This window comes from Sus scrofa, chromosome 8, assembly GCF_000003025.6.
Source record: "Sus scrofa isolate TJ Tabasco breed Duroc chromosome 8, Sscrofa11.1, whole genome shotgun sequence".
Taxonomy (NCBI): Eukaryota; Metazoa; Chordata; class Mammalia; order Artiodactyla; family Suidae; genus Sus; species Sus scrofa.
Genome location: NC_010450.4, coordinates 20,731,382 through 21,019,739, shown reverse-complemented (window position 1 = coordinate 21,019,739; position 288,358 = coordinate 20,731,382). Strand labels below are relative to the sequence as shown.

Here is a 288,358-nt window from a genome sequence, read left to right as displayed (position 1 = left end):
AAAATCTAAATATTGATATTTTCATTACATATTTTCAACGATATAAAATTTAATCCTAATTAGTCTCCAAAATACCTAGTTGGCAGGATATACCAGTGAAAAGTAGATTTATAGTAAAAAAATTAAATTTGGTCTGATTCTATTAATTAATCATTGAGTTACCTTGTATCCCAGATATAAGACCTACACTGTAGAATTATTGTGGGGATTAGATGACAAATGTAGTGAAGAGCTAAGTATGACATCTGGCAAATAGCATATAATCAACAAATGATGCTATTGTTATTCCTTTTCTTTAATCAGTCTGGATTTTTTTTTTTTTTTTTTCTGTTTAGTGCTATACCCGCAGCATATGGAGGTTCCCAGGCTAGGGGTCTAATCGGAGCTGCAGCTGCCAGCCTGTGCCACAGCCACAGCAACTCAGGATGCAAACCGTGGCTGCAACCTACACCACAACTCATGGCAAAAACGGATCCTTAACTCACTAAGACCAGGGATCAAATCCGAATCCTTATGGCTACTAGCTGGGTTCGTTATTGCTGAGCCAGAACGGAAACTCCCAGCCTGGAAAATTTTTGAATTTGGAGACCCATTTTGAACTCTGAGCTCCAGTATCTTCCTAACTACGCATATGTTTTCACCTTCCAACTTTACCTCATTCCTATGAAGATCTCTTTTTCAAGTTCTTTTGGTCATCTCACATAAATCATAATATCAGGATTAGAAGAAATTTTGAGATTATCTCACCCAATATCTTAGTTTCAGCAAGGAAAGCCTGAGTCCCATGCAGGAGAAATGGCTCAAGCAGGGAAATAGATGACTTCTATGAACTTACATGTGACCTGACTGGGAAGTATGTGCGTTTCATAAGGCTTTAAAAAGGAAAGGAAATAAAGGGCATTTCCCTGTGCTGTCTTCTAAGAGAGGACACTTGACAGGGAAGAGCATGCTAAAATCAGACATCTCAGATCAAGCCCCATTGCCCCTGTTTTAAAGGCTATCCCCACTCTTGTACTATACCCCACTTTGATTACCTGTGTCATGCATGTTTCAGATTCTCACTGAAGAGGGTAGCTAGCATGAGAATCGAGTTTAATGCAAAAGAGCATCTTCAGCAGTAGCTCTTAAGCAGAACTCCGTTATCTCGATTTCTTTCTGTTTGTTCTTCTCAGTTCTGTCTCACTCTTGTGCCCTCTTTGCTTTCTGGCTCCTGATCTTATCTCATTTGCAACTGTAATAATATATAGTAGTTTCCAGTTCTGCTCTTTTGGATTCAGATTGACTTCTATGGTCTAATTCATTAGCTTACAAACTTATTTGATTCTTAACTTCAGGAAGAAATAAGCTTTACATCAAACTGCACACATAATTACATAAACACACATATAAGCAATTAAAACAAAATTTTCATTAATATACATACCCATGTTATATGCAGTGACTTTTCCATTCTGTTCTATTTCTTTGTTTTAATATTGATTGCCCACAAACTTAATTTAATATCATCTTTAATAAGTTAGAAGCCACATTTTACAAAAACTGTCTAAATTAAAGCAGAGAAGAAAGATATTCATTCAATGTAAATTATGTTCATTTCTGGATAGCAAATTATCAAGTGATTGACACTCTTTTTTGGTACATTTTTGTATTGCCATAATTTTTAAATGTCATTTTTTGAAAAAAAAAAGTTTCAATCAAAAAAATCAATCAAAAGAAAGGTTTGGGATTTGAAGATCAGAATAAGACTATTTATTATAAGGTGCACAACTGTTATTGTTAACCTACAGGTATCATGTAGAACACTACCTAAGAATAAGCTATGTGGAGTTGCCGTCGTGGCTCAGTGGAAACGAATCCGACTAGCATTCATGAGGATGCAGGCAGATTCGATCCCTGGCCTCCTCAGTGCCTCGCTCAGTGGGTTAAAGGATCCAGCATTGCCATGAACTGTGGCATAGGTTGAAGACATGGCTTGGATCACAAGTTGCTGTGGCTGTGGCCTAGGCCAGTGGCTACAGCTCCTGATTCGACCCCTAGCCTGGGACCCTCCTTTATGCCATAAGGGCACGCCTAAAAAGACCAAACACACACATACACACACACACACACAACACCCCAAGGATAAGCTATTAGCAATGAAGGGGAACTTTGTTAGGAATACAAAAGGAGTTCTTTCTAGTAACTTGCCCTCCTTTCTCTACTACTCATCCCTCTCACCCTAGAACCATGATTCTGGCACAGGCTAGGCGTCTAAACATATACAGTATTGGTTATTAGATACAAAGGAACGGGGGTTCCTGCCCCTGGTACAGTGGATTAAGAATCTGCAGTGGCTTGGATCGCTGCTGAGGTGTGGGTTCCATCCCAGCCCGGGGCAGTGGGTTAAGGGATCTGGCACAGCTGCAGTGTAGTTTGCAGTTGTGGTTTGGGTTCAGTCCCTGTCCCAGGAACTTCCATGTGTGATCATAAAATTAAAAAAAAAAAAAAGATACTAAAGAAGTTTAAGTGAAAATTTCATTCATTATCTCACTGGCAAAAGCAAGGCAAGGGAAAAAAACCTAATTCAAAATCCAAGGTAAATCCCAGTTGACATCTTACACAGCAGGTGACTTTTTGGTGAAAGTCACAGAGAGCTGTGATTTAGGAACATCCTTTTATTTGTATGCACCCTTGTTCTATTTCTCTACCAATGTGTTAAGTTCATGTAAAAGCAGATTCTGTTTTCCTTCACTGTTACCTGACCTTATAGACACTCTGTCAATGTGTTCTTTGCTAACACACTTCTGTATCCTTGAACCTGAAAAATACACCTGTGTGGCATTTTCCTCCCCCATTCAATGAAAATAAGTAAAACAATCTAGATTATGCAACCATGCTTCATCCTCTGGGCCTATGCTAGAGTTAGTCCAAGCCATTAATACAAAGCTATCAGGAGGAATATCTTTTTTTTCTTTTTTTTAAACTGGGAAGGTTATAGGAACTTGTGGACAAAAGACTTAATCCCATATACACATGGGTCACTGAGAGCTCTATCACCTAAGAGAACAGAAGTTTTCCCACCAAATCAGTGACAATACCCAACCAGCAGCAAGGAGGAGAACAATGAAAAACAGTCACTTTTTCCACTTTCTATTTTTACCAATCTGCAGTCATTATATGTGCAAAATTACCAACCTACAGCTGTCTTATATTTTACCAAAGCTGGGCCCAAAGAAAAAAATGCTATAAAACTCTTGAGAAAAAGCTATCATTTCAAAACAGTTGTAAATTTGATGAGAAAATATGTGCCAAATACTTGTAAAAACTGCCTTGCGTTACTTCTGTATAATTTGGCCCCAGACAGATGTTTGAGAATTCATGAAAAGGAAACATAGATTTTAAAAAAATATCCAGCAGTGGAGTTCCCATTGTGGATTAGCATTTTAAGTACCCAACTAGTATCCATGAGGACTCGGGTTTGATCCCTGGCCTTGCTCAGTGGGTTAAGGATCAGGTGTTGGGACAAGCTGCAGCATAGATTGCAGATGAGGCTTGGATCTGGGATTACTGTAGCTATGGCATAGGCCAGCATCTACAGCTCTGGTTTGACCCCTAACCTGGAAACCTCCATGTGCCATGGGTGTGGCCCTAAAAAACCAAAATTAATTATTTAAATTAAAAACATCCAGCATGGAATGTTCTGTTGGGTGGGATTTTTTTTTTCTGCCTTTCCGTCTTTTTAAGCCACAGTCTCACATGCACAGCAGAGAGGACAGAACGAGAAGCAGTGGCCAAAACAATCTCTTTTCCTGAATAAGACACTGCATTTCACTATGTTATTGTAACGATGCTTGTCATACCAGAGATAGACATTTTCACCAAATTCTGTTTTTGAAAAATTCATTCACTCCATTCAGCCTCTTAATATTTGCATTAATTCATGACGTGAGTCTTTTTTTTTTTAATGAACATAATTTGACCTAAAACTATCTACTTCCAGTCATTCTCTTCAATCTCGTTTGATAGTAATTCAGGTTGTTTAAAGAGAAGCTCATATAACTCTTGGACTTTTCCTGAACCATCTCTAGAACATACATCACCTCCACATTACACAATTCTCAGTTCTCTGAAAATTGTTACCATTTCTTGACCAATCTGAGAATCTATCAAGAAATGTGTTAATAAAGTGAGAATTGCTTCACACCTACTCTCCATATGTCTATAAGAAATATTTTTAATTCTGCTTACCCCAGAGCAAATGTTGAAGTGGTAAACTACCTGCAGAATTGTCTGCTGTGCAATATCAAATAATTTATTCTCCCATCATCCTTCAAATACAAGGATATAAAAATCTGAAATTATGCTATCTAGACACAAATAGTTAAAACCTGAATATAAATTGATTTGATTTTGTTCTATTTTCTTGCTTAAAAATCATGACCCTAAATATTAGGTTGTATAGGACCTCTCAGGTGACAATTAATCCTTGACTTAAATCTTTACTTACGACTTCCTTTCATATAAAAAATTAAATCTCTTTAGTAAGCTTGCTCTCACTCTCGCTCTGTCTTGGCCACGCTTGTGACGTGCAGAAGTTCTGAGGCCAGGGACTGAACCTATACCCCAGTAGCATCCAAGCTGCTGCAGTGACAATGCTGGATCCGTAACCCGTTGGCCGCAAGAGAACTCCGTAAGCTTATTCTCTGAAAATATCTTCTCTCTCTCCCTTCATAGAAAAATATTAAAATGATTATTTTCACATTGTCATGTATTTGTCCTGGGCAAGAAACATGAGCCTCCTATTATACAGCCTGGTTCTTACAAAAAGCCGTTCAATTCACACAGTTTGTCCTATCTGTAAAGCAACTAAAGGATATACCCAACTGATTCGCCCTGAACCTTCCCCCGTTCTGTGGGGAGCCGAGAAAATGCAGGGACTCAAAACAAGGACTTGCCTGATGGCAAAGAAAACCTGAAGGCAAGTTCCTAACCAAGGAAAGGAGCTCACCTGAACGGTACAAGCTGAAGGTGGGCTTCTGGTCAGGATGAAAGCTCGCCTGCACGGTACAAGCCAGGGCAGGCCTCAGGTTACACAGCTCTCACTTGATGTTGATGGGAAGATGGGGCTTCCAGGGAAAGCAATTTCATGTTTGCATGGAGAACATGGATTGTTTCCGGTGACAGTCTTTCCTGCTGTTTTTTTTTTTTTTTATTTTTTTTATGTATTATTATTTTTTTTTTTTTTTTTGTTTTGTTGTTGTTCTGTTGTGCTATTTCTTGGGCTCCGGCATATGGGTTCAGTTGTTCCTCAGGTGCTGGTTTCTTTTTATTTTTTTTTTTTTTATTTGTTATTCAGTTTTCCTCAGTCTTTCCTGATTATTTCTTATTATTCTTATTTCCATTCTTATTTTCCTGTGGTGATTTGTGATTTAACAAAGTTACAACAATAATATAATAAGAATTTCATCCTGAAGGACTTTCCCCTATTTAAATCCAACTTAGTTAAAACATAGTGTTCATCTATTAACTAGTTATATAGTAAACTTTAGAGTTAGGATCTTAATGAGGTTCATAAAAGTTAGACATATATTATCCAAAAAACCTAGCTGTGAGTTTTGTCTTTGATTTTAAAAGCTTTTAAGTGAAGCTAGTTTAGTTAAGTTGGTTTATATTTACTTACACTGTCTCCCGCCATAACGCTTTGAAATAAGCACCAGTCTACAAACAAGGTTAGTGAATGCCAAATTCTTGTGTCTATGGCCTCTTCTAAGTACTCACTAAGTTTAGTTAAGATAGAGATCTTAGAACCTGATGTATAGTTGCTATACCATGTAATAGTTAACAGTACTTTTAACACTGTGATGTAATCTGTAGCAAAAAACTGTCTGTATAATCAACCACTGTTGCCAATAAAGTTTGAGCAGTCCAGCCCCTGAAAGACAGGACAAAGAGGCTGTCTCCAATGCAAAAGCCGACGTCCGTCCATCTTCTTCGGGAAAGTGTACACTCCCTGGACGCCGGAGCTGGCCTCCGGCAGCACAGTTCCATGGTAGGCACTCTCTAGTCGTATAGTCCCCAATAGGCTATAAGAAATCTTTACGTTCAGGGGTAGTGGGGAAAGCTGAGAATGTACTAGAACACTCCACTTCAGAGATGGGGAAAGTATTTCAGGACCCTTGTTCTAGGCCAAGTATTTTCTTAAACTGACAAGGCTTTTCTTTGCGCCTGGGGCATGTGAAAGCTCCCTGGGGCACGGATTGAACCCGCGTCAGAGCAGCGACCAGAGCTCCAGCAGTGACAACACCCAACCCTTAACCTGCTGAGCCACTAGGGAAATCCTTAAACAAGCAAGTCTTGAGATAAGGCATCTTCTCCTGGTTATAACAGAGATATGAACAAATAAAATAATTTAAAATGCTGTTATAAACATCAGTTATTGGTATAAAAATTAAAATTCATACTAATCATAAATTTCATAGTTTCTTAAAGTCACACCATCATGTAATGTCCTATTACAATTTTTATTAAATAACAAATACCAGTTTAAAATCTATACGTAGGTTATTAAATGAACTTCATGCCTCAACCTGAAAACCATTACCTTGAATGTGTGCAGTTAAACTATTCATCTGTTTCCCTAGAGAGTATAGTCTAAATCATACACAGGGAAAAAGAAAAAAGTTTGTTTTTTTAAACATACGATCTAAAAAAGGGAATTAACCAATTATTATATTCAGTATAAAAAGCATCAAATTGAATCAGTCAAAATAATATATGTATGTATGTTTGCATGTGTGTAGATCACTGGGTAAAAGTATGGAATTGATTTTAAGATGGAAAGTGACATAACTATTGTTCTAAAGACATCATATTTATATAACACATTATCCTTGCCAAGCGATTTAGGCTGTTACATCCATTATCTCATTTTAAGGGTTTATTCTAGCCCTGCTTTTCAGAGGAACAAAGAGAATCCCAGAGAGTTGAAAGAACTTCCTCCAAAAGACAGCTAATTAATTATGGATGATGGACTAAAATCTTGCTTCTGTTTCATGTCCCTGTGGCCCAAAAGATTTGTGGGAACTAATCCAAATGTTAGAGTAGCTATAGCAAGATGAATAGCACATCTATTTATCATCAAAGAAGAAAACTCAGAGCAGCAGTCTCTAATGATTTATAAGCTTGTGTTTAGTAATCACTGGGATAAGCCCCACTCCTAACCCAAGGTTTCCCTGACTTTCAGTTTTTTTGTTAGAATCTTAGAACTCTCCTTTAACCTTCAATACTTCAGAAATAATTAAGAAAATTGGGATTTATAGACATGCAAGTTCAAGAGGAATGTTTTGTGTGAAATCGTAGTATGGCATAAAATTGTCATTTCTGGATTAAGAACAGAGATAAAAATCCTCACTAATTTCTCTTGAGTTACCCATACTGTGAAGCTATAGAATCATTTAAGTTGAAATCTAGAAATCACAGAGGAAAAAAAGACATTTTTATTTACCCACAGTACCAAAAGATAACCAGAAAAAAATTCCCACTTACAAGACCTCAGAAGAGACACCCAAGACTTTGTCTTGTAGCCAGTGGGTGGGCACTGAAGTGGAAACAGCATGAATTGATGGGCACCTTGCACAACGAAAAGCAAATTTTGGAGTTCCCATTGCAGCGCAGCAGAAACGAATTCAACTAGGAACTTTGAGGTTGTGGGTTCAATCCTTGGTCTCGTTCAGTAGGTTAAGGATCTGGCATTGCCGTGAGCTGTGATGTAGGTCGCAGATGCAGCTCAGATTCTGCTTTGCTGTGGCTGTGGTATAGGCCAGCAGCTGTAGCTCCGATTCAACACCTAGCCCAAGAACTTCCATATGCTACAGGTGTGGCCCTAAAAAGCAAAAAAAAGAAAAAAAAAGCTAAGCCAATTTGGTTAAAAAGGGATTAATTACTCTATTTAAAGTTATCTTCTTAAATATTCAGTTCCTCACTTCTTGGGTGACCCTGTCTGCCATCAGCATTCTCACCACTTCTTCACCCATTAGAGGTTGCCAAAAATGTGTTGAATCTCTCCTACATGCCTGACACTGTGCTAAGCATCAGAAATATGAAATCATTGGTCAGTATTTGCAAGACGCTTGCATATTTTGGAAGCAGTAGAAATAAAGGTAAATAAGTGCAATACATGAGTCAGTACAATAAAGTACTGAACTGGCATGAATAGCTCGTGGACAGGGGAGAGGGAAATGAAGGGAATTTACAATGGTTTTAGGAAAGGCCACAAAGAGAAGGTAGCACTCAGGTTGAGCTCCATGGTAACATTTAAGCATTTATTGAATACCTGCTTTTGTCTAGATTTGGATGTTCTAGGAAATGTTTAAACCGCACAATAAATCATTACATACTGTATGCACCTCCCTCCTCACTCTTTACAGTTCAGAAAACAAGTTTTAGAAAGAAAAACAAAACCTTGGTGAAGGTCAGAGAGATGCAGAGACCAAACAGGGATTTAAATTTATAATGTCCTCTTGAAAGAAGAGTTGATCTTCTTCCCAAAATTGGGGTAGAGGTGTTCTAAATCCACTATTACAGCGTCCCCAGGACTGCCCTGTATTTTTTACCCCTTTGCCTTGAAAGTAGTTTTGCTTTTGTTCCTACTCAAGGCCAGTGAGTCAACTGCCTGCTAACACACAGTGACAGACTTGCCACTCTTTTCAAGGAAAGGTCTGAGACATCACAGCATTCATTTCTCCCAACAAACTTCATCCAAATAGCCCTCACCCTCATTTTCGTCTTTTACATTTAGAAATATTTTATTTGATTATCTTCTAAAGGCTGTTTTGAAAAAAAAGAAAAGATGCAAAAGAGGATTAAAATTTAATCTTTATAATTAAATAATTAAATACATCTGTCAGATATAGGATGATAAGTTTGACTGGTACCAAGGGTCTCCCCAGGGTACAGGACTTTCAGTGCTAAAACTAAGACTGTCCTGGGCAAAGCTGAATGATCTGGCCACCATGGTGTTCATTCCTGCCTTTCTTGTGCTTAGTACAACATAAAAACTCAATGAATTTGGGATGAATTAATCTTCATCTTCATTTAAGTCATCACTAACAAGCCACTGTATTTCACATTAAATACAACTCTTGGATATAGAAAGAGTTATGAAATACTGGGATACACAAACTGCAAGGCAGGCAAAGCCCATGTGATTCACAGGCAAAATGCTACCACTGAAATTATCTGTCACCAGAGAGTCGCCCTGATGCATGTCAGCATACCCCAAAGAGCAACATAGCAACACAAGGAATCTTAAAACACAATTCTACCATTTTCCTCCTAGTGTATGCAGTGCAATTTACAAATTTTATAGGTACAACTTTACAACCACAAACTTGAAATTTAACATGCATAATACACAGAAGATCTGAAAAAGTCATTAATGAATAATTTAATAGTGAATACTGTATCCCCTCTCTATTGGAAGATAAAGGGAAGGAAATTCTCTACTGAAACTTATTCCAAGAAGCATAAAATCAGAGAGGCACTTGCTGCAGAAAAATTCAGTTTCCAGTTTGTGCTAATGACAAAGGCCAGATACAACAACAAAAAAAAGTCATTTTTGAAATAAGAACAATTCATCTATAAATGTCTATAGTGGATATGCTGAAGTCATTTTAAGTTTATTTAAATGTCACTCTTTTGAGTATCTTTAACTTTTTTGGTTGATGGGAAATTTCTTTTAGAGAATAGTCCTAAGGAATGTATTGCAACCAAATGACTCTGGTTTCTCCCTGTTTTCAAGGATTGTGCAACATGCTGGCTATAAAAAGATGAAAAATAAATAAAGCAACAGGTTCCTGAACTAAAGGAGCTAACAGACTCTCTGGAACATGAAATAATAAATAGTTACAAGAAAATATGAAAAGTGTTAAAATTCAGGTTTAGGAGTTCCTACATGGTTCAGCAGGTTAAGGATCCAGCATTGTCCCGGCCATGGCTCTGGTTATAGCTGTGGCACAGGTTCAGTCCCGGCCTGGGAACTTCCAAGTGTCACGGGAACACCAAAAAGTAGTAATAATAATTCAGGTTTAAACAATGAAGAAAGCGGAGTTCCTGTTGTGGCTCAGTGGTAACAAACCCGACTAGTATCCATGAGGATGTGGGCTCGATCCCTGTCCTTCCTCAGTGGGTTAGGGATCTGGCATTGCCATTAGCTATGATGTAGGCCAGCAGCTGAAGCTCCAATTTGACCCCTAGCTTGGGAACTTCCATATGCCACGGGTGCAGCCCTAAAAAGACAAAAATTTAAAAAAAATAAAAAAATAAACATTGAAGGAAGCAAGAGCTGACATGGGGCCATAGAGGGAAGCATGGAAAAGAGGTAAGGTTTAGCTTGGGCCTAGAAGGATGAGCTTTGGTTTCTGGGTTTTAAAAAAAATCCATGAAGACTGTAACCTCTAAACTCTTTGAATGTACAGTTGGACCTCCATATCCATGGGTTCTACATCTGTGGATTTGTTAGGTAGGATAGGATAGGAAAGGATAGGAACTCTGACCCAGGTAATTCAAAACAGACCATTTATCCTTACCAAAGCAGGAAGCCTGCGATCAAACAAGACACATGCAGAAACCAGAGGCGTGATCTTTGGAGCATCTCTTTATAACCTTTATCCCTGCAAATAAGGCATCCTTTGTCCCAAACCAATCAGAGAACCCAAATGGGCCCCCTAACTCATGCACGGTGCAGAGGGTTGGGACAGGAAATTTAGTGGGCATGGGGCAAGAGAATAGGGGTCCCCAAACAGGTCCACGATATAGGAATATAAGGAGAGACCCAGTTGCAGCCAGCACTAGTCCCTATCCATGGTGGCCTGCTCTCTCTGAGGACATAAATAAAACTTGTTGTGTACCACTACCTGACTTTTTTTTTTTTTTCTTTTTCTTCTTAGGGCCGTTCCCTTGGCACATCGAAGTTCCCAGGCTAGGGGTTGAATCAGAGCTACAGCCAGATAGATCTTTAACCCACTGAGCGAAGCTAGGGATCGAACCCTCATCCTCATGGATCCTAGTCGGGTTCCTTAACCACTGAGCCACGAAGGGAATTCCCTGCTATCTGACCCAAAGATTGCCAGCAAACCACAAAAAGCCAGGGAAGAATCATGGAACAGATTCATCCTCACAGCCCTCAGGTGGGATCAAAGCTCCCAACACCTTGATCTGGGACTTCCAGCCTCCAGATTGCTGACAATACATTTCTGTTGTTAAGCCACTCAGTTTGCGGTCCTTTGCTGTTTTGTGTAAGACTTACCAATAACGAAAGCCGTCTTAACTATTGATTCATTCCTTCACTGGAAGGCAAGTCCCAAGAGAACACAGACGTCCTCTCTTGTTTCTGCTTCTCTCGGAGCATCCGAAACAGTGACTGGCGGGTAGTAGCCACTCTAAGAATGTTTTGGGATGTTTGGGAGAGAATTTATATAGAGTACCAGAGTGAAGAGGAACATTGCCTCAAAAATATATAAACACTATTACCATGCTTAATTAGTTTTTCAAGTTAATGTGGATTTTTAAGTGGATATTTAGCAGTAATAGCATTGAACTGGAATACATTTGAGAACAATTTGAATTTTTAAAATTAGAAAGTTTATTGATCATTATTTTTATTTGAGTCTTTGAATCATGGTTGTTTACAAATGTAAATTTCTGGAAATTCTCCTTTTTTGTTTTCTGCTCCTTAGGCACTCTGGTCCCACTGTCCTGTAGTCTCCCCTGGTCTCAGTTGAAACCTTTCAGAAATGTAACATTCACTTGAAGATTTTTTTTTTTTCTTTTTGGGCAGTACCTATGGAAGTTCTCAGGTTGGATCACATCCAAGCCGCCACAGAGACCATGCCGGATCCTTAACCCACTGAGCCACAACAGGAACAACTTGAGGCTTTTTATTGATTCACATGTGTATATTTTAATTTATTATTTATTTATTTTTATTATTATTTTTTAAAATGTTATTGGAGTATGGTTGATTTAAAATGTGTTAGTTTTAGTTGTACATCAAAGTGAATCTGTTGTACTTATATCCTTTCTTTTTCAGATTCTTTTCCCAACATATATGTATTTTTAAATTTGATTAGTATGAGAATAGAAAAAGAAAAACATCTCTATCATTGAAAAGAAAGGACATTGCATTGCTACTGACATTGTGAAAAAGCAACACAGGGATTTGATGTCCTTGTCATACCTTTTCTCACTCACCACAAATATCCACAATTAGGCAGAAAAATCACCATCTCTTGGAGTTACCATTGTGACACAGCAGAAACGAATCCGACTAGTATCCATGAGGATGTGGGTTCGAGCCCTGGCCTTGCTCAGTGGGTCTGGGATCCGGCTTTGCCGTAAGTTGGGGTGTAGGTCGCAGACGCGGCTTGGATCCCACATTGCTGTGACTGTAATGTAGGCTGGAAGCCGTAGCTCCAATTTGACCCCTAGCCTGAGAACTTCTGTATGCTGCAGATGAAGCCCTAAAAAGCAAACAAAACAAAACAAAAAAACCCATAAAAACGAAAAACACCCATCTCTTCCTGCTAGTAATAACAAAGGCTCTTAACTAGGTAAGAAACTTGGCAATAGCACTTTTTTTTTGATAATCAAATGATTTTATAATGAATGATTGAAGAAATTATTAATAACCTCATTTTACAGAGGAAGAAACAGGTTCAGAGATGCTAGGTAACTCATCCAAGGTCACAAATAAGGTTTGGCTACACAAGAGCTCATATACTTTTTTTTTTTTTTTTGTAATTTTTATTGGCTTATAGTAATAACACTTCTAACAGGGTAAAACAATAAAAAATTTTCACCTTGTGGAACTATATGGAAGTGGTCATCCAAGATGCCTTACATTGCATTTACCAAAAAATAAAATAAGCTTTTTTCCAAATGAAAGAACAGACAAAATTTGATATATTTCTGTATTTGCTGTATATTATCACAGAATTACCTGAAAGACATGGTATCTTTAATTTGTATCTTCTACATGAAAAGGATTTTATTGAATTAGTTGCAATTCTCTGCATTTAATAAAAGGGTTTGAGTGATACAATAGACTGGAAAGACATTAAGATTTGTGCTCCATGGAGTTTCCTTGTGGCACATTGGCTTAAAGACTTGGCATTGTCACTGCAGCAGCTTAGGTCACTGCTATGGTGTGAATTTAATCCCTGGCCCAGAAACTTTTACATGCCAGGGGCCTGGCCCCCCAAAAATTAAAAAATAGGAAAGATTTGTGTACATGATAGTGATAATGTTGGACCCAGTCACATCTTGTGGCTGTTTGGGATGGTTATTTATAATATTCTCGTGTTAAGTCCAATGAGAAGTAGTTTTTTCATTAGTGAAAGATTGATACAATTTAAAAATGCAACTGGATCTTCCTGCCTGAATTTAATTACGATGTTAAGAGTTTCCTATGCTGGATGGAAAAGGCTTTCTTTAGGAAGGTAAAAACGAGTCCTTTCCCTTATTTTTGTCATAGGTTATATACTTATCTTCTTTCTAACAGAGTTATGAAAGTTTCTCGTTTTCCTCCAGTGATCCACAAACCCAAAACAGAGCAGAAGTTTGTTTTCTTGATTTGTCCCAACTGATGGACTTTGATCAGCCTTGCTTTTTGCCCAGTTACCTGGTATAAAAAGAAGCCTAGACACAAAAGCATTTAACAAAGAAAATGGGCTTACAAAAGTGCGCCATAAAATCCAACATTAATACCACAAAATTGGGAATAATGTTTTTGTTAGGGAATTAGCCAATTACAGGAAATGTTCCCTGGTTCATTTGCTTTGCTGAGGAAATGAGGCAGGGTGTCCGTATTTATCGTATTTATTGTTAGTGTATCTGAAGGTGGAAGAGGTTTAGCTTCGTCTCGCTTAGCTAGTTGTGACTTGTGTTCAAGTCTCCTTCCTTAATGTACATATAACTTCGTTAATTGATTTTACCACTTTGTATCATTAATTTGCTATTTCGCTCTATTTGACCATGTGGGAAGAATAGGCCCTGTTCCTTAATAAAGGACCTGTTACAATTAAATAAATGACTTGTTATAATTAAATGAATAAATGAAATGTGTGGCATGGCTTAATTTACAACACTGATTTATTCAAATTATGTCCTGGGTAAAAATAGGATAGCTTCTTGTGGATCTACAGAAATAACAATATAGCCATGAAAAAAAAAGTTTCCTTTTATGGGAAATTTTCATAATAATTAAATATTGTTATAAAGAGATTGTAAGACAAATAAGTATATAGCATTATTTTCTTTTCCAGAACATTATTTTGTTTCTGATGACTTTTAGCTTTTAGTTTATATTAAGAGCTTTCCTAAAATATTTTTTCTGAATTCCGAGGGATTTAGTTTTGGTTTATACAAGTACAGGCTTTTAAATTGAGGATTGATTATATATTAGAAATTGTACATTAGTATTAGAAAATGTTTTTCTAGAAATTCCTTGAAAAATTATGTAGCATATGTCATTATTAAATCACGTTTTTCTTTATTTTTTTAAGTGCATGTTTATCTTATAATTGGAAGTTTGTGCCTTTTTTTTTAACCATCTTCACCCATCACTTGTTTTAGTATCAGGTAACTGAATTTGTTTGGCTGACTTGTATTGAAGAAATCTGCTTTCCTGAGGGCCTCTGAATCTGCACTAGAAGCATCCTGAACATTGTGCCTCGCTTCCTTGGTTTAGAAGCTTTTTTCTAGTGACAGTGTCAGATGTCCAAACCTAAGAGTACCTATTATTGTCCTTAAGGCAGCTTGTAGCAGGGGCCTTTGAACAAGAGAAAGGAAAATGAGGAAACTCCTGTTAGGAGAAGATTGACTGTGGCTAAAATCCCAGAATGGAGGAAGGTGAATTCCTTTCCTGGGAAAAGACAAAATCATTTCCTACATTGTATGAGTGTCCTGGACCTGAGCTGTAAGTAGACTATTATTTTTCTGAAAATAGTATGGCAGAGGCCTCTTCTTCAGCTTTAAGGGATCTTATCCTTGGTAGAAGAAAGATATTTGAAGTTTGAAATGAGAAATGTGAGTTTGCATCCTTGCTCAATTCATCATTTTTGTATAAATTTTAAAAAGTTGAATAATCACTCAAAGCCTATCTTCTTCTGAAGATAGAAGAAGTAATACTTTTAACTCTTCTGTAAATTTATGGGCTTTCTGTCCACAACCAAAAAAATGGCTAATATGCCATCATAAAACGGGTTACAGTAGAATCACATAAAAAAGTAAAACCTGATTCATCTACACATTTAAGATCCTTTAGGTTCTTACAGGTGTTTTGGGGGGTTTTTTGTTTGTTTGTTTGTTTGTTTGTTTGTTTTGTTTTGTTTTGTTTTTTTGCACAGAAGTGTTCAGACATTCATTGTTTACTTTTTTTTTAGGGCCATACCCATGGCATATGGAGGTTTCCAGGCTAGGGGTCAAATCAGAGCTATAGCTGCTGGCCTGAGCCACAGCCACAGCAACTCGGGATCTGAGCCGCATCTGCAACCTACACCACAGCTCATGGCAACTCCAGATACTTAACCCACTGAGCAAGGCCAGGGATTGAACCTGCAGCCTCATGGTTCCTAGTTGGATTTGTTCCCACTGTTCCAGAATGGGAACTCCCTCATTATTTACTTTTAACTCGGCTTAACTCAGCTCATCAGCTACTCATTTTTAATGCAATTTTCTTTGCTAAAGTTAGTAATCAAAAGGAATCTTCCATACCTAATGTTTATAATAAAACATAAACTGAAGTTTCATGATAATGAGGATCATATCTATTTTATTCACCACAAAAGCTGCAGAATAGCACTATTCTGTGGGAATATAATGACTCATTGGTTTTCAGTATCCTAGTAGCCACATGAAAAATGTAAAAATAATTGGATAAAATGGATTTAATAATATATTTTATGTAAACTAGTATATCTAAAACATTGTCATTAAAGTAAGGTCAATTAACATTGTTATGAACTAAGATTAAAAATTTATTTTCTTGGTTGCACTGTTCAGGTTCTGGATAGTCACATTCAGTGTTACCAAATGCAAGTTCAAATGCCCGATGCACAGTCATGCCAAATAATACGGAAATGTTGGCGTTTAGGGCAGAGAAAGATTTATTGCAGGACCGAGTAAGGAGACGGGTGAATTATGCCCCCCAAAACCCAAATTCCCTGAAGGGTTTCAGAAAAGCATTTTTAAAGGGCGGCTGAGGGAGCTGGGTCACAAGGTATGTGATCAGCTCCTGTACAATTCTCTGATCCATTGATATTGATGTAATAGGGCCATGTCACAGGGGTTAACTGATCAGTCCTTAGGCTGCAGGAGGCCTGGGGGCTTTGTGCTTATGGTTATTAAGTAGTTAGCATTTTCTAGTTGGTGGAAGGGTTTTCACATCTGTAAAACCACTCAGAAAACATGCATCAGATACTATTATCTAGGTACCTCAGAGAAACTAAAACAGAGGAGATGAGGGGAGAGCTTGCCCTAGGAAGGCCCCATAGGGTCCTCTTCAATTACACTAGCAGGTAGTTCTAGAATCTAGCACCTGGTACCTGGTACAGAGGATGCACTCAATGTATATTGAATAAATGAATGAAAATAACTTCTATACCTCACTATGTATAACGTTTCTGGCCTATTTCCATCTATTGTGAAGAACATCACTCATTGCTATTCAGATGGCTATTAGAGTCTACCTAGAAGTTATCACTAACCAAAATGTTACCAGAAGGATGTTACTGGAATCCAGGTTCTTATTCATGCAGCCAAAGAATGAACTTTGTGAACACATAGGCAGCAAGCAAGTAGAAGTCTTTATTTCAGGAAAGCAAATAGCTCCAGCACAGACACTGGGAGGGGGAGGAAGGGTCCCCCTTCCTATTTTTCTGTGGAGGTTTTTATTTCTTAAGGATGGGGGTACCAACGTGGGATCTAGACATGGTTTTTTCCCACAGGCCTTGTCCAGTCAGCTATAACCGGCCTTACCCAATAGGGTTTTAACGATGAATATGCCCCCTAAGTTTTAGGGCTACTTTGTTCTTCTTTCCCCTAGACTGGGAATTGCCATTCCTCTCATTCCTTCCCCATCAGTCAAAGACTACATCAGAGCCCACATTTATACACTAACTACCTAAGTCATTATTCATCACTGTGCCCACAATTCAGATGAAGATACTTTGTTTAAATTATCTCACAAATTCACACTCAGGGTCAGAATCACTTTAAATATGTACAGAATTTGAATAAAAAGATATAATTCTTATATAAAAGAGTAACATAATATTTTTAAACTGATGTACTTTCATAATAAAGATATCTAATGTGTTTGAATATACTTAAAAAAGGAAACTGTTATTTTGATAAATTCATTTTCTTAGTGAGGAGTTAGAAAAATATATCATCAGAAATAATCTTTACAATAGTCTTGGAAGTTCTAAGACAGCAGATCTTTCTGATATTTTCTATATGTTTTGAAGCTTTTTAAGTTTATATGAGTTTCTGAGACACAAGTAGTCAGCAAAAAATAGTAGAAACTTTCAAGGCACTCACCCAAACTGTTGACCACCAACAGAGAAAAAGCATGGAAAAAATTAATGTAATAACTAAAGAAAATGAATAAAGGAAAGCACAAATCCTAATAGCCTCCAGTCTCCACCCCTATATTTCAGTAATTCAAAGCAGAAACATGGCCAGGAAATCGAGTATACAATGAAAGGGGTGAGCCTCCTGTATTCGTGGAAAAGTTATCTTTATTTTTGCAAAATTTTTGTGGCAGAATTTAAAAGGCATACACAAATGGAGCAGAGCAGATGGGCAAGTTATCTTCCAGAGATGGTGTGGTTTCTAAACCAGCCATACCTTATAATAATCTGACTAAATAGACAAAAATTTAAAGGCGGTTGTCAATGAGGATGGCTACTGATCATTGTCAATCCCTAGAATAAACATCTCGGAGGCAAGTCTGGCAGTGCCCATCCAGCTAAAAAAGGTGAGAGCCTCGTTGGAAATCGACTCCCCTCTCTCTAGGCAAGGAAATTCCCAGTGTGACCACCATATAAGCAGTTGTGGTTAACTGACTGTGAAAGTTCTGGTAATTTTTGCCTGATGCAGAAATTTCAGTCATAACAGAGGCTTAATCTATTAATCCATAGTCAATAGCAAACTTGTTTTTATAACCTGTCTTATAACCTGTCCTGTGGATCTGCCTTGAGGAAGAAAATATATCCAGTGTATAGTCTCACAGGATTCTGGTTTACAGAGTTGTTCAACATTGTGTATCAGTCCTTGGAGATGGTTAATGTGAATCTGTACCTACAGCTAAATCCACCATTGGGAAAGAACAGGCCAAGTTTTCAAGACTGCAGGGTGGGAGTGCCAGACGCTGGACTGTGGAAAATTTACCAGGTACTCACTGCCACCCTGTGAAGACTCTTCAGGCAAACTGGTGGACTTTTTCTTGATAAACAAACTCTCTGATTTTGTTACCATTTCTTACCGGAGTCATTTACATTTGCAGGAACTCTTCAAAGAAACAAAATAAAATGCACTAAAATGGATATCTTTATACTACTAGTCCAATGCTTGCTTTAAAAAAAAAAATGACTCAATTATCTAAAGTTGTAAGCAAAAATGATTTGAAAAGGCAATCAGAGACCTCTGTGAAATACAAAATCTTAATCCACACTTGAACTACTCAAATGAAACAAGGAATATACAACTAGCAAGGAAGAAAATGATTGGTCTAAGAAAGAATTGAAAATATGCTTCACTGTTATCAATATTGATGATTTTAAAGATTTCCTAGATCCTTAAGCCTAATTTGCCAGGGGGGGAAAAAAAAAGATGCATGGGGGAGGAGGAGATGAAAAGACATTCATGGAAGATACTTAAGGAAAATTCATTTATTAGGAAACTATTATGCAGACTATCTTCTGCACTTCTGCTGGGTTTTTTTCTCAAGAAAAATTGTAAAATTGCTTTAATTAAATAGAATCCAAAAGCTTAGTGATAATGATAATCACAGTTTTCAATATTATCTTTAATTATTATAAGCATAAACTTAAAACATTAAAGAGCTACTGATAGGAAAAGGCAGTATGTTATGCATCAGAGCAGTTATTTTCAGTGTTTTCAACATCGGTGCATTATTTTCTTTCACTATTTTTATGTTTATATACTTCTGCTATTTCTCAAGTAAATAGGACTTTTTAAAGGAGTGGATATTTTAGTTAAGCCAGTAGCCATTTAATACATCTTTATGTGCAAATAAACTTATGGTTCCTTGCAATTAAACCAATGTTAAAAAGAAAAGAAAATATCTATGCTTGATCTTTCCTTGCTCAGATTTCAAAATCAATCATTTCTAATACTCTTGACATGTTTTACTTTATTCTCATTCAGTAGTAAAAATAAAAAAACTACTAACTAAACTTTTAAACTTCGCATTATGAATCTGAAAACCCAACTTCTATTTCCCAAGCAGTGTAAAAAGAAAAAAAATCGCCTTTCTGTGAAGAAAATATATGTGCTTGAAAGCTTGTAATCCAATTGACTCTAAGCATTCTAAGTGCCTTTCAAGCATGGATCCTTGGCTATGTAATAGAATGCATAGTCGCCCTCAAGATCACTGCTGATAAAGAATAAGCATGCAATTCTATGTTCTCCTTTGAAAATAATGACATTTCAGGCTGAAAGCTGGGTGAATAGGAGTTTGCTAATAAAAGAATTCCTCTGAAAGTCATACTCTAAATAACCATGCTGTAGAGTCTTCCTTGCTTCTTTCTACCCTGTAGAGGAGCCACAAAATCTGACTAGTTTTACAGACTCGCTGATTTTCAACTTTTCTCTCCCTTGAGTAATTCTTATGACCAAATTGCTCCTGATTTGTGTCACTGAGGAAAGAGAATGGTCTAAGTTACTGAGCAAGAAAGGTAATTTCATTCGTTCTAACTTCTTTAAGCCATCAGATTGTAAAGGGGACCCTCATTACATGCAATCATCGGGTTTCTCTTTAATTGACCAACTGCCTGAGAGGTATCCTGGATAGGCCAGCATTGCTCAGTTTTCAGAAAATCAGTGCAAATATAGTATATAATTCAGCAACCAAGACATTATGGAGCCTTAACATGAGAAGTATGTACTTAATGTTTAAATGTTCCGTCAGAGTCCAATTGATATTAGTGATAGCAATTCCATAAGAAGGATCAAGAATAAAAACTTCATGAGATGGACCTTTTATAAAAATGTGTTCCACTAGTGTCACATTCAAGGGATTTTGTCACCACACTGTGAAAAACCTTGATTCTGTGAAGGATTTTGATGTGTTCAGGTTATCAATAAAAGTATCCATCTAAATTAGAATGGCCAGTGATCTCTCTTTGAACCCTGTACTTTCAATGCCTGGAAATAGAAATTGAGACCTGAAAATTAGCTCTTCATTCACCTCCGCTCTGTGATAATCAGGTCAAAGTAGCAAAGCATCTTTGTGGTTACTTCATAGAAAGTTAGGCTGAGAGATTCTTCCATAGTCTGGGCAAAAATCGCCAGGCTAGACTCAGCTCTCACAAAGAAGCCTCCCAATGAGATGATGTCATATTGATGTAAAATAGTTATTGCCTATGATTTCACTTACAAGAACTCTCGGACCCTGTGATGGTTTGTGATGCCTTGACTTCTGCCAGGTTAGTTAAATTACAGGATGGAATGGATGTTTTGCATCTTTTGCACACCCAGTCCCAGTTGCTCGGTCAAGTACTAATCACATGATTGCTGGAAAGGGATTCTGTAGATGTAGCTAAAGTCTAAAATGATCATGTTTTGTGGGTTTGACCTAATGAAGCAAGTCCCTGAAAGGGACTGGGCTTTTCCTGGTGAATGAGACTTCAAATAGCAACTGACTGTAACTGCTCTCCCCTCTTGGCATCTTCCTTTCCTGACCGCCTGTGGACAAACAGCTTCAGCTCATGCCTATGTGTTCTAACCTGGCCATGATCTTCCTGTCTGCTTGCTCTACAAATTGTGGACTTGTTTAGCCAGCACCCCACTATGGCATAAGCCAATTTCTTATAATAAATCTCTATATATCTCTCTTCCTATCTATCTATCCCTCTATGTAATCTCCTGATTCTGCTCTTTTGGTTGAGCCCTGACTAATAAAGACCCCCACATTGGAAATTGGAGTGTTAGATAAAAGCTACTATGATAATCCATATTATTTCAATTCCTAACAAAATAGCATGGTATTTGAGAAATAACAACATGTATATTTATTGATTTATTCTACAAAAAAAAAAAGTTTCTGAGTGCCCAACTAATTCCAATCTCTGTATTGGGCATTGCATGGCAATGATGGAAGCAGTAAAAGTACTGCTTTCATGGACTTCACAGTAAGGACTGAGGAAAGAGAGTGACGACAACAGCAAAAAGAAAATGCAGAAGTCAGATGTAATGAAGGTTATATGAAAATAAATTTCCTCGGGTGATTCTATATCCTTTGCTTTGTTCTTATGCATTATATCCTATGTTATATTTTACCCATGATTCATTAACTGTGTTCTATTTCACACTTTGAAAAAGGACAAAAAGTACTAAAGGAGGTTTAGTGTGATAAAGAATATTAGCAGGTCTGGTTGGGAATGTTTTCTGGAGGCTGGTCAGGGAAAGAAATTTTGAGCAGGGCAGCGTCCTAAGTAAGAAGTCACTGGTGTCTAAGAAAGATTCAGGTACTCTAGGCCCTGTGACAGAACCAGGTAAAAAGAACGAGATGGACAGAAGTCACTGGCTGTGCGGCGGTGAGGCTTGGTCGTCATTTTTAAGCACATTTATTGTGATGGCCTTTGATATTTTTATCCATAAAATTTACATCATATATCACAGATGTAGTTTTCTATGTAATGTTTTTTTCATTATCTTCTATGATGGACTGGAATATTTTCTTTCTTTTTCTTTTCATTTTAATAATTTGTTTGGGAGAGGAGGTGGGAAGAAGTGTGATTGGTTTATGTTTTGCCTCTTTTCTACTTAATTTTCAAGAATGTTGGTCAAATTGGTTTCCAAACCCATTAATGGACTGTAGCCTCAGCTGAAAAGAGATACTGCTTAAAATTTCTTTTGATGTTTCTTGTAAAGATACTGAATAAAGATGATTTAAACAGCATGGAATTGAGAAAATTTTGCAAAGCAAAAGGTTCCTAATTTAAAGGACTCTTTTTTTTTTTTTTTTTTTTTTTTTTTGGCCATTGACTAGACCTAGTAGCCAAATGATAATCTGCTATTTTAATGATTATTTTTAAATCTTTTATTTTGAAATTTTCCAAACCTTCACAAAGTCGAGAGTATAAAACAAACTTACATGAACCTGTCACTTTGCATCACAATTGTTTCCATTTTGTCATAATGTTTATTCATCACTCTTAGGTTGAATTTTTTTGGGGGGTGGTGGTGGAATTTTTTCTAGCATGTTTTAAAACATTTTCAGATACAAGACAACCAAATTCACACAAATATTTCACTCTGTGCCTAAACACAAAAAGAAATTTTCTTTCACAGCTTCAAAGCCATTATCAGTACCTGAAATAATTAAAATGATTTCCTAATATTCAATGCACAGTTTATATTCAAATTTCCCCAGCTGTCTAAAAATTGTTTTCACTTTTGTTTTCTTTCAATAAGGAACTAAACAAGGAACAGACACTAAATTTGTTGTGTAGTCTCTTTAATCTCTTTCAAATATACTTAATCTAGAGCAGCCTCTCCTTTTCCATGCAACTGTCCTGTTAAAGGATAAGTCAGTATTCTTTAAACCTTGTCATAGTCCAGATTTGACTGATGGCTTTCATGTGATCGCATTTAACGTCTTCCTCTATCTCCTCTGTTTCCCATAGACCAAGCGCTAGATCTAAAGGTTTGCCAAATTAAGGTTGAGTTTTTTTATGCAAGAACAATTCATGGGTGCTGCTATATATATAATATTTCATCACATTGGGAGGCAAATTATGTGGTTTTTTTTTTTCAGCTTAAAATGATTCTAAAACTGGGTAAAAGAGTTAAAGTGGTCACAGTCTGATCTCTTTACTGTGACATTCCCCCTGGAATTTTAGCGTAATCTTTTTATCATCCGCTAATTAATCATTTCTTAGAGATTTATTTGAGGTTGTACAGTTGTGGTTTTGCTAATTCTATCACTCCTTCTACATTTATTAGCTGAAATTTCTTCTGTATTAAGATTTCTCTCTCTCTCTCCATACACACACAGACACACACACTATGGGTATACGTATAACCCTAAAAGTGAAAATAAATGCTTCATTCTTTCTCTTTAATTATCAAATTTCACATTAATAGGTTGGTGCCCTATCAACATCCAATAATGACTGATGAGTTTAATTCTTATTTCTCCTCCCTCTATTTCAATTTTATAACAAGCTCATGGATTTTATATATTTAACAATGTGTTAATCAGTTGCAGTCATAATTTTACTTGGATGCTCTAGCTACCCTTTTGGGCCAGTTAAAAGTCCCTTCAAGCTAGATCCTGCATCCTTCAGACATGATGCCATTAGTCTTTTTTTTTTTTTTTTTTAAGATATTTCAGTTTCATCTTTACTGTTCTCTTTCCCAGACTGTAATAAGTCCTTTCTCTAAAGATCCATGAATTTTTGTGTTGGGAAACTATGTTTAGGTATCAACATATGGGCACTGGGGGTGATCAGGGCCACTGAGTTGTCATTAGTTCTGGCAGTTTTAAGTGAACAAGCTAAGAAGTTTGTATTTTTTGAAATAACTACAAATTAACACTAATATTTACTTTTTATATTTATTATTGCAAGATTTTATGAACTTCTTTATGTTATTTTATTCTTTTTGATGAGTTCTTGGTTCCTAACGACATTAACATAATTATTTATGGTATCTTATATATAGTCAGTCCTGCCATCACACTTACTTTGCAAAATGTGAATTTGCTCCAATGTGATTTACATATTAGGAAACAATTTGAGTTTAAATGCAAATTTCTTATTGCTTATGCATGATTTCTTCTGCCAGAAACGCCCTGTGAATACAGACAACTGCCCTCAGCTGAGCTAAACTACATGGAAATACAAGAAACTCCCCTACACACACCTTAAACATTTACCAGATACTTGATGTCCATGTTTTAAACTAAACCAACTAGAGCAATAACTTTTCATCCAATTCCAGATAACTATCCTTCCACTCCTTCACAATAACACAACCTGCAACATTTTCAGTGCCCACTTCCCCAGGCAAGCTTTAAGTCTTATAAAGTGTCGTGTATATCGTAGTATTTACCTCCTAATCATTAAACTTTTGTAAAACTATCCTACTCTTTTTAGTAGGTCTCTATAGTTTTAAAAAATGCATTATTTGTAAAGTATTTTAGCGTTTTGTTCCAAAGTCCATTTTTTCCTGTAAGCCATGTACTTGCACTGCAGGATTTGGCAAAGCATGGTGACTTTAATATATGCCATGTTATAGCAGAGCTGACTGTAAATGTCATGGTTTCAAAATAATAGTGCCAATATTATTACTAACATTGAGACTGCTGAACGAAGTCTAAGATTGCTTTGCAGGTTTTTCTCTTTAGCAGGTATCACAAAATAACGTGTTGTAAGATCAGTTGAAATATTTTAATTCCTTGTATGGTTATCTTACCAACCTAATATATAGTAAAGTTCATTTTTTCCACGTATTTTGAACTTTAGGCTCAAATTTGAACTTTTTAGTGACTTTCTTTAAAATTTACTTTTTGTCTTTCAATTTTGTAAAGATTTACAGATTCCAAGGGAAAAAGTCTCTAGAATTCTGGCTTCTGTCCCAGGCCCTTACACAGTACTCCTGTAGGCCTTGGTTTCACATCTCAAGAGGCCTTGCACTTTGGAATGCCCTCCCTAGAATTTTCCAGCTCCTCCTCTAATGTATGGCACTGGGGCACAGCAGCATCATGGTGCTGTTTACTGTTTTCAAGGTGATCTGTCTGCTCTCCTCTGGGGTTGACCACGTTCCCCAAAGAATTTCTTATGGAGTTGGCCTGAGATGCCATATTAGGGTCCAGATGCCAAGAGGATGGAGAGCCTGATGAGGAGATCAATCCCTTTTGGCTGATGGAGTAATTTTTATTTTTATTTTTGGAGGGGGGATTGCACTATATTTATCTTCCAGAATGGCATTAACAACTGAATTTGGGTAACAGGAGTTCCTCTTGTGGCTCAGTGGGTTGCGAACCTGACATGGTGTCCAGGAGGATATGAGTTCCATCCCTGGCCTTGCTCAGTGGGTTAAGGATCCGGCATTGTCGCAAACTGTGACATAGGCCACAGATGTGGCTCATATCTGGTGTTGCTGTCCAGGTAACTTTTCATCCAGTTCCAGATAATTACTTCGCGGTGACCCCTAGCCTGGGAACTTCCATATGTTACAGGTGTGGCTGTAAAAAGAAAAAAAAAATGAATTTGGGTAACATATTTTTTCTTTCTGCAAATGTAAGCATACACTCATCTGCTTTCACAAAAGGGAGCGCAGTATTTATGCTTTTTGCAGTTTCCTGTTTTCACTTAATGATGTATACTAGAGACAGCACCATATCAAAGTGTAAAACTCTAACTCACCTCATACCAATGAATAGAATTCTAACTCTTTGCTTTTGCAACTACATACTACTTCATTGTGGGCTGAAACAATAATTCTCTATTAAAGCATTTTTAGATTGCCTCTGGTCTCTTTGCTGGTAAAGTGCTATAATACATAACTTTGTGTAAGTCATCCGATATTTTTTTGTTTCTTTGAGATAGTTTCTTGAAGCAGGATTCCTGAGACAAATGAGATATAATTTAACCAGATAATGCCAAATTCCTCTCCCTAGGGGTGGACTCATTTTTGCATTCGCACTTGGAATGCCTGACTTATTGTTTCCGCACAGCCTTGTCAGTAGAGTGTTTTGTCAGTTTTTTTGATGTTTACCAATAGAGTAATTGGGAAATACTGTCTCAAGATTAATTTGCATTTTCTTTTTAAGGATCAGGATGAGTATTTTATGTATAGTTGAGTCATATTTCTTTTATTTGTTAAATCTCTGATCACTTTCCACTCATTCCCTTCTCTTTGTTAGAATTTTTCTTTTGCATTTTTAGGAACTCTTTGTATGTTTGGAATATTAGCATTTTGCTTGTAATATAAGTTGCAAATATTATTGTTTATTTTTGTGTTGATTTTTCTTCTGCTTTTCTTCTTAACACATGAAAAAGTTTTTTTAAATGAATTCATCATTGATTTTATTGTTTCAAAATTTGAAAAAGAGGTAGGAAGTTTTTTTTTCAATACCACATTATAAAATAATTCACTAGTAATATTTTCTAAAACATCAATGATTTTATGTTTTTTACACTTATTTGATCCACTTGATATTTGCCTTTGTACACCTAATGTGACGTAGAAACCTAGTTTTCATTTTTTCAAATGGTGATCCAGTTGTCCCAATACTATTTTTTTTTAAATCTGTCTTTCTATATATCAAGTATTAATTTCTAAATATAATCGAATCTCTTCTAAATATTCTAATGCATTCTGTTGGTCTTTCTGTCCATTCATACCCCCAAACCACACACTTTTAGTTATGTAGCGTTCATAGTACCTTTTAATATTTGGTAAGGCTCTTCCCCCACCTCATGTCCTTCTCTTTTGAGTCCTTTCCTACAGTCCCTTCCTTACATAGTTTTCCATGTGGACTTCATAACTGACTTCTCTAGCTCCAGGAATAAAATATCTCACGAGTAAGTTTATTGAAACCATGTTAAATTTACAAAACAAATTGTGGGAGAACGGACGTCTTTGTGATGCCATATACCTTCCCCCAAACAAGTCAGGTCTTTCATTTGTTTGAAACTCTTTTATGGTTTTCAGGGGACAAAAGCAAAACTATTGATCTTAAGAAGACTTACCTTGGACCCGTTATATAAGTAGTTTTCTCAAGTACCTAGAAACAGGAGTTGAATTCAAATAAAATCAAATAATGTAATACACATATTTACTGTCATTAACTCTACTCCAGGTGGCAAGATATCACAACATACACTAGTTTTCATGAGAGCTATAATGCTAAGACAGAAAGCTTGGAGGAAAGCTGGTCTTAGAAGACCACTGGGTTGAGAGATTTGAGTTCTGGGACAATAAAAGTTCTTTTGTCAGAAAGATACATTGAGCAAAGATAAAAGTGTTCTTCTGAGTTCTATTAGTGTACCTATGTTCTGGCAAAATTGAATTTAAGATGGCTACTAATTGCAGCTGAGTATTTCCCATGGCTTCCCTGGAACACCTGGCAGCAAATATGCTTGGAGAAATATGAAATAAAATTTTGGGAGAAATGACAATTTGTCATTCATCTCAGACACTGCAAAGCTCTGCTAGAAACAAAGCAGAGGGTACAGCTAAGAAGTGAAAAATAAAATCAGTTTACAGCTTTTTTTCCCCCATCCTAGTATTCCTAGAGGGAGGTCTTTAAAATCTCAGTGATTATTTCTCCAACTCTCTCCCACTCATGGGAAATTCACCAGTACCTTTACAAGTCATCTTTTTTTCCTATTATTAAACTGTTGCCTTCTCTCTCTCTCTCTCTCCCTCCCTCTCTCCCCCCAGCCCCCGCCCTTTGCCACAAAGGCTTTATTAAACTCTCTTAGGAAGGCTTCAATACCAGCACATCTTATATGAGCACCTGCCTCATTGATGAGTAGCAGCAGCCAGGTATGGTAAAAACTAAACAAAAATCAGAAATTGCATCATACATATTCTGCTCCCTTCCATGCCATTATTAGATGATCTGAACTTGGTTTACTCTTCACCTTTCTGAGATAGAGTTATAAAATTTCTTATTTGTAAAATGGAATATCAGCACTTATGCCTACAACAAACAGTTGTGAAAATTAAATAGGTTCCTGCATATAGAGAAGCTTTAAAATTGGGCACTGCTATAACATTTGAAAAATAGTTCAATACTACATAATTTCTTATAATAAAAACAATGTATGCTTCTTATGGAATATTAGGAAAATACAAAAAAGTATGGAAAAGAAAATTAAATTCATCTATAATCCCACCAACCAGGCATAATGATACAGTAATTTCTTCATTTCCTCTAACTGTACTTATATCCATACATTGATGTAAATTACATATCCAAAGATTCATACTGGTCATATCATACAGAATTCTGTATTTCTACTTATCAATTTTAGATTACAACGTGGCAAAATTATAAATGTTTTCAACACTATGATTTATGCAGAGATGTTTCTAATATTGGCTAACTAGGATATATCTCATTGATTACTACCTTTAAAATGTCACAGTAATCATAAAATGTATTATTGTAAATTATGTTGACTGCATTAGAGAGTCCACTCATCATGTGATGATAATGGCAGAGATGAAATTAGAGACTTCGTGAAGTTCCTGTCGTGGCTCAGCGGAAACCAATCTGAACAGCATCCCTGAGGATGCAGGTTCAATTCCTGGCCTTGCTCAGGGTTAAGGATCCGGCATTGCCTTGAGCTGTGGTGTAGGTCACAGATGTGGCTATGATCTGGCGTTGCTGTGGCTGTGGCATAGGCCGGGGGCAACAGCTCCCATTTGACCCCTAGCCTGGGAACTTCCATGTGCCGCAGGTGCGGCCCTAAAAAGACAACAACAACAAAAAATAGATACTTTCTAATTCTCCATGTTATGATTGGTTCTAGTATAAATAACTTTTGAATCAAGATAAATATTAAAGAAAAACATTCAAATTCCCACTAAATTGCATGTGCTTCTCTCTCTCCGTGTGTGCGTCAATTCTAAATCTATGTGAGGAATGTGGAAGTTCTCAGACTAGGGGTCGAATCAGAGCTACGGCTGCCAGCCTCAGCCACAGCAACATGGGATCCAAGCCATGTCTGTGACTTACACCACAGCTCATGGCAATCCTGGATCCTTAACCCACTGAGCAAGGCCAGGGATCAAATCTGCATCTTTGTGGATACTAGTGTGATTCATTTCCACTGTGCCACAGTGGGAGCTCCCAGGAATGTATTTTTTTTTATTGAGGTACAACTTAAATAGAATGAATGTTTAGATTATAAGTGTACAACAGGATGAGTTTTGATATTTTCTCATGTGTAACCAACACTCCATTAAGATATAGAAAATTTCCAATATCCTAGAAAATTCCACAGCATCTCCTTACTGCCATTCCATCCCTCATAGGAAACCACTGTTCTGATTTCTTGTCTATCCTTGAATGAAATTCATATAAATCGAATCATACAATATGTGATTTTTTTGTGCCTGACTTCTTTAACTCAACACATTCTTTAATGTATCAGTAATTAAATCTTTTAAAAGATTACTCTGTAGGATTCCATTGCATGAATGTAAAACAGTTTTGGTTTTGGTCTACTTTTGGTTTGGGATTGGGTCTGTTACAAACAAGACTGCTAGAGATATTCCTGCACAAATCTTTTTATGGACTTTTTTTTTTCCCCCTTCTTTTGGGTGTATTCTGAGGAGTGGTTGTGGTTGTATAAGAAACTGCTGAGCTGTTTTCCAAAATCATTGTGCAATTTTATACTCCTACCAGCAGCTTATGAGAGCTTCAGCTGCTGTATAACCTCACCAATATTTGGTTCTGTGCATTGTGATTTTAGTTTGTGTTTCTCTAAGGACTGATGATGTTGAGCACATTTTCATGTGTTTATTAGCCATTCATGTATATTCTCGTGTAGTATCGGTAGAGTCTTTTGCTCCTTTTGTGTGGTTGTTGTTTTGTTACGGATGTGTACAGTTCTTTGTATTTTTAGGATATGTCCTTTATAAACTATATGAATTTCAAATACTTCCTTCAACCTTGCCCCTTTTTTTGATGCTTTCTTACAATGAGCATTAGTTAGTTATACAGTAATGAAATCCAATTTGTCACAAAGTTTTATAAAATTAACACTCTTAGTTACCTCTTTAAGAAATATTTGCCTTTCCCCTAATCCAAAGTATTCTCTTACATTTTCCTCTAGAAACTTTACTTACACACATTTACTGTTTCTGGTATTCTTTATTTCTTATTAAATCAAGTTTCCATCTGGTGTCATTTTTTTTTTTCATGTGAAAACTTCTTTTATCAATTCTTATGTTTAGGTCTGTTTGAAAAAATTTTCTCAGCTTTCATTTATGTGAAAATATATTTATTTCACTTGAAATTTGGAACACTGTTTTTAGCACTTTATTTTTTTACATTTTTTATTAAAATATAGTTGAATTATGATGTGCCAAATTTTTTGCACTTTAAATATGTAATTCCATTGACTTCTGACCCCCACCGTTACTGATGAGATGTGGTAGTATACTTATTCTTCCCTTAGCTGAGGCTATTTTTAAGATACTCTTTTTGTCATTGATTTTCAGAAGTTTTGCTATGTATATATTTTTTAAGTATTCATCCTGCTTAGGCATCACTGATCTTCTTGAAAACATAATCTGATGTTTTTCATCAAATTTAGGAAGCTCTTGACCATTAATTCTTCATGTATTTTTTGATATCTCTCTCTTCTCTTTTTCTGTGACTCTCTCTTTGTATAATTGTGTGTATTCCTCCTTGGACCAATGAGGCTCAGCATATTTTTTAAAATGTTTCCCATTTTCTTTAATTCAATTCAAGAACATGTATATCAACTCTTTTACAGTATTAAATCTGCTATAAATTCCATTCACTAGTATTTTTATTTCTGATGTATACTAGTAATATCCCTTTAGGTTCTTTTTCAAATTCTTAAATTTTCATTTTTTTTTCCACTAAGAATCTCCACACATTTTTCTTGTGTACATTTTCTTTTAATTATTCAAAAAATATTATATATACTACTTTTGTTTAATTTTCTTTAATTTAAAAGTAGTATTATAAATACTACTTTTGCTTAATCTTTTTGTTACCATACAGCAAAATGATTTGGGATATACATTCCTATGAATTTTAATATATAAAAAGATTCGTGTATTCACCACAACAATCAGAACAGATAGCAGTGATTTTCTTCTCTCAGCGATCACAATACTGTGCCCCCTGTTGTTCAATACATGCAAACAGGTATATTTTGTTCAGCTTTATAGTCGTTTATAAGAGGAATACAAGTCTGATACCAGTTATTTGGTCATGGTTGGAAGCCATAAAATGAAGTATGTATTTTTATATTTTTCCTAGTTGGAATATCTCTGAGAGGTGACATGAGTAAGTAGCAGAGTTAGGATTTAAACAATCGTCTAGGGATTCCGCATTCATTTTTACCTCTACTTTGTTACAATTGCCTGTTACTTGTTCCTCTTTCCACCCATCCTCTAAGCCTAGCGCTATTCATTTTTCATACAACTATTTCCTCAAGCTTTAACGTCCCTAAGCCCATTTCTCTCACGAAGTGTGGTAATCACAGTACTTACTCTACAGCAGCATTATTAACACTGAAACGTGTAACATTATCACTGTTATTGTGAGGAAATTACTTTTACTTCTTGATCTTATTTTTAAGATTCTCATTTTGTCCCATGCCCTTATCTTTAATCCATGCAGTGCTTCTTATTAGGAGAGTCTAGAAAACTCATAAAATTTCCAGAAAGCCTGGAGAGCCATCACCTAAAGCTTGTTTTAAAACAAACAACCAAATATTAGACTCCTAAAGCATTAAAACACATTCATTTTTTTCAGACATAAATAAATTACCTCCTATTAAGTAGTAAACTGAGAGAGAAAAAAAATCTTTAAATATTAAAAACCACATGGATCTATTTTTATATTCTGACTGTGTTAACACTCATTTTGTTTCCTCTTCCTCAGCTCTTCTAAGTTATCAGCTTTAGTGTATTTAAATACCATGTTGATTTTTTCTTCAAATTAGTATTTCTCTAAACATTACTATTTCTTGAATGACTATGATTTCTTGACTTTTCAGAGCAGCCAGTTCTGTTTGTTTAAGCCCCGTTCAGTAGACCATCTTCTGGCCAGAGCAGCATAAACTATGAACGCTCTAGTTTGCTCCAGTTAAATAAACCTCAGCTATTCTCCATGAGCTTCCATCCTCAGAGAGTAATCAAATGTATTTGTTTTTAATAGAGAAGAGAAGGAATAAAACAACAGTTAATATACATCAAACTCTGACTCTGAGCCAAGAGGAATTTGTCTCCTTTAAGTTTTCTCAATAACACAGTGAAGAAACTGCATTCCTGTTAGGTTCAAATTCATAGGAGTAATGAGAGTTAAAGATGAGTTTTAAACCCACATCTGACTCTAAACCCGAAGCTCTTTTCAATAGTGCTCGAAACTGCACCCTGCATTAAGTTGAAAAGAAAAGAAAAGAAAAAACTAATACTGCTTACATTTAATTATGTAATTATACCTTTTAACAAAATAGTAATAAACTATTTCACAGAAAGAACAAGCAGTAGTTCCTTTTGCCTTCATTCTGGAAGCATTACATGTAAAGCTTTAAAATATGTTCAGTTTGGAGTTTCCGTTGTGGCTCAGTGGTTAACGAATCCGACTAGGAACCATGAGGTTGCAGCTTCGATCCCTGACCTTGCTCAGTGGGATAAGGATCCGGAGTTGCCGTGAGCTGTGGTGTAGGTTGCAGACTCACATCTGGCGTTGCTGTGGCTCTGACGTGGGCCGGCGGCTACACTCCGATTCAACCCCTAGCCTAGGAACCTCCATATGCCACGGGAGCGGCCCTAGGAAAGGCAAAAAGACCAAAAAAAAAAAAAAAAAAAAGTTCAGTTTGAGGAAAACAGGATAATTCCTTGGTTGTTGTTTACTTTACAGAAGTTTCTTTTTTTGGCTTATTTTTACATTCTCAGTATTGCTTTCATTCATTAACCTCTTTGTGTTGTATTTTGCCTGCATTTGCAAAAGTTTTGTAATTAAATGTTTCAACACCATCCAGCTCCCAAATTGCTGGTACACTTTGTAATATATACATGTAAGGATAACCTGACCCCCTTGCTGTACAGTGGGAAAAAAAAAAAAAAAAAAAAAAAGAATGTGTGGACCATCCTTAGGTCCAGCATCTTCTTAATCAGTGAACATATGTCATAGAAAGGAATCCTAACTGTGAGTTTATTCTACTTTTCCCCAAACAGTATAACACTAGAAGGGCATTTTCACCTCAAACAAAATCCCGTATAGTGATTCCAACTATACTTCACTTGAAGGCTGGATGTAGAGACACGGTTTGTGTAAAGAACAGGAAAACAAGCAAATCCACATTCCTTAGGTAAGAAGTGCTAGAATGGAAAAGGAAAAACATTTTTTTTTTGTCTTTTGTGTTTTTAGGGTCCCACATGAGGCATATGGAGGTTCCTAGACCAGGGGTCATGTTAGAGCTGCAGCCTCCGGCCTTCGCACAGCCACAGCAACGTAGGATCTGAGCTGCATCTGTGATGTATGCCAGAGCTCATGGCAATGCCAGATCCTTAACCCACTGAGCGAGGCCAAGGATCAAACCCTCATTCTCATGTTCTCATGGATACTCACTGGGTTCATTAACCACGGAGCCACTAGGGGAGTTCCAAAAATTTGAAGTCTCTGACTTAAGCTTCTCTTAGAAGACTGAAGGTGTAAATAAAGTAAGTACATATAATCAGTATGAGTTGATGGCAGGCCACTGTTTAACTCATGGAATAGGTAACCTCCAAATGGAAATTTTAAAGTTTCTGAATACCAACCTCTTAAAAATCATGTTATTTAAAAAAAAAAAAAAAAAAAAAAGGCTTACAAAACGAAGAGCATGATAAGCTGTTAGTGGAACTAGCTTAATTTGAAAAAAAACATTAGGAGAATTAGTAGGTGATAAATGACTTTATTAATGTGTTTTTCTTTGTCACACAGTAGCCTATGCCTGCTGAATTTGCTGTATATAAGCCATGCATAAAGGTTACTTTTGATTTAAACAGTTAACATTTCTTCACTTCAACCAATAACACTGTGTATAGTAGAACACTGTAAAGTAAGATATAAAAGCAATTTCCCTTTATAAGATATTGATTTTTAAATAACTAATCAAGGTTTGAGGTTATCCCATGAGAGGAAATAAGACAAAAGCAAAACTAGGATTAATAAAGCTATATACACAATTGAGCTACTCTGAACTTGAGTTTAAAAGCAATTAATGAAATAGGGAGCAATGTTAGAAACTCGAGATAGCATGATAACAAAGGTTTGTAGCTTTTTTTTTCCCCAAAAAAATATTCGGGTGGAAGTAAAATAAAAGTGAAAAAAAATTATATCCCCACATTTAGAATAAATCTGATCAAATGCTGTGTTTAGAGACACATTTTCCTTGGTGATACTTCAAGGTTATTTGGTGGCATGGGAGGCTCAAATGCAGCAAGATAAAGTTTCTTCAGCCCTAGTGACCTTGATAATGGCCAATTTAAAGGCTTTGGGAACAAATGAATCCCGAATGAAGCTATAGCTTATGTTTTAGTATTTCATTTAAACTGTAACTTCTGTAGAAATTGGCATGAAATATTTGATTCCTCGAGGAGTCTTTCTCTTGAACAACCTGAATGGAGTCTTGGAAGCATAGCTGCCTGCAAACATAATGGAGGACAAGAAATTAAAATGATAATTATTTTATACACAGAGGTGTGTGGCACTAGATGCAGAATATCATTCCTTGAACATAGAGCACTTAGCACTCTAAGAGAAAAAAATAGTTTCAAAAAAACACTGTATGATTTGGAGCATACAAAACAGTGTTAAAAACAAAGTTTGAAGGACTGCATTTATGGGTAGATGGCTTATGTTATGTTCTTACTCAGGCTATCCCTGATATTCCCTTTTTTTTTTTTGGTCTTATGGAGGTTTCCAGGCTAGGGGTCAAATCAGAGCTGTAGCTGCTGGCCTATACCACAGCCGTAGCAACATCAGATCCAAGCCGCCTTTGCAACCTACACCACACCTCACAGCAACGCTGGATCCTTAACCCACTGAGCAAGGCCAGGGATTGAACCTGTGTCCTCATGGATACTAGTCAGGTTTGTTTCCACTGAGCCACGATGGGAACTCCATATCGCTGATATTCCATTATCTTTTTTTTTTTTTTTTTTTTTTTTTTACAAAAGAGGCTGTGGAAGGAAGGTCTTTTCATATCACTTAAGCAGTTAGAGAAAGTGGCAAAAGGAACTGAGGAAGCTATTTGACTCCTTAGCATTGCAGTGCTTGAGGCTCAGGAATATTAGCTGGCCCCTTTGTAGGTATAACAGTTTCGATAGTAAGATATCTTTAAGCACAGAAAACCAAATGAAATTATTGTAAAACTTGTTCTTCCACAAAATACAATTTATACTAGTATAATAAGTCAATATTTTTTCCAAACATTTACAAATTTGTCTTGGCAGGAAGTAGTGGTTATTGAAAATAGTCTGTGTGCCAAAATATTTACATACATTTTCCAAGGATTTGTTGATTCCCCAAGTATTTTGTAAATAGCTTACTTACAGTGCTATAATCCTTACAGCAAATCTTCAAGGTACATATTATTAGCATCATCTTTCAAGTGTGCAAATTGAGCCTCAAAAAAGTCAAATAACATACCAAAATCTGTAAAGATTAAAGCATCGGCACCAGTATTCAAAGTCAAGATATTTATTTAGTTCTGCCTTTGAAAACAACATAAACGTAAAGAATGTCTGATGCTTATGGATCGAATAAATATTGGCAAAAATGCAGATCAACTAGAACCTTGATTTATGGCTAGTGAGGTGTCAATTGGTAAAATTGCTTTGGAACATTGTTTGACATTATTTCTTGAACTGTTTGACCATATGCATATTCCATGACCTAGCAATTTCCTTCCAAGTACACACTTAAGAGGAAGATAGGTACTAGAATGTTCTGGATAGCAATATTTATTACAGCCTTAAACTAGAATAGAGGTTAAACTTTATGAAGGCAAGAAAGGGACCAGGACAGAAGTTTTGGGGTGTTAATTATACTCTATTTCTTAACCTGGGTAGGGTGTATATTAGTGAGTTTAGTTAGATCAGAGTCTTGACTTCTATTCACTATCTCCCTCTTTCAATATCTTCTGAATTATTTTCACCCAAGCTCCATTCCTGAGTGGTTTGAGCCATAAACTTCTGAAGCCAAGGTCACTGTACAAGTCCATTCAGTTATGATTAGACAAAGGGGTATCAAGCAGTACCCAGTTGAATCACCTGTATTCACCTGTATCCATCCCTCTCCCCACTGTCTGAAAATAGTCTTTCTCACTGTACCCAACAGTATCAATTATCTCCAACCAGACAGTGCCTTCTTTTCTTGCATGCTAGTTACTGGATAGTAAGGGTCCAATGTGCCCAGGTGGAACTTGAAGTTTGTAGTTCCGTGGAGCTATTGCTGTGTTACTGGCAACAGTTCTCTCCTTTTAAGGACCAGGACTCCTAATCCTACAGGTTTTAGTAGAGACATAAACACAAGGTCCTAAGGAGGATTCTTGGGGAGAATGGTAAGTGGAGCCACTTTTGCTTCTTCCTCTTAGTTTCTGGCTCATTAATTCTTCCTATTATGGAAACAGTGCTATAGAGAGGTAACTGATTCAGGTATTTTGTCCTGAAAATGGGACCTCATCCTTGAAGGGTACTACCTCTGAACTCTCACTTCAGCCCTGCCTTCAGTAGACCATTCAAATACTCTTAGAGCGCTAACAGCTTCTGAACGGCTCAGTATATGATACAGCCAGTGTATCCCAAAGCCGTGGTCCCTTCTTGCATGTACTTATGAGTCCCCTGGTCAGATGCTATGTTGTGTGAGAATCCATTCCTGTGGATCAGGCATTGGTAATTTGTCATAAGAAATCATAGCCCTCTGCAAAATGGTATTGACTGGGGCTCAGCAGCGCTGCAGACCCATATATATGCAACTTGTTTCTGAATCCCTTTTCTGATTAGAATTTAAAAAGATGCATTATCCAAATCAGTAACTGCATACCAAGTACCTGAAGCCTTAATATTCTTCTCTAATAGCAATATTATGTCCTACTAAATAAACAGTTGAACATTGGTCAACTTATGGTATTCTCTAATCATCCTTAAGGATCCACCTGGTTTCTGCAAGGGCCAGAATGGTCAGTTAAATGGAAATATCCTTTAGGAAAATGAGGCACTAATGTCCACTGTTGCTCCCCAGATGCAGTATTGGGCTTTTTGTTTATTCTTTTGTTTATCTTTTGTTTTGAGAGTTGAATTTTTTGGGGGTTTTTGATTGTTTCATTTTGTTTTGTTTTTGTTTTTTGCTATCTTAGCTATGATCAAGGGACATTTGTGGAAATTTATACTTGACCTTTCCTAATTTGATAGCTATTACCCCACAAGCCAAAGACCAAATATGGAATTCATTCTAATTACCAAATGTGTTTGTTCCACTCTTACTCTTAGGGACCAGAAAAATAACAACCGAGTGGGTCTAGAAACAACATAGAATCTCAGTTAGATGGATGTGACTTAGAATTCTACTTATAACCTAGCCTCTATAAGTCTCCACTCTAGCAGGGGACTCATTTAGCACTTTTGAATGTCCAGATTTCAATGTCAATTGAAATTGTGTATAATATCCTTCAATATAACTGGATGGCCTTCTTTCCCAGTATACCGTCACTTGAGTAAATAGCCTGTGATTTTTTTGGAGACGGTCTGAGGGAATTTTTATGAGGTGTACTGATTGTTATCTTGCAGGACCCCTCTCTTCACTTATTGAGTCTAAATCTAAAAATTGGCTATGTCCAGGAACAGAACAAGACTTTCTATTGGATGATTACCCTCTGCCCCACAATTCTCCATTCTTGCCTTCTTCTGATTATAGACAATACATAGCACTCTCTTTGGCTGCCCATCAATTTTTCCCCTAAAGTGACGAGGGTCTATTGACCGTCTCTAAAGATCAGTCCCACTTAGCTGCCCCTCAGCCTTGCCATTTGTCACACTAACTGTGGTTCTCTGGCCCCCTAACAGTTAAACACCACTCACTGGATTGTTGCTTGGGGGATCTCATCATCCCCATGGCCATCAACAAACTCAACATAAAAACCGCTTAAGATCCATTCTCCTCTTATTTTAGAAGTAGAATCCCCAAATTTTAGTTATGCATTTGGCTTCAAGCTATAGAATACAGCCCAAGTGTCCCTTATAGGTAGTTATGACATTTGTGGCCAATGAAACATGAACAAATGTGCCGTACTATTCTTTGAGGTGGCACTAGAAATTATGAAATCATGAACTCCCTTCTTTTTCTTGATATTAGGTGAGTCTCTCAAACATGGTGGCGTACCATTTTAAATGAGGTGATGCAGGTGCAATGAGCAAAGCTTTGTATTTCTCTTTGAATTTCTTGTGTCTGCACATTCCTCCTTAGGCCTAATGGTGGCTGCTTACTATAAACAATTCATTCATCATTCATTATTCCTTTGTCCAACAAACAGCTATTGAGCAAGATCAATATCTCATACTGCTCTGGACATTAAGGGTGAAGAAGTGCACAAAACATTAAAAAAAAAAAAAACACCCCAAACCCTGCTTCTTTGAACCTTGATTACTTTAAGAAGGCATAAATATAGAAGTAGAGAGTAAGTATATTTTTATACATTTGATATCTTTGTAATACATAAAGATACATCTTTTTTCTTTTTAAAATTAAAATATAGTTAGTTTACAATGTTGTGTCAAATTTCTGCTATATAACAAAGTGACTCAGCCTTACATATATACATTATTTATATATATATATATTTTTTCCATCATGGTCTATCCCAAGAGATTGAATATAGCTCCCTGTGCTACACAGTATATCCATTCCAAATGTAATAGTTTGTGTTTGCTAACCCTAAACTCCCAGTCCATCCCACCCCCTTCCCACTTCCCCTTGGCAACCACACATCATTCTCTATGTCTGTGAGTCTGTTTCCATTTTGTAGATAAGTTTGTTTGAGCAATATTTTAGATTCTACATATAAGTGATATCATATGGTATATGTCTTTCTCTTTTTGACTTACTTCATTTGCATTAGAATCTCTAGTCCATCCATGTTGCTGCAAATGGCATTATTTTGTTCTTTTTATGGCCAAGTATTATTCCATTGTGTAATATGCCCCATATCTTCTTAATCCACTCATCTGTCAATGGACATTTAGGTTGTCTCCATGTCTTGGCTATTGTGAATAGTGCTACAATGAACATAGGGGTACATGTATCTTTTTGTGTTATAGTTTTGTCTGGATATATGCCCAGAAGTGGGATTGCTGGTCATATGGTAGTTCTATATTTAATTTTCTGAGGAACCTCCATACTGTTTTCCATGTTGGTTGTACCAGTTTACATTCCCACCAACAGTGTAGGAGGGTTCCTTAAGATACGTCTTTATCTATTATATATTATATTTTGATGGTTTTAAGTAAAGATACACCAAATTCCATCCCCACCTCTATCAAATGAATCAAATCTAGTCTTGAACTTTGAGGCTCTAAAAACTAAGTGACTGAATAACTCCTTCAGTATAAGTTCTAGTGTCACTGAAATTCACATGGATTATCATTACATAATTACATAGGTAACCATCATACGTGCACAGCAGTACCTGTGATGTGAATGGAGAATCTAATCCAAATTTATTGCTAATATCTTAATATTTATCTTAAAATATAGGTTTGCATTCTAATTAGGGTGAAGTTCACTTCATATACTTGTTGCCGTGCTCAGACATTTAGTATATACCAGTCTATATTGAAGTAAAACATATTGTAATATTTAAATATGGTAGTAATAGCTGTTACTTTTATGACCAACAGCAAATTTTCAAAAATTATAACTAATTAAATATATGGGTACACGTATTTGTAGTTATTACAAAATTGGATGAGTGTGTTAATTATGAAACTTTAATATTATAGTTAGCCTGAGCTAACAGTATATTAAGATTAAATGGTAAAAGATGAATTTTAATATTAAAAGTTTTCCTAAAATTAAATATTAACCTTTGAAAACAATATTTAGTTTTTAACCATTTAAACCTATTTTTGCTATTAGTCTTTTGAGTAGAATAGACACCAAAATCACATACAACAACATGTATGACAAATCCTTCTTGAGTATACATTATACAAAATAGAAGAATAAGGGGAAAATAAAGTATAAAAAACATAATTTGTTTTTGCTACTCAAACAAGAAAATAATAAGACATTCCAGTAATACTTTTGGAGGAAAATTCTTTTAATGTTTTGACATTAGGGATGCTAAAATAGTAAATAAAATCCTTCTATAGTTGATTAGTACTGTATTTTTAGTCACTGAAAAAGAAAGAATTTTGGAGATTTACAAAACTTAGTCTTAAGCTCAAAATTTTTGAACAAGTTATCAAAATCCTTTTTCTTTCTTAATTATACTTTTATATACACACAAAAGTCTGTAGTAATATTAAATGCATTCCTTTCAGTCTGGTCAATCAGGTGTTTGAAGATGCAGAAACAACAGGTGATTTGTCAAAAAATGTTTGACAGCATATTGATTCGTGATGAATTCAACAGTGCTGTCTTTCTTTCTTTTTTTTTTTTTTTTTTTGTCAGCTAGCCAAGAGATTTCTGGGTTTCACACAGATAACACCGTGATGATTTTGATAGAGGAAAGACTAATGGAATAGAAAATAACACCCTTCAGGCGAGTGTTCAAAAAGTGATTCTAATCTACATAGTATAAATGAACTACTAGCTGCTATCAGAGAGGCAGTTGGCCGCATTCTTTTTCAGGCAAAGACAAAATCCTAACACAATGGATTTCATCATCATCTTGCTACATACACTCTTATACAATAAGTTCTAACAGAATAGAACAGCAGAAATTATATGCTTAAAAACAGATTCTGGAGCAAAAGAATGCCTTGTGCTGTACATAATATTAATACTGAAGTGGATGGACTTTTGTTTGCCGATAAAACAATTTATATACTGAAAACTACAAATAAACTCAATAAACTATGATAATGTACGTATTTCTCACCCAATAATTTTTATAGCATTGTACACCTAGAGTAGGTGCTAAAATTGGTGTCAATGCAATGAAAGCTAAGATATCAACAGAAGCTGCGAGAGAATTTGGTTCTCCTTAAAACATGTTTTTACTCCATTTCCATATTTCCAGATCCATGTTTTCTTGTGAAGTATAAACAAAATAACATTTTTCTTAAGGTATTGTATAGAGCAGAATTATCAGAAATAAAATATAATAAGTGAGACAACAATCTCAAATTTGCTTCTGAAAACATCCAATAAGTATCTTTTATCTAGCAGTATAAAAGATACAATTTATGGAATTGTTTCAGTGAAACTACATCATCAACATTGACAAAATCTTCTGATCTAGGAAGTAGAAGTGAAATATCTTTACCTATTTTCTCATATTGAGGAAAAACTTATCAGGAATATCACCAACACATTCACCCTATGTGAGCAGAACTAGAAAAAATCTAGTCTTTGAAAGTGAGCATCTATTATTTGAGAAAAGGAATGTACATATATATATGCCTGGGTCACTTTACCGTATAGCAGAAATTGACCGAACATTGTAAATCAACTATACTCTAAAAAAAAATTTTGTAAAAAGAAAGTGAGCATCTATTCAGTATCACAAAGATACAAGATGGTATCTCCTGAAGAATCTAGCAGCTGACAATGCTGAGAAGGTGGTGTTTCAATTCTGTAAGGTCAAGCTCTGTCAAATTGATTCTATATTTTTGTTAATAAAATTGAAAAAATATAAAATTAAATAATATTTGCATATAATGCAGAGTTATTATTCTATAATCATGACACTCAGCTTTAGCCATTCATTGCCTTAAATACAAAACCATTTGGCAAAAATGTGAGGTTCATGCATCACACACTAGTTAAAGGAGAAAAATAAGTCATAGTAGGAGGCTTGGAAGTGACTGAAGGTAAGAGCAGAGGGTGTTGCTTGAAATGGCAGAGTCAGTGTCAGCCTCGCCCAGACTCCCTTCCCGTCCCCTGAATTGTGTAACCTTCCCCTCCTTTTTTTTTTTTTATTATTATTCATGCTGCAAATTCCCGCCATAAACTCCCATCACAGATTTCCCACCATAGATCCTTTATAAGTCTAATATCTCTTCACAGTTGGGGCCGACACTGTCTTGAACTCAGCCCATCTGTTTCAGATGTCCCAATAAATTCGTCTTGCTTTCCCAACTTGGCCTTGTCCGTTCCTCCTTCAGCAAACCTAACATATTTCTTACACTGTCTTATTTTTTTTCCTAAATGCCCTCTTACTGACTCTCAGATACTGTATTAGTCAAGATTTTCCAGAGAAACAGAACTAGTAGGAGATAGATAGATAGATAGATAGGTAGATAGATAGATAGATAGATGATAAATAGATAGATATAAAATTTTATAAATAATATTTATTCATTGTGACAAATTGGTGCACACATGCTGGTAGATAATTCCTAATTTATTCCATCTGCAAGGTGGAGACCTAAGAAAGTTGGTGGTATAATTCAATTCAACTCAGAAGGTCTAAGAATCAGCGTAACCTATGGCATAAATCTCAGTCTTAGGGCCAGGGAATATGAGATGAGATGTCCCAAATGCAGGAGCCAGGAAACAAAAAGGGCAAATTCCTCCCTCCTCTGCCTTTTATTCAATTCAGTCCTTCAATAGATTGAATGATGCCCACACACCTTGAGGAAGCCATCTAGTGGGTCCACCAATTCAAATGCTAATCTCATTCAGAAACTTCCTGACTGACACACCCAGAAATAGTGCTTAGTCTGGATGCCCTGTGGCCAGTCAATTTGACACACAAAATTAACTGCTGGTGGGAATGTAAACTGGTATAATCGCTATGGAGAACAGTATGGAGGCACCTTAGAAAACTATACATAGAGCTACCATATAACCCAGCAATCTCACTCTTGGGCAAATATCCAGACAAAACTTTCCTTAAAAAAGACACATGCACCCGCATGTTCACTGCAACTCTATTCACAGTAGCCAAGACGTGGAAACAACCCAAATGTCCATCGACAAACAATTGGATTAGGAGGATGTGGCATATATACACAGTGGAATACTACTCCGCCATAAAAAAGAACAAAATAATGCCATTTGCAGCAACATGGATGGAACTAGAGACTCTCATCCTGAGTGAAGTAAGTCAGAAAGAGAAAGACAAATACCATATGATGTCACTTATATCTGGAATCTAATATATGGCACAAATGAACCTTTCCTCAGAAAAGAAAATCATGGACTTGGAGAATAGACTTGTGGTTGCCAAGGGGGAGGGGAGGGAGTGGGATGGATGGGGAGGTTGGGTTTAATAGATGTAGACTATTGCCTTTGGAATGGATTAGCAATGAGATCCTGTGTGTAGCACTGGAAACTATGATGGAACATGATAATGTGAGAAAAAAGAATGTATACATATATGTGTAACTGGGTCACCATGCTGTACAGTAGAAAAAAAATAATGTATTGGGGAAATAAAAAAAATTTCTTTTAATTTTTAAAAAGAGAAAAAAAAGAAATGTTGACTCTGTACCTTATTTTCTAATAAAATAGAAGTGCTAGGCAAAACTACTTAATCATCCTTTCACTAGACCTACCTACCGTCTGTATCTGTATTTATATTCTCTGCTTATCCTCCTTTGTCAATGGGTAGAATCCCCTGGCTTCTCTCAAAGGTCAAATTTCATACTTTCTTCTCTACAGAATCACTCTGACCAGCTGTCTTCTACCTTAGCAACAACCGCCGATCCTCAGGCTCCAGACACTTTGAAGCTCCTTTGGAATTATCATTATCTCTTTAGTAAGAAAACTCTAAGACTGCTTGTCGGTACTTCTTTCCTGATTCTATATCTCCAACTCTCTCTTTAACAACTCCCTTCATTTAGGCTTCTGTCTCTCACACTACACTGAACTCTCATACTCACAGCTACTCTTGCCAACATCGCCAGGTTCCCCAGTTTTGTCCTAATAAGGCATATTCTCCTTTCATACCATGTCATATTTCTCAGTAGTATCTGACTCTTTAATTTACTGCCTTCTTTTTGAAACACCTTTTTTCTCTTGGATTCTGAGATTCCAAACAAATGATCTGAGAAATCAGACAGACAAATAAGCAAAATACTATGCCATATTTCACATTTGAAGGAATATGGAAGTGACAAATTCTAGAGGGCCTAAGAAGAAGGAATCACAAGTGAGGAGTGTTTTTTACTGAACTTGGAAGAATAAGTACATCAATAAGTTAACATAAAAATATATATATATTCTCTCAACTATTAAGTGACATCAGGCTTATCTGGCAGACAAAACTGTACTGAAGAAAGAAAAGTGTTTACCATTTCTCTGTAGGCAAGAGGGAAACTTCTGCTGATGAACCATCGAATAATGTGTTTGTTCGTGTTAAAAGAGCAGATGGCAAAGATTCTGTGTGTATGACATTACAGCCATCAGTTGTTCACTGTAGGGAAATAATCAACCATTCAACCATTTCTCCCCCAAACTGAACGTTCCTGGAACACAGGGACTACGTTCTGTCCATCTGCCCATCCCCAGCTATAAAGTATTTTAAAATGATGCTTGAATGAAAGTACATCCAGTTAGCACTAACAAGAAACTGATGAGTTTCCATCCTGGTACAGTGGGAGATCCCGTCATGGCACAACCAAAATGAATCCGACTAGGAACTGTTCGGTTGTGGGTTCGATCCCTGGCCTCACTCATTGGGTTAAGGATCTGGCGTTGCCGTGAGCTGTGGTGTAGTTCACAGACATGGCTTGGATCTCGCATTGTAGTGGCTGTGATGTAGGCCGGTGGCTACAGCTCCGATTAGACCCTAGCCTGGGAACCTCCATATGACATGGGTGCAGCCCTAGTTCCCAACCAGGGGTCAAATGGATCTGTAGCCACAGGCCTTTGCCACAGCAATGCCAGATGTTGAGCCGTGTCTTCAGCCTACACCACAGTTCACAGCAGTGCTGGATCTTTAACCCACTGAATGAGGCCAGGGATCAAACTCCCATCCTCGTGGGTACTAGTCTGGTTCATTACTGCTGAGACACAATGAAACTCCCAAAAAGAAGTATTATTATTCCCATTTTACAAGGAAATTGAAGGTTAAATAAACTTCCCAAGGTCACCCAACTAGTAAGTAAATACTTCCCAACCTCCCTAAACTTTAGTTTCAATTGATCCTTCAACTATTCATAAAGCATCAACATTTATTACTATTTTTCATCATTAAAAGTAAAAAGATGATTTTCTCAATGTTAAAATTGGGACCCTGAGTCTCATGATGAATGAGGAATAAAATCATGTGGAGAAATTTACCCTCAAAGGTAGTCTTTTGGCTCAAAGTTGGCAGCTCACTTGCATCAGTATATTTTTAAGGAGCAAAATAATCTTTATTAAAATGTTCTTATTTTTGGAAAAAAAAAAAATCTCTTTTCAGAAACAAAACCAAAAGTGAAAACTCCAGAAAAACATGAGCTTTACAAACTAAGCAAACAGAGCAGTTCTTTTCATAAATATCAGAACAGCTACCTTAGTTCCTAATTTTGAATTTGCTACTTTATTCATTTCATTTTTCAAAATTCCCTTTGAAATGATGTTAGTGTGGAGGGTTGATTATTTTGAAGCCCATGCAGCCGTTAGTATTTGACATTTAGAGATTTGCAGCCACCTGAGAGCTCTGTGTAAATATTTATGAGAAAAGGCTCCCTCCTGGCTTTTATAACAAGCACTTGTATTTGCCAAATCTCAGCTCTGGTTCCGAATTCCCATCTTGAGGACAAATCCTTTGCTCCACCTGAGTTAACAAGTCTTTTGAATGAGTATATGAACATTTTGCATTATTTTACCCTGTTATCTTTATGAAGGTCATTCAAGTTGTGATGGCCTTTGGTTCATTCTTCTATCGCATATGACAAAACTGAGATAGAAAATGAACATATACACCCAAATGATAAAACCATCTAAGGGATGTTAAGGATTCCTGTCCTCTAGAAAAGAGGTCCTTTCCACCTGCTACCTTGCATCAAGGAGATCCATGGAAACAGAAAATAGATTTTTAAATAAATGTATTTAATCAGATTAAAAAAACTAAGCAAAGCTATGCTTGCCTGGTCACCTGGATGTGTGAAGAGCATAAAAAACTAATTTACATCCTCAAAATGAGAGAAGATAAATGTTTGAGGAAAAGCCCACGTTTTGCTTTACATTTCACCCAAATGTTTTGCCTTTCCCCAACCTAGTGTGTTTGTTATCTCTTCAAATATTCAAATTTTCTTTTCCTTTATCATTGATTTATGCCTATCATTCTAAAAGGTTGTGATTACATTCCATTTTTAAAAAGAATTTGTGTATAACATTTTCTCTTCCAGGTGCTCAAACCCCATATCTCTTAATAGCTTCTGTGTATTCCTGGTAAAGGTACAATAACTTCTCTTTCTTTATAAGCCTCTACAATGCTGTACACAGTGAGGGAAAAAAAGTGCTATCAGGCTCGGCTAAAAAGAGAATGAAACTATTGAGACACATAGTTTTAGTGAGTATTTTTGACCTTATGCCTGTGCCCTGCAACTCTCTCAGTGAGGAAGAAAATTTAGAAAATAGAGTCAGTTCTCTTGACTCCATAGAAGGCTCATTTCATAAACCCAAGTCTGTCTTTCTGTCTCTGCTATCGTCACCTCATTTCCAAGCTTCAGCTCTGTTTACTCAGAGGACCATAGACCTTCTATGACAGATGGTATTTTCCAAAGCTGACTGCCAGAACTCCATCCTGTGTGCTCTCCTAGAACCTGGCTGCTTACTCGTTAAGAGGGGCAAACTGTTTCCCATTCACTCGAATCTGTGTGGTTGTGTGACTTGCTGATGACTCTGTGGGACTTCCAAAGCTGGTCTGCTAAAACACTCACTCTGTGCTTGGAGCCCTGAGCCACCATGTTCGAAATCATACTACCCTCAGGCAGCCAAACTGCGAGGAAGAGGAGCCAGGTGGAAGAGGAGGCCACACCCAAGGGCCTGAGTTGGCAATCCTAGACTTCTGTTCCTCTCAGTCCAGGGAGCAGCCACATGAGTCACCAAGCTTTCATCTCAGCACTCTGCCATCAATTCACCTGCAGCACCTGTGGCTTTCAACTCTTGAGACCTGAGACACCATGAAACATCTATACGTTGTCCCTTCTGTACCATTTCTGTATTTCTGATCCACAGAATCCATGAATATTTTACATGGTTGTTTTTAGCTGCTGTGTTTGAGGGAAATTGGCTATGCAGGAATAGTAACTGGAACAACAGTTGTGTCCCCTCAAAATCCATATACAGAAATCCTACACCCAAACTGATGGTATTAGGAAGTGGGCCCTTTGGGGTGATTACATCATGAGAGAAGAACCTATATATAAAATGGTTTGTGCCGTTATAAAAAGGATCCCAGAGAGCTTGCTCACCCGCTTTTCACCACGGGAGGATACAAGGAGAAGTTGGCAGTCTTCAACCTGGAAGGGGGTTCTCACCAGAACCAGACCATGCTGGCATCCTGATCTTGAACTTCTATTCTTTAGAACTGTGAGAAATAAATTCCTGTTGTTTGTAAGCCAACAAGTCTATGGTAACTTATAACTGTCTCAACTAAGACATAGGAGGTTCTACTTCTGAGCTGGTCTCCCTGTGGCTTATTTCCCAGGAAGTTGCCAGTATCATCCTCAAAACTGAAAACTTAACCATACTGTCTCCTGGATGAAGCCCCTTTTCAGTTCCTGATTGCTGCCACTGCAAATTCTTTGTCTTCACCCTCACCTGGGCCCTCAACATGAACCAGCAATGCTTTAATTCTTCCATGGTCAATGAACTCTCTCACCGCCTCAGGGTTTCTTTGAACTTCTTATCATCTTCAAATCACTATCTCTATAAGTATCAGCAAATTATATTACCATTTATCTCATTGAGAAAGCTAATCACATTTAGGGGAGAATTACTTCGACTATCAATTCCCCATCCAAATTTAGTTGCATGCCCAGATATCATTGTTCCTTCCCTTTTGACTCATATAAATATTCTCTTTCCTTTGTGTAATACAGGATAATCAACCCTATACTTTTGATCCCATTTTCCGTAATTACCTCTGGAAACTTGCTCCAAAAGTTATTTTTCTGTTGCCTAAATCTTTGAACACTCCTTAATTCTTGGCTCTATGGCTTTAAGGGCCAAGAACACTCATGTTTCTCCCATTATAAAAAAAAAAAGTCTTTCTTGGAGTTCCCATTGTGGCACAGTGGAAATGAATCTGACTAGGAACCATGAGGTTTCGGGTTTGATCCCTGGCCTCACTCAGTGGGTTACGGATCTGCTGTTGCCGTGAGCTGTGGTGTAGGTTGCAGACAAGGCTCGGATCTGGTGTTACTGTGGCTCTGGCACAGGCCAGTGGCAACAGCTCTGATTAGACCCCCTAGCCTGGGAACCTCCATACGCAGCAGGTATGGACCTAAAAATACCAAAAAAAAAAAAAAAAAAAAAAAAAAAGCCTCCCCTTAAAACTTCTCTCCCACCCAGTTATAATTCTTTGGTAAATTGTAGAACTTGGCTACAAAATTTTTCTATTCCCTCATGAACACCATTCACCACTTTTCCATGAAAGTTTGACATTTCTTCCACCAAGAGATAGAGTTTATCCCTCCACCCCTTGAATCTGGATGCCTTTGCAAATTTCTTTGACAAATAGACTGCTGCCAACATGAGAAAAAGCACAAGCCAGTTATTTCTGCTATTACAGGCATCAGAGCCACCCCAGCTGAGCCCCAGGTATAAAAATGGGCCCAGGTGCACACATGGAGTGGAGGTGAGCTCTGCCAAATGAATCTAGACAAAGTTGATGACCCACAGATTTATGAGTAAATAAACTATTATTATTTCAACCACCAAGTTTGTGGTGATTTGTTATGTAGCACAACTTAAATGGTATAGAAATTTATACCTAGAAGTAGGATGCTGCTGTAACAAAGTGCTAATAAGGGTGGCATTGGCTTGAGAAACCATCAGTAGGTGAAGGCTGGAAAAACAGCAAGGAAATTATCAACAGATATTAAAAAAAAACTTAAAAACTTTCTATAACAGATTAGAAAAATTGTGGCATCTCTTGTGTGTTAGACAAACAATTGTCAAACTGTCACCTGTAGTAACTTAAAGAATATGAGTCTAAGGCCATTATGGATTTGGCTAAGGATATAAGCAAGCAGAGTGTTAAAGGTATTAATTGGCCACTCTTGGCTTCAATTGACAAGAAGAGAAAAATGAACAGAGAACTGTTCAAATCCACAGGCTGAATTTTGAAAAAAATGTAGAAAACCTGGAATGTTCCAAGTTGGAAAATAACTCTATCTTAATTATACTCTCAAACCCACAAAAGTTTCTAAAAGCAAGATAAAACCTCAGTTTAAAGATTAGAATGAGGGTGTGGATGTAAGGTCCTTGGTTAATACCTCAGAAAGATTTAAGGTGGTGTATAATAGATCTCATTTAGTCAGAAGTGCTTCATAAGGGTCTTCAGGATGGCAAAGTAGAGAGAGAATTGCATCAAAACTTTTTTTTTCCTGTGACTTCTATCTAATGAAGTTGATTTTATAATATGATGTACAGGAAACCCACAAAGTATTTAAGGGAGCTGTAACAACATGAACCAAAAGAGACTGAGACAGTTAAAAATGAAAAGGAATCTTTGGGTTTCCAGCTTTTTATGGCTAAGAAGCAACATGAAAAACTACTCAGCTGCAAACTCAGCTATTTCTTACATAAAGGTAAGGGCATCCCAGGGGCAGATCCAAGAAGCCAATGAGCAGAGCCAAGAGACTCAAAAAATTGTTAGACCAGAGGACTATTCTATGGGGGAAGAGTAGGTCTTAGTCAAGGAACACTAGCTTTCCTCAAGTTTGAGAACCCAATAACTTGAGCCCTGCCAGGTTTCAGAATTTCTACAGTCCAATCTGCTATCTCCTTCCCATTCTTTTTTTTTTTTCCCCTAAATGAGAATAATGACTGCAATCATTGTATGTTTGTATTGTACACTGAATGTGTGTGGAACAGATAACTTTTCATTTCTGTTTACAACACTGTGTACAAGGAGAGACACATGGACAAGGCTTACACACAAGGAGACATGCATGAATAGTCTCATTTTCATCCAGACCTGAAATAGATTGTGTGATCATGAACTTTGAACTGTAGGCTTCATGACAAAATTAGATGAGAATTTTGGGGTCCTAAGATAGGCATGAGAATATTTAGCACATGAGAGGAATATGTGTAATTTATGGACACAGGACACATGGTGGTAGACTAGTAAGTGACCAGAAATGCTCTTATTTCTGCATGAATGCCCCTTTGCAACGTGACTCTGCCCCTCCTTCCATTAAGACAGAAGTTTGTAAAATAAAGTTTGTATAACACTTCTGCTTAAAAAAAAAGACCGAAGTTTGCCTTTCTACCCCTTGGTTACTGGCTGAACTTGGGTCTTGCATTGACTGGCAGAAATCAAGTTTTTAGCATAAACTTTAAGAGGCATTAGATAGATATCTCTCGCAATGATACCATCTTATGAATAAGCTTGACCTTTTTTCTTTGTCTTTTTAGGGCCACACCTGCAGCCTGTGGCACATGGAGATTCCCAGGCTAGGGGTTGAATCAGAGCTGTAGCTGCCGACCTATGCCACAGCCACAGCAACGCCAGATCCAAACCGTGTCTGCAATCTACACCACAGCTCACGGCAACGCCAAATCCTTAACCTACTGAGCGAGGCCAGGAGTCAAACCTGCGTCCTCATGGATGCTAGCCAGATTCATTTGCACTGAGCCACAATGGGAACTCCAGCTTGACTTTCTTGAGCAGGAGAGATTTTGTGTAAAGTGAGGTCCAGCGCCCAAATTATCTCAGATATCCCAGTTGCTGCCCAGACACATGAAAAGCCCAGCCAGCACCACATGAAACAACGGGACACCGTCCCACCTGAACTCAGCTCACAGTGCAAGCCCACAGAGCTGTGAGCAAATTAAATTTGCTGTGAGCAAATTAAATAGTGGTGCTTTTAAACCACTAAGTTTTAGGATGGTTTGCTACACATGAATAGATAATGATACAAAGTCTTTCTTCAGAGCAGATCAGGCTAGGGTCTTGAAAGAGTGGTATTTTACATCTATTTCTTCATCTCCCTTTTTCAATGCCTTGTTTAGAAAATTATATCTACTTGTATTGTTTTGAAAGCCACGATTAATAATATCATGATGTCAGAGAATACATTCCTTTAGTCACTTAACTTTGGAAAATCTCAGTCTTTTTCCTGTGTAATGGGGTTAATGATGGTAGTGGAAATGTCTGTCACATAAGGTGTATTTTGAGAATTAAATGACTATATACAGCATGCTTTAAAAGGTTCCTAGTATATAGCAAATGTGTGAAGTAGGTTGCTTATTATTTTCTAATCATTATTGGCATGATAAATAATTTCCTACAACTCTCCTTAATTAGTAAAGCAGGTAAATTAAAATTTAATACTAGAAATTTCAAATATTATGATTGACTAGGAAAGAACTTTTGAAAAATGGGGGACTTTTTGGAAGAATGCTGAATTAAGAACTAAATACTCACTAGGCAGTCTGCTAATGATTATTTCTACACTGATTTATATCCTAGACAAAAAAGTTATTACTCTTGTCAGTCTAGAAAGACTTTAGAGATATTTAGTCTAAATCAAGTAAGTTGATACCCAGAAAGAATACACTACTTGCTTGAGGACATACTGAAAATTACTCTTAGTTTTGGGATCAAGACACAAGTGCCAGCCTAGGGCCCTGTCCTATACTATCCTCTGGCACTGCAGTACACTCAAACAGTGAACCTCGTTTGACTGTCAGAAGTGGTTGCAAGGCTAAAACGATTCTGCTGAGTGTTTCAATTTCCACATGAAATGTAAAAAGCTGGAAAGTACATCTCTTAAACCCTTAACTAAAAAAAAAAAAAGAAAAAAGAGAAGGCTGGATATCTGAATTCACAACTTTTCTTGAACCCACTTGAGAGTTAATTTCACTGGGCAAATCTCAGAATAGACAGTTGCCAGCAGGGAGAGACAAGACACGTGCTTATCTGAGACATCCATAAAAAGAATTCAGCTAAAGCTTTTAATAAATTGGTAATGGCAAAATATTGGTTAAAGAATAAATAAAGAACTATTAGAGCTGCAGATATAAATGAAATTTTCAGCTTCATACAGACCCCTCCCCATGGACTTCGATAGGTTTTCACAAATACGTTCATAAGAAAGCTGAAGAAGTGTCTCCCGTGGTATTCGCCAGATGTAAGGAAACAACAACCACTATGGGAAAGGAATGAAACTACCAGTTTCCACTCCTCGATTGCCCCCAGGAACAACAGCCTTAAACTACTAAGAGAGGGGCAAAGATGGCTGTCTCTTGAGATCACTGGTGAAAACGCATTGTAATAGCGAAAGGAATAGAGAAAAACCTTCAGTGTCTGGGAGAGAGATAAACAACCCATAACTATGGCTAGGAAAGGATGGGGAATACGGATCTGATCATATCCTCAAGATCCAGAGAGGCAGTGCCTGCCCAAGACTGAGGCCTTCTGTTTAGAGCAACCCAGAAAGTACTCACTCAGCCTTAATGTGAGACTAATAAGTATTAAGTATCAAAGAGCAGAGGACTCCCACTGGGAGTGTTACAAGAACAGAGGAAAAGATGAAGCCTTAAGGGGAAACTTAAAGCTGATGGTAGAGCCAACACTGAGGAAAATGCTTGGAAAATAAGGGAACACTTAGGAATTTGATAACTGTAATGCACTGAGGGTAACCATAACACTACAACCCAAATGCTGATTAACTTTTAAGTTGACTCTTACTCCCCCAACTAAAGGCCCAGAAGAAGGAAAGTCATTCTCATTTCCAGGCATAAAATCTGTTTCCCTCAGTGTCTATTTATCTGCACAAGATGTCTGGCTGTATTAGTCAGGATTCTCCAGAGAAACAGAACCAGTAGGGTGTATATGTATAGTGTACACACACACACACACACACACACACACACACACACACACACACACACACACACTACATATATCCTATCAGTTCTGTTTCTCTGGAGAACCCTGATATATACAGACTATTTTTATACTAATAAAATATTATATAGAAAGATTATATATAGAGGGATTTATTATAAGGAAATAGTTCATGCAATTATGGAGGATAAAAAGTCCTCATATCTGCAGGTGAGTCTGCTGGAGACCCAGGAAAACCAGTGGTGTAATTGCAGTGCCAAGATCAGCAGCCTCAAGACCCAGGAAGAGCTGATGTTTCAGTTCAAGTGTGAAGCCAGAAAAAATCCAATGTCCCAGTTCAAAGATAGTCAGGCAAGAGGAATTATGTTTCACTTGCGGGGGAGGGTCAGCTTTTTGTCCTAATTCGGATTTCAACTGATTGGATGTGGCCCTCCCACTTTAGGGAATGCAGTGTTACTCAAACAACTGATTTTAAATGGTAATTTAATCAAAACAAAACCTCATAGAAAAATTCAGAATAATGTTTGAGCAAATATCTCAGCACCATATGGACCAGTCAAGTTGATACATAAAATTAGCCTTCACAAGTCCACTCTTTGTCAAGTTGGTTCCCACAGACATCTCCTTAAATTGTACTTAATCTCCAAATAAAGAAAATAACAAGGCCATAATTGTGCCTAACATGATACCACTATCTTGTGTATAACCAAAAATGTATGAATCTCTTCCCCAGAAGTAAAGTCCTTGAGAGTTATTTAATCTTCCCTTGATGTCTTATAACGTAAACGCTATAATGTAAAGTTAGTGCATCTTAAGTTACCTGATAAGAAGAAAAAGAAGGACAAAAACAAAGGTATTTGCATAATATGTGTATATATAAATATACATGTACACACAAACATTCACTGCAAATGAAGGAGGAAATACTCATGACAGAATCCTTGGCTCTGTGACAGGACACGTGGTTATAGCTGATATTCATAATTACCTTCTTCCACTACCCATTCTGTATTCCCTCTGCTTACAGCAAGCATCTCAGCTTGTCGTGGCTTTTACCTGGTTGGGTGACCCAGACCTTCATTTTTGCAGGATCTTGGACATCATTAGGCCTGCCTGGATTGGATTGTTGTAACTCTCCATTGACTTTAATCACAGGGTATGGTAATCCTAAGAGAAACCCTAAGGGATCTCCTTTATTCCAGATGTACTCTTCCTTACCTCCATTGTAGAGTAGTGGTCCAATTTCTCCTTAGTAGTCAAGATTATTTACCCATCCAGCAATGTAGCACCCTTCTTTGACTGTTAATTCAAAAGCATGAAGATTCTAAAGTGGTTGGAAGTCTTAACTTCAATAAATCATTGTTGTGTTTCCTAGTGAAAGGATTCCTTCCTTTGGAACTAAGATTTCTAGGCCAGCAGAGCCTAAGGTCATAGGAAAGGAAAGCAAAATATTTGGCTGATGGGTCACTGGAAGTGAGTGGTAGTACTCCCATTTCCACTGGACTCATGAATCATAGCTATGGAGGAAACAGAGCCATATATTGGACACTGATTCAGAGCATGTATTGCCTTCTAGAAAACCCTGCCTAGACCTTGTAGATATTATCACTTAGTTTAAACTGTATCTGAGTCTTCAAAATGCCATTCCACCATTAAAAAAAATTTTTATTATAATTGATTCACAGTGTTCTGTCAATTTCTTCTGTATAGCAAAGTGACCCAGTCATACATGTATACACACTCTTCTTCTCAAATCTTCCATCATGTTCAATCACAAGTAACAGATAATTCTCTGTCTACCATTTTATCAAGCCAGCTTGTTTCAGGATAATGAGGAACTTGGTAAAACTAGTGAATTCCATGAACATGGGCCCATTCTGCACTTCATTTGCTGTGAAGTGAATTATTTGATCAGAATTCTTTGGAATATTGTGGTGATGATAAGGCATTCTGTAAGTTCACAGATGTTTTGGCAGAAGCATTGCATGCAGAAAAGGTAAATTCACATCCAGAAAAAGTGTCTGCTCCAGTAAGAGCAAAGTACTGCTCTTTTCATGATGGAAAAGCCCAATGTAATTAACCCACCACCAAATAAATGGCTGACAATCTAAGGTATGGTGTCATATCAGGGAATCAGTGTTGTTGCTGCTACTGACAGATTGGACTCTTGAGCAGTGTCTGTAGCCAGATTGACTTTAGTAAGTGGAAGTTCATTTTGCTAAGCCCATGCCAAAATTCCATTCTTGCAACCATAGCCACTTTTGTTTATGAGCCATTGAATGATGGTAGAAGTGGCTGGAGATAAGCTGATTGGTATCCACAAGACAGGTCATCCTACTCACTTGATTCTCAAAATCCTCCTCTGTTGAGATCACCTTGTATGATCACCTCATGTGTGAGATCACATATACGAGAAAAAAAATTCAAAAAATTTTCCATTCATCAAGGTCTATCCACATAACATCATTCCCAAATTTCCATGAAATTGATTTTCCCACCAATTTCTTTCCAAATCCCTGACCATCCATCCAAGCCATTAGCCACAGCCCTTGAATACATATCTGACTTTTTTTCTTTCAAGATGAACAACAAGCAAGATGAGTACCAAGGGGAGAAAGTAAATTAAAAAAGCAAATAAACAAACTCATGTGGCTATATCATTCAAAGTGCTAAAAGCGAGGAACCAAGAAAATCTTAAAGACAATCATAGAAAAAAAGATATTATAAATAGAAAAGATGAAAAATATACAAGTCCTGAAAATAAAAGGACATCTTTAAAGTGCTGAAAGAAATAAACTCTTAAGCCGTAATTCTAAAGTTAGTGAAAATATCCATCCATGCACAGTGCCTCTTTTGTGGTTGTAGGAGGAACCAATTACAAGAAATTATCCTTCTCTTTAAAAAGATTATGTCTTCATGCACCACACTATTGGACCTCTAGAAATTTAACTTAGAAAGCCTCTGAATTTTTGTCATATTTATTTTACCCCCTCTAACATGCAAATATCTTGCTAATAAGTTTAGAGTAGTTTCTACAAGTCCAGTCAGCATCAGTGTAACTAAGAAGTGTGGTATTGTGTTGAAGAGAAAGAAAAATTTCATTCGAACATTTCATTCTCCACTTTGTCCAATAACATTAGGAACAACCAGGTAATCTTATTGTATCTGTTAATTGATAAAAATTTCTAAATGTATTATACACCACCACCCAGATCCTTGCTTCTTTTAAGTGTTAGAAGCATTTGATATTTATATTTTGTGTTATTTCTACCGTGACTATCACACTATGGACTATCAGATATAGAATCATTACTATTTGAGATGGAATCACTAACATTTTAAATCTAATCACATTTGAGAACCAATTCCAGAAATCCAAGAACTAATTCAGCAAACTCATCCTTAAAATTCTGTTCCTCTAGAACAACTCTCAGGGCCAAAATCTGTATTAGCCAGGATTCACCAGAGAAACAAGTAGAGTATAAATACACACACACACGCACGCACACACACACACACCCTTTTGTTATATCTATAGATAAACTCTTAAGCCATAATTATAAACGTGATGAAAATATCTTTCAAAAATGAAGGTGAAATCAAGACTTCCTCATATTAAAATAACGGAGAAAATTTATTATCAGTAGATAAAGGAGGTTCTTTAGGAAAAAGAAATATGACAGCATTCAGAAATCTGTGTCTAAAGAAACACAGGAAATGGAATAAATGAATTGAAATGATTTTTTTCATTGAATTGTATTAAAAGATAATTGCCCATTTAAAGCAAAAAGGATAGCTATGTATTGTGTATGCATAGCATGTATAAATGTAAAACACAATAGCGCAAAGGATGAGAAGAGTTTGGAATATACTGTTCTAATAGTTAACTATGCATGTGAAATATATTATATTATTTGAACATAGAGTCTGTTTAATAAGAGATGTACCTTATAAATCCTAAGGCAACAAGTAAAAGAAAACAGTTCAATGTCCTTTTCATATTCTTTGATTTTGCTATAATAATCAATTATCCGAATATTTGGAAATAAATTGATAACTATATGCCTAATTTCTCTACTGGATATGTACTGCTTTTAGCATTGTTTATTTGTATAAACCACTTTATCGTTAACTCATGTAAATATTTACAATTAACATGTCTATACCCCATAATTAGGCATTTATTCATTTATTTCAGGGGGACTGTCTTTTACAAAGACTATAATTTTCTTGATATTAGAAGTTTGCATGCTCTATAAACCTTGAGTTCTCAGCATAGGATATGTTAAGCTGAGGGTGCTTTGGTGGTAGATGTTGGGTTTTTCCTAAACTTCTTTGTTCTCCCAGATCTTTGCTATGCCTGGGACTGACCTCTCACCACCAGCAAAGGTGCTATCATAATACAGTTTCATCTGTCACTGGGCTATTCATATCAACCCTAAATGCAAGCTCCACTTAGCATATTTCTGACATTAACTATATCTTGCTTCTCAAGAAAGAAGATATGTTTTTGTTAATGTTGTCAGTCATCATTGCTTCGTTTACGGTCTTGTCAGAAATCAGTAAAACAAAACAAGATATCAAGGAATGTTATAGATGTTCTTACAGTATAAGTGGGAAGACAGACTGAATGAGCTGCACAGGCACTTTTATTTATTTGTTTTTTATTGAAGTATGGCTGATTTACAAAATGACATTAGTTTCAGATGTACAGCATAGGGACTCAGTGTTTTTACAGATTATATACCCCATTGAAAGTTATTACAAGATAATGGCTACGTGATGCAATATATCCTTGTCTCTTATATATTTTATACATAGTAGTTTGTATTAGAGAGATGCAAATCAAAACAATGAGATATCACCTTATACCTGTTAGAATGGCTATGACCAAGAAGTCTACAAATCACAGTGTTAGGCAGGATGTGGAGAAAAGGGAACCCTTGTATAATGCTAGTGGGAATGTAAAGTGGGGCAGCCGCTATGGAAAATAGTAGGGAGGTTCTTCAAAAAGCTAAAAATAGACTGTTACATCATCTAGCAATTTCACTCCTGGGTATATATCCAGAGAAAACAAACAAACAAAAAAACGTATTCAAAAAAGATATACCTATATCCAGTGTTCAAAGCAGCATTATTTACACTTGCCAAGATATGGAAACAATTTAAGTGTCCATCAGCGGATGAGTTGGTAAAGGAGAGGTGATACATTCAATGGAGTATTACTCACCCATGGAGAGGAATGAAATTCTGCCATTTGTGGAAATGTGGATGGACCTAGGGAATATTGTACATAGTGAAGTAAGTCAGAGAAAGACAAATACCACACATGCTCTTTTAAATCCAAAATTCTGTGTTTTGCTTTTCGTACCTCAATTCAAAATGGCAACCCATGCCACAAAGAAAATACCATGGTTGTAACTGGGAAAGCAAGCTGTTAACAAGGTCTATCCTTATAGCTAGGAGATTTGATTGACTGTTGAATTTTTATTTGTTTATTGGTGGAGGAAGTCAAATCTATTCCATCCAATTCAGGCATATGAAGAGTACTCAGTGCCTTAGTTTCAGCCAGCATAGCTAAGATCGATGGTTAAATGACTGAAAACCAGAGACAAAGAATAGAAAGACATTTTTAGGGCCACTTTATATATTTTATTATCTGACACTGGAGGAAAGTGGTAACAGAATCTGAAAAGTGAAGACTGAATTTTTTACTTGGCTATTGAATGCAGATAGTGGAACAAATAAATACTGATTTATGAAAAACATACCGTAGAAATAGACAAACTTAACAGACATGCCTTTTTTCACCCTGTGAAGTCTCAAAATGAAAATACAGGAGTTCCCGTCGTGCTTCAGTGGTTAACGAATCCGACTAGGAACCATGAGTTTGCAGGTTTGATCCCTGGCCTTGCTCAGTGGATTAAGGATCCAGCATTGCAGTGAGCTGTGGTGTAGGTCGCAGATGCGGCTCGGATCCCGCGTTGTCGTGGCTCTGGCATAGGCTGGTGGCTACAGCTCCGATTAGACTCCTAGCCTGGGAATCTCCATAAGTTGCAGGAGCGGCCCTAGAAAAGGCAAAAAGACAAAAAGACCCCCCCCCCAAAAAAAAAGGAAAATACATATTTCCAGGAAAGAATAAAGAAGGGAAAAAAAAGATTTTGTTTTCCAGAGGAAAGAAAAAAATACCGTCTTTTTATATTATGATTTTGGTTAAGTATTTATCAGCTTGAGATATTTTGTTGGTACTTTAAGACCACAAGCTTCTAAATTGCTCACATAAAACAAATCTTGAAAAAAAAACCTTAACTTTCAAAAAAAGTAAAGCAGTTAAAACTTTTAGAATGTACAATGGTTTTTCACATATTAATGCCGCATCCTGCTCTAAATCTTAGTATGTTTGACAGTTTAATGATGAAGTCAACTTTCTAAGCTTATTTCCTTTTTTTCTGTGTATTCCAAGACAATTCTAATGAGATATGTAAAATATATAGATATAAAATATGTCAAAACTGAGAAAATCATGTTTTATAGTTATGCCAATTATCAATTCTCTAGCTACCATCTTTATCATTCGCTTTTACTATCATTATTACTTTGCAATTTTATAAATTCATAATATATTTATGTTAATAAAAAATGGAATCATAACGTTGCTATTGAATAACTGACTGCAGTACCTGGGATGTTTAAACTAGTATGTACACAGCGAGGCAAAATTTTAGATTAATTTATTTAAGAATAGAAAATACTAAGCTTTTAAGAAAAATAGGTTAGAGTATATATACAGTGTTACCTACCACCATTCTTTGGCTAGTCACCAATCTCAGAGTTCTCTGCTTTAATTCATTCTAATACCTAATTCTACAGCACAATTGCGCACGTATTAGTAGGACTGCATTGTAAGGAAGACTGATTAATAAGTTTCTTTCTAATGCCTGATATAAATCTTAAGGAAAATTTGTATTATTGAAATTGTAAAGAAATACCCCAATGAACTTCCATGGCTGGCTATTTTCCCACATAACAGCACCTGCAAATTGTCTTTGCCAAGACTTCCTGTGTGCCCTTATTTTTGTTGCTATCAGTATGGACCAAAATCCCTATACATTCCTGTGGCTTGTGGAATCAAACGAGTTGCACTGATATCTTCAAGGATCTTCTTGAAATATATTTTCTCAGACGTATTTCATTTTCTGCCTATCCTTTGTTCCTATAGGCTAGTTCTTCTGTGGTAGTTGTTTAGAAATTAGCTCTAATACTGGTGTTATTTCACTGGTATCAATAATGTGATTTGGACAATAAGCAAAATCATAATTATGGGATTATTTGTGTATTCATTCAGCTATTCTATTAAGTGCCTGCTAAGCAATGGAAATAGAATGCTATACAAATAGGACAGTTTCAGATGTATCACAATTTTTGGTTTTGCATAGGGCATGTCGTCAGAAAGGCCATAATGCAGAGGAAAGTGTTAGTTTTATGATAGCCAGTGGAGCATGTATCAACAGGGACTCAATCTTGCCTCAGATATCAAAGATGGCTTCTCTCACAAGGTGATATTTAAATTGAGATATTGAGAATGAGTGGAATTTAGCTACATGAACAGGTAATGAGGGGCAGTTGAGGGGAAAAGGTGATAAATTCTGGGCAATAGGAAAAGTATTTTAGCAGGATCAGAGGTAAGGTGAGTTAAATAAAGTAAAAGGTAGGGAATATGCAAGCATTAGTCTATGAGAATCAACCCAAACCAAAGCATTTAGGGTCATGTAAATCTTGCTAAAGTGTGCTTCATGCTAAGTTAGAGTACTAAGTGATTTTGTTCAGAAAGATGGTATCATTTAATCTAGATTTTCAAGAGTATTGTCTGTTCCTCAGTTTCTTCATATGCAATAGTTACAAGTAATATGATCTCTTACCTTTCAAATTCTGTGAGAAATTAAATATAAGTCCTGAAAGTTTTGTTCAGGAATCTATATATTTGAGTAATTGTGGTTCCAAAGTGACAAAATTCATTGGTTCGGGTGACAAAATTCATTATCTGAGGTGCCAAAGAATACCTTTGGAGAACTGAGTCTGGAAAACAATATAAGTTTACCTCCTGATGGCTTCCCTTAGGCAAATTGAGTGGTGCCAAAATAGTGTGGACACGATCAAAAAACACCCTTTCATTTTACCCAATCACGTGCTCTTATTTTAGCCTTCCACATTGCACGTGGAATCGATATTTAAATAAGGGTCCATGACCCTGCGTGCTTCTTCCAGTGTGATTATAAATAAAGATACTACTCTCATATTAACAATTCTTAAACACTATGTGTCAGATGTTCTGTTAAGTTTTTTTTTTTTTTTCCTGCACCCAAGGCATGCTCAAGTTCTCTGTGCCAGGAATCCCAGGAATCCCCAGCTGTTGCAGTGACGATGCCAGACACTTAACCTGCTGAGCCCACATGGCAACCCCAAGTTTTTTTAATAGGATATTTCACCTGATCTTCACAACAACTAAGTTGTGTACTACCATTACCACCTTCCCATTTTAAAAACAGGAAACTAAAGCACAGAAAGATGCATCTGTTGTCCTAGTTCATGCAGGTATTGTGAGCTTGAACTCCACGCCACCATTCTTTAGACTTTTTGATGTTCTAACATCCTAGGTGTATTTACTCACATACACACCCTTGTTCCACTTAAGTTAGGTTTTGGGAGGTGAGAGAGTGAAGTGCAAAAGTGGCTCTGAAAGCATGCAGTCCACCTAGCCTTGTGTAAATGTAAAGAAACCACCGTCTACCCTTGTGGAACTACCGCTCCCATCTCTGCATCACAGCGTTGGTTTGGAAAAGACAGTAGATTTAAGGGCTGACTGGTATGTTCTCTTCCAATAGCAAGCTGACATAAAAACAATAAAGGACAAGCCATCTTTTCCATAAAATTCAAAATTGTATTCACCTTCATCATTTTCTTTTTTTGCGGCTGGAAATTCTCATTCTTCCTCCAAGTGCTGATGCAGTTTTTATCAGCTCATGTTTTCTTGTAGGTGACAGGGTGGTATTCTAGTAGAGAGATGGTGGGGAGAAAAAGAAATGCCCATTAAGAGAAATTTCTATTCATACGTGCCACCCACATGCTTTCATATCCACACACTGAGAAGTTTAAAAATCTGAACAGAAATAGTTTGCCTGCTTCATCTCTGTCTTCACCCATTCTCCCTCTCTAAAGAAACAGAAAGCAGTGAAAAAAAAATGTAGATTTCACATGCAGTTGTAGAATTGTTCATTTAAACTTGAGTCTTGGGGAATGCTTCTCCCTATTTCAAAAGATCTCTTCCCTGCACAGATCAATTGTTATTGTAACATTTGTGGCATCTCTTGAGTCCCTTTTTCTTTGCTGGGAAAAACTGACTTAACTGATTGGGGATTTGCATGCAGAAAACTCTCTCTTAAGCTCAGTTTTCTGACAATGTGTTAACATTAGAAAATAAGTATTAAAATATTAATAATTAGAAACATGGTGTGTTTAAAAATATATGCAATCCATGCTTTCAGATAATTGATTAATCAAACATTATGATGGATACTAGAAAATATTTATAACTGAAAATGAAGTGAAAACATTACATACCAAGTTTTGTGGAATATAGATAACAAAATATCAAGATGGGAATATATAATATTCATTGCATACTTTGCAAAAAAGAATATCTGAAAACTAGTGAAATTATCATTCATCTTCTAAAGTTAAAGAGTAACGTAATAAAAAACAAAAGTAGGCAAAAGAATGAATATAATGAGAAGTGGACAAATTCATGAAATGAAAAATCACTATAAACAAAATTTATTATTTAAACAGAACATAAAACATACAATCTTATAGTATGATTGGTCAAGAGACTAAGAGAAGACATAAATATTTGATATCAGGAATATTATAATATTCCTCAGATAGTAGGTATCTGTTTGTGATAGTGAAACTGACAGCAGTAATGGCCTGAATCTAGCCAGTTCCCAGATTGGGACTTGAACCCGTGTGCCAGGACTTGAACTCAGCCAAAACCCAGATTGGGACTTAAACCCACAGTTTTAAATTAGAATCATTCAGCTGGTGTCTGAGGTTCAGGTTCTTCATGCCCCCGCGCAGAAGGAATTCAGTGAGAGATAAAGTGATAGGCAAGAAACAGATTTCATTAAGATAGGATGCTTGTGAGAGATGCAAGCAGGCAGGCAAGGAGGCTTTCTCCTCCAGGACCTGGTGGACTAGTTTTATCATCCAAGGGGAGTGCAGGTGGCAAAAGACTATCTCTTACTCTTTCTTCGAGTGGTAGCCCCTCCTTAGTATCCCGTAAGGTGCGTATTCAAATCAGCAGAAGGGCAGTCCTCATCCTGCCCTAGGTCTCACCCCATCCTACACCCAGAAAAACAAAATTGGTTAAACAAAAGCAGTAATAATATAACCTAATTATTATATGGTTTTGTACTATATATATATATATTTTTTTTTCCCCCTTTTTTGGCCACCCCGCAGCATATGGTATTCCTGGGCCAGGGATCAGATCTGCATAGGTCTCAGTTGTGACCTACGCAGAGCTGCAGCAACACCAGATCCTTTAACCTGCTGTGCAGGGCTGGAGGTCAAACCTGCATCCTGGCTCTATAGAGACACCACTGATTTGGTTGTGCCACAGCTGGAACTCCCATATATTACTTTAAAATATTTTGTAATACTATATGTAAAATTGTAAAATCACAAAAATGGTATATTTTCTATAAAATATGCAATATAAAATTTTAGTTGTTTAAGTTAGGTACATAAATATTACTCCATAAATTTTCTCTAAAGAGTGTATACATGTACGTGTAACTGGGTCACCAGGCTGTACAGTAGAAAAAAAAATTATATTGGGGAAATAACAATAAAAAACAAATGAACAAAAAAACAAAAAAATCCTTCCTATTTCCTCCCTGACAACCCCCCCCCCCAATGCCAGCCCCTGACAACCACCATTTTACTTTATGTCTCTGTGAATTTGACTGCTCCAGGTACTTTATGTAAGTGGAATCATACAGTATTTGTCTTTTTGTGATGGGCTTATTTCACTAAGCATAATGTCCTTAAGTTCCATCCTTGTTGTAGCCTGTGTAAGAATTTCCTTTTTTTTTTTTTTTTTTTTTTTTTTTTTTGTCTTTTGTCTTTTTGTTGTTGTTGTTGTTGCTATTTCTTGGGCCGCTCCCTCGGCATATGGAGGTTCCCAGGCTAGGGGTCTAATCGGAGCTGTAGCCACCGGCCTATGCCAGAGCCACAGCAACGCGGGACCCGAGCCGCATCTGCAACCTACACCGCAGCTCACGGCAACGCCGGATCGTTAACCCACTGAGCAAGGGCAGGGATCGAACCCGCAACCTCATGGTTCCTAGTCGGATTCGTTAACCACTGCGCCACGACGGGAACTCCCAAGAATTTCCCTTTTTCTTAAGGCTGAATAATATTTCATTGTATGGATATACAGTGTTTTATTTATCCATTCATCCAGCCGTGGATACTCTGGTTGTTTCATCTCCAATGTGAATAGTGTTGCCATGAATATGGGTGTGCAAATATCTCTTTATCCTGCTGTGTGGCACTGGAAACTATACGTAGTTTATGATGGAGCATGAGGGAGGATGGTATGAGAAAAGGAATGTGTATGTGTGTGCGTGACTGGGTCACTGTGCTGTACAGTAGAAAACTGACAGAACACTGTCAACCAGCTCTAATGGAGAAAATAAAAATCATTTAAAGAGAAAAAATGTTTAGAAAAGTATTACTAAATATAATAAAGTCTTGCATTCACTTCTTTTTCACTCTGATGAACTGTTATTTCGTTGAACCCACACAGTTAGAGGTACGATTTAATTAGGATCGTGGTGAAAATTAAATAACATGCAAAGCACATAAAACGGCATCTCTCATGAAGTGTTCAATAAAAAGAAGCTATTGAAAACAGCACAGAGCTGAGTGTGAGGGGCTAGAGTCACACCAGCGGAGGAGGAATCCTGACTCCACTACTTACTAGATTTGTAATTTGGGCAAGTACTTCTTTCTCTGTGTCTGTTTCCTCATCTGTAAACTGGAGAAAAATAATAACTGTATGTTCAAAGGTTTTTTTGAGGATGGATTACATTTGTTATTATAGGTAACTAGCTATATAATTACATAATTGCATTTTGAACAATGTCTAGCATATCATAATCACTCAACAGAGAAAGAACTATCAAAATCAGGGCTTAAATCCAGATATTTCAACCCTTGTCTAGAGCTTTCCTAAGGCTACAGCTAAAAAAAAACCCGAAAACCTCACTTTCCCATTTTTCCTATTTCTGACCCTGCGTAAACACACAGAGAAGCATCCGGCTTTTTTTTTTTTTTTTTTTTCTTTTTTCTTTTTAGGGCTGCACCTGCAGCATATGGAAGTTCCCAGGCTAGGAGTCAAATTGGAGCTCAGCTGCCTGCCTACGCCACAACCACAGCCACAGCAAAGCAGACCTACACCACAGCTTGGGGCAATACCAGATTGGGTTCAATGAGCGAGGCCAGGGATCTAACCTGCATTCTCATGGATACCAGTCAGGTTCATAACCCACTGAGCTACAACAGGAACTCTGAGAAGCATCCTGCTTTTGATGGAATATCAAGGAATCAAGACCACAGACATGCTCGGAAGGGCAAGCTCACAATGTCACTCCATCCCGCCCCTGTCTCTACTCACGCGCATTAGCGGCGGCTTACCCGTGCACCTGTGCTCTCTGTCCCGCACCCAGAGTGGGGAGTCATGCCAATTTTCTTGACAGAAGGGTGTGTTCTCAGAGCCCTTTGCTACATCCACAACATGCAACCTAACATTCATGAAGAATCAAATCAATTCTATTTTCTTCCTCTATTTGTTTAAAACAAGGTAGCTTAATTACTTGACCATGGGCCTTTATTTAGAAAAGAAAAATGATAAGATGAAGTTCTCACAAAATTCTTTGGAGTTCAAGTGTTTAGAAGTACTACGCCCTTGGTCTTTTCATTGGCGGTTCCTCTGGCAGCAAATGCACCATAAGGGGCCTCCAAATATCTCCGTCCTGCTGCTCTTAGAGTTTGATTTGTCATTTTAAGGATCTTAAGAAAGCAAGGGATTCTAAGCTTGATACATGTTCCAGTTAATGAAACAGCATCTTCTAGCTGACATAAAGCACAAAGGGAAGTTTTCAGAATTAACACACAGAATATGTATACCTGGAGGTAATGGTTTTTTCATCATTGAAGCATTTAAGCAGATGTCAGACAACTAACCCACATGAATGGAGGGAGTAGAGTGGACGCCGCAGTTTTGTTGGGCCTGAATTCCTCCTCATTTATGACTATATGATGTTTTCTTGACAGTCCCACCACAGGTGTTCAAAGGAAACACATATTTTTGTTAGACTTTCCATGCAAATTTTTGGCCCAGTAATAGGTCAACAAGACTATCAGGGAATTTTCCTGCTATTTTTCAAGCTGAGTCTGAGAGAAACGCTAAGGTGTTGAGTTGAAGATTTTGGGCTTCGAGCCAGACACCCCATGTTTCTACCTGCAAGCTGAGAATAATCAGAGTGATGTAGCACATAGGATTTTTAGGGCAGTGGAAATATTCTCTATGAGACTAAAATGATGGAAAAATCTCATTATGCGTTTGTCCAAACCAATAGAATGTAGAACACCAAGAATGAACTGTAATGTTAATTATGGATTTTGGATGATTATTATGTGTCAATGTAGGTTCATCAACTATAACAAATGTCCTGCTCTGATGGGTGATGTTGGTAATGGGAGAGCCTGTTCATGTTTGGGGGCAAGGGGAGTATAATGGAAATATGTGTGCCTTCCTCTCGATTTTGCTGTGAACATAAAACTGCTCCAAAAAAATTGTCTCTAATATTAAAAAATGTTTAAAATTAACATTATGATTAGTCTCAATCAACACTTCCTTGGTCATGGATTTTTGGAAGCAGATCTCGGTGATGGAGAGGGAAGGTCTCTGGGCCTTCAAGTTTGGTTCTAGTGATCCATGAAGCCAGATGCCTCTCTGCTCTTCCAATAGATTCTCCTTTTTGCTGGGGGAAAAAAATGGAGTTCCTGTTGTGGCCCAGCGGGTTGAGAACCCAACACAGTGTCCATGAGGATGCAGGTTCCATCCCTGACCTCATTCAGTGGGTTAGGCATCTGGCATCACTGCAAGTTGTACATAGGTCAGAGATGCGGCTCAGATCCAGTGTTGCTGTGGCATTGGCCAGCAGCTGCAGCTGCAGTTTGACCCCTAGCCAGAGAACTTCCATATGCTTCAGGTGCAACCCTAAAAAGAAACAAAAAAAAAAAGAGAGAAAGAGAAAGAAGACCAAATTCAATAAACTCTGGGTGATACCAGATAGGTAGCAACTCTGCTGTTCTACTCTTCAGTAATTCTGGGCCTACCTCAGATTGACACATGGATAACACCCTTTGGCCTGGCTTTTGTTATTAATATTGTCCCAGCATAAATCTAATAGAGCTTACAGTGCAGTAGCCAGCTGTGGACATGCAGAAAAAGGAGATTCAGTCCTTAATTTTCAGAAAGAAATTAACAAGGTTATGAGAAGGTAAAAAATATCAGACATGGTAGAAAGACACCATATCTTCAAGGTAAAAGTTGAAGTCATTATTTTCCTCTTTACCCAGAAAACGTAATGTCTTCGTCTAGAATCCGTTCTCTCTCAAACTGTAGGTCTTCATTGTCATTTTAGCAAAGGTATTAGCCTTTGATTTCATTTTGTTTTCTTTTTAATAATGAAAATTTGAAGTTTAAAAGGAACAGGGAGGAGTTCCCTTCGTGGCACAGTGGTTAACGAATCCGACTAGGAACCATGAGGTTGCAGGTTCGGTCCCTGGCCTTCCTCAGTGGGTTAAGGACCCGGCATTGCCGTGAGCTGTGGTGTAGGTTGCAGATGCAGCTTGGATCTCACGTTGCTGTGGCTCTGGCATAGGCCGGCATCTACAGCTCTGATTAGACCCCTGGCCTGGGAACCTCCATATGCCGAGGGAGCGGTCCTAGAAAAGGCAAAAAGATTAAAAAAAAAAAAAAAAGGAACAGGGAACTGGGCTTATGCATCTTGAAGTAAGAATTTCATAAATAGTCTTAAAGCCTATCTATCTCTATCTATCTATCTATCCAGTCATCCATCCATCTATCAAGTAGAGTTACTTGCTCCTCAGAATTAATGGGCAGGTATGTATTAAGTTGGATGCCAAGCAGTGAACTTGAACATGGACTTCCTTATGGTGAGATATTTTAGTGTAAGTATAGGATAAAGTTGTTGAAAAATCTGTATGTAGCTAGAAAGGAAGGGAATAAAATGCATTAATTGAGAATAGACATATCTCACTTTTTGTGAATTTCATTCTAGAGTTTTTCAAGTATCCATAAACTACAGCACAATAAAAGATACAGAATCAAAAATGTAGCTGTGGAGTTCCCGTCGTGGTGCAGTGGAACCAAATCCAACTAGGAACCATTAGGTTGCTGGTTCTATCCCTGGCCTCACTCAGTGGGTTAAGGATCCAGCGCTGCCGTGAGCTGTGGTGCAGGTCGCAGATGTGGCTCAGATCTGGCATTGCTGTGGCTGTGGTGTAGGCCAGCCTCCGCTGTAGCTCTGATTAGACCCCTAGCCTGGGAACCTCCATGTGCAGCCCTAAAACACACACACACACACAAAATCTAGCTGTACCACAAATATCGTGTGACTTTGGGCACTTCTCCTAACACCAGTAAGGCCATTTTAGTCATCTGTGTAAGAGAATAAAACATTTATCATAGTTTTATTATAATAGCTAAGTAAAAAAAAATACAAAAAAGTGATAATTACAAAGTACATATGCAAATAAAGATAGCCACTATACTCTGAGTCTTTCATAGTTATGGACCTTTGCTTTATTTATCTTTGTGTTCTCAGCACCTAACATAATTCCCGTTTTCCCAATAAGTAAAATTCAGTTTTTTAAATTTTATTTTTAAAAAATCCATTGTTATCTAGCACTCAGTCATATCTCTCACATTATCTTTTGCCACTTTTGAATCGTATTCTCCAACTGGAGTTATTCTACAATTCTGAGTTCATGAATTCATCTTGTAACATCTTGGGGTCTTTTCATGTGTTCTAGGAACCCTCCTAATTTCTGTCCTCTTGGCTGTATTCTACTCAACCTCAGGCTCATTCTTTCTACCATTTCTTCCAGGGTGTCTTCCAACATCCCACAGGTGATTTGGGGTGCTTTTCTTCTATGTCTTTGTGAGATTCTATATGTAGTTGCTAACAAAACACTTCATACAGAGTATTATACCTACCTGTGTTTCCTGTTAGTTTACAAACTCTCTGAGAAAAAAAGGCTCTATTGCACTCATTTTTGAACAAGCACACAGCAAAGAGTCATAGAATAGGCCCTCAAGAGATATCTGTAAAATGAATTCTAGTGTATCATAAGAAAATATTAGGAGTTCCCTGCTGTGGTGCAATGGGATTGGCGGTGTCTCTGCAGCACCAGGACACAGGTTCAGTCCCTGGCCCAGCACAGCAGGTTAAAGGATCCAACATTGTAGCCTCTAAGGTATAGGTCACAACTGCCACTCAGATCTTATCCCTGGCCCTGGAACTCCACATGATGAGGGGCAGCCAAAAAAGAAAAAAAGTACTTAATAAATGAAGGATTTTCTCATTTTTATCTTTGGGGATCTGGTATTAGTTACAAAAGGGTTCTCAAAAAGCGTAAGTACTGGGAGGATGTGCAGTCTTCTTAAAAGATTGTGAGGAAAGATGTTCATTTTAAAATATGGTTTCTTGTCAAATTTGTGAAAGCTTTTTCAATATGACATTAAACTTGAAGTTTCTGCTGATAGGCAGAAATACAGCAGGTGTCAAATATCTCTGAGTCTAGTGTAGGATAGTCCCTCTTGCAGAAATCTTCAAAGCCACTCTTTCATAACTGATTGCAGGTATCTTGGATCGATTATCTCATACTGAGGATAAAAGAGGGGCATAGAAAGGAATTTGTGAGACAGGTTCTTTGCAGAGAACCAATGGGGTGGTGAATCTCTTGCTCAGAGATGCCCCCCACACACACACACACCTGCACCTAAGGAAGGTAGAGGGGCTCAGCCTTCTTCCTTTCCAGCCTAAAACTGAAAGGCTTCAATGGAACCTTGATGGAGTTTAATATGTGTAATTTTGAGTCTGGAAAGCAGTGCAGATATATATGATCCAAGTGTGAGAAATCCAGAAGGTGAGAGAGATGATCCAGGTGGCGGCTTACTAAAGGAGAAGTGACTTGGGCATAAGGCAGAAGACATGGGAACATTTCCCCTAGAACAAATGTGGGTCATGTAACAAAGAGAGCCAGTGTCCGGTAAGCTGTCTTCTCCTCAAGAGGACTGCTTGTAGGGCAAGCAAGGTCCCATAGAGAGAGGTCTCTGTGGCTGGGACTTCCAAAGGCATCAGCATCCAGAGGAAAACACACTGTCCGCATCCAAAACCCAGGAGGGCAGCCTCTCAACACCTCATGAAAGCATCCCCAAAAGATCGCTATTCCATACCTGCTAGGTCCCAAACGCATAGAACTATTTTATCAAGCCTTTGCAAAGTCAGCAAAAACCCTGGGGCACTTTTGCTCTTTTCTCCCCCAGCTCCAACCCCAACTTCAGGGCCAGGCAAGAGAGAAAGGGGAGAGAAAAGATAAAAGCCAACCATGTCCCCTTCTTCAAAGACAAGAACCCTGCCTATGCTTCAAAGCCAACAAGAACGTATTTTATAAAACAGTATGAGTCAATGGCCTTTCGGAAAGAGCACTGCTGATTTAAAAGTATGAGGAAAAAAAAATAAAAGTATGAGAAAGATTTATAGGGAAAATATGACCCGCAAAAAGTAAATTTTAAATTTATTTTAAACTTTCATTGTTTTATTTAGCCATTTTTAGTAGCTACAGTCCAAAGGCAATAAAGAAGTCTTCAGTCACAACTTTAGTCTGCAAAAATATCTCAAAATATGGATACAGAACACCAAGCTTCATTGCACTTTTGCAGGAATAATCAGGGGTAAAATAGTGTGAACACCATATGGCAATGCTATGTTATCCTCCACCCCAAGAGAGTTAAAGAATTTCAGTGCTATTCAGTAACACAATCAAGTAGTCAAATTAAACCGTTTCTATTCACTTCACTGAGGAAAATATTATTTTATCCAATCTGTACCAGGAAAAATAAATGAAAATATTTTAACCCTTAATACAACTGATTCTGGCTGAAGGGAAAATCAGGAAGTCGGATTGATGGGCAAGGAAGAGGAGCATCCATGAGAACAAAGGAGTCTGAATTCATGAGAGAAAGGTGTAGACAGAGATGGGGCTCATTGAGTCTTCCGTGCTATCAGGCCATAAAATGTTGTCACTGGAAAGGGCATAACTACTTCCTTTTACAGATGAGAAAACTAGGATCCAGAAAGATAAATTCATTTACTTATGGTCCAATAATAATGTGACAAAACTGGGACTCAAGCTTAGGTCTTTGAAGTGTAAATATTGAGGCCATTTCTCTTCATTTCTTGGAGCTTGCCTTCTAAGGCAGGTGTCAGTAGGATGTTCTTAGAGAAGAACATTAAAAATAAAACATAGAGGAAGAATCCTAAAGGCCAAGGGAACAGAAAGATCAATACTCAAGAATAAATAGAAACAAACCGTTTCCAACGTAAAAGGTTTATTCTCTGTAGGCCAGTTAGTTTCAGGAGTATGAGAATAAGGGAATAACCAATAAAGGAGTATAATCACTGAACACATGGTTTAAGAAGTCTTCATGAAGGCATGGGGGATTTGAGGTTGAGAAAAATTTGTTAAAAGCTTTGAGCCGGTTTGGACTATGGAATGTTCTAAATATAAGGAATTACTGTAATTTCTTCATTTTTCTGTAGAATCGAGGAATGGTGGTTTATTAACCCAATTTTCATCACAGGAAGGAAAAAGACAGTACCGTTTTTTCTCCATGAGATGTTTTCTGTAGAAAGACATCCTAATCCTTTCCTACGAGCTTTGTATGGTCCTCAGTCCTATTCATTTTGCTGCAAGAGATCATTCAGCCAATCTGGGCTCAGCAGTGATCATGGAAATAGTTGGCGAGAGAGTTGATGGATACGAAAACAGAGTGAGACTTCACATCCCAGAGTTTATGCTGAGGAGTGAGAAGGAAAAGGGCCTCCTGACTGGGAGAAGGTTTCAAGAGGCACTCTGGGTGGGATCCAGGGCCAGCCTCATCACCTGCCTTGGCTCTGAATCTCAGCGATTCACAGAGGAATGGGGTGCAGAATTCTCTCCGACAAAGGCATACACTCCTATGACTGGCTGGAGCCAAGACTTCAAGAGCCTCTCCGTATACAAACCTTTAAAAGAAACATGTCCTGAGAGCTCTAACTGACTCTGTTAGGTTAATATTCTGAGAATATTCAGGGAGGGGAAGATAAATTGCAGTTGGTTGAAAAATGCAATGGGAATGTCTCGACTTAATTTGGCCGACTGCAGTTGCTCTGCGTTAAATGGCTGGCACAGCGAAAGGTGAGATTTCAAGCCACTGAGGAACACTTGTGAGTCACCCACACATTTGCAATCTGATGTGGATTATGTAAGCTTCTCAGGGAGAGAATGGCATTCTTGGATTTGGAGAAATTGCAATGGAATCAGTACAGATTCCACTGAATTGCATAACATGGGGCGAGTCACCCAGCATAGCAAGGCTCTGAGATCCTCTGTGGGATAACATTTATGACTATCTAGGTAAAGCTCCACAGTCCAAAGTTTGAAACAGATCAGACAGGAGGCAAAAGGCATGCTAGTCAACTGCGTGTTTCTGTCTGAACACGTGGAAAAGAAAACACAAACACATCTTGCATTTAAGCAATGAAGAATCATCATTAAATAAGTAGCTTCCATGTGGCTGTTACTGTCCTGGATATAAATCTGAGGCATGAGCTAATATATTTCCAACCCTTGAGGTATAATCAGGACCCAGTTTCTGCTGGTCCCCAATGAAAACCAGAAACTCACAGTATAGACTGTAATTACTAATTAATCTGATTTGACAGAAGACGTGAAATATATTTGCTCTGCTACTCATCATGTTTTATATGATATACAATGATATTGAACTATTTTTCAAGGCAAAAAAGACATGACCTAATCTAAGGCAATGTATAATGACAAAATGAGCCCTGGACTGGGCGCCCAGTGATTTAAGTCTTATTTCTGCCTATAAGGACTTGGGCAAAAGGGCTCTCTTCCTTCATCTATAAAATGATGATGACAACTCACTGATGCTTGTTTATCCTGCTTCACAGTATTTTTAGGAATATTCCAGAAGCAATATGCTAGCTAAATCTCATGGGAGGCCAGGGTCTTGCTTGCTAAGGTAGTCCAGCAGGGAACTACCTCAGGGCTGGGAAAATGTGAACAGAAGAGAGCCTTAGGGTCAGCCGATACTTTTTAAAGATATTTTATTCCTAATTATTATGTAATGAAAACAGAGAAAAATATGGAAAGGCATATAACCAAAATCTGGTTGTTCATCAGCCACATAAAAAATTACATATCAGGAGTTCCCGTCGTGGTGCAGTGGTTAACGAATTTGACTAGGAACCATGAGGTTGCGGGTTCGGTTCCTGCCCTTGCTCAGTGGGTTAATGATCCGGCGTTGCTGTGAGCTGTGGTGTAGGTTGCAGACGTGGCTTGGATCCTGTGTTGCTGTGTCTCTGGTGTAGGCCGGTGGCTACAGATCCGATTGGACCCCTAGCCTGGGAACCTCCATATGCCACTGGAGCGGCCCAAGAAACCGCAAAAAAAAAAAAAAGACAAAAAAAAATTACATATCAAAATTGTGCCCCATTTGCTTAGGAATTCTTCTGAAAAGGAAAGAAGAACAAGAAGGCAGAAGGGAGAGAGGAAGGGTGGCCCAGGGGATGGGAAAGAAAGGAAAAATGAAAAACTTTATAGCTACAAAAAATTCATCATTAATTCCTCATTTCCTCTCCAGATATTACTAATTTCCTCAAGTTGAGATGCATTATTTTCCCGTATTTTTTTAAAAAACTTTTACTGACCCTATGTGTTGATAGGAATAAGCTTTTACTAGATAAGAATAACTTCTTGTTTTAAGCTTCACATAAATGGTTTCATAATCGACATATTTTGTAATTTTCTTTTCTATACAAAAGTATGTTTTTAGGTGTGTTCAGTGCACGTAAATATCTGATTCATTTCTTTTTCTTTTATCTTATTTTATTTATTTATTTATTTATTTATTTATTTATTTTGTCTTTTTGCCTTTTCTAGGGCCGCTCCCTTGGCATATGGAGGTTCCCGGGCTAGGGGTCTAATCGGAGCTGTAGCCGCCGGCCTACGCCAGAGCCACAGCAACACAGGATCCGAGCCTCATCTGTGACCTACACCACAGCTCACGGCCATGCCTCCTTAACCCACCGAGCAAGGCCGGGGATCAAACCTGCAACCTCATGGTTCCTAGTCAGATTCGTTAACCACTGAGCCACAACGGGAACTCTTTATCTTATTTTTTTTATTGAACTATAGTTTATTTACAGTGTTTAGGGTTTCCAGCAAAGTGATCCAGATATATATATTTCAGATTCTTTTCCATTATAGGTTATTACAAGATACTAAATTAGATTCATTTTTAAAGGTTTTTAATGTCTTCCATTGCATAGACATAGCATTCCCCTTCTGTGGGACAGTTATGTTGTTTCCATGCTTTTGCTATTATCAGTAGTGCCATGGTGAGCACTCTTCTACATGGAGCTCATAAAAGAGCGAGCCATTTTCTCGGATAGAAATTTCATGTATTATTGCTGGTCAGAAAGAGTATATGTGCCCTTCTTTCTTCTTCTTCTTCTTCTTTTTTTTTTTTTTTTTTGGTCTTTTTAGGGCCGCACCTGCAGCATATGGAAGTTCCCAGGTGAGGGGTTGAATCGGAGCAACAGCTGCCAGCCTACACCACAGCCATAGCGACGCAGGATCCAAGCCATGTCTGCGACCTACACCACAGCTCAGGGCAACATCGAATCCTTAGCCCACTGAGTGAGACCAGGGATCAAACCCACATCCTCAGGGATACTAGTTGGGTTCATAACCCACTGAGCCACAACCAGAACTCACTTAGCCATGCCCTTCTTATTGAATCAGTGAGCATCCACCAATCATGAATGCGTCCTTTCCCCCAGTGGCCCCACCATCTTTGCAAACACTTGGCTTTATCAAATTTACTAAAATATGTCAATCTCTGAAATGGTATCTTATTACTATTTTAATTTTCCTTATTAGTAATATGGCCAAGCATTTCTTTCATATAATTATTTGAGTTCCTTTTCTGAGAATTTCATGTTTATGTTCTTTGTCCATTTAGGTATTAGGCTATTTTATCTTTGTTGTTTATTTGTATAAATTCCTTTTATATTCCAGATATTAATTCTTTGTTGGATTTTTCAGTTCCAGTTTTTTGTTGACTTTCAGTGTCATTATATTGCAGTTAGAGAAAGTCTTTGGTGGACTCTGGTTCTTTAATGTTTAGTTACGTCTTGGGCAAGGTTACACAGTCAGGCAAAGGTCTCATCTGAGCTTGAACAGCTTGTGTTCACTGAGTGTGGTGTTCTGTGCATGTTTATTGGAGCAAGTTTTTTTCTGTTATTCAGATCATCTGGAGCCTGAATCATTTGACTGCTCATACTCTATGGTATGTTAATTTTTTCAAATATCTGATGATTACTCAGTTTTCCCATCAAAATTCTGTCAATTTTTGTTTGATATGTGTTGAAGCTATCTTGTTAGATCCTAACTGATAAAGATTTGCGCTGTTCCTATTACAAATCATGCTACATTGAATATCCTTATACCTAAAGTCTCAAACACACATGTGTGCATGCTGGTAGGGTAAAATCCTAGAAGGAACTAGATGAAAGCACAGGCACATTTTAAATAAACAAAGATATTTTACCAAGAGATGCTTCATACAGCTCAAACTGAAGAAATTGACTGGGAAAAAAACTGCCTCGTTAGAGCTGAATAAATTTGAAGTTAATGACTCTCATTGGAGAATAAGAACCTTAGTCAAGCTTGGTGAGATCTTTCAAAAGTTTCACCCTCTACTTTCCCAACTCCAACTCTTTTTTCTGCATTTTGATAAGGTGGCTACCTTTGACACGGAATCTTAAAATAGATCGATTTCCATTTTCAGAAAACTTTGATTTTGTCCTAGTGTGTGTGTGTGTGTGTGTGTCTGTCTGTCTGTCTGTCTGTCTATCTATACACATGTATTTTTTCACCTCTTCTTGAACATTCATGGATGTCAGTGTAATATCCTTGGATGAAAAGACTGAAAAGTCATATCTGCTATCTCACAAATCAGAGTGTGCTTCTTAAAATGAGAGCATTGGGGATAAACTATCCCTGTTTTGCCAGCCTCTGTGAAAAACACATAACAATAACAACAAAAAAGGATCCTCGAGTCTTTGAAGAATATCCCCAATAATTTTTTCAAGTTCCAGTTTTCATTTTCCTGAGAAATATTGCCACGTTCCCTCTCAATCACCAGTGTAAGTTGTTGCCAGTAAATTCAAATAGCCATTTTAATCTAGTTGAGGCCAAAGGTTAAAATGTAGGCATCCAAACTGTGCAAAATGGCTATTTTTCTTCTGAGGGCATGTAGCAGAATTTTTGTTCCTGAAAACAGGATGCAAAAGTGTAGAGAAAATATCATTGGGTTGTTTCACCTTCAGGGAAAATCATACCTTCTAAGGGAGGCTTCCAGGGATTGAGGAGAGGAGGCAGGAAGTCAAACTGGGAGCCCTGGAATCCTGACTCAGGACTTGAAACGTGTGCCCTTAAGCAGTTTATTTATTTAATTTCTGTCTGCTTTGGTTTCATCACCTATAAAATGGGGATCATAGGCTTACCTCAAAGGTCAGTGTGTGAGCACCTTGCAGAGTGTCTGGCTCATAAGAAAGCTCAAGGGATTTTGTTTTGCTGCAAGTAATGGAGTAGCAGCACCAACGGTAGTGCTGGTGGTATAGCAATTGTTGTGATTCCATCTCATTTAGTCAGTAAAAGAGACAGACACAGACAGGGTGTTACATCCCTTTAACAGAACTAGGAAGGGAGATCCAGGAATATAAGGTTATATGCCTATAACCACAACCCTACTATTTGGCAGGTAGACCCAGAAAGCTTTAAGCCAGGTGTGCCGATCGACACCTAAGACAGAAAGAGTTAAATGACACAAAGTTCGCTTGGATTAGATGACTTGGGCTTGATCAAGTCATGTCTTACTGATGAAAGTCCTTTTCTAATGGGAGAAATAAGAAATCCTGATGAAATCCAATGACACAGTTTAAATAATACGTGCACACAGGAGCAAATGCATACATATATAATCTTAGAAGCACCCCTTAACTACTTGAACCACAAGGTTCATACTTGTGAGATGGAGATAATACCTTTTTTTTTTTTTTTTTTTTTTGGTCCTTTTGCTATTTCTTTGGGCCGCTCCCGCGGCATATGGAGGTTCCCAGGCTAGGGGTCTAATCGGAGCTGTAGCCACCGGCCTACACCAGAGCCACAGCAACATGGGATCCGAGCCGCATCTGCAACCTACACCACAGCTCACGGCAACGCCGGATCGTTAACCCACTGAACAAGGGCAGGGACCGAACCCGCAACCTCATGGTTCCTAGTCGGATTCGTTAACCACTGCGCCACGACGGGAACTCCGAGATAATACCTTTTCATGTGCTCACTGTAAAGATCTAGTTAAGCACCTGGAATCCTAGCACAGGGACTAGAACATGGTAGGCAGTGCAACAGCCACGAGTTTTAAGACAGCATTAAGATAAACAGTTAATGGTAGCAGTCCTATTTGCATAGTGGTGGAAACTGGAAGTAGGGGCACTTAAGTCAGAAGCTGTGGAGGGGCTAGGAGTGCAGGGGTGGCTGGTTTTACAGGAGCCATGGATATGGAGCCACAGCCAGCAGTTGTCACTGGGCAACCTCTCTCAAATGCCACCCAAGCATCTCTGCTCTTAGAAATTATTACCTTCCAAGACCAACTTTAAGCCATCATTCTTTATAACCTCCAGGATAAGTGACAGATCTTTTTTTGTTGTTGTTCTTTTTTTGTCTTTTTTTGTCTTTTTAGGGCCACACCCTGGAGGTCTCCAGGCTAGGGATCAAATCGGAGCTGTAGCTGCTGGCCTATGGCACAGCCACAGCAACACCAGATCCTAACCGCACCTGCAGCCTGCACCACAGCACACGGCAATTCCGGATCCTTAACCCACTGGGATCAAACCTGCGTCCTCACAAATGCTGGTCAGATTCCACTGAGCCACTATGGGAACTCTCCTGATAGTTCTTTTTAACTCCATTTATTTTTTTCCCAAGAAAATAGAGTTGACCATTGAAGAACATGGATTTAAACTCCACAGCCATTTATATGTGTAATTTAAAAAATAAATGCAGGAGTTCCTGTCATTGTTCAGTGGAAACAAATCTGATTAGCATCCATGAGAACATGGGTTCGATCCCTGGCCTTGCTCAGTGGGCTTAGGATCTGGTGTTGCCTTGAGTTATGGGGCGGGTTGAAGACACGGCTCAGATCCAGTGTTGCTGTGACTGTTGGGTAGGCCAGAGGCTATAGCTCCAATTTGACCCCTAGCCTGGGAACCTCCATAGGCTGTGGGTACAGCCCTAAAAAAAATTAAAAAACAAAAAAAAATAAAAACAATTACATATATGTACTATAAATGTATTTTATCTTTCTTATTTTCTTAATAACAATTTCTTCTCTCTAGCTTGCTTTATCATAAGAATATAATATATTCTTACAATATATTATAATACCTTTAACATATAAAATATGTGTTAATGGGTTGTTTGTGTTATCAGTAAGGCTTCTGGTCAAATGCAGGCTACTGGTAGTTAAGTTTAGGGAGAATCAAAAGTTATACACAAATTTTCCACTGCAAGGAGATTGGCACCAGTGACCTCCATGCTGTTTATAGGTCAACTATATTGTTTTGTTTCATGTTCTCTGCCAGAAGTTGGGCCAGCAGAGCTGAAGGAAAGAGCCACTGGCCTTCAATTATCTCATGGGGTTTACAATCTAGTGATCTCAAAACCGTATATCTTCCGTTGCCAGCTGGAACTCCTCTATTCCACTCTGGTTCTGACTAATTCCTGCTTATCCTTTAAGAATCATCTTAGAAACACATTTTTCCACAAAAATTTTTTGATACCTTACTCCCCTTCTCCTGAATTAGGAGAATTAGGTGTGATGGTCAGTTTTATACATTCATTTGTTTTGGCTTATAGTCCTCAGTTATTCAAGCAAATACTATTCTTGGCATTGCTATGAAGGTACTGTTTAGCTGTGATTAAAGTCCATAATCAGTTGACCTTAAGTAAAGAAGATTGTCCCAGATAATGTGGGTGGGACATTGAAAGATTCAATCAATTGAAAGACCTTAACCGCAGAGCTGGGGCTTCCCTGTGAAACAAGTAATTTCACTTGTGAAAAGCAATGTCAGCCTATGCTTAAGAATTCCAACCAGCCCTTCTGAAGGCCTGCTCTACAGATTTCAGATTTGCCTAGTAAGCCCTGACAACTGTGTATGCAATTCCTTGCAATGCATATGTACATATATCATTCCATCAATGAATCAATGGCTGCATCAATGAATGCAAAATCAATGAATTAATTATTAATAATACTTCTCAGATTGAACCCTAACTGACACAGATGCCTCTGGGCTAAGTTATTTCTAACATGGCACTTACTACTCTCCTCTTATAATTGTCTTTATTCTAATTACTTTTTGGAAATGTAATAGATAAACTCTCCTTGCTGGGAGAACACCTGCCACATAGTAAACACTCAATATTGGTTTGTCTAATATAATTAATTTACTTTTATTAGTAAATGTCCTCTAATGGTTAAGCTTTTTGGTGTTAGAGTCAGGTAGATCTGAGTTTGAGTTCTGTCACTTGCTAACAGTGGGGCTCTGGGCAGGTCATCTAATGCTTTAAAGCATTAGTCTATTTGGATTGCTCTAACAAAAACTTGGGAGATTTTTTAGATTGAGAGGCTTATGCAAACATTTATTTCACACTGCTCTGGACACTAGACGTGGAAGATCAAGGTGCTGAAAGGTTTGGTGTCTGGCAACAGCCTGCTTCCTGGTTCATAGATTGCTGTCTTTGTATTTTGTCTTTATATCATGGAAGGGACAAGGGATCTCTGTGGGATCTTTTCTTATAAGGGCATTAATCCCACTCCTGAGGTCTCCTCCTTCATGACCTAATCACCTCCCAAAGGCCCAACCTCCTAATGATATCACATTTGGGGTAAGGATTTCAACATAGGAATTTGGAAGGGACATAAACATTGCACTCACCTCCCTTTCTGCAAAAAGATAATATACTTACTACATAAGGTTGTTTTAGGAGGTAAGAGAATAATTGTATAAAAATAGCATACTAACAGACATATATTAAGAATTTAATAAACCTTTGCTTTTCTTGTTCTTATTATCATCTGAAATTTAGAGCAACTCTATGTAGACTTCCCTTGAGAAATATCCAGATAATGATCAAAAACAGTTAGTCTTCATATCTTCACCTTATTCCTGATGCTGAGATGCTTCAGAGTGTGGCATCTTAGTTGGACTGTGGTGCTTGCTGACCTGAACCTCCACAATAGACAGCTGATAACTAACAAGGTGCTGATCCCATCTCTAAAATTTTCTCACACACATATTTGCACAGTGATCCCAATGAAATCTCAGACAGTACCTTCAACTTTTTATAAATATATCAAGCTTACACAAGAATATGCAATACCTTGCTCACTCAACTCTTCCCTGAAATAGCCAGGAATGATAAGCAACCACCACCCAGGCACCCATATCCAAGTGGTCCGATCCCTTTGAAGCACTTTAATATAAATGACTTTCCTTGATCGTTGTAGTAATCCTACAAAGCATGTAGGGCATTTGCAGCCTTCCTTGGGCAGTTGATGAAACAAATTACTTGTATATCAGTCTATCAATTGTGTTAAGGAATTTAGAACCCATGTAGCCTAGATTACATGCTGGGGGACACCTCCCACTTACAGACTCTGTTTGCTGGGGTCTCTGCCCGGAGAACATAGATCTTATGTACTGAGAGGTTTTTCTGGGAGCCAAAAAATACAGGAATGAAATATTTCCTTTTCTTTTCAAGTCCCAGCTCCAACATTATGAGTTGTACACCCATGTGCGATTCACTTAACCTTTCTGAACCTCAATTTCTTTAACTGTAAGGTTAGCGATAGTAATACCTCCCTTAGAGGATTGTGAGGATTGCAAGTAATAAGTAGGAAGTAATTCATAGGATCCTTCCAAGAAATGTTAGCTGCATTCCTTTTCTTCTAGAGGCCAATTGTAAGGTGAAAGGAGAACAGACTGACCCAAAGGCTTATTCCCCAACCAAGTTCTATAGAGATAGTTAGGCTGACATATCGAGCAAAACAGCCAACAGTGAACGAAGAAGGATTGGGGCAACTGTCTACATTCATGATATAAAAAGGTCATGGTTACTGAGTCTCTTTCATTTCACCAGCTTCCATCTGTGATTAAGAAAAACGTAGTTTACTTATGGGATTTCTTTTCATCAATATCAGTGCCTGCTCATGAGGCCCATATGCTAAGTATAGGATAACCTACCAGGAATATTATTAGAAAGAGTTTTAAAATCATAGTAAAAATCTTAAAATTTATAAATTTTACTTATTTCCTTCATCTCCTAAATTATAATCATTTTTTCTCAAAGGATGGATGCTCTGACATGGTATCATAAAAACAAATAAAACCTATTTAACCCTTTCTTGCTTAACAGTATGACTAACACTGCTGCTTTCTGAATTTGCTTCCCCAACTTATATCCAACCTGAAATGGAGCTCCCATAAATTTTTAAAATAGAGGTTAGTGTTATTTCTTTCCCAGAACCAATAGCTTAGTTTATGTCTTTCAGCTGGTGTAACATATCACATATTCGGATAACATTATTAGGGCCCTAAAATATCCTCATGAGATAGAATACGGAACACTTTTGTTGGTCATTCTCTGAGGCACTTTGATGTTGTCCCATTTGGAGCCTTCATATTAGGGCTCCCAGAAAGAGGTTGTTCCTTCTCTCAGCTGCAAAAATAGAAAGTCAAAAGCTGCAAAGAGAAGCTACTACCACAGACATTAAAGCTATTTATTCCTTTAACTACAGGAAGACCCAGCAGCACCCATCTAGTCCTTGAGCATCACCCCTACCCTAATCCCCCACTTGTTTACACATTCCAATCACTAACCTAATCTCCCCCACCTCCAGCCTCCTTCCTCTGCACCCTCTGAAGTGTACAGACTTATAAAAAAACTAAAACAGAAATAAAAAACCTTGATAACCTTAATTCTTCTTTGAATTGAATATACACTAATTTCAAGATTTATGACAAAGCTATAGTAATACACACAACATGTTATTGATGTAAGAATATCCATAGAAAGCAGTAGAATAAAGGGCCCAGTGGAATAGACCTACATAATTTGTAGCTCACTTGTTTTCATTTTGAATGAAGAAAGTTTGGGCTATGATGCACTTATGAGTTTATAATTCGTGTGAATAAGAATGAATGACACACTGAACCCTGACCACTACCTAATGAAGTATATGCATGAGGATTATTTGTCCAGATGAAAAATAACAAAGAAAAAATTTTACAGAAGAATAACATAATTTTAAAAAGTTTTTAGCAAATCCAAAACTATTCAGTAACAAAATATAAAAAGGTAGAGTAACAATTTGTATTAAAGAAAAATTCTAAAATAATATAATACCTAATAAAATCTATAGTCATATGTACACATTATACGTAAAATGTTTTATAAGCACTCTAATGTATTAGTTTGGATATTTCAAATATACGTAAGAGTAGAACATTGTTATTATATTTATTCTACATTTTGAGATGTAGAAGTTGCTTAAGTGAAACTCTAAAGAAAAGAACTCATGTTACAGGGATTCTCAACACTCACTCAGCTGGTGTTATCTAGTCTATGTCTACTGGTAAGATTTTACACCATGATGTCTGTACCTACAGGTATCCTAGAGACTATTCATGGTTTCTCTGACATGTGAAATCTGATTATGTGAATTTGCTTCCCTAGTCTGTTTTATTATTCCAAACTAATTTTGTGCCTGATCTTTCTTTCAAGCTCTTTCAATGATTTTCACTTGAAATTGTCATTTCCAGACAGCAGCCAAAGGACTTGAATGCAAAATACCCCAATGGTATGTCAGAACTGGATTCTGGTGCTTTCTCAAAAAACACTGAGTCATTTATCTGCTGCCTTTCCTTTTCCAGTTGTTCACTGTGAGATTTCCAATGCCATTTTTATCCTCAATTTATCATAGCGAGTCTTCTCCCTCAGAGCTGTTAGTTCCATTCTGTCACTGCTGGGATTCTGAAATTTCATAGTGATTTGCCTGTGTTCATATCTTTTTCAGCCATTGTAGCAGTCACTTACTGGACCCTTCCACTGCTGAGACTCATATTCTTCAATTCTGGAAACTTTTGTACTATTTCTTTGGCATAAACTCCCTTCTTGTGATATGTTCTACCTATATGAAATGGCAGTTATTCTAATACTCCCCTTTCTGAATCAATCCCCAGTTTTCATAACATTTTCCTCCAGTGCCCATATAATTTATTTACTTGTGACAAATGTTACTTGATTTTTATCTTCTTACACAAAGAATTTATGGGAATGATAGAAATAAAGTTAATGCCCCTTGGAGGCACAGGTTTCCTAACAAAGGGTAGGTTGAAAAGTTTTCTTCTCACAAGGGGAAACCTCACTCTCAGGCTTGTCTTCTTATAAGAAAGACTCTTCCACAGAAAAATTTAAAGACAGAACAGAATTTAAGAGAAAGGATAAAAAAATTCTAACATATATGGAACTGGATTCTCAGAAGAAAATGAAGCAGAGAACTAGAAGGACTATATGATATTTAATGCCGACTCTTTTCCAAAACTGATAAAAGACATTATCTCACAGATTTAAAACCTCAGGAAACCTTGAACAGAATAAATGCAAAAAAAATAAATAAAATTTAATTTTAAAAATGGCAGGTATGCATATTTTCAAACTGTTAAAAAAGTTTTTTTTTTTAATCTTAAATGACCAAAGGTAATAGAGACACATCATTCTCAAAGAACCGAGAATAAGATTGGTATTTCATAACAGAAACTACAAAAACCAACTGACAAAGTAATGACATCATTAAGGTTTTGAAAGAAAAATAATTGTCATATTAGACTTAAATGCTATAAAACTATCCATCAAAAATGAAGCTGGGAGTTCCCATTATGGCTCAGCTGGTTAAAAAAACCTGATATAGCATCCATAAGGAAGTGGGTTCAATCCCTGGCCTCACTCAGTGAGCTCCGCATCTGGCGTTGCCATAAACTGCACAGAGATCACAGATGCAGCTTGGATCCAGCGTTGCTATGGCTGTAGGTATAGGCCTGATGCTGCAGCTCCAAATTGACCCCTGGCCTGGGAACTTCCATAAGCCACAGGTACAGCCGTTAAAAAAAAAAGAGAAGAAGAAGAGGAGGAAGCTGAACTAAATATTTTCAAACAGAACAGAGAATTTGTCACATAAATGTCTGAGTAAAAATAAAGAGAATGTCTTAAGCTCAAGGAAAACACTATCAGATAGATGCACAAAAATGTTAAAATGACAGGTCTGGATATATGTGTGTATGCATAACTGATTCGCTTTGCTGTAGCCCTGAAACAAAGTTGTAGGCCAACTATACTTCAATAAAATAATTAAAAGAAAGGAAAAGGTCCACTGGCAAAGGATAACTGTTGACACCCTGCAGTCTTCAGTACAGTTTACATCTGTACATTCACCCATGGGGTTTGATTATTTCAAAATCACAGTAGCCAAAGATTTTGACTCTTTTATGTAATTCAGGGTAGTATAAATCTGGACCATCCTAGGCAGTCCTTCCAAAAAGCATGAGACATAAATAAAGCTAATATCACATGTCTTATTGTAACAAAAGGCTCCATTACTGCACAGAGATGCTCAGGCTCATAAAAATCATCTGGGCTGCTGCCCGCCTCCTTCACTCCTCCTTTTTGTACCTTTCTTCTTTCCTGCAGCATCACCTTTGCCACAGAAGTTAGGGAAGGTCTCTGGCAATGCCTGCTGTAGATGCTGTTTCTATCTGGCCACTATCAGTGCCCCACGGGCAGTGACCCACTCGGTCATTCCCCATCACAGGGGGACTTGAGCTCCAATCAGGTTTCATTACCTCCCATGGCTTGTGACATCTAATAAATCACTTCCTCTCTGAGCTTCATCTCTTCCTCTGTAAAATGGGGGCCATAAAAATAAGTACAGTTCAACATCATAAAGCTCTGGGTTCCACATTCTGGGCTTTCTTCTCCCTCACAGTTCAGGGATACCGAAAGAAACAAGAAATAGCATCCTTGGATTGTCCTTGGTGAGACTCACATCCTTTCCCTAACACAGTGGCTGATCGTTGGAAGGAAAAAAGGGCCATGTTCAGGTCTGCGGGTGTTGGGATCCTGAGCTTGGAAGCACATCAGAGAACTCCCCTAGGGTTCCATTCGGCTTCGAGGCTGCAGTGGGAATCAATAGCTGTGTTTCGTCTGAATGAAGAAAACTGATGGAAATCAGACATCCACTGGTGAGTACGCAGCCTCAACAACACTAGCCATCTCTACAAGCACTAACTGACATAGGAGTCTCAGTGGAAGGGAAAGCCAGGAACCAGGGGAGTACCACACATATCACTTCGAAAAAGAGGAAAATATTTTTCTTTATGAAGAAAGGGCTTTGTATGCTCTCAGGAATAAAGTGGAACTTTTTGGGATCTGGTAACTACACCCTTTAAAAAAAAAAAATACTGCTTCTACTCATTTACGCAGAACATGAAATCTGACTCAACCTTCATACCTATGGTCTCAGCTTTGAACTTCACCACTTGGTCTTAAAAGACTAGCCATACCAATGGCCTTTGATGAGTTTCTTATTGTAGGCATTCGTTGGTATTTGGCTCTTCGTATCTCGTAATTGTTATTTTTTATTTCTCATAATACTATTATGTTTACAGTATTTCTAAAAACTTTTGTGCTAGAATAAGATGTAGTAGAGGAATGGGAATTATTCATCTATGCTGCTGTCATCAATGATTATTCATTGGACACTCTGTCTAAGCTGGAAACTTTAGAGAAAATTAAAGATACTCCCTTATATGGTTCTCTAGTTAAGAGGTTAAAAGGTGTCTCCTGTATGCTTCTCTAATTAGGGGGAGAAAAGTTACATTCTCCCATATACACTCTCATTCAAGGCCAAGAGCACCAAGTGACTGGAACAATTAAGTGATTCCTAAACTGATCATCAGAGTCATCCAAATAGTTGAAATTTCAAAAGCCCAAGTTCAACTCCCAAAGACTGCTGTCTCATCAATCAGATTGAGCTGATTCTTGGGCATTAGGATATGTGTATGGTTTTAATATAATTTTTGAATATATATTTCACACCTACAATGTAACATTTTAAAATTATTAAAAAGAAAGTTATCATAGTAACAAACCCAACTAGTATCCATGAGGATGCCGGTTTGACCCCTGGCCTCACTCAGTGGGTTAAGGATCCAATTTTGCCATGAGCTGTGGTGTAGATCACAGATGAGGCTCAAATCCTCATCTGTGGCCAGCAGCTGCACTTCCAATATGACCCCTAGCCTGGGAACTTCCATATGATGAAGGTGCTGCCCTAAAGGAAGAACTAACTAACTAACTAAATAAATAGATAGATAAATAAATAAAAATAAATTTTAAAAAAAGGGTAATCAGATAAAAGTTTTCCTCATCCTCTGTTGCTTTGTCTGCCTTCTCAAAGTAATCACTTCTACAAGTTTTTAAATCTTTCTGGGCACAAGCATACACACATCTCTTTTTGAAAAGTTTTATTGAGGTATAATTGATTGACAGGGTTGTGATAATTTCTGCTGTATGACGGAGTGATTCAGTCATACATATACACACATCCACTCTCTTTCTGCTTCTTTTCCCACATAAATTATCACAGAATATTGGGTAGAGTTCCCTGAGCTATACAGCAGGTCCCTGTTGGACAATCATTCCATGCTCCTCAGTGTGCATTTGCCAATCCCAAACCCCCAGTCCATCCCTCCCACCCCCACCCGTCCCCTTTGGTAACCGTAAATTTTTCAAAGTCTGTGAGTCTGTTTCTGTTTTTGTCAATAAGTTCATTTGTATGCTTTTTTTTTTTTTTTTTTTTTTTTTTGTCTTTTTAGGGCTTCACCCACAGCATATGGAGGTTCCCAGGCTAGGAGTCCAATTGGAGCTGTAGCCACTGGCCTACACCACAGCCACAGCAACGCAGGATCCGCGCTGCATCTGCAACCTACACCACAGCTCATAGCAATGCCAGATCCTTGACCCCCTAAGCGAGGCCAGGGCACACATCTCTTTTTAAAAAGTTAGCGCTGCATACACTCTGCCTTTTGCTTTTTCACTTAGTACACCTTGAGATTGTTGTATATTCTTAGGGAAAAATAAAAATCCTCTGGACAAAGTCTGTCATTCCTCTTATGCCTAAGTATTGGGGAAAAGATTATCATGCTGGAATGATTGCCCTTAAAATACCAGACATACCAAAGTGTGTCAGTTTGCCATTTTAACTGCAAACTACTTATATACTTTAGAAGAGGAGCGTTCAACAGAACAAAAGCAAAGTGCCATTGCATTATGGATATGACCATTATGTGGGAGAGGATATGGATATGAGAGGCAGGCTTGAGTGGACCTTTCCCAAAATGAGGCGTTATTTCTGCCTTTTTATTTCTTATCATAATTCCCATAAGAACTCCTTTTGTTAATTATAACATTATTGCCTGTGGCAAAAGCAGAAAGGATACCATGGGAATACATTTACAACAAAAGAGAAAGAAACCTGTAATATTTGAAATAGAATATAGGATGCAGCATAATAATATTTAGTCAGAAAAAAATGGAAGACCATATACTTTTCTACACTGAAGACAGTGGTCTGGTCAATGAAAACAATTTCATTCCTTTCTATTTGATGCCATCTAGTTTTCTTGGCATTCAATTTTGAAATAAAAATCAGTCTCATCTGAGAGGCAAATAATGTCATTGTTATTACCCCGGATTTTAGACCCAATTATTGCAATGAAATCAAAAATTGAGAATCCCATTAGGGGAACTGGCAGGAAATTTCCGCCTGGCTTATGTGAACCTACCATCACCATTTCACTTGACAGGGTAGATGGTGCAAATGTAATGCTTTTAATAAGACAAGCCTGTATATGGCATGCGAGAGAATTCATTTCTCCGCCGTAGTTTTCATTTCATCTTCTATAAATTTGGAAAGTTGAACTAGTTTAGAAAACTATGGCTCATGTCCCAAATCCAGCCTGCCACCTGTATTCACATATAAAGTTTTACTAAAACACAGCCACTTCCACTTGTTAACATAATGTTTTAGGCTGCTTTTGTGTCAAAATTAAGTAGTGGCCACTGGGACAATATATATGGTCATAAAGCCAAAAATATTTACAGAAGTTTATAGATCCCTGAACTAGAGAATAATGACAAGTAAGGTTTCACATTTTTGGAATACCTACTATTTCCACATATTATACTAACAACTTTATATGCTTTACTTCATTTATATTTGTAAAAAAAAGGAAAAAATGAGTACTAAACTTTAGAACCTAAACTCGACTTGGAGGACTGATCCTAGTTTAAGTATGGTGACTTTAAACTCGTCATTCCTAAATAACAAATGTTAGTCTAACTAAGACCTAGAAGTATTTGTGAACTGTGACTAGCATATAAGATAAGATGTGAAGGACTTCAGAAGCAAAATGCAAGAGTACAATGAAAACTGTTAAATAGGCTATTTGAGGACAGGCATGATGGCTTCCTTTTTGTTTCCCTAGTAACTATCACAGAGCTGTCATGTAGTTGGCACCTACTAAAAATTGCATGAATGCATTAAGTCTGTGAGCTTAAAGGACCTTAATATTGTATGAGATGAGAAAAGATAATATACAACCCTAAGAGATGCCAGATATATTATGGAGTACTCCGAGTACTTGCTAAGTGATACAAGAAAAGTAAGATGTGCTATTCTAGGAGGGAGCAGTCAAAGTTGAAGCTTTCCATAATACCTTTGAGTGAGAGAACTGAATTGGAATGAAGCTTTGACCTAGCTGCAGAATCTGTCTTCCAGAGTATGATACAGGCACCTCACACACCTAAAAGAAAAGTTGCATTCCTTATGCTTCTTCTATAAATGACTAAAATTGAATAGCTTAGAACCCTTCCTTGTGCTTCTCCCTGGCTTAATTGCACCCTAAACACAACCACCTGTGAGCTACAGATTATACACACTGAGCACAATTGCCTGTGGGTCAAAGATTATAAGCACATAATGTTTTTTAGGTACTTTTCTAGTTTGCCCTAATCTCTGATCAATGTGCTCTTTTCACAAGTATTTTTATTTTAGGAAAAATCGAGGTACAATAAACCAGAAGACCACCAGAATCATGCTGAGACATCATGACACCAACTTTGATGACTAAAGCATCCTCCAAAGAGTTTGCCCTCAATATTGATTCTAATGCAGAACCCTGTTTTTCTCCTTTTTTACTATAAAACATCCCATATTTCTTCCTAGTGGAGGGCACAGTCTTTAAGGCATTAGCCTGCTGGGGCCTCCTTTACCTGGCAAAGCAATAAAAGCCATCTTTTTTCTCCTTCACTCAAAACTCTGTCTCCACATTTCTATTCGGCACCAATGGACAGAGGCTGAGTTTCAGCTATAAGCACAGTTTAAAATTCCAATTCATTCTCCAAGGCATGTAATACTTACTGTCATGCATCTGGAAAGAGCTGGGAATACAAGTACTAACTACTCTTTCTGCACACTTCCTCATCTGTGTGGAGACCTAGACAAGGGGTTTGCTTTCTTACTAGACAAATATGATTTATTCCTCAGGCCACACATCATTCAAACCACTGGATTGAATAATTCCTAACTTCCAGTGTAATCCTCTAGGCAACCTCAGAAAGGTCAGTTCCAAATTCTAGCCAGTGAAAGCATTGAGTGATGTCATATCCCAGAACAACGAACCAAATCCAGAGATTCCCTGGGTTGGTTAAATATTTCCTTCCATGTATTCTCTGGTTTTTACAACAATCACTTTGAAACTTCTTAGGAATTGAAGGTATTTTTCTGTCCCCATAAGTAGTGGTAGCCCTTCCCTAACTCAAAAAATATTTTTATCCTTTAACTATGAATCTACTCAGGGCAACACTAGGGCATATATTGTGGGACCATAGTGTGACATAAAGACACAGGTGGAGGTCACTTAATTTCTTATGTCAAAAGTCCAGAATTTACTTTTAGATCAACTAGTCCATGTAGCAATAAAGACCAATGGTGATTAAATCGATGTAAGTCATAGGAGGAACTGTGATGAGGGAGCAGCCATCCAGTGATGATTTGCTGGTGTCATCAAAGCCTGTTGTCTTGGAGTTCCCATTGTTGCTCAGTGGGTTAAGAACCCAACATAGCGTCTGTGAGGATGCAGGTTCGATCCCTGGGCTTGCTCAGTGGATTAAGAATCTGGTGTTGCTGCAGGCTTTGGTGTAGTTTGCAGATATGGTTTGGACGCGGTGTTGCTGTGGCTGTGGTATAGGCCAGCAGCTGCAGCTCCGATTCAACCCCTAGCCTGGGAACTTCCATATGCTGCAGGTGTGGCTCTAAAAAGAAAGAAAACAAGAGAGAAAAAAAAAAAAAAAGCCTGTTGTCTTGAAAGAAGGAAGGGCCATGCTGTTCAACTATTATACATGTAAAATGAAGATAGGAGCAAAACAAAGAATAAAACAAACAAATAGAACCGTGCAAATAATTGACCTCAGAAGCCAGAATACCAAGTGACAGTGTTTTCTCACATTTGAGTGGGAATATGGAAGGCTTCTATTCCTAGCATCCTGAGGCAATGTAGGTCTTGGATTTCATGAAATAAAACACAACCAGTTACAATGTCTGCATTTGGGTTAAAAATACATGTCACATTCAAGGAAGATGTAGACTAGTTTTAACTCAGAGCATGCACCTGAAACATCTTCAAAATTTACTTTTTTTTCTGGTTGACCCCTCTCAAATCCACATGTTATTCCAGTGGTTTCAGAGTCCTTACAACAAAATGGCCCTCTCCATCCTCTGTATTTAATTTTGAGAACAGAGACCACCTGCATCCACACAGCTTTAACTATCGGGACTGAGATCTGAAGCCACTTGTGTCAACATGACTCTTTCCCATTTGTTCCAGGAGATTCTTGGCCAGGAAGATAAGGCTATAAACCAACAAAGAACTTCACTATGGGTTCCAGGAATTTCCTAAAAGCCAGTACATTTAAATGAATAGTTTGCTCATCTGGGCAAACAGTCCCTGCTGTAGGAACAACGGGTTGTTCACTTGGCCAAACAGCTCACTTATCAAACAGCTGTTTATATATCAAAACTCCCTTCAAGACTCTCGCTTCCCTGTGTCCACCAAACCAGAAATACTACATCATGAACTTTACCAGCCCCAATGAGTTAATGTGCCATGAATGACCCGTTTTAAAGCACTTGATCCCAGAGCCCAAATTCCCACCGATACCTACCCCTGACTTCTTTTTGAGTGCTTACTGAGACTGTCAGAGCTATCCTCCCTCACTGCAGTGGGCTTAATCAGCTTACCTTTGTTTTAATAATAGTTTATCCTTGGGATATTTTAAGGAATTGATAGTCAGTCCTTTCCAACTCTACCACACTGTCAGGGGCCATCTCTCCCGGTATTTAAATGGATAAACCTCAATAACCATGTGGAAATACAGAAGGGTAAGCACCTGGGGAAGTGTGTAGGGAAAACTTACCACACCTTCAGGAACTATAAACTAACTTGTCAGAAACAAGACCACGATTTTATCTAAAATCAAAAAAGTGATTTTGTTTTATATAATATATTCCTATATCATCAAACACCTTTAGAAGATTTTTTATTAGATTTACAGTGTTGTGTCAATTTCTGCTGTATAGCATGGTGACCCAGTCATATATAATATATATACATTCCCTTTCTTCTATTATCTTTCATCATCGTCTATTCCAAGAGACTGGATATAGTCCCCTGCGTTGCACAGTTGTACTTCATTGCTTATCCATTCTAAATGTAATAGTTCGGTAACTATTATCTTTAAAAGATTATAGTGAGATTTTCTTTCTTTTTTTCCTTTTTTTTTTTTTTTTTTTTTGTCTTTTGCTGCACCCAGGATAAGGGTCTAATCGGAGCTATAGCCACAGCTACAGCAACGTCAGATCCAATCCGTGTCTGCAACATAGACCGCAGCTCACGGCAACGGCGGATCCTTAACCCCCTCATGGCTCCTTGTCGGATTTGTTTCCACTGTGCCATGATGGGAACTCCTATAGTGAGATTTTCTGATTCACGTTTAAGATGTCTTAATAAGAAGTAAAAATATCTGAAGAGATAGGGGAATGAGAAAGAGATATTCCAAGTACAACTTTGTAATATATATATATATATATTTTTTTTTAAATAGCTCCTCAACCCTTATTTCCACCCCCACCACCTCAATTACCTTATTTCTTCTCTTGGTAAATTATTTAATTGACATCAGTTATCCAAAAATAATGCCCATTTTATTTGGGGATTTTGAATTCCCCATGTTGGCTCAGTTTTGTCAGCTGGAAAATTTTCTTCCTTCCAACTTTCTTTCTTTCTTTCTTTCTTTCTTTCTTTCTTTCTTTCTTTCTTTCTTCCTTCCTTCCTTCCTTCCTTTCTTTCTTTCTTTCTTTCTTTCTCTCTCTCTCTTTCTTTCTTTCTCTTTCCTTTTCTGTTTGATTTACCTCTTCTGTTGTTTGTGATATGTAAATAGTTCTAATGATGCTCTATTATTCTGTATCAGTGATTACCTGGAGATGTCTTGTAAAATGTGCTTTATAAATGATACATTGATGAAAGAGCCATTTTTAAAATTTTCTGCTTAGTTATATCCATGCCATTTGAACTCACCAACCAGTATCACCTACTCTCCTGGTAGTCCCATGCTCTGAATCTTTCTAAGAATTTGTAATTATTAATGATTGATTGATTGATTGATTGTGTATTCACTTTTCATTGATTCAGACCCAACCCAAACTATGGAATTAATGATGTTTTAATTGTGATTGTTCAGAATAATGATGCATACAAACATTCCCATACTAAATTTTATATTTGTTTTTTCGTGTTTTAAAATGTAGGTTTTATTATTATTTAGGTATGGTGAGGCCAACAGATCAGGAAATGATTACCATTGAAAAGACAGCTTGTTACTCACAATTCTCCAGAAAAGGGGAACAGCATGCCACCCAGGACCATAAGAGGAAGCACCAAGATTAATCAGAAGCTGGAGTGAAGGGAAAGTGGAAGCCTAATTGTGGTTTTCGTGGGAAAGGTAAGGCACATCAGGCAAGCATTCTTAGGATGAGCTTGTTTGAAAATTATCTGGGTATAGCTCTTCTAGGGTAAAATGGACTATCTAGTATTGCCTAGTACCTGGCCCTGAGCTGATTCAGGCAAAAGAATATTGCCTCCTGGGGTGTAAAAGTCATATAGAACAGGTGGTTTGGAGTAGGGGTTCTGGATTGGTTCATTTGGATATTAAAGTAATGCTCCTGGACAAATCATTTGCTGTCTTTAAGGGTTAGAGCAGTTTCTGCCAAGTCAGTGAGGGCTCAGATGCCAGAATCAAGAACATAGAAAATAAGAAAACACAGTTAACGCATAATACATGTTGCACTGAGTTGTAACTAACATGTGGTAAAACACACAAATCTTAAATGCATGGCATAACACATTGCTTATGTTTGTGTACACCCATGTAATCCCACCCAATGTTAAAACTTGCCATTGCTCTGAAAGATTACACCGAGTCCCTTTCTGGTTAATATCTGCCTCTCTCAGCAAGGAAAGAATCACTAAGACTTCTATCACCATGAGCTAGAATTGCCTGAACTTGAACTCCATGTAATGGAAATGGACATTATGAATCTTTTTTATCTGTCTTCTTTCATTTGACATTATCTTTTTGGGATTCATCTGTACAGTTGCACTTATCAGTGTGGGAAATTCCTAATATGAATATATTGAAGCATATTTATCCATTCTCTAACAATCGAATCACCATGAATAGTCTTGTACATTTTCATGGACATATGCACTTATTTCTCTCAGGTATATAGCTAGAAATGGCGTTGCTAAATCACAGGTTGATGTAATCTCTAGTTTTAGTAGAATATCACCACAGTTTTTCCCAAAGTGGTTAAAACAATTAACTAACCCATCAACAATGTATGAGAATTTCCACTAACTCTTTATTCTTGACAGTATTTATAATTATCTTTTCAATTTTATCATGCTAGTGGTTATCTAATGGTTTTCAATCATGGTTTGATTTCCATTTCCCTGATGAGAAATAATGTTGAACACTTTTATATATGTTTTTTGGTAATGCTTTGAAGACTTTTGCCATTTTTCACATTGAATCCTCTGTGTGTTTTCTTACTTTATTTGTAGAATTTCTCTATTTTGGGTGTGAGTCCTTTAAGATAAATATTTTTAAAATATTTCCTCTCAGTCTGTGACTTGCCTTTTACCTTTCTTAATAATGACTTTTGATAAACAGAAGACCAATTTATCATTTTTTACTTTTATTGTTAGTGCTTTTTGTCTTGTGTTCGCATTGAATTAATACTGGTGAATGATGTAAAATAGAATCCTCAATATCACCAAAACTTTCCTGCTTGTACTTGCAATGCAAATGAACAATCCCTTCCTGAATTAATGTATTATAATAGCTGGATTGTGAAGCTCTTCGTGTCACCATAACTCCAATAGTTTTGATGATTAGAGGAAGCCAAGTTTTAGAATTTTATGACAACAATTTATGCATGCAATTCAGAACAAACCCAACAAATACACTCATGACAGTGAAACCAACAAAACCTAAATTTAGGATTCAGATAAACTGAGGCATCTAAACTACCTAGCTTAAACTTTGCTCTTTCTTAAAAGTTCCTTCTGGAGTGCCTTAATTTGGTCATGAACGTGAGGTCAAGATTTTGTTTTATTTCTTGTTTCATAACATTTGTTTTTTAGACAAAGTGCTAAGCTCAAAATCTATATACCTTTTTTCAGTATACCAATAATGCTAGTCATGGCAAAATAGTCACACACACAATGGTGGTTCCTTAACTGCAAGGCAGTTTTGGAAGATCTTCCTAAACTGCCTTGTCGCTAAGAAAGCTACAAAAGATAAAATAATGTTGATGGAGGAGAATGCAAAGTTGTTTGTCATTAGAGAACCTGATATCTATCCAGTCATCTGAAATGGAAAGTGATCCTTTTTTTTTTTATTGAAGTAGAGTTGATGTATGATATTATATATGTCACAGGTGCGTAATATAGTGATTCACAATTTTAAAGGTTATGCTCCATTATAGTTATTATGAAATATTGGCTTTTTTCTACATGTTGTACAGTATGTTGTTGTAGCTTATTTTATCCATATTAGTAATATCCATCTCTTAATTCCCTACCCCTATATTGTCCCTTCCCTTAGTGGTAACCACTGATTTGTTCTCTATATCTGTGAGTCTGTTTCTTTTTTGTTATATTCACTAGTTTGTTGTATTTTTTACATTCTACATATAAGTGATATCAGATAGTACTAGTCTTTCTCTGTATGACTTACTGCATACAATACCCTCCTAGTCCATTCATGTTGTTGCAAATGGCAAAATCTCATCATTTTTATGACTGAGTAGTATTCCATTGTATATACACAAACATATATATTCTGCATATTCTTTATAGATTCACCTATTGATAGATTACTCAGGTTGCTTCCACATCTTAGCAATTGTAAAAATTCTGCTGTGAACATTGAGGTACATGAATTTTGTTGAATCAGTTTCTTCAGTAAGTGGTGCTGGGCAAAAATGGACAGCTACATGTAAAAGAATGATGTTAGAACATTAACTAACATCATATATAAAAATAAACTCAAAATATATTAAAGACTTAAATGTAGACCAGAAACTATAAAACTCCTAGAGGAAAACATAGGCAGAATTCTCTTTAGCATAAATTGTAGCAATATTTTTTTGGATCTGTCTCCTAAAGCAAATGAAATAAAAGCAAAAATAAATAAGGGGGACCTAATTAAACTTACAGGCTTTTGCGCAGCAAAGAAAATCATTGACCAAAAGAAAAGATAACCTACAGAATGGGAGAAAATATTTGTGCATTATATGACTAATAAGGGGTTAATACCCAAAGTATATAAATAGCTCATACAACTCAACATCGAAAAACCCCAAACAACCCAATTAAAAATTGGTATTTTTGTCAGACTGCAGAAGTCTGTTTCATTGTTGACTGCTTTAGATGAATTCTCCTGTTCCTTTAACTGGGAATGGTTTCGAGCTTCTTCATCTTGCGTTTTTCTTTTTCTGTGAGTTTGGGGAAACTAAACTGTAATCTTGTAAGGCTATTTCTATGCAGGAATACCCCTTTGTATTTTTGGGGGGTTACTATTTATTTTTGGCGTGGGAGTTTGAATATTTGCTGTCTCTTTAGTGTGAGCAGGCTGTTATTCCCAGGATGAAATAACAACTAAAAAAATTAATTTAAAAAAATTGGGCAGAAGACCTGAGCAGACATTTTTCCAAAAAGGTAATACAGATGGCCAACAGGCACATGAAAAGATACTCAACATCATTGAGTGAAATCAAATCAAAACCACAGTGAGCTATCACCTCACACCTGTCAGAATGGCTATCCTCAAAAGAGAACACAAAAAACAAATAGTGGTGAGGATGTGGAGAAAAGAGAGCCCTTGTGCACTGCTGGTGGGAATGTAAATTGGTGCAGCTACTGTGGAGAACAGTAAGGTTTCTTAAAAAACTAAAAATAGAACTACCATATGACCCAGCAATTCCACTCCTGGGTATACCTCCAAAGGAAAGTGATTGTTATGAGCTCTCCTTAAAATCTAGAGGTGGATATTATGACTTTGAATTTTGTTATAAGCCAGGATCTTTGGTAAGGACTAAATGTGGTTGATCAGAAAAATATAACCACCACAAAAGAAAACCCACATTGCAGCTGTTTTCTCATATTCCTTCATTATTTAATAAATAAATATACATTGAACATCCAATATGTACTCTGGGACTTAAATGTCAAACAGGAAAGGCATTGTTCTGAACCATCATACAGTTTCTACTGCTGTAGGGTAAATGGATCATACCACAGACCAGAAAAAAAATAATAATTGTGTGTCATAATGAGTGGAGTGAAGGAAAGAAAGCACTTTGATAGAAGGAAGGGGCCAAACAAAGCTTCAGATGATAATAGGAGATGAAGGAAGGTCTCTGCAAAGAAGCAGAGAGGATCCAGAGAAAAATTAAGCCAGCCCTACACAGCATCCATGCCAACTCATGTGCAAACTGATCACTGAGACAGGTGAGAGAGTACTGGCAGGGTCAGATCTATTACTTAATTTCTAATTTATCTGTCTTTAGAAGTGGGGGAGAGAAGAGAAGAACATAAGAACAGATTCATAAAATACTCCAACTGAAACCCCAAGATGACCTCAGTCAGTGGTTCTCAACAAGAGAACCATGAATGTCAGTATCACCAGGACCCCTGTAAGCCTGCTTGTCCCTACTCACATGAATATAGAAAATAAAATCACTCCCCATAGTGGGTAAACATTCATGTTTATAAGAAGAAAAGTCCAAAATGCTCCTAAAAATAGAGAGAGGATTAAGATGGTGGAATAGAAGGACTGGAGCTCAACGTCTCTCCTAAAAACAACAAAACTCACAACTAAAGACTGAGCACACTTCACCAAAATGGACCAGACACCTTAAAAAAGATACCCTCCTCCAGAAGAAAAAGAGGAGGCCACATCAAGAGGTAGGAGGGGCGATTTCGCAATATAAACAACCCCATACCTCCTGGGTGGGAAGCTCCACAGACTGAAAACTAACTGGTTCACAGAGACTCACCTACAGGAGTGAGAGTTCTGAGCCCCACATCAAACCCTCATGTGCAGGGACCTGGCACTGGGAGAAAGAGCCCCTGGAGCAGCTGGCATTGAAGGCCAGTGGGGCTTGTGCACAGGAGCTCCACAGGACTGGGGGAAATGGAAACCCCATTCTTAAAAGGCGCACATGGACTTTCACATGCACTGGGTCCTAGGGCAGAGCAAAGTCTCCATAGGAATCTGGGTCAAACCTGACTGCAGTTCTTGGAGGACATCCTGGGAAAGCAGGGGTGAATGTGGCTTGTTGTGAGGGAGGGACATTGGAAGCAAAGCTCTCGGGAATATTCAGCAGCAGTGCCTGTCTCTGGGGGTGGCCATTTTGGGAAAATCTGGTCCCACCCATCAGTCAGTGCTGAGAAGCCCCAGGGCAAACAACAATCCAGGTGGGATCACAGCCCTGCCCAGCAGTAAACAGGCTACCTAAAGACCCCTCAGGCATACAGCTGCCTCTAATCTCATCCAGAGACTAAGCCCCACCCAACAGAGGGATTAGAATAAATTCCACCTACCAGTGGGCAGGCATCAGCCCCTCCCATCAGGAAGCCTACAGCAAGCCCCCCATACCGACTTCAGCCACAAGGGAGACAGACACCAGAAGTAAGAGAGGCTACAACTCTATTATCTGTAAAAAGTCACCACAACAAAAACCTATAAAAATGAAAAGAGAGAGAACTATAACTCAGATGAGGGAGAAAGGAAAAACCCAGGAAAATGAGCTAAGTGATGAGGAGATTCTTAGCCTCCAGGAAAAAGACTTTAGATTGTTCGATGCTAAAGATGATGCAAGATACTGGAAATAAACTGGAGGCAAAGATGGATAACTTGCAGGAAACACTGACCAAAGAGATACAAGATATAAAACTTAAACAAGAAGAGATGCAAAATACAATAACTGAAATAAAAAATTCGCTAGAAGCAGCTAACAGCAGAATACAGGAGGCAGAAGAACGAATAAGCGAGGTGGAGGACAGATTAGTGGAAATTACAGATGCAGAACAGAAAAGATAAAAAAGATTTAAAACAAATGAACAGCATCTCAGAGAATTCTGGGACAATGTGAAATGCACCAACATCTGTATTATAGGTGTGCCAGAAGGAGAAAAGAGAGAGAAGGGGACAGAAAAAATATTCCAAGAGATGATTGCCAAAAGCTTCTCTAACATGGGAAAGGAACCACTCACTCAAATCCAGCAAGCACAACAAGTACCATATACAATAAACCCAAGGAGGAATACACTGAGACACATATTAATCAAACTAACCAAAATTAAAGAGAAAATCTCGAAAGCAGCTAGGGAAAAGAAACAAGTAACATCCAAGGGAACCCCAATAAGGTTATCAGCAGATTTTTCAGCAGAAACTCTGCAGGCCAGAAGGGAGTGCCATGATATACTTAACATGATAAAAGAAAAAAACCTCCAACCAAGATTACTCTACCCAGCAAAGCTCTCATTCAGATTTGAAGGAGAAAGCAAAACCTTCACAGATAGGCAAAAGCTGAGGGAATTCAGCAACACTAAACCAGCCTTACAACAAATACTAAAGGAACTTCTCTAGGCAGAAAAGAAAACACAGCAACAGGAAACAAAAAATTCCACAAATGACAAGGCTCACCAGTAAAGGATTTACACTTTCTGACCTCAAAACTTAACTAGGAAAGACGCCAGATGGACATTAATATCTAACCCTCTGTGACTCAGTCTATGGGAATAGAACGGCAAAGAAACCATAGACTTATGGGGCGGCTCCACCCCTAAGACCCCTATTGGACAAGGACTGACATAGGTAACTGGGCAAGGCCAGTGGAAGAAAACCACATCTTTCTGGACCCCACATTGCTAACCCCCATCTTTAAGAGATAAAAACCCCTATTAGGCAAGAGAGAGGGGGAACTCTTCTTCCCCCTCCCAGCTTCCTGGGAGCTGTTTGCTTTCCTGTAATAAAGACTTTGCTTGCTCGCAAAAAAACAAAACAAACAAACAAAAAACCCCCCAAAACTTAACTACAAAGGAATGGTAAACAAGACAATGTGTTACTGCAATAATAGACATACAGATCAATAGAATGGAATTGAGAGTCCAGAGGTAAACCCTCACGTGTGTGTGTGTGGCCATGCCTGTGGCATGTGGAAGTTCCCAGGCCAGGGATCAAACTCATGCCACAGCTGTGATCCATCGTTGCTGCAGTGACAACACTGGATCCTTAACATGTTGCACCACAAAGGAACTCTAACCCACATGTTTAAAGTCAATTTATTCAACAAAGGTGCCAAGACAATCCAGTAGGGAAAGAACAGACTTCAATAAATTGTTCTGGGGACCACTGGATAACCACATGCAAAATAATGAAGTTAGACCCCTACCTCACATCACACACACACACACACACACACACACACACACACACACACACTCAAAACGGATCAAAGACCTAAATCTAAGAGCTAAAACTATAAAACTCTCAGAAGAAAACATATGTAAATTTTTATGACCTTAGGCAATGATTTCTTGGAGACACCAAAAGCACAGGCAACAAAAGAAAAAATAAATAAACCAGGCTTCATCAAAATTAATAACTTGTATGCCACAAAGGACACCATTAGGGAAGTAAAATGATAACCCAAGAATGGGAAAAAATATTTTCAAATCATATATCTGGTAAGGGACTCATCTAGAATATATAAAGAGTTTTTATAAATCAATAATATCAATAAACACCCTTCCACTTCGGTGTTTGTGCATATGCATAGAATGTGAAATGAAATGATCTTTAATGAATATTACCAAAAATAATTTCTGGGAGTTCCGCACTGGCCTAGCAATTAAGGATCCCATGTTTTCACTACTGTGGCTCAGGCCCCTGCTGTATCACAGGTTCAGTCCCTGGCCTGGAAACTTCCACGTGCTATGAATGTAGCCAAAAATAATAATTATAATTTCTGGATGGTAGAATATGAATTGACTTTTACTTATTTCTTTGTAGTTTTTTATATTGCTTGATTTGTTAAAATAATGAGTATCTATCTTTGTTAAAAATAAATGAAGTTATTTCTTTAAAAAAGAAAAGAAAATCACTCCTTCTGGGCAATAGAGACCCAGCCCACAGCAAAGAAAATGTCCAGCGATCCAGAGAGAATTTTTGATCTTGTAGACTTCGATCAACTGACCTGGAGTCAGGGAACATAAACTACTCCAATTTCACTCTATTCTCTTTGGCTGAAGTTTATTTTAGCCTTTGCCTCTGATGTGGTTTATTGTTTTTAATGGTGTTCCATGTAAGAGTACAGCATATTCCTCAAACAGACAGAGCCTTTATTTTGCTCCACGAAATAATTTTACTTCTTTGGGAGACTCTGAAACTTTCTCAACTAATATGAAAAGAGCTTCGATATCTAGCACACTGCATTATCATCTAAGCAGTTCATATTTACAGTGTTCAGGCATTTTTCTCTAGCAAAGGAAACAGCAAGTTTTTCTTTCTCTTTTATTAGGTCTAAGCTGGAAAAAGAAACTCTTCTATGGAATAATATTTTATCTTCCTCTTTTTTGTGTGATCATTCTCTTCTCTTACAATTAAATAGAAAACAGAGAACAGGTGTTTTCTACTAAGGCTTTGGATTCTTTTCACAAAGGATTCTCTAGACTTGATGCTTGATATGCTGCAGAATGTTGAGATACATAAATTAGAATGTCTGGTGACCTTCTCTTATGCCCCCTATAATCAAAACTCACCAAAACATTTATAAACCTTTTTAGCAATATGGCATCATGGTGCCCAATATTCAGCTGTAGCAGACAGGAAGAATGCTAGATTTTTTCCCCCTTGCCTTCCTTAAGGATGAAACTAGAAGTAACATCAATGAGATACTGTTCTTGTACGAATCATACTGTCAGTGAAGACTTGAAAACACTCCTAGATGGAATGCAAGTGCCTCAGAGAATGCAAGAAGAGATATCTGTCGCAAAATATGTTTATGAGACTAACGTCAGCATGTTAAATTACTTAATCTTCTCCTAGGTGGAGATAGATAGATGGATAGATAGATAGATAGATAGATAGATAGATAGATAGATAGATAGATAGATAGATAGCATCTATATCTGTAAGTATGTATGTATATATGTGAATATATATATATTTATATTTATATTTATATTTATATAGAAAGAGGGAGAGACGGAGAGTTAATTATGTGCTGAATTTTTTCCTATCAAAATTCTTGTGTTGAAGTCCTAACCCTGGTCCCTCAGCATGTGACTGTACTTTGACATAAGTTCTTTACAGAGTTCAAGTTAAATGCCTTAATCTAATACAATGTCCTCCTAAGAAGAGAAGATTAGGACACAGACAAACACAGAGGAAAGATCATAGGAAGACACAGGGAGAAGATAGCAATCTGCAAGCCAAGGAGAGAAGAACAGAAGAAACCAACCTGCTTAACAACTTGATCTCAACCAGAATTGTGAAAAAATTAATTTCCATTGTTAAAGCCAGCATTTGTTAGGCATTTGTTAGGCAATTCCAGCAGACTAACATATAGATAGATAGATAGATAGATACGACAAACACAACCTACACAATATCTATAAATATTGTCTTTCTTAATGATGCTGTTAGAAGTATAAATACTTATAGAAAATATCAATTATACCTACAACAGCCCCTGTAGAACAACTGACAGCTACTAAGAAACTCTGAATATGTATAACTATACTTGAGAGCCCTTTGGCATAAACAATAATTTTGTTATGCTCATGAATTCTGTGGGTCAATTTGCACAGAGAACAGCAGGAATGATTTGTCTCTGTTCTACAATGACTGGGGCCATAGCTGGGAGGAACTGAATAGTTAAGGATGACTCCAAGGGATGGGAACCATCAGTTCATCAAAAGTGTTATCCATTTTTCACATTCCTATAGGTGACAAATTTAAAAAATTTTTGAATTGCTCTAAGGATCTTTCCTTCAGATTTCAATAACGTTTTGCTCAATCTCCTTTAAGCCCTTACCAACAGCTTCCTTGAGGCCTTTCAAGCTTCCTGGACAGGACTTATTTAACCTTCACCAATTTCAAAGTCATGTGTTTGAAGTTTTTAACCCTCACCAACCTCAAATGCACATTTAAATTTTTGTTACAGATGCATCTCACATCTGATACCAAATTTGTCCCAATTTCCATCTGCCCTTTTTTTTTTTTTTTTTTTTTTTTTTGTCTTTTGTCTTTTTAGGCCGCACCTGTGGCATATGGAGGTTCCCAGGCTATGGGTCTAATCAGAGCTGTAGCTGCCAGCCTGCATCAGAGCCACAGCAGTGCCAGATCCAAGCCCTATCTGCAACCTACACCACAGCTCACGGCAACGCTGGATCCTGAACCCACTGAGCAAGGCCAGGGATCGAACCTGCAACCTCATGGTTCCTAGTCAGATTCATTTCTGCTAAGCCACAATGGGAACTCCCCAATTGCCATTTCTGCGTTTAAAAAAAAAAAAAAAAATCCCAAAATTTAGTGGAGTAAAATAATTTTATTGTTTTTTCTTTCTCTTAAATTTTTTTTATTATTGTTGATTTACAATTTATTATGCTCAGAGTTCTGGGGTTAGCAACTCAAACAGAGCACAGTGGGGATGGCTTGTGCTTTCTCCAAAGTATTTGGGGCCTCAGTTGGAAAAACTTGAACAGCCAGGGAAGACTTGAACAGCTGGGAGTTCCAATAATTGGAACTGAAGGTTTCATTTTCAGAATGCTTTATTCGCTCACCTCTGGCCCATGGACTGGAATGACGTGAAGGCTTAGCTCAGCTCCGACTATCAGCTAGAGCACCTGTACCCAACCTCTCGCTGTAACGGGCTTCTCATGGCACAGTGACTGCAGCCAAAAAGGGAACATTCCAAGAGAGAACTTCCCGAGAGAGAGGGTTCTATAAGAACCAAGTAGAAGCATCATGGCTTTTCTGGACCTCACCTCGGAAGTCACATAGCATTATTCCTACTGTATTTCATCAGTCAAAGCACTCACAAGCCCATTCGAATTTAAGAGAAGGGGACATGGACCACTGCTCAGTGGAGGAATGTCAAAGGAGGTGGGGGGGTGTCAATTTTTAAAACTGCCACAAAGTTTCTTAAATTCCTAATGCCAGAAGTCATGTCTTTTACTAACATCTGTTTAATTAGGTATGTCTATGTCATTTAAAAAAAAAACAAAAAAAAACCTTTTTATGAACAGTTTGAAAGAGTACCCAGATAATCTGTAATGATCATGAGTTGAACCATGGCTCAATGCCAGCTTTGTAAGTGAGAAAAAGAAAATAATAGAAGCACAATTGAAGTGATTTATCCATAGCTGAATTATGGGTAGTGGGAAAAGAAAGTAAGATTCCTGATTGGCTCCTTACTTCAAGACATCAGAAACTATGCCAAGTATTTTGACTAACCATACAACTCATTTCTGGGTCAATGGCTATGTTTTAAACTATGCTGTAGCTAATCGTTTCTTTACACAATAAATCCACACATACAGATGGGTGTAAAATTACGCATTTTAATAGCAAAAAGAACTGAGTTCAAATTCCACTTCAATCACTTACAAGTTACCCTTGAGCTTGTCACCATATTTCACATGCTTAGAACTTACTCTATCGGTAAAATGGGAGCAATGATAAAAATAACACCTCCCCTATGGTAATGATGTGGAAATTAAAAATGATCTAAGTGAAACATCAAGCAAAAAGTAAATGCTTGAGAAAATCATTTTTATTCTTGGACCAAACAGTACTTTGAGGTCAAAATTGTTTTCTTTTTTTCTCTAATGTGCATGAAAATATCTAGGCTGCCAAATCTACTTTATTCATTCCTTCATCTTTTATTCCTTTTGTTACAGTGTAATACAGTGCTTAACGCATAGCTTTGGAATCAGACCCCCTCAGACTGAGTGACGAGTTACTTAATACCACTGACTCAGATTCCTCATCAAAGTGTTGTTATGTGAAAGTTAAGTCACATTTTTCAACAGGGCATTGTAATTTTTCCGTAGCTCATAGCATTTAATGGCAAATGAGCAAGATACCACTGTTTTTGTTGAAGATAAATAGATATATCTATCTTCTAAAATCCCCTGCCTTTTAAAAGCACAGTACCTGGTGTGTATATAGCAGATCGGCTACTGTGATGAAGATTCAAGTGCAGGTATGGAAGTGAACAGAATTTGGGACTAGGGGCTACTAAAAAGGGCACTGACTGAATGTCAGGAAATGTAGGCTTTTCTCTTCTTCTGCTACTTACAGACACTCCAATCCTAAATCATGTAATTGATCGAAGCTTTGTTTCTTCATCTGCAAAATAGGTATCATCACATTTGCACATTTACCTCAGCAAAAATTGCAAGGATCAAAGAGATTGTGAATAGGAAGATGCCTTGAGAACTGTAAGGTCCTGTATAAACATAATGTGTTTTTTTTTAATTATGGCTTGTGCCCACATAGAAAAAACTAAACTCATAAAGCAAATGCATTGTTTTTATGCCAAGACATTTGTATTTCCCTCAGAATGGGGTCTTATTTGTAGCAAGAGTATTTTCACACTAGAAGAAGGATACTAATTAACTATCTGCAAAAGTGAAAGGGTAGCCTTTCTATTTTTATTATAAAAATTGCAATTTAAACCTATGCAAGTAAATTTGTGTTAAATTGCAACTGCATTTTTCTGATTTTCTGCTCGCTAATTATGGATTGCAGCTATTCAGTTAAGGTAAATGTATACATGCATATATAGTTTAGAAATATTTTACGTTCATTTAAGGCATGGTGTGGTGTGACTTTTATTTTCTCTTGGGGATAGCTGTTGAATTTGGATTACCTCTTGCAATAGTGAGAGCACAAGATTTTTTTTCTGATATACAAAGAGAGAGGCATATTAAGCTATAGGAAAATAAAATAATATGTCCATGTAGAAGCATTTTCCAAGTTCTTATTTTCTATTAATACAGCATTAAATAAAAAACATCGCCTCATATAGAATTTTCCATGCATGTTACCTGTAAGCATGCTGAGAGTGTCTCTGTAAACTTTAAATTCTCCAATTTTGGACACATATCATGATTCATATGTATATACCAAGGAAATAACCCCAGCTATTATTTTTGATAGGCGATTATGTGCCAAGAATTGTGTTAAGTGGTTTACATGATTTAACTCACAGAATCCTCAAAACAAAGCTACAACGTACCTGTTGTTAAGATCCTGCTTTTACAGATCAGGAAATAGAGTTTAGATTGTATATCTGTCAGGCTTCATCAAAAGAAAAAAAATTAAAACTACGCCAAGTGTTTATAGCAGAAATTTTTAAAAACATCCCACTAAATCATTCACAAGTTAAAGAAGAAATCCTAATAGACATTTTTTAAGGATAATGGGTAAATATTGTATATCAACATAATTCAAATGCATCAAACACAGTTGTTTAATGAAATTTGTCATCTTAAATACTTAAAATTTTTAAGGCCTCCAAATGTCAGAGCTAAGTATTCACACTAAGAAGATGGGTGGTCCACTTGAAACCATAAGCAAACCCAAATAAAAGAGATAATAAACATAAAAGCAGAAATTCATGAATTTTTTAAAAAAGATCAACAAGGAAAAAGTTGGCTTTTTTAAAAATTGTAAAAAATAAATTTACTCCTGTTACCTTTTTGAGACGAGAGTAGAAGCAATGTTATGAATGAATATAATCACAGATATTATAAAGAATTAAAATATGAGGAGTTCCTGTCTTGGCTCAGCAGAAACAAATCTCACTAGTATCCACGAGGATGGAGGTTTGATCCCTGACCCGGCTCAGTGGGTTAAGGATCTGGCATTGCTGTGAGCTGTGGTGTAGGTCTCAGATGCGGCTTGGATTCTGCATTGTTGTGGCTGTGGTGTAGGCCAGCGGCTACAGCTCCAATTCGACCCCTAGCCTGGGAACTTCCACAGGCTGTGGGTGCTGCCCTAAAAATACCAAAAAAATAAAAAATAAAAAAAAGACTTAAAATATGAGAAAATAGTATTAACAAGTCTATACCATTCTGACTGGTGTGAGATAATACACCACTGCAGTTTTGATTGCTTCTCTCTAATTATTAGTGATGTTGAGCATCTTTTAAAGTATTTTTGGCCATCTGTATACATTCTTTGGAGAAATGTCTATTTAGATCTTCTGCCCATTTTTTATTTTTATTTTTTATATTGAGCTGCATGAGTTATTGGTACATTTTGAAGATGAATCCCTTGCCAGTCACTTCATTTACAAATACTTTCTCCCATTCTGTGGGCTCTCATACCATTTTGCTTATGGTAAGAAGATATTTTTATAATATTTACTATAAAAATGTTTAATTGATAAATTATGCCACATTAAAACAAATAATTTTGTTCAACCAAAAATCTTAAGGTATTTTTTAAAAGTGAAAATACAAGTCCTCATACTTGCATAATATATTTGTATTACACGTAACGGACCAAAGAAGAATATCAAGAAGATATGATACAATATAAATTGGTATCTAGAGCAAATAAAAATATAGAATAATGGGCAAAAGAAATGTTAGCATCCTTCATAGCATAGGAAACACATGACCAATAAACTTAGCTGTTCATTATATTGGAGAGATGAAAATTAGGACCATAAGAGAAACCTTTCCATTCACAAAAATTAAAATCTCTGAACACTTGTGGTTGCCAAGGAGGAGAGAAGGATTGGGAGTTGAGGATTAGCAGATGCAAATTTTTATATATAGGATGCATATACAACAAAGTCCCACTGTATTCACTACCCTGTGATAAATCATAGTGGAGAAGATGAGAAAGAAAATTTATATGTATAACTGAATCACTTTGCTGTACAGCAGAAATTAATGCAGTTATTATAAATCGACTGTACTTCAATACAATTTTAAAAATAAAAAATAAATAAAATGTCTGAACATTCCAAGTGTTAGAAAGGATTCACAGGATTCCTAATATTTTTCTGGTAGGGATATAAATAAGCACAATCAGGAGTTCCCGTCATGGCTCAGCAGAAACTAATCTGACTAGCATCCATGAGGATGAAGGTTCAATCCCTGGCCTCACTCAGTGGGTTAAGGATCCAGCGCTGCCATGAACTGTGGTGTGGGTCACAGACACAGCTGGAATATGGTGTTGCTGTGGCTCTGTATAGGCCAGAGACTACAGCTCTAATTGGACCCCTAGCCTGGGAACCTCCAAAAGCGGCAGGTACAGCCCTAAAATGACAAAAATAAATAAATAAGCACAATCACTTTGGAAAAGAGTTTGACTTCATAGTCTAATATTGAATTCCCATCTATCTGAAGGCTCAGTAACTCAACTCCTATTGCGTACACAAGAGAATCTCTTATGGAGGTTTAACAGAACATCTATTCATAGTACTCATAGCAGTGCTGTCCATGACAGCAAAAACCTTGAAATAACCCAGCTGCCCACTAGAGACTGCATAAACCAAATGCGCTGTATTCACATGATAGAACATTGCATTGCAGTTAAAATGAATTAACTGCAGTGTCATGCAACAAACTAACTAAATGAGTCTTAGTTGTATACTAAGTAAATTTCCAAGTCTCCAATGATTACATGAAGCAATATACCCTATTTTAAAAGGGGAAAAGAACTAAAAATGGCATAATAGTGTTTTAGGAATGCTTATGGAGGCAATGAAAATGAGAGCAAGGGAATGAACACAAGAGTCAGAATGAGGGGGTTGGCTGGAGATCGAAAGAACGGGGTGGACCATGCATCTGGATGTAGATAATTTTCATGGTCTTAGTTTCAGTTTCGCATGGCAAGCTCACAAATGTTATCAAAAACAACACGGAGTTCCCGTAGTGGCTCAGCAGTTAGCGAACCCAACTAGAATCTATGAGGACACAGGTTCAATCCCAGGCCTCACTCAGTGGGTTAAGGATTCAGCTTTGCCCTGAGCTGTGGTGTAGGTTGCAGACGAGGCTCGGATCCCTCATTGCTGAGGCTACAGCTCCAGTTGGACCCCCAGCCTGGGAACCTCCATATGCTGCGGGTGTGGCCCTAAAAAGACAAAAAGACCAAAAAAATTAAAAATTAAAAATAAAAACAACTAATACATAAATTAATGTGGGGCATAATCTTGATTAGAGAGAAGAGTGTATCAAAGGATAACAAAAGGAAAGAAAAGAAAACTATGCGCTTGGTCCTAAATACTCAGTAGAAATTCCCCTTTATGATACTGAGTGAAGAGCCGGGGCTGGAACAGTGCAGCACATAACAATCACAAATCATAAATCATAATCTAGAGCTGTTCAGAAGCAATTTCAGTTTCTGAGGGATTTTGTCCTAAAAGTTTTTTTTCCCTTGCTGCCGCAGCCTCTTAGTTGCCACAAGAACTTCAAAGGATGGCAGTTTATGACAATTTAAATAATTTATACGCAAAAAGTAAAGCAAAGCATGAAAATGTGAAGGCATCTTAAATCATTTTTAAGGTTGCATAAGCATAATAAAATAACCTAAGAAATAATTACATGACACCATAGGGGTGAATGAAGTCTAGCTAATGCATGATGATGCCTCGATCTTTCTTGGTTTTCTGTCAATGAGTCTGCATTTTAGAAAGTGAAATTAAAGAGAGTTTAAGCTAAGGCCTCAGGGAATTTGCCCTCTTTGGGGGCAAATGGACCGGCTCCTGAGTAGCTGTCTCCTAGCAAACAAAAAGTAAAATTGCATTTTTCAAGACATTTCTTTTTTCTTATAGCTAGAGAAAACATCCTTGTTTATCAAGTTCATCAGCATCTAAGTCTGTGTTGCAGAATGACAATAAAGCTGTCACTGAGAAAATAATCCTAGCCAATTTACTTCAGATGAGTCAACCTACCGTGTTATCTTCTCCAAGGGAGTGAAATGGTAACACCACGGGAGCAAAAGCAGTAGGTTTATAGGCAGAAGGACTATTATTTCAGTAGTAAAGTGAACCTGCTTAGAAGGGTCAGCCCGCAATTTAGAGCCTCCCTTTATCACAGGATACTGATAAAAGATAAGTTTAAACTGCCTTTCAAATTAGCAAACAGCACATAACATTTAAGTATGCACTTGGTGGAGCATGCTCAGAGATTCGCCTTAGGCATGAGGCACAAATTAATAGCTTTAAAACCACTTTGTACAGATAGAAAAAGTAACTTCTGAAGTTTCTGCAGAGAAAAACAAAAGAAGCACAGCCCTATATGGAAGCAGGATACCTATGGCTATAAATTGATGTCAGGGACAATAAAGAGTCAGAAAAATAAATAGGATGATTTGAGTCAAGACCTGCCATCCAAATATATTCCCAAAGTGATTGTATTTACCTCCTAGGGCTGCTGTAACAAATTGCCACACACTCAGTGGCTTGAAACAACAGAAATTTATCCCTCCATCGTTCTGGGGGCCACAAGTACCAAATCAAGGTGTCAGCAGGGTTGGTTCCTACTGGCGACTGAAGAAGAATCTGTTCCAGGCTTCTCTCCCAGCTTCTGATGGTTGCTGGCTCTCCTCAGCGCACACCATGGCTTGTAGAATCATTCTTCCCTTCTTTCTCCTCTTTCTCATGGAGTTCTCCCCCTTGAAACCATGCACAAGCCCCTGTGCGCTTGTATTTTGAAGCAAAAGGATTTTCCTTTAGTCCCCCAAGCCTCCCCTCAGTCTCAAAAGGCTGACTCAAGAATTGATGATTAGGAAATACTGTTACAGACAAAAACTAGTGGAAGCATCTCCAGGATGCTGTGCCCTGCCTTGGCCCACTCCCTTACTCTCATCGGCTTTTTGCAAAGGACTTCTTCCTTGCTTAATTGCTTTCTTCTGCTATTGCTTACTTTCTCGTTGGAGTTATATGGGGCGCCTGCTTTCCTTTGAAACACTCCCTAACATTCCCTTCCTCTCATAAGCCATCTTCACTCCAGAGGGAAGGTCAAGGTGTGATAACCCCAAAGACCACAAGAAACCATCACCGGACTACCCGACTCTGGCCTTAATGATGTCAAAATGGTCTTTGGAGGGAGAAGGATGCAGGCACCCTAATCCTTATCAACAGCCCTGTTTTTTCAAGCTAAACATATAAAACTCCTTGCTATCCTCTCTCAAGGGAGTACACTTTTTTTTATTTTCCTTTTTTTTTTTTCTTTTTTTTTATAGCTGCACCTGTGGCATATGGAAATTCCCAGGCCAGGAGTTGAATTGGAGCTGCAGCTGAGGCCTGTGCCATAGCCACAGCAACACCAGATCCAAGCTAAATCTGCTACCTGCCCTGCAGCTTGAGACATCACCAGATATTAACCCACTGAACGAAACCAGGGATCAAACCACATCCTCACAGAGACAACATGGGGTTCTTAATCTGAGCAACAGTGGGAACTCCAGGACACAGTTTTGAGGGCATCAGCCTGCTGTTACTTCCTTTGCCGGGTAAAGCAATAAAGTTGTTCCTTCTGCTTCACCTGAAACTTTTGTTTCCAAGACTTAAATGGTGATAGTGTACCAGAGCCAGGTTTCAGCTACACCCTGGGTCTCATCACGTAGCATTCTTCTGTGGGTCTATCTCTGGGCCTTTTCTCCTCTTCTTATAAGACAGCAGTCAACTAGATTAGGGTCCAGCCTAATGAGTATGATCTCATCTTAAATCGATTACTTCTGCAAAGACACAATTTCCAAATAAAGTCACATTCACAGGCACCAGGTGTTAGTTCTTTAACATGTCTTTTTAGGGGACAACAATTCAATGCACAACACTGATCAGTGGAAAAGTTTGGGGAGAAAGAGGAAGTATTATTGTAAAAAAACTAAAGTTCCTTCCTTGCCCTTTTATTCTAGCAACTAACCATTTGCCTAAACATTCTGGGAATTAATGTCTCTAACTGTAAAGACCAGTAACAAACTCAGATGCAACATTAGTGAGTGCTATGGACTGGCTAGTACGTTCTGATTTACTTATTTTATTCACTTTTATAAAGGCTTTATTGAAAGTTTAGTTACAGGAGTCCCGTTGTGGTACAGTGGAAACAAACCCAGCTAGTATCCGTGGGGACTCAGGTTCGATCCCTTGCCTTGCTCCGTGGGTCAAGGATTTGGCATTGCCATGAGCTGTGGTGTAGCCCGGCACTTGCAGTACCTCTGATTTGACCCCTAGCCTGGGAACTTCCATTCGCCACGGGCACAGCCCTAAAAAACAACAACAAAAAGTTTAGTTTCCACCTACTTTTTTTTTTCATTCTTTAAAGTTTTATTGAAGGTGGATATACAATATTGTGATCACTTCTGCTAGACAATAAAGTGATACATATACACACATTCATTCTTATTTACTCTTTTTCAGATTCCTTTTAAAATCATCAAGCTTTTCATCATGTACTTTTTCCATATCCATCTTCCACAATTTTTATAATCCTCATTATCCCATTTGTCTTACATAGGCATCTTGCCTTGAATTTTTGACAGAGACACTCTCTTGAAAATGTATACTTTAATTTCCACAAAGAAATATGCTTTCTCTCAATTTTCTTGAAACACTCTTAGTCTAGCACCATGTTTTCGAACTTTTGATAGAGACATAGGTAGAAAAACATTTCTCTGCTAAAAGACAAATGACAAGAAAAGCATAATAACATGCAGTGGCTGATGCATAACTTCAGTTATGGATAGATAGTGAGGAATAGTGGAGATTGTGGCATTTGTCCAAATGAGGAAGAAGCTACTCACCCCCATCAAGACAGCGCCAGAAGAGCATGCAAGGGAAATCCTGAATGCAGGATGTCCAGGCAAGATTTTTCAAGAGAAACTAGAAATACAGTTCTGATTTTTCAAAGGAAACTGTGAATCCAGATTTTTACAAGAACTCTCCGGTTTTTTTAAGTGTAAAAACATGTTGTGTTATAAAAGTTGTGAATTGGATTCAGTCCTGGTCCACGCGTTGCTGTCTTTGAGACCACCAGGGTGAACATGAATGAACAGTTTTTCCCTCCGGAAATACTGACTTTCCCACCTCCTTTCCCATCTCACCACTGTCACTGCCTTTTCCTCTTTATGTTCATCCTCTTCTCCCCTCCCTCACCCCCCACGACAAAGTTCTGATTCTCAAATTATGCACTTCCTCAGACAGAATTTGAAAAGCTGAACCCAGGTGATCAGCTAATGAAATTAAATCTTTACTGTAGTTGCCTGCTGTGTAGAAGAGAAATAAATCTATGGATAGAAGAAGCTCAACTTGAAAATTTCTTCCACAGACGAGTCCATGTCTTTTGCCATTGATAAGAGACCCGATTACATATAGTTTGACAGCTTTAGCTCTCTGCACCTGTGTTTGCTGGAGGTCATGATTTTCCATTGCATACATGAAAAGTAGATATATTTTGGCTAATATACAGATTTCAGTGGATAGTCATCCTTCCTTATAGCCACACAGTAAGAAAATTTTTCTTTCTTTGTCTTCTGTAATCTTAATTTCACAAGATATAGGAAAGGGGTTCTCTTACTGGACAGCTGAAAGAATGACTCACGTGCACCAAGAGAAGTTGAAAATGACAGTTTCCTACTTTTCCATACTTCACTAATCAGATGCTACAAGCTCAGATTTTGAAACTCAATTTAGGAACATAAAGTAGCAGGGTGTGTACAAAATGCTTTCTGGTGAGGGTGCTGGAAGGCAGCCATCTTGCAGAGGCAACAGAAGCAGTAAGGCTTGGTGTTTAACATCTGAGAATTGGCGGTGTGAGTTTGGGCATCTGTCCCCAGGAACAGAGCTCAGCGGCGGTGCCCAGCAGGCCCTCCTTCCTAGGACATAACTCAGTTGATGTTCCTGGCTGTGGAAGCTCCAAGCTTGAGTCTTACCTCTTCAGAAGATTATAGAGATCTTTGTATTTCAAATAGCCAGATTTCCGTCACTTGTAAGTTCTTTGATTTATATAAAAATCAAGTGTCTATAAGTTGCAGTATCTTTCTCATAATGCCTAAGACATTTACTTCATGAATAACTTCCAGGACCACTGTTCTAAGGAATAGAAGTAAGCACAGTGCCTACTATTCTGGATTCCAGCTCAAATCCCAGTTCTGCTGGATAAAAGCATTCCAAATGCTTTTATCTCTCTATACCTCTGTTTCCCCATATGTTAAAAAGAGGGGATGATAATAATTAGCACCTGGCCTATGGGACTTTTGTGAGGATTACATAAGTGCTGGAGACACAATGAACACGCAGTAAATGTTGCCTATAGACATCATTTTTCCCTTGAGCCATATTGCAGAATTGGGGGAGGGGGAGCTTTCTCTTGGCATAACCACTCCATTCGCCTATATGGTAAAGAAATAGAGCCAGAGAGGAATCCCAGGACCCTGGAGCTAGAGTACTTGGGGCTTCAATCTGTTTTGAAAGCAGTCCTGACATTACAGTTGGATTATCCTAACTAAAACCCTAAGCAAGAAACTGCAAATAATATGTCCCTTTAATGCTTTTCTTTGAATTCTGAAAAAAAAAAAAAAAATTCCTAGGAAATCTCATCATTTCCATTCTATAGTTTTTCTCAAGTCCACTGTCCAAGGCTCTTGGGAATATATCAGTGAATACAAAGGAAAAAGGATTCCTGCCAATGGCGATTATATTTCAACCTAAAATATGTCAATAAATTAATAATGAGGAGTTCCCGTCGTGGCTCAGTGGTTAACGAATCCGACTAGGAACCATGAGGTTGCGGGTTTGGTCCCTGCCCTTACTCAGTGGGTTAACGATCTGGCGTTGTCGTGAGCTGTAGTATAGGTTGCAGACGTGGCTTGGATCCCACTTTGCTGTGGCTGTGGTATAGGCCGGCAGCTACAGCTCCGATTCGACCCCTAGCCTGGGAACCTCCATATGCCGCAGGAACGGCCCAAGAAATGGCAAAAAGACAAAAAAAAAAAAATTTAATAATGAAATAATAGGTCAGTAAATCCTAGGGTATGTTGCAATGTGGTAAATGTTAGAGGAAATGGTAGAGCTAGATAAAAGGAATCTAGGGTGCCTAGGGTAGGAAATTATGGCAAGTTACAATTTTTATTTTTTTACTTTTTTGCTTTTTAGGGCTACACCCAGGGCATATGGAAGTTTTCAGGCTAGGGGTCCAGTTGGAGCTGCAGCTGCTGACCTACACCACACAGCCACAGCAATGCCATGGGATCTGAGCTGGGTCTGTGACCTACACTACTGCTCATGGCAACTCTGGATCCTTAACCCACTGAGGGAGACCAGGGGTCAAACCCACGTCCTCGTGAATATTAGTCAGGTTCGTTATCACTGAGCCACAGTGGGAACTCCACAAGGTACAATTTTAAAAGAGATAGATAATTGAATAGAGTTAAAGGAGATTAAGGAATTAGCTGTGTGTGAATATTTGAGGGAAGAGCATTCTAGGTGAGGGAACAGCCATTGCAAAGGTCCCAAGAAAGGTGCATGCCTAGGATTTTGAAAGAAGAGCAAGGGGTTTAGTGCGGATAAAGCAGAATGAGTAAGGGAAATTCATCACATGAGCTCCCCTAGATAAATAGTGATTATTCTGTGTAGAGCTTTGTAGTTATCACAATGACTTTGACTTTTGTTGTGAGTTCAATTAGAAGCCCCTGGAAAATTTTGAGGAGAGAAGAAACATCATATATTTTGTGTTCTAAAAGCATCATGCGGGCTACAATTTGACAATAAACTAGAGAAGGAGATAAGGCAAAGACAGAAACAGGAAGACCTATTGGATAACCACTTCAGTAATCCAGGAGAGCAATGAAAAATCTCTTGTCCCACAAAGGTAGCAGAATTCGTGGTAAGAATTGGTCATGCTCTGTTTATAATGTGAAGGTAGAGTCAAGAGTTCCTGGTATCAATTTTTCCCCCCACTTTTGGCTGCCCTGAGACATAAGGCCAGAGATCAGATCTGAGCCACAGCTGCAACCTACACTGCAGCAGCAGCGATGCTGGATCCTTAACCCACTGTGGGTGGCCTGGGATCAAACTTGAATCCCAGAGGTCCAGAGATGCTGCCAATTCTGTTTCACCACAGCGAGAGCTCCCTGATAGTGATTTTTTAAATTCTTTCCTGTGTCCTGTCAATCCACTGTCTCTGTTTTGTCTCTCCTCACATACTCTCCTACCATCTCTCCCACCGTGATGTGAGATCCTTCTACACTTAGGAAGTTATCATCCAACTTGCTGAATTTCATTCCATGGCTCTCCATAAAGTTCGTGATATAAATTCCTTAATACAGCTCACAAGACCCTTTAAGATCTGGCACCTGTCCTTATCCCCAACCTCACCTCTCTGTGTCCCTCAGAGAGCATTTTTTGCTTCAGTCAAAGGACACTAAATGACTTGCACTGTCCTGAATCTGTCTTGCTACTTTACACACCTCTGTGCCTTCAGAACTCCTGTTCCTCTTCCCATAGTGCCTTCCTCCAGCGCTTTACCTCATTGCCTTTTACTGGAGTTCACTTAACCCAGTGGTTAGTGAAGAAAAGGAACTTCAGGAAAGAAAAAAAAATTCATTATAAATAATTGATTGAGCAAGTATTCCTAACAGCAAACTTCAGAACATTGACTGCTTTTATGAAAAGCTGTGAGTGTAATTAGATTCCTGAGTTCATTTGATATGATTAAGAGAGATGAAGATTTCATATGTGCAGAAGTTTCAGTTAATTACACATCAGTAAAGGCAATACAGTGGAAGGGAATTCAGAAAAAAAAATTTTTTTTAATGAGTTAAGGGACACTCTTAGTGACATTTAGTCATGGAGTGAAGCATTCTCCAATTGCTCTTTCCACTAGGGGGAAAATACACCCTCTACCCATAACCTGCATCCAAGAGAATTTGGGGAGAAGACCTGACTGAAGTTTAAGTAGGGGAATGACATACCCTTTGTTTTTAAAAGAATATATAGTTTCCTTTGTATAGGATGGCCAGGAAGCAAATTTAAGACAAGGAAACCAATTAGGAAGCTATTGCAGTAGTTTATGCACCAAATAGTGGGGAACTAGGCTAGGATTGTGGCTCTCAAGATAGTGAGAAGTAGCCAGATTTAGAATGTATATCAGAAATAGGATGTATGTCAGACAGAGCCTCACCTGTGAGGCTTGATCATGTTCAGATGGAAGAGCATGAGAGAAATCAAATATAATGATAAGCTTTTGTTTGAAGCGATGATGTGAGGAGAGTAGTGTGTGTTGTACAAGGTGTTGGAAGACTTCTGTGAAGTCAAATACCTCCTGATGTTCCCAAATATGAAAGACCGACACCTCGTTTTTTACCTAACCCTTTGGACAGCTCCATTATGTTGTTAGAATCAGTGGCCGCTTCTTGTGATTACAACATTTCATATTAGACCAGATAAAACTTCTTCCCAAACTTGTCTTTTTTCGTCCCCACTGGGCCAGTAACTAGATACCGTTGCCAAGTATAGTCTCCAAATGTGCCCAGTCATTATTTACACTAGGCCGGTCCATAATCTAAGCCAGAAAGAGCATTAAAACAAGAAAGAAGTCTAGTATTTAGAACCCTAAAAACTACGTACAAATGTTTTCCGAACTTTTATCATTATCAAAATCACTCGTTAAAAATGCGAATTGCCCTGGATCCACTGAATCAGAGTTTCCCAGAGAGGCAACTATAGACCTATTACTTTTCTCTTTTAACAAGTTCCCCAAGTTATGCCAATGACTTGCTAAGTTTGGGGAAACGCGGATCTGCACCCACACCCTCATTACAAGAGGAAACAAAAAGCCCAAAGGAGTTAAGTAATTTCTAAAAAAGCAGTTCACCTCCCGTCACTGAGAAAGAATTTTACTTTTTGGCTTTCTTCTTTCAACTTGCCTCATTCCCCTTGCAATATATCGAAGTCACACATTTTTGATCAATCTCTGAGAGGACTGCTAACACTTCCTAATCATGTCTCCCAGGAGAAGTGACTTTAGAAACAGAAAACAGTCTTGGAACTGCTCTATCCTTTCTTCATAAAAAGCTCACCTTGAAACAGAGGCAGACACTCTACTCTAGGAAAATTATTTCTTCTTAATTGGGACCATCTAGAGAGACTTGGAACCATAGAGGCTCTCTTTGCCAAGTTAAAAAAAAATGTCCCTTTGTCCTTATTATTTTCAAGATGATATATGTGATCTAATGGCTTTTGCACACCATGAGGCTTTCGTTGACATCAATAGGCATTATGTATGTAAAAGGGCAGCAGGAGTGGCTCATTATATGCAGCCCAAGCAGAGAGAAGAGCAATAATCATCGTTCTCTGCTTTTCTGCAAGCTTTTAATTTGGTGTTGGAAACAGAAGTAACCTTAGTGCCTTAGGTTGGGGTGAGGAACACGTTTTTCAATCTGCAGATAGGGTACAAATACCTGCTTGACAGAGCACAGAGGATATGATGAAGGAGCCACTGAATGGGAGACACTACACTTATCTCTAAAACAGGAATGATTGATTTGACTTTGAGAAGAACAGTGACTCCCCCATAATACTTTTTAATATGCCCAAACTCTTAAGTCAGTGAGGACTTCGAAGGAGTTAAAAGTTACTGTAAGTCAATGAGGACTTGTAGGAGTTAAAAGTTATCTGTATCTGATAGAAAAGTTGACTGGAGCAAATGTGACATCCACTCCAAAGGCATTATGAAGTCAGACCACTCTGTTTATCGAGTCGTGTGTTCCTTTCCCAGTCTAGACACTGCTATAGAACTGATGAAGTTTCACATCATAGATCTCATGAATCCAGTTGGGTCTAAAATAAAAGACAGGTTATTCAAAACAGAAAAGGCACATACCTGGGTCAAAGATTTGTTTTTCCTTCTCTCTAAGAAGCAATACTATCATCACTTTGAGTCTTTCCTTTTAAAGTCATCTGGGCATCATCTTTTCAGAAAGGTGCTCTTTTAATTGAGAAGAGTAGGACTGGTTATGAATATCTGTCAAGCACTATTTCAGCCATCCAGATATCTATGTCAGCAGTACTCCTTTCAAACAAAGCTAGTTCAGGCCAGTCATGTCATCAAGCATGGGAAACAACGAAGCGGATATTATGAAAATGGAGATGACAAAGATCTCAATTTGTCTAAGTAATTCAGTGAGAAGAGTTTCACCCTTTGTCCTTGCATTCTAAACCATGGTAAATATTGTATTCCTTTTTCTTACTGCCTGTAAGAAAGCTTTTTTCTTATTGTTATTGTTCTGTTTGGGTTTTTAGTTTCTGAAATATATTTTAGCCACAGCCTTTTCAAATGCAGTGGGAAACAGGAGGAGGCCTGCCTGATCTTTGCTCTCCTAGGGCGATTTCCAGAGCACTGATTCACCATTGATTCACCACCATCCCTGCTGCTTTCTCTGTTGGAGGCCAGGCCACTCTGCTTCACACCCACTCCATGTACTCTCGGCTGACACCTCTCACCCCCTGCTGTAAATATGCATTTCCACCTTCCTGACTCAAGATTGCACACCTCTGTGTGATGGAAGAGGTTAAAGCCGAGTATCTTGCCTTCTTAGGTGGTAAGGTGCAAGAAAAAAAAGCCCAGAATGAATGCAAGTTTTTTTTTTTTTTTTCATGCTTCAGGCAGTGTATCAAACCTATTATTGTTATCAAACCACACTTCTTTCTACCAAACATCCTGGCCCCTGAGCTAGATTGTTCCCTGAGGTCAAGGACCACGAATGATACTTCACTGCATGACTCTCAACTCAATGACAGTCATACAGTAATGATCAAGAAATTCTTGGGAGTTCCCTGTGGTCTAGTAGTTAGGACTCAGGTGCTTTCACCAATGTGACCTGGGTTCAGTCCTTGGTCTGGGAACTGAGATCCTACATCAAGCTACTGCAAGCTATGGCCAACAAATAAAGAAAAAAAAGAAATTCTTACTAATGGGCAGAAAGTGTGATGGGGTTTTCAAAACCATATAATTAAAACACATTTTTAAAAATAGTACAACATATTCAGAACAATGAAATGTAATCTCTGAAATCATATGCATAACCAACAGATACAGGGGTTAATAGTCTAAAGAACTGGATAGCAGGTTAGATTTTGGACTTTGTGGTAGGCAGAATAATGGCTCCCCAGAGATATCTAAGCTTTAATCTCAATAAACTATGAACACATTACTTTACATGGCAAAAGGGACTTTGAAGATATTAATAAGGTTAAGGACCTTAAATGGGGAGGGTATACAGAATTATCCAACTGGGCCCAACGTAATCCGATGAGTCCTTACAAGCACAGAAACTTTCCTAGCTTCCCAGCTACAGTCAGAGAGATGAAATGGAATGAGAAGAAATTCAAAGTATGAGAGTGATACAATTCTCTACTTCTACTGGCTTTAAAGATAGAGGGGGCCAGGTGCCATAGAATATGGATGACCTCTGGAAGATGGGAATGGGTTTCAGCTGATAGGCAGCAAGGATGCAAAGATCTCAGTCCTAAAACCATAAGGACCTAAATTCTGTCCAAAAATAAAGGAGGGAACAGATCCTCTTCTAGGGGCTTCCAAAAGAAACTGTCCTGCTGAAATCTTGATTTTAGTTTGGCGAGATCTGGTGAGACTTACGTCAAACTTCTAACCTAAAGACATGTAAAATAATACATTTACGTTGTTGAAGCCACAAAGTTTGTGGTAAATTGTTATGGCAACAGTAGAAAATGACTGCTAATTTGAAGACAAATAATGAATCTAGATAATTCCTAGGTGGAAAGAGTGAGGCAAAAGAAGAATCTTCCAGAGAGGTGGTGAAGGAAGAAAAGAGGGAAGAGGGAAACCAAAGACATCATAGAACCAAGGGCGAGAAGAACTCCAGGAAGGAATGATCCAGACCAACAACTGCAAGAGGTCAAATGGTATTGGACTGGTAGTCTTTGCCAAAGCCAATATTCAAACCTGTGAACCGACCCTTTGAAGAATTAAACCAGAAGGTGGAAATAATAAAGCCTGTGCCAGGTGGACTGGCATCCTACAAATGAGTTGGTAATTTACAAGAGTTGATTTGACTCTGATTTGAATCAAGAGAGGAAATATCTTCATAACACGTAAAGGCATGAAATGTGATTTCTGCCTTCCTTCTGACATTAGGTTTCATGAATATGCACCCTCATAGGTTAAAGCAGTTATTTTAAAAACACTGAAGATACTATTTGCAGTCTAAAAAGGGTAGTGATTTTCTTTGTTCACTGGGATTTCTGTGGCATTAACTGTGGATGTCAAAGAATTAAAAAGTTCTATCGATCACCCACTTCTCCTGTATGCATACAAATTTTGAATGACAAGATACCTTTTGTTATTAAAGTGAAGCTGCTTTAGGCCTACACAGATGTACTCGTGGGACCTGTCTTACTCACCTCTGCATCCTTAGCACCTAATCAACGGTGGGAATATAATAGGTCAGGAAGATTTCTTTCTTGATAGCATTGGTTGATGAATGAGGTCTGTAATAAACTGGTGAAGTCGTCAAAATATCCAGAACACAATTTATCGCATGACTTTCAAAGACGCCCATCACCATGCATAGTATTCATAATATCTGAATTTAATCTGGTTAAAGCTTGTACAAAAAAAAAAACTTACATTAGCATCAAGATAATATTCAAAGTACTACATGTTCCCGCATACCTCACAGAGTTTTGTTCCAGAAAAGAACTGTTCCCAGAAAGTCCCTTATCCTGACAAGGCTGGTTTGGCACACACTTATGATGTGTGTCCTTGACTATGTTCAAGTTCACAGAACACAGTACATACTTTCCTGAAATAGCAGAGCATTGTCTTGCCCCACGCATCCCTGGGAATACTTGGGTGTTATTTGAAAATCACTTGGAGATTCTCTAGACAGCTTTTTGCACTATTTCCCAAAGTAGGTCTTCTGTTGTCTTTGTCCACATTATCCTTGGCCAGCTTCTTTCTTTATAGCATGCCCCAGCTATAATCTCCAGGGCTCTCCCACAGCCCACCCCAGCAAGAAGCTAAGCTTGTCAATTTACTCCTATGGAATTTCTGAACTGCTGGGGTATTTGGAGACTAATCTCACCAAGAGAAGAGAAAACTGATTCAAAGGAAGTGAGGTGAGATTTCAGGGAATAAGGCTGGTTAGCGGCAGAGCCAGGCTCCAGTCCTTGTTTTTTGACTCAAAGGTGAATGAATGTTCTTCCCACAATATACAAAACGGTGCCCACATTTCTTATAGGACCCAACCAAGTCAGATGGGATTTGTTTTCCTTGTCACTTTGTGGAATGACCCTTTTGGCTCTTTTTCAAAATATGAAGCTGAGGGAGTTCCCTTCATGGCTCAGCAGTTAACAAACCCGACTAGGATCCATGAGGATGTGGGTTTGTTCGATCCCTGGCCTCCCTCAGTGGGTTAAGGATCCGTGTTACAGTGAACTATGGTGTAGGTTGCAGATGTGGCTTGGATCTTAAGTTGCTGTGCTGTGGTGTAGGCCAGTGACTGTAGCTCTGATTCGACCCCTAGCCTGGAAAATTCTATATGCTGCAGGTGTGGCCCTAAAAGCAAAAAAAAAAAAAAAAAAAAAAAAGCTGATTAATACTATCTAATTAATATGTGCATTCTGGAAATATTACCCTCTGGAAATATACCCATGAGTTCTTCAATTTTGGAATTGTAATATTTTTTTGAATTTATAAATTAATTATTTATCTCTCCAACTCACTCACTGCTTTTCACCCATACCAAAAACATACCATCAGCCATTTCTGGAGTTCCCATTGTGGCCCAGTGGAAAAGCATACAACTAGTATCCAGGAAGATGCAGGTTCAATCTCTGGCCCCACTTAGTGGATTAGGGATCTGGCATTGCCTGAGCTGTGGCATAGGTCAGAGACATAGCTTGGGTCTGGCATTGCTGTGGCTGTGGTGTAAGCTGGCAGCTGTAGCTCTGATTTGACCCTTAGCCTGTGAACTTCCATATGACTCGAATATGGCCCTAAAAAAAATTATTTTACTCGTTTATCCATTTATTCATGCATTTAGTTTTTCATTCATTATTTTATTTATTAGTTTATACACACTTTTATTCATTTATATTCACTAGCATTTATCTATCACTTAACATTTTGACAGTGTGTTCCTAAGCACTAAAAGTACAGAGATGCTTGCTTGTTTCCTTGCAGTGAAAAGAGAAGGTCACCAAGAGGCTTGGTTTCATTCCCTTTGTGTGATCTGTTTTCTAGAAGTGATATGGGCAAGTATATAAGTCTATACAAATAGAAAAAGGGAAGGAGATTTTCAAATAGGAAAGCTTGAAAAGGAATTGTACCCCAAAAAAATAGCTTTTGTTTCTTCACTGAAAGTAATTTACAAATAGTTTAATTTAATGACTGTCAGGCATATTCTGTTACTTCTTTGTAATGATAAGAGTTTCCTTGGAGACTGGCAAAATTCAGACTGGCAAACAGATTTTTAGACTGATATAAAGCCACTTTCTTCTATTTTAAGCACAGCATTTTGGTCCCTCCTTGTACTAGATAACTACTTAAACAAAAGAAAGGTTAGATAGATGATGAATAGATAGATAGAGACCTTATTGTCTCAGGGATTTCTGGCCAGAGATCCAGGTAGATGCCTTTCCCTTTTGGCATGCTCCAATTAATCAATTAATTCTTTTTACGATGTGGAGCATGAAAGTTTCTTATGATGTCTGTGAAGGTCCACCTCTCAGATCTCCCTTCAGATGACCTTGCTATGAGGAGCATGGGGAGCGGACAGCCATCAGCTGCCACACTTGCAAACCATCCACGGCCATTTATGTGGAGGCCACATTCTCTGGGGGTCGCTCTCTATTACTAACTAAGCACAGCAGGAGACTAGAGCTGAACAGTTCCTGCCCAAGGTAGGTTCTCTGATGAGCAGTCTCTGCTCTGGACCTCATCAGCCTGGCTGAGACTCTCGGAGCTACACGCAACCTGAGACTTCTTCCTAACTGTCCCTCTTTCCTTTACAGACTCTATGGTACAGACTCTATGGTTGAGAGCCTCCCGTGCTGTCCTGCTCATCTGCCCCACTTTCAGGGGCAGAACTTCAAGAGATAAATATCAATCAAAGGACCTTTCACACAGAGATTATATTGCTAAGATCAATATTATCCTCACTGGTTTCTAAGACCTCTCTTGAAAGTTCTCTTTAATTTCAAAATCCTGAGCAACAAAGAACCCCATCTGTATTCCAACCATCTTAGGAGAGAAGAGGAAAGAAAATTATCCATGGCCAAGCCTTGTGGGTGTATGATTACCACTTACTAAGAGGAATCTGGATGCTGGACAGTAATTGCATTGAGGTACAGCTTTTTCTTGAATTTGTCAGTCTTAAAGGCAGAATTTTTCTGTTATGTAATAGAAATGTTGCAAAGGAGCAAGGATGCCTAATCTCTCTAAACAAAGAACACGATGTGAGTTTCAAAAACCTGTTCGTGCTTCTGCATCTTCCCTTGGTCATAATTATATAAACCATCTTTTGTAATGAAATGGCCAAGGTCTTGCAGGGATCAGGAGCACTTAGAGTGCTCAAGAGACAGACTGTGGATGGACTCATGCCCTCAGAAAAATGTGTATATTAAAGCTTTAACCTCTCATGTGACCATATTGGAACAAGGACCTTTAAAGAAGTGATTAAGGTTAAATGAGGTCACAAGAGTGAGGCTTTAAGCTGACAGGGCCACTGTCCTTCTGAAAGGAAAAGACACTAGAGCCCTCACGCTCTCTCTCCTGTGAGGACCCAGAGAGAAGGCAGCCACCTACAAGCCAAAAGCAGCTGTCTCAGGATGAGACATAGTTTGCTGGCACTTTAATCTTGGACTTCTGGTCTCCAGAATTATGTGAAATAAGTTTCTATTGTTTACCTCAGTCTATGTATTTTGTTATGGCAGCTTAAGCTGACTAGTACAGATGATTAAAGACAATTATTAAATCTGTCTCTTTTCAAATACTGCCAATGGCCAAGGGACATACAAACATACCTGTTAAGGGAAAAGTGTTAATTATCTCCTTTGGTTAATTTCCTATTAGATAACTTTTACTGCTGTTGTATACAAGTTAAAACATGTAACTCAGGGTCATTTTTCTTAGATTAATTCAGAAATATCCACAAAGTTCTGTCAGAACCCAAATAGTATCTCAAAAGAAAAATGTTACAAAAGACAAAGTTTCACAATCAAGGCCAAGTTTAGTCCCCAGAAAAGGTGTGCGTGTCGGGGTGGGGGGAGGGCACATAATAGACAAGAGGTAGAGCTATAGAGATACACAGAAGAAAAGGAAACCTTTAGGAACTTGTTTATAGAACAGAAACAAACTCACAGATTTCAAAACCATTCTTATGGTTACCATATGGAAACCATGGGGCGGAGGGAATCGAGATGATAGGAGTAGCATATATGCACTAATGTATAGAGTAGATGATTAATAAAACCTATTGCATGGCACAGGGAAATAAATCTACTCAATAGTTTGTAATAAGCTATATGGGGAAAGTATCTAGATATGTACAATTCAAACTAGTATAACTCAAACTAATACAACATTGTAAGTCAACTATACTCCAACAGAGAGGTAATGAGTGTCCCATAGCTAAAGGATTCAATAGGAGCCTAGCCAGCCCTTTGTTGGGAATGTGATATAAAAGACTCAAGCATGGAGTGAACTCTTGGATTTTTATGACATTTAAAATACCTTCTAAGATTGAAATTCTGTGGTTCTATGATTATTACCAGCCCCTAAAGAGGAGGCAGGAGGAAAGTTTTGAAAGGTGAAAGAAAAATCAACCAGTTGGGTTCTCTGCAAGCAATGCTTGAGAGATAGATGGTCTACAAATGTTGACAGCATTAGTAAAACTAAGGATTGGGACTGGAGACATTCTGCCTCTTCCCATTTACCATGGCTCCCAAATGTACTTTTCTCATCTATAGTCCTGTAATGCCAAATGCATTATGTTTACACAGTGGATGGATAGATTGTGAGAGACTCTTTACAATGTAAACTCAATGGCAAAGCCCATTACATTATGTTTACTTAAGTAGCTCAAGTCTAAAGGGTAGTTAAAACAGGTAAACTGTCTTTTCTCCAGCTAAGAGGCTAAGAGATTATGAAAATGGATATGAAGAATGTTGACAAGTGACCAAGGATTTGTAAAATGTCAGGCCCAGTGAACTCTTGAGTTTTAAGGAAGTGTATGGCCAAATGTTTTGAAGTCTTAATAAAGGCTGGCTTATTGCTCTCTCACTAGATTGCCATCTTTCTCTCTCTTCCTCAAAAGAATTCAAGACCATCTCATGGAAACAAGAAATTAGCAGGCATGTTATTGAAAAAAAAATCATAGTGGATACTTTGGATATTTATAAGGAAAATTCAATAGACACATTTAAAACAAACCTGATTATATACATATATGTATGTGCATGAACCTGCACACACACACACACACACACACACACACGCATGCATGCATGCATGCACAAACAGATGCACACACACACTGCAGACTTATATCCTGCTATAATACTAATAAAGTTAGGTGTTGGTCTTAGGCCCTGACATGAATGATAGGATAGGTTTTCACTGTGTAATTCAAATTGCTTTTCAAAAACCAGCATCCCACAGTTTGCAAAGGGCTTTCACAACTGTCTTACTTCATATTCACTGCAACCCCCATTGAACCAGGTAGGACAAAATTTGAGCATCATCTGTATTCTTCACCACACATGGCATCTTTGACCCAACAGCCATATCTAAAAAAACATGCATCATTGAGAAAACATTCAAAGTCTAATCATTCAAAGACACTGATGGTTTTTTTTTTTTTTTAGTTTGTTTCAATGATTATATTGAAGCGCTGTCCACACTTAGAATATCCATTAAAAGACATGAGATAGATTATGAGTCCAGAATCTAGCAATAGACATTCAAGGGCTTTTCTGTCACTCAATAACGTGTATATCTTTTCGAAGGAAGAATTTTATTCTTTGAAGGTTCTGTTTAAGCAAATGAGAATGACTCTAGTGTTAAGGTTTGGTGATAAGTTGTACATTTAGTTTCTAAAAGCCTTTAAAAAGAATGTGTATGTTATCAACATGAAATACAAATCTATCCATTATGCCATTGATTCTATCAGCAAATGGTACTATAAATAGCACCTAATAAAAGGACAGGAACAGAGCTCTCTGGCCAGAAAATAGTTGCATTGGGCCCCAAATCATCTGAATTCTATTTAGGAGATTAGATTGAAACCAATTTAATCCTTAAACAGAGGTTCTAACATTAGACCTTAGCAGAGATAACAAGATACAGTGATAAATGGCATCAGAGGTGACCAGTAAGCCTAAGAGGACTGGAAAAATCTAAGAGTCATTCAGTCTGCTACTTTTCCAAGTAAATCACTAACGGCCACAAGCTGGCTCTACTGGAGCTGTGTTGGGTGTGACATATGACTGGGGGAGGCTGAGCAACGTAATTAATGGAACCTAGTAGAAAAGGTCTAACACTGCCCATACCTCTAACCAACCACCCCTGCATGCCCACGCTCACCGAATAAGCTGAGAGCTAACCTCTATGTTTTTCTTAGAGACACTTCCCCTTTCAAATAGAATTTTGCATGATATTGTATTAAGCCTTTACTACTAATAAAAACCGTAATAATAGCTAACATTTATTGAGCATGTACATGAGTAGGAATCAAAATTCATACCGTGAAAAGGAAAGAATTCAAGATTAGGCAGGTGTCATGGGTTATAAAAAGCAAAAAGGCAAGGCATGAGCAATGAAGACAAGAGTAGTATCTATTTTTTTTTTTTTTTTTTAGGGTCAAAGAAACAACAGTACTGAAAGCAGCCCTGGATTGGGAAGGACTCTGCTAAGCACCTGTTCATCAGCTGAATGCATGGAGGAGCTGGGGACACACAGGAAATTGGGCTGCCTGCTAATTGTAATAATGCTCCAGCACACTTTGTTTGTGTGAAGGAATTTCCAACCCAGCGATCACCACCGAAAAGCTTATACTTATCTCTTTGCACGGCTTGCCAGCTCCTGGCGTTTTCCCGTTCCCTAACTCAGATGTCAAGAGGGAGGGGGAAAAAAAGATCCCATAATAAGGACTGGAAGACAAACCACTATATTTAGATATAGATATAGCGCTCTGTCTATAGAATTAGTGTCCAGAGGCAGAAAGCTGCTTACTCTTTCTTTTTATGCCTCCAGATCCCATCTCGTTTTGCATCCAGTGTACTGTGTACAAATGCCAATCCCCTCCAATTCAGCCCTGATGTCAAGTGACAAAGGGAAGTCCTCCCACTTGAACTCTCTCCCTTTCAGCCTTTTTGCTTCAAGTCTCCTTCCAAAAAAGACTGCCTCTAATTCCTGGTTTCAGACCACTTTCTTACATGACACATAGCCTGATGTGGCCAGGCAGTTAAAAAAAAAAAAAAAAAAAGGCCATGCCTAGATTCCCCCCATGATGTAAATTAGAGAGTTGCAGCCCCATTAGGGTCCTTCGATGAAGCTGCCTGCTGGGTGAGGAACTACTGGGTTTCCATCTGTGTGTCTCATACCATTGGTGGCTATTGTTTAAATAAACATTACTTTGTATTGCGTTTTTTAAAAATTCAATACGTGTTGATGCCTGGTTAAAAGGAAAGCAAATTGCGGTATTAAAAGACTAGTATTTTCAGAGTCTTGTGATGTAAATTGCTAATTTAAAACCCCAAATATTGTTAAAGTGTCTTTATTTAATAGCAGGTGATTGCAAGCTGTAATTTGCAAGCTGTAGATGCAGATGGTAATGTTTTGCCTCCCTTTTCAGCAGTGCGGTACAGTATTTACTGCAGATCTATGCAGACACAGAACAGCCAACTGTGAAAGAAAACACTCGGCGAGATGATTAAGCACAAAGTTCAGAAGACCAAGACAGCTTTTGAGACCTGATCCTGTCTCAGCCAAGGCAGGGTCCTCTCCTCTTGGGCTTAGAGGCTGTTTGTTCACCAAAAGAAGCTGAAGGTGACATCCCCAATCTGCCAGGTTCCCACTAAGGTTTTTAAACACACGAATGAGAGAGTGATGTTTAATGTGGGCTTCATTTATTTACTCTCCGGCTAGAGAGAAGCCAAGAAGAGAGGGAATGTAGGTAGAGGGTTGCTGGATAAAATGCAGGACACCCTGTTAAATTTGAAGTGCAGATAAACAGTCAATAATTTGTGAGGATAAGTGTATCCCAAAGTGCCTGAGCCTGTACAAATTATTGCTTGTTTAGCTGATGTTCAAATTAACTGGGAGTTGTGTGTTTTTATTTGCTAAATCTCTCAACTCCATGTGGGGAGAGAGGGTGAGTAAATGAAGAGCAATATCATGTTCAGGCAAAGGAGATGGGACTTGACATTTAATGGGCACTGTGCTAGGGACTTGCCTTCAGCTTCCTGTGTAATCATGGCAACAATTTACCAGGTAGATATTGCTGTTAACCGTATTTCAAAGAGGCATCATCATGGTTCGTGATGTGGATGTACCACATCTTCTTAATCCATTCATGTGTTGATGGACCTTTAGGTTGTTTCCATGTCTTGGCTATTGTGAATAGTGCTGCCATGAACGTACGGGTGCATGTGTCTTTTTCAAGAAAAGTTCTGTCTGGATATATGCCCAAGAGTGGGATTGCTGGGGCATATGGTAGTTCTATGCATAGTTTTCTAAGGTACCTCTATACTGTTTTCCATAGTGGTTGTACCAATTTACTTTCCCACCAACAGTGTAGGAGGGTTCCCTTTTTCTCTACACCTGCTCCAGCATTTGTTATTTGTGGACTTATTAGTGATGGCCATTCTGACTGGTGTGAGGTGGTACCTCATGGTAGTTTTGATTTGCATTTCTCTAATAATCAGTGATGTTGAGCATTTTTTCATGTGCTAGTTGACCATCTGTATACCTTCTTTGGAGAAATGTCTATTCAAGTCTTTTGGCCTTTTTTTCCATTGGGTTGTTGGCTTTTTTGCTGTTGAGGTGTATAAGTTGTATGTATATTTTAGAGATTAAGCCCTTGTCAGTTGCATCATCTGAAACTATTTTTTCCCATTCTGTAAGTCATCTTTTTGGTTTTTTGATGGTTTCCTTTGCTGTGCTGGGGCTTTTTGTTATTGTTGTTGTTGTCGTTTTTAGGGCCAAACCCATGGCATATGGATATTCCCAGGCTAGGGGTTGAATCAGAGCTGCAAATGCCGGCCTACACCACAGCCATAGCAACACCAGATCTGAGGTGCATCTGTGACCCACACCACAACTCACAGCAACTGTGAGTGATCCAAGGACACTGAACCTCTGAAGAAGGACAAGGAAAGAACAAACGAGGTGAGGGGTGCATTACCACTGTGAGGGGGTGGGGAGAGAGGGTGGTGTCAGAGAAACGGCATTGCAAGTGGACCTCGGTCACTGAATAACTTTGTGACCTTTGGGTAAGGTCAATCATTATCTCAGCCTTGGATTTCTGACCTGAAAACTATCAGGATGAGGTTTACAAAAGTTGTCAACTCCAGGCCCCCCTGGACCTCCAGGGAGGCTGTTTCATTACTGGTCCATGTGCCCAGTAGTTGCATGCTTCTGCCACACACATGCCACCTTGTCCCACCATCCTGGCTTCTTCACTCATCTCACCTCGAGTTTCCAGGGCCACTTGGTTCAGGGCCCCCAGCTAAGTCTGCTCCCTCCCATCCTGGGAGATGTTTCTCCACATTTGGGCCAACAATCAGCTTCAAGTGCTCTGTTGTTTCTACAAGTCTTTTTGTCAGCATCAAACGAATTTCACGCTAATTAAAATAGCAAAACCCAATTCTGAGACATGCCTGGTGAAAAATGACCAATTTTTTACTTCCAAGGAGCACCTAGTATATCTTTTAAATACAGAGTGCAGAAATGCTAACCTTGCACATTGCATCCCATCCAGTTCAACTTCTTATTAACGTTTATTTGCAGACAAATAAAAATTACTTCTCCTCATCTACTTAGGGGTATTATATAAATTACTTAAATACAATATTCTCTAGTGCCATCTAGGGGATTTCAGACCAAGAAAAAAAAAATGTGTCTGCTCAGCGGAAAGAGAAAAACAAGACCTGAAAAATCAGCTCTGACTCGCACTATAATTTCTTATACATACCCGATAATGTTTGGGTAATCTTTTTATTTTACAGTTTGGATAGCTGAGCAAGGTCACACATGGTGCTGCATCTGGGGAATGCATAAATGAGTAAAATGTATGACATTGCACCCCTGCCTTGTAGCCTAATATTTCACAAACATAACCTTGAGAGAAAAAGTGTCCCCATTTAAATCAAGGCCTCTTGCTAAAACCAAATGGAGCAGGATTTGTTAATATTTTATAGAATCGTGTTTTCTAGATTCCTGGTTCCTACATATTAATCGTGTGCATGGAAGAATTCCAGCAAGTGCCCTGTAACACTCAAAAGGAAAACCAAAAAGGGACTGACACTTTGCCAAGACCTCACCTCCATCCCCAGGCTCAAGCACAAAGCCAAGCAGCTAGAGATCCCTCGTAAGTATTCATTTTACTGAACTGGGCAAAATAGTCTCTAAATGGTGTTGGTTGACAATGCATGGTCCATTGCTTTCTAATAAACTATGGGTGACCTGATTGCAATAGTCTCTGTTGACCTAAATAGCACATTTCTGGGCAGGTTTACTTGTGCAATGACCCTGAGCTCAAGCACTTTTCCCACAGGTTACTGCATTTAATCCTGCTCCCCACCCCCAAGATGACTGCTATAGACACCTAACTCCTATTTTACCGATAAGAAAACTGAGTCAAAGAGAGTGGAATGGCTTCTTCAGGGTAACTCAGTAAGCAGTGTATAACCAGGATTTCAAATCCACGTTACACTCCAGTCTCAAGCAGCATGCTTCCTTTACTAAAGTGGAATTTCAAATATAGTATTTATGTTTGCCTACTAAATATCTCACAAACTCTTTTGTAAGGGGAACATGCACATTCGGCTTAACCACGTGAAATTCCTGAGAATCAATTTTGACCTACACAAAGAACGCTTACATGTGATTCGACACACGCCAAGGCAAATCCAAGGAAGCCTAGGGAAAAAAGAGACATGTGTCTGAGGGGGTGCGGTGCTCTGGGCTCTGTTAGGTGAGCCCCCTCCATGACCCAAGCATCCTTTACGATAGTAACAGTCCCCACTCACTCATAGGGGTGGCCTTCCTGGAGAAGCCTGAGGAGAGAGATTTCGTGTCAAGGTCAGAGTGGGGCATGGGTTCCCAATGCCCACATGTGAAATGACCCATGCACCAAGCTTTAGTCCACATTTTCGAGAGCCCAGCAAGCAGCCCTGATGTCCAAGGTGAAGGGCACTGGCCTTCCCTCCCTGCTCTTTAGGGAACAGGTTACAATTCTAACAGCAATTCCATCTGGTAAGTCTAATCCTTGTAAACAGGTCCCAAGTTCCTGTTACTTCGCTAGCATTCTCTGGTTGTATCTGCTCCCCGTCTTCTTCCTCCTTCCTCCAAACCACTGCTGTGCTTCCTCCCCACCACCTCCTGCCTTCATCAAGTGAGTCCTCTTTATCCTTCAGATCTCACCTTCCATGTTCCTTTGTCTAGGGAGCCTTCCCAAGCCTCCGAGGTTAAATCCACGTCTTAAGTGATCCTTTAAGTCTGGTAAGAGGAAAAGTCACTTTTGTTATTTACCATTTGCCGTAAGTTCTTCAAGGTTCTTAGTTACTGTGAATGTCAGTTAATTAAACTAGACTACCTCCAAAGATGCGATTTCCTGGTATATACTTCTGTATGTGTCAAGGCGAAGGTTCTGAGCATCACCTCCAAGATGTGCTGATCTTATTTATCCCACAAGTATTTTGTGACCATAGGCACTAGCAAGACCATTCCAACACCACTTGTTCAGAGCCATTTTGCTCTTGTCTGGCTTGAATAAATGTTCTTTCTCAGTTGGTTCATTTGACTGGAATAAGTCTCCATGTCAGTGTGAATCACGAGGTTTATGGGGTGATCAGTGATAGGTGATAAGTGGGTAGATACTTTAGACTGGATCTAATAATGAGCTACAGTACCTTATTTTACAAAAATGAAAAGCATTTGGTGTTTAACAGTTGCTCTCAGCATCCCTGATGTAACCTTCAATGGGCCTTGCAAAGGCCATATACCTAAAGATAAAGATGATCAAGGCTTATTGGTTCTCAATCCAATAAAACTAATGACTTCTGCTTAATACTCAGTCAAAGGCTAGTTGGCTTTAAGCAAAGATTTTATAATTTATTTATACTTTGTTTCAAAATATATCCTCTCTATTCTTGCTATTCTGATATAATTAATGTATAAGCATATATAACTTCTTTCCTTTGCTCAACTCACCTCCATCTATCCATTAATGAAATATCTTGCAAAGCTGTCAAAGGAAAAGTGGATAGGAACAGAAACTGGGGCCCACAGAAATGGGTGAAGCATTTCATGGCAAACTAAAGGAAAGGGAAGAAAACAAAAATTGATGCACGAACAAATGCTGTGGCAAACAAATATAGGAGAATGAAAAGAGTGTGGAGAAAAGACTTAAATACTGTCATGGATGATGAAGTGGAGCTCCTTTGACATTATTGAAAACAATCTAATAAAATTATAATTACTGTTATTATTTCAGAATGCTGGACTGTAGCCACTTAACTGTGACCCTGCAGTGAGACTGGACTATGTGGAGCTCTAGGATTTATTCAGATCATACCAACATGATGTACAATAAAAAGGACTTGTAACATAAGTCGTTTTGTGAAGAATTAGCCTGCACTATTTCCTCTAGGGCCATGGGATTTACTGCATTATTTGATCCCCAATTTTTATTGCCAGCTCTACACAGCCCCCTGACAACCAGTGTCTCTACTGCCCCAATATAATCCTTACCTCAAATACTCCTCAACTGAAAAATCTCCTTACAGTATCGATTCTGAATTCTTCCCCAAAAGAGGAGAGTTGTAGGCCCCAGATGGACAGTTAAGTAATAATTGAAGTTAGACTTTTAGAGGGAATTTACCCAGCAGAAGGTTGCCATCATTTAACAGGACCTCAGCACATCTACAAAGTACCAAGATGCTCACTAAGCCCCAAATCCAAGATTTCCCACCTCAAAGGAAGTTAAATTCAGATGTTGGCTGTTGAAGAACCAGTGGTTTTTTCACAGCCTGATAAATATAAGGAACACTAAGACAATTCTCTTTGTCAATTTCTATTTTGGCTTTTTTTTTTTTTTTTTTTTTTGCTTGTGTTTGTTTTCTGTTTACATGGCCTGAAAGAAAGGCACTGAAGATAGTTTGAAGACCTCATTTATATCCTCCACAACACCTTATATCACCATATACAACTTGATTATCACAATCTGCATCATTATTTTTTTGACTTCACTTAACCACAGTTTTACCAGTCTACAAAATGAGATGCTGCAACTTTCCTTTTTCCAGGAAAGTTTTATACCCTATTAGATGGTTTGAGAGACATATTAACTACTCCTGACCATGAAAGACATTACATTTTAGGTATTCAGTTTAATTTATGCTATTATGTCATATGTTTTTTAATTAATATGTTCAGTAGTGACATCTGAAATGTGTTGACAAATATGCTGGCATTGGAATTAAAATTCCTAAGTTCCCACTTCTAGATCACCCTCCACTACTTGTTTCTGACTCTGTGACTCATATAAGTAGCTTTACTTCTCTGAGCCCCATTACTTAATCAGTAAATTGATTATAAGAAAATTCTGTTAATAAAGATAGGACTAAAATAAACCCTAAAACCTTAGTGGCTTAATACAACAGAAGGTTATTTCTTAGTCACATGGTATTCAATACAGGTGTTCAGCCTGCAACCTTCCACACAGTGATTCAGGGATCCAGGCTCCTTCTATCTTGTAGATTTTCATCTTTTTCACTGTCTGCAAAGGACAGGATAGCAAATATTTTAGGCTTTGCAGGCCATATATTACAACTCTCAACTCTGCCCTTGTAGTAGAAAAGCAGCGATTGACAAAATTAACCAAATCAAGATGGTTAAGTTTCAATAAAACTTTATATATAAAAACAGGTGAGAGACCAGATTTGACCCACTGCTCATGGTTTTCTGACCCCTGATCTAGGGTATTAAAGTTCTCTTCTGGATTCCTTGCAAACAACTAGTTAATGGGGGGAAATCAAAATATGAGGAATGGTCAGGAGTTTTTAATGGATCAGGTTTGAAAATGGCATGTATCACTTCTGCCCAATCCATTGGTCCAAGTATGGGCATACATAACTCCAAGGAAGCCTGGGAAATAACTTGGCTGCCCAGGAGCAAAAGAAAACAGGTGTTATGAACTTATAACATACTCTGCCAAAAAGACTTTTTTCAATGGCTGTGGAGCTGGTCCTATGAGATAATGAGTATGCAAAATGACTTTATAAATTATAATGCTATGCAAATGTAAAGTGCTATTTTTAATATAATTACTATATGTAATATCTTTATGAATAACTTACCACCAGGGAGTGGTAGCCCCCTTGGAAAGAAGAGAGCTTTATGGATATAAAAGACACTTAAAAGTTTTAGATCAAGCAGACTCTGCAAGCTCTATTTTATGAGACAGGGCAATCAGAACCCTTTCCTCCAACTTGGTGCCTTGAAATGCCCTAAAATTTCTCTTTCCTCCATGGTAGTAACAAGTTCTTCGTGCACAGAAGCAATTACTGAGCACTTTTCAGGTTATCTGAGTAGTCAGATTATTTGCTGTAAAACTGAAGTTTATTTATGATACCCTTTGATGCCAGAAACAATGAGTAGGAAATATAAAAATGAAGCTGTCCATACTATTAAATAATTATCCAAAATCCATGCTTAATATTCTCTGAATGTAAAGCACTGTGCCAGGGAGATAGGACACATCAGAAAGCACATAAGCCACGATAAAAACAATTCTCAATGTGATCCCTTCAATCAGAATTTGAAGGTCTCACTTCTAAACCATTTACTGTTTGAGATCGGGTCATGGTATTTTTTTTCAACAGCCTTTTTTCACAGAGTAGTATGAGCAACACAATTATTCCACTAATTTCTAAGAATTCTCTTCTGTTTGGGCCATTTAAATGATGGAATTAAACATGGAGAAAATGAAAATGCAAACGATTAGAATTAATTATCCTGAATAGGGGGTAAAGCAGGGATGACCTGTTTATTTATTTAATTTTTAGCAAAGTGTCACATTGAAGGGACTTCCTCTGAGGCAATTAGCCATCCAACTTATGTTATTTCAAACAAAGCTAGGGAATCAGACATTAAACAGGGTTTATAAAGATCTCTCAAACTGTAGGAGTGGCATGCAAGGCCATTTGCAGACCACTGTGTTGGCTAGTGGGGATGCTGGTGCCCTGTTAAGAGTGGTGACCTAAGCAGGTGTCTCTGTCTTCCTAGTATGTATTATCTCCCTACTTCTAAACAGCTGGTATTCAATGGATAGGGTATGCCTAAGGCCCAGTTTGTTCAATCCAGCCCGAGTTTATCCCTATTCTCAGCATAACTATTAATAGTGTCCCCATTCACTCTCCAGAGTGTCCCCAGTTTGGACCATTCATTATATGGACAGGCTGTCAATGGCTATGTGCTCATGGCTTGATGAGCAGAACTTGGGAAGATGGCTCTCATGACGTCGCTTAACAGCCACTCCCAAGAGGCTTCAAACATCAAAATGCACAAATAACTGAGCACAGAAAAGTAATAGGATCCACAGACCCACAATGGTACTGGTTTCCTTCCCTGAGGGTGGCAGGAAAGCTCCTCAACAATAAGACAATGGCCAGTCAGCATGGATCCATGAACTGGCACCATCTAAAAGAGGTGGTAAGTGGTTAGTTGAGAATCTGTATGAAATCGGATCACCGTCACTAAAAACCTGGACTTTGGCAGCCAAAAAAACTTGTCCAAATTTACAGAAATGCAGTGTTTCCCATTTCCATCAGTAAAAATAGTGCAACTATTAATAAATTAAAACCGTTACTTATATTTGCCAGGGGTGAATCTTGGAGGTATTTGTTAATGGCTTCATTAATGATTTATTTATTTATTTATTTTTGTCTTTTTATCTCTTCTAGGGCCACACCTGCGGCATATGGAGGTTCCCAGGCTAGGGTCTAATCAGATCTGTAGCCGCCGGCCTACGCCAGAGCCACAGCAACACGGTTCCAAGCCGCGTCTGCGACCTACACCACAGCTCACGGCAATGCCGGATCCTTAACCCACTGAGCAGGCCAGGGATTGAACCTGCAACCTCATGGTTCCTAGTTGGATTCATTAACCACTGAGCCACGTGGGAACTCCTGATTCTGAGCTTTATTAATCATAATGATAAGATTTCATAGGGCTTGAGGTCAGAGGGAGTTGAGCAACATCCAGTTAAACACTCTTAAAAATAAAATAACCAGGAGTTCCTCTTGTGGCTCAGCGGGTTAAGAACCCAACATAGTGTCCATGAGGATGTGGGTTCTGTCTCTGGCCTCTCTCAGTGAGTTAAGGATCTAGTGTTGCCATAAGCTGAAGCATAGATCACAGATGTGGCTCAGATCTGGTGTTACTGTGGCTGTGCTGTGGTGTAGGCCTCAGTTGCAGTTCCAATCCAACCCCTGGCCTGGGAACTTCCATAAGACACAGGTGTGGCTATAAAAGAAAAAGGAAAAAAAAAAAAAAAAAGAAAAGGTAAAATATCCAGAAAGAACCAATGGCTTACCTCACAGCATCAGCTGGTTGGATTCCTGCAAGGGCTCTGCTGATCCCTCACTCTTCACCTGGTGTCCTGTATCCTATATCCAAGTCATTACAGACACCGAAACTTTCCTCCTGCTGGTTTCCAGCTCCTGTATTTGTTTGGTACAATTAATACCGGAGAAGTGTTTCTCTAGAAGATTTAGGAACAGGAAAATGAGGTTAGCATTCAGCTAAAGAAAGACGACTGTGTACCTAAGACATTCTTTCTAATTTTAGGAATAATTTAAAAATTCTTGGCTCCTCCTGAGGTAGCATCAGTCAGGAGCACACACCATGCTTTATCTACTCTTAAATCCTCTCAGAGCCCATCCTCTTCCATAATTGGCCATAAAAATTCTCGCTACCCTTCACGTGAGGATCTTTCCCTTTGATCCCTGTATCCCCTGAGCCTGACCCAGTGTCTGTCCCACAGCTGTTCTATACATATTTGTAAATGAATAAATTAATGAAGAAATGATGACATTCACCAAGGTAACACACAGCCAAGATATGAGTGTGTTGGACAATAAACAGCCACATGTTCTCCTCACTGCCAGGACTCTATTGAGTTGAGGAAGCACCACAATGCCTGGAAAAACTGAGAACTGCCTTAGGAAGGGAGCCAAGCTAAACAAGGAAGAAAGAGGTTTGCAGACAAGAAGGAAGTCCTTCCTGGGTGAGGGTATTAGCATTGCAGAGAAATGGCAAAAAAAAACTGCGAGAGGTAAATTCTTTCTTGGGGAGGATAATGGCAAGTGATGTATATAAGAGTGGAGATGGATGCTGTTGGCTGGTATGCAACAGAGATATGAACTCAAGTTGGCTTGAATAATCCAATAATGTATTTTCTGACATACTTGGTAGACCAGGGTAGGTCGACTTGGAGGTTGGGCGGTTCAGAGACTCAAATTGTCACCACAGCTCCAGGCTCTCCCCAACCCCTGCCTTTGCAGAATCCTCAGCATCAGCAGACCTCTGAACAGAGGCAGGATGACTGAGGCAAGTGTCAAATTCAGATAATAATGCCCACAGGAAGAAGAGAGACAAACACTCCCTGGGGCTCTGTTTTATTTGTGGATGTGTGGTTCATTTATTTTTGAAGAATGCATGCTCTTTATTACTATTAATGAGGCTTGTAATCCCCTGACTGTAGTTTTCTCGCTGAACCTGAGCAAACATAATTCTTAGAGTCAGAGACTGCGGCTCTCCTTTACCAGCAGTGAAGCTTTTCCAAGAAGCTCTCAGAGTCTTTTCCCCTTGCATCTCATTGATTGGATTCCACATCTTTTCCTAACACATTCCTTACAAAGCAAATGGAAATCCCTTTGGTGCTCTTCTAGGGCTGTAATCAGCTTAGGCTAAAGCCTATGGCGGCATGGGGAGGGGTGAATTCCTAAAAACTAGTTCTGCTAGAGAAGAGAAAGAAAGGGAACTGCTGTGTCAGCAACCCTTGGCACCCCAGAGTGAGCACATCAATGATTAATTAGCAAGCTGCGTTGGCTCGGTGACATGTGAAGATTTTAGTTATCCCCAAAGAAATACATCACATAGGCAAGGTGTAAACTTTGTTTATAAAGTCTTTCCAAATCTCTGAAGCAGATAACTACCTTTATCCCATCTTTCTATTTGAAGAAATCAAGTTCAACTGACTGATGAACAGACTTAAATAGTTAGGAAGCGGCAGTTGCATGTGGACAGTCAAACATTTGTGAGGATACGTCTGGTTCCCTGATGTAAAAATTCTCAGTCTAAGAGCTTCCAAGCAAATGCCCGATACCCTAGGAAGCCATACCTTAAATGCATTTAATGGATCCCAAGCGCAAACTTCTTGGGACATCATTTATTCATTCATGCATCCATTTATTCAAAAGCTGATTATGTGCAGGACAAGCTGCCAAGTACTTGGGGCTAAAAAGATGAAAATTAGTCCATCTATATGTGAAGTCCTGAGTTCACACACCCGGCAAGAGCAAAAGGGAAGCATCACCCATATTTCCTCATCCTAGAATGTCATCAATTAGAAAACACGCAAACAAGCATTGAGAAAGGAAAGGGCAGGGGAAATGCCACGTTAAATACCCCTATTGGCTATAACATACAGATATGTTTCAGAATGGCTCTAACCTGGAGGGAAAGACTTCAGAAGAAGAGAAGTTCTATAATAAGCACAGTGCAGCACAATTCCTATTCGGTAAGGTAGACACACATCCCCTCTGCAGGCACAAGATGAGTTAGCAAGTCATTCTCCGAGGAGGGCATGGCGGTGATGTGACAGAGAAGGTAACCGTTTAAATGTGAGCACTGGAAAAGGAGTTGAGCTTTCCAGATGGAGAGAATCCAGGAGGAAAGAACAACGCAATGATAAGACATGGGGTGGGAAGCAGCAGTGAACAATCAATTCATTGTGGCTTCAGGGCAGAATCTTCCTCATGAAGGCAAGAAAGAGAGAGGGAGACAAAGTCAGAGAGAGCGCTGGGTACACACACAACCTAGTGTTTCCACCATGAAACACTCAGCTTCCCAATGATTCACTGAACGACTGGAGCCACATTCCTCAAGACGAGGGTCCTAAGCCCTCCCCTTACTGACCCGGCCCTGTAACTTCCCTTTTCCGAGCCTCATCCCCATCCTCTGTAAAAGTGGCAGAGTCCCCATGCTCAGGAGGAGCTCAGGATTTACCACCATGCTACCCAGGAGGCCCCGAACTCAACCCTCTGCATGAGGAACACATCCAATCATGGTAGCCAGCTTAGAAAAATGAGAAAAAAATTCCACTCTTCAGTCTTGACCTTCAAAGAAACACCTCTCTCAGGTGCCAGACACACCCCTGCAGGGGGATGAATTGGTCTGTCTAAGAGAGACTGTGACATCCAATGTCGAAACTGTCCAGAGCACTGCATTGCTGCAACCATTCCTGGACAAAATGCAGGGATAGGCCCGGGGAAGAGCAGAGGGGAGATGATGGAGGAGGAGGAAGAGGACTATAAGGGGCTACCGCCAGGTGATTCCTGGAGGTAGGGGGTGGCAAGAAAATCTCCCGGGAGGTGTGGGTGATTTCAAAACAAGGTGACTGGCATTCCTGTTTTATTTGAGGATGGCTGGAGATGGGGGGCTTACAAATGAATCCCCTTTGGTGGGTCATGAAGGAACTAGACTGAGGTATTCCTTGTCAAAAAGGGACCCTGCCCCATTCACTATGCTCTGGAGGTGCTGACCAGCACTCAGTATGATCTGGGCCACTGAATGGAAAGGAACAGAGGCTGACGGAAGCATCACACAGGCACACTACTCTGGACAGCAGTCCAGAAGCAGGGCACCTGGGCTGGCAGAGCCCAAAGGGGGTAATGGCCTCCCCTCCTCCACCCCCCGGAAACAGAAGTAAAGTTAAATGCTAATGGACCATGAGTGGGGGTGGGGGCCTGTGTGCACCACATACTCCAAGACCGCCACTCCAACTATGAACCCCAACATTAGACCAGCCCAGATGAAGATGGTTTATGCCTCCAGCCTCCCTGCTGGATCTCAGATCTTGCGGCCATGGGCTTGAACTCCCACAGTGGGGACAAAACCAATGATGACATGGAAAGTAGCAGCCAGCAGAGACTCAGGAAAGGAAACACACAGGCAAAGCTCCTTCCCGCTAACCCAAGTACCATCCCAGGGAGAAAGAGAAAAGGAATCCCACTGAATATCAACCCCAAAGACACTAAGCTTTAAACCAGTAGAACTCTGGGGTTGTTTTCTGCCATGTCTTAGTCTGTTCAGGCTTCTGTAACAGAATACCGTGGATAGAATAACTTATGCATAACAAACATTTATTTGTCACAGTTCCAGAAACTGGGAAGTCCATGATCAAATGTCCCAGTAGATCCAGTGTCTGGGAAAGGGCCGCTTCCTGGCTTGTAGAAGGCTATCTTCTTGTATCTTCACAGGGTGGAGAGCAGAGAGAAAGTGAGCAAGCCAGCTCCCATGTCTCTTCTTGGTAGATCACTGATCCTACTCTTAAGGGCTCCACCTTCATGACCTAATTACCTCTCCAAAGCCCCACCTCCTAACACAAATACACTGGGGGGGGGTGTCACATTTCAACACATGAATTTCAGGGGACATAAACATTCCGTCCATAATATGCTATAAGAGGCCATCGAAGGATTTATGAGCCAGAGTGAGTTGTCCTAGGAAATCCAACTTTTGTGCATTCTAATTAACCCCAGTAGTTGAGACATTTACAGCAGCAACAGCTAACATTACAGAACCCTGATTTGGGCTGGTGTTAGGCTATACATTTACATGAATTGCCAGATTTAATCCTCCTAAGGAGGCAGCTACTATTTATTTCTGTTTCACAGATGAGAAGACTCATCTCAGAACAAAGATCCCATGTTCTCACTGTAGGTATTGAGTAGAGATGGGAGTTAGGAGTAAAAACCTATTTTATCCCATCTCTTGAATGAAGCAGCAAATGCCACCATCATGGGGGAGGTACCAAGACCACCTAGCACCCCATGACACACTCCCAAGTAAATGCATGTGTGTCCCTGTCCACGGGGTCTCTTCTGCATCAGATGTGAAGGACAGCACTCTCCCAGGCAGATCTGCACTGGAGGTTTGGCCGGTGCCTTTCTTCTTGGTGGAAAGCCCTCCTCTCCCTAATGTCCACTCTGCATCCCAGCTTCTGGGCTGACCAGTCTTGTAATCTTGCATTCGTGTAAACCAGTTAACTGAACTGTTCTGTGCCTCCATTTCCATGTGCATGCAAGGCAGTGAACAAGGCCAGCATGCCAGTATTTAATAATGACAGAGTACAAGTTACACGCAATACTTCACACAACACCTAGCACAGGGGTGGGGATTTCCACTATCCTCATAGCCTCATTCTAAGCTACCAGTTTAGTCAGAAAGCAAAATCCCCAGGAGTTCCCTGGTGGCTCAGCAGGTTGGGGATCTGGTGTTGTCACTGCTGTGGCTCCGGGTGCTGCTGTGGCCCAGGTTCGGTCACTGGCCCTGGAACTTTCGCACACCCCAGATGTGGCCAAAAAAAAAAAAAAAAAAAAAAAAGAGAGAGAGAGAGAAAGACAGAAAGAGAGAAAGAAAGAAAGAAAACCTTCTCTTTCTGATGCATAAAAGGTATAGGCAAGAATTTACATGTTTTCCCCTCCCAGGGCATTTTACTAGCAGAATCTTGAAGAACCTTTAAAAGCACAAAAGAATCAATTTCCAACAGAAAGATTTAAAATTCCCTGCCACAATGGGATATTATTCTGATTAAGATTTTCCATGGGGAAAATCCTTTTCCTAAAATAATGAAAACAGCATGTTAACTTCTGATTCATTAATGTGAGATTATCAAAATATGAAGGCAATATATTTTGTAAACTATCAGTTATTTAAAAAAGAACATTGAAAATCAGGAAAGGAGGCAGAATCAACCTGTGATTCCAAAAGACCATCCAAAACCATGGGGCCTAAAAACATCCAACTTTGATCTCAGTGTCTAATTAACTAAAGCAAAAATATTTGTGTTGTTTCTAGGAATGTATACATTTAAAGCATCTTCACATGCATTTCGTACCTGTTCCTCTCAGCAACCCAGTGAAGATGAGAATATACTCTCCATTTTACAGATATGGAGACTGAGCTCCTGGAAGGCAAAACCATCAGACCCAGACGTCTTAAATCTTTGTTCCACGCTCTTCTGCCGCACCACAGCTCCTGCTTCCTGGGACGGAGTAGAATTTTAAAGCAGAAAAGGATTTTGGTGCTTATCTAGTCCAGCTTTACAGAGCTGTTTTGAGTAATGCAGGCATGTCGGTATTCACATCAACAGTATTACATTTAATAAAATAATATCAAAATTTCTGATGATCAATGATACAGGCTTGACAACACACCTGGCCACTTTTCTTTAGGTTTGAGATGGGCTTTTTTTAATGACACAGACATAAGTTGAAGGTCAATTTATGTATCACGGCATGACTTGTCCCTTTGGTTTTTCTCATTTGAGGCATCAAGGGTCACATCATTATCCCTAAGTCATGAATTAGGCATTTTTGTAAAAACTCCCCATGGTTAAATAATGCTTAGCAACATCATCTTCCAGAAGCACTTCTCTTCTGGTCATGATTAGCCTTTTCTAATGATTCTGCTCAGCTAGGACTTTTAGTGGTTTTTAATTGCGTATTTTATGATATTTTAATTTTATGTTTATTCATTATTAATCATCTTTATTATATTTTAATTGTCAAAGCAGCATCCTTGGCAGGGAGAGGGAACACTTCACAAATAAGAATATTAATTTATAAGCCTTAAAATAATAATTAGGATTTTAATAAAATTATTTCCCTTAAGAGGTCTCTGTGGAACGAAATTTCCCCACCCTTTAATGAACTAATGAGGTACGAGGTGAATTTCATTAAGCGCTGGGCTCACTTCCAACCCCCAAATTTTAAGCCACAATAGTAAACCTTCAAAATATTTACCGAAAGGCAAGTTGCTAATTTTCTCAAAAAGGTAATCTAAGAGCTGCATACAGAGAAGAAAATGTAACTGCATCCTCTCTCATTCTGGCTCTGTTGGGAAGATGAATACACTGGCAGGGCCCATCTCACTGAGGTCTCCCAAACCACTTTGCACTTTACCTGCTCCCCTATCAGGGAAGGGCTACCTGTCAGCACACACCTCTGCAAAGCATCCTGAGTCTCAGGACCATTCAGGACCATAGTGTAATGATATTGATGATGCTCTCTTGCACCCAAAGATGTCATAGGGCTTTAGAAACATCAAGCAAACCTCACAGGTTCTCAACACCAGGAAAAGACTGGTCCAGTCCTAGAAACAGGGGAACTGAAGGACAGGGAGAGGAAGCCACTTGCAAGATGCTTCCGGCCCTGGTGGAGAGTCACACGGAGAAAGAAGCTGGCCACAAGCACCGAGCTTGTCTGGCCCTTCGTTAAACACGGACTTCCTTAGTGGCCCTTGGATTTACCATTGCGTTCTCCTGCTTCATATGTTATTGACATAGAAAAGCAGGTGTATGTGTTTTTTGAATGAATGAGCCTTTTTGTATTGCCATCCAGGCTTGCCCTTAATACCACCCATCCATGTACAGCTTTCTTGTCACTTGACGTTTAATAAGCTCCTTCCATGTTGCAGCAGTAATTTTTGGAGCTAGTGCTTCCTCTTCTGGACGGAAGATACTACAGCCATTATGGAATTTACCTAATACTCTTCCAGCAGCATTTTATTCTTTGCTGTATTTTTAATTTAAAAAAATTATTTTTTAAATTTCATAGAGGTATAGTTGATTTACAATGTTGTGCTACTTCCTACTCTACAGTAAAGTGATTCAGCTGTATATATACATATATCCTTTCCCATATAGGCTACTACGGAATACTGAGTAGATTTCCCTGTGCTGTCCTGCAGATCCCCGCAGATCCCTGATCATCAATTGCATATACAAAAGTGTCTTCCATTATTATTTTAAAATAGTGCTATTATATTGGATGTGTGGTCCTATCTATTCTTGTAGGATTACGATGCGTTCTTGTAAATCTCGTTAATTTTCTGAACACAATCTATAAAAATCCTTCCACAGAAAAGAAACACAAATGTGAGTAAATCTTCCCATGTAGGTAGAAGTTTTTTGTTTTGTTTTAATTAACAGTTAATTTTAAAGCAGAAAAAGACTTTAGTGTTTCTCTAGTCCAGCTTTAGAGAGCTGTTTTGAGTAATGGATGCATGTCAGTATTTACATCGCCGTATTACATTTATTAAAATAATATTGAAATTTATCCTTTGGGGTCCCTCAGAACCAATTCACTTCAATGAAATCACTGCCATCATCCTATTTACCAGACTAAATTTTATTGGAGCATGACTGCTAAATGTCAGAAAAAAGAAAAGCAACTCCCATAAACTCTCCATTAAGTCTATGTCTAGTACCTGCCCCCCCCACCACACACACACACACACACACACACACACACACACACACACTCTTTCTCTTTCTCGTCTTTTGCAGTGTACTTCTGGCTCCAGACATTTTTTCTCCCCTGCTTCTTAGGGCTGCACCCGAGGCATATGGAAGGTCCCAGGCCAGGGGTCAAATCAGAGCTACAGCTGCTGGCCTACACCACAGCCACAGCAACGGGGGATCCGAGCTATGTATGCGACCTACACTGCAGCTCATGGCAACGCCGGATCCTTAACCCACCGAGCGAGGCCAGGCATCAAACACTCATCCTCATGGATATTAGTCGGATTCCACTGAGCCGCAACGGGAACTCCCGGCTGCAGACATTTTTTTTTAGAAAGCATTCAGTAACCAATTATGAGAACAAGTCCCTCTCCTTCTTTAATGACCTCTTAAAATATCCTTGTAAAACCTTCTAGTATAAAGTCCAATCCCCATGATGTCATGAAACCCAGCCCAAGGAGAAGAACCACAGAAATGTTATTTTGTTGAGACTAGAAAAAAGCAAGCCTTCAGAACCCTCATCTCCAAGTTCTCACTTTACCAATAAGGAAGCAAAGTCTAACAAGGATGTCATGTGTCCAAAGGTGATTTGAACACCACAGCAACCTAAAGAACAAATCTAGCAACAGTGGAACCTCTTCAAAGAGCAGAGGGTAAATGTGGGAAGTAAAATTCTCTTCGGCAAAGTGGCAGCAGAGAGGGACAGTTCCAAAACACACATAGGTTAATGTTTTTACTTTGCATAAATCGATCATGAATTCTTAGAGGAAAGTGTTCATCAGAATCTCTTTACAAATAACAGATACGGATGACAACAATCTATAGCCCTGAATTCTGAGAATTAGACTATCTTAAAGTCAACACTAAGAGATGTAAAATATACACGAGATGCCTGAGAGACCCAACGATTTGCTGCAAACAAGCAAGCAAATCAAAAATAATGTTACATAATAAAAGCTCATCTGAAGAATGAGTGGGCCAAGCGCATGGGATGGAGAGAAGGGGCCCCTTGGTTTTCGGGAAATCAGAGTCAGAGAGCGCAGTGTTGGCAGAAGAGAGGGGCCCTGTTTCATGGTTTTGAGCCCTGCAGCCCCTGTATGTCCCTCTTGTAGAGAACACATCCTGGGCTACTTAGACCACCGTCATTAAACATTTCTGTCCTGACACTAACTCCTTTGTTCTAGAGCTGTGCTCACCAGGCAACCTTCTAATTTTCAACCCACTTCCAGAATAGATGTGCCAGCATTCTAGTCTAGTTATATTGGTAGTTTAAAATTATCTTAGTGAATCACTCAAGTTGGCATTTCCAGGTGATAGTTACTTGCTTGTGAGTTTGTTTATCCGGCTCCAGTTTATAGAAATAACTGGAAAAAAGATAAAATGTATCTGAAGAATTTAGGCCTGAAACTGCCGAAGGGTCCCTTTCCATCTTCCCCTCACACTATACCCCTCCTCAGAATCATCAGTTTCCCGTCATTGGTTCACCTCCGTCACCCCTTGGTTGCCCCCCTCTACCCACCCCTCCAGTTGATCCCTGGCTTGGATTAGCCTCACTTCTCCAGCTTAGGGGTTTAAGGTCTTCAGAACCCAATTATGATCAAGACCCCTGACATCTGTGCCCCATCCAGGATGACTCCCCATTCTGCTTTAATCCAATGAGAAGAAGAGATCAGTTAACGGAGGATCAGGCTTTAGGCAGAAGGTAATGAAAGTAAAAAATTAGAATGAGACCCTAAGGCCTCCTGCAGCATTCTGTTAATTTTTCTTCATTGTCTTTCCCCCAGACTTGGCCAAAATACTTTCCCATAACCCAGAGAGCAATCTCCTGACTTTAGCCCCTTCTGAAACCCATCAGCAGGCTTCCTGTTATTTTTAACCAGAAAGAATGCCCAGGATGCTGTATCACATATGGGACGTGGAACCCAAAGGCCTAGGGGACTGTTTGAATTGTTTTCATCAAATAGCCATGATCCTCTAGGAAAATCACCTGATGCAGTCAGGGACCCAAATAGCTGGAAAGGACCCGAGGGATTGTTTGATCTGATCCACCTGTTATGACTCCATTCATGCGACTTTCCAGAGTCACATATATGAGAAATGAGACTTAAAACTATGCTGACACAAAATCCAGATATTTCCCCCACTCCTTCAGGCTTCTTCTTCATGTCTTAATTCCATTATCAGCAAATAAATGAGTTGAATGTCAAGGGGTTGTCACAAAAAGACTTTTAGAATACAGTCACCTCAGCAAGCCTTCTAGTATAAGATTCCTAGCCCGAATTGCAAAGGGAAGAAACTAGTAAGACAACATTAATTTGCAGCAAGCTCTGGTAGCGTTGCTCAGCTGGGAGATGGTAAGACAGCATCCACGACCTATGAAACACATCCTGTCTAAGAATGAAGCCAACACGGAGGAAGGCGGTTCTGAGAGCTGGAGCCAGCATCCCGGACAGCCTGCCTGGGACATTTGGAAGCAAGTCTAAAGCTAGGCCTGGCTCCACACCTGAATACTGCAGTTCTAGGATTAGAAATAAAAATTCTCACCTTGGGGTTCCCATTGTGAATCAGTGGTTAAGAACTCTACCTAGTGTCTGGGAGAATGCGGGTTGGATCCCTGGCCTTGCTCCATGGATTAAGGATCCAGCATTGTTGCAAATTGTAGTGTAGGTCACAGATGATGCTCGTTTCTGGTGTTGCTGTGGCTGTGGTGTAGGCTGGCAGCTGCAGCTCCAATTAGGCACCTGCCTAGCCTGGGAACTTCCATATGCCAAAGGTGCCTCTGTAAAAAGAAAAAAAAAATCTCATCTTAAAGTAGTTTGGGTTATGTCTCTTTCCCTTGAAACCAGAAAAGGTCCTCATACAGTGATAGCATCTTCATGTGGCTTGAGGGAAAGTGATGGTGGATCGAGCACTGCAGGGTGAAAGTATAAAATGTGGGCTGAGCCTTCCAGGCAGCCTTGAGCTGGAACTGCAATTTGGGAAGGGAACAAGGAGCTCCTCTGGGATCTAGTTTTCTCTTCTGTAAGTCAGAGAGAGTACCTCCCTCACAGCGCTATTGTGAGGACTAAATTAGTTTATAAATGTGAAACAATTCGATCCATGCCCAGTGCTCTAACATCTGTGTAATCACATGCATTTGATATTAGTCTTGAATTAGAAAGGAAAGTTAAAATGTCATTTATGGCAAACTTCAATGGGGCTCCATTCGGGTTGGGACACCCTATAACCCCTGGCCCAGCACCCAAGGAAGCTCAGATAGCTGAGGCTGATCCAAGAGCACAGTTCCTCCGCTCTGAGAATCACATAATAGACTCCAAAGGTGACCTGCTATGTGAATACTTCATTAACGTGTGTGTGTGTGTGTGTGTGTGCATTTTAGCTTTCCTTTTTACATTCTGGAGGAGTCCAGATATTATTTTATGCTGTGGCAGCTACAGTCATAACACCACTAATCAATTCCTCAATGCATGGTCCAAAAAGAAGGTGATTTGTCTCACTCATAATTTCCAGCACGGTGATCTTGGCAAACTCTTCGTTTTTGAGGGAACCCCTTGCCCATCTCATTCTCAGGCAGAGCACAAGTCAGAAAAACTGAGTAACAAACTTTCCTCCTTGTGGCAATGAACTTCCAGTATTCTTTTGAACTCTGCCTCTTCCCTGTTTGTGATGTGAATAGACCAGGCAATTAATTATCAGCATGAATAATATATGACTGTGAGCCCAAGAAATAAGTCAAAGGTTCCAAAGAGTTTTATCCCTAGTTTCACACCCAGGTGTTCTTGCAAATGCACATTCCATTTTAAACGTGTCAGCACATTTAGGGATAGAAACTTTTCGGTGTTGGCCTTCTCGAAGGTGGCTCATTAGTGAACAACTCATGCAATCAATAAGTTACCGACCCAGGACTGAGAGACTAAGAGTTTCTTATCTCTGCCTTTGCATGTTCAAATGACTCAGAGATATTGATGAAATGAAATTCCTCTCTCTCTCTCTCTGCTGTGTATCACAATAACTAGTTAGAACAGAATGGAATATTGCCAACGTGTAATCCATTTCCAGGACCAAATGTGTCTTTTGGTCACCTTGCTTCTCCCTCTCATCACCAGCTAAAAGTTCCCATTGAAGTGACAGCACTTTTTAATAGTAAGTTAAGGCTTTGCAACAATTGCAAGATTTTGGGTACAATGTCCAACATTATAAGACATGACAAAAGTTCAGCGAAGGATACAGTTCGAAGTTCCACAAGAAAAATAGATCGGGCTAAAACAATGGACATTCTTTATGGCAATACTCGTGCTAAGTTAAAATGGTGATGCTTACTTTTTTTGGCATGCTTTCCAGGGATCCAATTTTTTTCTATTTTTTTCTCATTAACGACCATGGAAACCAATGTGGCAGATAGCATGCTCAGGCTAATTTGGTTGACCCACTGAATCAAAAGAACTGTTAGCGAATTACCAGCAGGGCTGTACATGTGCATGAAAAATTTGGGCTGATATCTTGAACATTCCAATCCACGCTCCTGCTGGTCTTGTGGCATGGGGCCAGAGAGGACATAATTGCTTCCTCTTTGGTCAGGCCAGATAACTTGTATTCCTGGTGTGGACTAGCCCCATGTGTCAAGGATCCCCATGCCTCTGAGGTTTACAGAGGCAGGAGAAAACCAGTGCATTTTGTTGTGTTCTTTGGCAAAAGGAAAAGATGACAAAGGCACCATCTTTCTGCCCTCTTCAATATCTCTAGGGAAGCATCTAGCTGATAGACAGAGCTCAGTCTCTGGAAGCAGAGACCTAAGTATTGGCTCCAACCTGACCAGCTCTGAGGACTTCAACAAATCATTTCCATTCTGCAAAAAATCATTTCTTCATCTGCAAAATGGACTCAGTAATGTCTGCCTCTCAAGGTTCTTGGGAGAATTTCATGTCAAGTGACTGATAAAGAGTAGGAACCTGGGGAGTTCCCGTCGTGGCGCAGTGGTTAACGAATCCGACTAGGAGCCATGAGGTTGCGGGTTCAGTCCCTGCCCCTGCTCAGTGGGTTGACGATCCGGCGTTGCCGTGAGCTGTGGTGTAGGTTGCAGACGCGGCTCGGATCCCATGTTGCTGTGGCTCTGGCGTAGGCTACAGCTCCGATTAGACCCCTAGCCTGGGAACCTCCATATGCCGCGGGAGCGGCCCAAGAAATAGCAAAAAGACAAAAAAAAAAAAAAAAAAGAGTAGGAACCTGGGAAAGAGTAATTCTTGGTAACGATTACAGAAAAAGTAAAACTTAAGAAACAAAATATTATATATATTATATATGTATAACTGAATCACTTTGCTGTGCCCTCGAACTACCACAACATTGCAAATTACCTATACTTGAATTAAAATATAAATTAAAAAGAAAAAGAAGACACAAAGTATTAACATTATCAAAGCAACAATAGATCTATTGTTATTTGTTAAACTAGTTATTGTTAAACTTATTCAATGTGACATTATAAATAAGATCATCTAAAAATGACTCCAGAAAGGAGTTTCATCGTAGTGCAGCGGAAACAAATCCAACTAGGAACCATGAGATTGCAGGTTCAATCCCTGGCCTCACTCAGTGGGTTAAGGATCCGGTATGGCTGTGAGATGTGGCTCGGATCTAGCATTGCTGTGGCTGTGGCTGTGGTGTAGGCCGGCAACAACAGCTCCGATTTGACCCCTAGCCTGGGAAACTCCATATGTCGCGGGTGTGGCCCTAAAAAGACAAAAGACAAAAAAAAAAAAAAAAATGGCTCCAGAAGTTCTCTCTGAATTGTCTGCACAGGAGCTATCTGGCACTGGGGCTGACTCCTTCCCCAGCAAGAAGAACTTCTCCTTAACTCAGCTGGCCATGGGACTAGGGGTTTCCTTCCCCAGCAGGAGAACCTGCAATGACCGAAAGGCCCCAAATTCTACAGGTACCCGGAAGTTAGCTTTCCTAGACAACTCCTGTAACAGCAGCACTCAAATGCGGAGAATCTAGATTCCAAGTAGCATATCTGTCCCTTCCTTGCACACCACACTCACTGGACTAAGTCCCTTCCCTGGGTTAGATTTTTCTGTCTTAGTCTGTTTAAGATACTATAACAAAGTCCCCCAGGCTGGGTAGCTTATAAACCACAGAACTTTATTTCTCACAGTCTGAAAACTAGAAGTACAAGATCAAGGCTCGAGCAGCATCAGGGTCTGCTGGAGCCCTCTCCCTGGTACTACGTGTCCTCACTTAGCAGAAGGAGCAAGGATCCCTGTGTGGTCTCCTTCTAAGGGCACTAATCACACCCATGAGGGCTCCATCCTTATGAGTGCAGCACCTCCCAAAGTTCTACCTCTTAACCCCATCACAGTAGGCATTAGGATTTCAATATGTGAACTTTGAGGGGACACAAACCTTCAGACATAGCACATGATGAGAAAGTATCATTATAGGGGACATGTGTCCTGCCCCCAAATTTATCCCCAGGGTTTGTTCAGCTGAGTACCCTGGCCCTAGATCACCTTTCTTTGGACTGTGTACTTTCCTTTCTTACTAACCCTTGTTTTGTAAATTTCCCAAATAAAGCCTATTCCTTAACCACATCCTGTGGCACTATGAATTTGTCTGGAGCCTATTGCACAACTGTCTAAAACTCCAGAATTTTTTTCATTTGATGGAAAGATCTCTCCATGAGTTCTAATTATATAATCTTTATTAAATGGGCACAGATTTTTGTTCTCTGTGCAGAGCACTCTACCAACCCCAGGAGGGAAAATTAATTAAACACCATCTCTGTCCTCAAAGGGTTTGGTTTTTGCCATCATCATGCTGTTATTCCATATCCTTTTCAAGAAAGAAAGTAAATGCCATAGATGTAGCAGAACCGAACAAAAATGTAGCCTCAATGGCACCTGTGTCACTGATTGATTGAGAATAAATTTTGAACCACGTTCGCTACAGGCCACTTTATAGATAATATTTTATAAAATTTTCAGACATACCCTCTGATAAGAGAACTGGGATTCAGAGAGGTTAAATAACTTGCCTGAGGTCACACAGCTAGTGAGTGATAAAAAAGAGTTTGAACTCAGTTCTGTCCTTGTTATAATAAGTTATCCTGCTTCGTAAGCAACTTGCATAGCCAAAGGGAACCTCAGAGCAGATGAATTGACTGGACTCAACACCCACACATTTAGTTGATTTTTCTCCAGTCACTAAAAAAGTACCCCGAGGGCCTGAGCGTCTGCACGTGCCTCTGTAGACGATCATTTATTTCCAGGGAGTGACTTAGTCATTAAGGAAGAAAACAAGCAGAGTAGTTCTAGACACACAAATCACATTGCAAAGTATCCTTGTCCGCTGATCAGCACTCATAAGGCTCAGATTTAAAGCCCTGTCATATTCAAAATGCTGAAAGTATGAGTTGAGTTTTTATATAGTGAACAGGGAGAATGAGGGCAGAGTTTTTGAAGTGACAGCCAAGTCTATAAAACATGCAAATGAAAGAAACTGATATTTTTCAGCTTCACATGAAGCTATTTTCATAGTCTTTCATATATTTACTGGTTTCAGGGGCCTGAGGCACAATTCCCCTAAAACAACTCTTTAAAAAAAAAAAAAAAAGGCAAAGAAATAATAAATGAGCAAGGAAGTGCTACAAATCACTTGAATGTACTTTATAAATTTCATTAATACGATCATCCACAGTAAACATATTGACCCAAAGGAGGGTAAAAATAAACTCACGTTTGTTCAGAACCAGTTGTACACTGGGTTCTGTTTGGGAATATAACCCCATTGATCTTCAGAAAGTAAACATTTGTATTTACTTTGGGATACCCATCATCTAGTTCTTTTTCTTTTTTTTTTTTTTTTTTTTTGTATTTTTGCTATTTTTTGGGCCGCTCCCGCGGCACATGGAGGTTCCCAGGCTAGGGGTCCAATCGGAGCTGCAGCCACCGGCCTAGGCCAGAGCCACAGCAACGCGGGATCCGAGCTGCGTCTGCAACCTACACCACAGCTCACGGCAACGCCGGATCGTTAACCCACTGAACAAGGGCAGGGACCGAACCGCAACCTCATGGTTCCCAGTCGGATTCGTTAACCACTACGCCACGACGGGAACTCCTAGTTCTTTTTCTGACGTTTAAATAATTCTCCCTTTAATGAGTCTTGCCGGGAGGCTGAACCCGCCTCTTACCTTGAAAACTGCACCCCTTGCAGCCAAAATCAAGAATATGTGCCAGTTTCAGGCAACCCATTGTGCCTGCCTGGGAGTTTGAATAAAGAACCATGGAGAGAAAGAAGCAGCACTGTCCATAGTAATGTCCCTGTGGCTTGGCTTTGGTTGTTCTTTCTGCCTCTATACCTGGTTCCCTTCACTTCAGGAGATTCTTTCAATAAATCCCATGACTTCTTAACTCAGCCAGATTTTGTTTCTATTGCTTGCAACTCAGAAGCCAGACTGATCCACCATATATTAATCTATCCTTTGCCATGAGAAGTATTATCTCTATTAATTAACCACGGACATTGAAGCTTTGAGATATGCAGTGATCTTTCCAATGTCAGAAAACCTTGCTTGTAGGAAACAGGCATCAGTGACTGAAGTGTAGACAATACATTCTCTCTATGCTCTGATAAGAACTACAGTGGTACCCAAAGCCTGTCTGAGCATAGCCATCACCTGATGAAAGCTACCCAGGGAAACAGTTACCTAATGGCTCTTTCTCTGGAGTTGCAGTCTGCAAGGCTGAATTGTTAAGTGAATTGACTTGTGTTAAGAGACCAAGTTCATTTGCTGTCTCTTTTGAAAAAGCTCTCTGACTATCCCCAGTAGAAGGGAACCTCTCCTCATGTAATACTGTGTGTTTTGATATTGACATTGCTCTGCTGGTCTTGCAAAGTCGTCAACCTGGGGCCCTTGAGCAGAGTTTAACCACAGTAGATACAGGAAGCTTTGTCTGAACGTCAACTCTGATCATCCCACGACAAATGGGAGGGAGGAAGGAGCACAAACTTTCTTCCTTTATGCCCAGCACATGAAAATGTGGGGCTCTGCAGCTCTTCCAAATGAAGGTTGGATGTCACAAGGCTGGGATTTGTCCCTATTCCAACATAGGGAAGGAACAAGGAGGAAAACTGATTGCAGAACATGAGATTGTCACTTCTATGTTTATTATATGCTCCGTATTTGCACAATGAGTGAGCCACACGTAAAGGAGGCTAGAAGAATACAGTGTTTTGAAGTTCAAGTCTTCCTACCTTCCATTGCTGGCATCTCAATAAGAGATTGGTGGGTAGAGAGTAGCCTGAGTGACAGGCCAAGAAGTGATGATTGGGGCTCCCCAAACAGCTGGCAGAAAAGCCTGCCTCATGATGAAAATGGACATCAGGTCTTGTGTTTAAATACAAAGAATACTGCAAAGTCTCCTGCAGGCTCTGACAGGTCGCTGCCAGAATTAAGCAGGACCCACCAATGGCCCCAGAGAGGCCCTTGACTTTCAAGTGGGAAAAACTATTCACCTCCCACCCCCTCCCAACTCCTTAAAAACCTTCAATGTGCTGGCCTGGACATCCTGATCATCCTCAGAATGTGGGCTTCGGAGTCAGGCTGCCTGGGTTCAAACTCTGCCTGTGTATTTGCTACTCATAAGTTTTGGCCACATACTTTGGGGCAACTTTTTTATGTCTCACTTTGGGAATCATAATAGGACCAACCACATAGAGTTGTTATAAAGAAGACAGGAACCCCCCCCTTTAAAAATCCTAAAGATAACTCAAAATGATGTCTGTCTACAAATATCCATCTATCTTTTTAGCTTCTGAGTAAAGATGAGTGTAAATTTGGAGGTTAGCCCAGCGCTTCCAAACTCCCCAACACTGCGGCATGGCCAAGTCACCCACTTCCCCAGACATCATGTCTGTGAGTATGAAAATGGCCAATGATAGATTATTATAAGACTCAAGGTAAGGATCAAATGCAAATATACATTTAAATTATATATATATATATTTAAAGTCAAATATTTATGTATATATAAAGTCAAAATGACTAAAAATTGGCAGGGGTGAGTTAAAACTTTCCAAGACAAAAATGGGGCTTCTTGCAGTTTGTTGACCATGTTGATCAGCTTCTCACCTCCGGCTTTACCCTCACTGTGCTCTGTGTCTGAAACTCTTTTCCTCCAGCACTTTCCTTGGTTGGCTCCAGCTCAGGCCAAAGACCACTTCCTTATAAGGGTCTCCTCTGATCCCTTTATCTCAGTTAACAGTCACACACAGACACACACACACACACACACACACACACATACGTGCACTAGTCCCTGGTCCTGCATTATTTTAGGAGGCTCACTGGTCATATATTTTGTGTGTTTATTTGTGGTTTATGTGTTCTCCACCCCAATCCCACTCAAATATAAACTCCTTGAAGACAAGGCTTTATTAACCCCCATCTCTCCTGCATCTAGAGGGGTAGCTGGTGCACAGTAGGTGCTCCATGAATACTTGATGCATTAAAGAGTGAGTTCAATCCTGCTGACTCTGATATGATGCCAGTTAACACTGCAGCTGTAATCCTCTACTTACTTCAGTCTCAAGGCATTAGAATGGCTTTGTCAAGGTCACCCAAGGACAGTGATTTTCATGCTATGCCCTCTAGCACAGCCTCCCAGGCCAGACCTTGCTGACCCACTCAGCCCTCAGGGCCTTTGCCTCCAACTTAGAGTAGAGCCCTCCTCGTATTCTGGATTCCAAACACAGAGCACCTCTTTCTAGATGGGCCTCGATGAGGAAAAGCTTAGGAAGCACTGCTCCAGGGAGTCCGTGTGATGCCAGAGGGGTGCTCCTAGACCCTGCGGCATGATACGATGTGGCCTGGAGTGGTGTGGGTAGGAATCCAGGGGCCTGAATTCTGGGCCCCCTCCCCCACTTCCAACACCACATCCCACCGCTTTACTGCTTTACCCAGTGAACTCTAGAAACTGCGATGTGCAAGAAATGACTCCACAGCAACTTAAATCAAGACCTGAGGGATATACCCAGAGGCTGATTGTATCTTTTGAGGCGCCCTCGCAGCAGACCTGCTAGAAAAACAAACATCTACTCCGTGGTGGGTGCCTCATTGACCGCATGCCTCCAAATCACAAATCATCCTACAGAAGGTCATACTTGAATCCTTGACACCTTAAAGAGGATGGATTTATTAGCCTATTTTCTGAGGGGGTGTCAGGAAGGCTGCCAGGGAAGTGACAGGACACAGAGGCTTTGTGCTATGACATGAACAGAAAAGGCTCCAAGGTGTGTGTGGCGGGGGGTGGCACCAGAGACCCATGACCTGTCCCAATGTCACCCCGGCTCACGCTTGTTACTAGATAATGTTGCCCTATTTGCCTTATTCTCTCCGGGCACAGATGGGTTGGCCCAAAGCCATTCATGAGCTGGCAGCCAACATGGCTGCCCACGCAATCCTTCTCTGTCATCCTGCCGGTGAGACAGGTTTTCAATGGCCTCCGTCTGTGGGCTATTGCTACCCATTCAGGGGTAAATTTCCGGTGCAGGGCGGGCATAATGATTCCCATTAATGATGATATTATTCATGCAGCTAAAATCCGCATGCCCCCAGCTAAAACATTCCCCTGTAGAGGCTGCAACCCTTATCTACTCCGAAATCCTTCATTATAGGTAGGTAATGCATTTGCTCTGTGCAGAAGCCTGATGCACTGTAATAGCCTCCCTCATTGTGCTTTCGAATCCTTTAAAACACCAGGGGATTTTTATATGCACGTTTAATCACTAAGCCCAGACCTCTGCTTGCGAGCATCCTGCTATCAGGTCAGATGACGGGAAGCAGTGCTTTCAAGCACTGTGTTAGGGGAGGCTCGTTCATTGCAAATATGTTCTCCACACATAAAACAGTGGAGAATATATTTGCGGTATATATCATTCAGCCTCAGTGCTATTGACATATGTGAGCAAATAATTCTTTGTTGGGGTGGAGCACTATCCTGTATGTGTGGTAGAATGTTTAGCAGCATCCCCGGCTTCTAGCATCCCATCCGGGGTGTAACAACCAGAAATATCTACAGACATCATCAAATATTCCCGGAGGGGCCAACCTTGCCTCGGTTGAGAACCAGTTACATAAAATAAAATGAAAGGAAAGGGGAGATAGCCCCTCTTGTCCTAAAGCCCAAAATGTGAAAACCAGCCTACATGCAAAGACACCCACATAGATAGCAAAAAAGCAGTTCATTTTTGGTAAAGCATCAGATAGGGTTTCTAAGCCGTGTCAAGAGTCAGAAAATGAACTTGTGTTTTATTGGTTTCAAATTAAGTAATTTGAGAATCCTTCAGTAGAAAGAGTCATAGAGTTCACTCTGGACAACTTCCCCATGATACAGGGGAGAAAACTCAGAAATGGTAACTTCTGAATAGTGTCACACTAATGATGGCAGAGCCTGGACCAGTTATTCAGGTCCCCCAACTTCAAGTTTTTAACTTCTTACTTTTTACATTCATTCATGTATTTATTCACCAAGCATATATTTTGTATTTAATCCGATGTAAAGTGCTGAATTCAGCTTTGGAGAGGAAAGAAGAAGAGGCATATTTCCCAGTAATGACAATAGAGACCATTTATCAAGTACCCCTTATGTATCCATGGATGAGGCACTTCAGATCTATCATGTCATTCAATCCTCATAAAAAATCCATGAGGTTGGTACCAGTTCCTCACTGGTGATATTGATGGGTATGATTAGGCACTGGAGCCCCATAACTCACGTGACACTTAAAAGTCCAGTCTCGTAATTGGAAATATGCCAAGAGTCCTTTAAGAGTGATGGATCCGCTAGAGCAGAGAGAAGTCCACAGTCCTGCCTGCGGGTAAACATCACCCATCTCCTGGCTACACGTGAAATGGAGCAAAAGAAGGGATAGTTGCAGCAGCACAGAGTTGAGCTCAAACCCTGGCTCTGTCTTTTCCTTTGTATCCTTTGAGCTAATCCCATAGGATCACTGAGCCTCAGTTTCCCTATTGGTAAACTGAAGACTTTAAGAGACCCAACAGAGAATATGGTTATAAAACAAGGTCATATCTTAAAAATCACCACATGCAGCCCCTTGTGAGAGTAAATGTTCACTAAATGTTAGATTCCTTTCCTTTCCCTAATCTCTCTGAGCTTCGGTTTCCTTATCTATAAAGTGGAGATAATAAAGGTAGCTACTTTGTGAGGTTGTAATGGCTAAGACGGTACATAAAATGTATAGGGGCTGGAGGTTAATAAATATCAGCTTTCATTGGTTTTGCAAATGTAAATAGCTCTGGGATATCTTTAATGGGTAAACCAAAGGTGAGGACTCACAGATACACGAAGAGAGAGGAAGTTTCAGGCTTTCCTTCCAATGCCCACCCCTCTTCTAACCCATTCTTTAAAAGCAGGTGAGGAATCTGAGCTGTTTTAAAGACATTTAAAATTTTCCCAAGATTTCTCAGTAAGCTAGTTGTGCTTTGTTCTTGCTCCCAGACTCGGCTCTTTCTACCTCCTTCTTTTTGTCTCCCATGGGCAACCCTGAACCGAGCCAGAAGCAAGCCACTGCCCGTGGATGGAAAAAGTGACACCCAGCTCACAGACTGTCCATATGGAGGTCTCACTACAAATTTCATTGTGTTGTCATTGAATTTGAAGAGTTGAGATGCAACTAACAGAGCAATGTCCACATACAAATGCTGCTACAGCTCCCGCTGGGAGACTCCACTGAATCACTCGGTTCTCAGCAATTATCACCTCCTCAGAAAGCCTTTCTCTGACCACCCTACCAAAAGTAGCCTATCCCCCACCAGTTCGTCTCCATCGCATCAGGCTGGATATCTGTGTCCTCTCAGAATTTATGTGTGGAAACCTAGTCCTCAATGGGATGGGGTTTGGGAGGTGATGGGGTCATGAGGGCAGGGCCTTCATGAATGGGATTCTTGCCCTGATCAGAGAGACCCTGTGGAGCCCCCCACCCCTCCTACCATGTGAGGTCCAGCAAGAAAACCCGACCATCCATGAACCAGGAAGCAGGCTTTCACCAGACAAAGAATAGGCTGATATCCTTTTTGTCTTGCTTGGTTTTGTTTTTTAGGGCTGCACCTGCAGCATATAGAAGTTGCCGGGTTAGGGGTCAAATTGGAGCTGTAGTTGCCGGCCTAAGCCACAGCAATGCCATATCCAAGCCCCATCTGAGACCCATACTGCAGCTCATGGCAATGCTGGATTCTTAACCAACTGAGAGACCAGGGATCAAACCCACATCCTCATGGATACTAGTCGGGTTTGTAACCTGCTTAGCCACAATGGAACTCCTATGCTGGCATCTTGATTTTAGACCCCTTAATCTCCAAAGCTATGAGCAATAAATTTCTGTTGTTTACATTATGTATGAGCTGCCCAGTCTATGGTACTCCGTTTATAGCTGCTCAAATGGACCAAGACTCTTGGCTAATTGCTTATATTCTCGGAGACAGGCTCTTCATCTGTGAAGTAAGGATAATAATACATATCTTAGAGACTTCTTGTGATGAATAAATGAATTAATATGTGCAAAATGATTAGCACATTCCAGGGTCAATAGCATGATATTTATCGTTATAATTCTGAGTTTCCTTAGGGGTACAGCTCAGGAGGATGAGCCAACACCAGCGTAGGCTTTGCAAATACCCCTTTGAAGGGTAAGAAAAATGTTGTGGAACAAACTCTCCAGAAACTGCTCTTTCACTGTGCCCAACTGTGGGAAAGCAGCTTCCCCAAAGTGCCTTGGTTCCCAAGGGCCCCTGAATTACCAGGAGAATCTGCTCCCTCCCCTGTGCGCTCTGCTCAGCCTCCTGCTCCCATCTGCACCAATTAGCAGGGAGCAGATTGCAGGAGACTCCAGAGGGCACCTAGGAAACAGAAACACCATGTCAAGAGCGGACCAGGCTTTGGAGCCGGTACAGGTAATGGGGTCGAAAATGAAGATGTATTAGGGGAAGTGGAGTTACGACTCTGCTGATTAAGTGATGAACTGAATGGAAATGAAAAACGTGGCATAAATTATTAAGGAAATACTCGCAGCTCTAGGCAAAGGCAAGCATCGAGGGAGGCTGGATATCGTTGAAGGTTATAGAACGAACCAGCAGCTGTAACCCCAGGCCTGGCTGTGACACAAAGGAGAGGAATTTTACTACAGTGTTTTCTGTATTTGTTAATAGGTTTCTCTATTTTCAAAGATGTGTTTGATTCCCTGTTTTGCTGCCTCTGACCACGGAATAAATGTAGGAAAAGACTTCAGATTAACATAAAAACACAAGTTTATGCCTATCATCTGAATAATGGAGCTAAAATACTTCATTAAGCCATTTGGATTCTAGATAGTGTATTTCAAATAACGATTCAGAGAGCCAACTTCAGAATGCTTTTCTAATCAGCTCTTCAGAGACCCTGAATAGAATTCTCGAGTTATCACTGCAGTGTCAAACAGTCTGATCAAGAAAGGAAAGGTGAAGAAGTAGATTCTGGTAAACAGAAACCAGTGTGAAAATGTGTCCCTAATAGAAGTACTTTGGGGGAAGGTTTGAGCATATTTACCAACTGATATCTTTTTTATCACTTTGAGCTGTGACAGTGGTTTCTCCCCTGACCATGGATGCATAACTGAATCAAAATCTCTCTCTCTCTCTCTGTCTTTTTCTCTCGGTCCCTCTTTCTCTCTCTTTACCTACAAACTCTGATAGTGTGCTGGAGGAAAGATTTTGAGGCTTAGAGGTTGGAGTAGCAAAGCTCAAGCAGAGTGCAACAGCAGAGGAAACCAGAGAACAGGGACACCTTACAAACCCCGAGAGAGTGACAGCTGTGGCTCTCAAAGGCTTTTCCAGTGTCCCCATCTCAGTTCCTTGAAGATCCTGGAGCTTTCTCTTCCGTCCAGGAGAGGGATCCTGACAATAACCCCCCTTCTCCTTGAACTAGTTTGAGGGAGGGTCTCAGGTCTCACCAAGGTACCTAGCTGGCTTATATCACATTCCTGATAAGTGGACATACAGACTTTACTTGAATACCTCTGGCGACAGCCAGCTCATGACTTACCCTTGCAGCTCATGCCATTTCTGAACAACTCTCCTTGGTCAGGTACACACATGGCAATGGGGCACATAAACATTTCTACCAATTAGCCAATCAACTGATGACATGAAGTCAAGGCTGAGGATGCAGATATAGCCAGAAGAAAGGCTAATTTTTGCTGAAGTCAGCCTCTGTCTGCTAGTGCTGAATTGAAACACAGAGACAGAGTTTGGGGTAAAGGAGAAGAAATAGCTTTATTGCTTTGGCAGGTAAATGTGGGGCCACAGCAGACTAATGTCCTAAAGACTGTGCCCCTCATTGGAAAGAATTGTGAGAAGTTTTATAGTAAAAAGGAGAAAACCAGGATTCAGATAGGAATCAGGATTGGGGACAAACATGCAGTCTTCTTTTTTGGGGGGAATCTTAGACATTAAAGCTGGAGTCAGGAGATCTCAGCATGATCACAATGGTGGTTTTTTGGGTTACTGCCTCGAATAACAGTACTAATGAAAAAGGCATTTTGATCAGAGGTTAAAACAAACTAGGAAAGATCCTAAAAAACATCATGAGCTAATCATCTTTAACCCATAGGCAACTGTGATTAGGATGCCTAATCTTTAGCTTAGGGTGATTGTGTTTAGGGTTCAATTAAGCCAGAGAGAAGAACAAAGAAGGACTCTAAGCTGTTCAGTTTTAAAGTGTTCGTTTCTAGGGAGTTCCTGTCGTCTTGCAGTGGTTAACGAATCCGACTAGGAACCATGAGGTTGCGGGTTCGGTCCCTGCCCTTGCTCAGTGGGTTAAGGATCCAGCGTTGCCGTGAGCTGTGGTGTAGGTTGCAGACTCAGCTCGGATCCCGCGTTGCTGTGGCTCTTGCATAGGCTGGTGGCTACAGCTCCGATTCGACCCCTAGCCTGGGAACCTCCATATGCAGTGGGAGCGGCCCAAGAAATAGCAAAAAAAAAAAAAAAAAGCCAAAAAAAAAAAGTGGTCATTTCTACAAGAAGCATAAGGAGTGTAGCTTTTCTCTTAAGTGTTTAAGATGCCTATATGATTATGTGTCGTCCTTGAAAGGGAACCAGGATCCTGCCCCAAGGCTGCACTATTGTCGCTTGACTGTTCCCCCTTGTCTTTGCATCCCCTTCCTTCCCTGATCCAAAGCTGTCTGAACCTGTCCCTAGGAACTCAGGGAAGGTCATGGTGACTGAATGAGGCCCATGTCCTAAGAATAAGAAATCGGGGACGCAAAAAGGCTTTTATGCCCAGGAACCGAATAGGGCCATATATGGTGTCATAGTCACAATCCTATTACACATCCTCCCCCCAAACCCTCTTTTCTGTGGGACTTCCAGCCTGTGCACACAACAATGGATCAGGAAGGATGGAGCCCCTTTTTGTCACTTTGGCCTCTGTCCAGATTTGGGCTACCAGAAGGACACTATCAAAAGAAAGATAAGAAATTACTCAGGAAACACTGTAAAGCACCATGTCGGCCTCCATTAGATTAAAGCTGGGAGTCATAAAAATTGCCTTCGTGGTTTTTTTGGTCCATAGTTTTTTGTATAAAATTGTGTTTTTTATTCTGGTGACAGAAGTCAGGAAAGGTCATGGTGACTGAATGAGGCCCATGACCTTATATTTTCATTGTAGAAAATCTAAAAACAGGGTGAAGCACAAAGAAGAAAATAAAAATTATCCATTACTCCACCATCCACAGACAAATACTGTCATTTTGGTGTGGATGCTTCCGGAGGTTTGTTCATTTGTTGTGTTAATTAATTGGGATTGAATTTTTCATAGTGTTTTGTATTCGGCCATTATTTAACACAACACTCTACCATGAACATTTTTCCAAGTTCATTCCTTCTTCAATGTAAGCGTTAACACCTGTCGTATTAATGCATATAGAGGTATCATAATCTGTTTATGCATACTTATATTTATAGTACCTATGTATGCTATTTTTTATATATTTGTTTATAGTGCTATTGATGGACACTTAAGCTATTGGCAGCTTGGCATAATATTACATATGACATATCAGGAGCTCTGGGACCACAGAGGAAGAACCCAGACCTAAAGGGTCAAGGAGAGTTTCCTGGAGGAAGTGACACTTGAATATTACTTTTCAGATTAGAAGGCACAATAGAATCTAGCATCTGTTTACTCTTCACAGTTGACCAAGATGGCTTTATGATTCCCCAGCCCCCTTGCCTGACTAAACTTGAGAAAAGTTTTTTCCTGACTCTAAGCCCTGACTTCCCTTCTCTTAAAATATTTACTTTGGAAAAAACTTGTAAATTCTTTCTTTGCTCCTTTGAGATGTAAATCTTTTTTAAAACCTTCTTGCCAGTTTTACAGCCCAAGAATGTCTTTCTCAGGGACCTGGGAACCACCCTTTGGAAATGTAATCTTGAAGGAAGAGGATACAGCATCTCTGGATTTCTTTTCTCTGGGAGAGCAGGAACCCACCTTTGCCTGGCACCTTGCTCCAAGCTGTAAAATGACCTCCGGTTATGAAGATGTGACAAAGTTTACTTTACCTTCAAGTGAAGCCAATTACCAAATATAGATGGCGTGGAATTGGCAGAGTTAAGCTCAGAGGGTGTTCCAGCCTCTCTTTCCTATCAAAATCGTTTCAGTAGAGTCTTCCTTGCCTTGTTTGATGATTTTTGCTTTAATACTATGAACATCTTAAAAGTGTCTCATCCTATTGTGCAGGTGAGGAAACCATGCCTGAGAGAGAAGCAATCAAGCTAGGAAATCCATGAGCGCCTAAGGTGGATGTTGGTAAAGTGTTTGAGTTCTCTTTAGAAATCCCACATGCAGTGTTGATACAAAGAGGTTGAGATTAAATGGAGTGGTTTAATTACACTAAAAAGAGTCTTGAAAGCTGGATGACTCCTCTTTCACTTCTTCACTCACAAAATGAGAGCAATAATAGTACTATTTAAGGGCTGTTTGCTGTTTTGTTTTGTTTTGTGGCAGGTGGAATCTCCTGGGCCACACCAACAACCCAAGCCATAGCAATGACAGTTCTGGATCTTTAACCTGCTGAGCCACCAGGGAACACCACAAGGTTGTTGAGAAGATAAAATGAGTTAGTACACGAAAAGCAGAAGTTCTTATTAGTATTATTATCATTATTACCATGGAAGAACACAGATTTTATATTTATAATAGACTGAGATCGAACACCAGCTGTGTCATTTAATGGGTGAGTGGATTATCAATTCATTTGTGTCCTTATAGATTGTTGAAATTAAATAAGTAATATATGCAAAGCAAATCACTTATATTGGTCCTGTGGTGGGCAGAATTGTAAAAGCTCCCTGGTACCCAGTTATTCACTTAAACACTAATCTATAACCTGTAACTTATGATCTATAACCCTTTATAGGTACTGATTATAAAGGAATTTTGCAAATATGATTAAAGTCCCAAATCAGTTAACCTCAAAATACAAAGACAGCTGGATTGGCCTAATCTAATCACACACAACTCTGCAAAGCTAAAAAATTTTTTTTCTGCTGGTTGAAGAACAGAAGGTCAGAGAGATTCCAAAGTGAGAAGTATTCAAAATGCAGTTGATGTCTTTGAAGATGGAGGGGAAAGTCCTCCTGGAGCTGAGAGTGACTCTCAGCTGACAGCCAGCAAGAATTCACTCCTACATCCCAAGGAACCCACACCCCAAGAACAGAATTCTTCCAGCCCAAATGAACACAGAAGTGGATTCTTCCAAATACTCTTGAGAGGAGAGCACAGCTTGTCCTGTCTCTTAATTTCAGCCTGTGAGTCCGTAAGCATGCAGACAAGCCCACCCCAGCTTCTGATCTACAGCACCCTGAGAAAATAAATAAGGGCTGTTTTAAGCCACCACATTTGTGTTCATCTGTTATGCATCAATTACAAAACTAACACAGTCCATTAGTTACATGTGAAGTTACATGTTTACCCCAAACCTCTTTTAACCACTGTCAAATCCAAACCAAAAGTGGGACCAGGGACAGCCATGTAACACACTCTTTCCTTTCCTTTGTGCCAGTAGCCCCTGACCCAAGGTCAAAAAACTACATTATCTCCCAAAGGACATCCTGACCGCACAGGCAGAGGTCCTAGTTAAAAGTCTAGGGCAGCCTCAAGAGCCCCTTTGAAAATATACTTGCTTTTCAAGCCTCAGCACCAATGCACTAAAGAGATCAGACTGTTTTCAAAATTGAGAATTGCGGGCAAGTCCATTTGTCCCTTCTTATTGACATTTCTGACCTTGCTGGGAAAACATGTTATGTTTTGCTATAAAAATTATCAGAGAGTGCAGCTTGCTGAGTGATATTTTATATTAAAGGACAGAGCACTCAAAGCCACTCTCCTTGAAGGAGTCCTACTGCCACTAAAAATCTCTAGGATCTTGGTGAGACTTTTCCCTCAACATCAAGTCCACAGTGTTAACGGGGCCTCAGTGTTAACAAGGAATTCAGTAGATGGAACCACAGTGTGATGTTTTCTTGATTGAATTCCTCCATCCAACATACTTGGGTGCAGTGTTAGGTCTAAAAATAAAGACTTAGGCCTTTTAAGAAAAAAAAAATTATTTCCTAAAAGTTCTTGGTGGATATTGAGGGTCCTTGTGAACACTGGGTTTGTTTAGATGTTGATCCTTTTGATGACGCTGGAAACAAAATTAAAAGTCAAATGAGAATCAAATAAATATAAGTCCTCTAGGCTCTACCTCATTCCATTGAGGTTTCTTATTCTAAGATAGAAAACTTTTCATGTTTTGTCCCTAAACTACTTACTTTACTCTGAAATGGCAGAATGTCCATGTTGACCAAAATTCATTCAGAATTCAATTAAACATTTACTCATGTATGTTAGGAACAATGGTAGATGTTGGAGACAAATGCGAAGGAGACATAGTCCACATATTTAAATAGGGAAGGCAGATATTAACCTTTATAAGGAACTCAAGCTGCCCTTTTGTCCTTTCCTACATGTAGATGGGTCAAAATAAAAGACTGTACAGTGTTATATCAATAAGCAGTTGGGCAACTGAGGGTCAACTCCTACTTGCCTACCTCCTAGCTACGTATGTAACCTTGGACGGGTCATATAAATTCTCTAAATCCCATTTCTATCATATATAAAATGGGGTGGGGGGGGCTAATGATAATGAGATAATGAGGATATTGTGAAGAATAAAGGAGCTGGTCCGTGTAAAAATACCTGTCCCGGTGCCAGGTCCATAGCAAGCAAGTGGTGATAATGATTATCATTATTATGATTATAAGGATGATGATAATTAAAGGCCTTACTTGGCACTTACTAGTGCCAAGGGGGTGGATTTTCTGCATGATTAGTGAAACGGTTAAACCTCTGGTTCCTGTGTGGTGTGACTTTTCTAACTTGTCCCTTTTGACTGCTTCTCAGCACCATGCAGGAAGTCTTAGAGCTCCTGTTGAAAAGCCATCCCTACCCTGGAGAGGTTCAGTGTGAGAAGACCTGTCCATCTTGGCTTGGGAAACTTCTCAGAAGACGGCAGTTTTCTAGGTGGAAAAGAAGAGTGACAAATGTAAGGACTGGTATTAACAAAATGTTAGGATCCATGTGGAGGTAGTTGGAATGGCCAGACCATACATGAGCAAAGGGAAATGGTAAAAGATGAGACCAGTAGTTTAAGGAGCAGTCTGTGGAGATCTTCTTGTATCACGCCAGGGAGTTTGATGCTGAAGCACAGTGTGTAGGGATGTGGTATGTTCAAATCTACATTTTTAAGATCACCCTGGTAGCTATGAGGATGGATTTATAAGATGGCAAAACAAGAAACTGAGATCTTAGGAGGATGTTGTGTTGGAGAGGTAAGGGGATGGTTAAGAAAAAAGTCATAATGATGTGCAAAGGAACAGATGTTAAGCAGAGAACTATAAAGGAATATTACGTGGTGTCATGACCTATAATTATGGTGGACCATGACCCCTGTAAATTCAGAAGCCCTGGTGTGTCTTGCTGATGCTCCAGTGAGAGTTAATTGCCCTCTGCTCTCTGAGTCATCTTCTCCCTTTCTGCTGTGAAGGTCTGAGGTTTCCAGTTACTCTTAAATTGTCCTCAGCCTTGTGTCCTCCTGATCCATGTTAAGCTTCAGTCTAACTGCATACTTTGTGCAAATCACCGAGACTGAAAGAATGCTTTTCAAAGGCACAAATGGCAACTGATTTTATATGAACCACATTTCCACTTTTTCATGGACTGCTACTCCTTTGGAGAGAGAGTAACCAATTTTGAGATAATTAGAATGTGGGGAACTCTACTATTCCTGTAAGTGCTGGCAACTAGGGTGTGACTTCCTTACCACCTTCCTTTGCAGGGAGGATATTTACATTTCAAGGGCTGCAAAGTTCCCTCTTAAACCAACAAAGGCATCAACTAATTTGCCTGCGGCATTTTCTGTTATCAGTTTTCCCCCTGATCCCATTATTTTCTCGGTCATTCTAAACTGAACTCAAATGAGTAATTTACACCTTTGTAACCAACCACGTTTAAAGAAACTTCCGGTTTGAAACTTGTCTTTCTGATTAATTTGCATCTTTAAAAGATATAGCCAGTGTTGTATCTGCATTTAGTTAAAGAAATGAGATGACTCCCATTGAAAGCACACATACTTAAGAGAAGAATCTGCAATTGGCTAAAGTTATAATGATTTATTCTTAGGTTGATTTTTTTGTTTTGTTTTTTTTTGTTTTGTTTTTTTCAGATCTGGTAGTGTAAGATTGTTTTTACTGTTATTATTACTATGCTTTTTACTTCAAAACAGAGTATAGCCTCAAAATGGCTATGAAAACTAAAATGTGTGCACATTTGAAAGTCACAAATAAGCTGAAACTGTTAAAAAGAGATGTGTTTGTTTTTACTTCTAAGACTGTGCAAGAAGCTAGTAGTCACATAAGATAGCATGGTAATATATATTTCTTGATTACAAGCATTTCACCAGGCTCCAGAAGAGTATTCATTACTTTCAACACTGTCATGGTTTCCTATGCCTAGACTGAGAAAAATTTACGTTTGAACAAAAGAAGTTCTAGCCTCCACTCTAACACATATATTTTGATAAATCACCAATTATTTTCCATAGCTCAATCTCCTCGTATTTGGTATGCTTAAAGTACTTTAATTAACGTGGTTCTATACTAGGGAAATAAACATCCATAAAATATGTGAATTGTCCATTAAAGTTTATTCAAATAAAAGCCAAATGAAGAGAGATAACTCTTCAAACAGATGCATTGACTTCTTTGAAATCCAAAATAAAATGTGTACTCAGGAGTTTCTGTCGTGGCTCAGTGGTTAATGAATCTGACTAGGAACCATGAGGTTGCGGGTTCGATCCCTGGCCTTGCTCAGTGGGTTAAGGATCCGGCGTTGCTGTGAGCTGTGGTGTAGGTCGCAGACGCAACTCGGATCCTACGTTACTGTGGCTCTGGCGTAGGCCGGGGCTACAGCTCCGATTCGACCCCTATAGCCTGGGAACCTCCATATGCCTCAGGAGAGTCCCAAGAAATGGCAAAAAGACAAAAAAAATAATAATAATAAAATAAAATGTGTATTCATCAAGGTCAGTATCCATCTTATATGTATCTTGTTTCTCTGATTCCCTCTCAACATATTTCCATAAATACAATAGGTACTCAATAAATTTTTATTGATTAATTGATTGACTGATGTCATGCAGCATGTTGATGTTTATGTCCCCAACTCAGCCAAGACATACGACCAGTTGCTCTGGACTAAGCTCGAGCTGCCACCATAGGAAACAAATAACAGCCCAATAACCCAACCTCTAGGTCTAATTCGGTCATCTAATGAGACATATAACTTGCAGAAATTTCTGTTCAGTTTTCTCTTTCTCTTCTGCACCGAGCTAGCCTTACAAAAACCCTTTTCTGTGCAAATATGCTATTTTATTTAAACAGAGAATGTGATAGATTACAATAGCACTTTGGTCAAATATTAAAAAATAGAGAAACTTGGAAAGAGAGTCCTTTGGTTTCCCCATCCCCAAGTGCTTAAGTTGATTTTAGGCAATTAGCTCTCAAGGCAGCTTTTCTTCCTGCCATTTGTTTTATTTTCCCTGGAGAAACCAAGCCATCCACGGATCCTACAAACATTCCTGAGGCATCTCACAGTGTCTGGGCCCTATGCCGGACAGGTAAGGGAATAATAAATACAGTCCCTGACCTCAACTAGCTCACAGGTAAAGAAAAAAAATATTTAACTGCTTTAAGTATTACATTAATGCTGGTTCCAATTGCCTGTGGATTGTCCTGACCTCCCAGGGAGGCTGTGAGAAGAAGTGCAAAGATCCTAGATGCAAAGTAAATACAAAGACTGGAACAGTGCAAGTGCCCCACCAGCCCCAGAAGACAATGGAATCACAGGTGCAGACATCTGGAGTGCTGAGAGAGCCACTTTTCATAAGCAGTGGGTGGAAATGGTGCTAGGATGGGTGTCTGGGGGTGGAATGGAATCTGGAGAGGAGAGGTCTTGGGTGTGTCCTTTTCTACATGGCGCCTGTGGGAGGATAAAGCAAAAGTCAAAATTTCCTTTTCCTGAAGCCAAGCTTTCGATGACTTTCAACTCTAAATACCGATTCTTCTTAGCACTTAATTTTCTTAGCACTAGTCTGCCTTTCTAAGGTAGTTCTTTAACCACTTTGAAACTGATCGCACTTATGGCTTGAAGTTAGCCAGAACACAGGTTGGGACTCGAACCCATGTGCCAAGACTCAAACTGAGGCAAAACCCAGATTGGAACTTGAACCTATGGTTTTTCAAATTAGAATTACTCACCTAGTGTCTGGACTTACTGGGGTCCAGGTTCTTTGTGCCTCCAAGCAGAAAAAATTCAAAAAGAGATAAAATGATAGGCAAGAAATAGATTTATTAAGATAAGGTACTTGTGGGAGTTCCCATAGTGGCGCAGTGGTTAACGAATCTGACTAGGAACCATGAGGTTGCAGGTTCGATCCCTGGCCTCACTCAGTGGGTTAAGGATCCAGCATTGCCCTGAGCTGTGGTGTGGGTCGCAGATGTGGCTTGGATCCCGTGTTGCTGTGGCAGTGGTGTAGGCCGGTGGCTCCAGCTCTGATTGGACCCCTAGCCTGGGAACCTCCATATGCCGCAGGAGCAGCCCTAGAAAAGGCAAAAAAACCAAAACAAACAAAAAAGAGATAAGTTACTTGTGAGAGATACAAGCAGGCAGGCAACAAGGCTCTGCCCTGAGGATTAGGTGGGCTACATTTTTATAATCCAAGGGAAGTGGGGGTGGGAAAAGACCTCCTCTTCCTCTTTCTTTGAGTAGTAGCTCCTCTTTGGTATCTGGTTAGAGAATATTTGACCCCATACGTGGAACTAGGACTGTCACAGTGCTTATTCAAATCAGCAGAAGGGTGGTCCTTAAACTCCTGCCCTCTGTCTGAACCTGAATGCAGGCCTCACCCCATGCCCCACCCAGTGACCTGAAACATCTTGTACCTCCACGAGTCAAACAAGCCTGCCTCCTCTGATGGCCCTCCCTAGCGATCACCAACCCACAGTGATCTCCCGCAGCTCCTAAGGCCTCCCTCTCCACCCACGGTCCCCCCACTGGTATCCCCACGGCTACCCATGCAACTATCCTACTCCATCCCTGTCACCTTAATTGAGAGACCTCAGTGGTTACAATGCACCAGCACTACAGTGCAGAAAGCACCCTGCTGAACCCTCAAAGGAAGAGCTGCTCTCCCAGGGGAGCGGCCCATGGAACAGCACAACAGGCTTGGAGAAAGGAAAGCTCTCTGCCAAATTATAGTCACTAGGAAATTACTCACATAAGAACCTGCAAGTCATCCTGGATTTGTGCTCTCTTCTCTCTGTGTGTGTGTGTTTGTATGTGTGTCTCTCTCTGCTTTTGTTTCATCAACAACCTGGTACTAAAGATTCTGCCTTATAAATAAATGGATTCTCCTCTCTACCTGATGCAAGTTGGACATTTGCAGTGACTTCCTTATCTTGTTCCTTCAGTCTATGCCATCAGCCCTTCAGCTGCTTAAAACCCTTCCATGATCTTTAGCGTGGTTACAAAGCCCTTCACATTGTGTCCCTCGCCTAAATTTCCAGCCTCATTTTCCACAGTGCCGTCCTGTATTTTTTTCCTCCAGCACTCAGGCCAGCCCTTGGTCTAGATACTTTCCCCAAACTCCTGCTCATCTTTGAGAATAATGAGAATACCTCCACATAGGGTTCCTAACTCATCCAGATTTGCATTGGAATTGCTAGGTTTACGTCAAAAGTCCCACATCCCAGAAATCCCTCTTGGTCCCCTTTCCTCTAAGCCTTCCTTGCCCCTCACTGGTCAGGTCAGTATCCTTCCTTTGTTCTACCACAGTGCAGGTGTTCTGTCTTGGAACACAGTTAGCACTTAATAGAAAGGAAGGAAAGGAAGGAGGGAGAGAGAAGAATGGAAAAAAGAAGGAAGAAAAGACTGAAGGTGTGTTATAATAACACACATTGTTGAACTCCAACAGACCAAGAAGACATCCTGGGCTTCTCAGGCACCATGAATTTTTAAGATGTAATGTCTGTTGATTTAGTTTTTCCTCCTAAGTGAACTTCTTCCTATCAACACATGGAAGTAGAGAGCAATATCCTATTCCATAGGATATCTTTTCCAGGAATATATTGGTTGGGGATTAAGGATAAATGCTAAAAAGCTGCTGTAACAAATAAGCGCCAGTATTTCAATAGTGGGACATAATAGAAGTTTACTTCTCACTTAGATAGAGTTGAATTTAGAAAGCAAAGTTTCCACATTGGGTGGGTCTCTTCCATGTGATCATTTAGCGTCCCAGGCTCCTTTCACCTGGTGTCTCTGCCATCCCCCTGAGGTTGGAGTCCTCTAAGTCGAGGCAGCACACAGGATAAGGAAATGGAGACTAAATTATGGGAGGTTGTATAGCCTGGTCCTGGTGAGGTTTCTACACATCATTTTCCTCTCATCCCATTGGCTAGAACTCAGTCACATGATCACACCTACCTGCATAGGAAACTGGAAAATGCAGCCTAGACTGGTTTGCCCAAGGGAAGCAAAAACAGGTTGGATGAGTGACTAATCACCTTCTGCCAATCCAATGAAACAAAATTCCCTCCTACTAGCTAGATAAGCTTGGACAATTAGTCTTCTCTCTCACACTCAGCTTTTTTTTTCCCAATAAAATGGGGATAATAATGGTGTTTAACTCATAGGGAGGTTGTAAGATGTGTCTCAGATGACATAATAATGTAAAATGATAAGCTCAAAGCCTGGGATAGTCTTTGTGCTTCATAAATATGCTTCAGTTATTATTATTTGTATTATTATTATTATCACCTACTCTTACTGTTATTACTGGTATTACCACTACCCACTTTTATGACAAGAACATTCTAAGCAAGAAGTTATCATTAAAAACATTTTCTTCTGGCTCCCTTGGAACTCTGAAAAGCCCCAGCCACCTTCACACAGTCTGCCATCCCCTTCATCAATCCCATTCTCAGGTCCTCTGGCTACCTTATAAATCCTAAGCAACCAGGAGGAAAGAACCAGAGTTCAGTTCTTTGACCACATATACACTATCTGTCAAGTTTTACAAAAGGCAGTAGTATCCATCATTGGACAATGATAAACTGTAATGAAATACAATGTCACTTGTACTCAACCATGCATTTTATGAGGATACCATAAAGTTTTACCATCGGCCTCAAAAAGCAATAGTAAACCCCTATGATTCCTTATGTTCTACTTTCCTGGGTGCCTTCAACAAAGACAACTATTGATTTTGAGTTGTCCACAGTACACTCTATAAAAAATTACCCTCATGCCATGGCTTTGGTTTTCCCAGGCTCATATAATGGGGAAAAATAGGAGGATACCACAGAAATACACATCCAAGAGGGTTCTATGGAACCCTTTGGTTAATGGCAGCCTCCATTTTAACTGTGCTCAAACCTGAATCTAGAAGCCAAAATCCTAGCAGCACAGAGGCCTTGAATAGAAATCCACATTCTTTCTGACACCAAACAGAGTCAAAGCAGAGGCAATAGAGACGTATTACTTCAATAGCACAGAGGACTCCTATCTTCATAGGTTTTTAAATGATCTGTTATCATATTTGATTCTCACAACACCCTTGTGGTAGAGATATTATGTCCCATTTTACAGATAAGTAACCTTCATCATCATAAGAAGGCTCTGAATTAAAAGAAGCTGCCCAGATGGTAAGGACGTAGCATCCTAGTGACAAGAACCCACTTTGTCTGATCCGATTCCTGGAGTATGGCCCATTCCTAACTGCTGACTTCTCCTCATCGTGCACCATCAAAAACCAGGATGCACCCAGGATGCACCCAAGCAGAAGGGTCTATATGAAAGGAGCCAAGTATGGAAATGTGTGGGCTGGATGGAGAGCAGAGACAAAGAAGTTTGGGCTGAGAAGAACAACACAACCTCAACACAGTCCAAAGTCCATGACCCCAGGGAAAGCCGGGAGAGATGAAATGCTTCAAAAGTCAGAAGGATTTCATTCTGGACTGGAGGTGGGGATGAGATTCAAGTTCTAGGGGGCCCTCTTAGAACCGAGGTCACACATGACCCAGACGGGATCATACTTACTCCAGGGACCCAAAGGAACATGGCCATGGACGTGCACCATCCTGAATCCTTAGAGGAGAAAGAGCACCTAAAGGGCACCTTCTAAATTCCCCGGCCTTCCACCTTCACAGGACAAAAAGGCTACAGTAAACCACCAGCTGTGTGAGGTGATAATAGCCAGCAGACAAGGAGAAGTAGGGAAGCATTTCAAACAGTGGGGGTTTATTTCCTTTCCTTGCATATTTCCCCAAAATGCCTGCAGAAAAGAAAGATAATCAGCATCTGAGCAGCTGTGGACCATTCACAAGGAGCTGCTTAGTTCTTCCTAACCAAGAGGAATGTATTTTCAGATTTTAATGTAAAATACAGCGCTGACCCCGAACCCATCATTACGATTGCTTGCTCATCCTCTCTAGCTTGTATGTTTCCCTCATACTGGGTGCAATTTTTGTTTGGTTTCATCAGGCTGTGGTTTTTTGTTTCCTTTCTCTGACTGCTCTGCTCATGCCGGATGTCAGGTATGCAGGTGGGTGGGGTGGGCCCACGTGGAGACACTTGCACTGCAGCTGTCTCACCCACACACAGAGAGCCCAGTACAAAGCAGTAACACAACCTGGACTGGAATTGGGGATGAGATTCAAGTTCTAATGTGAGCCACAGATGCTCCCTGGTTTCCTGGAATCACTTGGAAACCAGGTGGCCTGGTGCACACCCGTAAATTGCCAAACTCATCTGTAACCTCCTGGCTGCTGCCACCTCACTGCTTCCTCTTCTTCCTCAATTGCCCCCTGAAAATGTAAGTTCCTCCCAAGCACGTGTTACCCAAAGAATAAAGGCAGATGTCTTACAGATGCTTTTATGCATGAAGACAATAATCAGAAATGAGGAGAAGAAATTGGTGGCAAGTCAAAAGCTAGTAGCAGCAGATAGCTTTTGTACAACCTGTCATAGGCAGTTTGGTAAGGGTGATTGCCGCCCCCACCCCTGGGGGAGACGCCCAGCTGGTTAATAGTCTGCCCCAATCTGCATCAGGTCTTTCTGGCAATGGCCTCCTCCCCAAGTCATCCAAATGAAAAGGCAAGTTAGTACACCCTTGCCATTCGTTGCTTACTGCCATGCTGTTCCGTCTTAGCTGAACTCTATCTTTGGAGCCTATTACCAGAAACAAAGGATAGAAGACTGTTTTCACATTTTATTTAGCCTGTTGTTGGGGTTGGAAAGGCCTCTATCTTCACCAAAGCCCTCAGATGTTGATTAGGCTGGGACCTCATTCCAACAGTCCTCAAGGTGGGGGCCCAAGTTCAAGGAAGCAGCATCCTTGGGGCCCTTCCTCCACCACGAGGTCCTTAAAGGGGCTGGGTGTGACTCCAGCTCCACCCTGCACAGAGGTATTTGGGGCACCATGGGTGCTCTTCCGATTGAATTGAATGCGAGGATTTTATATTGAAGTAGCCAAAGGACCACTTTCCTCTCCAATAAGTGTCCTCCTGGGCGATTTTCATTTTCTCCTTGGCCTTTCCTACACTTTGTTTTTCAGGTTCCTGACACAAACAGTCATTATTTTCATAATCACTTACTTGAAAATCAATTGTATAAAAATGAAGACTCCTCAGAAGCCCCTGAAACCCTGCCTCCAAGAGGGTAAATTTTCTATTCTGAAAAAGACATAAAATGCAGGCTCTGCAGTATCTCATAATTCAAAGGTGAGAGCAGAGAAGGCCCCGTGGTAGAAGAGCGAAAACAGAAGGTAATAACAAATATGCTGTAATAGTTAAAATCAGAGTATTGTTTTTACAGAGACTGTGCTAAGCACCCTTCTTAAGCATGACTTCATTTATCCTTCCATCAACTGAATGGTGAAGGTTCTGTTGTTATCATCATTCTATAGAAGAGAAAACCTAGAGATAAGGAGATTTAATAACTTGCCCAAGGGCACATGGTAAGGGAAAAAGACTAAGCCATGCTCTCCGCCACTCATCTACAGAGTGGTCAATGTGCCCAGGGATCTGTTACTCTATTAGCATGAAAAGGTCCACTTTATGAACCAACAAGGACATATATAATTCCGTGGTAAATTGTATAGGATACACTATAAGTTCTATAGGAATTCAGATAAGGAAGAATTAAATCAATGGGACCTAAACTAGTCAGAAAAGACTGAAGAAACTTCTTGGCACCAAAGGATGCTGGAAAGTTAGTTGAATAAAATGCCGAGGTGATGGGAAAGACGACAGCATTAAAAAAAAAAAAAAAAAAAAAAAGGAATGCAGGCAAAAATAACTTTATATTTTTGAGGATGGAGAGAAGAAAGTCAATAAAATGAAAAACCAGTCTCCGAATCTTCTTCGTTCTCACATTACTTCATCTTATTATTATCATTACATTTTTTAAAATAATTCAGAGCCCTCCTTCAGAATCTGATAAAGGCTATGGATTCTCCTTGTTGAAATGTGTGTACACTCTGATATCACTTACATGTGGAATCTAAAAATTACAGCAAACTAGTGAATATAACCAAAAAGAAGCAGATTCTCAGATATGGAAGACAGACTAGTGGTTGATGGTGGGAGAGGAGGAGGGGCAATAAAGAGGTGCGGGAGTGAGAGGTACAAACTCGCAGGTGTACGACAGGCTATAACGATGTATTGTACAATATGGGGAAAATAGCCAACATTTTGTGGGGGGAAAAAACCTTAAAATGGTGAATTTTATGTTATGTATCTTACCACAATAAAAAATGGAATAAAAAATTGTAATCCTAAAAATAAATAAATAAAAAAAATAAAATTCAGCATTCTTAAAAGAAAAAAACCTACATACACTCTAAAAACTGTGTTGTGCGCAGACCCTGCAATTGACACCCCTCCCCCATATAGAACTTCCTTCCGCAGCTAAGCCTATGCATGAAATTCTGCTGCAGAACCCCTGCCTTAAAATAACCTAGGTTGGATTTATTTTTTCTAGATTAAATAAAGCCAGGTACCAAGCAGTGTAAGAAGTACATGGGACTCAAAGTCCTGGATGCTTCATCCCAGTAATTTTAGCCTCCATCTAGATCCTTAGCATCCATGTCCTGAAGTAAGCCACTCCCTCACTTGGAAAATATTTATAGAATGTCAAATATCTGCAAGGACCCAGCCTCCTGAACTCATGACTAAATCCTTTGTCTTGTTTCCCAAATCTGAGGTTTCTGTCCATCATCTAACCTTGCCTTTCTCCTTTCTCCGTGGATGGTAGGATGGTTAGAAGTGTTCAGGACACAGCACTTCCTTTCTCCAGCCTCCATACCAGATTCACCTTGCACTTGCCTGTTGAACAAATGCTTTTTAGGTAATTTCTCTCTCACCCCGAGATTTTCTAAATACAACTCTCTCTTTATATGCGGATGCTGTTTACATATCTAGAAGGTCATGTGGCTTATGGGAAGTCAGGCACCTTTATAGCCAGAGAGTTCAAAAGTCAGCTCAACCACTTCCAGCTAGAAGGTGTTGGGGAAGAAGAAACTCATTGGCCTTGGTTTGGTGATCTGATGAGTGGGAGTACTAGTCTATATTTCACAATTATTATACAGAAGAGAAATTACCCATACCTGGTGTTTGGCATTTAGGAGGTGTTCAGAAAATAGAGCATACGTATGTTTTCGCTTTTATCAGCATATTTATTGCTTTACATTTTAACCTCTTGGAGAGCAAAACAGACAAACAAAAATGCTAGAATCATATTTGTCATTTGATCCTGGGCATGGGAGGAAATTGTGTTGACATAAAGGAATTAATCAATGCTTTCTTCGTGTAACTCAGATTTTGGCATTATTCCTGACTTCAGTTATTAGATAATGCTGCCCAGATCCAGTTTTCTGCTTCAAATAAGAGACACGTCCTAATTATTTGGCTAACCATGCAATAAGAGACTTTTTACTTTAAAACATCAGTGTGAATCCCTGTGTTGCTAGGGAATATATTTCAGTACCAGGGGACCTTGTTAGATCATTTCTCGTAATCAATTAGTCGGCCTATAGGCAAGGCTGTAAATTCTTTAACTATCCTCTCCCTACAGGTTTTGACAATTTCCTTTCTTCTTTTTAGAAGCTAAAACCTCCAAGAAACACCCTAAGTAGTTGCCATCGCATTTCAACTAGTTTCAAAGTTTTATTCTTTGCAGCTCAGCTTCTCATCTGACAGAAAGCAGGAGGTCCACTGCAACCCCTCTCTGCCTCACTAGGAAAAGGGAGCCCACTCTGGGCCCCCCAGGATTCCGGACAAAAGCACACAGCGCCTTGGAAAGTTACCGGGGATGCAAAATACCGCCATTAAAGGAACTCTTTTAAACTAAATTGATTCTTTGTTCTTTTGCCAATTGGCTAATCCTCCTCTTGAGACACGCTTACATTTCGGAAAGCTAAAAACACAGCTCTCGGACTGAGACTTAGAGGAGGCGAGGGATGTGCTGACATAGACATTAAGTAGGATTGAGCTGACCGCGGCTGCATCCTGATTAGCTGCTGGAGGATTTCTCCAGGCGCTGCCATCTCCCGTGGCAGGAGCGTGCATCAGGAAAGGGAGGGAAGAAATGTGAAGGGAAACTGAGAGCAAGGCCTGGGGGTCTGAGTCAGTGAGGATGCTGACAGGGGTGGTCCATTACCCTCACACCAGCCACTAGATTGCAGTGGTAACGTTTTTGCCCCCACAGGAATGTTTTCTCTTTTTCATATCCTTTTCCATTACGGTTTATAACAGGATGTTGAATAGAATTCCCTGTGTTATACAGTAGGACTATGTTGTTTATCCATGCTGTATATAAAATAGCTTGCATCTGCTAATCCCAAACTCCCAATCTTTCCCTCTCCCTCACCATCTCCCCCTTCTAACCCCCCGCCCCCCCGGCAACCACAAGTCTGTTCTCTATGTCTGCAAGTCTGTTTCTGTTTCGTAGATAAGTTCATTTGTGTCATATTTTAGATTCCACATATGAGTGATATATATGATATTTGCCTTTCTCTTTCTGACTGACTTCACTTAGTATGAGAATCTCTGGGTCCATCTGTGTTGCTGCAAATAGCATTATTTTGTTCTTTTTTATGGCTAAGTAGTATTCCATTGTATATGTGTACCACATCGTCTTTATCCATTCCTCTGTTGATGGACATTTAGGTTTTTGTTTCCATGTTTTGGCTATTGTGAATGGTGCTGCTATGAACAGAGGGGTGCATGTATCTTTTTGAATTATAGTTTTCTATGCCCAGGAGTGGGATTGCTGGATCATATTACGGTAGTTCTATTTTTAGTTTTTGAGGCACCTCTATACTGTTTTCCATCGTGGCTGTGCCAATTTACATTCCCACCAAGAGTGTGAGAGGACTCCTTTTTTTCTACACCCCTCTAGCATTTTATTTTTTAAATACTTCTAGCTTTCCTGACTTTCACGAGGAAACTCTGATACCCTGGTCTCCATCTTCACAATATGGTCCTAAGGAGAATCCTCAAGTGTAGACAGCAAAACCATTCAGTCTACCACATGCGGTTCATGGTGCATTTCCCTTAAGATAGGATGGACATGAGGGGAAAGGGAGACATAGAATGAGGATGACAGACTAAGTCTAGGAAGGCAGGGGTAATGGTCAGAGCCTCATGAAGATCTTTCTTAAACTGAACAGTTACAACAATTTTTTTTTATTTTTAAGGTTTTGTCATTATTTTGTTATTATATGGTGTCTGTTCGATGTACAAATGTAGATAGACAAAATAGAAAAGAGAGTATTCATAATCCCCCAATTCCTTAATCCTTCCAGTCATTTATATGCATTTATGTAAAATGTATATGTATGTATGTATATACACATACACATACGTGTGTATATACACATACACACACACATATATATCTTTCACATAAATGAGATGTACTATAAATGTTATTTATACACCATTTATGCATTTTTGGCTAATAAATTATGATGGTTAATTTTGTGTGTCAATTTGACCAAGCCACGGGATTCCTATATATTTGGCTCAGCGTTATTTCTGGATGTGTCCGGGAGGGCATTTCCAGATGAGATTAGCATTTTAATTGGTAGATAGAGTAAAGCTGATTGCCCTCCACAGCGTGGATGGGCATCATCCAAGCCCACATTCGCTCCTTCTGTGTAACTGATTGAGCTGGAACATTGATCTTCTCTGGTACCATCAGCTCCCCTAGTTCTCAGCCCTGCAAACTTGGACTGGAATTCCGCCACTGGCTTTCCTGAGCCTCCAGCTTGCAGACTGCTGGTCATGGGACTTCTCGGCTTCCATAATCATGTAAGCCTATTTCTTACAATACATCTCTCTGTCTCTGTCTCTCTCTGTCTCTTTCCCTCTCTCCCTCTCTCCATATATGTGTATATGTGTTCTCCAGAGAATCCTAGCACATAAATACACCTTTATGTAACATATGATATGCATTATTATGTATACATAATATACAGAATCCTAACATATAAATACATTTTTAGCGGTTACGTAGAATCTCATTGGATTACTTAAACATGATTTAATTTCTTAGTTTCCTGTTTGGGGACATTTAGATGGGCTTCAAATTTTTAGCTGTTATAAGCCCCCAAGAAAAGCTTTCTTGAACACATGATATTAGTTATTGCATGTTGTTCTAAACATTGTGGTGGTCCTGTGGCTCTGTTATCCCTCCCACCCTGTCCCTATTTTTAGTACTGGGTTATAGTAGATGATATAGGCTCAGGCTGTTGCCTGGGGCAAAAGAAAACATAGTGCCTTCCACTCCTTCCAAAGAACTGACAGGAGCTGGGTCCTTTTAGGCCTCCTCAGAGGTTCTGACACCACCATCCTCCTCAAATGATGATTGAATGGTTGCTCTGTAGGGAATACACAGAGCACATGCTTCTCAGATCAGCCAGTTCAAGCCTCTAAGCACAGCCTTGGGAGGGGGACACCTGATAAGGTAAACTCCACCCCACCCCACAAAGTATCTAGAGCAGAACTGACACTTTCAGCATCCACCTTAAGGGATTCAGAACAATGAGATCACAGCACATGAATCTTTGATTCTCTCTCTGTTTTTAAAGGTTTCAGGATAATTTTTAAACATAGCAGCTCTAAGATTGATGGGGTTGGGAGGCTGCACCGGAGAAATAGAAAGTTAGAGTAGGTGAATAGAACCATCTCCAATTAGCAGTGCCATTGGTACACATCATAAAATATTCAAAGACTTCTTGGCAATGTCAACTGACTCATAATTGACTTAAATGAAGCACTGAAAAAAAAAAAAAAGGCCTTTAATCTCTCATAAAACATGTCTCTAAAAATTAAGGCTGGAATCACAGTTCAGCACAAAAACAAAGAAAAAAGAAAATCCAGCAGGGATTCTAGTCACCTACATGGATTTGTCATCTGGTGCATTTGCTTCATTAAGCATCCCCAGATTTGAGGTAGTCCAGGCCTTGGTCTCAATGGTTTTTAATGGAATGTGTATCCAGGAGGATATAAACAGCATTGCCCATGTTATCAGTGATGTTTTCATTTACTTTTCACACTCAGGAGAAAAAAAAAAAAAATCAAAGAACAAAAGAAAGGAAGAGAAATCCTTAAACAGCTAACCTTCATTGTGCCTGTGATGTTTTAAAGTCCAAACACAGGTGTTTAGAAGAGCTCCAAATGGAAATGACCTCTGCATGGCTTCTGTCCCTGAAAGCTCTTTGCAGGGGATGGAAATGCTGATGCCACGTTGTGCCAGCTGCTGAAAACCAATGAGATGCATCCCTCCCCAAATTTGTATTCAGTGATGGTCAGTTAGGAAGCTTGAACTTGGTCAGAGTGGGAGTTTTTACCATGGATATCAGCAAATGCTACTAATTGGGGCTTTTGTTTTTCCTGAGAGGTAAATGTTGTTAAACATTTATCAGCACCTCCCGGCTTCCTGCCCTTGCCCACAGCCCAGTAATCCTCCTCCTCTAACCCAGCATGGCCAGTGCAGAGGTGAGCCTCTGGCTGACCACACACATACTCCTTGGCACATTCAAGAAGCATTTCTTTATCCACTAATAAAAGACCAATCTTAGACTTATGAACAAGAGGCATCTTCAATCTTCAGAAAAGACTGAAATTCTACTTATAATTCTCATTTTCACTTTAATATTCCCAAGGCACATTGACACCCTGAACTCTCACAGTAGTTAGAATAAGAAATTAAATTAGAAACTCTCGAGCAGCTTATTATAAATTATTCGTGTGTCCACTTGTCAAGCCATTAGAGTTTTCAGAGTGGCTCTGACTCTTTCCTGGGTTGTTCTTGTTCGTAAGCAAAGTAAAAGAGCAGGCTTGTCCCTGATGCAGCCTCCCCAGTAAACGTGCAGCCTTCAAGTGTGTTGATTGACTAGTATTCCACAAACTCCAGGGTACTAAGTGAAAGCTGCTACATCTCTGTTAGGAATTAGTGTCTTTCCAAATGTCGTATGATATCATTTATATCTGGAGTCTAATATCCACCACAAATGAACCTTTCCACAGAAAAGAAAATCATGGATTTGGAGAGCAGAGTTGTGGTTGCTAAGGGGAAGGGGGAGGGAGTGGGATGGACTGGAAATTTGGGGTTAATAGATGCAAACTATTGCCTTTGGAATGGATAAGCAATGAGATCCTGCTGTATAGCACTGGGAACTGTATCTAGTCACTTATGATGGAGCTTGATGGAGGATAATGTGAGAAAAAGAATGTATATATGTATGTGTGACTGGGTCATTTTGCTGTACAGTAGAAAATTGACAGAACTCTGTAAACCAGCTTTAAAGGAAAAAATAAAAATCATTTTAAAAAAAAAGGAATTAGTGTCTTTCCACATGAATGCGTTAATAGCTATCATTAATAACCACCCAAGCGTGAAACTGACAGACAAAATATTTGCAGGTTATGACTCTATCACACCAATTTCATTTGTTCACTGATTTATTACAATTTCATGCTTAAGATAATACAAATTTTAGCTATGCTAACTTCCATGGATCATAATACTTTCTCTGCCAGGCTGCATCACCAAATAATATCCTTTTTGAATTTGTAAATTGTTTTAGTGGAGAAGAAGAATGGACTTAGCACTAAGATACCTGGAAAATGCCTTAAATATCCAACTAAAGACCAATAGCTCACAGAAGTTTTAGTGGAGAACTAAACCCCTCTCTATGCCGACCGCACTTTATGGTAAAAAGGCAGAAATTCCAACTGCGTTGCTTGGGCTCCAAAAAAAAAGGAAAAGAAAAGACAATGCCACCTTTTTTTCTCTGAGCTCAGATCCTTTTTGGGAGTCTCTGAACTCGGGCTTCTGTCTACTTGAACTCACTAATGGATGGATCCAATCACCTCTTATAACAAACTACCACATACCTAGTAGCTTAAAACAGCAGAGATTTATGACCTTACAGTTCTGAATGTCAGAGGTCCAAAAGGAGTCTCGCAGAGCTTAAATCAAGGTGTAGGGAAGAGCTGCCTTCCTTCTGGGAGCTCAAGGGGAAAAAAAATTTTTAACTCTTTCCAGCTTCTAGAGGCTACCTGCACTCCTTGGCTTGTGGTGACTTCAACAATTTTCAAAGCCATTAGGGTATCATCTTTAAATCAGTATCTGTCCCTCTTCCTCTGCCTATTCTGCCTCCCTCCCTCTTTCCTTCCCCTCATAAGGCCACTTGTGATTACATTTGGCCCAGCCAGATAATCCAGGATAATTTCCCTATCTTAAAATCCTTACCTTAACAAGTCTGCCAAGTTCCCTTCATCAGGTAAGCTGATAGAGTCACAGTTTTTGAGGATTAGGACAGGGATCTCTTAAAGAGTCTGTCTTTATTCTGTTTACCAGAGTGTGCAAACTGCCATTGGGGACTGGGAAGATAGTGGCTCATGGTGTGCAATAAAACCAATTGGCAAAACTATTGCCTGTATTAATTGAGAAGATAGAAAATGGACTCGTACGTCTTACTCAGGAGATTTCCAGGCAGAGTGGTGAAAGTGCCAACTGTTGGGTTTGCAAGGAGAAGTTCAGAAAACGCAAAAGAACTAGGAGGTAATGGGTTGCAAAACAAAACTACTTCACATTCACATTCACCATCTTTAAGTCAGTAAAACATTCAAAAAGTGAGAAATGACCTCAGGGTTGAGATCAACTCAGAAGTTTATTTATAAGACCTTTTGTTAAGACCTCAGACGGAGTCAGCAGAGTGCCTAGTTAGACCCTCTCAACTAGAATAAAGAATTTCTAAAAATCTTCAAGGCAAGGTCCCACAGCACCCTGACGCTCAGCCCAAAATAGAGAGAGGTCTGTCTCAAAAAGAATTATGTACGTGACTTTAAGGGCATGAGGTGAACCCAGTCAGATTCATAGAATTCCCACCGAGTGGCCACATGTAAAAGCTTTGTATCAGCTTGGACTTACGGGGGCAGAGATAGTTCAAAATGAATAGAGGCTCTGGGCTCTACAAGCAGGAAGTAGGTTGAGAAAGCTTCTTAGCTACAAAGACAGACTGTTTCTTTCAGAACAAGAAAGACTGGAGGGTAGAGGCAGGAGCCACAGAGAACAATGGGTTAGGAGGCCACTCCCAGGGGCAGAGCCGGGACCTCATCAAGCATCATTCCCTACTTTAGACTAAGGAACCCTGACCCTGTGTCCCTGGCTGGAGTTCAGAAATCTTATGGATCCATGACTGCTCTGAGCCCCTCCTACGCCTCTTCTTTTGTATTTGCTTCATTTTATCTCACTTTGTTTTTCTAAAGAAGGGCAGCCTCCCACAGGCAGCACTTCATTTAGATGTGTCTGGAGTCTTGGAAGCTTGACCACACAAGGTTGTCCTACAAATAGACCTTGAGAGCTTTTCTGGAGGGTCTAGCAGGGAAGCTCAGCCACTCATATGCCCTTGACCAAAGAATGATCCTCCTGTCTCAGGAAAGGTCATCCTCTTCCATTGAGCACACAGTTTGGGGATGGACACACGCCGAGCAGTTCAAGAGAAAGGGGCCAGCCACGTTAGCCGAATAAACCCTGGCCATCAGTGCGGTGACGGATGTCACTGCCCAATGGCCCTCACATGCTACCTCTCTCTCCTTTTTGAATGAGATTTTCTACTGTAGTCAGCTTAACCCTGTCTTCTGTTTCACTTTTGGATATGGGGTAAAGCAGTCAGGGAATGTCTCTTTTTCATTCACAGGTTTGTAGATGAAGAGGAGCTGCACCCAAATGGCCTCATAAACATCTAGACCAGATTCAAATAATGCATTCATAAGTTTCTTCCATGATGTCATAATTAGGTGAGACTCTGAAGGTCCTAAAAGGGATGAGTGTATTTGCTTATAGGAGCGAACAGAGAGTGAACTATCATAGATGATTAAATTAATCTCCTTCCATGAATATGATCTCCCAGTATCCACAGCTTTGCGACATCTCCTTACACTGAGTCTGAGCTTGGCTGCATGAATTCCCTTGGCCCATAAGACTCAGCAAACATGACAGAAATAGAAACTTGAAAGGAGCTGATATGTTTGGGGCTCATCCTCTTGTAATGACGCCTCCACCCTAGCACAGTCTAGCTTCCTTGAGGATAAAAGACCAGCTGTCTCAGATGAGCCCAACCCCCAGCCAACCCTCTAGCTCCATGAAAACACACAAATGTACACAGCCAACCAACAGAACCATTTCATAGCAGTAGATAATGGATCTAGGAATTTAGTATAAGCATGGTCCCATGAACTATTGAGAGCAAATGATGCTAAGTTCCAAATTAATTGTCCTTTGCTAGTATCTGGACCCAGCCTACCTCCCCATCTACTCTGCAAATCAGTCTACACTGGTACCATTCACTGCATTAGTCCCAGATTATCACTTCCAAATCCCATTCTTCACAATCAAGTCTGGCTCTCACTTACCTCCACACCCAGACTCCCAGAATCATACTTTCAGATTTTGAAGAATATTTGTCCATGGTTTCATGAGGTTTTAAAATAACCTCAGCCTTATAAGATGTCATAAATGCTCCTTGGGCTTTCTGTTTTCTAATAGCCCAGATTATAAAGCTATGAAATGTGTCATGAGAATAAACCTTCTTCATCAAGAGGAGCGACCATAGCGGCTGGTTTTAAGAGCCACTCTCTTGCTCAAGATATTTTATCACTTTTATAAAAATAGCTGGTGTTATTTTAAGTAGCCTCCTTTTATCCTCCAGTTTGTATCTGAGCCTGGGCTCCAAGCAAAGTCAGGAAAATGAGAAACTTCTCTACCACATAGATTAATAGGCAGATCCAAGCACTTCAGCACCCAAGTCCCTCCTGGGAAGTAACTTCCATGCTTAGGAAAGGACTCTTCTAGGTGAAGCTCATTATATCATTTCTGGGAAAATAAAAAAGGAGAACGATCTAAACATGCTCCCTTACTCCCTGCCAGGGACACTGGAAAGAAATGTTTTCACTTATTATTATGAATAATGAGTAGGAATAAATTAATAATTAATACTTATTTCACTTGCTTCTATCCTCACACCTTTATAGATAGGAAACCGAGGCTCCAGAAGAGTAAGCGATGGTGCTTGCATGAGGCATAGTCACAGCTTCAACTCAGGTCCTTCTTTGAAACAGTGTTTTGACAGTTAGTGCTTTTTGGAAACATCTGGACCCAGGCTTTGAATCTTTCTCATACAAACAGGTGAATTTGAGCTCATTTTGTAACTTCATATTTGAATGGTAGATAATAGCAGTTGCTGTTTAGAGTTTTCATGAGGATTAAATGAGATAGAGCGAAGGAAAACAGAGAAGCCACAGTGAAACACTTAGGAACTGAGCCAGATCACCTCGGTTCCAATCCCAGTTCTGCTACTTCCTAGCTCAGTGCCCTGGGGCAAGTCATTTAACTTCTCTGCCTCCGTTTCCACTACTTCAAAATGGAGATAATGATAATAGCCTTACATCATAGGATTTGGAGGAAGATTAAGGATGCGCTAATATATGAAAAGCTCTTATAACAGGATCTGGCTTATGGTAAGTATCAGCTCTCATTACCTAAAGCTTGGCATGTAAGTCACATTCAATTGGCTGTAAGTCTTCTGCTCTTTGCATAGCTCCATGCTACACTTTAGGAGTTCCCTTGGTCAACATGGGTGCACCACATGCCCAACTTCCAAACCAAAAGACCTAATAGCTGGCACTGTTGAAAAGAGAAATCTGTACCAGAATGAATAGAGAGTTTGTCATGAGAATAAACCTTCACTTACCTCATCTGTGAGGAAACCCAAATAATTTTTTGTGTGTCTGACCAGAGTTGACTGTATTAAATAAATTATTCACTATGACAGAGGAAAAAGCTGAATGTTTTTGAACAAAAGAGACAGCCCCAGACCACCTAGGAAAGCTCTGTGGTCCCCTGTGGAGTTGAGCAGACACAAGTAAGGATCAATGACTCTCAGAGCCTAGACTGTACGTCAGCCATTCAGCAAACTTGCATCACTGTCTATCAGCCTCTGTGACTCTGAGCTCTAGGGATAAATGGGGACATCAGTCAGAAACGCTAATAAATCCTGAGTCTGAAAGCAGAGGAATTTAAAAATAATGACAGAGTTCAGTGCATATTCAGGGGAGTTCTATTATATGTACATTTAACTTTTTAAACTTTAAAGATATACTCTTAGGTAAAAAGCAAAAGAGAGAGAGAGAAAGAAAGAAAGAGGGACAGGGAGATATGGAAATAGCCATGCAAGGAATGTAATTGATCCCACCCAAATCCCGCTTGTTGTTCCCATGCCTGGGGATGAGTGTCGGGGCTGTGACTCGACCACCTCTCAGTAGATTTGCATGGCTGTCCAATGTCAACTCTTACCTCATCACAGTGCGAAGCTGGAGCAAAGGGGGAGCTGTTTTGCATGCAACCTGGCCCCAGGGCAAGCCAGCATCCTCCCCGGGTGCCCAACCAAAGCAAGATCCATCTGCTCCAACACTGGAGGAGAAAAGGGCTGCAGTGGATTTCCTGTCAGCCTCCAGTGAGTTGCCTTGCTAAGGATTTTTAAGGATAAGCTTTTTTTTTTTCTTTTTTTTTCCTTTTTAGGGTTGCATCTGTAGCATATGGAAGTTCCCAGGCTAGGGGTTGAATTGGAACTACAGCTGCCAGCCTACACCCCAGCCACAGCAACTCAGGATCCAAGCCACATCTGTGATCTACACTGCAGCTTGAGGCAATGCTGGATCCTTAACCCACTGAGCGAGGCCAGGGATTGAACCTGCATTCTCATGGATACTAAGTTGGGTTCTTAACCCATTGGTCCACAACAGGAACTCCAAGTGTAATCTCAATAACAGATTTTTCCCTTAGATGCAACTCTTATGCATTCTTAGAATGTATATCAGAGCACTTCCTTCCTGGATCAGTAATGCAACCCAGAAGAAAGGAACTTTGATCCTTCTTCCAAAAAGCGAGCAATCAGGCCTTGCAAGTTCACACCCAGACATTTAATTGGATTGCATTTTGATGATTTATAGAACTGCAATTTTATGTAAGAAATAGGAAAATAGAGATATTATCATGGCTTCACTCATCTTAATAATGATCATGTCTTCATCCAGTACAAGTAACTGTGCTCTAACCCTTCAGCCACTGAACTTCAGCTGCATTTCTGTGATGAAATCTAGTGCTCACAATAATGAAACTCAGCAGGAATCATTTCTTTGAAAAAAATATAGCATAACTATAGTAATATGCTTTCATCTTCTTCTGTGAAAGTGATACCACTGTCAGGAGGATTTGCTTTAAGTTTATCTGAAACTAATTTATACAGAATGGGTTAATACTGCTTCTCCCAGGAAATTGTGTGTAAGTAGGGAGGAGGGTGACTTTCCGAAACAGAACTTTTAGCACAGAGGCAATTTGGACAGATGAAATTTCTGTTTTCATCAAAGCTAAAATTCTTAAACTTGAAATTGTATTTTATATACAAAATAAAAAATGGAATTATCCTATTTTCTCTTTCTCAGCTTGATTATCAGTATATTCAGTTCAAATTTTGGCTGAGATTATGTTATCAAGAAGCAAAGCAAGGAGTTCCCATTGTGGCTCAATGGGTTAAGAACCCAACATAGTGTCTATGAGCATGCAGGTTCGATTCCTGGCCTCGATCAGTGGGTTAAAGATCCAGCATTGCTGCAAGCTGTGGTATAGGTCACAGATGTGGCTCAGATCTGGTGTTGCCGTGGCTATGCATAGGCTGGAGCTCCAATTAGACCCCTGACCTGGGAACTCCTATATGCCACAGCGGAGGCCATAAAAAGAAAAAAAGAAGAGGAGAAGGAAGAGAAGAGGAAGGAGGAGGAGGAAGAGGAAGAAGAAGAAGGAGAAGGAGGAGGAGAGGAAGTAGAAGAAGGAGCAAAGCAACGCAAAAACAAAAACCTCAAGTGCTCAGTTGAAAGCTGCAGAATTACATTTCATTGACTTGATAAAGTTATCAGTATTATTCCCATTTAGAGATGAAGAACCTGGGTTCCAGGAAGTTAGGTAACATACTATAGTCTCATAAATGATGGAGCTGGATTGAATCTAGGTCGGTCTCTTCACACCAAAGTGGCTTTTCCTCATCTGACTCAAATCTCTGCACAATAGGACCAGAAAAAGGTAGCTAATTTCACTCTCTTTTTGTCATCAGAGATACTTCTCCTGGGCCACTGACCAAGAACATAAAGAAGAAAACACCCTCAGGCCCCCTCTCCTTGGCCAAACCTAGCTATCCAAGGCCTCGGACACATCCAAACGTTCTTGTATCTCTCTAACAGAGGCAACACTTCTTCTCTAACAGCTGGTAGGAAAGTACATCAATCTATGGAAATTGCAGATCAATCTATCAACCTGCTGACCAAAGTCAGAGCCAAAGATACTTACAAACCCATTGCAGTTCACTTAACCTTCAAGGTGTAAAAAGTTTAGAAATTTAAGAATGTGTCATAAAGAAAGAAGTATTTTGGGGGCACCAATAAAACTGCACCCAGACTACGGGGCCCTCAGCAGGGAAGAACCGGCCCTATGTTTAATGTATCAAGTGCTCTACTTGGGGGCACCTGGGCCTCTCCAGGCCTCCTATGCTCCGCCTCAGGGAACCAGAAGAACAGCAGCCACTAAAAAGCACTGGCAGCAGCAGAAAAAAAAAAAAAGAAAAACCCAGGTAACTTGAGATTAACTTTCTATCCCTAAGGCAGATATATGCAGAGTGGGCAAAAGCAAAAAATAGAAATTCCCCCATAACCTTCTTACAATCTGCCCCCAGGATTCCCTGAGACCCTTGTGCCATCGACGGTAGCAAGAAGGCTGGCTTCTTCAGCAAACACCCTGTTCTTCATACACCTTGATTCTGTCTTTCCTATTTTTCAATTTTCTAATCCATTGCTTCCAATCACTTCCGAGAGAAAAGAGAAAAGTGCTTTCCAACACTAACGTAACATGTACGAATGAATAATCGAATGCTTGTGCACGTCTATACACATCGAAGTGAGAATTTTGATTCTGTTGACAAAGCAGAACATGAAGTGGATACCAGAAAATAAATGCATTCCTCAGAAGTGGATACCAGAAAATAAATGCATTCCTCAGGTCATAGTTCAGGCCTTCCAAAATCAAGCAAAAGCCCAAATTATTTGATCAAGTGACCCTGATAACCAACCCTGCTTTGTCAGACAAGAGCGTGTGGGAACAACTTGGTGTCATGCCCTTGCTTATAACTGGTATCATTGCCATCTACAATGCAGCAGTCAGACACTTAACACGTGCTAAATGAGCATTGCGTCTCCACCATGTACAATGTCCTGAACAATGGATTCTCGGAGGCTTCATTTATTCATCTGTAAAATGAGGAAGTTCAAATAATAATCTCTGATATCCTTCCCAACTATCTCATTTTCTAAACATAGTCTAAGACCTCAGTATACCTGAAATAAAACTATTTCGTAAATTCCAGTAAACCAAATAAAAGCCAGGACATTATTCTAAGGAAGTAATAAAACCATGGCTAAAAGTCAAAGGAACTGAGGTCTAGTTACAGCACTTCTGTTATCTTGGGGAGCTACGGCTGTAAAAAAAACACATCAAACATAAGGCCAGAAATGACAGTAGTCAGTTATGAGTATTCCCGCTCACAATTTTGGAAATTTCAGGGCTCAGAGGTGGGTGTCCTCCTTCCCCACGCCTGGGGCTGGAGTCTTCAAGCCTTCCTCACTCATGCAATTAGCTGGGACATCAGCAGACAACGTTGCCCCAAATACCTATATGTAGCCTGTACTTCCTTGAGGCATGGCAGCTGGGTTGCAAGAGGAAGCATTACAAGAGATAGAGAGAGTGAGCTGTGTTGCCTTTCATGGATTTTCACTTCCTTGCCTTCCTAAATATTTAGCTGAAGCAAGCCACGGAAGCCTGTCCATAATCAAGGAGAAAGGAATCAGGCCCCACTTCTCCACAGGAGGGAAGTCAAAGAATTTACAGCATGATTTTTGCAACCACTCCATTGGCTTTGGTCAGGTCATTGAACACCTACAGCTTCACGATTCAATAAATTATGAAAATATGTATTTTTGATGACTGAAAATCAAATATAAAACAGCAGTGAATTAACTCCATGTCTACAAATATTTTCTTTTCCTAGAGAGGAACAGCAATAATACTAACATTCATTGTGTGATTACTATGCTAAATGCCTTTAATGTCTCCTATATTCCCTATGTTGTCAGTACAATTATCATCCCCTCAACCTTCAAAGAAGCATCTCAGTTCAGGGTACTACATTAACATTGGAGAAAACTCACAAAAATCTCTGTTTGCAATTCCCCACATAAAGAAAGACTGTAAACATTCCTTTAGAGCCCTGTGACAGTAATGTTATTTTGGTTTAAGACATGTTTTCAGTATACTGATCATTATCAGGGAATGTTACTTATTCTTTATGTGGAGAATAAATACAACCACCTCAAGTCTCTCTCCCAAATTCCTCTGGGCAAATTATTCTGCAGAAAAAAATCACCTGCAAAGGAGTGTTCTTTAATCAGAGGACAAATGCATGTTATGATTCTGCCAGCAGACCCTCCAGAAGGACCCTCCTAACCACATTTGAGGATACCATCCAATAAAGAAAACTTTCCTCCATCAGAGAGGAGAAGCTTAGCATTTATGGCAGGCAGGCTGCAGGGAAATTCGGAAAGTAGAACTTTATAAGAATACCAGAGCCCAAACCCAAGTATTATTGAGCACCGAAGAAGCCTGCTTCTTCCCCAGAGCATTTCATTCAGACTGGCCTCATTATTTTAAAACTCAGCCACAACCTTAACAAGAGGTGCATGTGAAAGCCAGCCCCAGCGTGATCAGGCTCTCGGCCGAAGTGTGAGTGTGTGCAAAGGCCAGGGGTTAAGTTAGATGGAACAGCACCCCCTTCCCCGCCCCACCTAATTATTGACATATTGAGCAGCAGAACCGTCAGAAAGGCAGGCCATGCCTGAGTCTTCCAAGTCCACACCACTTTATTGAGATGGAAAATAGCCTTGCAAGCAAGCTGGAGGGCACGATGCTGATTGTACTAAGAAGTGTTGATCCGTCATTATTTCCAAAAGAGCAGAACGACCAGTATGACTATTTGGAAAAGGTCAGACTTAATTTGACACAATGGCCCACAGGGAGCCTGGAACCCATTCTCTGTTCGTCTTAGATTAAAAAAAAAAGAAAGAAAGAAAGAAACAAAGAAAAGAAAAAGGAAAAAGGAAAGTAGCAAACACCTAAAGCAGGAAAGAAAAAGAACAGACGCTATTCAACTTTCCTCTTGGAATTTATCCCATGAAAAGATAAATAAAAAGATTGCTGTGCACAATCAACACTCAAGGGTTTGGGGCTTTATTGTGCATTAGGAGAGCACCAATTTTATGCAATAAATAAATAAATAACTGAGGCTGTTTGAATGAAAATATGCCTGAAAGCAAATCAAACTGGCCTCTTGAGAAATACAGAAGCCCGGATAAATTGAATAACAGGGCTTACTGAAATGGCTGCCATGCTGTTAGATTTTTACCAGTTTTAAACACCTAGTGAGTAGCCACGACTATATTGTAAAATTCCTTCTAGATAATTAGCTTGGAAATGTTGCCCTGACTGCTGTGGGTATATGCTCTTCCGGGGACAACTGGGAGGACTCAGGGACTGTTCTTGCCTATTTCAGAACAAAAGTGTCAGCAGGATCTTGAAGCTGTGGCAAAGGCTATTTCAAGGTCTGGACAGCACTAAGCCACCAGAAAAGGATTTGAATCCAAACGCCGCGACTTGTTTCTAACAGACCTTGGTCATTACCGCCTGACGTATCCAAGATTTCTAATGTTGTTTAGAAGTGCAATGAGACTGCAGAGCAGAAAACAGGCCCTCGAAAAGCCCGAGGTTCAGGAACACAATTCAGGTCTTTCCTGGATCCGTGTCTCCTGGCCTGCACTCCTAACAGAACCCAAATAAATGCATCTTAGGCCTCAAAAAAAAAAAACCTAAGTTTCTAAGTTCCTAGAAATAAACAATATTCACGTAAAATTATAAACCATTTTATTTTATATTTTATCATACTGCGTGTTACTTTTTCCCCCTCATCGTAGGTAGTCACATTTCACTGAATACTAAGATTCAGAATTGATTTAGAATTAATTAATTCTTATTGATCAGTACATACTCTGTGCTAAGGACTGTGCAAAGTGCTTTGAGATGCTTCTATCTTATTTAATATTTCACTCCTTTATTTAATCTTCCAGCTTCTCCTCCTGCCACATGATGTGGGTAAGTTACTTGACTTTTCGGAGCCCCAGTCTCCTCATAGGGACAACGGAAGTAACTATTGAAGCTACCTCATAGGATTATGTCAGAATCAAATCAAATAACGCTCACGTATATACACAGGGATTTTTGTTGTTGTTGCAAATACATAGGAAACAAAAAAGACTCGAAGGGGAAAAAAGTTTGGAGAAAAAAATGGAGGAAGTAAAAAACTTAATGAAAAAGCTAAAGGACGAGGCTCTCACCAGCCCGTCATTTGGAGACTCCCAGAAAGTTCTCATGGCAGGAAGCACTCTACCAGCCCACAGGGAAGCTGCTCCAGTAGTGAATGAAGTGTAGCTATGTCTTCCCAATACTTTGCTCAATATTTAAGATCCCCAAACCAGAAGGTCTAACCATATTTGAATTATGTGCCTTCCCTTTAGCTAGATTAGGGGAAGTAAAGAGAGACCTGGCAAAGGGGACTCCATCCACTTCACAGTTGAGAAAGGAGATCCCGGGATCGATACCCCCACCAAGCATGCACATGCTTCAGGAGAGGTAAATCTCCCACAGGAACTTGAATGCTATTGGAGAGAAGGGGAATGCATGCTAGGTACCACCCATGATGATGGCAGTCCACTACCATGTAAACTACATGGTACATGTCAGAACTCAATAAATGTCCATTGCCTGTAACTTCCTTATGCTGTAGTTATGGTTATTCCATTTTGGGAGAAAAAAAAAGTAGACTAAAGCTCAGAAAGGTTAGGTAATTTCCCCAAGTCACATTAAAAAATAAAATAAAATAAGTCAACCAAACCATCTGAATGCCAAGACCAAGCACTCCCAAAGGGAAGAATGAGGGAGAAAGCTGAGGAACAACAAAGAGCTGTTTAGATGGATGAGTACCAAACACAATCTGTTTGGGATTTTGGTCTTTAAGCTTGCTTTTTCCTTGGGCACAGCATGAATTTTCACTGTCATGCTCTTGTGCAGTCTGTTTTGTGATCTCTGGCTGTGCATTCCTGTGAGGGTCAGGTATCATTATTCCCCCTTGGGGAAGCCTCCTGTTCAATAACAGAAAAGCCAAACTTCTTGAGAGAGGTTAGAAGGTGTAAGTACACATTTTAACCGCCTGTTTTCTGATGAAATGGGTTAGGGATAGTAAATGTTTATTAAGCCAAGCACACATGAATTTTGCAACTAATCTTACAGGCAGGAAAGCCCACCTGAGGCAGCTGAGATAGCAGAAGGAACTGGTATCTTACGACTGTTATCTTGAGAAGTTTTCCTAAACCTTAGACCCCCGTCATTTCTAATTGATAGCAAATTCTCTTGCCACCAGCAAAAATACTAAAAAGGTGAAGAAAAAGAATACATTCATTTTAAGGGCTGCTTCCCCACCCCACCCTACAAATCACACTTCCAAGAAAATTCTAAGTGCAGCATGTGGCAAAGGTCTGAGTATTTCAGATAGGGTGGGGTGGGGAAGAGCTTATGGTACACATGCTCCCACAAATCCTAGCATATTAGAAGAGTTTACTAAGAGTTCCCTTTGCAGAACTTTAGGGAGAATTGGGAAGACAGTTTAGTAAAGATGGTTAGAACTTTAGGGAGAAATGGGAAGAGAATTTAGGAAAGATGGTTAGATCCTTCCATTTGGAAGAAAAAACAATGAAGCCAAAAAGTATATGAGAGGATGTAGGGGTTGGAGATAGTGTTTGGCAGAGGTTCACCCTTAGGATAGGGGCATCCAGGTACCCAGATTCCGCTTGGAGTCATGGGATTTCAGGGTCATCATGCAGGATGCTTTTTGAGGGTGGTGTTTCTTGTTTCACATTGCTGGGCAGCAGAAAATACACACCCAAGGTATCAGTCCTATATAAAAGATACAGTAACTAGTGAGAACCAGGTGGAACAGGAGCGGCCAGACCTAAGTGCAGAGAAGGTACAGAGGCAAGAAAAGAAGAGGGAGGCAAACAACCCTAACGAGAAGTGGAGCCTGTTACCAGTGGAAACAGAACCAGGAGAATGTTACCAGTCACAGAGGAGAGCACATGAGGAACCAAAGAACTAGTTGGAACCGGAAGGCATGTACATCAATTACAGCATAACTGCTTTTTGTGGATGCCGGTCACACACGTGGGGTGCTGACCTTGTGCAGGTACTCCTATTTTCTACTGATCTCTCATTAAAAACAGGAGGCGGTATATTATTATCTCTGTTTTACAAGTAAGGAGACTTATCTTAGCCAGGGCAAGTAACTTGTTAGTTAGTAGAAGCAGGGTCAAAGCCCGATCAATCTCCACAGCCCACATTTGGTTCCAGTACACTGTACCCACATATTTATATGGGCGTATACCCATATTTCAACATGTTGAAATACATGTTTCAATATACAACTGTCCTCTGTGTTTTACTCTGCAACTCTTTGCAGCTCTTTGCAGCTCTTTGCAGCTATTACATTCTACCAGACTTGTTACCTTGAAACTTGCATTTTTTCCCCTTAATATTATCCTTCATGTCCTTTATCTGCTCCTTTTTGTATTTATATCATGTTCCATAGATTATCATAATGCAGAGGTCAGCAGACTACAGCCCACTGGCCAAATCAGGCCTGCCACCTGTTTCTATAAATAAAGCTTTATCGGCACTCAGCTATTTTCAGCTTTGTATATTTTCTATGGCTCTTTTCCTGCTTTAACGACAGAGCTGAATAATTATTACAGATGCTGTATGACACTCAAGGGTAACATTGGTATCTTTTTTTTTTTTTTAACTTTCTCTGATTACTAGAAAGACTGAATATCCTTTCTTATGTTTATTGTCCGTTACATCTTCTCATCTGTGAATTGCCTCTTCATTTGCTTTGCTCATTTTTGCACTATTGTTAGAAGTATAATGCAAGGTGAAGCATACTTTTTCTGCATATGACGGGAAATAGCTAGAATCTTGTCCCCAATTCTTATTAGCTGTGTGATATAGAGCATGGCACTTTTTTTTTTCTGTGCCTCAGTTTCTTAATCTATAAAATGAGATGATAATGTTGCCTCCATATATTATAAGAATTGAGAGAACTATCCTTGCTATTTATCACTTCTCTTTTTCTCTGTTTTTGCCCATCTCTCTAGTGAAACAGTAGGAGCTTTTGCAACTTCTCTCTCAAGATTTCCAAAACACAGAACTTTTGAAGCCACTAAAAAGTGTGTTTTTGGCCTCCAGGTGAGGTCAGGGAAGCTCATAGCTAATGTGGGCAGAATATCCGGGAGATGTGATCCTGGGTGATGCAGGAACAAAAATATCTTGTTTCATTTCTCTACTCACAAACCTTTTCTACATCAATCCAGTAAACCATAAGTGAGTCTTGTTATAATACGCAAGGTTCTTGCAGGCCCTCAGGGATCACCTTCTTAACATTAGTTTCATTGTACAGACAGTAGAAAACAGAACCCAAAATCCAATGAACATATGATATACCTAGATTGAAATAAATAATTGCCTATGTTCCAGATTTCCAGCAACTTGGAAAAAATACTTGTTCCCTCTCATTGCTCTTATTATCTATGCCTTACATTAAACTTATGCCCTATCTCAGCTATTGAACTGTAAACAGCTTGAGGACAAAGTATTTGGTTATCTTTGTGTCCCTCACAGCAGAATATGTTACACAAAGTAGGTGCTCATTAAACCATATGTTTACCATGTGAATTAATTATTAACAGCTATTGCTGTTAATAACTATATGAATAAATATCAACTCTCTCTCCTGGTTTGTTTCTTTATCCTAAAAACAAGGTTTTAAAAAAAGCAATTTTAGTTAATTTAGGGCTTCATGTCATTGGATTCTGATTAATTAAAGTCTTTACAGGTATTAATATCTCCATATTAGAAGTTCCCTTTTCAGGACAAAACATTGGAATTTAGAGAATCTGGAATTCCCTAGAGGGTCCTCATTTGGAATTTGAGCAGATTTAGTCTTGACTTTTCAGCACTTAAATTATCCAATAAAGCAGAAAACAATAATAATAATAATTAGAACTGACACATAGTAAGCACATCACATACATTATATCAGCTAATCTTCCCAAAATATTTTGAGATTGGCATTATTCTTATCATTTTATAAATAAAGAAATTAAAGCACAAAGTGATTTACTTGCCTAGGATCACACAGCTAGGATATGACACACTAGGATTTAGCCCCATGCAGTACAGCTCCAGAACCAACACATACCTCTCTATATTGCAATAGTCACATTGCCAGTAGAATCTCAGAAACAAATTACCATCAGGAGAACAGACTTGACCTCTTAAAGCACTAGTGCTAGTATCAGAGGACCTGAGCTTGATCTCTGGATCCATAATGACCTATGGGCAAAACTTCAAGCAAACAGCCAACACCTTTCCTGGACTTCAGTTTTCTTCAGCTATAAACAGGAATAATGACATCAGCCTGAAGTCTACATCACGGTTATCTAAAGTAGAATGAGGTCCTGTATATAACAAACACTTTCTAAACTATAAAGCAAATGGTCATGTCAATGAGCTCAGAGGCAACAGAATCTCTTAGTTTATGTTTAGAGAAGGGGGTGATATACCAGTTTACTAGGGCTGCCATAACAAAATACTACAGATTGTGTGGCTTAAACATCAGAAATGTATTTTCCCACAGTTCTGCAGGCTGTAAAGTCCAAGATCAAAGTGTTGGAAAGTTTGGTTTTCCCTCCTTGGCTTCCAGATGGCCTCCACCTCACTGTGTTCACATACGGTTTTTCTACTGTATGCATACATCCTTGGCTTCTCTTTTTGCATCCAAATTTCTTTTTCTTATAAGGATGCTAGTCACACCACAGGCCACCATAACTGAATCACATTTTTTAAATACCCCATCTTCAACTACAGTCACATTCTGAAGTACTTGGGTTTAGAACTTCAACATATGAATTTAGATGAGGGGCACATTTCAGCCTGCAGCAAAGTAGACCACTTTAAAGGCAAGTGTAAGTGGGACTCATTGACCCACAAAAGTGGGTACAAGTTGATGATGGAGAGGTGTTCCAAGGATTAACATCCCAATTTCTAAACAACCCAGATTATCCAGGCCATCAGGATACTTAAAGCTGAGTCATAGAGCCAATTATCTCAATTATCCTCATTTTACTGCAGTGATAGTTCAGGGACTATGAGTAGTATTATAAAAGAAGATTCATTGTAATGGAAAATCTCACCAAAAAAAAAAGGTCTAAAAATAATTTTAAGTATGTTGCCAACCCTACAGGTTATTAAACATCTTTAGACTAGAACTGACAAAGAAAGCACTTCTAAAATTAGAGAACTCTATATCCTGTACAGTGGGAGGTAGAAAAGGAGGAATTTATCTCTAGCTATGTCTGATGATGGGATTCTGTGGTTAACTGATGCTTTCCTAGTCCCATACCTTTGCTTAGGCTCAACGCTCTATTGAAGTCCTCTTTCCTTGACCCATTAAAAATGCTGAACCTAAATTTCACCTTCACCATGAAGCATCCCCTGATCACCTACAGCAGGAAAAGATCTCTCTCCTCTGAAAGTCACTCTGTTTTATGGTATTTTTCAAAATGTCATAGCAGTAAAGACTAAGCTCTTATTATAAAAAGACCCAGAAACACTGTGGCTTGAATAAGATGAAAATGTATGACTTCCCAATAAGACAGATTACATAAGCTTCCTGAAATGAGCAATCCAGTTTGATCCCCATCGTTTGGAAACCCAAACTCCTCCTGTCTTCTGGTTTTACCCTCTTTTGATCATTGCCTTTATCCACATAGTTGAAGTTGAGTCACAGACACCTCCATAAAAGAGCTCAGAGGAAAGGGAAATAGCAGGAATCCAGGGTCAATGAAGTTCTTTTAAGCAAGAGAGATTAAATTTGAATACATCATTTCTGATCATATTTCACTAGTAAAAATTGTCTCATGGCCACACGCAACTGCATAGAAAGATGGTGTACTAGTTAGGGTTCTCTAGAGAAACAGAATCAAGTAGAGAGAGAAGGACAGGGAATTCATCACAGGAATTGTCTCCTGCAATTATGGAGGCTGATAAGTCTTCTGCAAACTGGAGAACCAAATAAGCCAGTGGTATAATTCAGTTCAAGTTCAAAGTCCCAAGAACCAGAGAGTCAGTGCTCAAGAGTAGGGAAAGTTTCAGCTCAAGCAAAAGGAGGAAATGCACCCTTCCTCTGCCTTTTGTTGTGTTCAAGCCCTCAATAAATTGTATGAGGCCCACCTGCATTGATGAAAGCAATCTTTCTTCAGTCTATACCTACTCAAATGCTGGTCTCTTCTGGAAATACCCTCTCAAATACCCAAAATAATGTTTTACCATTAGTTTTAATATCCCTTAGCTGTTAAGCTGACACATAAAATTAACCATCACAAGCTGGGAAATGTAGTTTCTCACCAGAAGAAAGGGTTAACAGGACTTTTGGGTAACTAGTTGTCACCACTCCAAATGCTTATAACACTTCCAAAAGGCCTTTTATTGGAGTTCCTTGTGTAGGTGTTTTATCTCCTCAACTCCTTGTAAACTCCCCAGAGCCTGGGTTGATGGAGCTTCTGGGATTGGATGTTTGGTACCACCAAGCTCCATGCCCCACACTTAAAATTTCAATTGAAAAGAGCTGAATAAGTGAAATATTCCTCTCATTCACATAGAGAGTATGTACTCTGTCCCATCTTTCTTCTTATAACAGCTCAATTATAATTAACCTCTTATAACGGTATCTTTTAATTAATTAACTAATTAATTTTTTCTTTTTAGGTCCATACCTACACCATATAGAAGTTCCCACTGGATCTTGAATCCACTGAGCGAGGCCAGGGATTGAACTCGCATCCTCATGGACACTATGTCAGGTTCTTAAACTGCTGAGCCACAATAGTAAATCTTGTATCTTTTTAATATTCTTTTCTCCTGTGTGGACCATATCCCATGTGATACTATAAATATCATGAGAATGGGGACCAGGTCTGCTGTGTATTCTCATATGGGAAGTACATTGAGAACACTTGCTAAATAATGAATGAGTGTATTTGTCGAACAGTGGTGCTGGATTCTTAAGAAATGTAGAGGGGAGGGTAATATTGAGGAGTGTGGTAGAGACATGCATTCTCTTTCCTCCTGGACACACAGCCAGACTTGTTGGTGATGAGTGTGGTCTTGAGGATGGGTTCTGGCCAATGCCACGTGGTGTATAAGTAAAAGTGAGGTCCACCACTTCCAGCCCCAGGCTGCTGACACCTCCAGTGCCCTCCTCTACCCACGCATCCGCTGCCTGCTGACCAGATACAAGAGAAGACACTGAGGTCGCAGGGATGATGGAGCCACCATATGAAGGATAAAGATTCCTGAATTCCTCTATGAAGAACTGACAGCCAAGGACCTGAAACAAATGGGAAACAAATTTCCACTGTCTTGAGCCATTGATGCTTTGGGTACTTTTGTTAAAGTTTTTCACCTATCTTGACTAATACAGGAAGAAAATCCCACATAAAGCTGTCCAGTAATTTTTCATCTTTTCGGCAAGATGTTCAACTTCTTTCTTCATTTCCAGACATGAAATTTACCCTTAGAAATACTTTACTTGGCAGAGTCAATGGCTGTAGTTGGGACAAGTCTTTCTCCCAGGGGGAACATAGACAAAGAAAAAGAAGGATTCTCTGCCCAGGATTGTGTCACTCATCAAAATGCCTGACATTCTCACTATTATGTGAAAGTTCATTATTTTTAGATTTTAGAATCTGATTTTTAAAACAGTTTTATTGTGGTCAATGGACATACCACATATCCATATAAATTTAAAGTTTTTACACATGTAGAAATCTGTTACAGTAAATAAATGCATCATCCCGAACAGTTTCCTTCCTCCTTTTCTTCCCCATCCTCTCCTCATGGCACCCCCATTCCCAGCTGATTAGCTTTTGGTCACTATGCACTGAGTTGTACTCCCTAGATTTTTATGTAACACAATAATATTATTCAACAACATGATATTTACTGTTTTCTTTCTGGCTTCTGTTATTCACCATTAGTATTTTGTTATTCTTCCATATGGTAGAGTGTATCTATAGTCTCTCCTGAGTAGTACTCTATTGCAGGTGTTTATCCATCACCTGTGGATGGACATACGGGTTGTTCTCAGTTTGGAGCTGTAACAAAACCATTATGAGCATTGGTGTATACATCTTAGTATGGACACATGTTTTTATTTCTCTTGGGTAAATACCAAAGAATGTAAGGGATGGGTCATAGGGTAGGTATACACTTAACTTTTAAAGAAAGTGCCAAAGGAAATATACCTCTTTGCATTCCCACCAGCAAGGTATGATAGTTCCATTTCCACTATATCCTCATCCTTGCATCATATAGTCAGTCTTTTTCATTTTAACCTTCTGTGGTATCTCATTGGCCTGGAGCAAAATTCCCAGAAGCTGCTCTTAAAGTGTCACTTAGACTTTGTGAAAAGAACATGGACATTAATGGTAGAACTGGCTCCATGTCTTCACAATACCATTTTTGTAGGTACAACTCTGTCAAACAAGGAAGACATTTTAGGGGACAGCAGCTGCAAAGACTTAGAGGTATCAGAGAGCCCGTGGGGCCAATGGCAGCTATTCAGTAATGCTAGACTTCAGAATGAGAAGTACAGACTGGCAATTGATAACTGCAAAAGCAAGCAGCAGCCTGTCCATGAAGAGTAAGGCATGCCATCTAAAGAGCTTAAGTTTCTGATCTTGAAAGGAGAGCTCCATGACAGTGGGGCATGCTATAATCAGATTCATGAATTAGAACTGGCAGCTCTGTAAGGAACAAGCTGGAGGCGAGCTGAGCCTAGAGGGGGAGAGTCCCCTGAGAAGATGGCTGAGATGCTGAGGACCTGATCCAGGACAGCAGCAGCAGGAGGGAGGTTGCAAACCAAGATACCAAGAAAAGAAGCAGCCAGATTTGGGGAGGATTTCCTGGATTGTAGGTGACTTGCAGGCTTTTGCTTTGGGCAGATAGATAAGCAGGGAGGCTGTTCATAAAATAAGGAACAAAAGTTGGAAAGCAGGTTTGTAAAGGAAGATGATAAATTCACTCCAGGACCCTGAGATTAAGATAACTCTGAATACAAAAATGGAGGCATTTGGAAGTCAATGTTTGCCTCTATTCAAAACAAATGTCTAAGTGCCAGGTACTGTGGGGAGATGGCATAATATAGGGGTGGAAATGTGACTAGCCTAGGACCTTGACATCTTGGTTTCAACACTAATCAGTCAACCAGTCAGTTAGTTAATTAGTTTTCATTTATCTTGGATAGGTCCTTTAAATTCTTATTCACCTGTAAAACTGAGGTGATAACAACAATCATGGCCATTTGCAATATAGTAAAGAGCAGTATTGTATGAGATATAAAATGATTATTCAAAGTAAAAAGTGTTAAGAACCATACAAGAGACTTATAGAGTTCTGGAGACACAGAAGGGTATTGACTTCCAGGTGGCTCTGACCTCACATTGCTATTTATGACTATTTATGCCCAGACCAATTACCATCACAAGTAAGAGGAGGGTCTTGAAGGAATGAGCCATAAAGGCATTTTGATGAGGCAGAGAGAAGGCCAGGTCACAACCTTCCACTTGTGGTTCAGGCAGCAGGAGGGCTGGAAAAATTTATACTATTCCTCCCAGAGGCCAGTAGTAAGGCATGTACAGAGGGAAACATATAAAGCTGCTCAGAACCACTATCTCAGATGACTTCGCAGGACAGCAAAAACTGCCTGGACATTCATAGGCTGTTCCCCAGCCATGAAGGGAATAGCTCATAGCTTCTCAATTGTTCGATGAAAATAACAATTCTCTAGAAATCGAAAGACTAGAAAATCAATCCCAACAGTACTACATAATAACTACGTGACCTCGGATAAGTCACTTACCACCTCTGACCTTCTTTTGTAAAAGAGGGGCTTAAATCTCCACCCATCCTGCCATCGCTGACAATGAACGTCTTTATGAAGTCTTACTGGACACATTGGTGCTCCTTTCCTTTGCTGATACATCTAATCAGTTTATTCAGCAAGATTAAAGAACATAATAAATATTCAAGCAAGCCGCTCTTTGGACTGGGACACAGTTTAACAAGGCTAATCTGCTGCGTGGCAGTCAAAGTCTTCATGGGCTTCACATATTTATGAAGATGTCCTTATCATCCAGTGCCTGGGTCAATTGTAAACTCAAATTTGCATCGGTGACTTCATTTAGTCATCTCCCTGCCACCGGTCTGTTAGCTGAATCTTCAGCACATAACAGAGGTCAGCCATGCAGAGGAAAAGTAAATCTTTCCCACGCATTTTGAGGATCTAAATACAACTTAAGGACTACTACAAAGTGGTCCAAGCTGTCAGTTTACAGATCTGGATTTTCTGAGGGTAGATTTACCGTCCTGGTCTTGGCTAATTTTGTTAACATCCCCAGTTCAGGACCCTGGATAGGTACACGGAAAATCCTGAGAATTTATTTGGTGGATTGGAGAAAGCTGCCTTCCAACTTAAATAGGGCAGAATATCTTTGCAGGCATCACGGTGGAAAACTACCTTCGTGAAAATATGCATGCTCTGCAAAGGAGAGATTGCTCTTTTCCAAAGAAGTCATCATGGGGTAGGGGGTGGGGAGAATGTGCTCATGCTACTCTCACCAGTATCTATTACTGTAAAATGCCAGAAGCAATTATGATGTCATGTGTTGCCTAAAATTGGAGCAGTGAGACAGCTTGCAATGCAGTCAGAACTAATAAACCAAATAAAATCTGCAGAGTTTTACTGCATCATATTGTTTCTTTACACAATTATAAGCAGCAAGAAAGGCATCTGCCACATTATAGTCGACTTACTCCTTCTTTATGTTCTCTCTTCTTTCCTTCCTTTGTTGAAAAGAAAGTATATGAGGTTGAATTGGTTGGGGATAAATCTCAACGGTTATAGCAGGAAAAAGAGGTGCCGTTATTAAGAAAAACATCTTCCTGAATAGCTCTGATGTAACTTACTGTTGCAAGCCTTGAAAATAGCCTCCTGATTAAAATGTGTTTTCCTGTTTTGTACTTGCTTTAGCATCAGACGTCTGAGAAAGGAACAAAGATCTTCCCACCTTAAATGGGAAAAAGAAAATAAGAGATACCTGCCTCTCAGGATCCTACTAATAAATTCTACTGAAAAAGGACCAGCGTTAGGGGCTAATTTCCAAGGTATTTCCTTAATCAGATTCATAAAGCCAAACATACGCTTCTTTAATTTCCTCTGGATCTGACAGCATTAAGTTGAGAAAAGTCAAGAGCTTATTTTTTCATTTTCTGTGTGATAAAAACATTTCTACTTTCCATATGATTTTCAGATGAGATCAATTGTTTAATTTCTCTCAAAAGCTAACAGCAGGAGAACCTCAAGGAAGACTTAGGGACACCAAGAACCACCTATCCAGGCCAGCCAGATAGACAGACAAGAGACTTCTTTAGAGCCTAACAGAGGAATATATTCAGAAAATGTTTATTGTTGTTGTTTTGTGTTTGCATTATCTTCCATCACAAGCTGTAAAATCCTTCACATCTCACTGATTAAAGAAAAGAATATACACCATCTTTTCAATTGGGTCCAAACAACCTTTGTAGGTCACTTATTTCTACAAACCTCAGGCTTCTTGCCTTTCTATCTATCTCCCACCAGCCCTACATATCACACACGCACAAAAAAATCTTCATGTAAGAAGCAAACATCACATTAATTATGTGAACTGCATCTGCACATGGATGGTGGGAGCTCTCAGACCACATCTGTTGAATGCCACAGCCAAAAACACCCAACTCCACAGGGATGTTGTCTTCTATGCCCTTTTGGTCATCATTAGATTGATTTTCATGTTCTGGCTAAACAAATAGTTAGCAATGCTGAGCAATGTTCCTTGCTTTGCACTGAAGACCCAATTAGCAAACACTGTCAATGAACAGGTCGAGAGTTGAGGTTCGGACAGACTCCTCAAGGCCAGACCTCTCTGTTTGAACAGCTTTCCGCTGACCTTTGTCCTCATCACAGGTGATCGCCTGTGAAATGTGTCACCAAACTCCATATGCAAAGCCAGAGAGAAAATAAATAGCAGTTTATCCAAATGTCACGTGTCACTGCACAGACAAATCAAAGAGCTCTGGAAAGATCATTACTGATAAAGAATGAACCACTGGCACAGAAATGTAAAGTCGTGGGTCAGGAAAGGCTCTAACCTACCAAAGGTGAATAACTCCATGGTGAATATTTAGAGCTGGCTTAGGTTAAGAGCAATTTAAACCGGGTGTTACTTTTAACTCATGATAGTCCAGCTCTGTGAATCTGGATATGCTGGCGATCCCCTGCTACTAAGTGATGGAGACACTGTGTCATTGGCTACACTTCAGCCTGCCACTATAAATTCTCATCAGGTTTACAGCTCACTGAGCCTTCTTGGCAGAGTTACAGGCTAGTAACATGTCGAGAATGGCAATCTGGCTAGCTGTCTTACCCACCACACATTTTACAGATTATAGTCTTCAAGACACTAAGGGACTATAATACCCAGATAATAAATCCACCAGGGGTCAGAGCTACAGGGATCGTGTTAGACATCTGACCCATAAAACACATCTGTGCTGATAGAACTTGTCTATTTGTCTCCTGTGAGGTGCTGTTGCCCAGCAGACCCATGTCTATAGATGCTGCCCCACAGGGAGAACCAACTAACCACCAGTCCCCCATCTCGTTCCTCTGTAAGCCGACAGCAGGCTAGATCTGGGGTCCTCTGTCACAACTGGTGACCCTGGAGTCATCCGCTGGCTGACACTGCATTGCCCACTTGATGACGGGAACAGGAGATTCCCAAACATCAAGGAGTCCATTTTCTTGGTGTCTTCACAGCCACCAGACTTATTAAACTGACTCATCTTAGGCCAGAGCAGAGAGGTGGTGATTAGAATGATGGAGTGAGTGCCACCTGTGGACAACACTCTCGTAAAAAGCAAATATTTTCCAAGAGCTGGGCTCACTCAACTGGGAGCACTCATGACTGGTTTCATGAATTGCAAATGAAAAAAATGAAACAAACCCAGGCAAAGCTAACTATCTCCCTTGATTTCATAACACTCACACTCTAGTGAGGTAGGCAAGCCATAGATGATGCCTGACACCACAAGCAACTACTGGGCAAGACAGTTCCTGGGGCTGATCTCAAATTCCAATAGCTATTGATTTCAACTATTTAATATTCTCTTTTTTTTTTTTTTTTTTTTTGTCTTTTTAGGACTGCACCCATGGCATGTGGAAGTTCCCAGGCTAGCAGTTGAATCTGAGCTGTAGCTCCTGGTCTACGCCGCAGCCACAGCAACACAGGATCTGAGCCACATCTGCAACCTATACCACAACTCATGGCAATGCCAGATCCTTAACCCACTGAGTTAGGGCAGAGATTGAACTAGAATCCTCATGGATACTAGTTGTGTTCATTACCGCTGAGCCATGATGGGAACTCCTTGTTAATATTCTTTTAACTGCTCTTCTTCCCCTCTCTCAGTCTCAGTAGTTTAGAATCACCAGACCTCTATCACTTTCCTCCAGTGCTGATAAACTGAGTGAAATGAGCCAAATGACATTATCTGAAACCTACTCAAAGTGAGGCAAAGGCCAAGACCTTGTCACACAATGCTCTAGTAATTTAGTTATTAACTTGCTTAACAACTAACTTGGTTTAATGACTTAGAGTACATTTGGTTTATTAAGTCCACCACAGAGACTCCATATTTTCAAGAACATGATGCTATAAAAATACTGAAGAACAATCCTGAAATCAAAGCAAAATTTACATCCTACTTTTTCAACCACATCATATCTGCCTGCTTCCCTTTTTGCCTATTGATCCTGCTCCCCAAGCCCATTCCCACTGCTTGGTCAGTGGACACACTGTGTCTAACCTGTTCCTTTGCACTAAGTGATGGTGAAGCACACATCTTCCCTTCTGGTGCTTTTTTGGGGCTGCCTAGAGAGCAGATTCATCTTTGTACTATGCAAAGAGAAAGCAATGATTGGAGTCTACTCTAAGGTAAGTTTAGAATGCCTTTTGAACCCAAGTATCCCTCTGTCTCTAATTCCATCATTAGAGATCTATTGGTTGAGTCTTGAAGAACTTGTTGTTGTTTTTGTTCACCAAAATAACTCAGTTAAAAATAAATACCCAGTGGGAATTTAAATCTCAATTCATGTATCAGGAGAGGGTTCCCTTACCATCTTGTTCCATCTAAGCATGAAGCTTGGACTTCTCTTTCCATAGCATCTCTGCCTCTCTGGGCATAATGGCTGTATTTTATATTTTGGAACTCTTATGTACGTCTTAGAGCACAGACAAAGGTGAATGCCCCCCCCCCAGAGTAATTAGATGGCCTCAGTGAAGTCTCATAATAGGTGTGTTCCTTCTAGACAATCCATGAGCTTCCTACAGGCAATCCTCCACGAAAAGTCCACATCTCACAAAGGCAATGAGACTAATGACCCCATTAGTATGGCTTCTCTGCCATTCTAAAAATTGTACATTATACATTGTCTGCCAGAGACTTGTTGTAGGGCAACCTGTGGACACCAAAATCTGCAGATGTTCAAGTCCTTATATAAAATGGCTTTGTATTTGCATATAACCTACTCACATCCTCCCAAATACTTTAACTCATCTAGATTACTTATTAAACCTAATCAATGTAAATGCTAGGTAAATGGTGGTGAATGCAGTATAAATGCTATATAAATAGTTGCCAGATGTATACATGTAAGGATAACCTGACCCCCTTGCTGTACAGTGGGAAAATTAAAAAAAAAAAAAAAGAAAAAAAAAAAACAATAGCAAATTCATTTAGGAAAAGAAAATAAATAAATAAATAAATAAATAAATAGTTGCCAGTATGCAGCAAATTCAAGTTTCGCTTTTTGGAACTTTCCAGAATTTTCTTCTGGGTAATTTTAATCTGAGAATGGTTGATCTGCAGATACAGAACCCATGGATATGGATGGCAGATCATACTTTCCATCAGCAACAAGTTGTCTGCTCATGATTGCTGGGCTTCCAGGGTACTCCCTTGTGCTCTACTGGACTGGTCCTATTGCTTATCCCATACCACTTCGTCACTTGGTTTATACCACTTTTCCCCATTAACCCATCTCCCTCCTACTTACCCTCCACTAAAGTCACCATTCTCCCTGTTCTTCTTCTCTTTCATGCAGGGACCTACCTTTAGCAGGGTGGGGAGAGGAGCAGCCTGACTCTCTAGTTCTCATTCTATTCAGTTTTCTGGTTATGGTTCTGGTTTCTTAGGACCCACTTTCAAGGTCAGAAAATCAAACTTGACTGTTTCTTGTGGTTCCTAAAAGCAATGTGGACATCTCTGATTAACTAGGTGAGGTGAGGAAGAGGGGGTGGGGTGATCATATAAAGAAAATAAGGATAAAAGAAATACAGACATTAATACTTCAAAATATTACCTAGCTTCACCAAATTTTGCATTTAACACTTGAACAAAATCAAAGGAATATGAAGTGACTGTGCTAGATACTCAAATGCCCGCTTCCTCATAGAATTGTCCAAATGTTAAAATAATATATGTACAGTGTTTAATTCAGTACCTGACACATAGTAAGAGCCTAATAGATGTTAGCTATGTTATTATTATCAAGAAGGAAGGAACTGAGTCAAAAGTATCCTGGGAGAGGATAAAAAACAGGGGGACACATCCACCACTGCTCAAGCTTAATAAGGGCCAACAAGACCAGCCTGCCATCTTGGTTTCTCTTCCCTCCCTGATTCTTCTTTGACACAGTTTTTCTCTCATGGCAGCTAGGAAGCTTTGTCCTACTCACCTGCCACAAATTATTTGACCCCAAGAAAGCCCACTTATCAGCACTCAAACTCTGTGTTAATTTTTGACCTATTCTTTGGAAATTTCCAGCAAAGATTCTGCTGTACCTGTAATTATATAAAAACGCTCTTGAAAAAATTCTCATCGACCTGATATTGTGGCAGATAAGGCTCTTTCAGAGTGGCACTATTAGGTTTCCACGGACAGGATGCTGTGTGAAGTGGTCCTCTCTAAGCTACAATCGAGACCCTCTGACAACAAGTAAATACTACAAAATGATTCATTAGAACCTGAATACCACACACCATCACCACGGGGAAAGCCAGGTTAAAATCATAAATGTCAAGACATAATTAGCTTAAAGGTCAGGTTTAATTACAGTTGTTGAAACTGAAATAGACTAATTATTGAAACCATGTTGGAAAATTATCTTAATGGTTTAAAATATTTTGTTGCTGCCTTTATTTCTACAGAAGGATGGTTCTTGTTTGCTTGATGAAAAAAATGGTGATGGGCATTTGCTTTCCTGGGTGGATGAAAGCAGAGAACAAAACAAATGATGAGGCTGATAAAAAAAAGCTCACAACTCCAAACAGCTCCACAAAACACTTGCTCCATGTTCTTGTATTATTAATCATTTTCTTATAATCGGTGCTTTAGATATAATTTTAATGAAGCTTCAAGGAAAACTCAATACATTACATTATAACAACGAAAGAAGAATATTTATCACTGGGTTCGTAGGTTTAGTGGTAAAACAAATCAATAAATAAACAACTGCTGAGGAAATAACTCAATAACTATAAAAAGTTACCTTAGGATTGCTAAGATTTCTACCAGGAATATTTATTGACTCGCCTAAGAATTTTTGTTGGGTTTTTTTAATCATCTTTTTCCTTTGGGTTTCCAAGATGAGAACGTTTGAACAATATTTCATTTAATTTTATTTTGTTTTGTCTCCTGTTTTGTTTAAAAAAAAGGGGGGGGATAATACCTTTCAAAGTTTGGCTTTGTTTGAAAAAGTAAATAAAAGGGAAAAAACTCCTTGAGAAATATAAGAGATAACTAACCCCGAGTTACCAAAAGCTCCTCCTCATTGGTTAAAAAAAAGTCCTTTGGAAGATTTGGGCTGAATACTGATGTATCCCTATTGGGAAAAAGGAAGTTTTATGGAGTGTAGTTCTCATATGGAGATTAGCCCTCCTGAAGAGAACTAAAACATCAATTTCCCAAAGGGGGAAAAAATTGTTCAAATGAGGCAAGAATCTCCAGAATGTGTTTTGTCAAAGTGGAGAACAAAAGGCTAAGGAAACAGTGTTTTACTCTCTGAAAGACACATTGAGGGAGACAGTTTTAGTTAAGAGAGGAGAAACTGCATGACATCAAAGCATTTAAAATAGCTCTGAAGAACCCACTTGTGACAAAGCAAGAGCTGAATTGCCAGTGAGCCACAGACAATGCCAGGAGAGTCTGCTCTCTGCTCTAGTTCAATAATGGAAAAAGAAAATGACATTTAATTAAGAGTGCCTGCCTTCCAGGTACTTATGACATTGAAATCGGTGTGGACATAAGGCATTAAAGCTGACATCAACATAGTTCACCAAAGAAGTCATTTACTTAAGATTTATAACCGACTGTAAGAGAAAAGTGAAAATTTATGAAAGGTTTCCATCTGGCAGGCTATATCATTAGTATTCACACCGATAGCAGCAATGATTTAAATTTCATAATCTAAGTGAAGACATGCATCAAAAAAATTCTTCTAAAATATGTCTAATAGTGCTAACTGACTGCTTTATTAGAGTCAGCCTGTGGAAAAAATGTCAGATATCAATGAAGAAGTCATCAAATGTTAATTTCAGTCTATTCAACTAATATTCATAATAAAGTGGCATCGTTGTGGCTGAAACCCCCACCCAATCCCTCTGAAAGAGACACAATAAACTACCTTTCATTGCTTTAAGAAATAAAAACTGATTGCCTTGTTTGATCTGGTAATAGCAAGCATTTCAGGTCATAACAGTGATTATTTATTAAATATTAATAGCTCTTTTGGAGGGTAGGGAGGAGGAAAAAATGCAGCCTTTGGCATGTGTTGTTCACAGCCTATGAATAAATCCTGTTAACAGAGAGAAGGAAATAAGTATAAATCTCCTACTGCAGGAGAACAACTGTGTTATCCATTTTTCTGAATTAAAGCACACTGTCACTGCAAAATGCCCTATGTTGTCAGAACAGGACCATGTAAGAAGATAAACCCTAGATACCCCCTCTTAAAACTGTAGATAGAGAAATGTTTAAAACAAAAAGAAATGTGGTTTACATAGCAGCAAACAAACTTAGAGTATCCTCAGATGGTAGTGGGGTACAGATTAAAAATATGTTTTAAGTTTCAAAGAGGTACCAATAATTCCAGGGGGTTTCATGTAAGATGCTGCAGAAATAAAGACATGAACAAGCATTCCAGAGTCAGGAGGCAGGCTGGCATTAAATTTGGTTCCACCCCTTTTTAGCTCTGTGACCTTGAGCAAGCTATTTATCCTCTGTGGTCTTCTGTTTCCCCATCTGGAACATAATACCTCACTCATGGGATTGTTGGACTATAGGTAGATGTTATATAGTTCCCAAAACAATGGTTCACAAAGAGGTTTCAGCTATGCAATGCCTACTATCAAGGCTGTAAAAGTTTAATAAGCAGAAAGCGCAATAAAATAGAGCTGGGAGACCAGAAAGCGGAGCTCTTAGGCCCTGCAAGGAGAGCAGGGCCCAATGGGAAGAAGAAAGATGCCTCATATTTCCTGGCAAGGACTCAGCCAGTGAAAAGCCATGGATTCTGTTTACTATAGCCCTCCCAATTTCCTTTTCCCCTCTATAAAAGCATTCTCCTTTTTTTGGTCATGAGGGAGCACACACATGGCTCACCATGGTTGCAGACCCTGTACTTCAATTCTCTGGTAATCACAAATCAAGCCATCTTTGCTGGAGAAATACCTGGCAGTCTACTAGTTTTGGAGTAGCATGGATCTCCATGGAAGTGAAAATACTGCATGCTCATGCTGTAGAGCTCCTTAAACCCTTCCAACCCCAGAAGTTAGCTGTAGGAGTTGAAGGAATTAAGGATGAGAGACATGGTTGGTTGTCTATCCAAAGGCCACTCCCCCCTCCTCCTTGCTAAAGACATGTCATTTGCATCCAGATATGTCATATAAACATGCCCAGGAAAACAGACCTCTCCCAAAATTCTAGGGGACAACCATGGGTGTTTTTATGTGGGGCATACTTGGTCATAATTGATGTTTTCGTTAAACATGTCTGTCTATCTGTGATACATGCACAAGGTGGTCTTGAACTTCCTGGCTTTTTGTGTCTAGATGGAATTGTGTTAATAGTTATTAATAGGTCAGGAATACAAGAAACATTGGGATTTAGTGGCATGGGTGAAATCCCCTCTTTTCTCTCTGGCACAGTACCAATTATTTTTAAGATGCTGGCTGCTTATTCCTCCTGAGTCTCTAGATGATGGTATAGAAAGAGATCTCAGCCAATCAAGGATAAACATGAAACATGAGCAATAAATAAACCTTCATCAATGTAGTCCACTGAGATTTTGGCATTGTTTGTTCCCACAGCAAACCCTGAACTTTCCTGACCCATGCCACAGATCCTTCCTACTGGTACCTGAAGAAATGTAGGATAAATGAAAAGAGAAAGATGCACAAGGAAAAGACTTTATTCTCCCAGTTTTCATGAAAGATATAAGCAATCAATTCTACAAGAGGCAGGGAGGGTGTTACAAGGTAGACTTCACAGAGGAAGTCATGCTTGAAATGAATTGGGATCTTAAAATATTTGATGAGGGGGGAGGTGAAAATATTTCAGAAAAGGAGAGCAGATTGAAGAAGTAGATGGGGGAGTGATACTCTCAAAGACTGTCTAAAGAGAGAAACAAAATGTCAGGGAAGTTCTTATATAGTCTTTATGGAATTTGGACTTTGTTCAGTGGGCTAGAGGCTTCGCTACTGTAAAATCTATGACAATTGATGATGAAATTCAAGACACATATCCCTGGACAATCCCAGAATTTGAGTGAAATGACAAGGACATTATCACCATCATTGCTGGCAGTTGCCACATAATGTATCTCCTGACAAAGGAAAAGATTGCACACAAGCTCATCTCTTTCTATTCCATCCAGGAAAGAATATTGGAGTCCAAAATGGCAAAATTCGCATTAAAAAGTAAATCACTACTGATCTTCAGCACTTTAACTCAACCAGCAGCAGATCTTCAGTTCACACTTCACAAATTACCTTAATGCACTGATAGGTCCTTACAAAGAACTTCTACTGTGGATAATGGGAGCCATCAAAGGATTTTAAGCAGAGAAGTAGCAGAATTGGGGATGCACATTTTAGAAAAATGTTTCTAGCAACACGGATGGGATAGATAGGGCAAGATGATGGTTAGGACATCATTTAGGAGACTAAAGCTGTCATAAACTAGTACAGCTTACAAAGAAAGACAAAAAGGGCATATGCCCTTATGCCAAATTTCAGGAGAGAAAATTTGTCTTTCTTGATGTGTATGCTTAATGGAAGACTGTCTCCAAATAAAGTATCCTTTTTTCCTCCCAGTACTCTCTCAGTGACAGTACTTATCCAATCGCTTCTACGTTTTTGTCTCTCTTTGCTCCCTGTCTCTTTTCTCTCACCATTGCTTCATCCTTCTCGTGGGAGAACTCATAAGTGTGTTTCAAGACCTTGGACAGTAGTGCAGTTGGTGGAATGGTGTGCTTCCCCTTTCCCTAGAAAACCACGATGTGAACAGACCAGGTTGTGATAATGAGGGCCCGAACGGATACAATGGCAATTAAGGGAAGAGATAGAACAAATGGATGGTAAGCTACAGAACTTAGTACACCCTGTATATTGTCGGTGGGACCCACTTTTCTGGTTGAATAGTCAGATTTCTAAAATGTTGTAGGCACCCAACAAATATTGGCTGGATAAATAAATGTCTGAGAAATAAAATGCAAAGCACCAAATATAGGTTAGGATAAAATGAGGTGGGTCAATGACTCCTGCTCTAAAAGTTTTTCTATCATCACTGTTAACCTGAAATCTTAAGATACAGATAAAAAACATCTTCTTTATTTTATGTACTCATGGGAGTCATTTTAAATTAACCACTGTAATTTTACACTGTTGAACATAAACACAGCATTAAAAACCTTCAGAAGACAATGCTTCAGAAGGTCACCACCAATTGATTCAAGTTGGCAAGGGAAATGGAACCTGGTCACCTATTTCTCGGACTTACCAGGATATTTAATGAGTTTAAAAGGAATCAAGGAACAAACTGAAAAAGAAAAGACAGTATTCTGTGTTTTTTTCCCCTCTGCTCCTTTTAATTATATTTCTTGGGATTCTTTCCTAATGAAGGGAAACGAGAGCATTTGAGATCAGCAGATGCTGGCTGACAAGTCTTCAGTCCCAAGAGGAGTCACAATGAAGGGTGGGGGGATGTGGGTTGAGAGAAGATGGGAAGGATGGAGTGTGTGGGTTGGCCTCTACAAAGTACTTATTTTGAGAGAGAAAAAAAACCCCAGAATTCCTTCTATTTATTTTGTTAAGATAAAATCTGCAAAGATGTCTCCACAGATTTTTTTGGCATAAACCATCAAAGATAAATAAAGGTTATGAAAACCATATCAGACAGGAAATCAAAAACTAGAACATTTAACCCTGCTCTCACAATGATTTCATACAGTAACCAAGGATATCAGCCATATTTCAATTTTCCTATTAGTAAACAGGGGCACAGAATTTCTTCCAATGATGATAGCAATCACTTATTGAATATCTAATGTACATTAGACAGTCTAAGTATTTTGCATGTATTATCAAGGCCAGGAGTATGTCTCCCTTGGAAATATACATGGTGAAAAGGCATTCCACTTTTACTTTATCTGTATTATTATACCCACTTGGAACATGACGGAAACAAAGGCTCCATAAGATTAAGGCACTCATGCTCATATCATATAAAAAACAAAGTCCGTCTGGCTCCAAAGCTAATCAGAGTAACCACTATGTTATACAAAAACTGCTAAATGTCATTTTTCAAATTACAGCCAGCCAGTTAGCTGGGCTAAGACTGAGAGTTTGGAAAACAGTGCAATCCCCATGTGTCATGGTAACACTTCTGCTTAGGGACGTAACACTGACAAGACTGAAAATGAATGCCATTCAGCAGACACAACCTGCTTAATGACTACCAGTGTCCTCCTATGTACAAGCTGACATTGGTATATAAAGCACTTTACGAGGCCTTTATTGACCTGTTAATGTCACTCCCAGTGCTAATGGGGTAGTACATTATCCGCAATGGAATTGTGGAAACCTGTATCCAAAGGCAATCACTAGGACTAACTCAGAAACATGCAGTTAACCAGGGTGGCTTGCCATCAGATAAATGAAGAAGCTTTGGCTGCTTTATTTTTCTAGGACAACAACATAGATACAGTAATGCCCTGGTGAATGGACTGGCTCCCTTTAAGAAGTACGCACCCCCTAAGCATTCACAATTACTAGACAATTTTACATTTTTACAATACTCTATTTCAGGCAAGAAATAGAACATTCTGGAAATGTGCTCTCTCAACATTTGGCACCTCAAACCTAGGGAAAATTTTAAAAAGTGGCAAAATTATTTAGAAGGATGAAAGATGTAAGTGTGATTATGAACCCTCCTCCAGAGGTAAATAACCAAGCTTTTATTGGGTGGGTGTAATTAGAGACATTTCAGTGCATCTTGGATACAGCTATTTCTGTCCTCCTGGTGCCGGTCTGTTGCTGGATCATTCTGCGGCCATTGGCAATTTAGCCTATCAGTTCCGCCTTGGTGCACCCAGCTGACCTCCTTCTTCACTGAGATGATGGACCTGCTTATTAAGACTGCTCAGTATTCTAAAACAAGGTCCCCAAATCTCAAAGGCACCTTGAAATATGCATCTCTAATGACATACTTACCCAGCTTATCTTATAGTAGTGTTTGCTCTGAGTGTGCTTGTGTTTTAAGAGGCCCTTAGGAAAAAGTTCCTACCAACAGCCTGATGCATCCCTGTAACTGCCAGGTAAAGGTTTTTTGCTTTTCCTAGAGATTAGAGGCATGTCTATCTTCCACTTTTCTAAAGAAAAATGTGCAAAGTCTTCAAAATACCGTTAAGAGATAGTGTCTACAGGAGTTCCTGTCATGTCTCAGCGGGAACGAATCTGACTAGTATCCATAAGGATGCAGGTTCAATCCCTGGCCTTGCTCAGTGGGTGAAGAATCTGGTATTGCCATGAGATGTGGTGTAGGTCACAGTCACCACTCAGATCTGGCATTGCTGTGGCTGTGGTGTAGGCTGGCAGCTACAGCTCTGATTTGACCCCTAGCCTGGGAACTTCCATATGCAGTAGGTGCAGCCCTAAAAAGAAAAAAAAGAAAAAAAAAGAGAGAGAGAGAGAGACAGAGAGAGTATCTACAACAAAGAGAGATACTTGTAGATACTCAAGTCTTCTTTGTTTTAAAACCATGACTGCTTGCTTTATATGGATATGTAAAATTAGGGAAAAGCTAGTCTTTCAATGTCCTAAATATGAGAATATAACTTAGTGACTGGATGTCAGGATGAACTCAAAGTTTCTGTGCCTTGAGTGAAGCAGTAAAGGGGATAAAGACATCCCTGGTCTTAGATGTTACCAGTTACCTGAACAGGGACTTGGTTACAAGCTTCAGACTAACCCCTTTATCACCCACCTTAACTATAGGCAAGCCTTATCAACTCCTGGGCTCAACACTCCTCAGACGGAAAAAGTCAGGCCACCTCATGCCATTCTCCCCCATGCAAACTCCTCTCTAGTAACATGGTCTTTTGACAGTTCCTAGACAGGTGCCTGAAATACTTTCTTCCTCTGTTCCTTTTTTATCTGCTCTTTCCTATCCCTGCAATGCTTTCCATCCACTCTCCAAATAGGTAAATCTCTCTCATCAGCTTAAACATCACCTAATCAGACAGGTCTTCCCAAACCATCTACTTTAAAGATTCTCTGCCATTATGTAATATCCCATTCTTTATTTCTCTCCTAGCACATTTGGAGTTTTATTCATGTAACTACTGGCTTATTGCCTTTTTCTAAATCTAATAAGCATCATGAAGACAGCGACCCTGTCTGCCAAGTTCACAGTTGTGTCTCCAGCACCTGGTACAAAACTGGTGCTTGATAAATATTTGTTGTTTGAATGAACAACAAATATCCTGGTCAGCATTTAGTACTCTAACCATCCTGACCCACACCTGCACAGTGTGCCAGAGGACAATTTCCTAAGTCAGACGTTAATGCAATGCCCTGGACAGCTATTTCCTTCCATATCCTCCCTCTCATGACTCACTTTCCTCTAAACAGTCACAGACAAGGGGGTCCACACTGGTTTAGCGCCCTTAAGATTTCCCTCCCCACCAGCAGGTGTGGCATCAGGCTCTTCTTTGAAAACCTCTAGAATGTCAACCCATAATCAACCCATAACCTTCCAGCTAACCTAGCCTTTCTTGTTCTGCTGTACCTAGTTTTCAACTGATTGCCTCATATCCAATTTCCGCCTCTCAGGCCAATATCTTCCGTTAGCTGCTTTAGCGTATTCTGTCTGCATGAGCTCTCAAACTCAGCATCACCTGAGGATATTGGATTCCTGACCTCTCTCGGCTCCTCATTTTACAGATTTGTGGCAAGCCTGGCTCCACACTCACACTCAGCCAGAACTCCCAGAATCCCTTCTTGGGTCCAGCAATCAAGCATCCGCCTGAATCTGAACAACATATGAAATTCAGGCAATTGCTTTCACCTTCTTTTTCTACGGCTTCTTGTTCTCTAGAGATCTTGTTATCATTTGAACTCCCATATATACAGTTTTCAGATGCTGAAATTGAGTTTATTTTTTTTTCCACTGGTTTTAGTTAGAACATAATTGTCCGTCTTAATCAGGTGCAGTATATGCAGAAACACTGGATTGAATGTTCCACTCCTTGAACCCTCATTCTGCATTGCCACATGAAACCTGCCAGGAGATCTAGGTTCTAGCCCAAACTCTAAATTTATCCTCAGTTCCCTGATCTGGAAAGTAATAGTATAGATGCTCTTAGATGTTCTCTAAAGCTTTCCTAAATTTTATAAGTGTAATATACAATATCAAGGCACCTGCAGCTTTTCCTAGCTATTTTGTCTCAAAGCAGATGCCAGTTCCCTCAGCAACATGCATGAGATCCAAAGACTCGGTTCCCCCCTCCTCTGCAGGTGCTCTGGATCCAAATAGCCTCCTAGCTCTGCCTGGACCTCTCATTCTCCTTTCCTCAGAGATATCTTAGAAGCAGATTCCACAGACGTGAGTGCTTCCCCACCCTGAGACACGTCCTAACCTCCAGAGACCTTTGTACAAATCACCCTTACCAAGGTGGCCCCTATTCATTAGCCCAGCTGGATTACTGAGACACAAATTCTGTCACATTCAAAGAAGACTTACGTGTTTCTCTATTAATTCCCAGAGGCTTCTAGGAACAGAAAGATAAAATAAATAAGAAATCTAAACTATTTAAACCCAGAGTTGCCATCATGGCTGGTGGAAACCAAGCTGACTAGCATCCATGAGGTCGTGGGTTCGATCTCTGGCCTCGCCAGTGAGTTAAGGATCCAGTGTTGCCATAAGCTGTGAGGTGGATCATAGATGTGGCTCGGAACCCATGTTGCTGTGGCTGTGGTGTAGGCCAGCAGCTACAGCTCCGATTCGACTCCTAGCCTAGGAACTTCCACATGTCGTGGGTATGGCCCTAAAAAGAAAATAAATAAATAAACCATTTAAACCCAAAGGCCAGTATATGGTACTATGTCCCCTTTTAACTCTTGTTGGAAGACATTACAAAGCATGCTCTTAGAGTCAGTTTACACAAGATGTTTCCAATGCTCTTTGCTTCCATGATGAATAAACAAGAACTCCTGTGTAAATTTTGGACTCTCGGAATGAGAGCTGGAGCCACACTCAGGACTTGTCAGATATTTGTTGAATAAAAAAGCAAATTATGAAATAATAATCTGTGAATATAGCATTCTGTGTTTCCAACCACATTTCCTAAGCCTCCCCCGTGTTGTTATATTTTGGGTATACAAAGAATCAAAAGACACTATAGGAGTTTCTGCTGAGCTGCAGTGGTTAAGAATCCGACTGTAGCAACTTGTGTTGCTGCAGAGGTGCAGGTTCGATCCCCAGTCCAGCACAGTGGGTTAAAGGATCTGGCATTGCCCTAGGAAATGGCACAGTTCATAGCTGCGGCTTGGATTCAATTCCTGGCCCAAGAACCTCCATGGGCCATGGGTGTGGCCATTTTAAAAAAAGAAGAAGTAAATACTATATTTTTTTCACCTGTAAGCACAGTATCTTATCTTTTTGATAATCGTTAACTCAATAATGGTCCCAAAATTCCGGTGTCTTTTCTCCACACATATGCATGCACGCACACACACACACACACACACACACACACACACACACACACACACACACCAGACAACGTTCCGGGAAAAATTTCCAGCTGGTAATTATCATAACACATTGGAACACATCTGCTTTCTTTACTAAACAATGACTGAGAAGCAAAAACAGAATCCTTCTGCTCAGGCTTCCGGTACCTCAGGAAACTTTTTGAGTTTGTGCACGTGAGGACAGATGGGTTTTCCTCAGTCTGAACCCAATTTCTTCACATTCTCTTAAAACAACTTGTGTCAGAAAATGCTTTTTTTCTAATCTTCTTATTTGTTAAATCCTCACTGATATTTTCCTATAGAAAAAAACCAAGAGAGAGAGTTCAGAGTCTGCGGTTAAAGCAGCCCACTCGTGCGTTCCTATCAGAGGTTTTAAACTAAGAGGATTTCTTCAAAGTCCATCAGGAAAGAGCCTTTCAGTTATGCAACACACCAAGAAAAATCAACTGCCTCAGAATTGTCTCCTCAGAGTACCCGTCCCTTCGGCTTCCCGTTGCACACATTTTAGCTCTAGTGCCATCTGTTAAAATTCATTATTAATTATTTTACTTTTCCTTAGGGGTGGTTAATTGTTGTCAATCTGCCTTCAAGACAGGTTAGAGCCATACAAGCAAATGAACAATACGAGGCAGGAAATACATTTCCCAGAACCTGCTTCATGGTCATAACTCATCCAATTATCTTGAATAAAATGATGGTTATTTTAAAAACTGGCTAGAAAGAATTGTGTAACTTTGGGAAAATGAAAAATAGTTCCTTCAATAGGCCTTAAGTAAGTATGAAAAATACAATTTCCTTAGTAGTATTAGATATCTATTATTCTGTATAGTTGTGTAGACCAAGGAGGCATAGGTTAGAGATCAAGGCTCTATAAAATAACCATTGGCATTAGAGTAAAAGATAAGCCACAGCAATGCCAGATCCTTTAACCCACTGTGCCTGGCTGGGATCAAACCCACACCTCCTCCCCAGCGACCTGAGCAGTCGGATTCCTAATTCCACTGAACCACAGCAGGAACGCCAATAGTTCCATTCCTGACCCCTGTACTGTTAGTGTCATATATTTTCTTTTCTTCTTCTTCTTCTTCTTTTTTTAATAGCTGCACCTGCAGCATCTGGAAGTTCTCTAGGGGTCGAATCGGAGCTGCAGTTTCAGGCCTAGCCACAGGTGCAGCAACGCTGGATCTGAGCCACATCTGTGATCTATGCTGCAACTTGTGGCCCTGCTGGATCCTTAACCCACTGAGCGAGGCCAGGGATCAAACTCACATCCTCATAGACACTAGGTCGGGTTCTTTACCTGCTGAGCCACAGCAGGAACTCCAGTCCACTTCTTTTTCAGTGCTTAGCCAGCACAGTAGTCCTAGCTATTACTGTTATTATAGTAAATACAAATTATTTCAAACTGCTACTTTCTGATCTCTAACCCCCAGCTTCAAAAGGATCCCCATCAGTGGATTAGGACTTAGAGAAAGATGTCAAAGCCATGTACTAGCTCACTAGGAGGGATGTCTTATTCCAGAGTTTTTCCCAGATTCCTGAGTTGTGAGAACTCCAGCTTGGACTTTGAGGCCCAGGGGCCCCCAGCTCCTCCTAGTCAGATCTGAGGTACTTCAATCCCTCTTAAGACCTTTAACCCTGCCTACACATCTATAAATTACTGTCTTTCAATCATTTTTAAACTACAAATTGAGACCTCTTTTTCTTCTCTGCCAAGAACTTGGCTAATAAAAACAAAAAGGAAAGAAATGATGGAAACATCGCAGTTTTTGTAGACTTGGCCATTATAAACCTGGAGATGCATGTGGTTCCGTCAGAACACCTTAATCAAGAAAAAACAGTGCAATAACCTAAGTGATTAAAAAGTAGTTCAGGAGTTCCTGTTGTGGCGTGGCGCAGTGGTTAACGAATCCGACTAGGAACCATGAGGTTGCGGGTTTGGTCCCTGCCCTTGTTCAGTGGGTTAACGATCCGGCGTTGCCGTGAGCTGTGGTGTAGGTTGCAGATGAGGCTCGGATCCCGCATTACTGTGGCTCTGGCGTAGGCCGGTGGCTACAGCTCTGATTCGACCCCTAGCCTGGGAATCTCCATGTGCCGCAGGAGCGGCCCAAGAAATAGCAACAACAGCAACAGACAAAAGACAATAAATAAATAAATAAATAAATAAATAAATAAATAAATAAAAATAAATAAAAAGTAGTTCAAAGCTGTTTGTGATCTACCACACCAGACACAAATCTTAGGGGAAGCAAGAGGCAACCCACGGTGGGTACAGATGCTACAGATGCAGAATATTTGGCGTGAGGTCTTCCCCTGTACCTGGGAATTCAGCTGCCAGTGATGTTATCTATGGCAAAAATAATAATAATAACAATAAAAAATAAACTCCCTGTTCTGCTGCTTCTGTTGCCATATCAAACAAATTAACTGGAGTGTCCGTTGTGGCCCAGCAGAAATGAATCTGACTAGTCTCCATGAGGATGCGGGTTTGATCCCTGGCCTCACGCAATGGGTTAAAGATCTGGCATTGCCCTGAGCTGAGGTCACAGATGCAGCTCAGATCCTGTGTTGCTGTGGCTGCGGTGTAGGCCGGCAGCTGCAGCTCTGATTCGACCCCTAGTCTGGGAACTTCCATATGCCACAAGTGCGGCCCTAAAAAAAAATTTTTTTTTTAATTAAAAAAAAAAAAAAAAAAAAAAAAGAACTAACTATCCATGCAAGGGGTGGTTTACAAATGCTGGGCCCTCCTGGTGCTTGAACTAAACCCAACAGCATCCAAGGTTGGGAAAGTCTACATCTTCGACCAGGGAGTAAATTGATACCTCTGTCTACCTTTAGCCTTCCAGAAACTCTGAAAGCCCTTCTCCCAGCAGATGTTTCTGTGCAATTAACACCAAAGTTGGACCAAAGTATGTTATTTGCCCTGAAAACAAAGAATGGTTTGCATTTTTTGAAATAGAGTGTAGTCCACACAGAAGAGACGGGGATCAGATTTTTTTTTTCCTTCAAAGCCCCATTGTCTCTCTGGCAAGCAACGTACAATGAATCGATCCCAGTGACTACCTGTGAGGTGAAGGGTTAAAGTATTTTTCTGTATGTGGTTAAAACCAGGCAACGAGTCGGTGAAAAAAATTCCCCATGAAATGGCTTTTAGCTGTACTTGTTCTTTGTTCATACAAGCATTTATCTTGAAAGGATATGCTCATCCGTTCCAGTCACTAACATTCACACCTATCCCAGCCACAATTAACGCCTATTGAAAATTATGTTTGCATGATTATTACGGAACTTAATCATATTTATGGACAAAACCGGTTTAATCATTTGAACCGAGCATCTCTGGGAGAGCAGTCTACATCACTGTGGACAGACCGCAAAGCAACTTCTAGGCAAATGCTCCCTCAATCTGTCTCCAAAATAATGTGAACTCAATGTTCTATGAATTAAGGGGAGGGGTAGGAGGACTTTCCAAATAATTTTATTCTTTTCAAGGGAACACTGAGATGTGTGTGTTTGTGTGTGTGTGCACACGTGCATATGGCACACACGCACGGTTGTTTGAATATAAGTATCCCCCTATTGTTGGAATATACATATATATTTCAGCCTATAGGCAAAATATACCAGAAGTTTTTCCATAGAAACACCTAATCTCTTTAGATGTAGCCCTTGTAAATCTACAGCCTTACATGGTTCGATCAAAAGACTCCATTCAAAGAAAAATAGCACAATAACCAAAACGCTTAAAAGCACTTCAAATCCAGGAGTTTCTGCTGTGACACAGCAGGTTAAGGATCTGGTGTTGTTTCTGCGGTGGCACAGGCTTGATCCCCAGCTTGGCCCAGTGGGTTAAGGATCTGGTGTTGCCACAGTAGGTCACAGCTGCTGCTTGGTTTGTTCCCTGACCAAGGAACTTCCGTACGCTGCAGTTGCAACAACAACAACAAACCACTTCAAATCCATTTGTAATCCATCACAACACCAAATTTGCTCTTTCTCTCTCTGCACTTTTCTCTCACCTGCATCTACAACCAACAGTGGTTTTTTTGTGTTTTATTGTGGGTTTTTTTTTTTTTTTTTTTTTTGTATTTTCTAATGGCTAAAAACGCTCTCCCTCATGTAGCCTCTGTAGTTTCTACATTAATCACGAATGTAGATTGGCCTAATATCTGTCTCAGCCAATAGTAATCTTCCTTCTTTTTAGGAGAGGAGAGAGAAGAAGCTGGAAAATTGAGGATAATAAAACATGTGAACAGTTTGTCTCTCACACAATGCTAATATTTAAATAAATGTCATCCAAAAGTTGCAAAGTTTTTACTAAGATCAACTTTCTTTTGTGAGAAAGAGACACTCAAACTAGTTCAAGAAAAATGGGGTGGGAGGGCGAGAAGCAGTGTCCCTACAAAAATATCATAGGCATTTGTGCTTTCCAAGGCAGGAAATTAAATATAGCTGGGCCTTCCTGGAACCTGTGAGCTCAGAAGCTGAGTCTTCTTTTTCTGTTTCTCAGGGCCTACCTATCTCTGCCTCTGTTTTTATGCTCTGTTCTCCTTTTTCCTCTTTCTGGTTTCTCTGTTTACTTATCCTACACATTTCCCATTCCGGGGACCTCAGCCTACAATCTTTCAGATTGGGTCTTCTTCGTCAAACTGCTTTCTATGTGTCTTAGTTCCAATTCCAAAGAGGAAGATTTTCACTGGCCTTGGCTAGGCATTCTTCCGCAGTTCACTAAGCCATAGCTGGGAGATGGGGTCCCGTGGAACATGACAATTCCACTTGCCAAGAAAACTGCCTACTCTTCAGCCACATCTTTGGAATTCTGAAATCCAACAAGACCCAGCAGTATAATCTTGATGTTGGATGTGGGCTTGCGATGGGTTCTGGCAGATCAGCTCCTTCACCACCGCTTCCAACTTCCTTCTTAAATCGCAGAAAGCTAAGAGCTACATTGTCCAGACTCCCTTGAAGAGACATTTTTGGATATAAACTAGTTTCCACTAAATTAGAAGCCCTGTCAGGAGATTTTTGAAGCTGAGCATGAGGCAGAGGTCTTTCCACTGCTTTGGTTTTTGCCATGACAAACACAGTCCTGAAAATATTAGGGTTTATCCTAACAGCTTTTGATGTCCAGTCCCTAGCCTCATGGGAGTTGGGTAGAGAAAGTCAGGAAGCTAGCCCTGAATCCCAGGCAGGGAGATAGGTTCCTGCGGAACTGTTCCAGTGACAGTCTCCTAATTCCCTTCATTCTTCCCAGGTAGCAAGTCAGTAGGCTTGTTCTGAAAATCTTTCACGGGGACCTGACCCACATCTGAAACCTATAGCCCTTCCAAAGATTTTGTAAGCACTAGATCCTTATATGAAACCTCATTCTGCTAAAAGTAGCCACAATGGTTTCTATTTCCTGCAATTTAAAGAGTCATTGGGCCCAGATCAATACGATTCAGTGCAGCAATCAAAATCTAGAGAAGAGAGAAAGATGAACCGTCAAGAAGGGTCCCCTGGGAATTGGAAAATTGCTGGGAGGTAATCAATAGCTTAGTCTCCATTCTAGTTGACTAAAGGTAGAGGAACCTTTGGATATAACCATAAAGTATCTACTGTTAAAGAAAAAAAAAGGCTGAGCAGTAATTAAAGTGGTAAAAACAGATTTTATGCAGGAACTACAGCAATAAGGAAAAATATAACAATATAACAAGGAAAAGTAGAGGTTTATTGCCAAGGAGCAGAGTAGGGAGTTAGTGGATGAAGAAATACCAAGAGGAAACATCAGGGACAAGGGGATTCTTATTAAACAGACTTTATAGGATTCTTGCTGAAGACAAATCAAGGTGATCAGATATCACCTGGAGGAACAGGCAGGAGGAGGAATTTGATCAGATGATCAGACATCAGGGGAGGAGGATTCTCTCTGAACTGATTTAGCAGAATTCTTAAAATTGGGTGATGCAAAGATGGACATGTAAGTTCAAAAGTCAAGGCCTAGTTGAGAAGAGGACTCAGATTAAAATTCGGTCAAGGAGAGACTCTTTGCTACCTCTACTCCAGCCCAAAAGGTAGAGATCTGGATTCTTACAGTGGGGGCTCCATGGAAATGAAAGAGTAAGTCCAATTTCTGGGTAACTAAGTAAAATGATTATCATACTTTGAGACCTACAGGAAACTAATTGCGAGAATCAAGTTAACATTGATGACAAAATATTCTCCTTGTACCATCGAGATGACCGCCATGTTGAGGACAAAATTAGCAGGCACAGAAATCATAGGAACAGGTTAAAAGCTACACAGGTGAATGGAGATCAGCCAGAGTAACTGCAGTGGGTGAACTTTAGTGGGTCAGATCATGAGACACTCAGAATAGGTGTCCACTCTCGTCTCAATCATTGGTGCAGCCTCACCCAACTAGTCTGAGCCTCAGGGCCATGTCTACTGATATCGTTGATGGCCCTATTTCTGCCCTTACAGGTGAACATACCCCCTTTATTTTCCTTGATGAAAGTAACACAAATCTAAAGTATCAGTCAGGAACTTCCTTATCAGTGTTCTAGCATGATGCGAGAGGTAAAGGTGACACATACATGGATTTGAAAAATGGAAAAAAACGTACATGAACACAAACATATTCAGGATTAAAAAAGGGATACAAGGACTTTAGGATTAAAATAGGACAAGTAGATAAACAAGATTGATATAAGAAAAATAAGAAAGAGCAATGTCAAAAGGAAAGAGAAGAATGGCAATGATAAAAAGACATTCATTAAACAAAATTTACTGAGTGCCTACTATGGCCCAGTTCTAAGGGCTGGGGATATTGCAATGAATAACAAATACGAGAAGAAAAGATGTGGTAGGTGATGAGACTGAAGAGATTCCAAAGGTAGGTTAGGATACAAATCAGTGAAGGACTTTTATAAAGCAGCTTGACACTGCCCTTTAGAAAATAGAAGAGTCATCAAAGTTTTACTTTTTAATTTCAGAAAGATAATTCTGGTTCATGTTGTAGCATAGCAGGGTTAAGTATCTGGTGTTGTCACTACAGTGGCCAGGGTTGCTGCAATGGAACAGATTCAGTCCCTGGCATGGGAACTTCCACATGCCACAGGTGTGGCCAGAAAAAAAAAAAGAAAGAAAGAAAAAGAAATGGATTAAAAAGACATAACACTCGAATCCATCTACTCTTGCAGTAAATTAAAGAGTTAAGGGGCTATTGCAGTAGTCCAAGCAAAACTCATTACCATCATTATCACCGCCATCATCGCTTGATCTCATGCAATTACTTTCTAACTGCTTTTATCACTTTCTATCTCAAATAATTAAATAGCATTAATCTCATTGGTAAAGGCAGAAAAGGAAATATTTCCTGTTTCAGTTTGGGTGTGGGAGGGAAATTAGAGCACTACTTGTGGCCTGTTGAATTTGAAGTACCTATATTATAACTAAGTTAAGCTTAGCTCAATAAATCAATCATTATAGGCTGAGAATTGTTCTTTCCTGTTGGGCTTAATGGAAAGGGTTTGCCAGACAAAGAGAAATTAACCTATCAGTTTCTCCAAAGTACATACCACCGGGGGCTTGGCACTTCCTCTGGTTTACGGTGCTATGCTGACTGCACTAACCCTGTCTTGCCCCTCCAAGATTTTCCTCAAGAATGGTTTCTTGGCAACTGTCACAAGGAGTTTGAACAATCCTGGAGCATATCATCAGGTCACTGATTTCTGAGTTAGGGATGTCTCCAAATAGGCTTTTCAGTCAAAACAAAGTAAATCAGGTGTCTGTGACCAAAGGTAGACAGTACAGAATCAAGACCTAGTACCAAATCCAAGGGACGGGTGTCCAAAATGAGCTTGCAATGACTACAGTACTTTACAGAAGTTTAAATATACCCTCTGGATTGGGACTATCACATTATTTATTCACTCCCCACCCTCCTCCACTTTGCTGAGCCTACCAGCAATATTATGTCCTAATGCACCTGTCACATGACCCCATCCCCTCTGACCATAGGTTACTGGACCAAAAGCAAATGCCTAAACCAAACTGGGCTATTAGAGTCTCTCTTGGGAATCCCTTAATTAAGGCAATTCATCCTAAAATGTTCACAAAGACTCAAGAGCTAAGGCGACCCTTTTTAGGTGATCCATTGTGAAGAAACCAAATATAGGCAGATGAATGACAGACAACCTGACTTCCATGAGAGAAAAACCAAGCAGATCTAAGCACAGATGATGGACCACATGCCTAAGAACCAGAGAGATGAAGCACTAGTTGTCTGACATTATTCCAATTCCTGCAAGCTCCCCAGTGTGCCAAGGGCCTCAGGGAAGTGTCATCTCCCCATCTTTTCTGATGACAAATTGAAATTTTAATGGAGTATTGCAGTTTAGGCAAGCAAAAATGGAATAGGCGGCCATGGAGGAGCTGATCTCACACACATCTCTGCACTACTTGAACTGTCTGTGAAATGTACCTAACCAAGGACACCAGCTTTAAAAACAAACAAACAAACAAATAAACAAACACCTTCTAGCTTCAACTTTGTGTCTCAAGATCTCTCCTTGTAACTATGCAACCATTTCTGATCCCAACCAATCCTTATCTAGCAAGCACCCTTACTTCTTTCCAACTCCAATTATAATTCTTGATAAACAACTCATTTCAACTAACAACTAACTGGAATCTTGTGGTTCTTGCTTTTTATGACTCTCCCATTCTGTAGTTTTGGGGGAACACAACGCAAGCGCTTTTTGAATCTCTGTCTCCTGGGCTGCAGTCCTAATAAACACCAAGTAAACACCTTTTATTTCCATCAGTTCTCCGTTTCAGAGATTTTGGTTAAAAATTCCAGTCATCTTACTTCCTTCATACTTCAAGGATGTGTATCTCTTTGATAACCAGTTATTCATTTGTTTGTTTTTAATTGAAAGCATAGGAGGAATTCTAAAAAGATGGAAGAAAACCGAGAATTTTTTTCTTGAATCAGAAAGGGGAAAAGAGCCAGAAAACATAGATAAAGACAGAAACTTCTGGGAGTGTGAAATATCAGGAAGAGCTCTAGAAATTGTTGAAGTGAGGGACTCTGGAGACGTCTAGGAGTCAAGAGGCATAGAAAAGGAGTTTATGAAAGTGTAGGTCTAGTTTACAAGTTAGGTTATTTTAAATCATCTTCAAAAGACCCAAGAAAATAGTATTCTGATGTAATATATTTTTGGATGCTAGACTATGCTGGTCTAGAAAAGTCTGGATACTGAGACATAGCACATGAGGCCCTAGATTTATACAGGATGGACCTACATTAAATTTTCCATCTTTTAAGCTAAATTGAGTGAAGTCCCATTTCTTGTTTCTGAATCCTGCTTTAGATATGTTCTTAAAAGTTCTAAGATTGAGTCCCAAGCTTATTTCATTTATCAAACCATCTCTCCACCCTTTGCTGTACTACAGGGCTAGGTGCCTTGTTCTTATTTTATAGAGAGAAAAGCTGGAGCACAGGAGTTCTACTTAAAACAGAGAAATATGGAATTTGACTTTTCTGTCAGGCTGATCTCCTTTTAATTTAGATGGAGTTTAATATGTGTTGAAAGCAAAAATAAACGGGTAAATGTTAAAGAGTAAAACAAGTATTACAACATCAGTCTCTGGCTTTGAACTTCCAGTCTTCTGGCACAGACTGGCTCCCCCTCCCACTATTCAATGTCCCCTAAATTTAATGACATCAAGTTCCCTGCCATTTAAGTCTTTCTTCATTCAATAGCTGAGGAAATTGTCATTGGTATGCAGACTGGTCTCAGGCAAGGAACATTACTCTTTAATCTCCTAATTTTAATTGGTACGCCATCATGCAGACTGGGGCTGCTAATGGCCTCGTTTGTAGATTAAGACCGGCAGACCTGAACTACGGTATGCCATTAGTTACAAATAAAAAGAGGAAAAACACTGAACAATGATAAAAGAGGTCATTCCAAATCAGAGAGAAGATGATTCTTCCTCATCTTCTCCAAGGTTCATGACCCTATTTCAATGTTCATTTGTAACAGGATTCGGATTAATGCTTTCTGCTTGATCAGATAATTTCAGAACAGTTGGTAAATTGAAATGATTTGCTGTGTATATACCAACGGTATTGGCTGGCCCAGGAAATGTTGCTAAATCATTTGCTCGCAAATGCATTGTTTCAAGTGATAGAGCTGTTTCTTTCACTAGGAAATAAATATTTTAAGTGAGAATCTCTCACTATTTAAGGAAAGCATATTTTTCTTCAATGGAATTAACTATCATTATTACTTCTGGTGTCTTTTTATCCTCTAATTAGTAAAGAATCTAATACACGTTCATCTTTCTTAAAGATTATGCATATGTCTGTCACCAGTGAAGCAAAGTTCCAAGTGAAAAAAGTAATATATGTTTAGAGAGCTGGATAGATAATTGATAGATCATACGTATACACATAAATACATAGACAGGTGCAGATAGATAGATAGATGCATAGATACATAGATGGATAAATGAGAGAGACACACAGACAGATAGATATCAGATGCTATGAAACAGGAGAAAAATAGTCTGCTTTCCTAACCTTGGCAGTGGTTCCTGCTTGCTCCTTCAAGAAGTTAAAGGAGAACCACTGCCAAGGCTAGGAAAATAGACAAAAAGAAAAGAAGGTTGCATTACTCTGAATCCAAAACTAAAGAAATAAAATATAATAATATATTGATGCCTGTTAAAGGTTGATTTGTGTCCTCTGAAAACTTGTGATGAAGTTCTAACTCTCAGTGTCTATAAATGTGACTTTATTTGAACATAGAACCTTTGCAGATGTCAAGTTACAATAAGGTCATCAGAGTGGGTCCGGATCCAAGATGACTCGTCTCCTTACAAAAAGGGGAATTTGGACACAGAAATTGACACGGACAACAGGACGATGTTGTGAAGACACATGGGGAGAAGACAGCCGTGACTGGAGTGATGCATCAACAAGCCAAGGAACACCAGTGATTGTCAGCAAATGCCAAAAACTGGAAGAAGCAAAGGAAGGTTCTCCCCTAAAGCCTTCAGAGATAGCACGGTCCTGCTGACACCCTGACCTTGGACTTTTAGCTTCCAGAACAGTGAAAAAATAAATGTCTATTGTTTAACGCCACCCAATTTGTGGCATTTTGTGACAACATCCCTAGCAAACTAATACAATGCCTACCTTGATTCTACACAGGCATACCTCTTTGTATTGCACTTTGCAGATATTGGTTTTTTGTTCTTTTTTAACAAATTGAAAGTTTGTGGCAATCCTGAGTTTCCAGATGACAGCATTTTTTAGCTATAAAGTATTTTTTAGTTAAGATATGTGCATATTTAGACATAATGTTATTGCACATTTACTAGCCTGCTTAGTACACTTTATATGCACTAAGGAACAAAAAAAAAAGTTATGTGACTCGCTTTATTGCATATTTGCTTTATTGCAGTGGTATAAAACCAAACCTATACTCTCTCTGAGGTCTGCCTGAACTCAATTCCTCATTGACATTATTCTAGCCTACCTGTATTCCCTCTTTTTCCAAGGAATTCCCTCTTATTCCAGGTCATAGAGAGATAACAGAAAGTAACTAATATTTCTGCAGATCTTTCATAAAGCATGTTATTTAACCCTTAAACAATCCCAAAGGCATATATTATGACTAGAGTTCTGAGATGTTGAGTATTTTGCCCAAGGAAACATAGCTAGAAAGAAATAGGACTGGGATTTGAGCCAATGCCAAAGCATGCTACCAGACAAAGCATTCCACCATGTCACACTGCCACTAATACTTTTTAGAGTGAATAAAACAAAACACAACAAGTTCTAGTCTCTGGCAAATACCTGCATCACATGAAAGCCATCACTATCATTATTACTTCTGGTGTCTTTTTATCCTCTAATTAGTAAAGAATCTAATACATGTTCATCTTTCTTAAAAATTATGCATATGTCTGTCACCACTGAAGTAAAGTTCCAAGTGAAAAAAGAAATATATGTTTAGAGAGCTGGATAGATAATTGATAGATCTTGTTGCTACAAGCTAGAATGGAAGACTCTTGAGACTGAAGAGAAGGGTAAGTGTGAGGAATCAGTGAAGTGAGGGGATGGGATCATTCCCAAGCCCCTCTTTCCTGGGCACATACCCACTCTGGGCTGAGAAAAAGCATGGGGAGGGCAGACTTGCTTTGGGATACAAAAATGATGATGCTATGGGAGACTATTCAGTCATAAAAAAAGAATGAAATAATGCCATTTGCAGCAACATAGATGCAACTAGAGATTATCATACTCAACGAAGTAAATCAAAAAGAGAAAGACAAACACCATATGATATCATTTATATGTGAAATCTCAAATATGGCACAAATGAACCAATCTACAAAACAGAAACAGATCCACAGACATAGAGAACAGACTTGTAGTTGCCAAGAAATTATGGGGAGGAAGTGGGATCGACTGGGAGTTTGAGATTAGTGGCTGCAAACTATTACATTTAGAATGGTTAGACAGGAGTTCCCTTCACGGCTCAGTGGTTAACGAACCTGATTAGGATCCATGAGGATGAGGGTTGGATCCCTGGCTTCGCTCAGTAGGTTAAGGATCTAGCATTGTGGTGAGCTGTGATGCAGGTCACTGATGTGGCTTGGTTCCCATGTTGCTTTGGCTGTGGTGCAGGCCAGCAGCTGCAGTATAGGATCCCTATCCCTAGCCTGGGTACCTCCTATGCCGCAGGTACAGCCCTAAAAAGCAAAAAAAAAAAAGGGGGGGGGGTTAACTTAAAAAAAAAAAAAGGAATGGTTAGACAACAAGGTCCTACTCTGTAGCACAGGGAATTATATCTAGTCTTCTGGGATAGACCACAATGGAAAGGAATATAAAGAAGAATGAATATATGTATATAACTAAGTCACTTTGCAGTACTGCAGAAATTAGCACCACATTGTAAATCCGCTATACTTTAATAAAAAAATTTTTTTTTTTAATTATGATACTATTGACTCTACTCCAGAGATTCAGCTTTCAGATGTCTGGGCATTAAAAATAGAGCAGAATGTCCAGATACCATCTCCTGAGAGTGCAAAGTAGCTGAAGGTGTCTGGGAGGACAAAGTTAGTGTGGGGAGAACAGAAGCTAGGATTCAGGCTCCTTTCCTTTGTCAGAGGAGAGAAGCTTCCTGCCTTAATGGAGGTGGGGCAGTGACCTGCAGCTCCTCCTGTCACAGGACGCTATTTGAAGCACTTCAAATGCACCAGGGACTACAAGAAAATGAGGATTCTTCTGGCCCCTCTTGCTCCTTCTCACAGCCACAGTGATTGATACTAAGCCTCAGGCTTCGGAGCCTATTGGGATGGGTTTGTTCTCGTTTTGTGCCAATGATGATATTTTCAAACCCGTGCCTTTGAGACACTCTCCAAAGATAATTGACAACTAGTACAACAAAAACAATTAACTTTCCATACAAGTAAAATAATAGTAACTTATTAAACAATAGTAACAACCATCATATAGTTCATGGTTGTTACACACCAGGCCCTGAAGCAGTGCTTTGCAAGCATTAAATCATTGAATTCGCTCAGCAATACAGTAATGTAATTGTTATCATCTTCAATTTATAGATGCAGAAACCAAGGCTCAAAAGAGAACAAATTAACTTGCTCAAGGCCAAAGAGCTAGAAAGTGGTGAAACCAGGAAGCAGTTCTAAGTTTATTTGACCTAAAGTTTGTGTTCTTTCCCCTGGAAATGAAGATCTGGTCTTTGGATGGGGTGGTTCAGCTGAAGGAGGCTGAGTCACCATGAATGAATCAAGCTCCCTATTCCAGCCCACATATTGCAGGCTCCTTGGCCTCCAGGATGCATCAGAGCTGGGCAGGTGAGAAGGAGGACCATTAACCTGGGTCATGAGCAGAAGAGTCCTCATTTTTAGCATGAACTTAACTCCACAACAATGAAGTTAAGGGAATAGCAATATCTTCTGGGAACAAACAAGAGCTTCTTCATGTTGCTCCTCCCAAAGCCCTGTATTCAGCAGGGGCACCCACTTGACTACCTAGCTGACTAAAAAAGGTGAGGGAACCCCTCTTGTCTTTCCCACCCAGGCCAGGTTGACAGATGATGAATGGGAGACTCCAGATCAGCAGATCATACGTTTCCTCAAGGAGCATCACTATTGTAAATGAATGGTTCTCAGCCCTCTCTCCCAACCCAACCAAAGCTATTGCACATCCTATTAGTGAAATGACTTCCAGAAAGTTATAAGGATATGGTGGATTCAGTCCATTATCTGACAGGCACACTCATTAGCAGCCAGGGCTAAATCCAAGGCATCCGTAGGAAATGAGCTTGAAGAAGGAAAGGGTTTCTTACTCATTTTAGACCCAGTACAGTTCAGTACACAAAGATACACTCAGAAAATATTTGTTGCAGATCTGGATAAGTGAATGGAGGGCAAATAGAAAGTATTGTATTTTTGGAAAGAGAAAAATTTACCAAAGTCATACTTGATGGGAAAGTGTTGGAGGAAAGCAAAAAATTGGAAAAGACAGGAACCAGGAGCTCCATTCATTCATTCAACAAATATAAAATCAATTATACTTCAATTTTAAAAAAGTTTTTTTAACTGGGCTTCTACCATATGCCAGGCACTGCCTAGGTATTAAGGGTACAGCATAACAAATTTCTTCTCTCATGGAACTTATACTCTAGTGGGTGAAAGATGGTCGATAATATAAAAAATGAGTGAAGTATCTAGTCCCTTGCTATGGAAGCCAAGATGAACAAGGAAGGTGGGAAATGGTGTTATAGAGCATGATAACAAAAGGATTTGCTGAGATGATATTTGAGCAAAGTCTGAAAAAGTTGAGGCAGCAAGCATGCTCATATCTGAAGGAAGATAACTGATGTCAAGGGAACAGCCAGCGCAAATGCCCAGAGCCCAGAGGAACAAAAGAAGGAAATTATGTTTGAAACAGTGACAGAGGCAGAAAGATTTGTGAGGTGGGATTGGAAAGATGATGATAGAAGGGTAGGACATAAGACTTTGGCAATTCCACTGAGTAAAAAGGAAAAACCAATAGGGGTTTTTGAGCAGAAGACGGGTCTTGTCTGACTTCCACAGCCTTACTTATGGGCTCACATGAGGTAGGCAAAAAAGATGGGATCTAGAGACCCAACTAGAAGGCTACTCTAACTTGTTGAAAGGTAAAAGGTGATATGGAGTTGATGACGGCAGTGCAGATGGTAATAATGGTCATATTCTTGGGGCATTTTCCCAAAAAAGCTCCAAATTTTCCAACCAGCTGGATGTGGGGTATGAAAAACAAAAAAGGACTCACAGACGATTCTTTATATAGGAACTGTGAGTTCCTCCCCAGTCAGGATGGTGCCTGGGAGCCAAGAGAAGCAAGAGTGTCCAGGAGGAAAACGTGATCAAGAGTGTAAATGTTGCTGATAGGTCAAGAAAGACAAGAACCGAGAATCAACGGTCTGATCTTATGGTTGCAAGGTGACCTTCACAAGAGCTAATTGGATGAAGTGGTTGGAGCTGAAGCCCAGCAGATGGAGCCTTTGGAGAGAATGGAAAGAGAGCTGTAGAACTCTTGGGATAGACCATGATGAAAGATCATATAAGAAAGGGAATGTATGTGTGTGTGTGTGTGTGTGTGTGTGTGTGTGTGTGTGTGTGTGTGTGTGTGTGTATGAATGACTGGGTCACTTCACTAAACTGTAGAAATTAAGACAACATTGTAAATCAACTATACTTTAATAAAAAATTTAAAAGAAAGATGTAGGAGAAAGTGAGAAAAGACAAAACATTCAAAGGGTTTTGCTGTAAAGGAAGGAAGGAGCATGGGGAAAGAAGAAAGAGGGAGGAAGGAAATAGTGGCCCACCTGGAAGAGTGGGGCACATGAGACAAGCCCATTCTGGTACAAGCAATAAGGTGGGACATTATCTCCAGAGAATTTTAAAACAATATTTTTCAATCTGACTAAAATTCAGTCTGCTCTGTAATATTACCAGGGGACAGGTTTTCTAAACAATATCAGCATAAAATATTCCTACTCCTTAAAGCGGGCTTCTCTCTCTTACCACCTTCACCCTTTGAGTTAACCATTCGAAGGAAGAGGAGAAGGAAAAGAGGACTTTTTAATAAACCTGCTTTTGACGTCCACATAAAATCCCTCTCTACAAATGGTTGGTGGGATAAATGTAGCACGATGGCCATGGTTAGCCCCTTCCTGGCAATGGGCTCGATGGCACATTGGATCATTTCCCAACCTCTTGATGTAGGGTCTTGAATCATTCCCTTTGTCTCGGGAAACCTATAAATTCCCAGCCATGATTCAGACAGAATCAACAGGCCTGCGGCAGCTTCTTTCCCCTATCACGCTGAGGAAAGCATCGCTGGGCAGGTGCCACCAAAGGATCTTTACATATCACCATAAGTAAATGAGATGGCCCTCAAGCCTCATCCTGAGTTTATCAATCTTGAGTCAATGAGCCAACAACAATTGATGGAAAGCCTATCACATAGACAGTTCTGTGCTAGATGCTATAGAAAATAAGAAAAAGAGAGAGAGAGAGAGAGAGATCAGAAGTTTCTTTCTAAAACATGTATCTGACAATGTCCTTGTTGTGGTAGAAATGACAAGGTACCCACCAAAGTCACTGCTAATAATAGAACTGCTACCAGGTCCTGACTACCCAGCCAGGGTGCAGTGACCTGTGGCCACAAGACTACATTACTGTCAAAGGAGAGTGAGTAGCAGTGACCTGTCCTCTTCTTTGCCTGGAACTTTAATCAACAGGTGTACTTTCCCCACTTTCTTCTTCCTCTTCCCTGGAACCCAGAATGCAGCAGTTATGCAGCTTTGAGGATGCAGAAGACAATGCTTAGGGGATGAAAAAGGAATGACTTAGCAAGAGCTGAGACCCTAGAGAATCACATAGAATAAGCTGCCCCCGCCCCCCGGGATGTGGAAAATGAGAGGAAATCAACATCTATAACCTTTAAGTTGTTACTCTCAGGGTCTACGGGGGATGGAACTTTGCATCTGCCCTAACTCAGATGCTTGCCTGTCCCCAGAACTGCCCACGGCTCTTCAATGCCTAGAACATAAAGTGCTTGTTATGCAATACTGGACACAGGGCCCTTTGCTGTGCAGCCCCACCTTGTGTCATCCTGCATCCCAGCCTCATTTTGAGTGATGCTGAAGGAGCGGATGCTCTAGGAGATTCAGTGCAGACCTAGCACACACACACAAAAAGGGTTCAATTTGATACTAACCTAAAGAGGCAGCTAAGGTCCTAAAAAGATGAAAGAATGATATCTTTTTTTTTTTTCCTGTCTCCTCCAGTGAGTAAAGGCAAACACTATTTCAAGATTGCATCTTTTCTCCTTCATGAAAGGGAAAAAATAATAATTCTGATCTGTCAGGTAGGGGGAGCAGTTTGCAGGCATTTTGAACACGTTGAGTTTTAAAATGTGACCTACATATTTCTCCCTTCTCTCAAGAAAAATTCATTCCTAAACCATTCGTTCTAGGACCAGCCAGAGGTGCAACAGTTTTTTTCACTTCTGGTTATGAACTAAAAGATTTACGTGAACCCATGATGAAGAATATATTTCTATCTCCTTAACAACTAGAAAATCTGCAGCTACGTGATGTTATGGAAAATGAATAGCCTCTTAGAGTCATACTTCATAGTCAAATTCCTTCACATCCACAGACTCATTTGGTTTTTTGTATTTGTCTTTCTACCCCCATCCCATGTGAGTAAGAGCATGGTAGTATTTATTTCTGCGTCTCTATTTTTGTATTGATTTACTGTTAAGTACTAAGCCAATGTTCTGACCATTTAATTGAATGTGAGCCTCCTAGCAGCTCTGGGAAAGACAAGGCGAAGAGAAGCATGACTAGCAGACTGGCGAGAAAACTGAGGCTCACAGAAGTAAAGGGACCTCACACAAGGTCCCTTCTCACACAATTCTTCTTCTGCAAGTTGTCACTTGCTTATTCCTCCCCTGCTGCTGAACTTATTCCAGGAGAAACCTTTAAGCTAGATCAGAATCTTCACACATCATTTACATTTATATCTCATATATCCAAGTTCTTGTTGTTGGATTTCTTGAAGCTTCAAAGTTATTACAATGACTAAAGAGAGGAAATGTTTTTAATGATAATCTTATGAAATATCATAGGCAGTTGATTTATACAAATGCAAGCAATAAACAGAACACAGAGTGAAGGGTAAATTCTCCCTCCATTTTCCATCCCCGATCCTCCCAGAGTAGAACTTTCCATCTTCAGGATCGTCCTTTAGTTGCTTAGACCCCAGGTTACTCAGTCTCAGCAAAAATGTCCATGTTCTCGCATGGCATAAAAATGGTAAAAGGGGCGTTCCTGTTGTGGCTCAGCAGTAACGAATCTGAATAGTATCCATGAGGATGCGGGTTCGATCCCTGACCTCACTCAGTAGGTTAAGGATCTGGCATTGCCACAAGCTGTGGTGTAGGTTGCCGATGTGTTTCGGATCCCACATTGCTGTGGTTGTGATATAGACCAGCGGCTAAAGCTCTGATTCGACCCCTAGCCTGGGAACTTCCATATGCTGCAGGAGCAGCCCTAAAAAGACCAAAAAAAAAAAAAAAAAAAAAGAGTGGTAATACCTGGCATCAATCAGGGACCACAATGCTTTGTGCACTGAGGCCAGAGGAAACTTCTCAAAACTCAGCTTTGTGTGAAACCTCTGGGATCTTTGTGTTATTTGAATAGGTGAACCTAATGATTAAAAAAAAAAAATTACATAAGAGATTTTAAAAATAGAGGTTTATTTCTTGCTCCCAAAAAGCCTATCTGGGTGGGCCCAATCAGCCTCCACTGTCCCAAGTTGACTTCTCTCTTAAAGCCCTACTCTCGTCTCAGACCCCAGTGGTCTTGATGCAAACAGCAGGGAGGGAAGAGAAGCGGGAGAGCCTGTCCTGGAAGCAGCACACATCACCTTCACTCCTCTTCCAAAAGCCCAAACCCCACCGGCTCAGCTGTGACCATCTGCAAGGGAGCCTGGGAAATCCTATGTGTCCCAGAGAAAGAGGAAGCCGACTTGGCTGAAACTTAACTACATGGGAGAGGTGGGGAGGGACGTCTCTAATTCTTACTGTGACTGAATTCTTACCAACTGGCCGGGTAAATACGGTAGTTGAATTTCCTTACATTCGACGAAGAAATAAAGAAATGGGACATGTCTCACACACCTGGATTTTTGCAGCATGATTCATATTTGCTACATGCTACTGCCCTTGTTTTGTGGTTCATCAACCCTGGTTAGCACCTATTATTGCCTTGCTGTGAAAGATGAAGAATTTCATTCATTTACACTGTCTTCCACCTTCCCTCCCTGCCTCCCTCTTCAAGTTGTGTGGATTATATTATTATATTATTAATATTTACTTCTTTTATGGCTTGAAATATGACAAACCAGGTTTTCTGGATTTTCAGCTTTAACCGGTATCTGTTGATGCCTTGCTATGAAATATAAGGAAATTACTTTCTTTCCTTATTTTTTTTTGCCACCTCTTTTTCTTCCCTATCCGTGTTTTTCAGTTGCTGTTATTTTAAAGTGCGAAGGTTTTACAACCTTTACATTCTATTCTATAACTTTCATATCAAATATGCCAGCTTTTACCTATATATTAATGTACAAACGGAATATTATAAAACAACATTTTCACTGTAATGCTTATGCAAGTATTAGTTAATGTCAAATATATAGTGCGATTCCAAGCACAGAGAAGGAAATTTAACCCTTTACCAAAGCATTGTTGGTAAAGGGAAAATCTTTTTAGTGTCTTGCTTTATTTTTTACTTTTTAGGGCCGCACTTGTGCCATATAGAAATTCCCAGGCTAGGGTTCTAATTGGAGCTGCAGCTCCAGTCTACTCCACAGCCACAACAATGCTGGATCCTTAACCCACCGAGCGGGGCCAGGGATCAAACTCGCATCCTCATGGATACTAGTCAGGTTTGCTTCCACTGAGCTACAACAGGCACTCCCAGTGTCTTATTTTAAAGCAATGTTTCTCAAACCTTAATTTGCATCAAATCACCCAGAATTTTGTTAACATGCAGTTGGTCTCAGGTAAGGCCCAAGACCGTGCGTTTTTAACGAGCTCCCAGGTGATGTCAATAGCATTGGTCCATAGACCACTCTCTGAGCATCAAGGTGCCAATGGACCCTCTTTTCACACCTTTCCAACTCTCATCATTTCTTCTGGATCATAGTAAATGGCCAGCGTTTTGAAATGCCTTATTGTCTTGCTTTCTTGAATTCCTATTGGCATGACTTTAATTCCATATAATCTCTGCCTTCCATTTTCAAATCTGTACAAAAGAATGTTAGTCACTTATCCAGGGACCCTTTCAAGTCAACAGTATGTTTTGAAATTTTAAGTGAAAGCCTGTTGACTCTGTTTAGTTCTCTTTGACCAACTCACACCCTTCTCTGAGTCCATTCATGCCTATGTCCCTGCTTAGAACTCCAGAATTAAAAGATTCCAACCTAGTTCCATTCAAACTCATTCCAAACAAGTGACTGGAAAGTTTCTGAAACATGTTCATCAGCCAAGTCAACTGTCTCTAAATCACCATCTCTATCAAAACAGGCCATTTTGAGGCTTTATCTCCATTAGATGGTTTCCTCCTTGAAATATGATCATTAGAACTGACCCCTTGAAAGCTTAACCCACACCCTTTCCAAGAATATATCTCGATTTTTTTTTACCCAGAAAAATCACTATAAAGTTGTTTTCTTCATTGCTATGACACTAACAAGTGGTATAGGGAAGAAATCATCATCTGGTCATTTTAAAAATTCCCTCGGAAAAGGTCTATAATTCGTTCTCATGTCACAAGCTACACTGTTGGGAGAAGAGGGCTAAATCAATCCATTCTAATGAGAACTACTCTTATGAGAAAGAAGAAAAGGACTCAGTTAATACATTTTAAAAATAATCCTAAAATAATGCTGAGGTGTCCTTTGGTTTCCACATCTTGAGATACGATTAGTCATTTTTTGCTTTATCCCACAAACCCTGATTACACAAAAGCAATTATGAGAAAATGTGTAATAAAACAGCAGGTGATGCCAAATGGAATTCAGAATACTGCCTAAAGGGAAGGGAAAAAAAGAGATTCATTCATTGCTAAGCATCCCTAAACACCATACTCTAGGAAGAGTAGTGAACATTAATTTTAAATATTTAGAAACTCAGGGCTTGTTGAATACAGATCAGCCCCCTTCTCTCTGTTCTCAGTCTGGGAAAACTGAGTCAGCAATCCTCAATGGCCCGAAACTTCTGCAGGATTTAACCCCAGAAGGGCACTCCGAGTGCTGTTTGATTTAGAAGTGTAATTAGAACCTTTCTTTTACTTAGCTGAGTCACCTGCTGTCTTCTTGCACACTTCTACTAAAATTAAATGCATTAATTTTTTAAATTGAGTCAGAGAATATCCCAACTGCAGTGTAATCAAGGTAAATTATATTAGTAAGTGTCAGAAGGTCCAAGACGCAAAATAAAATAAAATAAATATGTATAAAAGACTAACAATGCCCTAGGCAAAGAGCTAGGAAACCGTTGATCATATTATTATTTGAAGCCCTCACCAGCACTAGAGTACTAAGGCTGATATATAGAGACTATAAATATATTTTTTTTCTTGGAAGATAATTTTCTCCAATGAGAAAGAAAATATATTCCAAATAGAATTGCTGGTTGGCTATTTGATGAGATCCTGACACAAGTACTTAACTTTTTAAACCATAATTGAAGTCTCATGGGGATCATTTATAAGGCTCTACATGGTCACCAGGTGGCTGCTGGCTTCAGGAAGCTTCACATTCTTGGGTGTGCTCTCCTAATGGGACAAAGCGGGCTACCCAATCTTGCTTCCTAAGTTCTGTCTGTATCAACAAGGATACCTTCCAGAATTAGAACTCACTAGGGTCCAGGGTTCAGTCTTAATCGTAGGACATTTTCATGTTGATCTCCTGCCCAGGCTGTTTCCTGGAGTTTACATGCATTCTGTCCAGAAATGGGGGAACTTACAATTTTGCCAAATTTCCAGGGACCACAGGCCCCTTCCACCTGGGGGAACATAATGGATATCATACAGACTAGTCAACAACCCAAAAACTACTGGGATTATGGCAAAGAAGTTGATAAGAAGGGGAAAGGACTCAGGCAGAAAGAAGAAATGACTAGTCGGAATATAGCAAGACACAAGTCTAAAGGGAAATGCAAGCTATCGAAGGCACATGGAGGGGTGATGGCTGAATGCATTCGAGGGGTGTCTTCAGGGCAGGGGACCATGGAAAAATATATCAACCTTTTCTACTTCTCTTGCTTCAAAGTGGCTTTTGCGCCATCTTTTGGTACAGTGACTTATGAGATCCCAACAAAGCAAGTAATTTGAACTTCTACAGAATTAAAAATTCCTTGGAGTTCCCACTGTGGCACAGTGGGCTAAGAATCTGATGATAGTGGCTCAGGTTGCTGCAAAGGTGTGGGTTCCATCCACAGCTCAGCACAGTGGATTAAAGGATCCAGCATTGCTGTGGCGTAAGTTGCAGCTGTGGCTCGGATTTGATCCCAGGCCCAGGATTTGATCCCAGGCCCAGGAACTTCCATATGGCCACTAAAAAAATAAAATAAAATAAGAATTCCTTGGTACACTCATGTGTCCATGGTATGGCCACTAAAAAAATAAAATAAAATAAGAATTCCTTGGTACATTCATGGGTCCACGGTAGCACGCAGGCTAACTCCAGCTTACTGCCTGTTTTTGTAAATAAAATTGTATTGGAACACATCCATGCCCATTCATTTAACTCTTATCTATCATTGTTTTCATGCTACAGCAGTAGAGTTGAATAGCTGCACCAGAAACCGTATGATCCACAATGCTTAAAACACTACATCACTCCTTACAAAGAGGGTTCCTCTGCCTCCAATAGAGAGAGCAGACCCCACAGCCCCCAAAACACTGTAACTGAATTTTGGATAGGACAGTGTCATTCCAGATTTGGCCCCTTACTTCTAGTCCAAAGAGGTCTTAAGACTTATTTGCTGATAACATTTTATCTGTCATGCACAGTGAACATGGTTGCACAGACCTTAAAGCACAGGTCCTGGAGTTGACTAGTCCTATTCTAAACCCAACTCTGCCACTTACTAGCTCTGTGGCTTTGGGCAAGTCATTCTCCACTCCCATGCTTCTGCTTGCTCCTCCGTGACAGGCAGCCACTACCCTCCACTTCTGGTATTCGTGCTCATCTGTAATCCCTCCCTGTTGTGTGTGGGCCAGACCTAGGGACCCGTGTCTAAAGACTAGAACATGTCAAAGTGATGGGATGGCACTTCTGAAATTTGGAGACACAAAGACTGAGACTTCTTTTTTTTTTTTTTTGTATTTTTAAGGCCACACCTGTGGCATATGGAGGTTCCCAGGCTAGGGGTTGAATCGGAGATGTAGCCACTGGCCTACACAACAGCCACAGTAACACCAGATCTGAGCCACGTCTGTGACCTACACCACAGCTCACAGCAAAGCTGGATCCTTAACTCACTGAGTGGGGCCAGGATCGATGCTAGACAGATTTGTTTCCATTGAGACATAATGGGAACTCCCAAGACTGAGACTTCTGCCTTCCTCTCCCCTCTGTCCTCCCTTGCTTGCTCTGATGGAAGCCAGCTGCCATGTGGGAAAGTGTCACATGAGAGCTGCACACAGCAAGAAACTGAGAGGCCTCTGGCCAACACCCATTGAAGACCTGAGAGCCTCAGCACAATAGTCTACAAAAAGCCTAAATCCTCCCAAGAACCATTTGTGATGACCAGAGACACAGCTGACATCTTGGATGCAGCTTCGTGAGGGGCCTTGAGTCAGAGGTACCAAGCTACAGTGTGACTGGATTCCTGAACCACAAAAACTGGGACATAATAAATGTTTTGTTGTTATCAGCAACTACATTTCATGATAATTTGTTACACAGCAATAGCTAACAATTATTGTTATAGCAAATAAATGCATACATTTAAAGTTATACACACACACACACAAAATGCTCAGTGGGTTAAGGATCTGGTGTTGCTGTGAGCTGTGGTGTAGGTCACAGTCGAGGCTTGGATCTCGCATTGCTGTGGCTGTGGTGTAGGCCGGCAGCTGTAGCTCTGATTCGACCCTTAACCTGGGAACCTCCATATGCTGAGGGTGGGGCCCTAAAAAGCATAAATAAATAAATAAAAATTTAAAAATAAAGTGTACATAAGTATGCCTGCCAAATGCCCAGCAAATCTTAACTATTACTAGGTAAAAGCCTTGTTTTTTTTTTTTTACTCATTTTTACTTTTGTTGCTTTTTATAGTATTTAGGACCATGAGCTCACTATATCAATCTGGCAAGTCTCTCCACCTCAGTGAAATTGGAATCCACACCTATAAATGTGGATAAGAAATGAGTACCAAATTCATCTTATTCTCATATTCCCTGATGCATTCATTTTCTAGGGCTGTCATTAACAATACCACAGTTTGGGTGGCTTATTAAACCACAGGAAATAATTTCTCAGTTTTGGAGTCTAGAGGTCCAAAGTTAAGGTATCAGCCAGCTTGCTGTCTTCCTGAGACCTCTCTCCTGGGCTTGCAGACAGCCACCTTCTCACTGTCTTCCCGAGGTCATTTCTATCTGTATCCTTGTGTCTAGCCTCTCTCCTCTCTCTTTTTCAGACTATCCTAATCTCTTATTGTAAGGATACTAGTCATATTGGATTAACGTTCATCCTAACATAGTCACTTTAACCAATTACCTTTTTAAAGGCCTCCTCTCGAAATATAGTCACATTCTGGGGTAATGGGGGTAGGACTTTAACACATGAATTTGGGGTGAATGGTAATAATTTAGCCCATACAAATGGACAATCCAAAGAAATAACCTGAAAAAGTATGAAGCCCCGAAACAGCACAAAATCCAAGTTAGCTCTTATTAATATTTTTCCAGCATATACAGAATGCAGAATTTTTAAGCTACAAAGGGCTGTAAAGGTCCAAAAGTCAAAACCCCTCGCTTTGGAGATAAAGACATGGATAAGCAATGAGATCCTGCTGTTTAGCCCAGGGAACTATATCTAGTCACTTGTGATGGAACATGATGGAGGGTAATGTGAGAAAAAGAATATATGTATATGCATGACTGGGTCACTTTGCTGTATAATAGAAATTGACAGAACACTGTCAACCAACTATAATGGAAAAAATAAAAATCACATAAAATATTTGAAAAAGAAAAAGAAAGAAAGAGTCTACAGAATTCCATGTTAATCATGGTGGGGAAAGAGAAATGCAGGGTTTGTTTTTTTTTTAAGCTTTCCTAGAAACGTGCTCAATATTTTCTGTTTCAGCTCTGTTCTTCCACTTGTGTTAATCCTTTCAGACTGGAGCGTGGTAATTGCCAGATCATGACCCCACTAGCCTTCCGTGTTTAGTTCTAGAGCCCCCTGCTCACATAAGGAAAGAAGAGGGGGTGGAAGTCACGAACGCTGTGATGTTCATTAATTATTTCTGACTGTCTTCCTGGACACTTATGATTGGTGGGGTCACATGACTAGTTCTGGTCATTGAGTTGTAAGCAAAAGCTTATGTCCTTTCTGAGTCAGTGTGAGATTCTCCTGCACTCTGGTTATCTGTGCCACGGTTTCTGACAATATTCTAGATAGTGATCTCTTAAGAGACTGAGATGGGCAGATCTCCCACTGTTCCTCTCATCCAAAAATCCATGATGGACATGGATGCTGAATGAAAAATAAGCCTCTCTGTGTGTGTTTGTGTGTGTGTGTGTGTGTGTGTGTGTGTGTGTGTTTGGGGGGGGGCACACCTCTGGTATATGCAAGTTCCCAAGCTAGGGGTCGAATCAAAGCTGCAGCTACCTGCCTACACCACAGACACAGCCACACTGGATCCGAGCTGCATCTGAAAACTGCACCAAAGCTTATGGCAACACTAGATCCTTAACCCACTAAACAGGGTCTGGAAAAGAACCCGCACCCTCATGGCTACTGGTTGGGTTCTTAATCTGCTGAGCTACAACAGGAGCTCCAAACCTTTATATTTTTAAATGGGGATGTTTGTTACCACAGCAAACCTGGTCTAGCCCCACTAATAAAAAGTCATTTTTTTTCTGGACTACTCAAGTATTGTTTAATTTGTTTCCTTGTATATTTTCATAAAAACATTTTTAACCTAATTTAACAGAGAAGAAGAATAGCTGGCAACAGTATAGTAAGCCTGACCTTAATTTGTGCAACTATTATATTAGTATCTGTTCATTTTTAATAATTACAACAATGCTACTTTCCTCTGTAAGAGGGTTTTGTTCTCCTACTAACACTTCTTTCTGATTCCAAAAGTAAAATCTGTTTATTGAAGAAAATATGAAAATACAAAAAGCATAAATAAAAATTTTAAGTAATTCATAATCCCCAAACTTGGAGGTAACCACAGTTAGTTTGTGGCATCTATCTTTCCTGTCCTTAAAGTGAGAATGATATTTCTATTTCTGATCCTCTGCTTTACTCAACATTGTATTGTCAATATTTCTCCTTTTCATTAAATATTCTTCTCCATCATTTTAATCCAAATAGTATTCCATCACATGGCTGCATAAATGTTTGTTTAATCAATCTCTTATTGTTGAAATCCTTCTGATCATTTTCCACAAAATCGACATTTTTCTACATCTATATTAATTTTCTTAAGATAAATTTCTAGAAATTAAACTGCTGCACCAAATACTATGTTGAATTTGAAAACTTTTGATATATTTTCACCAAAGTGCCCTCTAACAATATGAGTACATTTCACAATTCATTTGGCAATACATGAGAGTATCTGATTTTTATATGACCATCAACATTAGAAATTCACCAGCACTGGCTCAAATGTGAAACTCAGTTTAAAATTTATTTAACTAAGTGCTAAATGCCTTTCCTAAACCACCATCAAAAATATATTTACCTGTATTTTTTTCTAGATCCTTTATTGATTCATTTGTAAATATTTCTTTAAGCCAAGTGAGTTTGGGTTTTGTTGTTTGTTTGTTTTTAGTGTTTAATCGGAGAGACAGACCGAACTTAGCTGTTTTACCAAAGAGCCTATTTTTCTCTAAGACATCTACAAAATAAACTATTCCTTCTCTCTATGTATTTAGATCTGTTTCTTGGCTTGTATCAGTTACATAGTGTTTTAATTACTGAGACTTTTATAGTATTTTCTTAACATCTAAAAATGCATACATACACACACACATATATACCCCAAGGATAGTCACTGTTTCTCTTTTTCAATTTCATCTTTCAGTTCCTCGGAGCATTTTAAATTCTACTCCCCTGTTCTGATGTTCACATTAGGTGGGATGACGAAGACTTAGGGCTTTTATGTTAGGGGCAATCCCAGAGCAGGTGCAAGAACTATCAGTGGAGGAAGCTTTAGACCACTTCTGCGAGACAGCTGAGAGCGTGATCAAGGCCATCAGATAGAGAGCCTTCTTCCCCAGTGAGATTTCATTCTTTCAGTATGAAAGACATGTATTTAGTTCCCTGGTATTAGCCTGTATAGTGGACAAGATACTGTTCCTGTCGTGCCCATGATAGAGGAGAACAAACAGAAGAGGCAATCGTGATCAACTTTGCACATTGTGATCGACTGCTACAATAGAAGTAACACATGACTTCCTAAGAGCATGTACTTTTATCAAGCAAAAAGTCTGATTCGACCAGGCCACAATTTGGGAAGCTGCAAACAAATGTGTTGCAAGTCTCTGTCCCTTCCACAGGAGAGTCAGGATTTTTCACCAAGCCACAACCGGGCAGCAGAACTAGATTCTGGGTGATGCCAATGACATACAAAGCAACTACCTGCTTTCATCACTGATTTTATTAGGCATGCACCGCTACAAAATATAAATACTAAATAATTTACTTAAAGCGCTTTTTTTTTCTTTACTGGAAATACCATGCATGATTAATTTTGTCCTTGATAGTGAGATGCAAGCAGAATTGTTTCTAACTAATTGGCAGTTCCCTTCAACAGCTTATTTTCATTAGTACGCACTTGTCATTGCTTTCCTTGATGCAAAGTAAACATCATAATGATTCCAAATGTTTTTAGGAAGGAGAGGAGATTTGTTGCCTCTGACTCCAAAGAGAAGCCATTTCATAGACAGCCCCTTGAGGAATATGAACTAGGACCTTGCTTTTCATAAAGCAGTCAGCTTCCTTCAAGAGCCTGTTAGAAATACAGAAACTCAGACCCCACACTGGGGACCCATTATATCAGATGATTTAACAAAACCCCAGTGATTGTGTGCATGCAAAGTATGAGAAGTTCTGACCTAGAAGACAGAGGAAAAACTTATGGCCCCAAATATCTTCCTGCCCTCATTATTCCCTCAAAATAAACTGGTGCTTTAGCCATTGGATTACAATATTCAACACAGAGAAAGGATTTGAACAAAACAAGAAGAAACGTACTCTCAGTTTGGCCTGAACCTGTGCTGCTCTGAGGAGCTCTCCCTGAGGGTCCCATGTCCACCCAGGAAAGGGGAGAACTTGGGTTTAATGTGTAAAATTAAAATATCCAACATTAGATATTTGCTAAAATTTTTTTGGATTCTTCCATGTAATGGAATATTCTCTAGCTATAAAAAAAACATTATAGTAGATGATATGCAATAAATGGTCATCACACTGCTACATTTTTGTCAGAGACAGTCTTGCTTTCCCCTCATATCTGTTGAATTCTACAATTTCAAGATCTAAAGTAAACTCATAGGTATCCTGGATTTCACCTCCACTTTCCACTAACTACTTAACCAATTTTTTGCTGGAGCACCTCTGATGATGGGGAGCCCACTACCTAAGCAAGGTGGCCCATTAATTTTATGAAAGTGCAAATGGCTGGAGTGCACCTTCTTCCTTTTCTTTAAGAAGTATGTCTGTCTGTAGCTCCTTTCCTGTGCATTGGGGTTCTAGTCTTTGGAATCCATGAATAACGTCACCTCTACCTCTAGTCCTTCAAATGCCTAAAGCCACTCTTTATGCCTTGTCTTTTATAGACTCAACATCCACATATGTTATATGTTGTAGAGGGAACGTCAACTACAATTAGAATCAACAATAATTTCTTATGGTTTGGAATTCTCTTATCTGTCTACTCTCCCCTGAGTACCCCTCAGTTTCTATCCAACAGCATCCACGTGTTAATCTTTTCATTCATTTATTCAGCAAATATTTATTGGGTGATTGCATGTTTATTGGCAGACAGGCACTGTTGTAGGCACTGGAAATACAGTAGTGAATGGTAATCAACAAAATTCTAGCCTTCATGGAGCTTATAATCTAGCTATGGGAGATAACAACCAAACAATAGCAAGAATCGCTATGGAAAAAAAAACAAGTTGAATTAGATTAGGTTAGATTAGATCAGATTAGATTAGAGAATAATAATATGTTAAACTAAGCAACGATAATTGCTATGGAAAAAAACCAAGCTGCGTAGGGGGGTAAAGAATTACTCCTTTATACAGGGTAGCCAGAAAAGCCAATATTTGAGCAGGAACCAGAAGGCAGTGAGAAAGTGAACCATGTGGATCTGGAAAAGAGCATTCCCAGGGAGAAGAAACTGCAAGTGCAAAGCTCTATGGAGAGAGCACACTTGCTGTGGTTAGGGAAGAGGAAAACAGCCAGGGTAGCTGGACTTGAGTGACTGCAGAGGAGAGGAATCAGGAGCTGATAACAGAGGCCTATAAACATTGAAAAGACCTTGGCTTTTTTCCATTGCGACAGAAAACCTCTTGGAGGGTATAAGCCAGTGAATGCCATGATCTGACTAAGCATTAAATGGACCCCCCTGGCTGCTGTGCAGAGAACAACAGGGCAAGGCGAGGAAGCCAGTCAAGGAGGCAAGAGTGTAGAGGAAAGCAACGGAGACCCTATGGCAATACCCAGGGAGAAAGATAATGGGTCAGATGTGAGTGGTAATGGTGAGGCTTTGAACAAAATCATTTGACAAGTAATCTTTTAAAGCGGTGGGAGAGGAAGTCAATAAGCAAAAGTTTGGTCAGTCATCGACACTGTTATCAGTTTAAAATAGAGTGTTATAACCACAAGTATTATGTGAGCTCCCTGGTAACCACAAATAAAATATTGATAGAAGACAGGAAAGAAAATAAGAAAGGAATCGGCGAAGCACATCACTATTAAAAAAAAGGGAATTCCCGTCATGGCGCAGTGGTTAACGAATCCGACTAGGAACCATGAGGTTGCGGGTTCGGTCCCTGCCCTTGCTCAGTGGGTTAACGATCTCGCGTTGCCGTGAGCTGTGGTGTAGGTTGCAGATGGGGCTCGGATCCCACGTTGCTGTGGCTCTGGCGTAGGCAGGAGGCTACAGCTCCATTTCGACCCCTAGCCTGGGAACCTCCATGTGCCACGGGAGTGGCCCAAAGAAATAGCAAAAAAAGACAAAAAATAAATAAAATAAAAAATTTAAAAAAAAATCAAAAAAACACAAAAGAAGAGCACAAAAGAGGAAAAGAGAGACCAAAAAATCTACAAGAAGCTAGAAAATAATTAACAAAATAGCAATAGTCTTTCCCTATCAATAATTACCTTAAACATATGGATTAAACCCCTCTATCAAAAGAAATAGAATAGACAAACTGATTTTTAAAAACCTAATTGTATGAATTTAGATGCAAAGATTCTTGGGAGTTCCCATCTTGGTGCAGCTGAAATGAATCCAACTAGGAACCTTGAGTTTGCAGGTTCGATCCCTGGCCTTGCTCAGTGGGCTAAGTATCCGGCATTGCTGTGAGCTGTGGTGTAGGTCGCAGACGCAGCTTGGATCCCAAGTTGCCATGGCTGTGGTGTAGGCCGGCAGCTGTAGCTGATTAGACCCCTAGCCTGGAAACCTCCATATGCCATGAGTACGGCCCTAAAAAAAAAAAAAAAAAGATGCAAAGATTCTCAGCAAAAAACTAACAAACTAAATTCAGCAACATATTAAAAGGGTTATACATCATGATCAAGTGGGATTTATCCCTGAGATACCATGCATGACATTTCATATGAAAATCAATGTAATACACTGCATTAAAAGAATGAAGGATAAAAATTACAGGATTGGAGTTCCCATCGCAGCGCACCAGAAACGAATCCGACTCGGAACCATGAGGTTTCGGGTTTGATCCCCAGCCTCGCTCAGTGGGTTAAGGATCTCGCATTGCTGTGGCTGTGGTGTAGGCCAGCAGCAAGCGCTCCAATTAGACCCCTAGCCTGGGAACCTCCATATGCAATGGGTGCAACCTTAAAAAGACAAAAAAGACAAAAAAAAAAAAAATTACATGATCATCTCAATAAATGCAGAAAAAGCATTTGAGAAAATTCACACTTTCATGATTAAAAAAAAAAAACTTTCAATATATTGGGTAGAAAGGAATGTACCTCAGCATAATAAAGGCTGTAAATAAGCATCCCGCAGCTAATATCAATACTCGATGGTGGAAGTTGAAAGCTTTTCTTCTGAGATCAGGAACAGGGCAGTAATGCCCATGTTCATAACTGGAAATTGTAGAGAAATCAGGCAAGAAAAGGAAATAAAAGTCATACCAATCACTAAATACAATGACAAAAAGGCTAAGATAATCAAAAAAAAAATGGTACTGGCATAAAGATAAATGTATAGACCACTGAAACAGAACAGAGTCCAGAAATAAACCCATGCATACACAATCAACAATTCTTTGACAAGGGTGCCAAGAATATACAATAGGGAAAGGATAGTCTTTTCAACAAATGATGCTGACAAAACTGGATATCCATATGCCAAAAAAAAAACAAAGAAAGAAAGAAATTGGACCTTCATCTTATGCCATATACAAAAATCAACTCAATATGATTAAAGATTGAAACATAAGACCTGAAACTCTAACATCCCTGGAAGAAAACACAGAAGAAAGCTTCATAACATTAGCCTTGGCAATGATTTCTTGGACAGAACACCAAAAGCACAGGCAGAAAAAGGAAATACAGATAAATGGGACTACATCAGACTAAAATCTTATGTGCGGCAAAGGCAGTAATAAACAGAGTAAAAAGGAAACCTATAGAGTAGGTGAAAAAATGTGCAAAAAACATATCTGATAAGGTGTTAATCTTCAAAATTTATAAGGAACTCCATCAATTAATAGCAAAAAAAGTCAAATAACTCAATAAAATGGGCAAAGGCTTGAATGGACATTTCTCTAAAGAAGACGAACAAATGCCCAACAGGTATACATAAAGATGTGCAACATCACTATTCATTAGGGAAATATAAATCAAAACCACAGTGAAATATCACCTCACATCTGTGAGACTGGCAAGAATGTGAAGAAATTGGGACCTTCATGCACCGTTAGTGGGAATGTTAAAATGGTGCAGTTGCTATGGAAAACAGTATGGATGTTCCTTAAAAAATCAAAAATAGAACAACCATATGATCCAGCAATCCAACTGCCAGGTATTTATCCAAAAGAATTGAAAACAGGATCTAGAAGAAGTATTTGCAATCCCATGTTTAGTGCAGCATTAATTACTATAGCCAAAAAGTTAGCAACAACCTAAATGTCCACTGGCAGTTGAATGGATAAAGAAATAGTGTATACATGCAAGGGAATATTATACAGTCTGAAAAAAGGAATTCTAAAACATGTTACAACACAATGAACCCTGAGGACGTCATGCTCAGTGAAAGAAACCAGCACCAGAATGACAAATACTTCACGATGCTACTTATATGAGATATTGAAAGTAGTCAAACTCGTAGAAGCAGGAAGTAGAATGGTGGTCACAAGGGGCTAGAGAGATGGGGGAGTGGCTAGTTCATGTTCAATGGGAATAGAGTTTTAGCATACAAGATGAAAAATTCCAGAGAGCTACTGTCCAACAACATTCATCTAGTTAACAATACTATACACTTAAAATTTAGATAAGGGTGGATCTCATGCTGTGTGTTTTTACCACAGTTAAAAACAAACAAACAAACAAACAAAAACCAGGCTGACAGCAATCACAAACACATATGCATTCAAAGCATCTTATAAAATTTTATAAACTGTTTTGGAAGAACCTTATCCCTTTCTCCCAGATTTATTATTGATGGGTTACATAACCATGAGCAAGTCTCTTACCTTCTCTGAGCCTGTTTCCTCAGTAAAATGATTAATATAAATTAACTCTAAAATTCATCCTGACATTATTATGAGTCTGAGTTTGTCATTTACTCCATGTCATCTTAATGTTGAAAGCCAGAGTGATCAACTCATTTTATATTTTCAAGCAGCTTATGGAGGCAATTTCTTTCCCAGCCTGCTCTTGTGTGCTAGATTTTGTAAGTTTGCCACTCCATAGACGCCTCAAGCAAAACAGTTGACAGAAACCCATGAGTTTATCATGCCTTAAATCTTATGACGTAACTGTCGATAATCCTAATTCTGGCTCATCGTTTGCTTGCCCATGATTACAGTTGCAGTCAATGCTTTTAGCTTCAGCCTCAGCCCAGGGTTGCCAGGCTCCCTCCCTATCTTAGGGAAATGGAACTGTGAGTACATCTCCAAGCAAGGTTTGCTGCTTTCTTGCCTGGAACACTTTTTAATTGGGTATCATTTGGAAATTTCTAAATCCCATTTTGGAGCTTCTGGTCACTGCGTTACTTAGTGAAGCCCGAAAAGCTGGTTATGAGGCATACCTAAACTGTGCAAATGTCAAAACAAAAATTACTCTCACTCCTGATTTCTTCACAAAATGAAAAGCGGCATCATCTTGACCCCCTTTTTAATATATACTGATAGAAACCAAAGAGAGTAAAGCTCAAGAGAAGGCACTCATGAATTTGAGGTTGAAATTGCACTTCTCATTTAAGAGTTTTCCATCCAGTTAGCAGTGTTTTAAATCATTGGGTTTTTCAGAAACCCACAGACTATGTAAATGTGCAATTTGAATACATCCACCCCAGTGCCTGAGAAGACACCTTAGTCATCGTTATCTTCCGCCCTCTCCTCCCCACCCACACCTAGTGAGTCAACAAACTCCACCCTTCTAACCAATGAGTTTGAAATCTACTCCCCTGCCTCCCACCCCCATTACGGCTGAAAGAGCAAGCAAGGATCTCATTGCCTCTTAAATGGGTAAGTGGTTGGCTTAACCCCAGGCCTTCCCCACCTGCAAATTCTCCTACACAGAGAAGCAAGAGATGGTTTTACCAAAACGCAGGTTGTTGCCTGCTCTATTACTTAAAATACATGATGGCTCCCTATAGCCCAAGACAATCTAAAGCCTTAGCCGAGTACTCCCTACCTTTTCAGTTCATCTCTCAAACTTCCTCTCATCCCTTCCAGCCTTCTGGGGCTCACCCTGAGGCCTATGACTTGTCAGCCTCTGAATCCCAAATGCTCCACGCTCTCACAAACATCCCTCTTGTTAGCTCTTTATTCTTGCAGGGACTCCCAACTTTATACATTCCCAACCCTCTCATGCTTTAATATCAAGTTCAACCATCATTTTCTATGAAACCTTCCCCAACCCTTTTAAAACAGTTCTTTCTAACTTGCTTCCCTAGAACAATGATTTATTCATTCATTCATTTTTTTTTTCATTCACCAAATCTAAGAAACACCTAAATTCTGCGGATACGGCCATAAATAACATGATCATGGTTCCTGCCCTTATGAAGTCCACCCTCTGGTGTGTTCTTTCTCCTACCTGTGCTCCAGCCCCTTGTCTCTTTGCTCACATTTTAATTAGTATTCTGGCCCTTTCTTTGGAACACAAACTCTTTGAGGAGGAAATTATGTTTCATCCCGTGCCCAGCACAATGCAGGAATCCAGGGGAAGACCTATTGAATTTTATTTAAATTGAATCGGCTTATCACTTAGGTATATATGTATTTGTACTCAAACCAAATAGCTTACAAACCTTATTTAGAAGTATTCAAACCAAGTAGCTTACAAAACCGTTTTCTTTAGAAGTCATAGACTATCCTAAACCTCCTAATGTGTCCCTATCTGTCTCAAAACCAAACAGACACTAGCACAGATGCCTCACCAGCATTATCGCGGGTAAGTTACAAGAAGCACTTGTCACAGTGACTAGCATCTCACAAATGCCTAGTAAACACAAACTCCTCTTCCCCTTAAGCGGAGTAGTCCTTTATTTTTCAGATTTAGAATAAGCTCGTATTTGTTTTCGTTGGATGGACTTTTCCTGTAAGGATTTCCAGTAGAGCAAGAATTTTCTTCAGACCCATCTCATCAAATGGTTACCATTCAGTTAGTAATATTAGAGAAGGCTGCGGGGCGAGTGGAGAAGAGGAATGTTTAAATCCCTCATCCTCATAAAACAGGGCTGAATGATGCAAGACCTGGGTTCTAGGACCAGCTCCAACATGCCTGAAAAATCACTTCATTTCTGTGTTGCTCAGTTTTCTTATCTGTTGAAGATGGGGGCGTTAATACCAATTTCACCTCCCTTGAAGAGTTTTGTGGATAGAAATAGAATACCTGTGAAACTACCCCTAAAAAAAAAAAGTAACCGTTTATCAAATGTGAGGTGGTATTTATAACAGTGAGAATTTACGGAACACTCCTAGGACAGGGCCATCTCTCAGAGACGTCCCCAAGTGTATGTGAGGCTGCTTGGCAAATTAATACACATATGGTTAGGGATTTAATGGGAAGAGATAAAAAATTCTCCCCAAGTCCTCTTGGGGCAGATAAGGAACAAGTATAGCCAACCCCCAATGACCTGTGATAAAAAGGCGCGGGATAATATGGATAAACGGATTTCACAGATTATCCAAAAATATAACTTTCACCACTTACGACCTCTAAACTTTTGCAGAAATTCCTCAACAGGAGCCAAATTACTTTAACCTGGCCTCATAACCTGTGGGCATTTCACCGCCAGTTCCTGCCTCTATCTGTGCCCAGACATGAATGGAAAAAAAAAAAAAAAAAAAAAAAAAAAACCTGCAAAGAACGTCCAGTGGAAATGCTGGAGGAACTGCCATAAAAAGTGTTGATCTACCTGAGAAAGAGCAGTTGGTTTTGTTCCCAGGGTGCTGGCCCTGTTCACATTTTCCTGGGCAAGGAAGAAGCAACCAGGACCTGCCAACCCAGAAAATTGTTAGTGACCTCAAACCATGGCCATTTCAGCAAGTCACCTAAAGGAACTTGTCCCTTCAACTGATGCCTCCCCAGGTAGCAGGGAAATCAGGTCTTGGATAATTCCTAGTCCAGAATTATTCTACCGATGTTACCAAAGCCGAGATAGGAAATGGCTTGGAAATAAGTAAATCTGTTACTTGAATTATTCAACAGTTCTTTCCCTGACAACCCCTATGAGAGAGTTGCCTTCCTGTCACTTCTCATTATGATAGCTTTTCTTTCCCTTCTTTTTGCCACTTTTCCTGAAATATTGGCAAGAGCACTCAAAAACATTGTGAAAAACTCACCTGGGGAAGGACCATCTGCAAAACAGCAGCCCTGTAGGTTACACACAGCTTAATCTTACCCAGTAACTTCAGATCAAAATCTGGGCAAGATAAAAAGCAGACCATCATTGCTGGCCCTTGATGGGAATTAGAATAGCAATGATTAGTGATTGCTACTGGACTAGTGATATTTCTAGTCTAGTGATATTAGACTAAAAATAGACTAGTGATATTCCTAATTCAAGGGGCTTGCCTCCACACATCTAATGATTCAACAAATGTTTGTTGGATGTTTGCCCCATGCTAAATACCCCAAACAGAATACCTGGGATCTCTTTGTCCAGTTTCTAGGATAAAGTCAATAATTACAATGTATGATTCCCCTCCAGCTTTGTCCATTTTGCATTTGCACCCAAGAAATAAGAAACTGACACCTTGGCAGAAGCATAGGTAAGGTAATCGGCCATGCCAGTTAGCCCAGGACTACGGGGGTTCTGGTACACAAGATTTTCCATCTTCAAACCAGGAAAGTCCTAGGCAAACAGGACTAAATTGGCCACTCTTATCATGAGACCCGGAACCAGACCTAAGACTGAGTTTCAAACACCCCATTAATTGCTAGATTTGACCTTTGACAATCTTTTGCGTGGGCTTTGACAATTTTTAAATAATCTTTAGACCTCGGTTTCTACTTGTGTAGAATAAAGTTGCAAGGCTAGATTATCTCTGAGGATTACCTTCCAACTTTAATAGTCTAAGAGTGAATTTAACATCTTTTTAGGATTAAAACGGATGTGAAGGTGCTACAAAGGTATAGGGAGCTCCCTGCAAATCTCTGACCACAAGCAAAGATAACAGCAAGGTGCAATTCTGTTAGATTCCCAAGAATTGCGATCGTCTAATCTAAACTCAAGCCCCTCCTCTAAATTAAGCATCAGAGTTCTTTGCCTCAGTGCCGGGGTAAATTTAGCCCAGGATGGAAAAAGCTCTATTCAGAAACTGGCAGAAAACCTTAGCGTCTCTTTTGGAAAGACACAGTTCAGAATTAAGAGTTCACTCCATTATTTTAGCAGCTGGACAAGTGATGACCTCAAAGTACTTGAGGTGAAATAGATTTTGCTGTCATTAGGTGCCTTTGTATCTTGGGTAAGCTTGTAGAAGGATTTAAGGAGTACACATGAACAAACAATCACTTCTTTGGAAGAATAGTAGCAAAATAAATAAATAAATAAGTGTTGGGGGAAGCTTGAAGAAGTAGTTTGCTTTATTTTAATAGCCTCATCAGTAAAATGGGCAGGCAACATACTTCTCAAGGTCATGTGAAGGTTAACTTGTTCTCTTTTATTAAAATTGTGTGTGGGTATATATATTTTTCCAGCTTTATATATATGAATTTACATAAGAATGAATTTTATTTTATAAATGCATCCTTATACTTTATGCATATATAATGTATATATATAAAATATCTACTATATTTATTTGTATATACCTACTATGTGCCTGTCACATTCTTAGAGATAAAAAGCATTCCATATGTCAAAAATGCGACACAAATCTAGAGGAACTTGTGAAAAAGTAAGTTCTAGAATCATGGTCCTTAGCTTCTTCAAATCCTATCAGATCACATTTGAGGATGACCCAACAGAGTCAGCTAGACTGAAACAAGAAGTAAGTTGTCAATACAATCACCTCCATGTCTCTGAGCAGTGTTTACCCTTAAATTGTTTTGGACAAAAAAGCAATGTAGGTATGTCCCATAATCCATAGAGTGACATGTTTAAAAAGTCAGAGTTTCGTTGTCCGAAGCAGGCTTCTCCAACTTGAACGACTGCTCCAGGTCACAGCTGAGAATCCATGTGCTCCGAAGATAGTCTTTTTTGTGTAAGTGCACCTTCACAGATGCAGCTCCTTATGGATCCACCTGATTGCATCCTTTGGGATTCCTGAAGTTAATATAAGCCAAACACCCATTCACTCTCATTATTACCCTATTATTCACTCTTATTATCACATAGAGTAGGCACTCAGTAAATGGCCTTTCTCTCCCTTCCTCTTTCTCCTTCCTGTATAACTGCTGGCTCAAGTTAGGTCCTGGTTAGCATTCTCTGAAAAACAATTTTCCGTGATGTCCCTGAACACCCGCTCTGGACTGACAGCCAGGACGCTTTCTGGGGATGACCAGGAAAGAATCACGAGGAAGATGGGAGTGAGGTGGCAGGTGGCGTTGGGATATGCATTCTATTTGCAACCCAAAGAGACTCTCTCGCCTTTAGAATGGCAAATAGCCCGAAACCTGCTGAAATTCCGATTCACCGGTGAAAGTCTATTGCTCTTCCCGTCCTTATACCATCAGCATCGCAACGCTGTCCTGAGTTTGATTTAACTTCCTTGCCAATACACGGGAGCAGGTTGTTAAAAAACAATTATCTCTGGACCTCCCTCAAAACTGCGCTGTTTTTCAACGCCATTCGGCTTGAGATAGCAGCGTACAATTGCAGGATGATTTATCTCTCAATACTGATCTGTTGCTACATTACTGGACATTTCCTCCACAGCCGATTCCATCAATCATGCGATCATCTGAGCAGCTCTGCAGCCCGTGCTCATCTGACAGGGCCTCACTTGCTATTTATCTTACAAGCCGTCTCTCACTCGTGTCAGTTTTAATTCCGCTCCATCCTCATTCTCTTCTCCTGTCCCCTGAGGGCTCTGTGTGGGACATATTATTATTCAGTATTTACGGGGATGTCACTTGAAAAATGTCACCATTGCAAATGACAAAAAATTCAGAGGTTTGCACAGAATCATCTACGCCCTGGCCACCATGTTGAATTTTTATACCAAGATATAAATTCCACAGCCTGGTCATGAATCTTTAAAACCCTTGGCCTGGTTCAAAGGAAGCCTTAGGACAGGAGTAGGGCATTTGCTAAAAATCCTTCACATTTAATTGTAACATTTCCCTTTATGAGGAGGATTTTTTCAGTTCTCTATTTTTAGAAAAAAAATATAATTTAGAAATGCTCTCACTGTTCTTGATCTTGTCACACAAGTCAAGGGGCAAGATTTATCCTTAAGCCTCTACAATGTATAATTATGAATTGCCCACATCTTATTGTCAAATATATATCTCATTTAATGAAATTGAAATGCTTATTTTAGCTAACACCCATGCAGTGTTTCTGATGTTGCATAATCTGAGCCTATATACTCACATATGTTAATCTTCAGATCAAACCCATGTCCCCCATGACCGCCAAAGAGAATACTTGGAGAAACTATTTCAATATAAGGGGGAATCGAATTTATTCAACACATACTATATACTCAGCTTTTTTGCAGACACTGTCTTTTGAATGCTGGCCAAAATTCTGGAAGATGAATGTCATTATCTACATGTTCATAGATGAGAAAGCTGATGTGTCAAAGGGTTTGCAGACTCAGTGAAGTCCCCAGGCCAGCACTTGAACCCCTACCTGTCTGATTCCAGATGATCCACTTCTCAACGTCCACAATGCCAATCACTATATTTGCTTTTAGAAAGAGATCTGATTATTTTCCGGGTTACTGTCAAAAATTCTTCTTTGACGTTTGTATGCAGCCTTTGGCTTGGTGTAACATCTTATCGGTCAAAGGTCAGTCATCTGTTCATCTCTGCCTGAGAGGTGATGCACTTGGTCCAGATTCATTATGAAGGAAGCAAAAAGTGTGCTTGCCTTTTCCCCAGATTGGACTAGAATGATCCAAAATTCTGGAGTTGTCTGCCCTGGACCTGCATTTTGTCAGGCCACCTGAGCTGATCCAGTTTAAGAGAAAAGGCATCCTTCTCCTGTCCAGCCAGACACCCTGGAATTGTTCACCTGGGTCTGGGACCCAAGGTGCAGCTAGGAAAAAGATTCACTTAACTTACTTTGTTCAGTACAACTCATTCCCCTAAAGGCTTACATGGGGCAGGGACTGGTCAATGGGAGACAACGATTCTTTCTTGGTCCTCTGGCCAGTCTTAGCATACACCACAGATGACCTGGAGGAAGTTCGGGGGCCTGTAGAGCCAGGGGTTGGGGCACGAAATGGTGGATCATGAAGACAATCCAGACAGGCCACGCAACAGCAGGGAGGCCCAGCAAAGAGGATCAGGTGACAAGAAGACTGGAGGCCACGCTCATGGGGGAGGTTACGATCACAGGGGGAAATACGGGAGCACTTACAGGAAACACAAAAGTGAGGTCCCAGTCCCAGAGGACTCAAGAGAGGTGGGTGGAACCCTTGTCTCCAAGAACCCAGTCTTCTGGACAAGCTGTCAAGGCCTACAGCTAGCTCCTAGTCAGGGCTTGCTTGTGTTGTGGCAGGCACTTATTATTCACAGCTGTATCTGAATGAACTGGGCATTTTAAACCTGACCACACTAGATCTAGAGCTTAGCCTCTTAACCATTTCCTCCACAGCACCACCTCTTGGGGTTGAGGTGAGGACTAAACAGCAAGCACTTACTATAGACTGTGGTCCACCGTGGAAAGCACTAGTCCAAACATTTGTTTTAACCTATAAAACTTTTACAACAGTCCTATAAGAGGGTGTCTTAGCTGGTCAGCCTTTGGTCTGAAAAACAGAAGTGATCTTGAATGTTCCAAGTATCAATTATTCCAATGCAGGGAATATGAGGGGCTCCCACAGTCTTTTGGAAAGGCTGGGCCGTGGGTTTTAGGGAAGCCACTGAGATGCAAGCCCCTGAGACTTGGTGCATCTATGCAAATGGGCTTAACACCCATTGTGAGACCACTGCACATCCTCAGGGCCTCTGGGAAGCTCTCACTGTCTATTAAGACCAACATCTCTGAGACAAATGATTCTCAACAGACCCACCTTAAAGCTGCTTTGAAACTGACATCATCCTCCTCAGACACCTGCCCATAAATACCTCTATTGAAACACACTGACCATTCTTCCTCTGACACTAGTGCCTCTCCTTGGCAGATGACACCCAAAGCCACACGTGAAAGGATATTCCAGGAATGGCGATTTCTGGCTTCTTTGCATACACGGGCGTCTTAGAAGGTAGTACAGATGCAGCAAGCTGGCAACAGGTAATCTGGTAAAATTAGGTAAAATTATTCTTCCCATTTTACAGTTGATGTAGCTGAGGCACAAAGAGGTTAACTGATTTGCCCCAAATCCCTAAACTAGTAATTGATAGAGCCAAGACACAGCTTCAGAGTCTGGCTCTAGAACCCATGCATGCTTTTACCATGTGCACGAAATTGTGCTCATGAAAGACTTGGCCCAGTAAAGTTTAGCACAGATAGTACCCATTACATTAAGCTGTTGTTGTTATTTTTGTTACTATTATTGCTGTTGTTATTTTTATATTACTTGTATTACTATGTTTGTTTTTCTCAGAATTTTCCCAATTGGAATTGCTCTGCTCTTAGTCAAAGAATGTTGACTACCCCCCAACCACCCATCCCCCATTAGCCACCTTCTAAGGCAACCTAGTTGGATTTTCTTCCCCTGATGAATGTGCCATTACGATTTAGCCCCAGACTTCTAAGTAGTTACTCTTTTAACAAACCAGTGCCCGTACCCACAGATGTGTGTGCGTGAATACGAGCATACATGTACACATGTGCACACATGCATGTGTGTGCATCTGTATACACACACACACACACACACACACACACACTCTGTCTCTTTCTCTGTAAACAACAGCAACCTAATGATTTCAAGTAATGCAATTGATGCTGGTAAGTTCCAGGAGATTCATGCAGGCAATCCCAGCTGGCCAATTATTGCAGGCAACCTGCTCCCACATATTCACCATGCTGAAAACATGTCAAATGCACTTGGCAACAACTCTAGGCTGCAGCACATCCAGAAAAGAAGGCTGGGCATTGGACTCGCCGGCTTTGGGCTGCCTGGCACAGCCCGGAATACACGCGTGGTCTCTGATTCCATCTCCAGATACTGCAGGGAAGGCTCTGTAATTGGAAAAGGCTGGCCAAGCAGAAAGTCTGCCTTGTTTAATAAACAGTGCCCTCTGAAGAAGTTGAAAATTTACCAGAGGAGATATGCAGCCTCTTGTGTATCCATCAGTGTTTCAGAACCAGCTGAAATGAAGCTGAGGTTTCAGCTGCCTTCTTTCTCTTACAGCTCATTTACCCGTGCAATTAGGCAGTTAAGTAGATGCAAAATATTTAGAATTAAACACGCTTCTCATCAGTCTAGTGGTCAGAACTTTTTGCTTTAAGGTAAATGATCAATTTGCTCTTTCTTCATCCTCTTCCTACATCCCCACCATTTCCAGTCATGCTTAAAAAAAAAAAAAGAAGAAGAAGAAGAATGAAACAGAGAGTGTTTATCTTCACTCAGCAATTTCATGATTTCTCTCAGACAGTAGGAGCAAAAATAATAAGTTGGAAGATTTCAAGTGAAAAGGCTACAGAGCAGAGCAAGGGCAAGATCACGTGGCTCCTAATGTATTTTGTAAATGTAGGGGAGAAAATTATGCATGAATACCAAATGTCCATGATAGGAAGTTGAACAGCCTGTTTAAGGACGGCAGATTCAATGCTGGAAATCACATCACTCTGAACAGGTACACAGTATTATATTCCATTTGAGAAAGGAATGCCATGCGAATGCGCTTGGCAAAAAGGTAGCAGAGGAATAGTGCATCTTTAATAGGATTTTTGATTCAAATGTGCTGAGCCAAACCATTTAAAATTGCATTTGAATAGTAAACAGATAACATCATCATTTTTTTTTAAACCTGCACACTTTGTGCCAGATCAACAGAGAGCCTGCAAAATAAAGACAGGAGAAGGAGGTATCCGCTCTGAATGAGAAATAAAATTAGATATGACTTCTCAGCCAGGAGACCTTCTTCGGGTCTCGAAAAGGTAAAGCATGGTGAACTCAATATTTTGTCAGCACAACGCCAAAAAGATTCCAAAGCTGCCCCAACCCTCTGCTTCCAAGTATCATTCTCAAAGACGGATTTAATTTGGGTGAAGGCTTATCTTGCTTCTTCCACCAAATTGATTTGGTTTTATTCATCAATTTGCATTGTTGGTGTTGAGTATGTGACAACAGGGAAAAGGGAAAGAGACCGTGCAATCAGGAAGGGAGCTCCCAAAATTAAAGTGCCCGTGATATAAGTGCAGAAGACTTTTGAGGAAGCCCAAGAAACCAGAGGAAACACCACCCAGGCTAGCAAAGCCTCTGCTTTCTAAAATCCTCCCAAATGAATCTTTCTGTTTGGCCAAATTTCTGCATAACTGAAAGCTAGCCCATTAGGTATGCCGACTTTCCTATAGCCTAAGTTTTCCAAAAATCTTTTTTAAAACAGCCTTTCTCCATATCAAGTTTACAGACCAATGCCCTGGGGCTTTGGTCTACTTTAATTAGCATTCTTCAGAAGAAATTCACTTGGGAGAGAAAGAATTCCTTGCATAAGTGAAAGCATAGATGACTGTAAACTGAGAAATTCTTCAGATTTTTAGCAGAACTTTAGCAGAACCAAAGGGTTTTCTGGTCTGCCCAATAGACAATGTCATTTTTCTCTTCTCTGCTTCAAGCAGCTCACCAGCTTGAAATCAAGGCTTCTGTGCAGTTTTTTTTCCCTCCTGCTAAGCATCATCTTTGGGGATTGGAAATTTACACCTGGAAAGGCTGACTTGGAAGTCTTTGGTGTATCCCAGGCAGAAGAGGCAAAGTGTGAAGCTTTGCAAAAATGATGGCTAACCCGCGAAGCAGACAGAGGCAGGATCAGAATTGACAGAGCTAAGACATTAGGTCATGTTTTGCTTACATGATTGTAAGCAAATCTGACTACAAATTGGATCCTCTTTAATGTTAGCCTTTGTATTCTATTGCTTTTGCTACAAGTTAATCACTCACTAAAGGGATATTGCCTGTAGCTTAGAGTATACATAATGGCCCATCTCTGGAACCCTGCTTCCCATGCTTGAGCATTAAGCTAAAATACCTTTGTTCAGCTCAAAGGAAAAACATCCTGACCAAGCCCACCTATGAATGGCCGCAAGAAAGACAAAAGTAACATATCCCCTCTGGAGTCTGGCTGGAAGGAAATATTTGCAACAAGTTACTGACTTTTTCACTTTACCCCTTCACCTCCCTGTTCTTTGTTCTATAAAAGAAGCTAGCATCCAAAGATGGTTCTTTGGGACCCTAGTCCACCATCTTCTCTGTCTGCTGGCTTTCTGAACAAAGTCACGATTCCTGCCTCAACAACTCATCTCTCAATGTATTGGCCTGTCATGCAGTCAGCAGTATGAGCTTAGACTTGGTCACATGATGACTTCAATGATTTGTTTTATCATAGACCAATAACTTCTAAACTTTTATTTATAAAGTTTAAATCGTGAAGAATGACTAAAATATCAAAAGTATAAAAAGGTATTCAAAAAACATTCTCTCTCACTGTTGCCCCTGTTCTTCACCATTTGAATAGATTACTATATGTTATAGACTGTCTGTCATCTCTCTTTGAATAGGTGACTGTCTTCATCTTTCCAGAGTTTTTAAATATCTGTCCAAGTCATCCCTTCTTGGTTTCATCATGTGTCTTCTAGGATGTGATGTTCTTGGCCTCTCAGATCCTGATTTGCTTTTAAGGGTCAGACTTCTCAGGTCTTACTCTGATCATCTTGCAAGAAGAGAAAGCTCTTCTCATTCTAAATCAGGAATTATCAATAAGAAGATGACAATGATATCTTCAGACACAAACTCAGTTTCCTAAGGTTAAGTTTGATCATTGTTTTGGAAGAGGAAAATTTTGTGTTGCTCAGGTAAATTCATGATGCTGAAATTACTTTCGCTAATGACAAAAGAGTAAAACCAGTCCTACTCACCCATACTTTAATAAATTCTCTCATAATCAAAGGTAGATTTTTATCTCAGGAAACACATAGGTGATGATATTTGCTACTATTTTAAGGTATCCATGGTGAATGTCTTTGGGATTTGTTTGCCCAGCAGTCATTTCCCCCTTTTTTGGCACCTGTGCCCTATTTTCACTTGAAGGACAATCTCTTTTCCAAGCCCACACATTTCAGGTTGAGCTGACACGAGCCCCAACACAGGAATGGATGTATGACTCTTTTCAGGCCAAAGCCGATTTCCTCTGGCCACAGTGATTTTTCCTGGAACTATCACATGCCCCAAGCAGACCACTGAGAACCTGCCTGGTCCTTTTGTTGCCTTTCTAGACAAGGAGAAACTCTCTGTGCCCAGGAATTGCTAAGCCAGTAGGTTTATCAAATCAGAGCTGCTGGGAAGTCATCTTTCTCCACTGTGATGCTCAACATCACTAAATATTACAGAAAGGTAAATCAAAACTACAACGAGGTATCACTTTACACCAATTAGAATAGCCTTCGATGAAAAGTCTACAAACAATAAATGCTGGAGAGGGTGAGGAGGGAAGGGGACCCTTCCACACTGTTGTGAGAAAGTAAGCTGGTGCAACCACTATGGAGAAAAGTATGGAGATTCCTCAAAAAACTAAAAACAGAACTACCATATGATCCAGCAATCCCATTCCTGGTCATCTATCCAGAAAAAAAAAAAAGAAAGAAACATAACTTAAAAATATGCATGCACCCCAGTGTTCATTACGGCACTATTTACAATAGCCAAGATGTGGAAACAACCTAAATGTCCATCAACAGAGGGATGGATAAAGAAGAAATGTTACTCAGACGTGAAAAAGAACGAAATAAGGCCATTTGTGGCAACAAGGATGAACCTAGAGATTATCGTACCAAGTGAGGTAGACAAAAACCATATAATATCCCTTATATGTAGGAATCTAAAAAAAACGGGGGGGGGGGTTACGAATGAAATTATTGGTGTTCCCATCATGGCTCAGCAGTTAATGAATTTGACTAGCTTCCATGACTACGCAGGTTCGATCCCTGGCCTTGCTCAGTGGGTTAAGGATCTGGTGTTGCATGAGCTGTGGTGGAGGTCGCAGATGCGGCTCAGATCCTGTGTTGTTGTGGCTGTGGCATCAGCCAGCAGTTACAGCTCTGATTCAAGCCCTAGCCTAGGAACCTCCATGTGCCCCCAGTGCGGCCCTTAAAGGCAAAAAAAAAAAAAGCAAATGAAGTTATTTACAGAACAGAAGCCATCTCAGACTTTGAAAACAAAGTTATGGTTACCAAAGGGGACAGGTGAGGGGAGGGGTGGACTGGAGGTTTGGGATTGGCATATGCACACTGTGGTATATGGTGTAAGGAATGGTTGATCAACGTGGACCCGCTGTACAGCACAAGGAACTCTATCCACTATTCTATGATGATCTATATGGGGAAAGAATCTGAAAGAGAATGGATGTCTGTATAACTGCATCACTTTGTTTTACAGCAGAAATTATCACATCATGAGTCAACTATATCTCATAAAACTTTAAAAAGTTAAAATTGAAATAAAATTTAAAAACAGAGACAGCAAGCATCAGTGGCCTAGGCACCTAAAGGAGTGAGGTAGAGGAGGTGCAGGTTTGTGGTGTTCCAGTTTTTCATATATATTTTATTGTCAGTCCTACAAAACATTCAGGCTCCATAGGGAAGAACTGTAGGGCTTAGAGCAGCATGTGCTCTCTGTGGGGTGATATTATTCCCAAGGAGGTCAAAACTGGCTCTTGAGAACACAAAATCCTCAGGTTTGTGGTCTTCCAAGGGGCCACAATACATAAACAGCTACACAGCTTATCCATGCTATTAAAATTTTATGGAGATGGGGACGTAATTAGGAAGGGAAAAAAAATGTCTCCAAGGTCTTCTTTGAAGAGCAAAATGATTAAAATGTTTAGAAAACTAAAGAACTTGGGTATCAAAAAAGGCAGCCATTTCTTAGCTCCAGCCACCTTGTTGCCTGTGTGATGGGGTCACATTTTTCAAGAGAAAGCATAAATCCAGGTATTTAGATCAATTTTCCCAATGTTTAAATGTTGGTTTGTCTTCAAAGCAAATCAACAAGAGCCCTTAGTAAGCCAAACAAAATATATCTCCAGGGCCATGTGGCCCACCAGCTGCCAGCATACAGTCAACCTCCTCAGGGGAAATATGAAGGAACCAGCACCTCCTTAGAGCATTTGGTGGTTACTAATCAGTTAAATTAGACAAACAGCAAAAGCATTATGCATGTTGCACTCTTCTAAGAAAAATCTTCACCATTTCATCCAAAAGTGAAACCATTTGCCCATTGCTAAATTTCAGAAAACACTTTTTCTGGCTCTTTAATACTAACCAAGGTGTCAATAACCTTTGCCAAGAGGCCTTAGTCATTCCAAAGCTATTTTAAAAATGAACAGAACAATTACCCCATGGGAAGCGTGCCTGTGATATATTCAGGCTTTGAAAGTTCTGCTTTTCAAACCAGCAAACCCAGCTCCTGCCTAAGAAGAGATTTGTTTATTCTGCTTATCTCAAGCCACAGAGAATGCTGTTCCTGTCTCTAAATGGTCAGATTTCTGCATACCATATCTTCATTCTGCCTTAGAAAGATAACTCCAAAAAGTTAGAGGCTGTGTTTACTGAACTTGTTATATTCACACAAAAGGATGCTAAATATTTGATGATAATCTTCCCATTCTTTGAATTAATATGAGTGCCAATCTAAACAGCACATGTTGAACAAAAATTTTACTTTAATTGCATTTCCCATATTCCCTTCCCTTCACATAAATTCTGAGAATAAAATTAAAGTCTGCTCTAAAAAGTCTGTCTTCCCTCCTCTAACTGACACGAAGACATTAGTTTTGCCTTAATCACGCTTCATTTGAGCAGCTTAGGAAGGCTCACCATGAATTTTTTATGTGTCAGATATCTTCCTCCACCTCTTCAATCCCTTCCTGCTGTTTGCTGCGTTTCTGCCCCATCATCTTTTGCCTTGGGATAATCTACTTCCTCCAAGGTATTTGGCAGGTTGTGTAAAGCACTTTTACTCCCAGTTAGCTGGGGCAATGTTGTGTATACATGAATATTGGTAAACTCAGCAATTCAACAGGCAAAAACAAAGTGTCAAAGTCACAGAGAATTTGGGGGACGCCCATGAGGCCTTTCCCGCTGGGCTCCAACAGGCCCTGAATCACGTGGGGAGCATTTTCATTTCCAGGATGGATGTGGACTTTGTTATTTCCGATCACCTAGAGGAGTTAAGGTTGGGAATTAAAATTTAATGGAGAATCAGGTTTGAAATTCTGTACGGTACCCAATGCTTATAAATACACTACACAGATACTACCCGGGTATTATAAATAATACATGTAATGTTGATTAAAATTTTGATGTAAATTTCTAAAAACTTTATTAAAGTTGTAAAATAACTGACATGAGTTGTTTACAGTCGGGTGACAACTTAATTAATCAACTGCTGTCTCCACTGCAATAAAGACTAGAAGTGCATTTTCTCCACTTTATTTTTAGCCCTGAAGAATGAGCCAGAAAACACAAAATTATCTCCCTTTCAAAACACCAAATTATCTTTCTTTCAAAACAGTCTGAGTATTAATTGTGAAGCATGACAGCACATAGTCGTTGCCTAGACTAATAATTAATCCGGAAAATACAAATCTTTTGACATTCGACTGGTGAAGAACTAAAGTGCTAACTAGGGAACATTCATTCACACCCAGTCCAGAAATGATCCTTTTTGTCTTGATACAGAGAAAATTTTCAATTTTCAGGGCACTAAACAATTTAATTCTGTGTTAAAGATAAAATGTAAGTACACAAAGCATCATCACATGAAATAAAAAAAATATACATATACATATATATTGCACACTGCTTGTTTCACCCTTTTTCCTTTTTAAATGAGAAACCCTAGAACAATATTGAAAATAAATAAGATGATGTCAGAACTCATCTTTTAGATGTGTGTGTATTACTTTACTATTGCTCTTTTCCAAGAGTTTTGTTGCAAATAAAATACTACTTGAGGAATTACAAGAAACGACTTCTTAAGGGCAAGTGTAACTGTTGCTGCAGCCCTCATTCACTCAACAAACTTACTACCTGTAAGACCCTCTGGTAGGTAGTAGGAGGGTTACGGGTCAACTAGACAATTCCACTGAAAGGAGTTTACGGAGTAACAGGCAACATGCTTCATGGGCACAGATAACCTTGCAGCATAGAGACTGAGCCAAATACACCTGGATTCAAATCCCTGCTCCATTTGACCTCTTTGATTCTCCATTTCCTCGTTTATAAAGTACAAATAACCATATTATTTATATTGAAAATATGTTATGAAGATTCAATGAGATAACTCATGGTGAGTGTGCAGTACAAAGTCCAACACATATATTGAATTCTCTACAAAAATGTTAATTCATTCTCCTTCTTCCTATAATGGTAGTGCTGTTGATAGTGTGGCTGTGGTCCAAAGCACTAATTGCCAGGTCCTAAGCCTACCACGGGAAGAAATGGTTTATCATTACCAAGATTTTCATCCTTTCAAATTACCATGATAATCCTGGCTTCCCCTCTGGGCACAACCATGTATAGAAGCTATCTCTTTAAACCTAGCTTCAAATCTCACTCATGTGGAGCCATAAACACTAGCCCTAAATGCACCTTGGAGTTTTTCTCCCTAGCTAGTGTGTTCTTAACTCTTTCACAGTCAATTTCAACTTTAATGGATTTTTTAAATCAATGTCTTTAACTGTCATGTTTAACTTTAATCTACATTGCTTTTTTAAAAATGCCTTTTTGGACATGATGAGGGATTAAAGCTTAAAATTTTGGTTTGAAGGTGATCTTAGACATAACATTTATTTCCATATCATGAGAGTTTCCACTCCTCTTTGAGTGTAAACACAGCTGGCTGGATCTGGCTGGCATTTAACTCTTCGGCTCATTTGTGTAAAAGACTCTCAAGCTCCTTCATGTAAGCAATGCAAGGGCTGAGAGGGAACCATTGCTGAGCTGTTTTTAGGGTTCTGTGGACTCTCCTCCAGTCCTGTTAACACACACAGGTGTGGACAACCTCTCTCACTTTGTGTTCAGATAAATATTTCCCAAAGGCATGTGATCCTGGCTCCTCTTGGTCTGAGAGAGAAGTGCATTCACTGTTGGCATGATGTTCAAAATGTCAAGGACCTCTCAACATTAGCTGGTCCAGCCCCCATTGGAGCTCTAAGTCACTTTCCTCTTCTTAGATGTCTTAAAAATCTTTTAGCTCGTCTTTCTGCTGTGTCTCCAATAGCACTTTGAAAGTCCCTTGATTATGACCCAAATCAATTGGGACGTGTTGACCCCTTCAAGTTTACACCACACGCATCTTTCTGTCCTTACCATTTGACTCATCCATACATATCAGATGCATAATCAGTATTTGGAACCAATGCATTAATAATTTAATTTAAAAATCAACCAAAATAGCTGAAACATATTTAATGCTTCTTATCAGAGTCCTAATTAGATAGAGCCCTAATAGTTTAATTAACCACGGAGATGTTCTCTTAGCAAAATCCCTTCATCCCAAGAGTTTCCAGACCTGAAAGTCCAAGTCTGATGATCAGTAAATCTCAGAGGATGAAAGGAGTGTACAGAACAGTCAACTCTCTCAGACAACATGAAAGGCAGTTAAGACCTTCCGGGTTTCTCGTATTTCTACCTTCTCCTACAGTGCATTTTGATGGTACTACTTAAGCATCAATTTACCTTGAATTAATTTTCATCCTCTTTCAACAACTAACCCCCTTCTGCAGCTCTTTCTAGCAAAACAGCTGAATGAAATTATTCTTGCTGATTCGACCAACTCCCCACATTTCCATGTCCAGTAGGAATCTCTTAGTATTCATCTTAATGAACCTAACAGCAGCAGGTGGCACAGTTTATTGCTTTCTCTTCCTTGAAACATTTTCTTCACTCAGTCACTCCTCCATCTTTTTGGCTGGTTCCTCCTCATCTCCCTACCCTCCAAACACAGGTGTGTCCATAACCCAGTCTTCAAAATTCTCCCCCACCTTCAGTCACTTCAGAAATCTCATCCAGTTTCAAAGTTGTAAATACCAACTATACGTGGAAGTCTCCCGAGGGTATATCTTCAATCCAAACTCACCCATCAATTCTAGAGTTTTAAATTCAACTACACAGATAAATATCTCTGCCTAGGCACCTAAGAGACATCTCTAACCCAATATGCTCAAAACTGAACTTAATTCTTCCTACCTCACATAATAGCAACCCTTTTTTTGTGTGTGATTATTCAAATCAAACTCCTCGGAATCGACCCTGACTCCTATCGTCCCCTCCTCTACTCTCTCTATCATGTCTACTCTGCCTGCAAATTCTGATGATTCTACCTTCTGACCTCTTCTTACTACCTTCACCCTGGTCCAAAAAGCATCATTTTTGGCTTAGATTATTACACAAGTTCCCTAACTATCCTCCCTGCTTCTATTTTTTTCTCCCCCTAAAGTCTATTCTTAACCCATGAACAGAAAGATTTTGTAAACTAGATGATGTCACTTCACTGCTCAAACCCTCCAATGGCTCCCATATCATCAGGGAAAAAAAGGTGGCTTTTCTTAGATCATCCTGTAAGGCCCTGTAAGATCTTGCTCCTTGTCACCTCTCCTCCTTTCTAGCCTTGTCTCCTACATCACTTCCTATTCACCCTGTTCCAGCCAGACTAAGGTCCTTGTTCTTGCTGAAATACACTAGCCCCTGGAACAGGATTTGCCACAAGTGGGTATTTGATAATAATTTGTTGAAGGAAGGAAGGAAGGAAAGAAGGAAGGAAAGAAGAAGGGAGGAATTGGAAAATGGTTCAAACACATCATGCAAAAGTAAAGAGTCTTTTTTTGAAATAATATGCTCTTTGGAGTTCCCGTCGTGGCACAGTGGTTAACGAATCTGATGAGGAATCGTGAGGTTGCGGGTTTGATTCCTGGCCTTGCTCAGTGGGTTGAGGATCCAGCGTTGCCGTGAGCTGTGGTATAGGTTGCAGACACGGCTCGGATCCCACGTTGCTGTGGCTCTGGCATAGGCTAGTGGCTATGGCTCCGATTAGACCCCTAGCCTGGGAATCTCCATAAGTTGCAGGAGTGGCCCTAGAAAAAGGCAAAATGACAAAAAATAACAATAATAAAATAATATGCTCTGTTAGTTTAACAGCCAATAGAAATTCTTTATAATACGTCTCAGCAGGATTTGACTTTTTTGTTGTTTTTTGTTTTGTTTTTGTTTTGTTTTTTTGTCTTTTTGCTGTTTCTTTGGGCCGCTCCCGCGGCATATGGAGGCTCCCAGGCTAGGGGTCCAATCGGAGCTGTAGCCGCCGGCCTACGCCAGAGCCACAGCAACGTGGGATCTGAGCCGTGTCTGCAACCTACACCACAGCTCATGGCAACGCCAGATCCTTAACCCACTGAGCAAGGCCAGGGATCGAACCCGAAACCTCATGGTTCCTAGTCAGATTCGTTAACCACTGTGCCACGACGGGAACTCCAATTTGACTTTTGATACTAGCTTTAAGACTAAATTGTAGGTTTGTAACCATCCTTACCATTGAGTGTTTTTATAAAATTATCTATGTGTCCATGGGCAAATGGAATGGACACATTATAGATTCTCAGAATGATTTCAAAAACAACCAAGCACTTATACAAAAGGAAAAAAATATTCTGGAGGATTACATAGAGGAGCACAGTCCTTTGTTTCATGGACAAATCAAAAATGCAATGCTGATGAAATTGATGTTACGCCAGGGAAAAAGTATACAACTTGGGGGCAGGGGGGAAGGAGGTTAAAAGAAGACAAGTGGCTAGGTTTCAACATCAGATAAAAAAGCCAGAAAAAGTAGCTGTAAGCTTGTGATTGAATCAGTTGTTCAACATTTCACAGATCGATTTTAAAGGCATTCTCATCATGCTACAGAAAACCCATACCTGGATCTGTGAAACTTCAGTTACTGCAATCCATGTTTTACGAAAAAAAGGATCATGACCCCAAAAGCCCAGAAACTGGGGAAACAAAGTAAATTTGGGATCTGAAGAATGAGCCAAGGGTTTCTGCCAAGATTCAGAGCATCGTGACCAGATCTCTACTAAGAAGCAAAAGGCTGATGTCACCACTCAAGGGGCAAAATTAAAAGTGACTCTTCAATATTTGGTGTAATTGCTTAGAGTGTACCTGATATGACACAGCTTTACAGTGTCTTATTTTTTCTGTCTGTCTAGTCCACCTAGGTGATTTATCAAGATAACTAAAGCTTACATGAGTCAGTGTCAGCTTTTGTTTAAATATGCCTAAAGTGTATTACCTCCTCACCTACATTCTCAAGCAGAGTTCACTGGACATAACTTCACCTATTTCTGATGGCCCAGCTGCTGCCAAGGAGACAGTCTGATAAGGCATTGGATGTTTTTTCCAGCCTTAGTAAGGTGTAGTTGACAAATAAAATTGTATGATATTCAAAGTGTGCATCGCAGTGATAGGATATACACACACATTGTGAAAGAATTCCACCATCTGGTTAATTAACACATCCATCACCATATTTACCCTGGTTTTCTTTGTTTTGTTTTGTTTTTGGTGAGAACATTTCAGTTCTACACCCTTAGAAAAATGTCATTATATAATTTACATGTGATAAAATAACACAAGTTGTACAAGAACATGTAATATAAGACATATAGACATATATAACGGTTACCAACTATAGTCGTCATGTTATATATACCCCTCAGACCTTATTTATCTTTGAGCTGAAATTTGTATTCTTTCACCAACCTCTCCCTATTTCTCCAACCCCCCGACCCAGCCTCTGGCCATCGCTCTTCTAACTCCCTGTTTCTATGAATTTGACTTAAACAAAAAAAAAATTCCACAAGTGATACCATACAGTATCTACCTTTCTCTGTCTGGCTGATTTCCTTTAGCACAATGCCCTCAAGGTCCATCCACATTGCCATAAATGGGAAGAATTCCTTCTTTGGTGGCTGAGCAAACTCCATTGTATATAGGTGTCTTCCTTATCCATCTACCGATGGATGGATACTGAGGTGGTGAAATTGCTGGATCATAGAGTAGTTCAATTTTTAACTATTTGACAAATGTCCACGGAGCTTGTCATAGTGGCTGCACCGATCTCCACTTCCATCGACAGTATATGAGAAGTCCCTTTTCTCCAAAATCTCACCAACACTTGTTATTTCTTGTTTTTTGGTTTTTGGGTTTTTTTCATGGTGGCTATTTTAGCAGATGTGAGGAGCTAATTCAGTGTGGGTTTGATTTGCATTTCCCTGATGGTTAGTCGTGTTGAGCGCCTTTTAGTGTACCTGCTGATCATTTGTATGTCTTCTTTGGAAAAATGTTTTTTAGTTCCTCTGTCCATTTTTCATTGGATTGTTTGACTTTTTTTTTTTTTTTTTTGCTATTGAGTTGTATGAGTTCTTTATATATTTTGTACATTAACCTCTTATCAGATATGGTATTTGCAAATATTTTCTCCCATGCCATAGGTTGCCTTTTCATTTTGTTGATGGTTTATTCTAGTGTGCAAAAGCTCTTTAGTTTGATGTATTCCCACTTGTTTATATTTGCTTTTGCCACTTTTGCTTTTGGTGTCAACTCCAAAAAATCGTTGCCAAGACTGATGTCAAGGAGCTTAGCCTGTATGTTTTCTTCTACAATCTGAACCCGCAACTGGCAAGAAAGTCTAACATGGAGTGTCAAGAACTGAGACAATATACATGAAATAAGATAGCTCAAGCAGTTGCCAATAGCTGAAAGAGTCCAATAGGGCAGCAAGTAACAAAACCAGTGCTTCCTCTAAAAATAAGGTTAATGATTATAGCAGGTTCCTGGTGATGTGTTATCTCACAGGACACCAAATCAGAGGTTGGAGATACCATAAATACAGTCCCTTGGAGGAAGGCCTCATCCTTGATGCTTATGAGTCTGTGTGCAAAGCAGCAAGATGTGTTCCAGATCCCACCAGTAGGGAAGCTCAGGTTGCTGATCCATTTCCTCCCCAGGCCTGGATGAGCTTAGAGATTTCATGGAACTGAGGGTGGGAGGCCATCACTGACTCAATGTGGTAAACTCTCAGGAAGGCACAGGTGAACATAATACTTTTTCATGGCCCAGCATCTTGAAAGTTGTGGCCCTGCTAAAATAAGGTGGTAGCTCCCTTGGAAAGAATACAGTTAGTACATGAACTCAGGGGACCATACCCCTCTCAGCCCACTGGCGTGGCCATTTCTCCACCAAACAGAGAAAAGAGCAGGAGCATTGCATTCACCATGCCCCTTCACTAAACAAACCCCAAACACATAGCTTAGTTTAAAGGTCGCATCAAGACCAAAACCCTCTGTCACTGCAGGCACCCTCTTCTCCATCACAGTGCCTTCCCTTGCCTCTAATTAACATGAATCCATCTCCGTCCCAATGTGAGTCATGAAGCCACAAATCACAGAGTTTGTTACCACACTTCAGACTGGTGATCACCCTGCTTCTGTGAGTGATTCTCCTTTTCCAATTCTGCAAACCTCACCGGTGCAGGCTTTTGCAGGAACCCACACCTCATTTGGCCCTTATAACTGGCAAATACAAAACCCGGAAGATATGTTGGCAAGTCCCACTAGATTTCTGGCTCCACACAAAACCACTCTTCCCCACAGAGCTCAGGTATCATTCCAGTTGCCAACCACATTATTTCAGAAGACTCCATCGTGGATGCTAAGTTTGGGGGGTGGGGAGGGGGGCAAATAGCCAAGAACTGAGGCAGCATTGTGCAGCCCAATCTTCATTTAGCCCATTATAAGGTATTACCTGCCTGCTATTCCCTCTTACTCTTTCCAGTCTTGGTTAATTTTTAAAAGATGCCTCTTGTCCTCTGCTCTCCCTTCTTTACTGAGAGCAGAGAATGTCACCTCTAAAACTTTTTTTCCCACCCCTGCTTTGACCAAGGAATGCACCCTCCCAACCTCCTCCCTTGGCATTCAATATCATATCCAATTCAAATAAATCACAGTTGACTTTAAAACCCTCCAGCAATTCATGTCTGCCTACATCAACTCCCACACTCTTCAGGTGCTCTTGTCACATAAACCATCTTACAGCCTCTTTCCTCTACTACTTGCAATTCTTTACCTGCCTTCCTCCCTCTCACCCACCTGAATCAACCTCCCATCACTAACTATAAAATTACTTATTTGAGAGGGAGCAGAAAAGGTTGAGTAAGGTATCTTAGTTCAGATTCTTACCCTGCTAGTTCCTAACTGTGTGGCCTCGTTAAGCAGCAAAAATAGTAATGAGAACAACACAAGGATTTATCACTTTTAGGTGTTCATCCAATTAATCACCACAACAACCCTATGAGGGAAAGCCTAGCACCATCCCTGTTTTACGGATGCAGAAAAATCACCCAATTTTTTAAGTACAAGTTTTCTCATGTAAAAGCCAGAAGTAATAATATCTTCTTCTCAAGGATAAAAAAATAAAGAAAACTATGAAATGCACAGCATACAATTTATGTCCGTGTCCTTTCTCCCTAGCCCCATCACAAACCCACCTTACTCACCATTTCCCACAATTTCTGCCTCTCAGGAATCTCCACTCACTTGAATATAAGGAAGAATAGAGCAGAGTTCCCATCGTGGTGCAGCGGAAAGGAAACTGACGAGTGTCCATGAGGACATGGGTTTGATCCCTGGTCTCTCTCAGTGGGTTAAGGATCTGGCGTTGCTGTGAGCTGTGGTGTAGGTCACAGACACAGCTCAGATCTGGCATTGCTGTGGCCCTGGTGTAGGCCAGCAGTTGTAGCTCTGATTGGACCCCTAGCCTGGGAACCTCCATATGCCAGAGGTGTGGCCCTAAAAAGACAAAAAAGAAAGAAAGAAAGAATAGAGCTCTTCTTCAGCAATTCAATATTGTCCCTTCCTTCTCTCCTTCATAATGCATAAGAGCTAAACACCAGAAAATAGAGTTTCTGTCTGCTCTGCTCCGGGAACACAATGACCCTCAGCTCAAGACGCTGCTCCCTGTCCCTTGGTTCGAACCAGAAATAGGACTTGGCCTTTAGGAAGGGCAGGTAATTCCTACTAAATGCGAATGGAGGCATTTTCCTCTGGAGAGAAAATGCCTTTCCCATCTGTTTGCCGAAATTCCTTCATCAGAGGACAAAGCTTTTCATTCCACAAAGCCAGGCTTAAAATGCAAATACCATTGGATGAGCTAATACTTTGATGTGACTCCAAGTTACTGGTTTCATCTCTTTTCTTGCCAGCAAGAGTTGGCAGAGATGAGGAGGTACCAGAAAGGGAAAGGAGGCACAGAGACAACAGTGTCCACTTAGCTGCTTGGCCCAGAAAACACCATTTGTCACCATGCCTTGTATATGAAAAGGCCACAGTAATGACCAAGCTGAAAGATACCAGGGACTTTTTTCATGTGACTTCTGAATGAAGAGAGAATTGATAAACTATGATTACAAGCTGCCTGTAGCCAACCAAGAAGACTTACCTCATTTTATAAGGTGGCCACCATTCCTTCTTCTCTATACCCTTGACATTACATGATAACTAATTTTCACATACCCACAAAGTCCTCTAAAGTCACTGACATGACCACATGTCACGTATGTCACGTACGTCAAGGTAGGGTTCGAATTTACTTTCCCTAAATAAATGGCATCTAGATGTAAAGACTGTTTTCCTTCAGTTAAAAACATCGAATAATCACTTTTTATCTCCATAACCATATTCTGGAAGTAAATAAGGTGAAGGAATATTTAATGTTGTGGTGATAGCCTCTAAGATGACCCCAATGATCCCCATCTCCTGGCTTAACAGCCTTATATAATCCTCTCCCCTTAAGGGCAAGTCAAAATTATTGACATGTTTCTAACTAATGTAGAAAAGTAATGAGATGCCCCTTTCGAGATCAGGTGATAGAAAAACTATACCTGCTGTCCTGATGTTCATTTCCTTTCACTCACTCGCACATCTTTCGGAATTCAGTGGCCATGTTTTGAGCTGCCCTATGAGATCAGCAAAGAATTGAGAAAAGAGAAGTCTACTCAACATCCAATAGGAAACTGAGAAGAGAATTCTACTCAACAGCCAATAGGAAACTGAGGTGCTCACTCCAGTCGGCTGCAGAGTACTCAATCCTTCCTACAACCACATAAGTGGTCCTGGGCATGAACCCTCCCTTAGTCGAACCTTCAGATGAGACTGCAGCTCCAGCAGGCAGCATGACCACAACCACACAACCTTGAGCCAGAGACACCCAGACAAGCCTTACCCAGGTTCCCAATCCATAGCAATTGTGAAATAACCACATTTGTATTTTAAGCCACTAAGTTTTGGGCGGATTTGTTACACAAGAATACATAATCAAAGCAAGTAGGAGTTTGCTTTGTGGCTCAGCAGTAATAAACCTGACTAGTATTCGTGAGGACTCAGGTTCCATCCCTGGCCTTGCTGAGTGGGTTAAGAATCCTGCGTTGCCATGAGCTGTGGTGTAGGTTGACGAGGTGGCTTTGATCCCGAGTTGCTGTGGGTGTGGCGTAGGCTGACAGCTATAACTCCAAGTCCACCCCAGCCTGGGAACTTCCATATGCTGTGGGTTCAGCCCTTAAAAGAAAAAAAAAAAAATTAAAGCAAGTATCTCTTGAGCTCCTTTTCTTACCAAGCTCCAAAGAATGTAACTGTGACTTTCAGAAGAATAAAAAAATAAACCAATTTTATTTTAATATTTTATTTAATTTTTAATGGGATTCAAAGCATCAAACAAGCTATGGCCTCCTTATTCTCTGTTTGTTTCTTCTAATGCTAAAATGAAAACAACCTTTAGAATATTCTGGTTTTTGTAAAAGAAATGTCAGCGTTTTTTAAAATTAATGTTAGATTTTAAGGATTATGTGCTATAGTGAATTTTAAAATAGCAATTTAACTCTCTCTCTCTCTCTGATGGCACTCATAAGCTTTCTTTGAAAATCACAGCATTGCAGAGTATATGGATACCATCTAGACCAGCAGAAATTTAAGCAAACTGAGCTGAGAGGGGTAGTGACTTTCATGTGGTCACTGAATTAGCATGTGGCAGAGCTCAAACCGAAATCCACATTTTCTGACTCCAGACCATTGCTCTCTCCATCTCACTACTTGGAAAAACCAAGAAAGCATGGCCAGCTCTAATAATCTTGTCCATTTTACTCAAATGAAAGCAGAACATCATAGGAGAAAAATGTAAATGCCCCACAGCAGCATATCAATCCCTGGTTCTTTGTCATCACTTTTGACTTGAAATCTGCATCTCAACAGCAAATAGCTAATTGACCAGCTGATAAACAGACCTGATTTCACAGGTAGATTTCATCGGGCCAGCGTTCTCCTTGAGTAAACTTGCTTTCACATAGGTTAATTTAAATAGCGGTAAAAATTTAGCTTGAAAGGGTAATTACAATATTTCACCTCCTTTTATCTTGGGTTATGTAAATGAGGCTTTCATCTTCTCACAGTTCATATTATATTAATACAGGGAATAATAAGATCTCAATATATTGGATGCTGTCAATCAGTTTAGAAAAATATCCTCCCACAATCGTAGTGGGTACAAACTGGGCAAATTCCCATAAACTTGAGCTGTGCCTATTATCAATAAGTAAACAGATCAAGTTAGAGCTTGGCAGAGTTACCACTTGGGCACTGTCAGGTGTCATTTTTAGCAGCTTGCCAAGTTTGGGGGGCTTTTTTGACATTTCTCTGGTGTCAAGAGCATTTACTTGGTAATCAGGCATAACCCCGAAGAAGCAAATTCCACTTCTGCCCCCTTTTAACCTACGATTTTCACATCCTACTGAAGGTGGTGAAAGCACTAACCCTGAGTGACAGGCTCTGGACTGTAGCCTTATCCTCTCCTTTGCACCACAGCTCTTATGGGACATGCTGTCATTCACAGTATTGAATAGTGAAATGTGATGGTTAGAGAAACGCAGCATCGTCTGGTTTAATAAATATCAGGAGGAAGCTGGCAGATAACTTTTAACCCCAGGGCATTTTTTAAAACTCAAAATACGGTTCTCTATTCTTAGTGTTAACACAACAGCAGGTGTTTCAACAAGAGTTTAGAGAGAAAGAATAACTAAAGTTTTTCCATTATACCTTAAGGCCAAGCTCAAGGTCTAATTCCTCCAGGAAGCCCTCCATGATTATCCCAGCTCTATATACTGACTCCTGCAAGTGTGGGACCACAGGACACCACTTGCTCCAGTGGAAGGCAGTACATAATAGTGGCTAGGGGTATAAGTTCTGTGAATAGAGCACTTGGCTTCAAATTCCAATGCCCCTGCTCACTAGCTATGGAGCTAGGCTCAAATAAGTCTCCTTAAGTCTCAGTTTCACCAGTAAAATGGGGATAGGATCCTATCCCCATCTGCCTCATTGATTGCTTGAGACAATCATACAGAGGGATGGGAACGGCCTGGGCACTCGGTAAATATTAGCCCTTGCATGATTACTGTGTGCCAGCCAGAAACATTCACCTGTTATATTTCCTGTTTCCATATCTCTACTGTATTGTAACAACCCTCTGAGTTAGATTTGATTATCCGTTTGACAAATGAGAAACTAAGACTCATAGAGGTTAAGTAACTAGCACCTCCATACACAGTAAGTTACAGAGATTATATCCAAACCAAGGTATTTTGGGTCCAAAGGCCCTCCCTATAAAATATCACGTCTCGTACTTCTGCAAAGTATTACCTTCTGCCTTCAATAATTTATACATCTATCTCCCTCACTGCATTGTCAAATTATCTAGGGGCAAACATCGTTTCTTATTCTTCCTGGGATGCCCAATGCCCAGCATAACACTTAACCCATAAGAGATGCTCATTACATTTTCTTAAAATGAGTCGGGAGAGTGGCAGCTTCCCTATAACCCTTCTTTAAGGAAAAAGTTTTACCAAAAAAGAAAGGCCACAGATTTCCTTGAGCAAAGAAAATTGTTGAAAGATGAACAAACACCATCGTGGGCCCTGAGCTGTCAAAATGAAAATAAGACTGGGATTCTGCCAGAGGCCTCTCTCCTCAAGCCCCTGATTATCTTGTATTGATTATCTTCTGGATGCTAAAATAACCTCATGAGGAGTTCCCGTTGTGACTCAGTAGTAACAAACGTGACTGGTGTCCATGAGGATGCATGTTTGATCCCTGGCCTCTCTCAGTGGGTTAAGGATCCAGCATTACCATGAGCTATGGTGTAGTTTGCACATGCGGCTGGGATCCTGTGTTGCTGTGGCTGTAGTGTAGCCCTGCAGCTGTAGCTCTGATTCCACCCCTAGCCTGGGAACTTCCATATGCTGCAGGTGCAGCCCTAAAAAGCAATAATAATAATAACAATAATAACCTCATGATATTAGTGGCCTCCAAACAGCCAGGTCAACCTTATTTCTGACATCTGAAGGAACTGAACAGGTGATTATCTAACCCTAAAGGGCCTCGGAAAACCTCTATTTCAAGTTATCCCTAAAAGTTTGTGGTTCTATAACAAGCTCTCTGTCACACATTGGTTACCTCAGAAAACGAAGCTCCAATTATCAGGTTCTGTGGAGAAAAAGCAAATTGTGCTGTGGCTCCTCTCTAAACAATAAATGTCAGAAATGGAGCTAACCTGTAAAATGTGAGGTAATGAGAAGTTTATTTTATCTTATTTTTCTGTGTTGGTTAAGATGAACTCAAAGTTTTAAAGATATTGACAAGAAAAAATATTTGAAATAAGTAAAGAATCAGTGATAGGGATAATTAGATTTCTACATGCAAAAGAATTAAGTTGAACCCCTACCTCACATCATGTACAAAAATTAATTTAAAATAGATCAGTGACCTAAATATTGAAACTGAAATTACAAAACACTTAGAAAACTATATAGGGGTAAATCTTCCTGACCTTGGCTTTGGAAATGAATTCTTAGATTTGAAAACAAAAGAGGAAAAAAATAAAAAGAAGATAAATTGAACTTCACAAAAATAAATCAATAAAAACTGTGCATCAAAGGACATTACCAAGGAAGTGAATGGGAGAAAGTATTTGCAAATCATACATCTCATTCCAGAACATATAAGGAACGCCTAAAACTCAAAAACAAAAAGACAAACAACCCAATTAAAAGTGGCCAAAATACTTCAATAGATATTACTCCAAAGAAGATACACAAATGGCCAACAAGTACATGAAAAGATGCTTGGCACCAGTAGTCATTTGAGAAAGGCAAATCAAAAGCACAAGATATCATTTCACACATACTATGATGGCTATAATCAAAAATCAAAAAGCAGCTAATGTTGGTGACCATGTGGAAAGATCAGAACTCTCATACATTGCTGGTGGAAACATCTGTGGGAATAGTTTGGCATTTTCTCCAAACACTATACATAGAGTTATATGATTCAGCAATTCCACTCCTACGTATATGCCCAAAAGAGTTGAAAAGACAAACCCAAGCATATTTGTGCGCTGTTTGCTACTGCATTATTTTCAGTAACCAAAAGGTAGAAACAACACAGATGTCCATCAACAGATGAACAGACAAATTAAAGTGCTATATAGATACAATGAAAGACTATTCAGCCATCAAAATGGAATGTAGATTTAACACATTTTACCACCGCATAAACCAAATAAGGCAAACACAGAAGGAGAGATAGTGTATGAGTCTACTTATATGAAATATCTAGAACAGGCAAATTCATAGAGGCAGGAAGTACATTAGAAGTTACCAGAGTCTGGCGTTCCAGTCATGGCGCAGCAGAAACAAATCCGACTAGGAACCATGAGGTTGCCGGTTCGATCCCTGGCCTTGCTCAGTGGGTTGAGGATCCGGAATTGCTGTGAGCTGTGGTGTGGGTCGCAGATGTGGCTCAGATCCTGTGTTGCTATGGCTGGGGTGTAGGCCAGCAGCTGTAGCTCCAATTGGACCCCTGGCCTGGGAACCTCCATATGCTGTGGGTACGGCCCTAAAAAGACAAAAGACAAAAAAAAAAAAAAAAAAAAAAAAAAAAGGTACCAAGGTCTACAGAGAAGGAAAAAATGGGTAATTTTGCTTAATGGTTATGGAGTATCTGTTGGGGGAGGTGAGTAATGAAAAAGTTTTGGAAATGGCAGCAAAAACTGCACAACATTGTGAATACAATTACTGTCATGAAATTGTACACTTAAAAATGGTTAAAATGATATGTTTAATGTTTCATTTTACCACAATAGAAAAGATTTTTTTGAAAAAAAATCAAGGTGTTCCCTTGTGGCTCAGTGAGTTAATGATCCAGTGGCATCGTTACTGCTATGGCTCTGGTTATAGCTGTGGCGTAGGTTCAATCTCTGACCGGTAAACTACCGGATGCCACAGGCATAGCCAAAAAAAATCAGTTAAGTGCTCCCCTTTCCAACTGGAATAGCTGTTTGAGTCAACTTTCTCCAACAAGTGGAAGTCCATCACCACGGTGATGCCTGTGCTGTGGGAACCCCATGAATCCCTGTGGTCTTACACATACCTCTTTTTTTTTTTTGTCTTTTTGCCATTTCTAGGGCCCCTCCCAAGGCATACAGAGGTTCCCAGGCTAGGGGTCAAATCGGAGCTGTAGCCACTGGCCTATGCCAGAGCCACAGCAATGCAGGATGGGAGCCACGTCTGCAGCCTTCACCACAGCTCACGGCAACGCTGGGTCCTTAACCCACTGAGCAAGGCCAGGGATCGAACCCGCAACCTCATGGTTCCTAGTCAGATTCGTTAACCACTGAGCCACGATGGGAACTCCTTACACACACCTCTTTCACCACTCCCCCTCCCCCTGCCCCAAGTGAAATGCAGCATTGTGGCACTCAGCCAGAAATGACTTCCCGGTTTTTTTTTTTTTTTTGGTATTTTTAGGGCTGCAGCCATAGCATATGGAAGTTCCCTTCCAGACCAGGGGTTGAATCAGAGCTGCAGCTACCAGCCCAGAGCCACAGCAACACGAGATCTGAGTCACATCTGTGAACAACACCACAGTTCACAGCAACACCAGATCCTTAACCTACTGAGCAAGGCTAGGGATCAAATCTGCACCCTCATGGATATCAGTCGGGTTCTTAACCTGCTGAACCACAGCGGGAACTCTCAACAAATAATTTTTGAGTGCACACTGTATGTGAGGCAGTTTGAAGAGCAGATTTTTGGTGTCTCCATCTTTTTCTGTAACATCTGTGCTTTCTCTGTGACATCCTCCCCTCTCAACAAACTCGCCACATCTATTCCTCACCTCATCGTGGCCACTTACAGTCTCCTCCCTCAAAACTTGATTTCAAGAAAAGCTCTAATATCCACACATTCTTCATTCTAACCCCAGTGCCCAGAACAGAGACTGCTCACTGTTACAAAGTTTACAATTTATTTATTCAAATAGAGTAATCAATGCATATTTTCTGATAAATGAATATATGAATGAATGAACTTTCCTATGCATATTTGATTAAACAAATAAACTTTACTTTGTCTATAGGTTCTCAAAATAATTAGCAAGAATAGGGTCTTGGCTCTTTAGAAAGGCATCATGCATTTGGATGAATGGAGTCTGAGGGAGTAAGATAAGAAAATCTAGAGCCAAACAAAATTGTGTTCCTTGCATTAGTTTTTGGTTTAGTGTGATTTGCTCTGTTATATATTGGCAATTAAATGTCAACTACTAAACGATGGAAGATATACATTGGGAGAAGTGCTTACTGTGTAACATACTTGCCTTTAATAGATGACAACATCATTGCTGGAGGAGGTCATTGAGAGGATGTGACCACCTGTTGGCCTGCAAGCTGGACCAGGGCAATCCAGAAGTCCTTCCTCTGTCCTTAGAATGCACTTCCTGCTGGAGGGGAGTGAAAGGTATATTTTTGGCATGAGGATTAATTTAGGCTGACGATTTTTAAAAGTCAGAAGACGCAGGAAGTCTTTCCTTTTACCTCCCCCTTGGCTACCTAAAGAATTTAGATAAAGGGCCTGTTCCCAGAATAGAGCCATCACCAGAGATAGACTATGGGCTGGATGGGGTGGTGGAGATCAGAGACCCTCTGTCTCTCTGCCCAGCCCAGCAATCCGTTACTGACCCAGCCATTGCTTTTCCATCTTCTTGTGATTTGCCTCCCCCCCTTTGGAGTCTCAAACAACTACCCTCAACATGCTCTTTCATCTTTAGCTGACGATGTTATTTAAGGGGACGTCTTCGGCCACTCTGGCAAGTTACTCAGTGTTTCTAGGTCTCTCCCCCGTACACTCGCTACAGAATTTTATGTTGGATTTTCTCCTGTCTTATATCAATTTAATTCTTAGACCAGCCAGAAGTCCCTTGAAAGTACAATTTCTTCCTCTCCAACACTGCCCACTGTTCCCACAGTGGAGCCATTTTCAAGGAGGAAGGCTCAAGAGAGTACTTGTTGAGCATCTGGACTGTATACATGTCTGACTTAGTGAAGGCCTCTACCTAAAGATTTAAGATTCTGGAGGGTGAGTGTGGAGATCTACTTGTCTGGCCCAAGACAGGCCTCATATGTCAGTTCTCTGGCTTATTAAACCTGCCACCTACCAATGTGGAGTGGCTGCCTCTTTCTTCTGTCTCTCCTTGGTTGAGATTTGCAAAGCAACAGTCATACACTCACTAGACTGTTTGGGGCCAGTTTGCAAACCAACAGACATACACTCACTAGGCAGGGAAGAACCCAGCACAGCCTTTTTTCCTTAGCTTTAAACGTAATATTTAAAGAGAGGAGCTTATGCTAGTTACTGTATCAACTAAGGCTTAGAGCTGAGCTTGAATATATTATCATTTTAACTCTCATCATATTTGAGGTATTTTATGGTTCTAACAGTTAAAGCTAATTTATGTGCCACTTTCTCAATAAAAAATTTAATCTCATCCAATGACATACACTCTCTTCTTTCTGTAGCTCTCACCAGAAAGAAGTCAGCTGAGCCCCAAGACAGACTGGCCCCAGCCAATCATGGGGTGGCTGCTCCCTGAATGCAGGCAAAATTCTTTAAAGAAATGCCCTGCAATTTTAGAACCTTTTTAGTAATCAGTGTTTCAGAGAACTTGAGGTCAGTGGATTATTGCTACTAATGTGTTTGATGAAAGGTTCACATGCTTCAGAGTCAGACAGACACACTTTTGGATTTCTATTCTATTTCTTTCTAATTATACAAAGGAATAATAATTTTCCTAGGCAAGTTATTTAACCTCTCTAAGCCCTGATTTGTTCAAAAGGTTGTATGAGGAGGTAAGAGAACAGTATCTGGCAGAGAGTTAGCTACTAGAAAAACAATGGGGGTGGCCACAGTCATGGGAGGTGGAAATGGTCAGAAAATTCGTAGGTTTG

General features: G+C 39.7%; 1 long non-coding RNA gene across 1 annotated transcript; it reads right to left on the bottom strand.

The window, feature by feature from the left end:
* Nucleotides 58,249–187,222, bottom strand: LOC110262069. The gene is made up of 4 exons (XR_002346594.1): nt 187,015–187,222; nt 138,387–138,554; nt 62,127–62,230; nt 58,249–58,457 (listed from the first exon to the last, which is right to left on the bottom strand). It is a non-coding gene; the product is annotated as an uncharacterized LOC110262069 (long non-coding RNA).